At 43.5% G+C, this 288,358-nt stretch overlaps 8 protein-coding genes and 1 pseudogene across 19 annotated transcripts; 5 read left to right on the top strand and 4 right to left on the bottom strand.

Annotated features, from left to right (window-relative positions):
- Positions 1–7,416: 7,416 nt before the first annotated feature.
- LOC129822509 (proton-coupled folate transporter-like) lies at positions 7,417–10,315 on the bottom strand (annotated as a pseudogene).
- Positions 10,316–13,281: 2,966 nt separating this feature from the next.
- Positions 13,282–26,017, top strand: LOC129822575 (solute carrier family 13 member 2-like). The gene is made up of 13 exons (XM_055880917.1): positions 13,282–13,409; positions 14,590–14,718; positions 18,116–18,252; positions 18,412–18,632; positions 18,926–18,988; positions 19,456–19,636; positions 20,060–20,182; positions 20,521–20,730; positions 20,971–21,065; positions 23,354–23,469; positions 23,586–23,747; positions 24,026–24,163; positions 24,446–26,017. The coding sequence occupies exons 1-13, from the start codon at positions 13,308–13,310 to the stop codon at positions 24,578–24,580; spliced, it is 1,812 nt and encodes a 603-aa protein (XP_055736892.1). The 5' UTR covers positions 13,282–13,307; the 3' UTR covers positions 24,581–26,017.
- Positions 26,018–44,965: 18,948 nt separating this feature from the next.
- On the top strand, positions 44,966–53,744 carry foxn1 (forkhead box N1). Its single transcript, XM_055880923.1, has 8 exons — positions 44,966–45,103; positions 45,964–46,332; positions 46,613–46,720; positions 47,410–47,540; positions 50,232–50,328; positions 52,359–52,566; positions 52,880–53,308; positions 53,425–53,744. The coding sequence occupies exons 1-8, from the start codon at positions 44,966–44,968 to the stop codon at positions 53,742–53,744; spliced, it is 1,800 nt and encodes a 599-aa protein (XP_055736898.1).
- Positions 53,745–57,098: 3,354 nt separating this feature from the next.
- LOC129822508 (protein unc-119 homolog A-like) lies at positions 57,099–60,501 on the bottom strand. Its single transcript, XM_055880822.1, has 4 exons — positions 60,420–60,501; positions 58,370–58,463; positions 57,406–57,578; positions 57,099–57,211 (listed from the first exon to the last, which is right to left on the bottom strand). The coding sequence occupies exons 1-4, from the start codon at positions 60,499–60,501 to the stop codon at positions 57,099–57,101; spliced, it is 462 nt and encodes a 153-aa protein (XP_055736797.1).
- Positions 60,502–88,104: 27,603 nt separating this feature from the next.
- LOC129822597 (beta-crystallin A1-2) lies at positions 88,105–109,119 on the top strand. 10 transcript variants are annotated; one of them, XM_055880954.1, is made up of 8 exons: positions 88,579–88,855; positions 103,481–103,529; positions 104,648–105,013; positions 105,874–105,937; positions 106,147–106,265; positions 106,591–106,732; positions 107,181–107,323; positions 108,577–109,119. In XM_055880954.1, the coding sequence occupies exons 4-8, from the start codon at positions 105,899–105,901 to the stop codon at positions 108,722–108,724; spliced, it is 591 nt and encodes a 196-aa protein (XP_055736929.1). In that variant the 5' UTR covers positions 88,579–88,855; positions 103,481–103,529; positions 104,648–105,013; positions 105,874–105,898; the 3' UTR covers positions 108,725–109,119. The 10 variants fall into 10 exon arrangements, with proteins under 10 accessions (XP_055736923.1, XP_055736929.1, XP_055736928.1 ...); XM_055880953.1 differs by having other exon boundaries at positions 104,648–105,022; XM_055880959.1 differs by having other exon boundaries at positions 88,587–88,672; positions 104,648–105,022.
- On the bottom strand, positions 96,723–100,471 carry LOC129822607 (beta-crystallin B3-like). The gene is made up of 6 exons (XM_055880976.1): positions 100,375–100,471; positions 99,244–99,317; positions 98,931–99,049; positions 97,956–98,088; positions 97,680–97,822; positions 96,723–97,564 (listed from the first exon to the last, which is right to left on the bottom strand). Exons 1-6 carry the CDS (start codon positions 100,469–100,471, stop codon positions 97,396–97,398), a joined length of 735 nt encoding a protein of 244 aa, XP_055736951.1. The 3' UTR covers positions 96,723–97,395.
- Positions 109,120–138,280: 29,161 nt separating the features above from the next.
- LOC129822557 (carboxypeptidase D-like) lies at positions 138,281–171,036 on the top strand. 2 transcript variants are annotated; one of them, XM_055880869.1, is made up of 21 exons: positions 138,281–139,063; positions 141,302–141,549; positions 152,555–152,697; positions 152,974–153,143; positions 153,453–153,761; positions 154,087–154,199; positions 160,844–161,035; positions 161,900–162,067; positions 162,216–162,325; positions 162,526–162,628; positions 162,725–162,867; positions 163,037–163,206; positions 163,386–163,688; positions 164,278–164,473; positions 164,722–164,857; positions 164,963–165,109; positions 165,193–165,291; positions 165,442–165,506; positions 165,690–165,821; positions 166,250–166,538; positions 168,095–171,036. In XM_055880869.1, the coding sequence occupies exons 1-21, from the start codon at positions 138,351–138,353 to the stop codon at positions 168,325–168,327; spliced, it is 4,182 nt and encodes a 1,393-aa protein (XP_055736844.1). In that variant the 5' UTR covers positions 138,281–138,350; the 3' UTR covers positions 168,328–171,036. The 2 variants fall into 2 exon arrangements, with proteins under 2 accessions (XP_055736844.1, XP_055736845.1); XM_055880870.1 differs by lacking the exons at positions 138,281–139,063; positions 141,302–141,549 and adding an exon at positions 149,906–150,065.
- Positions 171,037–171,633: 597 nt separating this feature from the next.
- Positions 171,634–225,309, top strand: LOC129822605 (Golgi SNAP receptor complex member 1). 2 transcript variants are annotated; one of them, XM_055880966.1, is made up of 9 exons: positions 171,634–171,735; positions 172,488–172,599; positions 172,909–172,999; positions 173,164–173,271; positions 173,475–173,566; positions 181,897–181,971; positions 214,273–214,302; positions 220,508–220,590; positions 223,029–225,309. In XM_055880966.1, the coding sequence occupies exons 1-9, from the start codon at positions 171,705–171,707 to the stop codon at positions 223,151–223,153; spliced, it is 747 nt and encodes a 248-aa protein (XP_055736941.1). In that variant the 5' UTR covers positions 171,634–171,704; the 3' UTR covers positions 223,154–225,309. The 2 variants fall into 2 exon arrangements, with proteins under 2 accessions (XP_055736941.1, XP_055736942.1); XM_055880967.1 differs by having other exon boundaries at positions 171,716–171,806.
- A 5,669-nt stretch (positions 225,310–230,978) lies between these two features.
- On the bottom strand, positions 230,979–265,108 carry LOC129822611 (trafficking regulator of GLUT4 1-like). The gene is made up of 3 exons (XM_055880979.1): positions 263,955–265,108; positions 234,112–234,238; positions 230,979–233,781 (listed from the first exon to the last, which is right to left on the bottom strand). The coding sequence occupies exons 1-3, from the start codon at positions 264,369–264,371 to the stop codon at positions 233,771–233,773; spliced, it is 555 nt and encodes a 184-aa protein (XP_055736954.1). The 5' UTR covers positions 264,372–265,108; the 3' UTR covers positions 230,979–233,770.
- Between the last annotated feature and the right edge of the window lie 23,250 nt (positions 265,109–288,358).

The following is a 288,358-nucleotide window of genomic DNA, read 5'->3' as shown; positions in this document are numbered from 1 at the left end:
TTGTGCCCATAGGCAACGTTGTTGCCGGGGATGTCTGGTGAGGACGTGCTATACAACAGGCCTATTAGCCCTCAGTCCAGCCTCTCTCAGCCTATTGCGGACAGTCTGAGCACTGATGGGATTGAGGGATTGTGCGTTCCTGGTGTAACTCGGGCAGTTGTTGTTGCCATCCTGTACCTGTCCCACAGGTGTGATGTTCGGAAGTGCCGATCCTGTGCAGGTGTTGTTACACGTGGTCTGCCACTGTGAGGACGGTCAGCTGTCCGTCCTGTCTCCCTGTAGCGCTGTCTTAGGCGTCTCACAGTACGGACATTGCAATTTATTGCCCTGGCCACATCTGCAGTCCTCATGCCTCCTTGCAGCATGCCTAAGGCACGTTCACACAGATGAGCAGGGACCCTGGGCATCTTTCTTTTGGTGTTTTTCAGAGTCAATAGAAAGGCCTCTTTAGTGTTCTAAGTTTTCATAACTGTGACCTTAATTGCCTACCGTCTGTAAGCTGTTAGTGTCTTAACGACCGTTTCACAGTGCATGTTCATTAATTGTTTATGGTTCATTGAACAAGCATGGGAAACAGTGTTTAAACCCTTTACAATGAAGTCTGTGAAGTTATTTGAATTTTTATGAATTATCTTTGAAAGACAGGGTCCTGAAAAAGGGACGTTTCTTTTTTTGCTGAGTTTACATTTACCTTTTAGTCATTTAGCAGAAACTGTAATCCAAAGCAACTTCCAGTCAGTGCATTGGAAACATTGGTTACATGATTTGGGGTGGCAGGTAGTCTAGTGGTTAGATCGTTGGGCCAGTAACCGATCGGTTGCTAGAGCGAATCCCAGCGCTGACAAGGTAAAAATCTGTCGTTGTACCCCTGATCAAGGCAGTTAACCCACTGTTCCTAGGACGTCATTGTAAATAAGAATTTGTGCTTAACTGACTTGCCTAGTTAAATAAAATAAAACATCTGAAAATAGGAAGCCAGTAGGCCTGTCATGGGCCTTCCTTCCCCCTAACAGCCAATCAAAAGAAATCATCACAAATACTGAGTGACAGTAATGCTTCAACCCTTCCCCTGGCCTCAACCTCTGTTCCGTTGCACCATTTAAATGTGTTATACGAGATCTGGTTGCCCCTCTGTGCTACTGAGGGTTGAACCCAGGTCAGTGTGTGGGGTGTGTGTGTTAGCTGAGGCCTCATGTTCAGGGGTTATCATGTGTTGCTATGTGGGAACACTTTAGGGAGCAGGGAGTTTAGACTAAGCCATCAATTGACAGACACAGACACACAACACAGAGACTTCTCTGTGTATGTGTATTGTATGGAGGGGTGACAGGGTTGCTGTGTGAGGCCACTTAAGGGGTTAGACTGGGCTATCTGTTGAATGGAGGGATGACAGTAAACTGTAAGCAGTGTAACTCAGTACTCCCTGACTGCTGCTAGAAGCCGATCAGTCTCGTTTAGTTAAGAGATACTAATGGTTGAGTCTGGACAAGTTGGGCTAAAGCCAATCTGCTGCTCGTATGCTCGGGTGACATCGAGAGCCACTGTTATTGAATTTCATATTTTCTGAGTCATGTCATGTTTCTGCCTACCCTTGGATTGTTTGATATAGTAGTGTGGGTATTAGAGTTGTTTATCACTTTGGCACTAATTTCAGAACCTTGGTCATTTTTCAAAACTCTAGACACAAAACTCAGTCATCACTTGTAATACAGGCTGTCCAATGTTCAAAACATTGTATTGTGTATTCATATCTTTAAAGAAACCTTGCACTTGCAGAATCCTTGGTTCAAATAACTAGTTTTTTTCAATTGCTAACAAGCATCAGTCAATACTGATGCCACTTTTTCAAAACTCTTCAGTCTGCATTACCAACATGCATCTCACCTCCAAAACTCACTCAAACACTTCATACATGTCTCAAAATAAGCTTGTTCGACCATAACACTGGCAACAAATCTCACTCAGAAAGCATACATTGTCACTCATAACACTGACCTAGAAATCACTAACAGGTAGCATTACATAAATCAGTATTTAATTATTGAATAAGAATAACACCTTTTCACTTTATTGACTGTACTAAAATATATGTAACAAGAATGAATCAGAAATGCCGCAATTTGCTTCAATAGCCTTTATTTTTCCTATATCTTTATATAGTCATTTACCTGTGAAAAATAAAAAGTTGAAACAAAAACAAATTCCTGAAAAAAACAACATAGTAGTATAATACAGTTGCTTTGGTGCATTTTTCACATCATCCCTAACATGTGCAAAATAATAAGTGCATTTCTCAGAACAATTTGTACAAACGGCAAAATACAATAGATATGTTTCTAAAGCTAGTCAGTCACTAAAAATCCTTAGTACGTCTCTCAAAAGTAAATATTCATGCCAATGATCATGTCAGTGTCATCAGAATGTTAAGTCATTGAGTTATTGTTCAAGAACAAGGTCGTCAAAATGTTGAGGCATGTTGTCAATGTAACTGTGTACTTTGACAGTATTACCTGATGTAAACTTAGGCTACAGTTTGGATGACAGTTACTGTATTGAAAATGCACAAGGCTGCACTTCTATGGCATATATCAATTTCAACAGTACTATTTACATATTACTGTATGTGGGTTATTGATTGAAAGAGACTGGACAACCCAAGGGGCACAAAGGGAAAAAAAACTAAATTAGAAAGAAACACAGGAAACCCCCACTAAGGCACAACTTTGCCCGCAGCACTGTTGTGCTGTCTCTACACATCCAGACGTTCCTGTCTGTCGGCCCACATATTCTCATCCACATCACACCGGATATTTTCCCTTCCAATGCAACGTGGAAAGAATCTTTTGGAATGCCTTATCCATCCTCTGCAGGCATCTACTGTGATGGCCTCACATGCTCACACGATCGTACACCTTCCACCTCCATGCTCAATTGGTTTAAGGAATGGTGAATAAGGTGGGAGGAATTCTATTGCCTTATGTTTGATCGATGGAAACTCACATTATCACAAATGACCACATACTTTGGCAAATCCTCTCTAAACAGACCCCTCATCATCAGGGATGAGAGCCCTGTAGAGAGTCTCTAAAAAGTTGAGTAGATGCTGGGTGTTGTATGGCCCTATAAGGGGGATATGGGTTAGGACACCATGCTTCAAAATAGCAGCACACATGCTGATGTTTCCTCCCCGCTGGCCTGGCAAATCCACAGTAGCTCTGTGACCGATGATATTCCGACCCCGCCTTCTGCATTTGGTCAGGTTGAAGCCAGCCTCATCCACGTATACAAAGTTGTGAGAGGGTTCACTTGATTCCAACTCCATTATACGCTATATCCCAGAACACACAGTTGAATTTGTTTTGGTAAGGAAGAGTGACAAAATGTACATATATTGTATATTCCTTCCACAGCAATGGAAATGTGTGCAGTTCATGCTTACTATACTATGTATCACTATAAAATGTTGCTGTAAAGTAGTTAAATAGATATATGTTTTACCTGTACATACTGGTACCGTAGCTCCTTAACTCTGTCCTCGTTCCTTTGGAATGGTACACGGTACAGCTTTTTCATACTCATCTGGTTTCTATGCAGCACCCTGTCGATGGTTGAGATGCTAACCGTATGGATGTTTTCAAAGACATCCTTGTCTTCTATAATGGTCCTTTGTATTTCCCTGAGTCTCATGGCATTGTTTGCTGGGACCTTGGTGCAAATAGCCTCCTCCTGTTGAGGTGTGAAAAGGCGTCCTCTGCCACCGGTTTGAGGTAATCTTGCAGTCCTATGTGGGGAAAAATGCATCGCATACTTTCACATAGACAAAAACTATGCGAACACACATTTTACTGTAAAACATACAGGTGGGTGCATGTAAGGTGCAGTATGTATCTGTATAGAGTATATTTCTGTATGCTGTGAAATACAAGTGGACTACTGTAATATGAAGCATTGTAGGAAGTATACAGTATGCTGCTTATATACAGTAACAGTGCACTGTACATTGGTGGACATACCGGTTCTCTCTTCGAAACGTTTGAACTATTGAGGACACGGTTGATCTCCCAATATTCGACTGCACCCTTCGACCCGCCACCGCCATTGTAAGGCCATGATTGACAACATGGTCTACAATAGTGGCCCTTATGTCATCAGATATGCGCCTATGTCCTCTTCCTCTGTTTTGCCTTCCACCACACGTCCTTGCTCCTCTTCTTCTTCCTCCTCCTCCTCCTCTTGGCTGTTGACCCTGTTCGTTTCCTGGTCCATCCATTTTTGGACAATTGCAACTCTGTGTTGTGGTCTGTCTATATATGCTTGCCAATTGATTCTTCATGAGATGCACCTTTGAGCAATTTAGACAACTGGTTGATTGTTGGTTGAACTAACCTAACTTTACATTCCTTCATGAGTGAGGGTCAATTTCACCTGCACGATTCATCAATTCACGTTTTTGTACAAAAGGTCTAATAGAAATGTGTAAAACTATGCTTGACAGTTTATGACAAATAGTTCAACAATTTTGCATGTAATGGCTTATGCAAGGAACTAATGCCTAGATGTTTTGAGGGGTAAGACTATTCAACAGAGAACCATCTACTATATTTTGATCAACATGACATGAGCAATTGATAATGTGGAAAAAAGCTGACACTTGGACATTATCAATTGCAATTTGTTCAAAGGAATAAGAAAGTGCTTTAATGATGTGCACAAGTGACTAGATGATTGGGAATTTGTACAAGTAGTATCAAGAATTGCACTTTTGATCTAAGAAATGCACCAAAGCGACTGAGAAAAACTGTAGTATAATCACTTGTACTGGGTGGCAGGTAGCCTGGTGGTTAGAGGGCAGATAGCCTGGTGGTTAGAGGGCAGGTAGCCTGGTGGTTAGAGGGCAGGTAGCCTGGTGGTTAGAGGGCAGGTAGCCTGGTGGTTAGAGGGCAGGTAGCCTGGTGGTTAGAGGGCAGGTAGCCTGGTGGTTAGAGGGCAGGTAGCCTGGTGGTTAGAGGGCAGGTAGCCTGGTGGTTAGAGGGCAGGTAGCCTGGTGGTTAGAGGGCAGGTAGCCTGGTGGTTAGAGGGCAGGTAGCTTGGTGGTTAGAGGGCAGGTAGCCTGGTGGTTAGAGCATTGGGCCAGTAACCGATACGTTGCTAGATCGAATCCCTGAGCTGACAAGGTATAAATCTGTCGTTCTGCCCCTGAACAAGTCAGTTTATCTACTGTTTCAATCTGGTTACTGCAGAAATGCACAGCATTTGCCATCATTCTGTTTTGAATGTGTTTTGAATAGTTTTGAAAACAGTGTGTTAGCGTTTGAAAACGTGCTGCAAATATATAGTTTTGCAGGTGGTGGAGTATGAATGAGAAAAGACTTAATAGATTTCAGAGAATGTGGTCATTGAATGCATTTTGTGTGAAAGCAATGGAAAATGATTCACAGTTTGGTCCACATACATACATTCTGTTTCGCTGACTGTGTGGAGAGTTCTGACAATGTGACTTCAGTTTTGACCAATGCATGTTAGCAATTTAATAAAAAAAAGTATCATGAAATACCATAGGAACATTAATTTAGATTACCCACACACAAGATTCCGATAGTTTCACTGTGTAGTTGTTCGTACAATCATTAAATATTGTAGTACAAAATATGTGATATGTTTCATTATGGTACTACACGTAAATACATCACTGTAAAAGGACTAGTAGAGAGAATACTACAGACACAGTGGAATCATTGAACAAAATCTGAAACGTATTGATGAAATACAATAAAATCACAACACTGGTTTCTTTGAATCACAGCAAAAATAATTAGCTACATCCATGGCCTGGAGAAGCGTGGCTTGTTCGTGAGGGCACCTATCATATACCTTCCACCTCCATGTGGAAAAGAATGTCTCAATCTGGTTAAGGAAAGGAGATTATGGGGGTAAGTACATGGTGGATGGGCCTGAAACTATGCTTGCACCATTTGAGCATGGTGGAACCTGACATTATGAAAAATAAAGGAGAGCCGCACACCCTAGGAGCTCAGATGCAAAAATGTTTATGTCCAACGTTTCGACAGACAAGCTGTCTTCATCAGGGTATAATGACAACCACACCGGGTGACTCATTTTATATAGTGTCAAAAGACACATGTGTCTGTAATCATGGCCGGGTGTGGCCTGATATCATTGGTTAATTCTCATATATTAAAATAGCATACAAAAAACATAAATGGATAGCGTATGATCATAGATACAATTTGGCTACATAAGCCTACAACAGAAACATCACAAGAATGGCTTCAGATCAACGTTTCGGAGCATCGTAGCACAATTAGGTGCAAAAACTCAACTTTTTGGAAGCAAACCACTCGATTTCGTCCCTACGTTATATTGGCATCGAACATGTCACCCTCCCTAGGAGAGGGTGTGACCTCGATAATTTCGTAAAACGAGAGGCTGCCTGGATCTTTAATCTAAAGACCCTTTGTCACGCCCTGACCATAGAGAGCCCTCGGTTCTCTTTGGTGTTTAGGTCAGAGCGTGACTGGGGGGGTTATCTAGTTTATAGATTTCTAGGTTGGTGGTTTGTGTGGTTCCCAATTAGAGGCAGCTGGTAATCGTTGCCTCTAATTGGGGATCATATTTAGGTAGGCTTTTTCCCCACTTGCATTTGTGGGAAATTGTTTGTGTCAGTGTATTATGTCGTCATGGTCTTTGTAAGTTTTGTTATTTTGTTTCTAGTTTCACCTAGAAATGAAAGATGTGAAACTCAATTCACGCTGCGCCTTGGTCTGCTCATTTCCAAAATCGTGACACCCTTGCTCCCTTCAGTCTCAACATAGACTTTGATCTAAGAGTAATGCAACAGTTACCTATCATTTTGAGCAGTTGTATCACTTGATAGTTAGTTCATTGTAATGAAATGAATAGACAGTCATCTCAGATGTAATGTGTGAATTGCATTTTGAAATGGTAATACTTTGATGTTAAGTTGTGTCATTTTGAACAGGTGATTTTAGTTCAATGAACAAAAGATTTTAGCTTTATGTGTATTGTATCCAAGCAAGTGGAAAAAGTGTTAGAGTTTTGAAAAATGACATCAAGATTCTGAAATTAGTGCCAAAGTGATTGTAAAAAACTATATTTGACCACAATTGTATGTCAGCTCACGTTAGATGTTCGGTTTAAAATACAACAGGGAACCCAGACTTCTTTCTCTTCTTGTCTCACAGTGATGTCTGTCATGGGGGGTTGGCTGGTGGTTCCAGCTTTTTGGTTTTGGTCTTTTGGTGTTGAAGCCACGGAATCCAACCTCTGTGTGGTCTAATGACAGTTAGCTACCTCTCATACACACTGTTGAAAAGGTGTATGTAGGGCAGTAGAAGCTGTGTTCTTCCAGAGGCTCAAGCTGTGATGTGATGAAGTTTATCGTCTGTCTGTCTCTCTGTCTGTGTCAGGATGTTGCAGATGTTGTCTGTCTCTTCTGTCTGTCCTCTGATCCCGACACTCCTCTATCCTAAACACACAACAACATGCATGAATCACAAGGTGTTTATGGCTGCAGTGTTTTAAATGAGGAAAACTGAAATAGGAAATTCAGGAAAAGGAGGACTTACCCAATGATTCCTGTGTGGATGAGGAGGAGGGTTCTGAACAGGAAGGGGAATTTGTTTTTGTTTTTCTTATCTCTTACTTTTTTCTTAATTTTAATTGTTTAGGTATTTTCTTAAAACTGTGTTGTTGGTTAAGGGCTTGTAAGTAAGCATTTCACTACTGTATTTGACGCATGTGACAAATAAAATTTGATTTGATTTGATTCGTGATGTGCAGGGTGGCAGCGTAGAGAGCGTTAAAGAGGCCGCTGGCCACCAGGGATCACAGCCCCTTCACACAGGCCACCGAAGAAAACAACTCACCTGAAACACAAAGGACATAGAGGATGTCTGTAATACTTAAAGCATATTCTCATGAAATGTTATGCTACATTATGAACAGTTATAGCACCTTATAGATGTCGTCATAGAGCCCTATGAAACTGTATACATGAGCGGCCGTAACATATTGAGAACATATTCCAGCTAAGGGCCCTCTTTTGAAAGCTCTCTCTCACCTTGTTCTTCAGGCCCCACCAGCTTGGACAGCTTGGCCCTGAGGACTGGAGTGGCTGCCATGTAGAGGAAGCACAGCCCATAGCCTGTTAGAAAAGGGAGTGGATTTACCTCAGGTTAAAGGTACACTATGGAAGTTTACTTGGGTATTTTCCATGTATTAATATATCACCATCACTAGAGGGCAGTGAATAAGCGAAGAGTTTTGCGACCTTTACCCAGCTGTGTGTTTTCTGTGGAGGAAACAAGGCAGGAGGAGAGAGAAAACAGAATTCCTCCAGGGCAGGCTTATTGATCTATTACTCTGGGAGACATGTGTTTTACTGTGTGATACTAGAGCGTTTCCCCTGTGCACTGTTCTCCAGACACACCACCAGATAATACTGCTGACTTCTACTGTTGCTAGCTGAGCCAAGAACACATGTTCATAACAATAAAGAAATCTAGTGAACTCTAAGCTGATGTAATGATGACATTTTAATTGATTTTGTCTTCTGGGATAGCCTCTCACCTGTGAATGAGTTCAGTAGTGTTGGCCAGTGAGATGACCACCAGGCCAGTCATGTTTGAGGCCAGTACCACCAGAGACAACCAGAAGTCCTCTAGGCATCGCTGCATGGTCCTTAACCCCAGGAGGCTGCTGAGGTAGGCCAGGTTCTGGGCTGCAGACCCCCAGCTGATCAGCCGTGGGCCCCAGCACAGCGGAGAGCTCAGCTCATACAGAACATACAGCTTGCGGCTGCCAAAGTGGACCACCACCAGGAAGAAGCAGGAGGTGTAGAGCCACAGTTTGTACCTCCTCCATTTTGTGTAACTGCCAGCCTCGGTGGGGTCACCTAGTACAGAGTTGAGGCGGTAGACGACGCGCTGGTGGCGCGTGGTGTAGAGTTTGGCACTGGGGTCAGGGGTGACGGACTTGGGTACACACAGGTAGGCAAAGAGGCCAGCAGCCAGGTTAGTGACCAGCACCAGCCAGAATGTGTCAATGTACCTTGGGAGGAAAAGTTCCCATGAGAAGTATAAGTGTTATCTAGTTACATTACTGTATCACAAGTTTAGACACGTATAAACATACTGTAATCAAAATATGAATTGAAGAAGAATAAGACAATGATAAGTTTTCAGTCCACAGATAGCTAGCTACCTTGGGCCATCTTAACGTTGAATAACCTACGCTCGTGCCTGTCACCACTGCCCCCCTATGTTACTGGCCATCATGCCAGTGTCACGCCCTGACCTTAGAGATCCTTTTTATGTCTCTATTTTGGTTGGTCAGGGCGTGAGTTGGGGTGGGCATTCTATGTCTGGTGTTCTATGTTGTCCTTGTTTTGTATTTCTATGTGTTTGGCCTGGTATGGTTCCCAATCAGAGGCAGCTGTCTATCATTGTCTCTGATTGAGAACAATACTTAGGTAGCCTGTTCCCACCTGTGTTGGTGGGTAGTTGTTTTCTGTTTTGTGTGTCGTCACCTTACGGAACTGTTCGTTTGTCATTTTGTTGTTTTGTCAAGTGTTTCGTATTTTATTAAAAGTAATATGAACACTTACCACGCTGCACCTTGGTCCTCTTCTCCTTCTCCCGAAGAAGTTCGTTACAGCCAGCTGTCACGTTCCTGACCTGTTTTCTGTTAGTTTTTGTATGTGTTAGTTGGTCAGGACGTGAGTTTGGGTGGGCAGTCTATGTTTTGTGTTTCTATGTTGGTTTAAAGGGTGACCTGATATGGCTCTCAATTAGAGGCAGGTGGTTTTCATTTCCTCTGATTGAGAGCCATATTAAGGTAGGTGTTTTCACTTTGTTTGTTGTGGGTGGTTGTCTCCTGTGTCAGTGTCTGTGTATGTTACGCCACACGGGACTGTTTTCGGTTTTGTTTGTTCGTTCGTTTTATGTAGTCAGTTTTCCTGTTCATGCGTTCTTCGTGTTTCATGTGAGTTCGTCGTTCAGGTCTGTCTACGTCGTTTATTGTTTTGTAACTATTCAAGTGTTCGTCGTGTTTTCTGTTTTGTTAATTAAAAATCATGTCGTATCAAAACGCTGCATTTTGGTTCAATCCCTGCTCCTCCTCTTCGGATGAAGAGGAAGAGGAAAGCCGTTACACCAGCCAGTCCCAGATAGGCCTCCAGCACTGCCACCCTGAAGGTCTGGGAGCCCCTGTCGCTGATATCAGCCACAAAGGCAATGCAGAATGCCTGGATGCTGTTGAAGTCGTCTGAGAGTAAGGATGAGTTAGTTGATTCATCGATAAGTCAGTCAAGGGTGCCCACAATGATAAAGCAGATTCATTGGTTAATCGGCACTAGCAACTAATTGATTCTGGACTGGAGCGTGGACCTCAGTTCGTCTTTCAATTACAGACGTGGGTATATGCTCCTAAAACCAAATTGGTTTTGAATGATGAATTGAGGTCCACACTTTAGTCCAGTTGGTACTGGTATTGCAGCTTAAAGTTGGTTACCAACCACCATATAAAGTCCAAAGAAGCTGAAGAAGTCTGAAGGAGGAGAGGACCTTGTGCCTATCAGGTAAAATAACAACCCAATCTTTATATCCCAGGACAAATTAGCCAGCAACAGCAAACTTGCTAGCTAAATTGCCATAAATGTTAAATGTTTTTCGACCTGTCCCCAAATTTATATAGTTGGTTCAGAGTTCGTTTTGATATTTCAACCTGCATTTACATTTACATTTTACATTTTAGTCATTTAGCATGTCCTGAATGTTTTGCAAACTCAGTGTATATGTTATCAATTTAAAAGTCCAAAAATGGATGTACCAATCGCAAATTGACCTTTTTGAAGTATTACACAGAAAAAACCTTTATTGGGTGATTTATCATTTTCAATAGCCTTCTGGATGCTGTCACAGTATTGCCTTAGCTTTAATGTGCTACAAGTTGATACAGGTATTTGTGTAGGTATTTGATACAGGTCCAATTCCGCTCTCTTTTCGCCAAAGTTTAAATTGGTTTATTTGCATAAAAGGGAATTTTCATCCTGCATGTGCCCTCACATGTTTCACCAATCCCTCTCAGAAATATCCTCACATATCCTGTTGTATTAAAGATGCATTCTATAACATTTCCAAGTAATGTCTACGATACAGTATCTGCACATTAAAGGCACAGAATTCCAGAACATCATTTGAAACGAGTTTACTATCAGAATTGCCTAAATAACCCAAAATTAAGCAATCAATAATTTCAATGAAAAAGTACTTTCCATTATTGCAATTCAAATTCCACTATTACTGAGAACAAAGGGTGTGTTGGGAGAAAGGGACCTTTGACATCCAGCTGCAGCAATTGAAGTACACTGTTAAACAGGTCATATAAAAACTTTTCTTTATAACTCAACGGGAATTTGTGCTGAAGAGTAAATTCAACCCAATTCAAGGCTGCCTTGTGCAATAAAGTGTTTATGTAAAGGACAATGTATGTAACATTGTCTTAACATGGGAGAGTTGACAAACTCTTACTTATCCTTGGTTTACTTATTGTGGTACACACACGCAGGCAGACACACACACACACACACACAGTTCTGCGAATCTGAGTTACGGGTGGCATGGAGGAATATTCCTTTGTTTCTAAACAGTGGTGTGTGTACTTTGCCCAGAGATGATGACACCATGTGATTGTTACGTGGAGTGGAACAGGGGAACCCAAGAGCAGACTCAGATGAGGAGACTGGGATGAAGTAACCCAGGTGTTTATTGAAACACAGGGGGGAGATGGAGTGCAGGTCGGGGGAAGCTCGGGCGGGTTGCAGGAAACCAGGTGCTGAGGCTGGAGCGAGAGGGGTTGGGACAGGGTAAGCAGGTCCAGAGGGGAATCCAAGGGAGTAGTGGAGTGGGGAATCCAGGACAGAGTAGCAGGATGACGAGACGTGGGACTGGAGACAGGGACCAGAGTGAGAACGGGCAGAACTGTAGCAGAGAGGAAAACGGCGTCAGGCAAGGAAAACAGGCACAACTGGATAACAGGATCTGAATAGTAATAAATGACTAGAAACGTAGACTGACTGAGCAGAGATTACGATCTGGACGAGTGGAAATGGCAGGGCTGAGTATTTGTTAGAGGTCTTGATTATGGAACAGCTTGCAGCTGGTGGGGTTCTGCTCTAACTCCAGCACACCTGTCTCCGCCCACACAATCACACACACACAGAGAGAGAGAGGGAGAGAGCACTGGGGGAGTGGCGGCAGGTCAAGGAGACACAGAATGAGCAGTAGAGGGCGTGGCAGGAGCAGATGTAACAGTAATGACAGTGGTTAAAGCACCAAACATGCTTAGGAACTTACATTTCCTAGTCTAATATGTTTTCACTCTGAAAACATAGTCACGTAGGGTTGTTCCAACAACTATTATTCTTCTGTACAACAGACAACTGTTATGGGACAATAAACTGGCTTCAACAGAAGATGGAGTTCATGGGTCGTGTTCATTAGGGAATCCTGTAGCAAAATGTTTTGCAATCGAAACGGTATATGAGTGTCTCGTATTAGAAACATTCAGATTGTACCGCCCCATTTTCTTCAGGTTATAGTTACTGAACACCACCCAGATTTCGGTAGGAGAGGCCCTTATGCAGGTATATAACTGACAAGGCCTTCTGTCCAGCTCTTGTCATTGTTTTTCTCTTCAATAGACTTCAGCACAACCCAAACAGGGGAGAGGTGGGATGGGTGAGGCATCCTCAGGTGAATGTGATGACCATGTGACAGGGTGCTCAATGGATCAACAGAGAAATAGGTAACACTTGCAAAGCCAGCAGTGCCTTAAGGGCTGGGGGTAGGATGGGGTGGGAGATGCAGAGCGTACAAAACATTAGGAACACCTTCCTAATATTAAATTGCACCCCCTTTTGCCCTCAGTTAGTCGGGGCATGAACTCTACAAGGTGTGACTGTTTCACTCACTCACTCACTCACTCACTCACTCACTCACTCACTCACACTACTTTCTTGTGTTGTACAACACACTCCCTCCTCAGCCCAGTCACCTCACTCAAAAGTTAATATTTAATTCAGCCTCTACGTGATATACTGTATGTATACTGCATCTTTATCTCCTGTTCTGTCTTTAAACAGCGTAGTAGCGTCCCCAATTATGTCGTAAAACCTTTGCACCCACACTCTAATTAGATTTTCTGTCTAATATATCTATCTCTCTTCTCTGTGTACTTGAGCTACTCTCTGGATATCTGGACCAGCCATGGTGGTGTGTCTGACTGGGCTATGGAGGTATCGGAATTACCTGATCATATTCCTCACCCCACTGTTGATTCTACCTCTACCCATAATAGTTGGGGGACCGGTAAGAGTGTGTGTGTGTGTGTGTGTTTGCGTGTGTTTGTTTGTGTATAACTGAGGCTTTGATGTGTTTGTTTTAACCCTCTTGAAAGTTCAGAAGTTATTCTTAGTTGAGGATAACGTTCTGAAGCATTTCAAGTCCTGGTCGTACACAAATTGAATGCCGAAAAATTCCTAGACAACTCTATATGTTTATTAAAGCTTCACTGAATATTTTGGTTACACGTCTGTATGTATTTCCTAAAGTGACATTTCCATTGTATTTGTGACATTTTTAATTATTTCACAATATCCAGGAATCTACTGTAGACTGGTAATTTAGTGTGTGTAGATAGGAGGTTCAGCAGCCATGCACATTACAGGTTGAGTTTCCTGTGAGTTACGGTTGTCCTCCAGGACAATAAATCATCATGCATGAAAGACTTGCATTACAGGCAGTTTATAGTTCTTCATCTTTTATCATCAATGGCTTACCGTGTGTCATAAAATATATTTGTTTTTATAAAATCCAAGCCCTTTTTCCCCTTTAAGAATGTGTTTGATTAATTTCATATATCAAAATATATATTAAAGGGGCAATCTGCAGTTCAAGCAACTACATAGGTTCACCCGTCACTGATTAAAACTTTTGGTAAAAGCTGAGGGATGGGGCTGGAGAAATATAACCACTCTCAAATTCATAGACAGAGCTAGGGATGCAAGGACTCACCATCCATGGTATAAATATGATAGTTTAACCATGTTTTGAGACTATACAGAGTGTGTTTATATTACATTGTTTACAAACATTGGAGTTAAACAAGCTCATATTTTGGGTTCTGATAGAGTATGACAGTTGAACTAAGCTCATTAAGCAATAGAAGTTATATTCTTCAAGAATGATTGTTATTTACTATGCATTGTAAGAACAACGGTAACTGAAACTAACTTATTGAATAGATGTACTGAATTGCACACAATAAGATATCTTTATGTTCTAAAATAGTTATACTACTTTTCAGTGCTTTGATGCTGTTGGCTGTTGTCTCAGCTGATTGTTCACTGAGAACAAAATGGTCCTGAGAGAGGAATGACTGTGTGTGGTACGCGTTTGTACGTGTTGTCCTACAACAACAGTTGTTGTATGCTACCTACCTCAACAGCCCTCTCACAGTCTCTGTCTGTCTGTCTGTCTGTCTGTCCAGGAGGCTAGTTGTGGCTATGTGATCATCCTGACGGCCCTGTACTGGTGTACAGAGTGCATGCCCCTGGCTGTGACCGGTCTGCTGCCTATCATCCTCTTCCCTATGATGGGCATTATGGAGTCAAGCGAGGTACCAACACCACTATCCTCTCCCCGCTCTCCCCTCTCTACACAACCACCTTCATACCTAATGACTAGTGGGTTGGGTAAGATCCAGACTCAGCAATGGAGAAAACAACATTCTGTTTTATGATCAAAATAAACAGGTCAACAGTTGTTATGACAAAAATGAGAAATACAAATCTTGGTTTAGTAGATACAGTTATGAGGACGTGTGAATAAAGCACCTACACTACCGTTCAAAAGTTTGGGGTCACTTAGTTATTTCCTTGTTTTTGAAAGAAAAGCCCCAAAAAATTGTCAATTAAAATAACATCAAATTGATCAGAAATACAGTGTAGACATTGTTAATGTTATAAATGACTGGTTTTTAATGGAATATCTAGATAGACGTACAGAGTGTCAATGTCAACAGTGAAGAGGCGACTCCGGGATGCTGGCCTTCTAGGCAGAGTTGCAAAGAAAAAGCCATATCTCAGACTGGACAATAAAAACAAAATATTAAGATGGGCAAAAGAACACAGACACTGGACAGAGGAACTCTGCCTAGAAGGCCAGCATCCCGGTGTCGCCTCTTCACTGTTGACGTTAAGACTGGTGTTTTGCGGGTACTATTTAATGAAGCTGCCAGTTGAGGACTTGTGAGGCGTCTGTTTCTCAAACTAGACACTCTAATGTACTTGTACCCTTGCTCAGTTGTGCACCGGGGCCTCCCACTCCTCTTTTTATTCTGGATAGAGCCAGTTTGCGCTGTTCTGTGAAGGGAGTAGTACATAGCGTTGTACGAGATCTTCAGTTTCTTGGTAATTTCTTGCGTGAAATAGCCTTCATTTCTCAGAACAAGAATAGACTGACGAGTTTCAGAAGTGCTTTGTTTCTAGCCATTTTGAGCCTGTAATCGAACCTACGCATGCTGGTGTTACTAAATGCCGTCTTCCACTCGTCCCCCTCCCGGATACGCACCAGGTTGTAAGCGCTCCTGAGATCCAATTTTGTCAAGAAGCGCGCCCCGTGCATTGACTCAATCGCACTGGCGATGAGAGGCAGCGGTTAGCTGTACCTCACCGTGATCTGATTGATGCCACGATAGTCAATACACGGGCGCAGACCTCCATCCTTCTTCTTCACAAAAAATAAACTTGAGGAGGCAGGTGAAGTGGAGGGCCGAATGTATCCCTGCCCCAGGGATTCGGAGACATATGTTTCCATAGCCGCCGTCTCCTCCTGTGACAGGGGATACATGTGACTCCTGGGAAGTGCTGTGTCTACCAGGAGATTTAGTGCACAATCCCCCCGTCGATGGGGTGGTAATTGAGTCGCCTTCTTCTTACAGAAGACGAGAGCCAAATCAGCATATTCTGAGGGGATACGCATGGTGGAGACCTGGTCTGGACTTTCCACCGTGGTCGCACCGATGGAAACCTCTACATACCTCCCTGAGCACTCTCGTGACCACCCCTTGAGAGCCCTCTGTTGCCACGAAATTGTGGGGTCATGACAGGCCAACCAGGGTAGGCCCAGCACCATGGGAAACACAGGAGAATCAATAAGGAAGAGACTGATTCTCTCCTTGTGACCCTTCTGCGTAACCATGTCTAGTGGAGCGGTGGCCTCCCTAATCAGCCCTGACCCTAATAGTCAACTATCTAGGGCGTGCACAGGGACGGGCATATCCACAGGAACAATGGGGATCCCTAAACTATGGGCAAATGAACGATCAATAAAATTCCCAGCTGCGCCTGAATCTACGAGCGCCTTATGTTGGGAATGCGGGGAAAACTCAGGAAAATTAATAAACACATACATGTGAGCAACAGGGGACTCTGGGTGAGCCTGGTGCTGACTCACCTGGGGTGACACGATAGTGCCCTGCCTGCTGCCTCGACTCTCTGAGGAACCCCCCCAGCACCGACCAGCAGTGTGCCCTCTGTGGCCACAGATGGTGCAGGGAATGGCCCCTCCGGTCGCCCTAACCGCAGCACCTCCCAGCTCTATGGGCGTCGGAGAGGAGGTGCTGGGGGATGGAACTGACAGGCCCCGGTCCGGACGTCCGCGGGTAGCCAGTAGGTTGTCCAGCCGGATGGACAGGTCCACCAGCTGGTCCAATGTGAGGGTGGTGTCTCGGCAGGCCAACTCCTGACAGACGTCCTCGCGCAGACTGCACCGGTAGTGATCGATCAGGGCCATGTCGTTCCACCCCGCGCTGGCGGCCAGGGTCCGGAAGACCAATGCGAAATCCTGCGCGCTCCTCGTCCACTGCCTCAGGTGGAACAGACGTTCAACCGCCGCTCGACCCTCAGGCGGGTGGTCGAACACTGCCCGAAAGCGGCGGGTGAACTCTGCGTAACTCGGCGTTGGCCCACTCCAGGGCTTTGCCTGAAAGGCAGGAGACGAGAGTGTACACGCTCTCACGTCCCGAAGGATCCAGGTGGACAGTCGCCAGGGAGAGCTACAGCTGGAGTAGGAACCCCTGGCATCCGGCAGCCGTCCCATCATACTTCCTCGGGAGCGCGAGTCGAATCCCGCTGGGACCGGGTGAAAGAGGGGTGGACAGTGGGACCCGCTGTGGCGGGGCTGATGGAGGCGCTGGAAAACCTCCTCTCTCCCAACGATCCATCGTCTGCAGCACGCAATCCATGGCGGTGCCCAGACGTTGCAACATGGTCGCGTGCTGCTGGACGTGCTCCTCTACCGCCACAGGGAGGGCGTCTGCTCCTGCTGACTCCATTCCGGGTGAGTTATTCTGGAATGTGGTCTGTATGTAGCTGGTGTATAGGAGTCAGGCGCAGGACAGTAGATATGAGTAAATAAACGTACTTTACTCAACATACTACAAAAGAGAGCACACATTAACGGACCTTACTACACACAAACAATAACTCACAAACTAACATGGGGAACAGAGGGTTAAATAATAAACAAGTAATTGGGTGAGTGAAGCCAGGTGTGTAAGACAAAGACAAAACAAATGGAAAATGAAAAGTGGATCGGCGGTGGCTAGAAGGCCGGTGACGTCGACTGCCGAACGCCGCCCGATCAAGGAGAGGGACCGACTTCTGCGGAAGTCGTGACAACGTGCCATTGAAACACAGGAGTGATGCTTGCTGATAATTGGCCTGTGTACGCCTATGTAGATATTCCATTAAAAGTATGCCGTTTACAGCTACAATAGTCATTTACAATATTAGCAATATCTACACTGTATTTCGGATCAATTTGATGTTATTTTAATGGACAAAAAAGGTGCTTTTCTTTCAAAAACAAGGACATTTCTAAGTGACCCCAAACTTTTGAATGGTAGTGTAAGTACTGTTGATCCCATGTTTAGTATATTATGGTATTTATAAGCAGAACCTGTCTCAGACCAGTACAGTCATTCAGAACCCCCCTGTTTGTCTCTCATCCAGGTGTGTACCCAGTACATGAAGGACTCTAACATGCTGTTCGTTGGAGGGCTGTTGATGGCTATAGCTGTGGAACACTGGAACCTTCACAAACGCATCGCCCTCAGAGTACTTCTCGTAGTAGGGGTGAGGCCTGCCCTGTAAGAGACCCCCTTTATCTGTTTTAATTCTCCTATTACAGAGCTGTTTGGTCTAGTGTTCTGATAGCCCAATGTGTAATTCATATCAAATGTCTTATCTGTTTCCTTTTTAAATGGTCTCTCTCTCTCTCTCTCTCCCTCCCCTTCCTGTCTCTCCAGTCTGATGATGGGCTTCATGGGCACCACAGCCTTCCTGTCCATGTGGATCGGTAACACAGCCTCCACTGCCATGATGCTGCCCATCGCTAATGCTGTGCTGAAGCAGCTGTGTGACACTGAGGCCCAGGCAGAGGAGAGGGAGATGGACCTGATGGCCATCAGAGGGGCCGGGCCCAGGACTGGGATACCTAAGGGCCAGGACAACCAAGCCTTTGATATGGGTGACAAGGAGAACAGTATTACCATATGTGTGTGTTGTTAAGAGGAAGTGGTGTGTGTGTGTGGGGCGGGGTATGTGTATGTATGTATGTGTGTATGTGTGTGTTGAGAGTAATTTGTTTTGTGTCCATTAGCCTCGACACCATCCATTCTAGGTTTCTCAAGCCATTCTCAAACTAAAATACAGCCTGGTACTACTAGACTATGTCCATAAGTTCGCCATGAGCTTTCACAATCACAAGCTGATTCACATCTTTCTGTTTTTGTAATGAATGATATCTCCCTTATTTGGCAGATGATGGAGGTGCTACTAAATGTGCAAAGGATGTCAAGCCCATGAAGAATGTAATTCAGTTAGGTAAGTAGAATACAGTGTGTGTTCTCTCAACATCAGTGTTCCTCAGTCATGGTCCTTGAAACCCACAGGGTGGACAGGCTTTTGTTCCAGCCCAGGAATAACACACCTCATTCACACCTGTGGTCGATTCCCTGAAACACCCTTCTGTCAATTGTTCAACCGTTCATCTTAGTAGAGGTACACAAGTAAGTAAGAGATATTGATAAGCTTATTCAGGATGTGACCTTATTGATTTTGTCTGTTCAAGACAAGATTGTTGGACTTCTCTCGTCTGGCTAAGATGGAATACAACTGACTCAGACATATTGTACATCATATTCTATATCATCCCTGTTTCAGACTCCCTGAAAACAACAGGTGGAAAATATTTGCCCTAATCTCTTAGTTACCCTTAGGAAAACTTCTGACAGACTGACCTCTAACCCCTGAACATTCTGATTGGCTGACCCATGGTTCTCTCCCTCCAGAGCCCGAGCCAGAGGTGGAGGAGAGTCCGGAGGCGAGGGAGAGGAAGCTAAAGAGGGAGGCTAAGTACCTGAAACTGGATAAAGGCATGAGTCTCAGTGTGTGTTACTCTGCCAGCATCGGAGGAACAGCCACCCTCACCGGCACCGCCCCGAACCTCATCCTCAAAGGACAGATCGACGAGTATGTTTATATGTCTGTTTATAAAGGCTTACTATGTATGGGTATTATTACAAGTAAATACAGTAAGATACCCATCTGAGTAGCTCTCATTAAAGGGTTATTGTGTGTGGATACAGTATTGCACACTGGTTTAGCAACTGTTCTTCTCTGGGAAAACTGCAGTGCCCAGTGTACTTTGTTTACAGCAGCTAAAGCACAAGGCTGGATACACTGACTGTACAGTAGTTCCTTGGCTTAGGAGTTAGCTAACATCTCTGTCACCTCCTCGATATAATTAGAATTCCCTGCACATTCCCGTTCAATGCAGCATTTTTTGGTGGGTGCACCGCCCGGTGGCCATGTTGGGTGTACCTACAGTACAGTACCCTTTGGAATGTTCATGTAACAGATGCTAGTTCTAATTCTATCATTCTTTCCCCACAGACTGTTCCCAGGAAATGGAGACATCATCAACTTTGCCAGCTGGTTTGGTTTCTCCTTCCCCAACATGGTTCTGATGCTGATCATCTCCTGTCTGTGGCTGCAGTTTATGTACCTGGGCTGCAAGTGAGTCCTTCTTTTCTGTTATGTTTTACCTCCAGTCAATAACATCCATAACACTCTTGGCAGGAAGCCGAAGCAATGTGATTATGTGCCTGCAATCCATGTTGAAAGGGGACACATTCACGAACATATCCAATCATCAAAATGCAATATAATAAGCATAGTAAAACAATAGAAGGTAATGGTTTATGGTCATATTTCACTTATGTAGATATCCATTTATGTTAGACATTGACCTATAGATAAAGTAGATTAAAGCCTATATAAGACCCAGCGCACTATACGGTACTGTATAGAGATCTCTGATATGTCTCGGATCCATTTGGCCCATTCACCCACAGCATGAAGAAGTTGTTTGGCTGTGGAACGAATAAAGATGGTGACAAGGAGGCGTACGGGGTGATAAAGAATGAGTATAAGAAGCTGGGCAGTGTGTCCTTCGCTGAGGGCTGCATCCTGGTGATGTTAGTCCTGCTGGTCCTGCTCTGGTTCACCAGAGAACCAGGCTTCATGCCCGGCTGGGCCGCTGTGCTCTTCAACAAGGACAAACCGTGAGTGATAGACATCAGTATGTTCTGTGTTGTAACTCCCTGTGGTTCTGCCTGGTTATCTCACTTTTTTTATCTAATAGCTTTCTGCAGTCTTTGTAAGCAACAAATACAGCTATACACATAATATGTACATAAACTGTAATTACACTGTACATGCCTATGTAACTACCATATTAATACATAGGGACACGTTGAGTGGGACTGAGAGACATTGTTTATATGTCGATTTATATGTCCCAGGTATGTCACTGATGGCACAGTGGCCATGTTGATGTCAACGCTGTTCTTTGTGATCCCATCCCAACTACCCAGATGTGGCGGGTACTCTGAGGATGGTATGTGTGTGTGTGTGTGTGTGTATGCACGTTTGTGCATGTGTGTGTTTTTTGTCAATATATCTTTGAGTGGTGAGTACATTGAGACCCGATCACTGGACACTTTAATAAATGGATCACTAGTCACTTTAAACAATGCCACTCTGAATAATGCCACTTTAATAATGCCTACATATCTTACATTACTCATATCACATGTATATACTGTATTTTATGCCATCTACTGCACCTTGACTATTCCGCTCTGCCATCGCTCATCCATATATTTATATGTACATATTCTCATTCACCACTTTAGATTGTGTGTATTAGGTAGTTGTTGGGAAATGTTTGATTATTAGTTAGATATTACTATAAGCATTTCGCTACACTCACATTAACATCTGCTAACCATGTGTATGTGACCAATTTTTTTAAATTTGATTTGACTCGTGTGTTTACGAGTGTGCGATTGAGAGAGACGGTGTGTGTGTCTCCCTGTCTGTGATACTATTGTATAGAGCGGCCTTTCTTAAAGTATGGGTTGGACATGTTAATGGGGAGCTGTGACATTATTTTTTGGGGGGACTCAATCGGCGTCTCAACTTTGACATTTGGTTGTCCACAAGCAGTTTTCCTCTAGTTATGTCAGTCATTGGCAGTCACTCAATTAGCCATGTCAGCTAACATTTTTTAGATTGTTAAGTTGTAGTAATCATGGCTGAATAGCAACCGGGCACGCAGGGCACATGCCCAGGGGTCCTGACCGTCCCCATTGATTTTGTTAGTCACTCTCAATCAGATATCATATTAACATGGCAAAATGTGTAGATTTGTAGGGAATTAACTTTAAAACTAAAATGTTCCCCTCCGCCTCCAGGAGGGGGCCTCTAAAATATTTTGCCCACATGCTGGGAGGGCCCCCAAAATAGGGCATGTTTTTAGGAGCTTGGGTCCCAGGAATTTCTCATTTGGGTACCAGGCTGAAAACGTTTAAGAACCCCTGGTATAGACATGCAATCTTGCTGACTCAGTGCTTTGTGATTGTCCTGATAGCACTCTCACTTCCCAGGGCTCACACACGCTCGCGCACACACACACACACACACACACATACACACTCTAAGAAGCATTAGAGGGAGCTGCATCGTGATAGCGCTAGCCTCAAGGTCAGCCCTACATGGCTCTACTCTCTGTTCTGTCCCTGAAATAAATAACTTTCAAATGTAATAAATGACTGGTGGACCCTTATAAATACACATTCCCTTATCTCCCTCTGTAACCTAAACTGAGTTTAGTGTTCTTACTCCTGATAAGTGACAAGGTCAAGCTGCAAAACGGAGGGCTCCCTTAATTCAGCACCTACCTCTAAATGGAGGGCTCCCTTAATTCAGCACCTACCTCTAAACGGAGGGCTCCCGTAATTCAGCACCTACCTCTAAACGGAGGGCTCCCGTAATTCAGCACCTACCTCTAAACGGAGGGCTCCCGTAATTCAGCACCTACCTCTAAACGGAGGGCTCCCTTAATTCAGCACCTACCTCTAAACGGAGGGCTCCCTTAATTCAGCACCTACCTCTAAACGGAGGGCTCCCTTAATTCAGCACCTACCTCTAAACGGAGGGCTCCCTTAATTCAGCACCTACCTCTAAACGGAGGGCTCCCTTAATTCAGCACCTACCTCTAAACGGAGGGCTCCCTTAATTCAGCACCTACCTCTAAACGGAGGGCTCCCTTAATTCAGCACCTACCTCTAAACGGAGGGCTCCCTTAATTCAGCACCTACCTCTAAACGGAGGGCTCCCTTAATTCAGCACCTACCTCTAAACGGAGGGCTCCCTTAATTCAGCACCTACCTCGAAACGGCGGCAGCTCAATGTGTTTGGTAAATACATGTGTGTCACAATGATTAAAGGCACTTAGTGAAGAGTTAGAGTTTGGAGTGCGAGGCAGCAGAGTTTGCGAGGCAGACTTTGAGGTGCCTTGTCATGGCTCTTTGACTTCTGTTTTCGTATTCCTGGCAAAGAGTGTTTTCGTGGTCATGTTAGTATCTAGGATTTAACGATGGCCTTTGATTCCTGAATAGCAATGTAAGTAGGCATAAGTTAGTACAGTACCATCTAGGACAGAGTCCAGTACACTGTAACAATATAATCTCTGACCATATAGATTTGGACAGAGATACAATGTACCTTCCTAACTTGCATTACCATACTACCAAGTTCCTGCAGGAGTGCCTGGAATCGAGGCTATAAGCACCGTGATTGTAAACCTTGTGTCATTCTCCAGTGTGTGCCTTGTCCCTATAGGGAAGCCCCTGAAGGCCCCTCCCACCCTGCTCAACTGGGACGTGGTCCATAAGAAGATGCCCTGGAACCTTCTCCTGCTAGTGGGAGGAGGCTTCGCTCTGGCCCGGGGCAGCGAGGTACCGTTAGTCTGTTGTTAGGTCGGTCGGTCTGAATTGGTCTGTGTGTCTGTCTGTGTTATATTTTTTGTAACAAAAATGATGACAACTGTGGTTCTGTTTTTATCCGTGTGAAGACGTCTGGTCTGTCTCAGTGGCTAGGAGAAAGTCTGGCCCCCCTGCAGTCCATCCCTCCCGTTGCCATCTCTTTCCTCCTGTCTCTACTCATCGCCACTTTCACTGAGTGCTCCAGTAACGTAGCTACTACCACATTGTTCCTGCCTATACTGGCCTCTATGGTAAGAGCAGAGAGAATCCCTTACAAATTCGCACAACACACATGGTAACACAGATGTTCACTTAGAAAACCTGGATCAATGATTTTAATTGATGCTAGATTTAGTCTGGCGTTTGTCCTTTTGGGACTATTCCATTGGTTCCATTTTACTGAGAAAACAAAATCAAGCACAGCTAAGTATATGACATGTGTATTGGACCCAGGTCTGACACTTAGGCATACACTACATGTTAATTTCACCCCTTTAACCCATGTGTGACCCTGTCGGTCTGTTCTCAGGCCGTAGCCATTAAGCTCCACCCGCTGTACGTCATGCTGCCCTGCACCATCTGTGCCTCGCTGGCCTTCATGTTGCCGGTGGCCACGCCCCCTAATGCCATCGCCTTCTCCTATGGCAACCTCAAAGTCATGGACATGGTACAACCTACGACCCTTCACCTCGCACCTCTCTCCATACAGTACTTTGTGTAGAGTGAAATACAGTACTGGATCCAAACTGAATTGTTATTTTTCACTTCATGATTTCAGTCTGGTCATCTCTTCATTGTAAAAAACACTTTGTAAATAAATTTGATTGATTGATTGAGTCATTGAAACCAGTAGTGAAACGGAGCAATTCAGTTTGGATGCAGGCTAGTAGAATACATGGTTGTGAAACATTCTGTCTGTGACCCATGTTTTTCACTGCACTGACAACAGGTGAAGACTGGATTCGTGCTGAACATTATTGGTGTCATCACCATCAATATCGCCCTGAACACCTGGGGAGCAGCCATGTTCAATCTCAACACCTTCCCTGACTGGGCCAATGTTACCACCATACCCACCCCTTGATCCAGAGACACCAGGAAGGAAGGAAGGAGGGAAGGAGGAGGAGGAGGAAGAGAGTGGAGGGATGGGAAGAGGGGAGAGATGCTGTATGTACACCTCTATCTGGGGCAGGCTGTAAACAGAAGACAGTGCTGATGGTCAACCCACTCAGGGTGATCTAAAGCTGCTACTGTATACACACTCCATAAAACAACACACACAGTATCTGTTTACCGGTTGGACTGGTACTCCTCCTCCACTCTGTCAAAGTTTTGATTGATTTGAATACATTTAAATTAATCTATTTTTTGTACAGCTAGCTATGCAGGTCGTATTTTATCCTTTTTGGGATAGCCAAATCTGCTTAAGTTTAGAGGAGCGGACACGAGGTGAAAATACTGTGTCTGTTTGGGGAACAGAACAGAACAGAATAGAATATAACTTTATTTGAGGTTAGGGGATTATAAGGGTAATCTATGAGATCATTTATGTTTCTCTGAACACATCATTATGTCAACAACAACAAACTAACAAACATCTATTTCATGTGAATGGCAATCTGTGTTGGAATGCAAATGTTATTTTAATGTCAGGAACTCCATCAGTGGCATATTATTATGAAACGTTGCGCTCTTAGTCCTTACAGCTGTTGCACAAAATGTATATATTTTTTATTATTGTTTCAACAGTTTTTATGTCTACTGTATTAAATGCTGCACACACAACCACTCTAAATAGGAGAATAATTTAAAGTGTCCAAGTACACGCCATCTCAAACTAAATGTGGAATTATTTGTATTGGTAATAATTGCATTATAGTTCATGTCTGATGATGACATTACTATTTGGGTTGCACATTGATTTTTGGCTTCATACATTTTGTGGCACTGCTCCCTTCATACCCACTTCCTGTAGGATTGCAGAATATGAATTTGGGCAAAAATGATGACCTCAAATCCCATTGCCACCCATAGGATTATGCCCACTGACGGAGACCCCAATTGGTTTGAAGGGTACGGAAGGCAAATCCTTTCTATTTCAATGTTCTTATTGTTCTTTTCAATTATATAGCTTTCAGATAATTCAGAATCCTTTCAAAACAGTAGGTTAAAAAATTAAGGAAAATACTAAATTATAATTTAGGGTAAAGAAGGAAATGAATAAAATGTAATTACAATTTATAGAATTAATTAAAGGAACAACTGACAGGATTACTTTTCCATGACCTAGGGTCATCAGGGCGGTTGGAAATAAAATGAGATGTAAAAACATTTGGGTTATAATCTTGGTAACATTCTGCCGTGATCATTGCATGGTAGTGTCACTCAGAGAACAAACAAGAGAAACACTCAGTGGTTCCATGCATAGTCAGGTGGTAGGGTGGTTTTATGCATAGTCGGGTGGTAGGGTGGTTCCATGCATAGTCGGGTGGTAGGGTGGTTCCATGCATAGTCGGGTGGTAGGGTGGTTCCATGCATAGTCGGGTGGTAGGGTGGTTCCATGCATAGTCGGGTGGTAGGGTGGTTCCATGCATAGTCGGGTGGTAGGGTGGTTCCATGCATAGTCGGGTGGTAGGGTGGTTCCATGCATAGTCGGGTGGTAGGGTGGTTCCATGCATAGTCGGGTGGTAGGGTGGTTCCATGCATAGTCGGGTGGTAGGGTGGTTCCATGCATAGTCGGGTGGTAGGGTGGTTCCATGCATAGTCGGGTGGTAGGGTGGTTCCATGCATAGTAGGGTGGTTCCATGCATAGTCGGGTGGTAGGGTGGTTCCATGCATAGTCGGGTGGTAGGGTGGTGCCATGCATAGTCGGGTGGTAGGGTGGTGCCATGCATAGTCGGGTGGTTCCATGCATAGTCGGGTGGTTCCATGCATAGTCGGGTGGTTCCATGCATAGTCGGGTGGTAGGGTGGTTCCATGCATAGTCGGGTGGTAGGGTGGTTTCATGCATAGTCGGGTGGTAGGGTGGTTCCATGCATAGTCGGGTGGTAGGGTGGTTCCATGCATAGTCGGGTGGTAGGGTGGTTCCATGCATAGTCGGGTGGTAGGGTGGTTCCATGCATAGTCGGGTGGTTTCATGCATAGTCGGGTGGTAGGGTGGTTCTATGCATAGTCGGGTGGTAGGGTGGTTCCATGCATAGTCGGGTGGTTCCATGCATAGTCGGGTGGTAGGGTGGTTCCATGCATAGTCGGGTGGTAGGGTGGTTACATGCATAGCCGGGTTGTTTTATGCATAGTCGGGTGGTAGGGTGGTTCCATGCATAGTCGGGTGGTAGGGTGGTTTCATGCATAGTCGGGTGGTAGGGTGGTTTCATGCATAGTCGGGTGGTAGGGTGGTTCCATGCATAGTCGGGTGGTAGGGTGGTTCCATGCATAGTCGGGTGGTAGGGTGGTTCCATGCATAGTCGGGTGGTAGGGTGGTTCCATGCATAGTCGGGTGGTAGGGTGGTTCCATGCATAGTCGGGTGGTAGGGTGGTTCCATGCATAGTCGGGTGGTAGGGTGGTTCCATGCATAGTCGGGTGGTAGGGTGGTTCCATGCATAGTCGGGTGGTAGGGTGGTTCCATGCATAGTCGGGTGGTAGGGTGGTTCCATGCATAGTCGGGTGGTAGGGTGGTTCCATGCATAGTCGGGTGGTAGGGTGGTTCCATGCATAGTCGGGTGGTAGGGTGGTTCCATGCATAGTCGGGTGGTAGGGTGGTTCCATGCATAGTCGGGTGGTAGGGTGGTTCCATGCATAGTCGGGTGGTAGGGTGGTTCCATGCATAGTCGGGTGGTTAGGGTGGTTCCATGCATAGTCGGGTGGTTAGGGTGGTTCCATGCATAGTCGGGTGGTTAGGGTGGTTCCATGCATAGTCGGGTGGTTCCATGCATAGTCGGGTGGTTCCATGCATAGTCGGGTGGTTCCATGCATAGTCGGGTGGTTCCATGCATAGTCGGGTGGTTAGGGTGGTTCCATGCATAGTCGGGTGGTTAGGGTGGTTCCATGCATAGTCGGGTGGTTAGGGTGGTTCCATGCATAGTCGGGTGGTTAGGGTGGTTCCATGCATAGTCGGGTGGTTAGGGCGGTTCCATGCATAGTCGGGCGGTTCCATGCATAGTCGGGCGGTTCCATGCATAGTCGGGCGGTTCCATGCATAGTCGGGCGGTTCCATGCATAGTCGGGCGGTTCCATGCATAGTCGGGCGGTTCCATGCATAGTCGGGCGGTTCCATGCATAGTCGGGTGGTTAGGGCGGTTCCATGCATAGTCGGGCGGTTCCATGCATAGTCGGGCGGTTCCATGCATAGTCGGGCGGTTCCATGCATAGTCGGGCGGTTCCATGCATAGTCGGGCGGTTCCATGCATAGTCGGGCGGTTCCATGCATAGTCGGGCGGTTCCATGCATAGTCGGGCGGTTCCATGCATAGTCGGGTGGTAGGGTGGTTCCATGCATAGTCGGGTGGTAGGGGGGTTCCATATATATGTATATCTATATTTTTTTTTTACACCTTTCCCCCCCAGTTTCGTGGTATCCAATTGGTAGTTACAGTCTTGTCTCATCGCTTCAACTCGGGAGAGGTGAAGGTCGAGAGCCATGTGTCCTCCGATACACAACCCAACCAGGCCACACTGCTTCTTGACACAATGCCCACTTAAGGAAACACTGTACACCTGGTGACCGTATCAGCGTGCTTGCGCCCGGCCCGTCACAGGAGTCGCTGCGCACACGACCCTACGCACACAGCCAAGACAATGCAGGAGTGGCTTCGGTACAAGTCTCTAAATGTCCTTGAGTGGCCCAGCCAGAGCCCGGACTTGAATCCGATCTAACATCTCTGGAGATTCCTGAAAATAGCTGTGCAGCGACGCTCCCCATCCAACCTGACAAAACTTAAGAGAATCTGCTGAGAAAAATGGGAGAAACTCCCTAAATGCAGGTGTGCCAAGCCTGTAGCGTTATACCTAAGAAGACTCAAGGCTGTAATCGCTGCCAAAGGTGCTTCAACAAAGTACTGAGTAAAGGGTCTGAATACTTATGTAAATTTGATATTTCAAAAAACAGTTTTTGCTTTGTCATTATGGGATATTGTGTGTTGATTAATGAGGGGAAAAAACTATTGAATCAATTTTAGAATAAGGCTGTGATGTAACAAAATGTGGAAAAAGTCAAGGGGTCTGAATATATTCCGAATGCACTCTAGGTCATTCACACATTTTCTATAGGCTACTGCACTCTGTTAAAGATAAGGTACACATTATATTTTCAAGGTGTGTTTTTATGCCCGTTTTTCTTTTCAAAGAGAGCTAAATAAGAGACATGCATAATATTGTTCTATAATGTCTCCTGGGTAGACAGCTGCTGTTTAATAGCATATAGGATGTGTCCCAAATGGCACCCCGTTTCCTTGTACACTCGTTTTGACAGGGCGCAGGTCAAAAGTGCGTAGGGTGCCATTTGGGATGTTCCCCTGAATCACTGGGAGAGTAAATAAATATCTATTTTATATACCTTTACCATGAGCCAAGAGTGGAATCACTAAGTTATAAATCTATTTATGTTCCCTGGGGGTTGGGAGTGTTCTTTTTAGAGTTTTAAAACATGAACTCATAAATCATGATATTTAAGGACACAATATTCCTCTCTTTCTGAGTAAACCAGGTCATCAACATGTTACCTCTCTCACCTGCCTCTCACATTGGCGTCAAACATCATCAAGCTACCCACATACAATACCACATACAGTACCCACAGTATTGTTCGATAAGAAACACTGTGTTTTACATGTGTTATAAACATCACTTTGTTAAAAATTTTTAGTATTGGCAGTTTACACAACTTTAGCATCTAGCTCTCTGCCAGGTCACTGGCATCAGGATTGTCTGTACTGTAGTCAAGCTACCCTGTCTGGCCTGACCTGGCTGTGTGTGGCATCTTCACCTAGCATCTCTTACCTAGGTTACCAGTCTAGTAAGAGCAGAGCTCTGATTGGCATCTCTCTATTATTTCCAGGGCAGCTGTTGTCAGGTGTTATCAGGTAAGCAGTTATCCTTTAGCTCGAAAAGCTATCGCCAGTTTTGTACAACGCGACTCAGACCAGAGCATACCTATTTTCTCTCCATATCCCCGGATTTCTACCGCAAGCTCTGGACATTTACACCTGGATCTTGCAGCTAGCTAGCTGCTATCCGAGTGACTATTGGCTAACGTCGGTCCCGGAGCAAACATCAATTATTCCGGAGCTAGCCAGCTGAAGAGTTCCATCAGCCACTCCTGGGCTACAATCACCTATCCGGACCTGTTTTACTGTTGATGCGGAGCCCCACCGGGCCTTCACGACTGGACTACCGACGTTATCTGCCCGAGGGAGTTATCCAACTGGCTCCTCCACCGCGACGTAACCTGAACGCCCATCTGCGGCCCGCTAATCGTTAGCTGTCTTATCGGCTGCAATCTGAACAGGTCTATCGGACAATTTTCTTGGGCCACTATAAGTATAACTATTTTGACAATTGGATTGGTCCCCTCTACCACACGGAACCCCCTAATCTACCGACGGAAACATACGAGGTGGCTAAAAACAGACCTCCATCTTCTGCCAGCTTGCTACCCATGGCCCGGCTAGCTGTCTGAATCGCCGTGACCCCAACCAACCTCACTACTCACTGGACCCTTATGATCACTCGGCTAAGCATGCCTCTCCTTAATGTCAATATGCCTTGTCCATTGCTGTTCTGGTTAGTGTTTATTGGCTTATTTCACTGTAGAGCCTCTAGCCCTGCTCATTATACCTTATCCAACCTTTCAGTTCCACCACCCACACATGTGTAGACATCACCTGGTTTCAATGATGTTTCTAGAGACAATATCTCTCTCATCATCACTCAATCTCTAGGTTGACCTCCACTGTTTTCACATCCTACCATACCTTTGTCTGCACATTATACCTTGAAGCTATTTTATCGCCCCCAGAACCCTGCTCCTTTTACTCTCTGTTCCAGACGTCCTGGACGACCAATTCTCATAGCTTTTAGCCGTACCCTTATCCTACTCCTCCTATGTTCCTCTGGTGATGTAGAGGTGAATCCAGGCCCTGCAGTGCCTAGCTCCACTCCTATTCCCCAGGCGCTCTCTTTTGATGACTTCTGTAACCGTAATAGCCTTGGTTTCATGCATGTTAACATTAGAAGCCTCCTCCCTAAGTTTGCTTTATTCACTGCTTTAGCACACTCTGCCAACCCGGATGTCCTAGCCTTGTCTGAATCCTGGCTTAGGAAGACCACCAAAAACTCTGAAATCTCCATCCCTAACTACAACATTTTCAGACAAGATAGAACAGCCAAATGGGGCGGTGTTGCAATCTACTGCAGAGATAGCCTGCAGAGTTCTGTCCTACCATCCAGGTCTATACCCAAACAATTTGAACTTCTACTTTTAAAAATCCACCTCTCTAAAAACAAGTCTCTCACCGTTTCCGCCTGCTATAGACCACCCTCTGTCCCCAGCTGTGCTCTGGACACCTTTTTTGAACTGATTGTCCCCACATCTATCTTCAGATCTCGTGCTGCTAGGTGACCTAAACTGGGACATGCTTAACACCACAGCCATACTACAATCTAGCTTGATGTCCTCAATCTCACACAAATTATCAATGAACCTTCCAGGTACCACCCCAAAGCCATAAACACTCACTCTAAATACACCTCTGCTGTTTTCAACCAAGATTTCAGCGATCACTGCCTCATTGCCTGCATCCGTAATGGGTCAGCGGTCAAACGACCTCCACTCATCACTGTCAAACGCTCCCTGAAACACTTCAGCGAGCAGGCCTTTCTAATCGACCTGGCCCGGGTATCCTGGAAGGATATTGACCTCATCCCGTCAGTAGAGGATGCCTGGTTATTTATTTTTAAATGCCTTCCTCACCATCTTAAATAAGCATACCCCGTTCAAGAAATTTAGAACCAGGAACAGATATAGCCCTTGGTTCTCTCCAGACCTGACTGCCCTTAACCAATGCAAAAACATCCTGTGGCATTCTGCATTAGCATCCCCCGTGATATGCAACTTTTCAGGGAAGTTAGAAACCAATGTACACAAGCAGTTAGAAAAGCCAAGGCTAGCTTTTTCAAGCAGAAATTTGCTTCTTGCAACACAAACTCAAAACCTTTCTAGGACACTGTAAAGTCCATGGAGAACAAGAGCACCTCCTCCCAGCTGCCCACTTTACTGAGGATAGGACACTCTGTCACCACCAATAAATCCACTATAATTGAGAATTTCAATAAGCATTTTTCTACGGCTGGCCATGCTTTCCACCTGGCTACCCCTACCCCGGTCAACAGCACTGCACCTCCCACAGCAACTCGCCCAAGCCTTCCCCACTTCTCCTTCTCCCAAATCCTGTCAGCTGATGTTTTGAAAGAGCTGCAAAATCTGGACCCCTACAAATCAGCCGGGCTAGACAATCTGGACCCTTTCTTTCTAAAATTATCTGCCAAAATTGTTGCAACCCCTATTGCTAGCCTGTTCAACCTCTCTTTCGTGTCGTCTGAGATTCCAAAAGATTGGAAAGCAGCTGCGGTCATCCCCCTCTTCAAAGGGGGGGACACTCTTGACCCAAACTGCTACAGACCTATATCTATCCTACCCTGCCTTTCTAAGGTCTTCGAAAGCCAAGTCAACAAACAGATTACCAACAATTTCTAATCCCACTGCACCTTCTCCGCTATGCAATCTGGTTTCAGAGCTGGTCATGGGTGCACCTCAGCCACGCTCAAGGTCCTAAACGATATCTTAACCGCCATCGATAAGAAACAATACTGTGCAGCCGTATTCATTGACCTGGCCAAAGCTTTCGACTCTGTCAATCACCACATCCTCATCGGCAGACTCAATAGCCTTGGTTTCTCAAATTATTGCCTCGCCTGGTTCACCAACTACCTCTCTGATAGAGGTTAGTGTGTCAAATCGGAGGGCCTGTTGTCCGGGCCTCTGGCAGTCTCTATGGGGGTGCCACAGTTCTCTGCTGCCAATGACTGGAACGAACTACAAAAATCTCTGAAACTGGAAACACTTATCTCCCTCACTAGCTTTAAGCACCAGCTGTCAGAGCAGCTCACAGATTACTGCACCTGTACATAGCCCATCTATAATTTAGCCCAAACAACTACCTCTTCCCCTACTGTATTTATTTATTTTGCTCCTTTGCACCCCATTATTTCTATTTCTACTTTGCACATTCTTCCACTGCAAATCTAGCCTTCCAGTGTTTTACTTGCTATATTGTATTTACCTTGCCACCATGGCCTTATTTTTCTACTGTATTATTGACTGTATGTTTGTTTTACTCCACGTGTAACTCTGTGTTGTTGTATGTGTCGAACTGCTTTGCTTTATCTTGGCCAGGTCGCAATTGTAAATGAGAACTTGTTCTCAACTTGCCTACATGGTTAAATAAAGGTGAAATAAAAAATAAAAAAGCAGTAAGCAGGTGTGTACAGGGAGCACCCATGTCAGCACCTGGGTCAAATAACCACAATAAAAACTGACAACAACAGAATCGGTGATTGATTTAAAGTTCTCATTCATATGTATATGTATATGTGTTCTGATTTGCTAAACTGATTACATATAAGAGTACCAGATGCAGTATAAGTCATTCTGATGACATGGCCCAATTAGAGGCAGCAGGCAAGCAACACAACAAGAGGTTTAGGTCACAGTAACTCAGTCTGTTAACTCCTGTGGGGATAGCCATCGTATGGTTTCCTTTCTCTTCTGATGTTCAAGTGGTGTTTGTTGGTATAGCTTGATTTAATCATTGGCACTGACACTACCTGGAGAAAAATAAACTGTAGTCTATTGTACTGTAGTAATGACACACATCATTTCAGAGTTAACAAACTGGCAACACTTTACGTGAAGTAGCCCCTATACCTATGTAGCATACTGTAGATATGTAATACACTGTAGATATGTAACATACTTTAGATATGTAATATACTGTAGATATGTAACACACTGTAGATATGTAACATACTGCAGATATGTAACATACTGCAGATATGTAACACACTGTAGATATGTAACACACTGTAGATATGTAACACACTGTAGATATGTAACACACTGTAGATATGTAACACACTGTAGATATGTAACACACTGTAGATATGTAACATACTGTAGATATGTAACATACTGTAGATATGTAACATACTGTAGATATGTAACATACTGTAGATATGTAATACACTGTAGATATGTAATACACTGTAGATATGTAACATACTGTAGATATGTAACCTCCTGTGATATGTAACCTCCTGTGATATGTAACATACTGTAGATATGTAACATACTGTAGATATGTAACATACTGTAGATATGTAACATACTGTGTTATGTAACATACGGTAGATATGTAATATACTGTAGATATGTAATACACTGTAGATATGTAATACACTGTAGGTATGTAACATACTGTAGGTATGTAACCTCCTGTGTTATGTAACATACGGTAGATATGTAATACACTGTAGATATGTAATACGCTGTAGATATGTAACATAATGTAGATATGTAATATACTGTAGATATGTAACATACTGTAGATATGTAATACACGGTAGATATGTAACATACTGTACATATGTAACACACTGTAGATATGTAATACACTGTAGATATGTAACATACTGTAGATATGTAACATACTGTAGATATGTAACACACTGTAGATATGTAATACACTGTAGATATGTAACACACTGTGGATATGTAACATACTGTAGATATGTAACATACTGTAGATATGTAACATACTGTAGATATGTAACACACTGTAGATATGTAACATACTGTGGATATGTAACATACTGTAGATATGTAACATACTGTAACACAAGTGGAATCCCAGGGTTGATAGGATCCTGATCTAAGGACCTTAGTTGGCTGATACAATTGTAACAAGGCACAGTGTATAATCCACTTCACGGAAATGTCTGTTTCTTTCTAGCACCCACTACACTCTATTACCATGTAATAACATAGCAGTTACACATAGGTATATGTTACACGTGTTTGCGGCATCAATCGTTTCAGAGATTTGCATGAACAGTTTGTTTTGATGAGCCTGTCTGGAGCATGTGTTAAGGTGGCAACTAATGGAGAATGATTCAAGACTAGAATTCCCCCCCCCCCCCTTGCCACCCTTCCATTGCCCGAAAATAAACAATTCTAGTAAAACAACAGCAAACAAGGACACCTCAGTGCTACAGGATGTTTAGTTTTTTTACCAAGTGGGGTTTGGTGTCATTTCAACAAGTGCCCTTTAGGACTTCTTTCCCACATTCCACCTCTTCAGAAATCCCTGTTTCTGTCAGGAGGAGCCCCCTGCGGCTACTTGACTGCGTTGAGAGGTTGGCTGAGACCTCCCACTGTAACCTAAGATTTTATTCATCTGTAACTTATCCCTCTGTCTATCTATCAATCACCTCAGCCTGGTTTGAATTTTAAGGCAGCTGAGAGAGAGATGGAGAGAGAGAGAGGGAGGGAGAGAGAGAGAGGCTAGGAGAGAGAGAGGGAAGGAAAGAGAGAGAGAGGGAGGGAGGGTGTTACTTTCTTGGTTTACTTGGAGGGTAGGATAGGAATTTACCTGTATTGACATACTTCTTCCACTTCTTTCTCTTACTTTCTTTCTCTCTCTCCCCCCCCCCCCCTCCTCCCCTTCTATCCCTCTTTGGCTCAGGTGTTGGTCTTGATCCATCTGTCAGTATAAAAGTTTGGAAGAGGTCTTCAGCGATTCAGTCCATCATTTGCTTTCTCAATGAGAGGCTCAAAGGGTCAACCCCTCTCCTCTACCCAGCGCCACTCAGTCTATCTAAACCAACAACCACCTTGGCATGTGACCGGTCTGACAGAGTGTGACACACCTGGCACTTCTTCTCTGAGCCTGTGCCGTCTGCTCAGCACCTGACTGCCTGGCACTGCGTCCGCGACACACCTGGACACATCTGGGTACGTCTAATCCAGCAGTTTCATTCGTTAACTAATGCTATTTTATGAAGATGCATCAAAATGTCAACATTTTTAAATCTACCAAAAAAGTATAAAATAATAATATATTGCCGTAGCAAATGGGAGCCCTGATGCAATCAAAGAACAGCAATTAGTGTCAATAGACCAAGCTAGATAATTGAACTAATATGCTATACAGGCTCTTATGATTGGTGCAATTACACAGGGAGAACCAGATCCTATCCTACAGGTCCTATTAATGTGGACGAGCTCTGAAACCAGGGCTTAGTACACACTCTCTGCCAGTGGATAGGGGATGTGATTAAAGTGTATCTGATGCCCCATTCACACAAGTCACCTACTTCGAATCAGGTAAAGAAAGAGGGAAGGAGAGAGAGACAGAAGTGGTGACTTCAGCAGTACAGTAGCTAGGCCTTTGGAACCTGTTGTGACAGGTTTCCTTCTATGTATCTCATAGCGCTCTGCTGGGCTACTGTGGGTTGGCTGAGGGCCAGACAGAAAGAGAGAAAAAGAGAGAGAGAGTGAAAGAAGAGAGAGAATGAGCATGAGATTAATGCTCTGAAGGCTGGAACCAGCCCTTCAGCTCTGCTTCCTACTACCACACTCTTCTTAGTCAATATCACATCAACAGTATTCTTCAAAAGAAGAATCGCTCTGTTGGAAAGTGTTCCAGGTGTTTAGGCTAAACCATGTGGATTGTGTGAATCTGATCAATTCTTCTTCTTCCCCAGACTGGACTGGAATGATTGATTGTCACCACGAGATTCAAATAAGATACTGTGGCCTACTGGCAGAACAAGATTGTTGTCGAATCAAGGAGGGTGAGTTGAGCATGTCTAAATGGTCAAGGATGGGAAAAGGTTGGAAACCTTGGAGCAAATATGACGAACCCATGGCATTACACCTGTCTGTGCTTCTAATCAGCTATTGTTTCTTTATTAAGTGTGACATGCCTGTGAAATGACACTGAAAACTCATGTACGGCATGTTAAGGCCCACAAGGAGAGGACCTTGTTTGGTGGTTGTGTGTTTGCTGGGAGGACACTACTTTCAAAAGAAAAGCTGTGTCATTGAACAAGGATGAGTCTTGTCTTCTTACCTGCAACTCTGATGTTTAGCGGCTGAAAGGGCACCGACTAACGACATTAAGCATGCTTTAGTGGCCTTCTGGCCCTGTGTCAGCCACAATGGACTGAGTAACTACCCCTGCTGTATGAAACCATGTGCAATGGTTTTGTAAACAGTTTTCCTATTCATAGGCTTGATCAAGTTGTCCCTGATTTACTTTAAATGTATAATTTCATTACTCAAAACATTTTCTTCATATGCAATGGTGAAACACGAGGGGAGGGGAAAGTGACAAGAAGAAAGTTAGCTTGCTTGCTAACGTTAGTTAAACAGACATTACATGCATGTACAGTATTGACTGATCATGTAAGAATGCACAAACAACTTGGCTGGCTAGAACTGTAAAAGTTTCTCCCGAACAGGGACCATAACAGTCCACCATTAATTCAGACGTTTTTGGAATTCTCGCTGTGTCGCAAGGTGTTATGGGATACCCTCCCCACCAAAGGGAATGAAAAAGTATGCTCCCATGCGTGCTTTGTTTTCCAGTACTCCCAAGTACACTTATAGAACTTGACATTCTTTTAACATTCTTATGTTTGGAATTACACTTGAAAAATGACAGTTGTCTTTCGTACTTGCTATACGCTCTAGATAGAACACAAGTATGCATTTTGGATCACTGCCAGTGTTTGTTTGTCTAAATAGTAAATGTAATGTGAGAACTAACAGGAGCGCTGTGAGTTGTATAATATGACTATCACATTGTTGACAACAGGCAAGCCAGCACTTTCACATGTAGGCATGGAGCCTGTACAGAGAGGAGAGGCTATGGGATTATGCCTTTGCCTGGTTTCATGGTCCTATCCAATGGTTTCCAGGAAAAACTTCCCCAAAATGACTCATTCTTGGTAAACAGGTTGGAGGAGCACCCTATCTAAATTCCTCCAAAAAAGCATAAACGGTGTATTCGGGAAAGTATTCAGACCCCTTGACTTTTCCCATATTTTGTTACATTACAGCCTTATTTGAATAACTTTTTTTCTTCTTATCAATCTACACACAATAACCCATAATGGCAAAGCAAAAACAGGTTATTATAAATGTTTGCAAATGTATCCCCCCAAAAACCTGGAAATCACATTTACATAATTATTCAGACCTTTTCCTCAGTACTTTGTTGAAGCACTTTCGGCAGCGATTACAGCCTTGAGTCTTCTTGGCACACCTGTACTTGGAGAGTTTATTCCATTTTTCTCTGCAGATCCTCTCAAGCTCTGTCAGGTAGGATGGGGCACGTCGCTGCACAGCTATTTTCAGGTCTCTCCAGAGATGTTCGATCGGGTTCAAATCTGGACTCTGGCTGGGCCACTCAAGGACATTCAAACTTGTATCGAAGCCACTCCTGTATTGTCTTGGCTGTGTGCTTAGGGTTGTTGTCCTGTTGAACATGAACCTTCGCTCCAGTCTGAGGTCCTGAGAGCTCTGGAGCAGGTTTTCATCAAGGATCTCTCTGTACTTTGCTCCGTTCATCTTTCCCTTGATCCTGACTAGTCTCCCAGTCCCTGATGCTGAAAAACATCCCCACTCTATGCTTCACCGTAGGGATGGTGCCAGGTTTCATCCAGTCGTGATGCTTGGCATTCAGGCCAAAGAGTTTAATTTTGGTTTCATCAGTTCTGAGAATCTTCTTTCTCAATTTCTCATTTCTCAAGAGTCCTTTAGGTGCTTGACCATCAGGTTCTTGGTCACCTCCCTGACCAAGGCCCTTCTACCCCGATTGCTCAGTTTGGTCGGGCGGCCAGCTCTAGGAAGAGTCTTGGTGGTTCTAAACTCATTTAAGAATTAAGGATGCCACTGTGTTCTTGGGGACCTTCAATGATGCAGATTTTTTTGGGTGCCCTTCCCCAGATCTGTTCCTCGACACAATCCTGTCTCAGAGCTTTACAGACAACTCCTTCGACCTCATGGATTGTTTTTTGCTCTGACATACACTGTCAACTGTGGGACCTTATATAGACAAGTGTGAGCCATTCCAAATCATGTCCAATCAATTGAATTTACCACAGGTGGACTCCAATCTTGTTGTAGAAACATCTCAAGGACGATCAATGGAAAAAGGATGCACCTGAGCTCAATTTCGAGTCTCATAGCAAAGGGTCTGAATACTTACTTAAATAAGGTATTTCTAAAAAACTGTTTGCGCTTTGTCATAATGGGGTATTGTGTGCAGATTGATGAGGATATTGATTATTTTATCCATTTTAGAATAAAGTTGTAACCAGTGGCGATTTTAGCATGTAAATCTTGATGGGGAAACAAACATTTTAGGGGGGATGCATGCCAGCGAAGCCACTTCACTACACAATACAACACTAAACAATACATGAATTGCACTATAATGGAGACAAACTATGCTCACAAGCTGTTATGGCCTACATAAAGCTGTCACAACAGCAGAGTCCCAACAGCAGTCCCAACATCTTACCACTGTTACACCTGGCTACCAGCGGAGCCTTGTCTGGCAGCGAAACAGTTAATTCTGTCTCATTTACTGCCTTTAAAAAAAACATAGCTGATATGGCTGACTTGCTTAAACAAATGTGGTTTCTAATGACAATTGAGATGTACAAACTATGGCATAAGGGGACGACAAGCGGATAAGAGCCAATCCGTAAATTCGATTAAGACATTAATGAGCGAGCTAGGATGGACGTAGTCAATATAACTATTTGTTCAGCACCGTTGAAATGTACAGTAGCAGAATTCAGAACATGGGCCATTCTTACAGTGTTCTCCCTGTACACCAAGTCAAAACCATAGCATAAATAAAGGGGGCATATAAGCCGGCAACGACAGCTCTTACAATATTTGATGATTACATTTTTATAAAACAGGTTATAGGCTACATGTGCACCACCAAGTCAGAACAGTAGGCAGAATTAAGAGGCGAAAATAGACCAAATTATTAGGGTGAGGCACATGGGCTACTAAAAGCTTACTACACAACATACAGTTGAAGTCGGAAGTTTACATACACCTTAGCCAAATACATTTAAACTCAGTTTTACACAATTCCTGACACTTAATCCTAATAAAAATGCCATGTCTTAGGTCAGTTAGGATCACCACTTTATTTTAAGAATATGCTTGGGGTCATTGTCCATTTGTCCATTTGGAAGACCCATTTGCGTCCAAGCTTTAACTTCCTGACTGATATCTTGAGATGTTGCTTCAATATATCCACATAATTTTCCTCCCTTATGATGCCACCTATTTTGTGAAGTGCACCAGTCCCTCCTGCAGCAAAGCACCCCCACAGCATGATGCTGCCACCCCCGTGCTTCATGGTTGGGATGGTGTTCTTCGGCTTGCAAGCGCTCCCCTTTTCCTCCAAACATAACGATGGTCATTATGGCTAAACAGTTCTATTTTAGGACATTTCTCCAAAAAGTACGATCTTTGTTCCCATGTGCAGCTGAAAACTGTAGTCTGGCTTTTTTATGGCAGTTTCGGAGCAGTGGCTTCTTCCTTGATGAGCGGCCTTTCAGGTTATGTCGATATAGGACTCGTTTTACTGTGGATATAGATACTTTTGTCCCTGTTTCCTCCAGCATCTTCACAAGGTCCTTTGCTGTTGTTCTGGGATTGATTTGCACTTTTCGCACCAAAGTACGTTAATCTCTAGAAGACAGAATGCGTCTCCTTCCTGAGTGGTATGACTGCTGCGTGGTCCCATGGTGTTTATACTTGCGTACTATTGTTTGTACAGATGAACGTGGTACCTTCAGGCGTTTGGATAAACCAGACAAGGATGAACCAGACTTGTGGAGGTCTACAATTTTTTTTCTGAGGTCTTGGCTGATTTCTTTTGATTTTCCCGTGATGTCAAGCAAAGAGGCACTGAGTTTGAAGGTAGGCCTTGAAATACATCCACAGGTACACCTCCAATTGACTCAAATTATGTAAATTAGCCTATCACAACCTTCTAAGGCCATGACATAATTCTCTGGAATTTTCCAAGTGTATGTAAACTTCTGACCCACTGGAATTGTGATACAGTGAATTATAAGTGAAATAATCTGTCTGTAAACAATTGTTGGAAAAATGACTTATGTCATACACAAAGTAGATGTCCTAACCGACTTGCCCAAACTATAGTTTGTTAACAAGAAATTTGTGGAGTGGTTGAAAAACGAGTTTTAATGACTCCAATCTAAGTGTATGTAAACTTCCGACTTCAACTGTACACTTACTATTACTTTCTTAGGTACAGTATACATTTCTCCCTGGCATATTACATCATTTATGCAGCAGCGTACAATACATTTTTGGACTCACCTTGTTTTTATTTGTTTATTTATTTAACCTTTATTTAACGAGGAAAGTCAGTTAAGAACAAATTCTTATTCACAATGACGGCCTACCCCGGCCGAACCTGGACGACGCTGGGCCAATTGTGCACCGCCCTATGGGACTCCCAATTACAACCGGATGGGATTCCTTCTGGATTCGAACCAGGTACTGCAGTGACGTCTCGGGAGCCCTGAGTTGTGCTGTGCTCATTTGAACAGGACGGTGGCGCAGCAGTCCTTCGTGGGCAAATTCTGTCATCAAACTGTGTCATCAAAGTTTCGCATTCTTTGGGTTTATGGTGCATTCAAGACAACCTGGGAACTCAAAAAAACAAAACAAGGTTGAACATTCAAATGATCTAGTGGCCCCTGGGGCGGCAGGGTAGCCTAGTGGTTAGAGCGTTGGACTAGTAACCAAAAGGTTGCAAGTTCAAATCCCTGAGCTGACAAGGTACAAATCTGTCGTTCTGCCCCTGAACAAGGCAGTTAACCCACTGTCATTGGCTGTCATTGAAAATGACACACCTGTTGGGCTGTCATAGGCTGTCATTGAAAATAAGAATTTGTTCTTAACTGACTTGCCTAGTTAAATAAAGGAAAAAAAATAAAGTTAGCTTTTAAAATGATAAACTTGGATTAGCTAACACAACGTGTCATTGGAACACAGGAGTGATGGTTGCTAATATTGGGCCTCTGTACGCCTATGTAGATATTCCATAAAAAATCTGCTGTTTCCAGCTACAATAGTCATATACAACATTAACAATGTGGGCTGGAAAAAGGCTTTTGTTCCAGCCCAGCTCTAACATACCTGATTCATCACATCAACTAATCATAATCTTCAATTTAGACTTGTGTTAGTTGAAACAGGTGTGTTAGTGCTGAGTCAGAAGTTGCCCACCCCTGTGTTACTGTCTGTGACATGACATGTAGGAGCATAGAGATACTGCACAGAAGCTTATAACATCTGTGATGGATGACTTGGAATGTCAACAGGTCACAAAACTGTAAGTGAAGTGAACGAGGGTTAAGTCCCCAGTATTCGTTCTTTGAGATTATATTAGTTTTCTCCCCTCATCTCACTGCTGGCACTCTGGGCTTCAGTTATAACAACACAACTCAGGAACCGACAGAGCAAAGGAGATGAAAATAAGTACTTCCTAATTACACGATGGATGAAAGTGAAAAACTAGACTTTCTTGGTCCATTAGAACTGCCAGTCAAGGGGAGGGTTAGTTATGGCAACATCTCAACACTGGGACAGCGGAAACATGCTCAGAAACAAACCCACTTGGGTTCAAATACTATTTGAAATCTTTAAAATACTTTGAGCGTCTGCTCTAGCTTGCCCTGAGTGCCAGATGGGTGGGTTTTTCAGTTTTGGGACTATTCTATTGGTCTATTAAGCAAGGCATGCTCAATCAAGCACAGATAAAGTATTCATAATGATTTCAAATACCATTTGAACCCAGGTCTGTCAGGAACCAGCACACCGTTCAGCTTTAGAAGAGCTTTAAAGAGGAATTGGACACTTAAAGGAAAACCACCGCCACTAAACACTGGTGTATCAAATTATTCACATACATATTTTTGTTTTTAAATCAGATGGGAACCATTCATTCATACCTTTTGGCTCCTGAATTGTGGGAATATCCTCAGGACAAACTGTAGACATTTTGATACCTGATTTTTAATGGGTCGTTTTTTCTAGGGTTATGATGACATGGCAGACTGGTGCCATTCCTTTTCCCACGTCAACTCACAGACAATGGCAGCGTTTGTTCATCTGAATGGCACATACTGTACATTTGTTAGTATTAGCTTCTGGTTGTGGAGACCATTATCAGTACATAGTTCCTAGAGTCAAATCATTTAGACATTAAGGTTAATTGTGAAGATGTATTGCAGTATATTGGTTAGTTCAGTTCCCAGAGTGTAACCAAGGACCTTGCTGTTACATAGCAAGTGCACTTCACCTATGTCATAAAGGTCCAGCCCTTTTGTCAGAGGTCACAGTATGCTTACAAACAGGGATGTCACACTATAGTTCTCAACCGTCCACAGATCCCGCTCCACCTTAAATCCAGTTAACCATCTTTGGCCAAAGAAATGGCAGCACAGCGATTTTTTTTTCTTGATTAGTTATTCTTCCTCGTCAGTGCAACTCCAAACGGCCAATCAGAGGTTAGAGTCAAACAGGTCAAAAGTCAAAGGAGCTGTTGCTGCAACAGAACAAAGGCTGTCTCAACTCTGACATCTCACTTCCTTATTACTCCTGTATGAAAACTTCCACAATATCTCTCTATCTTTCTCTCTCTCTCTCTGTCTCGCTCTCTACATCTCTGAATCGAGTCGCCATCAATAATTGTGGATCACTGGCCGTGACCCCACTCTCCGAGGGTGTCTCGGGGAGTTGGGATAAGCAAAAAACACATTTTAATTTTACACCCCTTACACAAGTACAGGTTCCCCACATGTACATGCAGGTAAACAGGAGAAATATAAGCACCCTCAATTTGACATTTTTCACACACACACACACACACACACACACACACACACACACACACACACACACACACACACACACACACACACACACACACACACACACACACACACACACACACACACACACACACACTGAGCTTTGAGGAGTGTGTGTGTGTGTGTGTGTGCGTGCGTGCGTGCGTGCGTGCAAATATGTGTGTGTATGAGGTTACCCTTCCTGGTAACTTTTGCAACGTGCCTCATAACCTCTGCTGATAACAGAACTGTAAACTGATGAAGATGGAAGAGCACCTTGCCTCCTTCCATAGAGTCCTAGACAAAATGTTTCTTCATTTAAAGTGCTTCTTAGACTTAATCTGTGTCCGGGAAACTGTTCCATCGAACCTAAAGTACCCACACCTGTACACTTAAAGATCACCTACTGTATCGTTCCTAGTCTTGTACAATGATAACTCAGAGATGCCCAGAAGACCACTGAGATGTTACACTGGGGTTAAGTGCTGTAGCCTACCTGAAAGGTACATTCATACTATGAATGACCCAGACTGAAGGATACAATAAGAATATAATGTAATGCATGGATGGCACTGGTAAGCATCAACCACAAAGAGATGAATCATACAAGCCACTGTGCAAACAGTACATGTCATGGACCTGTGAAAGCTAGTCATTTCCAATTAATTTCCAATTCCAAATCACATAGAGAAAAAACACAGGGAATGGGATTGTGACTCATAACACACATGTTGAGCTACACTGAGTGTACAAAACATAGACTGACCACAGAGACTGACCAGGTAAATCCAAGTGAAAGCTATGATCCCTTTATCAGTGTAGATGAAGGGGAGGAGACAGGTTAAAGAAGGATTTTTAAGCCTTGAGACAATTCAGATATGGATCATGTGTATATACCATTCAGAGGGTGAATGTGCAAGAAAAAATATGTAAGTGTCTTTGAATGGGGTGTGGTCGTAGGTGTCAGGCTCAGTTTGAGTGTATCAAGAATTGCAACGCTGCTGGGTGTTTCATGCTCAACAGTTTCCTGTGTGTATCAAGAATGGTCCACCACCCAAAGAACACCTCGTATAGTCCATGCCCTGATAAATTGAGGCTGTTCTGAGGGCAAAAGGGGGTGCAACTCAACATTAGGAAGGTGTTCCTAAGGTTTTGTACAATCAGTGTATATCACACCCCAAACTCAAACATGTTTGAGGGGCGGCAGCCTAGTGGTTAGAGCGTTGGACTAGTAACCGAAAGGTTGCAAGATTGAATCCCTGAGCTGAGAAGGTAAAAATCTGTCCTCCTGCCCCTGAACAAGGCAGTTAACCCACTGTTCCTAGGCTGTCATTGAAAATAAGATTTTTTTTCTTAACTGACTTGCCTAGTAAAATAAATTTATAAAAATATATATTTTCCTCCCGGGTGCAGATTTCTTTCTAGGCACACTATCATGTCTACAGACTCTCCCAGCTCCACATTTACACCCAGTGCCAACAAGTTTCTGACAACGACACCAGCCCCTCAGACCTCCTCCCTACGCACCTCTGAGCCTCCAGGGTTCTCCTTCCAGCAGATGGCGCACTCACAGGTACCAGAATCCACTGAAAACTGTTTATTTTAAAGTTGCACCATTTTCACCCAGAAACAATCCAGATGTTAGCCATGGGCATGGAAACACTCCCTCCATTTTGATCTCCCCCAAAGCCATGCATGCTTTAACCATCTAATCTCCTTTCCTGCACCTGCATTAGGCTACTGTTCCTCCAGTGGTAATTCCAGAATCCACACTGTGATCTTAGTGCATTAGCCCTTAGCTGTTTGACTAACCAAACCTCAGTGCAAGTAGTATTTGTTATCTTTCAAATACTTTGAGCATTTGCTTCAGCCTGCTTGGAGTGGTAGATGGGCAGGTTTTTAAAAATGTACCTTTTTTTGGTTCCATTGGATACTTTTCATTTGTCATTTTCATTGGTTCCAGTGTGCCAGATAAAGTATTTGAATGAAAATGAATATTGTTTGAACCCAGGTCTGCTTGCAACAGAGAGATTGTTTATGAGTGAATCTAAAAGGATGTAAACTATCTACCTATTGCACACACAGGACCTTTTCAAGGACAAGATGCCCTGGAGGAAATGTGTTAAGTTTTATCCTGACATTAATCACGTTCCTCTTCTTTTGGACTAATTAATTACCCACCCTTGGGGCAGTAATGTCTATCTAGAGATCAAAATACGACCACACCCCCCCTGAAACAGGCATGATGTGTTTAAACAGAAATAATCTGCGTCCCAAATACCACCCTATTCCCTAATAGGATGCCAGGAGAGAAAATGTAGGTGATTGTTGGCTATTTCCACTTGCTTTGTTTTATGATTGCAGATGCTAGCCAGGAGATTCTGGACGTTGCTAAATAACCAGCTTAGAAATTGTATATTCATCTCCCCTCAGTGTGAGGAGAGCAGTTCTGTGTCATGTACCACTGCCCAGCGCGAGAGAGAGAGTGCCACCTACAGACAGAGAAATGCCGCTGCAGAGAGCTGCAGGAGGCACAGCGTTGATGGAGCCATGGTGGGACAGAGTCAAATGTCAAACTTAGTGTCAGGATCGGCTGACCGCTTCCACCCCTACCGACATCAGTTCAGCGATGATGGGGTTGGCACCGGTTGCCTGGCCCCTGGTGCCCCTGGGTCTCGTACCTTCGTCTGTCTCAGAGAGGTAGAGGCTCCAGATAGCTTCGTTGCCACATGCACATCTACCAGTGAGAAACAGACATCCTGGGATCCATACAACGGGAGTTTCCAGGCTTCCAGACTGATGGTATGATACAGTGATACTCATACTCTAAATGGCTATTCATTCTTCGTACACGCCACCAGATGAACTGTAGTACCATACCCAGGTGTACATGGCCATCGGGGAGAGCCCCACATGTGCAAGTAATTCCCCATAGACAGATCTCTCATACACACCTACAGCTCCTATCCACCCACCCACCCAACCACACATCACGTTGATACTAGTGCTGCCAATGAGTATTCTCAGATTTCATCACTTGAATCATGCTATTATCTTCATTCATTCCCTTCATTCAACACAGCAGGGCTCCCAGTGCTCTTACACAGAACCACCGGATGCACCCGAAGAACCTTCCTGCTTCCTGTCCCAAGGCCACGCCTCCTACAGCCCCCTAGCCCCGCTTCCGCAGGTGAGTGGGCAGGACCAAAGTACAGGGTGAGGTGATAACTTAAGGGGGAGTTTCTTAGAGGAGCTTATCTCAATGGGGTGATTTTGGAATTGCACAGAAAATAAGGTCAGTGGTAAACACAGGCTTAGGAGATTTTATAGTATATGTTTTGTTCTATGAGATAATCTTCATCTGCTAACGTAAACATTTTTGAATTTTGAAGCATTTATGTAATCGAAACAAGCACACAAAGCACTTAATAAGGCTTCATAATTCATAAATGTCATGTTTACTGATTAATATTCTCTCAAAGAACAAAACTAATTTCTGTTTTTTAGGACTACAAACTGGCAACCTCTTTTTGTTTGGGTGGAATTTTGGCGCTGTATAGGTTGATTGACATAGAAACCACCTACGGTACTGCATATCTTTCCTATTAGGTGTGTATTCTACTGCATATCTTTCCAAGGATTAGTGCCACTCTGCCAAATACCTTGTCAAACACCTTGCCAAGGAAAATAACACTTTGCCAACAGGGCTTGATTATATCATACCGTGAACTTGTTTACAGTTGTAGGCTTTGCAGCACACAGCTGTGCGGTTTGGAAAAACCTCACTGTGTACACACTCTGTTGCTAAAGTAATACAAGTTTTGCTGCAACAATGTGTGTGTACGTATGCACGTGTGTACATGTGTGTGTTCTCTCCAGTTCTCACCAGGTGTGTATTCTACCAGTGGACAATCCAAAAGTTCTCAGTATTCTCTCCAGTGCCTCTCCACTCCAACCCATCAGGACAGTAGCATGCAGTCCCTCTTCCCCAAGCCCATCTACTCATACAGGTGAACACTGTCGTGACGTGACTATCATTCATCTAATGACTGTTATTTATTTTGTCAACTAATCATGTAACAATTAATTAATTAGAAATTTGGGGCACCATGGAATAAGTTGTTTAATGACTTACCACCTCCCAAATTAAACTCTACAGATATGTAGATATCTCTTACATCAATAACAGTCAATTATGAATTATTACCTCATCAGTCCCATTCCGAACGTTGCATAATCCTTGGATCAACGAGAACCCTAGCCCTTCTGAATATTCAGTACTACACAAATTGATTTAATCATTTATTTACTAACTAACTAAATAATAACATAGAATACACATACACACTTACATGAGATAAAAGTCCCTAGTGGACTGACATGATATGACGGCTTGTTACATATATGGAGAGGGAGGGGTAGGTAAAGAGAGGGAGAGACAAAGAGTCAACTTATCTTTGTTACATTTGGAACCTACACTCAAAGGAATAGTAATACTTTGCACATGAACCACCGCTCATTCGGATAAGAAGTACAATATATACATTTACGCATAGCTGTCCTTGATCGTCGTCTATCTCTGTTGTACTCGATGACTCCTATGGTGAAGTTGTCGATGGGTGTAAGGTTCTGGTTTGTCCACCAGAGGTCACAATGTCTTTTGTAGAGCTTCACTGGTAGTGGAGTGGTTGTTAGAATAGATACTTCAGATGTGCCAATGGTTGTCTGAGAGGGACCTATTCCTTCCCCTCGTGTCTTTGATCAAATGTCCTAGACTACTTTACATGCCAGCTGCAGACTGGTAAATGCTTACGGTCTAGTGAGTTTCTTCTTCTTGTGTAGAGATTGAGAGTTTCAGAGATTCACCATTTCAAACGTATGGACTACTGTCTCACATTTTCTGGTCTGTAGAGTTTAAACCATTTGTCACGTTTAGCTCACGCTGTACGTTGGCTGGTCTCGTAATGGTCTGAAGGCTGATTATTCGGGTTCAGGCTCCCGACCACTTTACACGCCAGTAGCAACCCGGCATGTTTTGGTCTAATGTAAATTTAGTTTCCAAGGCTTTTATCCTTGGGTAAAAAGGGGGGCATTCCATCACGCCGACACAATGTCTGTGATCACTTGGGCGTGGTTACTGACTGGGCACACGTTTATATGAAAAACAGTTAGCTCATTTAGAGGGCTAAAATCACATCACTATCTTCACAAAACTGTTCTCATATTTAATCATATATTTTACACATTTAGATGTAAACTTGATACATAGAATGCGTACACTTTCAGAGTTACAGTTACTATACCATCCTTAATGACATCACAAAATAATAAACAATATGACATGATTATTCTTTAGATCCCCACTGATCATTCTTAACATTCCTCTCTCATTAATATTGTTCCCATATTCACTTTCTGGACAAAAAGGTTTTGGCGGCAAAAGTCTCTCTCTACACAAAGCACATTCCAACCTTGCTACTAGAGAGCCAGAAGGAGAGTTCTCTCTCCCTTAATTTATGACAGGGTGTGAAGGTGTCTAAACCAGCCCAATCCGTCAGCCATTTGCCAAGCTGATCTGGCACCTTTGATCCTCACCCAGGAAAGAGTCATGATAGCACCCTACTTCGATACTCCATACATGTGCATAATCACAATCTTTTACCAACCTGTACAATCAGATTTTGGACTTTGATGCAGCATTAATTATATACTAAAGACCTTATTCAATCAAGACCTTATTTAATTAGACCCATTTCATCACTCTTCTTTCTCTGCATGTTTGAAATAATGTGTATAAGGTGAAACAAAAAGAAGTTGAGCTGTTAGCATGTCAGTTCTTTAATAACCCCTAAAACCAGTTTACCAGTTTGGATTGAAAGTGAACCCAAGTATTCGGTGTTCAGCTATGATTTCAGTTAGTTTCTGCACATTTTGTACTCTGGTCCTCTGAGGACCAGATGGTATATATTTCAATAATGATTTAACCTAAACTACTTTCAAGTATCAATGTTACATAATACAAATTATCCCTCAGGCTTGCAGGTGTGAGGTGGATGGGGTGTGTGTGTGTGTGTGTGAGGTGGCTCATGCCCTAGATCTTCACTGGTTCTGCATACACAGCACAGCCTCTTATTCAAACCCACTACGGAAGACCATTCGTGCTTTTATTTACGATAATGTCAATTCTACTGTATCTACTATGCTTATTTTCAGACGTTTTCCTCAAAGACTGAAATAGTGTAATAATAACAACGTGAATGTCCTTGTTTCCTTTTAGTGTTTTGTGGATGTCATCATGAATCCTTGTCATGAATGTACACTCGTAGAAAAGAATATGCTATCTAGAACCTTAAAGGGCTGTCCCCATAGGAGAACCCTTACAATATCCCTTTTTGATTCCATGTAGAACCCTTTCTACAGACGGTTCCACATGGAGCCCAAAAGGGCTCTAACTGGAATCAAAAAGGGTTTTACCTGGAACCAAAAAGGGTTATTCAATGGGTTCCCCTATGCCTATGGGGACAGTCGATGAACCCTTTTGGAACCCTTTTGTCTGAGATTGTAGTGTATATGAAAGGGAGAAACAACACTGTGATGTTAAATAATAAAATGTAATATGCGTAATAATAAATATAATAATAATATAAATTGACTACATCTGATTGACTACACTGACTACAATGTTTGTTTTCTATCCATAGCATCCTGATCTTCATGGCTCTGAGGAACAGTAAGACAGGGAGTCTCCCGGTTAGTGAGATCTACAGGTTCATGACTGAACACTTCCCCTACTTTAAGGTACAGCAGGAGGACATTATTGCTTCTCACTGACCCAACAGTCATCTCTGTTTCATTATTCTCATCCTATGTATTTTATCTGTGCAATGTCACAGGCAGAGTTGTTATAACCATTGCTATAAGTCATGCACTGAGAAATTGTATGGACTTTGCATCACCTAACTTTCCAAAACAGATACATAAGTGTGTTATGCATTGGGCATGACCACACTTGTAAAGTAAATACCCTGTAGTATTTACATGTGGTTTAAAAGACTCAATCACTGAGAGATCAACGCCTGTTGATCTTCAATCCTGTCTTATCTGGCGATAAGCCCTTTATAGAAAGACATGGAGAGGGAGAGAGAGATGGACAGAGAGAGAGAAAGAGAGAGTGATATCAAAAGAGAGAGAGAGAAACCCTATATTTTCTTTAGACATTGGAAGGATTGGCTCTACCACCTAGCAGTCTCCAGATCTCCTGGCAAGCCTCCATAGATTAATGATGAATGATACTGTAATAGTGTATATAGATTCAACAGTGTGCCAAAGCAGAAGCAGCCATGGGCTAGCCTCTTCCCCAGCCGTTTGTTAGGCATCATCGACCCCTACCTATTCCATAGAGAATACAGGCGTGGCCTATAGGACCTAGTCAAAAGTAGTGCACTAGGTAACAGGGTGCCATTTGGGACACAGCCAGTGTTTAACAAGGCTAACCGTGGGCCACCCCGGCTGATTCCCGTTAGGGCTTGATCAGTGTCTTCCCATCCATTCCAGTGGTTATAGACCCATGAAATGGTTGGCTGTTTGTTGGCTGGTTGTTTGTAGGAGGAGGTGGAGGAAGGTGCAATGTGGCATTGCAACAGCTTTGGCTCCTCTCCAGCCACACATACAGTAAGACCTTTGACTGAGAGACTACCTCGGGGGGTGTGTGTGCATGTGAGTGTGCATGTGAGTGTGCATGTGAGTGTGCATGTGAGTGTGCACGTGTGTGTGTGTGTGTGTGTGTGTGTGTGTGTGTGTGTGTGTGTGTGTGTGTGTGTGTGTGTGTGTGTGTGCGCAACATGGCACTCACACTGCTTTGGTTCCTCTTGACTTTTGACTTGATTTTGAATTACTTAATTGGTTAGGGTTTTGGCAGTTGAAACAATAACTCAGTGTTCTGCCCGCCCCTGTTTGGGGTAAAAAGCTGAGGGATGGGGCTGGACAGAGCTCTGGATGCAAGGTGTATATTGTTTGTTTACATTTAATGTTCACAAACAGTGGAGTAAAACAAGCATATATTTTGGGTTCTGAACTAACTTATAAGTTATATTCTTCAAGGATCACTGGGTAACACAGGAGGTTGGTGGCATCTTAATTGGGGAGGACGGGCTAGTGGTCATTTGTGCCATTCCAGCCATTATTATGAGCTGTCCTCCCCATAAAAGCCTCCACTGATGGGTAAATATCATTAATTGAAAAGTCCAAAAACGGATACGTCAATCGCAGATAGTGTCACAACTTCCACCGAAGTCGTTTCCTCTCCTTGTTCGGGCGGCGTTCGGTGGTTGGCGTCACCGGTCTTTGAGCCATCGTCGATCCACTTTTCATTTTCCATTTGTTTTGTCTTGTTTTCCTACACACCTGGTTTCCATTTCCCTCATTATTTGTTGTGTATTTAACACTCTGTTCCCCCCATGTCTTTGTGTGGAATTGTTTGTTGTAAGTGCTTGTGCACATGTTTACTGGTGCGCGCCAGGTTTTTGTATTTGAAAAAATCTGTTGTATTTTTATGCCGTTGGTTTTTGGATTAAACTGCTCCGGCTACTACCTAGTTCTGCTCTCCTGAGTCTGACTTCCCTGCCACCAGTTACGCACCCCTTTACAGATAGCCCCTTTAAGGAATAAATAAATGTTAAATATACTTCAAAGCAATACCTTGATTATTTACATACAAACTGTACAATAGTATATCGAAATTGAAAAATTTAAGAGAACAAAAAGTATCCCATGTAAAATGTAAAAATACACTGTTACTGTGAGTTTTTCCTCTCCTTTCTGTCTCTCAGACGGCTCCAGATGGATGGAAGAACTCGGTCCGCCACAACCTGTCTCTGAATAAGTGCTTTGAGAAGGTGGAGAATAAGATTGGCAACTCTTCCCGTAAAGGCTGCCTGTGGGCCCTCAACCCAGCCAAGATAGAGAAGATGCAGGAAGAGCTACACAAGTGGCGCCGTAAAGACCCCCTCACTGTCCGCAAGAGCATGGCCAGGCCAGGTAGGTGGTCTATACATCACAGACCAGGACTCCCCTTAGACCTGGGCTATGTTTTATTTGCGCTTCCTCAAAGTTCGGATGCCAGTATTTTAGGTGGAGGGTAAGCTTGGCAATTCTCAGGTCCGTCATGGCATACATGACACCCTAAATAAGATGCTGTTACATACAGGGTATTTTACCTTTGAGACTGAGCAACTCCAGCGTTCTGGTGATTCTATCTACTCAGCCTTTTTGACAGCTGTTACAGGAGATAAGTGCAAGGTCATCTCAATTTACCCACAGTCTCTCTCTCTCTCTTTCTCTGTTTTCTCAGAGGACCTGGATCGCCTGTTGGGGGAAAGACCAGAGAAGCTTAAATCTTTACCTTCTTACCACAACCAAATCCCTACCCCTTCCTCCTTCACATCCCATCCTCCAGAGCCCTGTCACCCTCTTCAACGTCCCCTCTACCCCCACGTCCCCCCTCCCTCCCTGACAGTCCAACAGCACCCCCATTACCTGCCCCCCACCCCCCCCTTCTCCTTCTACTCCCCCTGCAGACAGCAGCCTCCATCGGGAATCCCCCCCAATGTGGGTACCCTGGGTTCCCCTCTGGCGGGGCAGACACCCCCCACCTGTAGCGCCACCATACAGGCAGAGTATGATGTTGGGCCCAGGAGCATACAGGAGCTACAGCTAGATGAAGATGCTAGTAACGATATCGACACGCTCAACCCCAGCTTGACTGACCTGCAGCTCCACGGTAAGGATGAAAGAGAGAGATAGAGAGTGAGAGGCCAAGACAGAGAGAACCATATTCAGGAATTATTTTTATTCAATCTACAACAAGATTTACAACCTTGTTCACTCTCCTCTCAGGTTACTTGTGGGACGAGCTGAGAGAGGACAGCCTGGCTCCTGATTCGCTGGTGGTAATCAGCCCCTTCCTGTCCCCATCCTCTTCCCAGCCAACACACCTCCTCCTGGGGTCCAGTCTGAGGAGCAACGGTCCTGTCAACCAGACATCAGAGTGGCTCTCTGACGGGCTGGGGAAGGAAGATGAGGAGGAGATGGGAGGAGGATGTGGAGGTCCATCAGACCTCCATATTAATGGACAGTACCACACAGCCTACCCAGGTGTGGAGAGCTTGGCTGGTTACCTCACTTCTATGGGGAACACCCCCATACCTTTGCTTTGAAGCCCAGGAATAGGGCTCCCTTCGTGGAATAGCTCACAAAGACCTCCCCCCTGGACCTCCAGGACAACTCAAGACTGTGGTTGTGAAGGTCAAGACTTATCACAAAGGGCTCAGTTTGAAAGTGAATGTAGCAATGATCACAATCAAATGTCATATTTTGCTTTGCTTTGAACATGCAGAGCACGTTGACTCAATTTGTCGACGATGAGTCTGAAGAGAATGGGGGAGTCTGAGTTCAGATTTAATCATAAGCGTGTTAACAATATGTTTTTATTCATAACAATGACTTTGGCTGGGTCAAAGTCAAGACTTGACATTCATGAGAATGAATGTATCCAAAAGCTCATGACACACCGACTGTTCAGTGATTAAGAGTAGAGCGCAGTAGGACCTAACTCCACACAAGATGGCAGCAAAGAGCTGTAGAGCTGTAGTTACTGGGAACTTTAAAGTTGTAGACAGAAATACAGCACTAAACACATTTTTTCTGTATTCTACACTACAGAGAATCATATATGTTCTACACAAAACATTTCTATGTTGAACATTCTGTGAAGTCGCATTCTCCTGAATAAGCCCCCTGGTGTGATATGTTCCCACTATTGCAATTAGCCTTTTATACAGCTTATGGTGACAAGAGATGATTCAAGCCAGTTGTTTTTTAGCTCAAAGCTAATGAATACAATTACAAAATGTGTCTTAGCATAATTTCTTATACGAAACAGGGAACATACTCACTGTTTACTCAATTCATTTTGCTTTCTAGAAATAGTTTTCAAAGCTTTATAGCTAAATTACCATTGAGGATGGAAGTCAATATCAAGGCAGAGCCAGACGACTGTTCTCAGGCCTTCATCTGGTTCCTGCAGGCACTATCTCATAATATAAATAAAATCACCTTACCAGACACATTTTTTGAGAGTGTATTTTAGTCAAGGCATGTGTGAAAAGCACCTTTTTCTTGTATGACTTAACTGAGTATATAGTAAACTGTTTTTGATTTATAGCGCTTGAATTCATTCATGAATTTATATTCTAGTCTAGACAATTGTTCTGTGTCTATCTATGCAATTCCCTTCTTCTAATTTCTGTCACAGATCTATCCAGACATTGTAAAACAACATTTGTTATACAGTGCATTCGGAAAGTTTTCAGACCCCTTGACGTTTTCCACATTTTGTTAAGTTACAGCCTTATTCTAAAATGGATTAAATAAAAAATGTTCCTCATCAATCTACACACAAATACCCCATAATGATAAAGCAAAAACAGTTTATATTTTATTTATTAAAATAAAAAACAAATACCTCACGTCTGGAGGAAACCTGCTACCATCCCTACAGTGAAGCATGGTGGTGGCAGCATCACGCTGTGGGTACGTTTTTTAGCGGCAGGGACTGGGAGACTAGTCAGGATCAAGGGAAATATGAACGGAGCAAAGTACAGAGATCCTTGATGAAATCCTGCTCCAGAGCGCTCAGGACCTCAGACTGGGGCAAAGGTTCGCCTTCTAACAGGACAACAACCCTAAGCACACAGCCAAGACAACTCAGGAGTGGCTTCGGGACAAGTCTCTGAATGTCCTTGAGTGGCCCAGCCAGAGCCCGGACTTGAACGCGATGGAACATCTCTGGAGACCTGAAAATAGCTGTGCAGCGACGCTCCCCATCCAACCTGACAGAGCTTGAGAGGATCTACAGAGAAGAATGGGAGAAACTCCCCAAATACAGGTGTGCCAACCTTGAAGCATAATTTCTAAAACCTGTTTTTGCTCGTCATTATGGGTTATAGTGTGTAGATTGATGAGTGAAAAAAAACAATTGAATCCATTTTAGAATAAGGCTGTAACGTAACAAAATGTGGAAAAAGTCAAGGGGTCTTGAATAATTTCCGAATGCACTGTGATTGGCTGTTCCCACATATCATCATCTTCCTATCAAGTGAATAAAGACCACAGGACGCATTTCAAAACTTCCCAAAAAGTCACATATATTTATTTCTCAAAGTGGCATTTCAACCATCTAAACTTTACACAATTTTTTGTTTTAATTTACAAAAACCACATTTATTTTAAATAAATCTGCAGATCACTTGAGACTAAATAGTATGTGCTGGATATCAAAATTAATATCTGGTTTTGAGTTCCTATATGACTATCCTTCACCTACTTTTAACTCCTCAAAGTGGCTATTTAAAAAAATACTTTAGAACATAAAACTATGAGGATACGGAAATAAACACGACTAGGATTGCAAAATTCCAGTAACTTTCCTAAAACTCCCAAGTTTTCCGGAAATTCGGGTTGGAAGATTCCGGGAATCAGGTTGGAATAAGAAACGCAGGAATCCTCCAAACGGGACTTCTGGAAAACCAGGGAATTTTGGGAAAGCTAGAATTTTACATCCCTAAATACGACACATTCACTTTAAAAGAGTACCTGTCCCATTCTACGACTTATTGTACCCTAATGGCATTTGACTGGTTTCTAGTGGAATGGTGATCGACAAAGAACTTCATCAAACAGTAGTACTATTCCTATCAGGGACATCGAGTCATTCAGAGCTAATGGCTATTTATTAGAAATTCAATAAACTTTTTTGACTTTCTTTAAGAGTAAAAAAAAGTTGCTGAAACCTAGTAGAAATATATAGGTTCTGCTTGCTCGACTAGAATACATGTTTTGAGGATGTCAGAGAATTGTGTGTCTGTGTCACTTGGTCCTGCGACAGACAACTGGCGGGTCTGTCTGTCTGTTGTTTAAATAGCTTAATGTCAATGAGATGAAGGGCAGATAAGCAGACCCTCTCTCTATCTCTCTTTCTCTCTCTCTCAATTTTTTCTGTCTCTCCTTTTTCTCTCTTTCCTGCTCTCTTTTTCTCTTTAGCAGATTGACTGAGCCCTTCAGAAAACACTGACTAGACAGTGAATTTCATTCATTGTTACTGGCCCTTACATACTGTACTTGTTGTGCTTTTATTTTGTCTAGATCAGGCCACATCAGATGTGTCCCATAGCGAAGGTATGTGTGTGTTTATGTATGCTACACTGTGAACACATCTACAACACTCTCTATCAGACACAGAAACATAAGTTGAGAGGTCATTGCAAGAGACTTGGAGTAGGGGATTGCAATTGAGGCGATAACAAGCAATGAGGGAATTCTGATTGGAGAAATAAAGCTGCTGAGAGTGCGTGAGGCTGTCCATCAGTCCTGTTGCTTGTGACCTGTCAGTCCGTCCATACATCTCTCCATTCGTCAGCACGTTCCTCTGTCTGTCTGTCCGTGGTCCCATGGGGGGGTGGGATTGAGTTGGAGTTGGGATGGGTCTAGGTGTCTAGGGGGGTCCTGTGGTCCTATGGACTCCCACTGTAGGAGTAGTCTGCCTTGTTGTGCATCACCAGCTTGTTGTCCACAAAGTAGAAGCTGTCGGACTGCGTTTTGTATGGGTGCAGGATCATCTCACGCACTGAGGAAGAAGGGAGAGCAAGGACATATCAGTGTGTGTGTGTTTGCGTAAGTGTGTGTGTTTGAGTGAACGTGTGTGTGTGTGTGTGTGTGTGTGTGTGTGTGTGTGTGTCGGCCTGTCTGGTATGGGTACAGGAAGTGCACGCATGCATGCGTGCTATGTCTGTGTCTGTTTCTATGAGTGTCTATACTCACTGATGTCCTCTGACAGAGGGGGGAACTCATAGATGTGTTCACAGGTGTTCTTGCTGCTGGGCATACAGAAACCAAACTCAAAATCAAAGCTCTTGAGGAGCTGCTCTCTGAAGTAGTGCCTCTCAATCATCCTGAAGTTGTTGATGGGCATGTCTCCCACTGTGAACTCCACACTGTGTCAGAAAGGACAGGGGGACAGAGAGATCTGATAAACTCTTGGAAACACACTTACACACATCATTAGTTTGTTATAGTTTGCTGCAGAACAGAAGTATAATTCCATGTTTCCTCATCTGCCCCCATTCTGTAGCCCTTTCCTGCAGTCCAATGAAACACTGACCTCATGGGTGGAATGTTATTCATATTTTTCAGAATTTCCTGATTAATAAAGATTATTTTAAACAGTCGAACATCTGGTGTTTCTATGTCAAACAATTTTGTTATATTTCAGTCTTCTATGATCTATATAAAGTGTAGTATTGGGATGCAAACTCCAAACATTTCAACTTTATATATGAAATAGTACAGGTGTCTTCTTTTTTTAAGGCCATAACCATGTGTGTGAGGTGTATACTTTGGTTTCAAAGTAGATTTGTTTAAGTCTACCAAGAAACAGTGATTTAGCCCACTGCAGTAATTAATAACAACTGGCCTGAATGTCCTTTTCCTCATCTCTCTTTCTCCCTCTCTCTTTCTCCCTCTCTGCCTTATTTTCTCTCTCTCTCTCTCCCTCTCTCTTTCTCTCTGCCCCCTACTGTACGGCCTTCCTGGCTCCTTGGTATCTGTCACTCACAAACACGCATGCAAGCACGTAGGCATGCACACAGTCTCACCTCCTCTCACTCTCTGAGAATAGCCCTCCCCATCTGTCTCCTCTTCGTAGAGCAGCAGGGCACTGAGTGTCCACCGCACCACCATTCTTACACACCCACACACCCTGGCGGCCATCTTAGCTGTGACTTACGTGGCTCCGACCTGGCGCAGCTGCAGGAAGGCGGGGGTGAACTGGTAACGGACGAAGCGGCCTCCGTTGGGGTCCAAGTCCTTCTTTTCGCCCGCTGCCACAGTGTCACAAAAGAGACCGTGTTAACAAGCCTGCTGTTTTGAAGTGCGGTCTCTCTGCTGTGTACCTCTCTGAATAGACACTGTTTCAGAGCCTTAGATGATCAACTCACACAGCGAAATAACACCTTCTCAATGGCGGCCTAGCTAATAGGAGTAATTCATTCATGAATCGTGCATATTACTGCCTGGGCCTAGTTAACCCAGAGGTTGAAGTCGGAAGTTTACATACACCTTAGCCAAATACATTTAAACTCAGTTTTTCACAATTCCTGACATTTAGTCCTAGTAAAAATTCCCTGTCTTTGGTCAATTAGGATCACCACTTTACTTTAAGAATGTGAAATGTCAGAATAATAGTAGAGAGAATGATTTATTTCAGCTTTTAGTTCTTTCATCACATTCCCAGTGGGTCAGAAGTTTACATACACTCAATTAGTATTTGGTAACATTGCCTTTAAATTGTTTAACTTGGGTCAAACGTTTCAGGTAGCCTTCCACAAGCTTCCCACAATAAGTTGGGTGAATTTTGGCCCATTCCTCCTGACAGAGCTGGTGTAACTGAGTCAGGTTTGTATACCTCCTTGCTCGCACACGCTTTTTCAGTTCTGCCCACAAATTTTCTATAGGATTGAGGTCAGGGCTTTGTGATGGCCACTCTAATACCTTGACTTTGTTGTCCTTAAGCCATTTTGCCACAACTTTGGAAGTATGCTTGGGGTCATTGTCCATTTGGAAGACTCATTTGCGACCAAGCTTTAACTTCCTGACTGATGTCTTTAGATGTTGCTTCAATATATCCACATAATTTTCCTCCCTCATGATGCCATCTATTTTGTGAAGTGCACCAGTCCCTCCTGCAGCAAAGCAACCCCACAACACGATGCTGCCACCCTGTGCTTCACGGTTGGGATGGTGTTCTTCGGCTAGCAAGCCTCCCCCTTTCCCCCCCAAACATAACGATGGTCATTATGGCCAAACAGTTCTATTTTGGTTTCATCAGACCAGAGGACATTTCTCCAAAAAGTACGATCTTTGTTCCCATGTGCAGTTGCAAACCGTAGTCTGGCTTTTTTTAGGCAGTTTTAGAGCAGTGGCTTCTTCCTTGCTGAGCGGCCTTTCAGGTTATGTCGATATAGGACTCGTTTTACTGTGGATATATATACTTTTGTCCCTGTTTCCTCCAGCATCTTCACAAGGTCCTTTGCTGTTGTTCTGGGATTGATTAGCACTTTTCGCACAAAAGTACGTGTATCTCTAGGAGACAGACTTGTGGAGGTCTACAATTTTTTTTCTGAGGCCTTGGCTGATTTATTTTGATTTTCCCATGATGTCAAGCAAAGAGGCACTGAGTTTGAAGGTAGGCCTTGAAATACATCCACAGGTACACCTCCAATTGACTCAAATTATGTCAATTAGCTTACCAGAACCTTCTAAAGCCATGACATAATTTTCGGGAATTTTCCAAGCTATTTAAAGGCACAGTCAACTTAGTGTATGTAAACTTCTGACCCACTGGAATTGTGAATTATAAAAGTGAAATAATCTGTCTGTAAACAATTGTTGGAAAAATGACTTGTGTCATGCACAAAGTAGATGTCCTAACCGACTTGCCAAAACTATAGTTTGTTAACAAGAAAAAAAGTTTGGGGTCACTAAGAAATGTCCTTGTTTTTGAAAGAAAAGCACATTTTTTGTCCATTAAAATAACATAAAATCAGAAATACAGTCTAGACATTGCGAATCCTGTAAATGACTATTGTAGTGTTTTGTAGCGTTTTGAACGGTCGTGTACATAGCACAGACAGGACTAATACTGACCTGGTGCTGGTGGTTTGGTGATCTCAAACAGCACCGTCCCTGTCTCCATGTCTTGATTAAATACATTATAATGGGGGACATGTTTCTAATATCTGTACTGTATAATGTGATAGTTTCGACATAGCACATACCTGGTGCAGGGGGCTTGGTGATCTCAAACAGAACCGTTCCTGTCTCCATGTCTCGGATCTTGAACCGTGTGAAGTCGATCATGTGAACGTTCTCCTCTGGGGAACATAGGTAGTCTGAAACAGAAAGGAGACAAAGCACCTTTTAATTTGAATACAGGAGTGCTACAGGAGGGCAACATGCTCTACAGAACCCTTTTTAATCTGAATACAGGAGGGCTACATACTCTACAGAGCACCTTTTAATCTGAATACAGGAGGGCTACATACTCTACAGAACACCTTTTAATCTGAATACAGGAGGGCTACATACTCTAAAGAACACCTTTTAATCTGAATACAGGAGGGCTACATACTCTACAGAACACCTTTTAATATGAATACAGGAGGGCTACATACTCTACAGAACACCTTTTAATCTGAATACAGGAGGGCTACATACTCTACAGAACACCTTTTAATCTGAATACAGGAGGGCTACATACTCTACAGAACACCTTTTAATCTGAATACAGGAGGGCTACATACTCTACAGAACACCTTTTAATCTGAATACAGGAGGGCTACATACTCTACAGAACACCTTTTAATCTGAATACAGGAGGGCTACATACTCTACAGAACACCTTTTAATCTGAATACAGGAGGGCTACATACTCTACAGAACACCTTGTAATCTGAATACAGGAGGGCTACATACTATACAGAACACCTTTTAATCTGAATACAGGAGGGCTACATACTCTACAGAACACCTTTTAATCTGAATACAGGAGGGCTACATACTCTACAGAACACCTTTTAATCTGAATACAGGAGGGCTACATACTCTACAGAACACCTTTTAATCTGAATACAGGAGGGCTACATACTCTACAGAACACCTTTTAATCTGAATACAGGAGGGCTACATACTCTACAGAACACCTTTTAATCTGAATACAGGAGGGCTACATACTATACAGAACACCTTTTAATCTGAATACAGGAGGGCTACATACTCTACAGAACACCTTTTAATCTGAATACAGGAGGGCTACATACTCTAAAGAACACCTTTTAATCTGAATACAGGAGGGCTACATACTCTACAGAACACCTTTTAATCTGAATACAGGATGGCTACATACTATACAGAACACCTTTTAATCTGAATACAGGAGGGCTACATACTCTACAGAACACCTTTTAATCTGAATACAGGAGGGCTACATACTCTACAGAACACCTTTTGATCTGAATACAGGAGGGCTACATACTTGTCACGACTTCAACCGAGGCAGGCTCTCCTTCCCGTTCGGGTGGCGCTCGGCGGTCGTCGTCACCGGCCTACTAGCTGCTACTGACTCTTTTTCCTCCCCCTCCTTATGTGTTTATGGTTATCACCTGGTTTGAGGGAATTGGCAATCAGGGTGGCTTTATTAGTCAGCCAGCCTGTCTGCTTCTTTGTGCGGGATTGTTCGTCTGTTTCTTTGGATTTCGGGAGTGGTTCGTGTGTGTGTACTGGTTTTGTCTTCATGTTTGAAGACAGGTGTTTATTTGACACCCAGTAGTCCGGTTTGGACATTGTTTGTTTACGAGTTGGGAATTAAACTCAACCTATTGAAGCTCTGCTGTTCCTGCGTCTGATTCCACAAACACCCCGACACCTAGAGCGTTACAGAATCCCGCACCTTCATGGAGTCAGCAGGAGCAGCAGCTAACCCTCTCCCATCGATGGAGGAACGGGTTCTCCCCCACACCACCGTCCTCCATCGGATCGGATCCGCCATGGATCAAATGATGGAGAGAATGGAGCGATGGGAGAGGAGTGGGCTCCTCTCTCCACCATCGGCTCCCCCTCTCCAGGATTCTCCATCCCCCGGCTCCAGCGCGCTCCGTCTTACGCTCCCGAGGGATTATGATGGAACAGCGGCAGGTTGTCAGGGGTTTTTACTCCAACTGGAGCTATACCTGGCCACTGTTCGCCCCACTCCCTCGGGAGCGGACAGGGTGAGTGTCCTCGTCTCCTGCCTAACGGGTCGTGCTCTGGAGTGGGCCAACGCAGTCTGGAATGGCCCGGACTCCGTGAAGGAGCACTACCCGGAGTTTACCCGTCGTTTTCGTGCTGTGTTCGACCACCCCACAGACGGCCGAGCGGCGGGTGAGAGACTATTTCATCTAAGGCAGGAGAGGAGGAGCGCACAGGATTTTGCGCTGGAGTTCCGGACCTTGGCCGCGGGATCAGGGTGGAACGACAGGGCCCTTATTGACCACTACCGGTGTAGTCTCCGGGAGGACGTCTGTAGGGAGCTAGCGTGTCGGGACATCGCTCTGTCGTTGGATGAGCTCATCGACATGTCCATCCGACTGGACAATCTGCTGGCTGCCCGCGGGCGTTCGGAGAGGGTCCTGTGCGTTCCACCACCCAGCGCCCCGGCTCCCATCCCGATGGAGTTGGGAGGGGCCGCGCCTAGGGGTATCGGAGGACGAGGCCTCCCCTGCACCAACTGTGGTCGGAGAGGACACACGGCCGATCGGTGCTGGGGGGGTCTGTCCTTGAGTCAAGATGTCAGGCGGGACGCTTCTCGATCACCCCAGGTGAGTCAGCACCAAACTCACTCAGAACCTCCTGTCGGTCACATGTTTGTCTCAATTTTTTTCCTTGATTTTATCCCCTCTTCTCAGCATAGGGCACTAGTCGATTCAGGTGCAGCTGGGAACTTTATGGATCGCGGACTCGCCCGAGAGTTGGGCGTTCCGCTTGTGCCGATAGATTCTCCCTTTCCCGTGCACTCCCTAGATAGCCGGCCATTAGGGTCAGGGGTGGTCAGGGAGGCCACAGTTCCCCTGGACATGGTGACGCAGGGGAATCATAGGGAACGTATCAGTCTATACATTATCGATTCGCCTGCGTTTCCAGTGGTGCTGGGTATTCCCTGGCTGGCCCGGCACAATCCCAATATTTCGTGGAGACAGGGGGTTCTCCAGGGGTGGTCAGAGGAGGGTTCTGGAAGGTGTCTGGGAGTTTCCATTGGTGCCATGTCGGTGGAGAGTCCAGACCAGGGTTCCACGGTGCGCATTCCCCCCGAGTATGCCGATTTGGCAATCGCTTTCTGTAAAAAGAAAGCGACGAAATTACCACCACATCGACCGGGTAGGGATTGTGCGATAGATCTCCAGGTTAACGCTGCGCTTCCTAAGAGTCATGTGTACCCTTTGTCCCAAGAGGAGACGTTGGCTATGGAGACATATGTCACGGAATCTCTGGGACAGGGGTACATTCGGCCCTCCATCTCACCCGTCTCCTCGAGTTTCTTTTTTGTGAAGAAAAAGGAGGGAGGTTTGCGTCCGTGTATTGATTATAGAGGTCTAAATGCCATCACGGTGGGGTTTAGTTACCCACTACCTCTCATCGCTTCGGCGGTGGAATCATTTCACGGAGCGCAGTTCTTTACAAAACTGGACCTCAGGAGCGCGTACAGCCTGGTGCGTATTCGGGAGGGAGACGAGTGGAAAACCGCATTTAGTACCACATCGGGCCACTATGAGTACTGCGTCATGCCGTATGGGTTAAAGAATGCTCCAGCCGTGTTCCAATCCTTTGTAGACGACATTCTCAGGGACCTGCACGGGCAGGGGGTAGTTGTGTATATCGATGACATTCTGATCTACTCAACTACTCACGCCGCGCATGTATCTCTAGTGCGCAAAGTGCTTGGCAGACTGCTGGAGCATGACTTATACGTCAAGGCTGAGAAGTGTGTGTTTTCCAAACAAGCCGTCTCCTTCCTGGGTTATCGCATTTCCACCTCGGGGGTGGTGGTGGAGAGTGACCGCATAAAGGCCGTGCGTAATTGGCCGACTCCGACCACGGTAAAAGAGGTGCAGCGGTTTTTGGGTTTTGCCAACTACTACCGGAGATTTATCCGGGGTTTTGGCCAGGTAGCGGCTCCCATTACCTCACTGCTGAGGGGGGGTCCGGTGAGGTTGCGGTGGTCAGCGCCGGCGGACGGAGCTTTCAACAGGTTGAAGGTTCTGTTCACGGAGGCTCCCGTGTTGGCGCATCCGGATCCCTCTTTAGCATTCATAGTGGAGGTGGACGCTTCCGAGGCTGGGGTGGGTGCCGTGCTAACACAGCGCTCGGGTGCGCCACCAAAACTCCGCCCCTGCGCTTTCTTCTCTAGTAAGCTCAGTGCAGCGGAGCGTAACTATGATGTGGGGGATCGGGAGTTGTTAGCGGTGGTCAGGGCTCTGAAGGTGTGGAGACACTGGCTTGAGGGGGCTAAGCACCCTTTTCTCATCTGGACCGACCACCAGAATCTGGAGTATATTCGGGCAGCTAGGAGACTGAACCCACGTCAGGCAAGGTGGGCCATGTTTTTCACCCGGTTTAGGTACACGTTGTCCTATAGACCCGGTTCAAAAAACGTAAAGGCAGACGCACTGTCCCGCCTTTACGACACGGAGGAGAGGACCACTGAACCCACTCCCATCATCCCCGCCTCGAGGCTGATCGCGCCGGTGGTATGGGAGGTGGACTCGGACATCGAGCGGGCGCTACGGGCGGAGCCCGCGCCTCCTCAGTGTCCGGCGGGCCGTAAGTACGTACCGCTTGGTGTTCGGGACCGCCTTATTCGGTGGGCTCATGTCCTACCCTCCTCGGGTCACCCTGGGGTGACAAGGACAGTGGGGAGCCTTCGGGGGAGGTATTGGTGGCCTACCTTAGCTCGAGACGTTAGGGTTTATGTCTCCTCCTGTTCGGTATGCGCTCAGAGTAAGGCTCCTAGGCACCTTCCTCGAGGGAAGTTGCAACCCCTCCCCGTTCCACAACGGCCATGGTCTCATCTGTCTGTAGACTTCCTGACCGATCTGCCTCCCTCTCAGGGAAACACTACGGTTCTGGTAATTGTGGATCGGTCCTGTCGTCTCCTCCCGTTGCCCGGTATCCCTACTGCCCTACAGACTGCGGAGGCCTTATTCACTCACGTCTTCCGGCACTACGGGGTGCCGGAGGATATTGTTTCTGATCGGGGCCCCCAGTTCACGTCCCGAGTGTGGAGAGCGTTCATGGAGTGTCTGGGGGTCACGGTCAGCCTGACTTCCGGGTATCACCCCGAGAGTAATGGGCAGGTGGAGAGAGTGAACCAGGAGGTGGGTAGGTTTCTTCGGTCGTATTGTCAGGACCGGCCAGGGGAGTGGGCGAGATACATTCCCTGGGCTGAGATGGCCCAGAACTCCCTACGCCACTCCTCTACTAATGTGTCCCCCTTTCAGTGTGTGTTGGGGTACCAGCCGGTCCTGGCACCATGGCATCCGAGCCAGACCGAGGCTCCTGCGGTGGAGGAGTGGGTACAGCGCTCCAAGGAGACCTGGAGGGCCGTCCGGGAGTCCCTTCAACAAGCTACTGGAAGGCAGAAGAGGAGCGCTGACCGCCACCGCAGTGAGGCCCCCGTGTTTGTACCGGGGGAAAGGGTCTGGCTCTCGACCCGAAACCTACCCCTCCGCTTGCCCTGCCGGAAGCTGAGGCCGCAGTGTGTAGGGCCATTCAAAGTCCTGAGGAGAATAAACGAGGTGTGTTATCGATTAAAACTCCCTTCCTATTATCGTATTAACCCCTCGTTTCATGTGTCTCTCCTCAGGCCGGTGGTAGCTGGTCCCCTGCAGGACGGTGAGGTACCAGAGGTCCCTCCTCCCCCTCTGGACATCGAGGGGTCCCCGGCGTACACGATACGGGCCATTCTGGACTCGAGACGCCGGGCGAGGGGCCTACAGTACCTCGTGGACTGGGAGGGGTTCGGTCCGGAGGAGAGGTGCTGGGTACCGGTGGAGGACATGTTGGATCCATCTATGGTAAAGGATTTCCATCGCCTCCATCCGGAGCGCCCTGCGCCTCGTCCTCCGGGTCGACCTCGAGGCCGGTGTCGGCGCGCTGCGGGAGCCGCGCGTCAGAGGGGGGGTACTGTCACGACTTCAACCGAGGCAGGCTCTCCTTCCCGTTCGGGTGGCGCTCGGCGGTCGTCGTCACCGGCCTACTAGCTGCTACTGACTCTTTTTCCTCCCCCTCCTTATGTGTTTATGGTTATCACCTGGTTTGAGGGAATTGGCAATCAGGGTGGCTTTATTAGTCAGCCAGCCTGTCTGCTTCTTTGTGCGGGATTGTTCGTCTGTTTCTTTGGATTTCGGGAGTGGTTCGTGTGTGTGTACTGGTTTTGTCTTCATGTTTGAAGACAGGTGTTTATTTGACACCCAGTAGTCCGGTTTGGACATTGTTTGTTTATGAGTTGGGAATTAAACTCAACCTATTGAAGCTCTGCTGTTCCTGCGTCTGATTCCACAAACACCCCGACACCTAGAGCGTTACACTACTCTACAGAACACATTTTGATCTGAATACAGGAGGGCTACATACTATACAGAACACCTTTTAATCTGAATACAGGAGGGCTACATACTCTACAGAACACCTTTTAATCAAAGGAATGAACAGTAGTTCCACAAAGACTATGTGATACGTTTACGATACATTTGTTCAAGTTCATGAACATTCTAGAATTGTCAACCTCTTGCATACAAACCAGACCAGAAATGTTTAATATATTAGTATAAAAGTTCACTTTGATCAAATAGAGGAATGTAAAAGCGTGAAACTTGGTACACCTGGACTACAAGTAATAATAGCTATGTTAAAAGACAATTATGCAGTTGTTAAAGCCTTGTGCACACTGATTTAGCTCTTCCAAAACATGCCCCTTCACTAAACACTCTGACCCTGCCGCATCCAGCCACTTGGCCAGCCTGTCAGATCCTCACCTAACACAGAGACAGAAATAGCTATTTTTATTCCTCTAATCCTTGAGTCTGCCAAGATGTGACACTGACAATAACCACAGAACCTCTCTGTGATAACATGCAGGCCCACAGTGTTTTGTGTCACACTAACAGAACTGACAGCTTGGAATATGAGACACTTCTATAAGGCCCTCTCCCAGAACTCACAGTTTGGAATATGAGACACCTCTATAAGGCCCTCTCACAGAACTTACAGTTTGGAATATGTGGAAGGAAAAATATTAGGACAGAAATAGAACACTAACAAACACGTATGGTTCCAATATAGCTCAGTTGGTTGAAGCATGTTGTCGAGGGCAACACCAGGGGGCCAGCCAACATAACCTAAGGTTTGGGTCGAGAGTACTGTACGCTGATCCCACACTCTTAGAAAAAAAAGGGTTCCAAAAGGGTTCTTCGGCTGTCCTCATAGATTAACCCTTTTTGGTTCCAGTTAGAATCCTTTTTGGTTCCATGTGGAGCCCTCTCTGTGGAAAGGATAATACATGAAACGCAAAAGAAGAAACCAAAAAGGGTTCTTCAAAGGCTTATCCTATGGGGAAATGCGTAGAACCCTTTTAGGTTCTAGATAGCACCCTTTTTACAGATCTGTGCCTAAGGGACAGCATCTACAGCCCTGTGGCATACACTCACCTCCCCACAGGCTGTGGATTAGGACTAAGAGGCTTACATTGTTTCACCGTCACATGGACAGATTGGGAGACGTTAAGGGGATTTGGGGAAACTATAGTTTTTGCTGTAGTATAACCCCCATTCCCCCGACACCACCCCACACATTGACCCATACACCCCTCCCTACCTGCGTCCCATTAATGGAAACTACAGGTAGGCTCCTGCCTCTAAGCCTTTGATATAACTTCATGTCAAAACTGTACTGAGGTAGAATAGTAAGAGCACGTTCTAGTAAGACTTCAGCGAGCCCTCAAACACACACAAAACATACACGTGTGTGCACACACTCTCTCTCTTTCTCTCTCTGCCTCTCTCTCTCTCTCTCTCTCTCTCTCTCTGTCTCTCTTCCTCTCTCTCTTCAGTTCTTTACTTACCTAAGGGTTAGGAAGCAGATGGACCAAACTGGCTAGCCAATGGCCAGGAGATATTTTAGCCTTCCTGTTACCTAGCTGTGCTACATGGAGAGAGGGGAGGTGTGTGTATGTGTAAGTAAGTATGAAAGGTCTTGTGTGTGTGTTTGTGTATACACATGCACGCGTGTGTGTCTGTGTGTATGTGTGCACTCACATACGTGTGTGTATCTATGTGAGTGGAGGAGGGGGGAGTGTTGGACTCAAAGGGCCTTCACACAAATCTGCTGAGGTCTTAAGACGACGCCCTCGTTCCCTGCTCAGGCTCCGGTGTTGTTAGGTTCATTAAAATAATTGGTAGCAGGCTTTGGACTCTGCTGTGTGTGTGTGTGTGTGTGTGCGTGTGTGTGTGTGTGTGTGTGTGTGCTGTGCAGATGGCAGTAATTCCCTTGTGAGTTGTGACTGGGTCTCCTGGCTACTTTCCATCTCACCTACTACCCACCTGTCATTATAATCCACACCACAGTACTACTACACCCACTGATAGATAGTAACAACTGTATATACTGTACGTGTGTGTGTGTGTGTGTGTGTGTGTGTGTGTGTGTGTGTTTGTGTGTGTGTGTGTGTGTGTGTGTGTGTGTGTGTGTGTGTGTGTGTGTGTGTGTGTGTGTGTGTGTGTGTGTGTGTGTGTATTCTGTACTGGTGGGATAATGGACCTTTTTAATATGTAAGACCGGGGGTCTATGTCTAAGTCCAGAAAGGTTGTCTCAGTGGAGTTGATGGGAAAGCACTCAGCACTGGGATAGCCACACAAATTCACATATCTGCTGGATTTTTACTTCTGAGGCCAATCTACTGCAAGCTCTGCGGGTTACAGTGGTTCACAAAATAACTGATGTTGATGTATGACACTTATCTGTACTACTAAGAATATTATGCCAGAGTCAAGTTTCAAGTTTTATTTGTCATATGCACATGTACAGTGACATGCTTATCTTGTAAGCACTATCCAACAGTGCAGTATTCAATATCAAAATAGTATAACTAATACAAAAATAAAAATATAAAATCTTGAGAAATAAGAGAGGAAGAAAAAGACAAAAACAGAAGAATGTCAGGTATATTCAAGGTCAGTGCCAATACCAAATGGACAATGTGTAGTGATACTGGAGTATTGAGGTAGATACTGTAGCTGTAGGTGAATAACACAGTGATTTAGGGGTAAATGTGGTAAATAAACAGTAGGAATATGGAGGGCTGCACACTACAGTATTTCTTCAATAATTGACCATTGAGTTCAAACACTAACTTACAGCTCTTAGGCTAACCTTTTCCTCCTTGGGGAGCACAGGTCATTCAGGTTCAAATCGGTGGGAAATAATACATTTCAAATGAAATGTTGCTGTCCCCTCAATAATAAACAAAGAATTATAGAACAGACCTACAGTGTTGTATGTAAATATTCATAACAAAACACTAGACTATTACAGCTCTATAACATGATTGTAGGTCAGTTATATGTGTAGTGACTGAATGACCTTCATTTGCACTCTGACTCTGGTGCCATATGGTAGGTGTTATCTAACACCTAACACGTTAGATCAGAGGCCCAAGCTGTGTCCAGGCATCGGCTAACAAGTGGTAGAGCAGAATAGTGCGGCCATTAAATCCTCATCAACACACAACCATGCTGCATCACGGTGTAAGAAAAGTCAAGTGTACATTCAATCTCTGGTTTAAAAAATAATGCTGTGCCGTATGCAAAATTGTAAGAAACTACGTTATTATGACCATTCAATTTCTATAATCGATGTCCCTTTTTCCAATCTGTCACTCAACCCCAAAGGCTCCACCCACATTTCTACAGCCATGACAACTACAACCACAGTGTGTTGGAAATTAAGGTGCTGTTACCCTGGCAACACTGGCACTATGTTCTTGGCACATGGCAGCCTTGCCTTCTTTACTGTGACCGGGATGTCTGATAAGAGTGATGTTCTCAGAACATGAGACGGCTACAGATCAGCTAGCTAAACAGGAGCTCCACGAGCAAATTGTATGAGCCCCACTACCCATACTGCAGTACAAGGGTTGCATCTCAATAGTCATCACCATGACCCGTAGTACAAAGAAGGCCACATCTCAATAGTCTAAAGTGGCTTCCTCCCCTTTACTGATCTGAACACAGACAAATAATTTATGGAGGATGCCAACTGAATCAGGAAATTGCTTTCACCTGTTCATTTCATTCATGTCAGTGTAGATTGCCGGAAGGAGACGAGGAGAGACTATTGAGACACACCCAAAGTGACCAATACTCCATTGCTCATCACAAAAGATGACAATGATAATACCACTACATTATCTGTACCTACTGTAGGTCCAATAGTCATTGAGCCATCTGAAGTAACAGGGACTGAAATGCTGAAGGCTCAGAGTAAGATAGCATCAGAGACCTTTGTGCAGGCAATGCCAAAAGGCACATGGACCCTGTTCCATCAGAGACTGTCATGATGACTCCCTGTAATGCTTGTATGAGCATGAGCTATTCAATCATTTCAACTAACATGGCGTGGGCCACGTTAATCAGCCATCCCTGATTATTCATGTAGCCTAAATATTGTATTCCCTTCGCTACACATCCCGATACACAAAATACACCGCACATCATATAAGTGATCATGTCAGCTTCCTCATTGGGAAATCTACTCTCTGATTGATTTCTGTTGTAGCTTTAGCTTTGCCCACTCATCCAGTCCAGTGGGCAGGTAGGTAGGGAGAGAATACACTACATGGCTGCCTAGCGTTAACTTGAATCTTTGGCCCGTGAAACACTCCACTGCAAAACGCGTGTGTGATTATAAATCTGAAGCTGACTGGACAGATTACCGACAGATGCCCTGCAGAGGAGGGATAGCAACACGCCAAGTTACACACACACACACACACACACACACACACACACACACACACACACACACACACACACACACACACACACACACACACACACACACACACACACACACACACACACACACACACACACACACACACACACATACACACACACACACACACACGCTAAGTCAGCCAGAATTACAGATGGAGAGAGAATGTCATCAGACATTCCACACTATGCTAATTAACCTGCGCTAATTTCCCTCATCGTGATCCAGACAGTGTGAACATTTGCATAGAAATAAATGTACTCTACTTGTAAACAAATGTCATGCCCAACGAGTCACCAAAAAGCCCTGCAATCACAGCTCCTAAATGTCTCTACATTCTCTACATCCCTCACTGAGTAAGGCCTGCATGTACATAATAGATGGACATAAGTACAGTAATAGCCGCTGTTAAAATCCTAACAGACCTCATCCTCTGTACTTTTATGGCTGGGGGCAGTATTGAGTAGCTTGGATGAATAAGGTGCCCAGAGTAAACTGCCTGCTACTCAGTCCCTGAAGCTAAGATATGCATATTATTAGTATATTTGGATAGAAAACACTCTGAAGTTTCAAAAACTGTTTGACTGATGTCTGTGAGTATAACAGAACTCATATGGCAGGCAAAAACCTGAGAAAAAATCCAACCAGGAGGTGGGAAATCTGAGGTTTGTAGGTTTGCCTATCCAATATACAGTGTCTATGGGGTCATAATGCACTTCCTAAGGCTTCCACTAGATGTCAACAGTCTTAGAACCTTGTTTGATGCTTCTACTGTGAAGGAGGGGGGAATGAGAGCTGATTGAGTCAGGGGTCTGGCAGAGTGCCACGAACTCACTCAGGCGTGCCCCCGCGAGAGGTAGCTGTGTTCCTTTTCATTTCTAAAGACAAAGGAATTCTCCGGTTGAAACATTATTGAAGATTTATGTTAAAAACATTCTAAAGATTGATTCTATACATTGTTTGACATGTTTCTACGAACTGTAATGGAATATTTTGACTTTTCGTCTGGACTAAGTGTGCCTGCGCATCGTGAATTCGGATTTTTTAACTAAACGCGCGAACAAAAAGGAGGTATTTGGACATAAATTATGGACGTTATCGAACAAAACAAACATTTATTGTGGAACTGGGATTCCTGGGAGTGCATTCTGATGAAGATCATCAAAGGTAAGTGAATATTTATAATGCTATTTCTGACTTCTGTTGACTCCACAACATGGCGGGTACCTGTATGGCTTGTTTTTGTGTCTGAGCGCCGTACTCAGATTATTACATGGTGTGCTTTTTCCGTAAAGTTTTTTTGAAATCTGACACAGTGGTTACATTAAGGAGAAGTTTATCTTAAGTTCCATGTGTAATACTTGTATCTTTTATCAATGTTTATTATGAGTATTTCTGTAAATTGATGTGGCTCTGCAAAATCACCAGATGTTTTGGAGGCAAAACATTACTGAACATAACGCGCCAATGTAAACTAAGATTTTTGGATATAAATATGAACTTTATCAAACAAAACATACATGTATTGTGTAACATGAAGTCCTATGAGTGTCATCTGATGAAGATCATCAAAGGTTAGTGATTCATTTTATCTCTATTTCTGCTTTTTGTGACTCCTCTCTTTGACTGGAAAAATGTCTGTGTACTGACCTAACATAATCAGATGGTGTGCTTTCGTCGTAAAGCCTTTTTGAAATCGGACACTGTGGTGGGATTAACAACAAGTTATCTTTAAAATGGTGTAAAATACTTGTATGTTTGAGGGATTTTTATTATGAGATTTCTGTTGTTTGAATTTTGCGCCCTGCACTTTCACTGGCTGTTGTCAAGTCGATCCCGTTAACGGGATCTCAGCCATAAGAAGTTTTAAGGGTCATTTAAGTGATCATTGTGTATATTTCCTCACAAGGAACGACAACACAAGATAGTGATTTACGTCTAAAACATTGAGAGAGGGACAGAAAGACGGAGTCACGACAAATATGGCGTGAATCATCATATTCAACATGAAGAGGTTCCACTTCCTATTCATCTGAATGGTTATCCTTGAAGAGGAGAGAAGGAGAGGAGAGGAAGAGATGAAAGGAGAGAAGAGAAGGATGAGAGGAGAGGAAGAGAGGAATGAAGAGGATTCGATGAGAGGTGGGAGAATAGAAGAGGAAGATTATACATTGTAATTGAATGTTAAAACAGTTCTGTCCATTAACAGCATTACAGCAACAACCTGGTCCATGATGACCTTTACCAGTATTCCCTTGAGTAACTAGGCTAATAAAGATGAATAAAGCTATGGCTTAATTTACATAGAAAACCATCAAAAGGACAATTCTGCAATCCCACCAGGAGTTGACCTGCATATTACAATACATCAATGTCTGAGTAGAGACAGCCTATTGATATCTTAGAGCAAGGTGGCCCAGTTGATCTACGCATCTATGGAGGGTATATGAATAAGTATGTGTGTGTGTAAAGTATGTATGTGTGTCTCTGTGTGTGTGTATTCCTTTGTAATTAATACATTTGTCTCTGTCTAAATTCAGTCTGATTGGTCCAAGCACACTTCCAGTATGCAGCAGGACAGAGCACAAATGAACCTGCATTGTATCAGTCTGCAGTCAAAATCAAATCAAATTACATTTTATTGGTCACATACACATATTTAGCTAGATGTTATTGTGGGTGTAGCGAAATTCTTGTCGATGGCTACATTGTCAGGTGTATTGATGTTCCAGTACCAGCATGGTTCATTGAGTCTGAACATTGAGCAGTGGCTTACTGCTTGCTTTTCAAAGCAGAGGGATTCTCTCTGTAATGAACTTCACCAAAACACTTCCTTCAAACTGCTGGCTGTGCAGATATCAGATAGGAGCTGCTTGGCAGAGACTTGAGGGATGCCACTGCACTGTGCAGTTAAAAGGCCAGTTGACTTTGTAGTCTAGTCTACACAGAGTACCACTGTTGTCTTGCTGACTTCAGCGTGTGTGTGAGCGTGCGTTTGTGTGTGTGTGTGTGTGTACTGCATCACAAGACAATTGCCATACAGGTGGCCATTCATCAACCTGTAATGACTAAAAGGTGATATTAAAATGACAGGTGGGTGACATTAGACAGTTCATGAGAACCAACTCTAACATTGATAGAGTTTATACTGTAACTGATAAACGTTTTTGTTCCCTGTTTGTGCGGAAGTATGTCATCCTAACGGTCTGGCACCTGATAATAATTTGAGCTCTAGGTCTTATTGTATGTGCTTATGGAGGCATTGTAGACACTGTGTGTGGGATAGAAATGGGCTTCACAGAGTGTGAGTCGAACTCTATGGATCGTTCTGTGTGAATTAGGATCCGGCGGATACAGTATATCACTGTGTCCTCTGTCTCTCATCTAGATACAGTATATCACTGTGTCCTCTGTCTCTCATCTAGATACAGTATATCACTGTGTCCTCTGTCTCTCATCTAGATACAGTATATCACTGTGTCCTCTGTCTCTCATCTAGATACAGTATATCACTGTGTCCTCTGTCTCTCATCTAGATACAGTATATCACTGTGTCCTCTGTCTCTCATCTAGATACAGTATATCACTGTGTCTTCTGTCTCTCATCTGGATACAGTATATCACTGTGTCCTCTGTCTCTCATCTAGATACAGTATATCACTGTGTCCTCTGTCTCTCATCTAGATACAGTATATCACTGTGTCCTCTGTCTCTCATCTAGATACAGTATATCACTGTGTCCTCTGTCTCTCATCTAGATACAGTATATCACTGTGTCCTCTGTCTCTCATCTAGATACAGTATATCACTGTGTCCTCTGTCTCACATCTAGATACAGTATATCACTGTGTCTTCTGTCTCTCATCTAGATACAGTATATCACTGTGTCCTCTGTCTCTCATCTAGATACAGTATATCACTGTGTCCTCTGTCTCTCATCTAGATACAGTATATCACTGTGTCTTCTGTCTCTCATCTAGATACAGTATATCACTGTGTCTTCTGTCTCTCATCTAGATACAGTATATCACTGTGTCTTCTGTCTCTCATCTAGATACAGTATATCAGTGTGTGCTATATGGTATGCTTTGTATTAGCTGAGCTCTGCAGCACAGACAGGCCCTGTGGTTGGTCTGTGCGTGTGTACATATCGATGGATGGTTCTTTGTGTGTATAGTTTGGTTGTTATGTGTGTGAATCAAGGATCCTGGGTGTATTTAGATATAGGGTGTCACTGTCCTCTCAGTCTGCGTTCTACGGGCTGCCGCTGCTCCATATGGTCAAGGAGATCTGGTTCGTCTGGAATCCTATGTGTGGTTCTGTCTGTGTATGTGTGAACATAAGGGACCCTGCTCTATGAGTGTTATTGCTCTATGAGTGTCTATGAGCTCTATGAGTGTTATTGCCCTATGAATGTCTATGAGCTCTATGAGTGTTTATGCTCTATGAGTGTCTATGAGCTCTATGAGTGTTTATGAATAATATGTGGCCATGCGTGTGTGTATCTCTTCCTGTGCGACTGTGTGTGTGTGTTTGTCCGTGTGCTTGCCCATGTGTGTCGGCAGCTCGGTGGCAGCCAGATGCCGGAAGGCTCTGAAGTGGCAGCGTCTCCCAGGTTCCCTCTGTCTCTCTCTCTTAATGCCTCTCTCTCTTTCCCTATTTTTCTCTCCCTGAGAGGAGTGCCACTCTTCACTTCCTTTTCCTTTAACAGCATCACCTAGCAACGCTCCTTCTGATGCCGTGCCAGGACATTCTGCTTTCTGCTCCACCTCTACCCCCTTTCCTCCTCCTCCTCCACCTTTCCTCCCCTCCACCCACCAACCTCTCCTCCTCCTCTACCTTTCCTCTTCTCCACCTTTCCTCACCTTCCCCCCACCTCTCCTCCTCCTCAACCCCCTTTCCTCCCCTCCACCCACCTCTCCTCCTCCTCCACCTTTTCTCCTCTCCTCTCCATCCACCTCTCCTCCTCTTCTACATTTCCTCCTCTCCACACCTCTCCTCCTCCTCTACCTTTCCACCTCTCCACCATCCTCTCCTCCTCCTCTACCTTTCCTCCTCTCCACCCACCTCTCCTCCTCCTCTACCTTTTTTGCATAACCAAGACAAAGCAGAGCTGAACGGATCATGTTAGGGTTAATTCAGATGGTAATGAAACACTATCAGCTGGTCTCAGATCTGTTTGTGCTGTATAGATGTAACTTATATGGTTGTTGTCATGAAAAATCAGGGTAATGAAATGCTATTTTACAGTGATCTGATAAAGTGGTGACAGACCACTGGGCCTCATGCTGTGTGTGTGCGCATGTGTGTGAGTGTCCGTGTGTCTTTCTCTGTCTGGAACTTAACATAAGGTAGGGACAGTAACAGAAAGGTTGCTGGTTTGAATCTCCGAGACAACTAGGTGGAAAATCTGTCTGTACCCTTGAGCAAGGCACTTAACCCTAAGTAAGTTGCTCTGGATAAGAGCGTTGACTGAAGTGTAAAAAAAAAAAAAAGAGATGGGAAAGACATTTTACACACTTGCTCAGAAAGCAATTTGGCTGTTACTGCCTGAGGCTCTGCCTGTAATACATTACAGTGTGATGCAGAACACCTTCAGATATGTCTTGGAACAGATGTGTCAACATACAACATGGTACATTGACATGAACTCCACGTAATAGGGATGTGGGTTTTATGCAGGTTCTATGCCTTATGTACAGTCCTTATATTCATACACAGTAGACGACAAGGCTACAGGATATGATAGAGCCTCAGGTTATTCCAAAACTGGACACAATACAGCATGGGCTGACACTGATCTGCATTTCTTGCATCGAATGCTTCAAAGCTCACAGAAGTATTGCGGAGGAGTAAAATTAGACTCAGCCTTGAGTCATGCTGTTCTTATAGAAAGGACCTGTATGACACAAGATGGCCGTTCATGGCATTCATCAACAGCAAGCGACTGCCATATATAGTTCTTAAAGAAAGGGACCTGTTTTGACACAAGATGTCTGTTCATGGCATTCATCATCAGCAAGCGACTGGCTGTCATTTATAGCTCCTAATCCCCCAGATTAGCCAGGAGGAGTTAGAAGACTTTTCCGCCACAAGCTTCTTTCACATCTCCCTCTTTCTTTCTTTTGACTTGACTCAAGCTGTCAATCAACATGGATAAATACACAAGGAGACCTATTTACAGTACATGCCCAAAACCTAACATTTGACAGTCTCCCACAGGAACAAATCTACATTAGAAATAGTTTTTTTTTCAGGATGATAGTGATAGGCTTATTATTATGCTTTTTCACACACAGTAGCCTACAGGCAAAAAAGCACAATTTATTATTATGCTTTTTTTGCCTGTAAGCTACTGGTTGGCTGCCTGGCTGACTGTGAGGTGATTGGCTGGCTGGCTGGCTGACTGTGAGGTGACTGGCTGTGAAGTTCATTGAAAGGTTGTGTTTTTATTTAAGAGCTAAATGCAGATGAGATCTCCTCCCTCCTTAGCCCCCTGCTTGGTCTGTTGTTCGGTCGGTGTGAAAAAGCAGCTTGATTTTGAAGGGAATGCGTGAGAGGGCCTGTGTCTGTTTGTATAATGGTCTGGGGGAGATGTATCAGGAGGGTTTACGCCTCCATCACACCGACAGTGTCATTGAGCAAAATGGTAAGCAGCATCATCTGGATATATATGCAACAAAAGTTCAATATTCACTTTCTGCTACCATTTCTGTCAAGCCGTCTACACAGACAGTTTGATACATACGTTCGATAAATCCAACGTATGCACGGCACAGAACACACTGCAACTGCCTCTGCATTGCAATGCTGCAAGGCAAACGCAGAATTCCATTGGAATTGAATGTACTTCTGGTGTACCAAAATTCAATGAAGCTGTCGGTGTGATCGAGGCGTTAAGGTCTGAATTTGAGCTGCAATTGGCTGTGAGAGAAGTGTTGCTGTGTGGTTGCTCTGCAGAACATACTAGCTCTGTTCACAAGCCCTGTGATTGAACACTATGTTCTGTTGTGCTAGGCGCTACATCATGCTAACCACACACATCAGGGTAAGTAAGCGATTGCCTCACCTATCAAATAGTATGCATTCCAAATGGCACCCTATTCCCTATCTAGTGCACTGCTTTTGACCAACGCTATTGCACTTGATACAGAATAGGGTGTAATTTGGGACGCACAAATAACCTCACTTCCTGTTCAAGCTTTACTCTGCTGACTTACAGTAATAGAGATGGAACCCTCCCGGTCTGACCACAACACACACATAAACACACCCACACCTCAATATCTCACACACACACACACACACACACACACACACACACACACACACACACACACACACACACACACACACACACACACACACACACACACACACACACACACACACACACACACACACACACACACACACACACACACACACACACACACACACCTCATATCCACTTCCCTTTCCTGCCAATGTCATTGCCAGTTGTGTAATAAAACAACACAGCAATTAATGCTCCACTTACATTTACAGGTCTGTCACATTTACTAGACTAATACCACCATCTTATCTAATGTTAGTGTGAGTTAGGTCTACATGTTAACATAGTGTACTGCTCCTTTATCATGATGCAGGCATCTTGCTTTGTAATGCAAGTGGCTGTGGTAACTGTCTGGAGAAGCCCTCTCACTCACATTTACTGCACATACAGTCAGGTAGAAAGCTACTGTCAGCAGCACACTGGCTTGGGGATTTGATGATCAGCAGGGGGTGCTGCTGTCCTGAAAGGGTTAACTGCATTAACCCTGTAGAGATGCATCTGCAACAGACGGCTAGTTAACTGTTTCCCACTTCAACAAAATGGAGGAAGTGGACCAACTGTGTGTCTACAGTAGCCTATAACAACAATATGTGACGGTAAGTCATTGACTATAAAACTAGGCCTTTTTTAAACACACACAAGATAAACCTACTAAGTGATAGAACATGTCTATCATTTAGTTTTGATTTAAACAAACCTTCCTATGGTGTTTTGTTTACTGGTCACAATCCTTTTATTCATCTGCTTTAGAACTTTGAGAAGAAAATCTTTTTTTATCAGAGAGGCGGAACAGTAGAAGCCACAATATAGGCTGTTACAGGTTACTACACTGCTTCAGCCAACCAGGAGCAAGTATAGACACATACTAGGAAGTGGAGGATCAAAGGAAAAGCTCTGACCCTTAACCTTAAAATAAGCATATAGTAGGGCAAAAAAAGTACAATGTTATAGCCAAGTTTGACTTTGCAGCTTGGCCATGTAGGCCTAGTTGGAGCCATGTTTTAGGGCCATAGGAAAAATAAACAAAACCCAGGGAGCTCCAGTTACACTGCAGTCTCTCTGATAGCTTTCCTCTGATATCTACCATCTACCACTACAGTACTTCACTGGCCCCCAGGGTCACACTGCTACCAGTTGAGAGAGAAAAGGCCGGTGGCCATTTTAAACTCTGCTCTATGTTGATAGGATTCTGTGCCAAACGTCACAAAGAATGGAGGCAACTGAAATGAATACGGCTTGGAAAGAAGTACTGTTGTGTTATTGTACCGTAGGGCTGTTTTAGCTTGAACGCGAATCGGCTCAGTTCATCACGTCATCCCATTCAGAGGGTGAACACATGCATGCACGCATGCGCGCACGCACGCGCACACACACACACACACACACACACACACACACACACACACACACACACACACACACACACACACACACACACACACACACACACAAACAAACACACACACACGTACACACTCACACACACACGCACACACTTTAACACACTCACACTCGTGGCGGTATGACTAAGTTCATATATTCCTCCAGGGTCTCTTTCCACGACGTGGCATACTGAGTTCACCGGTCTGTCTGGAAACAGATTTCCCTACCCCAGAACTTTAGTCACAGATACATTCAAATATCATGTGAACCTTTTTTCAGACCTGCATCATACAATAGTAACACATATGCTAAGACTGGTGTAACAATGGTCTGTCCGACAATAAAAAAGAGAGTAATAATATTTTCGTATTTTTCATTATGCAAATTATACAATAGCATATTGTGGAAGGTTTATGTAATACATAATGTTGTCATGGTGGGCCGGGTACAGCCATAGGATGGAGGGTTTTTGTGTCCCTGACCGAAGAAGTCATTTCCTCCTTGTCACGTTCCTGACCTATTTATGTTAGTTTGTTATGTGTGTTAGTTGGTCAGGACGTGAGGTTGGGTGGGCATTCTATGTTTTCTGTTTCTGTGTTGGTTTTGGGTTGCCTGGTATGGCTCTTAATTAGAGGCAGGTGTTTGGCGTTCCTCTAATTAAGAGTCATATTTAGGTAGGCGTTGTCACAGTGTTCGTTGTGGGTGATTGTCTTTCGTGTCTGTGTAATTGTTTGCACAATACGGGACTGTTACGGTTTGTTCGGTTTGTGTAGTCTATTTGTCCTATTCGTGCGTTCTTCTTATTTTATGTAAGTTCGTCGTATAGGTCTGTCTACATCGTTTTGTTGTTTTTGTTAGTTTATACAAGTTCGTGTCTATGTTAAACGTTTGTAGCCTGTGTGTGCACATCGTTTATTTAGGTTCACGATCGTTTTCTTGTTTTGTTAAATAAATATGTGTTCAAACTTCGCTGCGCCTTGGTTCCCTCAATACTCCTCCACTTCCGAAGATGAAGAGGAGGAGGACCGCCGTTACACTCCTCCACCAACAGTGTGTTGAGTGGGTGGCTCCTTCTTCTTCCCCTCTACCGGTGCACAGACTCTGTGGTCGGCTGGCACGCACACGCACACACGCACACACACACACACACACACACACACACACACACACACACACACACACACACACACACACACACACACACACACACACACACACACACACACACACACACACACACACACACACACACACACACACAATGATACATTCTCAATACCCCAATGTGCCACTCCATAGATCATACATGTTGTATTACTTAGGCCTATCCGACTTGCGTTAATTGTTAACCTTCAAATCAACAGGCTATCACAACTGTTTTGTTATTCTAAAGATTACACTTGTTTAATCAGATTTAGAGTTGAGTTGCTTTGACCCAAGTGAGGAACAATATCCCCACCACAAGACATCTATCCACATGCAAAAATTAGAGGAGAAGACAGGAGAGGAGAGGACAGGACGGGAGAGGACAGGACGGGAGAAGAGAATAGAAGAGAGGAGAGGACTGTCCTGCCCATCGACATCAGATGAATGACACCCATAGAATAGTAGTTTACCTTGTGACAGATGCAAAGAGCAGATTTAAATTAGGCCAGCCACACACATCAATTTGCTTTTAAAGCTCCAGCCATTGTGGTGACAGTCAAGTCCAGAGACTGTAAATACAGTCATGGGAATATACAGTTAGAGGGAAAGGTTGTTGTTTATCAGACAGACAGTGATGCAGTGTTTCCCTGGCTTTAATTCAATCTCTCTATGATGACGGAGACATTGAGAGACTGTATAGAAGCTGGACGTGAAGTGGGCTGGTCTCACTGAATAAGAGATTCATTACTGGAGCGCTAATATACTTACATTAATATACTTAGAGTAATGTCTTTCATAAACTCATTTGAAAAAAAGACAATTATACTGCAGACAAATAAACACACAATGAGTGAGGAGGACTGGACAACAGTTGGAGGTGACTAGGTGTAATAAATAACAAGCAATAGCTAATATACATTATAAACCGGGTGGTTTAGTTTTACTACTCTAATTATGTTGGTAACTAGTTTATAATAGCAATAAGGCTCCTCGAATGTTTGTGATATATGGCCAATAGAAAAAAATAAAAATAAAAGAGTGCACTTCTCCATTGTGCCAGTGGCCATCAAAGGTGAGCATTTGCCCACTGAAGTCAGTAACGACGCCGAACTGCAGTCAGGACAAGTCCCTGGTGAGGACAAGAAATTGCAATACAATATTTTAGGTTTTACCACAGCAGCTTAAATCAAGAACATCAAATAAAACCCAAAAAGTCTCTCTCAACGAAGATTAAACAGATTTAACCATAGTACAGAGAATGCTGTGAACATGATCTCTAATGGTACCAAGTGTGCTTGAATGAAATGGATGAGACGGTATAGATGGGATTCCTTTAGCATGTTCTACAGCAGCGTAGAAGGCTAAGGGCTGTTCTTAGGCACGTCGCAACACACCTCCTCGGGCCTTATTACTTACGTATAGTACTGTTACTTTTTGATGTGGCTTGACAACTACAGTAAGAAGTCAATAAGTGTGAGAAAAAAAGCTATAGTTCTACTTTTAGGATCTCATTATGTTACCTAAAGACAACTGATTGAAGTGGCCTATATACAGTGGGGAGAACAAGTATTTGATACACTGCCGATTTTGCAGGTTTTCCAACTTACAAAGCATGGGGAGGCAGGTAGGCTAGTGGTTAGAGCTTTGGACTTGTAACTGAAAGGTTGCAAGATGAAATCCCGAGCTGGCAAGCTAAAAATCTGTCGTTCTGCCCTGAATAAGGCAGTTAACCCACTGTTCATAGGCCGTCATTGAAAATACGATTTTGTTCTTAACTGACTTGCCTAGTTAAATAAAGGTAAAATTTTAAAAAAATGTAGAGGTCTGTAATTTTTATCATAGGTACACTTCAACTGTGAGAGACGGAATCTAAAACAAAAATCCAGAAAATCACATTGTGATTTTTAAGTAATTAATTTGCATTTTATCTGATGTGGTGAGACTGAGACCTGCCAGTATACAGGTTGGTTCCCCACTTCACCCCACACATACAGAGCAGCCCAGTATTCTGCCAGAAGCCTGTTGATGTATTGTTGGCTTTGGCTACCTATGATGGTTTTCCAAGAGTGGTGGCCTATATTCAAGTAATTGCTTGTGTGGTGAGACACTTCCTGAGAGCCAAAAGCCTGTTGGGTTAGTGTTGGCTGACTAGAGTGGAATGAGCTATCCCTGAGAAAGGATTCTCCCTGGTGAACAATCTGAAGCCATTATGATTAATACTATCACAACAAAGCGGGCCATCTGACTACATTCGAGTAATAGGATGACATCCAATGTTGTGTGAACAAGTCACATCAAATGTCAAATGGCCCGCAGTTTATCTAATAGATGTGAGCATGTGCCAAAGATAAAATGTTTCTTCAGTTTCCTTTGGAGACAGATTGTATACTGTACATGAAGAGTTTCCTAAACACTATATCTACCAATTTGTCACGTGTGTTTTTTCATCAGAAATGATTGCTTATGTGTGTGTGTGTGTGTGTGTGTATTAAATATTACTGTTCTCAGATTTTTGATGAATAGATTTTAGATGTATATGAAAATGTGTTCTCTATATATCAATTGTTTAGCTGGAATGGAATGTTCGTATCCTGTATTGGACTGTGATATGTGGTTGTCTCACCTAGCTATCTTAAGATCAATGCACTTACTGTCACTCTGATAAGATTGTCTGCTAAACAACTCAAATGTCAAATGCAAATGTTTTACGTACAAATATCATATTATTGTATTGAATTATATATATATATATATATATATATATATATATATATATATATATATATATATATATATATATATAATTCAATACAGTAAAATGAGATTTGTATGTAAAACATTTGCATTTGACATTTGATAAATATACAGTGGGGCAAAAAAGTATTTAGTCAGCCACCAATTGTGCAAGTTCTCCCACTTAAAAAGATGAGAGAGGCCTGTAATTTTCATCATAGGTACACTTCAACTATGACAGACAAAATGAGAAAAGAAAATACAGAAAATCACATTGTAGGATTTTTAATGAATTTATTTGCAAATTATGGTGGAAAATAAGTATTTGGTCACCTACAAACAAGCAAGATTTCTGTCTCTCAAAGACCTGTAAGTTCTTCTTTAAGAGGCTCCTCTGTCCTCCACTCGTTACCTGTATTAATGGCACCTGTTTGAACTTGTTATCAGTATAAAAGACACCTGTCCATAACCTCAAACAGTCACACTCCAAACTCCACTATGGCCAAGACCAAAGAGCTGTCAAAGGACACCAGAATTTTTTTTTTAGACCTGCACCAGGCTGGGAAGACTGAATCTGCAATAAGTAAGCAGCTTGGTTTGAAGAAATCAACTGTGGGAGCAATTATTAGGAAATGGAAGACATACAAGACCACTGATAATCTCCCTCGATCTGGGGCTCCACGCAAGATCTCACCCCGTGGGGTCAAAATGATCACAAGAACGGTGAGCAAAAATCCCAGAACCACACGGGGGGACTTAGTGAATGACCTGCAGAGAGCTGGGACCAAAGTAACAAAGCCTACCATCAGTAACACACTACGCCGCCAGGGACTCAAATCCTGCAGTGCCAGACGTGTCCCCCTGCTTAAGCCAGTACATGTCCAGGCCCGTCTGAAGTTTGCTAGAGAGCATTTGGATGATCCAGAAGAAGATTGGGAGAATGTCATATGGTCAGATGAAACCAAAATATAACTTTTTGGTAAAAACTCAACTCGTCGTGTTTGGAGGAACAAAGAATGCTAAGTTGCATCCAAAGAACACCATACCTACTGTGAAGCATGGGGGTGGAAACATCATGCTTTGGGGCTGTTTTTCTGCAAAGGGACCAGGACGACTGATCCGTGTAAAGGAAAGAATGAATGGGGCCATGTATCGTGAGATTTTGAGTGAAACCTCCTTCCATCAGCAAGGGCATTGAAGATAAAACGTGGCTGGGTCTTTCAGCATGACAATGATCCCAAGCACACCGCCTGGGCAACGAAGGAGTGGCTTCGTAAGAAGCATTTCAAGGTCCTGGAGTGGCATAGCCAGTCTCCAGATCTCAACCCCATAGAAAATCTTTGGAGGGAGTTGAAAGTCCGTGTTGCCCAGCAACAGCCCCAAAACATCACTGCTCTAGAGGAGATCTGCATGGAGGAATGGGCCAAAATACCAGCAACAGTGTGTGAAAACCTTGTGAAGACTTACAGAAAACGTTTGACCTCTGTCATTGCCAACAAAGGGTATATAACAAAGTATTGAGATAAACTTTTGTTATTGACCAAATACTTATTTTCCACCATAATTTGCAAATAAATTCATAAAAAATACTCCAATGTGATTTTATGGAATTTTTTCTCTCATTTTGTCTGTCATAGTTGAAGTGTACCCTATGATGAAAATTACAGGCCTCTCTCATCTTTTTAAGTGGGAGAACTTGCACAATTGGTGGCTGACTAAATACTTTTTTGCCCCACTGTATATATATAAACATAATAATATTGATGTCACAAATGTATCATTTGTACATGTATTTATGACAGATGTAGTTATTTATTAGATTTGACTGTGTAAAACCTAGCAGTACTACATCTTTCTCTGAGACTAGAATTTTGCAAAACAACATGATTATTTGTCTCCCTGAAATGAAACTATCAAGTGATAGATTTTAAATAAATACATGTCTGCCATTGAACAACCCCATGCCATGATTAGATAGTGAAAGAACACACCAATCTCTTTCATAATTTCTATAAAGAATATAAGCTAATTTACCAACATTTATGAAAATGCATATATAGCGTTTTGGAATGAAACTCTTCACATCTTACATACTATTAAATACATGGCATACTGTAAGCTGAATAAATTCCTGCAGTGACTACTGTACTTGATATCCCTTCTCCCTAGGCCCCCTGTGATCCCCTTTCCTTATAGGAAAAGCCCCATGCAGCATACATACAGTAGTACACTGATAAGAAACCATTTCTCATTTCACAAAACACTCTCTCTACTGGTTAGATTACATTTATTTTCCTCATCATGCCTGTCTCAGAGAAACAGTGTGTCTCCCTCCCTTATCAGCACTGAGCCACTGTGTCTCCCTGACACCCCAAAATGGACGCAGTTACCTCCCAAAGCACTGCCATGAAAGTCATTTACACAGCAAGCCTTGCAATTTTCTGCTTCAGTCTTTCACTGGTTATTTCTCCTCCACTGAGCAGAAAATTGACAAAATTGATCTCTGTACAGTCTCGGCATACATGTAGCATATGTATTGACAGAATAATGAAGATTCTCTGGTTCATTAATACAGTATGTACTGTGCTGATTCAAAGGGAGTAAGGCAACCATAGGGCCAAATTCAATACGACTGCATCTCCTAAAGGAGGGGGGGACAACGATATTCTATACAATGACCATGAATCAAATAATTATTAGGCCATAGCAGGTGGCTATCATAAAGCATTTGTCAGAGAAATGCCATTTATGCCATTTGATCTATGGTTTCCTGAATGTATCCTAAACTGCAACTATGTGGGCTAGAGACCAAAACAGTGAACACAGCAAATGTAACACATATAGTATCAGCTAAACTTGGCTTCTAATCAGAAATGATATGCCCTGTAAACAAATGTCCGGATGCGTTCTTCATTGAGTGTTTTGTTGCATGCTGCTTGACTCTGAAGCATTAATTAACTAGAGTCAATCAGGTCATAGAAGTGCCACATTCCCTTCCTTTCTAACATAATCCAGATTACATGTCAGTGGAGAGCAGAGATTACCACTAGGCAACCATCATCAGTGATTTCTGTATTATCTCGCCACTGCAGCTCGATGCTGCTCTTCTGCTCTTCCTCTGGGGGTTACAGAACCAAACAGCTAACACTATCGGACAGCAACATGGATAAAAGGGATGATGTCGGCAGGCTAGTGCGCCTTTTGGGATGAGTACTGCTCTGGATGATGAGAAATGCCCTTTGCTTAAAGCAGAGACTCTCCGCATAGCAACCAAATTGTTCAGACACAAGTCTGTATGTACAGTATATTGAAATGACTCATCGTACATGGAGGCTTAGGTTAAAGGCCTTATTACCATCTAGCTAACCCACGACCACAGGGCATTGGTTTGTGATATAAAATGAAACTAGCGTGTCAAGTACAATATGGATGCATCCCAAGTCTCTAAAGTGGCCAAGAAGTCCCTTATCCTACAGTGCCTACAGAATAGTACCGTAGTATGCCTGGCCTTCGTTCTATTGTACTGTATATCTGCTACTGATGTGAAAGGTGAATTGATGCAAGTATTACAACAGCCACCAGTCTGTATACTCTGTGAGGCTGGTGCAATTCATTTTAACCTGAGAAGCAGTCTCTTTCAGACCAGGACAAAGCCACTTGATAGAACCAGGATGCACTAGGTAGTTGACATAAAGATGGCCCTGTAAAATTACTTTTACAGCTCACCAGTCACCAGTAACCTAGTGTGAATGCAGAAGGAACAGAGAGTGGATGTGTTTTATACAACAACAACAAAAAGCCTATCTGTGTCCCAAGTGACTGTAGCTGTGTTATTGTGTCATGTAACAATCTAATACAGATCTTTAAATAGGCTCTGACTGTCTCAATCTCAGTTGGCAGGCACAGAGCACTGACCACCTGTTACCTAAGAGGAAACAGGTTCTTCGGGTTGGGGAAAGGATTTAAGAAAAGTCTGATTTTCTTTTTTTCATCAACGTGGACAACAACGGGCATTAGAAAGAACAATTACATGAATCCCTGCCTGTCTGGTTCAAAAGGACTATTTACACACTCTCTCTGGCTTGCTCCAACCTTCTCTGTCTTTATCCCTCTTTCTAGCTCCTTCTCTCTCTATCTATTTCTCTCTCTCGCTCCCTCTCTCTCTCTCTCTCTCTCTCTCTCTCTCTCTCTCTCTCTCTCTCTCTCTCTCTCTCTCTCTCTCTCTCTCACACACACACACACACAGGGTTGTGTGCATACCTATGTTCCGGTCTACTAAACCTGTCTGAGCTAGAGGCTGATAGCCTACTCCCATGTCTTACATCATTATCTATTATGCCCAGATTGCCCACACAGAAACATTCAAGTATACATTTCGCTAGCCTATATAACCTTTATTTCCACAAATATACTACTTTAGCCTAATGTTCCTCTATTTCGCTATCCAATGCACTGGCAGTATACCCTTGAAAATGAAAACCTGGCACGAGGGCAACTAATATGCTACTACGCGGATGGATGAATAGATGGATGGCTGGCTGCACGTTAACAATGTAACGTTGTTGCTGTGGACCGGATGCTTCATGCCAGGCATCAGGCATCCGAGCAACAGCAGGTGCGCTGTGGCCAGAACGGTTCAGGCTACCCTTCAGACCAATTAGTAGTCTACTTACTTTCAGTGATCTTCTGTAACCCAAGTACATCCTCAGGCGATATTACGGGGTTTCTTAGCAACTCGTCTTCCGATGTAACCGGGACCCCAGCATCTGTCGAGTTGCAGCCTTTCTTCACTTTCATGGCCACGAGCGGTTTGGGTTGCGACTGGCGGGAACTGGGGCTTCTGCTGCTGCTGTCGAGATCTCCGCTGCCACGGTTCGTATTATTAGTTACCGCTTTCTTCGCACTGGCGTTAGGTGCGTCCTGGCTATTACACACAGCCTCTGTGCTGGTACAAGAATAGCTCATTCTCCGTGCCTCCTCCCCCTCCCGATCTGGTGAAGATACAAATCAGTCTCTCTCCCTCCCTCACCCAAGGCTCAACGGCTCTCTCACTCGGTATGTAATTTAAATCCTTAAAGTTCTTTAAACCCGTCTGTCCGTGACTGCTTGTGTGCGGCGGCTGAATAGCCCTTGCTCTTGGAGCGCGCGTGTGGTGGTGGCGGGGGTTTACTGACTTCAGAACGTAGAGAGAGGAAGGAGGGATGTGGTGGGTCGTCTGCACTCATACGAAAGCATCATAAACCGTTCATGAAAATACATACAAACTCAAATGATAGCAGGATATTCTCACATAAACGGAGTCCTTTCACCCTACATGCATCTCTGCGGTGGCCAACTAGCGCATGGACATGCGCATCCGCATTGAACAGCCTATGTATGACTCATTCAATTGTTACTGTAACTTCTCATCAATTTATGACATGATCATTACATGATTCCCAGAAACTGTAAAAATGGCCACTTGGCCAGTGTAGGTCATGTCAAGCAGTTGTCCCTTTTAATCAGCTCACATCCATGACTATTCACGTGTACATATGCAATTTACATGTTTGCAGATATTTTGCCATTACTGATCATATCTACAGAAATCAGCGATTCAGACAGCATTTTGGACACATTCTTACCAAAATTCTGTGAATAATTTAACATCCTTATATACCGTATCTGGCACAAGTGCCAGACGTGGTTGTGTATTCTACATCACTATGAACATTTTAAGATATTTCAGGGCATATTACAATTATATTTCATACAGTTATGGTCCTGCAAAATGTTATGATAAGACCACATTGAGTTGTTTGGTAGCCATATTGGAAAAGAGCTTCTGTGGGGCTAGTGAATTATGTGATGGCCCTATAGCTACAAATCTTTTTTTAAACCCTGTTCTACCGTGTGCCTCTATCAAGAAAGTTACAATCCAAAAACGTAGCTGCCACATTACATGGAATTATATGACTAAACGTCCAACATTCTAATGTCAATGGCACAATATGGGCAATTTTTAAACAATAGTTGCAGCTGATGCTTTCAAAGTTGGTTATATTATACAGTACCAGTCAAAAATTTGGACACACCTACTCATTCAAGGGTTTTTTATTCTACATTGTAGAATAATAGTGAAGACATCAAAACTATGAAATAACACATGGAATCATGTAGTAACCCAAAAAGTATATATTTGAGATTCTTCAAAGTAGCAACCTGTAAGGGTGCGTGCTGGTAGCAGGGAAGTCAGGTGCAGGAGATCGAACTTGGTATAAACGGAGCAGTTTAATAAGTGCTAAAAAACTCAGAAAACCAAAATATACAAAATAATACAAGTGGGTACAAAACCCGTCGCACACCAGAACATAACTTGCACAATGCTTACAAACTAACAATCACCAACAAGGACAATGAGGGGGAACAGAGGGTTAAATACACAACATGTAATGAATGAGATTGAAACCAGGTGTGATACAAGACAAGACAAAACCAAAGGGAAATTAAAAGAGGATCAGCGATGGCTAGAAGGTCGGCGACTTCGACCGCCGAAAGCCGCCCAAACAAGGAGAGGGACCAACTTCGGCGGAAGTCGTAACAGTACTCCCCCCCTGACGAGCGGCTCCAGCAGCGCGTCGACACCGGCCTCGGGGACGACCAGGAGGGCGAGGCGCAGGGCGATCCGGACGAAGACGGTGGAACTCCTGCAGCATAGATGGGTCCAACACGTCCTTGACCGGAACCCAGCACCTCTCCTCCGGACCGTACCCCTCCCACTCCACGAAATACTGGCCCGTCGCCTCGAATCCAGTATGGAGCGAACGGAGTACGCCGGGGCCCCCCTGATGTCCAGAGGGGGCGCAGGAACCTCCCGCACCTCAGACTCCTGGAGCGGGCCAACCACCACCGGCCTGAGGAGAGACAAATGGAACGAGCAGTTAATACGGTAATCGGGTGGAAGCTGTAACCTATAACAAACCTTGTTCACTCTCCTCAGGACTTTAAATGGCCCCACAACCCGCGGACCCAGCTTCCGGCAGGGCAGGCGGAGGGGCAGGTTTCGGGTTGAGAGCCAGACCCGGTCCGTCTCACTGCGGTGGCGATCTGCATTAACCTTCTGGCGCGTCACGGCCTGCTTAAGGTGGACACGGACGGCTTCCCATGTTTCCTCCGCTCGCCTGAACCAGTCGTCCACAGCAGGAACCTCGGTCTGACCCTGATGCCAAGGCGCCAGAACAGGCTGGTACCCCAGTACACACTGGAAGGGAGAGATGTTAGTGGAGGAGTGGTGGAGCGAGTTCTGTGCCATCTCGGCCCAGGGCACGAACTCCGCCCACTCCCCCGGCCGGTCCTAGCAATAGGACCAAAAGAAACCTGCCCACATCCTGGTTCACTCTCTCCACCTGCCCATTACTCTCAGGGTGAAAACCTGAAGTAAAGCTGATCGAGACCCCCAGACTTTCCATGAACGCCTTCCAGACCCTAGACGTGAACTGGGGACCCCGATCAGGCACTATATCCTCAGGCACCCCGTTGTGCCGTAAGACGTGTGTAAATAAGGCCTCCGCAGTTTGTAGGGCCGTACTGAGAACGGGCAGAGGGAGGAGACGACAGGACTTAGAGAAACGATCCACAACGACCAGGATCGCAGTGTTACCCTGTGAGAGTGGAAGAACAGTCAGAAAATCCACCGACAGGTGCGACCAAGGCCGCTGTGGAACATAACTTGCACGATGCTTACAAGCAAACAATCACCGACAAGGTCATTGAGGGGGAACAGAGGGTTAAATACACAACATGTAATGAATAGGATTGAAACCAGGTGTGATACAAGACAAGACAAAGCCAAAGGAAAAATGAAAAGAGGATCAGCGATGGCTAGAAGGTCGGTGACTTCGACCACCGAACGCCGCCCGAACAAGGAGAGGGACCAACTTCGGCGGACGTCGTGACACAACCTTTTGCCTTGATGACAGCTTTGCACACTCTTGGCATTCTCTCAACCAGCTTCATGAGGTTGTCCCCTGGAATGCATTTCAATTAACAGGTGTGCCTTGTTATAAGTTAATTTGTGGAATTTCTTTCCTTCTTAATGCGTTTGAGCCAATCAGTTGTGTTGTGACAAGGTAGGGGGGTATACAGAAGATAGTCCTATTTTGTAAAAAAACAAGTCCATATTATGGCAAGAACAGCTCAAATAAGCAAAGAGAAATGACAGTCCATCATTACTTTAAGACATGAAGGTCAGTCAATCCGGAAAATTTCAAGAACTTTAAACGTTTCTTCAAGTACAGTCGCAAAAACCATCAAGCGCTATGATGAAACTGGCTCTCATGAGGATTGCCACAGGAAAGGAAGAGCCAGAGTTACCTCTGCTGCCGACAATAAATTAGAGTTAACTGCACCTCAGATTGCAGCCCAAATAAATGTTTCACAGAGTTCAAGAAACAGACACATCTAGGGCCTCCCGGGTGGCGCAGTAGTCTAGGGCACTGTATCGCAGCGCTAGCTGTGCCACCAGAGACTCTGGGTTCGCACCCAGGCTCTGTCGCAGCCGGCCGCGACCGGGAGGTCCGTGGGGTGACGCACAATTGGCCTAGCGTCGTCCGGGTTAGGGAGGGTTTGGCCGGTAGGGATATCCTTGTCTCATTGCTGCGCACAAGCGACTCCTGTGGCGGGCCGGGCGCAGTGCGCGCTAACCAAGGCAGCTAGGTGCACAGTGTTTCCTCCGACACATTGGTGCGGCTGGCTTCCGGGTTGGAGGCGCACTGGGTTAAGAAGCAGTGCGGCTTGGTTGGGTTGTGTTTCGGAGGACGCATGGCTTTCGACCTTCGTCTCTCCCGAGCCCGTACGGGAGTTGTAGCGATGAGACAAGATAGTAATTAATAACAATTGGATACCACGAAAATTGGGGAGAAAAAGGGGGTAAAAAAAAGAGAAAGAAACAGACACATCTCAAAATCAACTGTTCAGAGGAGACTGCATGAATCAGGCCTTCATGGTCTAATTGCTGCAAAGAAACTACTGCTAAAGGACACCAATAAGAAGAGATGAGCAATGGGCATTAGACTGGTGGACATCTGTCTTTTGGTTTGATGAGTCCAAATTTTAGATTTTTAGATCCAACCGCCGTGTCTTTGTGAGACGCAGAGTAGGTGAATGGATGATCTCTACATGTGTGGTTCCTACCGTGAAGCATGGAGGAGGAGGTGTGATGGTGTGGGGGTGCTTTGCTGGTGGCACTGTCTGTGATTTTTTTAGAATTCAAGGCACACTTAACCAGCATGGCTACCACAGCATTCTGTAGCGATACGCAATCAAATAAAATGTTATTTGTCACATACACATGGTTAGCAGATGTTAATACGAGTGTAGTGAAATGCTTGTACTTCTAGTTCCGACCATACAGTAATATCTAACAAGTAATCTAACCTAACAATTTCACAACAACTACCTTATACAGTAATCCCTCGTTTATCGCGGGGGTTACGTTCCGAAAATGACCCGCGATAAGTGAAATCCGCGAAATAGAATATTTTTTTTTTTTTACAATTAGCAACTATTACATGTATACAAATACAGTGACTCACGTGTAGGCCGTTTCACTGCTCTTCAGACTGGGCCGCTGCATCCTGACTGCGCTCTGCAGTGTTCTCTTCTTCTGAAGCCCGCGGTGCAGGTGTGTTTGTTCGGGAGAAGAACATAATGATAGGCAGCTGTTGTCGCTCTTTTTTCTTCTTTGCAAAAAGATCCTTGTACACCGACATGCCACCATCGATTACGTTGGAGAACTGTAATGAACGGCTCATCAAAGGGTCCCATTCCTCAGCTACTCGCTTAAGTTCAGTGGCCATTCGCACCATGGTTGCTAAGCGATGTACGTACACATAACTGCACGAGACGACAAAATGATAGCACAATTCGTAGCATGTTTTGATACAAGAAGCGGGAGTGAGTTTTTAGCGAATCAGAATGCAGAGCACAATGCACCAAAAAAAAAAAAAAAATGCATTATGAAAATCCGCGAAATAGCGAATCCGCGATAAGTGAACCGCGAAGTGGCGAGGGATCACTGTACACACAAGTGTAAAGGAATGAATAAGAATATGCACATAAAAATATATGAATGAGCGATGGCCGAACGGCATAGGCAAGATGCAGTAGATGGTATAGAGTACAAAATATACATTTGAGATGAGTAATGTAGGGTATGTAAACATTATATAATGTGGAATTGTTTAAAGTGGCTAGTGATACATTTATTACATACATTTTTCATTATTAAAGTGGCTAGAGATGAGTCAGTATGTTGGCAGCAGCCACTCAATGTTAGTGATGGCTGTTTAACAATCCCATCTGGTTTGCGCTTAGTGGGACTATCATTTGTTCTTCAACAGGACAGTGGCCCAAAACACAGCTCCAGGCTGTGTAAGGGTTATTTGACCAAGGAGAGTGATGGAGCAGTACATCAGATGACCTGGCCTGGCCAATCACCCAACCTCAACCCAATTGAGATGGTTTGGGATGAGTTAGACCGCATCGTGAAGGAAAAGCAGCCAACAAGTGCTCAGCATATGTGGGAACTTCTTCAAGACTGTTGGAAATACATTTGTGGCCTGCTGGAGGTCATTTTGCAGGGCTCTGGCAGTGCACCTCCTTGCACAAAGGCAGAGGTAGCGGTCCTGCTGCTGGGTTGTTGCCCTCCTACGGCCTCCTCCACGTCTCCTGATGTACTGGCCTGTCTCCTGGTAGCGCCTCCATGCTCTGGACACTACGCTGACAGACACAGCAAACCTTTTTGCCAGAGCTCGCATTGATGTGCCATCCTGGATGAACTGCACTACCTGAGCCACTTGTGTGGGTTGTAGACTGCGTCTCATGCTACCACTAGAGTGAAAGCACCGCCAGCATTCAAAAGTGACCAAAACATCAGCCAGGAAGCATAGGAACTGAGAAGTGGTCTGTGGTCACCACCTGCAGAACCGTTCCTTTTTTGGGGGTGTCTTACTAATTGCCTATAATTTCCACCTTTTGTCTATTCCATTTGCACAACATCATGTGAAATTTACTGTCAATCAGTGTTGCTTCCTAAGTGGACAGTTTGATTTCACAGAAGTGTGATTGACTTGGAGTTACATTGTGTTGTTTAAGTGTTCCCTTTATTTTTTTGAGCAGTGTATTTATATTTTTGACTACTTTTACTTCTACTTCACTACACTCCTTAAGAATATATTGTATTTTTTACTCCATACATTTTCCTTGACACCCAAAAGTACTTGATTCATTTTGAATGCTTAGCAGGACAGGGGAAATAGTCAAATTCACGTCAACCGAACATCCCTGGTCTTCCCTACTGCCTCTGATCTTGCGGACTCACTAAACACACATTCTTTGTTTGTAAAAGATGTTGGAGTGTGACTCTGGCTTTCCGTAAATAAATAAAAAAACAAGAAAATGGTGCCATTTGGTCTGATTAATATAAGGAATTAGAAATTATTTATACTTTTACTTTTGATACTTAAGTATATTTAAAACCAAATACTTTTAGACCTTTACTCAAGTAGAATTTTACTGTGGGACTTTTACTCAAGTATGACAGTTGGATACCTTTTCCACCACTGGCAAAGCTGTCATCAAGGCAAATGGTGGCTACTTTGAAGAACGTAAAATATATAATATATTTGTTTAACACTTTTTTGGTTACTACATGATTCCATATGTGTTATTCCATAGTTGATGTCTTCACTATTATTCTACAATGTAGAAAATAAATAAATAAAAACCCTTGAATGAGTAGGTGTATCCAAACTTTTGACTGGTACTGTATATAATTTGAAAGGTAATTTCATGATCTTTCAGAACCACCTGTCAAACAAAGTTTAAAATGTATCAGGGTTTCTGATTTAAAGCCATTTATACAGGTAATTTTGATATGTACCCTAGAGGTCAGAGATCAAAGTTCTGTTGACCTGAACTTTCTGAACATGTGTCTGATGTATAACTGTGAATCTAAGCTTTCCAATGATATATGATTAAAGGGTATAAGCGAGAAATAACTTGTTGCATATTGACATTGTCATAGGGTAAATTCCCTATGAAAAAACATTGGGATGGAGGGATGAAAGAAAGAGTGATAACACACAGAAAGCTATCATTGCTGCACTGCTATCACACATTTTCCAACATTAATGACAGACTTAAAAATGTAAAACAAATCACTCTGACATTGGCCCAAGTGAGCCCCCGACAGTCCAAATTTGGGGGTCTGGCTCATGGACTATTTGTTGGATTGCATGAACATGACATGGTTACAGTTTGTCACTGTTGATGTTGATGCAGGATTGCCTTTGTGAGGATATCCATATTATGTAGAATAATGTTTTGAATGTTCAGCATAACTTATATGAAAACGTGGGACAAACACCACAGATAATCATACAACACACAAGAGAACAAAAAGTCAAACAAGTAACTTGACATGAGCCACTGATTGCGTTTCCAGCACTGAGGTTAGGAATCTTCATTCATTTTTTTTATTTTATTGGAAAGTTGCTTTCCAGATGCCAGCATCCCTGAGAAATATATAGTGTATATAACAAGATTCCTCAGCAACCCCATCATTAAGAGGGGGGAGGGGTCTCCCAAAAGGTCAGCATGTCTAGAAAAACACTACCAGGTAGCCTACAGCAGCCTGTCTCCCAATCATGCCCCCTAGCTCACTTCCTCCTTCAGACAGCCTCACTGCCCTAGACTGAGTGGGTCATGGGCATAGCTTCACTGCCCTAGATTGAGTGGGTCATGGGCATAGCTTTGAAGCCTTGAAGGTAGAATGTCATTGGGGAAATTATGGTTGAGGTGCAATCCCTAGACTAGAAGGTGGCCTTGGGGGAGAGTACATGGGGAAACAGTGCCTCCCGTGGATGATTGAGCTCACTGCAGGGCATGGACAGAGCACAGAGAGCTGGCAGCTGTCCATCATAGCTTAGGGACGAGTGAGAGCAGTATGTAGTATCTCTGCTCGCTAAAATCATTCACAGATCGCAGGAGGGTAGAGCATTGTAATGAACAGGCTTATTCGGCATCATTAGGTATATAGCTAAGAAACACATAAGCAACTAAGATGTATAAAATAAATTGGGTTTGCAGATATGGAAACAAACTAGTGAACACAAACTAATGAAGTTATATAACTTATTAAAATCTTTGTTAACTAATTCCCTTTCTCCAATTAAAATCCCCATCATAAATATCATAAATATTCTCATGCTATAATTCCATCAGGTCTTGGAGCAGAGAGTACAGCTATCACTTTCACCAGTATTATTATATTCAGGCATTGTGGAAGTCAGCTGCAGGTGAACTGCAGTAGGAACCTTTGCCCATTAGGTGGCACTGTCTTCATTCAAGGATTGTGCATCACAGTACACACACCCTGAATGTTGCTACTTGTAAAAGTGATTGAGGTGGAGCCAGTGATGTACGCTGTTAGCTTATGTTGGCTGTGTGGAGTTCCAAGATGGAGCTCCAGACCCAGGGATGGTTAGCTCCAGGGCAAGCCAGGCCCCTTCCCCTCTGTCCTGCTGGCCCATGACCCGTCGCCTGCCTGGCCCCTTCTAGACGGTCCACTCAAAGCAGCCTCTGCGATGTGTCTGCATGTCCCTCACTCTACGGATGGACTGGATCTGGGGATGGTGGGCGCCCCACTCGTTCCAGTGCTTGAAGACACCGCACTCGAACACGTACTGGTAGCCACGGTAACCGGGGTACTGGTAGCCAACCCAACTGTCATCCAGAGAAACAGACAGAGATAATGAGAGAGAGAAATGGAAGTTAACATCTTAAATCAAATGGATGTGTAGATGGATGGATTGATTGATAAGTTAATATGCCAACTCACGTTCCACCAGTGACCTGGATACTGGCCACACGGTCCTGGAAGCCGTAGGACCACAGACTGGGGATATCCTCATCACACACCTCCATCTTACGGCCCTCAAAGTTATTACACTCAAACAGGCAGATCTTGTGGTCCTGGGTGTCCTGTAGGCATAGAGGGACAGAGGGAGGGATATCAGCAATAGAGTTTACCCCCTATTCACCCACATCCCTCAGACGAGGAGGGGAAGCCAGTTAGACTAGAGTATCCATGTAGTGGATGGATGGATAGACTAACCATGCGAACGGGCCTGACGGACATGAAGCGGTCACACCTGTAGCTGTTGCTCCAGGTATCCCAGCGGGGGTACTCTCCCTTCTCCAGCATGAACATTTCTCCACTCAGGTTCTGCTGCTCATAGCCCACCCAGCTGTATGGGGACATTATAAAAGTGTTACAGCACAACTATAACACACTTATGAATTAACACAACTCTTATGATCAGAAGCCTTGAGGCTAGGTACAGCTAAGTGATTAGAAGGTTCCTAGGTGACATCATGTTAGATGTCACATGTTCATCGCAAAAGTCATCATTGGAAATTGTATGTTGTAAATTAACTATGTATCAGGTGCCTCATTGGACTAAGATAACATTAGTATTAGTAGGTTTTATTGGTTTCTCTCAGTCATAGACTGAACCAATTTACAATCATAACATCAATCACATAATTATCAAATAGTTCAGGATTGTATTATCAAAACACTTAATATAATAAAAGGTAAAAATATGTAATATATACAAAACAACAATACTACGACAACAAGGTTTGGGGTGGCAGCTTTAGAAAAGGCATCTTCAGAGTTCTTAGGAAGGCATTTCTAAGGCCTTGGGCTATATGGTGTGTGCATTGATCACTTTAGTGAAGTATGGAACGGGAGAGTTCTGATAGCGGCCTGTGTGTGTTATGGGAGTGTTCAGTTTGTGGCTGTTGCGGGTTGCCTGTCCAGTAATCTGAGGTCTGGTAGGGGGGAGCCAGTCTGCAAACTGGGAGTTCTGTGGGGATTTAGCAAATGTCAGGCAGATCTGCTCCCGTCTGCTGGTTTTGAGGGCTTCCCAGTAGCTGGTGTACGACCCGCTCAGAATTATTCTGCAAGCTTTCTTCTGGACACGCTCCAGCTGACAACTTCACTCTAATGGCTCGAATAATATGAATCCCTATGAATGTATTTTTTAATCTTCTATGTAAACAGATGAAGTTAGATATGACGTACGGTCCACACTCCACCCTGATGGAGCCGATCCTCTCAAAGTTCTTCTCACACAGGTTACGGCACTCAGTGATGCACTCCATCATACGACCCTGGAAGTTCTCAAACTCAAACAGGTACATCTGTAAAGATAGCGAATACCACAGTATGGTCATTTACCGTAGTAAGCTATAATATAATACTGTTAATGATTTGATATGGAGATCTTTGATCAAGATGCCGGTCTTGGGCATTTAAAACAACTGGAAATGCTGTATCTTCGCTAGAGATTATTAGTTATGATAAGTAGTTTGTTAAAAAAAGTGTGTTGACCTACTTTGTGGGCACGCAGCCCCATGGCTGGGTGGCTCCCAATGCTGCCCTGGGCTCCGGAGTGGGACATGGTTGAATCTGTGGCCAAACAGGAAGAGAGGGAGGGAGAGAAATAAAGAGGGAGAGAGGTTAAAGCCTAGCCTCTTGGAAAAACAGCTTCCTTTGACCTTCATATTGTGACATTCATTTTAGTCATTTAGCAGACATTCTTATCCAGGGCAACTAGGGTTAAGTGCTTTGCTCAAGGGAACATCAACAGATTCTCATCTCGTTGGCTCAGAGATTCAAACCAGCGAACTTTTAGTTAATGGCCCAACACCCTTAACCACTAAGCTATCTGCAGCCCATGCCCCAGCTGTGTATCTATTCAACAGGCCCCTGGCCCGCCAAGAGTCATATCTGTTCAGCTAAATAGATAAAAGAATGTTTCCCACAGGTTTCATATACAAAAGAGAAAAAAAGACCAACAGTAGTTCATGTTCAACTCAATGACTATAAACAGATTTCAATATTCGTCTTTTGGCAAAACTCCATATCAAAACCCACTTGTCCACCCAAACTATTAATGAGAACATAATCTACTTGTATCTAGTCACTCGAGGTCTTAATCGAGACTGGTTTATAGGCTTTTTCCTCTATCATTAACTCTACCCCAAAACACACCTTTTGATGGTGAAGCCTGTTCTAAGAGACTTGCCTGTGCAATTTACCCCCACTAAATATTCCATAAAGAGCAATTCCTCTGAAAAAAATAAAATCTCTAAAGATCTTTTTTAAACAACATGCTCAAACATATTTCTTACAATTACTAAATTCAGTGACACTGAGCACACTTTCATCTGCCAGATGCAGGTAGGCCTGTCATGTAGTATTACTGAGCTGAGAGAAGATCACAGTCAAACATGGGCTCATCTCTCTCACCGCCATTTCCCATTAAAAAAACCACGGAACAGACAGAACGTCAAAGTAATGCAAAACATCACTCTCCTGACATAAGACAAAGAACATCCCAGAGTTAATTGAAGTCAAAAGCTTCAATTTGACAGTCCTTGATTTAGGTAATGGGACGAAGAGACCACACCTTTGCCCCCCATCTCTCTCGCTCACAACCCCCTTCCCTGAGCGTGAATCTCACCAAGTGGCTGGTTGTCAGGTACAAGGGAGGAACGGACGTCCAGAAAGATAAGCCTATGAGTTGAAATCATGCCCCCAGAGTAGGGATATATATACATTTACATCCCCATGCCGCCTATTGGGCCGGGATCCCACCTCGTCATTGGATGAGCAGGGTTCTCTTTGGGGGGGGGGGGGTCATATATGCTGATCTCCACTAAGCCATGCTGAGTCGGCTGCTCGCTTTGTTGTCCTGTGCTGTGTGGTGGATCTCGCGCTGTCTCGCTCTCTCTAGCAGAGCAAGCAATGTGCTGACCTATTGTGTGTAGTGCGAATAGGCGGGCCGGCTACTGTTCAGTTGGAACTGGCACGCAGGGAGGCAGGTATGCACACACAGTTTGGTGTTTGCTAGGTTTTGTTTTCTGCTATAGCATATAGACACCTCAACGGACAGTAGTGTCTGTCAGACTGCCAACATCTAGTATAGTGAGGGGAACACAGCAAAAGGACTTGGCACCCATGTCATTTTACAATACAAGAATGGTTTACAGTGAAACAGTCAGAACATGACATAGCTAGATATTCTCTGCCTGGCCTAAGTGGAAATCATCAGGTACAGTTGGGTGAAGAAAGCAGTTTTGTAAAGCATGTTTGGTACAGGTGTCACATTATATAGTACATCATGTCAAAGATAAAGGGGGCGATCAAGTGGATTAGGATAGAAATAGTGCTCTGGCACCCCAATGGTGGAACAAACTCCCTCACGACGCCAGGACAGCGGAGTCAATCACCACCTTCCGGAGACACCTGAAACCCCACCTCTTCAAGGAATACCTAGGATAGGATAAAGCAATCCTTCTGCCCCCCCCCCCCTTAAAAGATCTAGATGCACTATTGTAAAGTGGCTGTTCCACTGGATGTCATTAGGTGAATGCACCAATTTGTAAGTCGCTCTGGATAAGAGCGTCTGCTAAATGACTTAAATGTTATTGATAATGGTGCTTAATATACTCTACAAGTCTAAGCTGTTGGGAGGGGGGGGGTTCTACTAAGCTAACATATGGAATTGTTTTAAGATTATCAAATCATGGATCATTTAGCTATTTGATTTTGAAATGTAGGACACTTAGGTAGAAAAAACATATTTACTACTATAGCCCATAGAAATGCATTTAATAACACCTTCATAAATGGCAACAAAGACAGTCCAAAAAATAAATAATAAGGATTTGAAGTGTCTGTCCTATATCTAGGAGACATAAGAAAGCGCAGGATTTTTTTATTTTAAATAATAATATATATTTAACCATCTCCGTACTTCCATTCATTTGTATGGGTTACCTTCAGATGAGTCCCGTGACACTTATGGAGTCATATTAGTTTGTAGCCTAAATGGTTCAGACGCTATGGACATTTGTGAGAAGACCGATTTTCGGGATGTCACATGGTCTGACAAACACCGCTGTAGCTCGGCCGCCTTCCACCGCAGATGCGGAGGATTGAGATGCAGCCCATGCGGTTCAACTCTACCATTGAAATCGTGATTGTGCCTCTGTCATCAAACTGGAGGGGTTCGGTATGAAATACACTCCGTTCTAGATGTGCTGGGTGGTACCACCTCAAGGCTTACTATAAAAGCAGGTGAGAGCGTACCTTATGTGGCAATGGTCTTGTAAGCAACCTGGTCTCTAAGCATTTCGTATTATTTTGTATGTAAATCCGAGACACTCCATTTAGTATGATATGTTATGTTTCGTATTGTATCTATTCATTTGTGGATGTCCATTACTTGTTTCAAATCAAAATCAAATATTATTGATCACATACAGTACACATGGTTAGTAGATGTTATTGCGAGTGTTGCGAAATGCTTGTGCTTTTAGTTCCAACAGTGCAGCAATATCTAACAATTTCACAACAAATATCTAATACACACAAATCTAAGTAAGTTATGGAATAAGAATATATATATGGATGTCAGAGCGGCATAGGCTAAGATGCAGTAGATAGTATAGAATACAGTATATACATTATTAAAGTGACTAGTGTTCCATTTACTAAAGTGGCCAATGATTTCAAGTCTGTATGTAGGCAGCAGCCTCTCTGTGCTAGTGATGGCTGTTTAACAGTCTGATGGCCTTGAGATAGAAGCTGTTTTTCAGTCTAGCTTTAATGCGCCTGTACTGACCTCACCTTCTGGGTGGAAGCAGGGTGAACAGGCAGTGGCTCGGGTGGTTGTTCTCCTTGATGATCTTTTTGGCCTTCCTGTGACTTCAGGTTCTGTAGGTGTCCTGGAGGGCAGGTAGTCTGCCCCCGGTGATGCGTTGTGCAGACCGCACCACCCTATGGAGAGTCCTGATATGTTACGAATTGCAATTCATATTATATTTTACGAATATGTTACAAATTTGCAAAATGTATGATATGTTACAAATTCTAGCTAGGTAGCTAGATGGCTAACATTAGCTGGCTGCTAACATTATCTAGGCTAGGGATTAGGGTTAAAGTTAGGGTTAAGTTTAGGAGTTAGGTTAAAGGGTTAGGAGAAGGGTTAAGGTTAGGGGAAGGGTTAGCTAACCATCTAAGCAGTTGCAAAGGAGCTAAAAAGTAGTAAGCAGTTGAAAAGTTGCTAATTAGCTAAAATGCTAAAGTTGCACCCTGACCAACCACCCTACTTTCATTTTGCCTTAAGTAACCATTGGTCTTTATGTAACCATACCAAACGTACCATATCATACTAATGTTACATCTAGTCTATGAGACCAGGCTGTGGTAAGTGGAGTGTGTCAATATTTGCATGATGCTTCCTTGACTAGACCACTGACATTAAACAAAATTCAAAAGGCAGTAAGTTACATTTCCTTTGGGAATTCAAAATTACACCGCAAGTTGCAATAGATGTCAGGAACTCTGCACCTTACCACTGTGAGCTAACTGTCCAGAGGAGTGTTTGCTCTAGATGCACAATCTTATTATCAGAGCGTGCCAATGGACTTCTGGTAAGTATGCTTTAGTGAGAAAGTGTTGGGATCAGGTACAACTACCCCCCCTCACCCAAATGTATATTTATGAAAAATTCCCCCCAGCCACAAAGTCTCACCTGAATGTATTTTGTTTTAAATTTGAAGGGGTTGAGCTGTAACGGCTGTTGGAAGGAGAGGACCAAGGTGCAGCGAGGTACGTGTCCATATTTACTTAATGAACACTGAAATAACAAAAATAACAACGTGAACGACCGAAACAGTTCTGGCTGGTGCAGACACACAACAGAAAACAACTACCCACAAAACACAGGTGGGATGACCTAAGTATGGTTCTCAATCAGAGACAACGATAGACAACTGCTTCTGATTGAGAACCACACATAGAAATATAAAACATAGAACAAAAACATAGAATGCCCACCCCAACTCACGCCCTGACCAAACCAAAATAGAGACATAACAAAGGAACTAAGGTCAGGGCGTGACATGGGCAAAGGATGAAATTTGGGTTGAGAGTTACCATTTAAGGAAAATGTTCTCGTTTAGTATTTCTCCAGTAGGTTTCCTCAGGGAGAAAGCCTGCACTTCTATGTCAAAGATAATAAAACAAAAATACTATAGTAGTGTCTGCAAGAACACTACAGCAAATACTACAGTCAGCAAAAACACTACAGTACATATTATGGTATACTACAATCCGCAAAAAACACTACATTAAGTACTGTAGTATACTGTATACTACAGTTTTTATGCTGTAGTTAACTTTTAACTGCCTAGTTAAAAGGCAATTTTTTTTGGAAACACTTCACTATACTACAGTATTCACTGTACTGTTTTGTCCACAAAAAACTACAGTGAATGGAGCCAGCAGCATAACACCCTGCATCCCACTTCTGGCTTAAATCTCAATCTCAGGGTTGGTCCTGGATGGGAGACCAGATGCTGCTGGAAGTGGTGTTTGTAGGGCCAGTAGGAGACACCTTCTTCTGGTTAAAAAATAAATCATTTCCCCAAGGCAGTGATTGGGGACATTGCTCTGTGTAGGGTGCTGTCTTTCAGATGCAACGTGAAATGGGTGTCCTGGCTCTCTGTGGTCACTAAAGATCCCATGGCACTTATTGTATGAGTAGGGATGTTAACCCTGGTGTCCTGACTAAATTCCCAATCTGACCATCATGGCCACCTAATCATCCCCAGCTTCTAATTGACTCATTGATCTCCCCAATTGTCATCTAAGAAACACATTTTTAAATGGTTAGAATTTTGGTACATCCTCTTTCTGACGTGTGTCTCTATCTTTTCCCTCAACAGCATATACATTAACTACTGCAATCGTGTCGTGGGTTAGGGGTTGGGCTATGACCAGCACTGGGTGTAGTCTATGTCTGTATAATCATGGGGTCCGGACGCTTGTCCAGGGGCTTGTGTTAATCGGCACTGGGCACGGTGCCCTGCGTCCAGACCAGTACACCAGCACACCATGGTAGGCGGGGGAGAGCCTAAAGCCCTGCGGTTCAGTATGGAACAATGGAGGGCCCAGCAATGTGCTGACTCCTACCCCGTCCCACAGGCCTGGGCTCCATTTACCACCACTGTGTATAAATAGGCCCGTTTACTCAGGGGTCAGGACATCGTTTTGTGGAGCCCCCCTTGAGCGCTACACAGCAATTTTTTGGGGTAGGTCAGGTAAGCCCTCCATCTTTAGACCGTTCAGCCTATAGCCTTTTGCCAGCATTGTTGTCCATTTACATTGTCCATTCTCCTGTTTTTTTCCTTTGCTGTTTTCTGCTGAGCCTTGGGAATGTATAGAAAGGGTCATACGCACACACACATTCTCTAAATGGACACGCCAATCGTCATCATAGTCAACATCATACATGACGCCATCAACAGCACAGTTTACTTTACACACTCAGGGTGTGACAATGGCATGACTTACAGGCACATGACACAATGGTCCACAATGTAGAATTTATAACAACTAATAAAGAAAAACATAATTATCACATATCATTCAGAAATGTGGATGGATGCTTTGCATTGTACCATTTTATTTGTGGTATTACATACCAACGGTAGATACCAGGCCTATGTATTAGAGAGGATTCTTTCCAGTATTATACTATAGTATTTGCACTTCTCTGTTGGTATCCGTTTTCTGCTTTGTATCATCGCTCTGGCTTTAGCTAGCTGTTTTTGTATCGTCGCTCCTCTCTTTAGCTAGCTGTTTTTGTGGTGTGCATCTCCTCCCTCAGCCCTATGTGCATTGTATTATCATCAGCAACAGCCAGGGCAGTGCTTTGTTTGGGCTTGTCATGAGTCTCTTGCATAGATTCTCTAGTTCCAGCCACATTAGCATAACCATTACATTAATATATTTGGGCATTAGCTGCTGGGCACAGACTGATGCAAGAGCTAGAGCTGAGTGGAGATGAGGTCCATTTGGGGTTTAGTCAGGTCTACCCTGGTCTCCCTGTAAGGCCAAACAGAAATGTGACTGCGTGACTGTCTGTGACTGTGTGCTTTCTGCACTGCAGGTCAATTATTACTGAGATATCAAACATGGCGCTGACTACTCCTAACCCAGTGGGACCATGGAAGGTGAGTCAGTGTTAGGTACACCACGTTTCCACAACCCTTTCCATTTTTCCTTGACAGACGTAAGAGGAGAAAGGAAAGCTTTGCACACGGAAGTGCATTCTCTAGCAGAGACACTGGTTGTGTTAAAAACAGTAAAAAAATATATATTTTTAAAAACAGCAATAGCGGGTCGGGCAGATTACAAATATGCACTATATCCTCTGTCCTAGATCACTGTCTACGACCAGGAGAACTTCCAGGGAAAGCGTATGGAGTTCACTGCTTCCTGCCAGAACATCATGGAGTGTGGTGTGGACAACATCCGCTCCCTGAAGGTCGAGTGTGGAGCGTAAGTCAGCCAGCCCCCCAAAACACATGTACATACTGTAGGATATTTATCTCCCTGACAGGTTACACATTATCCTTCAAGCCATTGCACAGGCAACAATTTCTAAGGGATACTGATAGACACATACTGTATCATGGACACATGACAAAGTCTTTGCCCCACCTTTGCAACTATCCACATGTACTGTATATCTCTATACCTCTGTATCTCCATGTCTTGCTATTCATCACTATGTCTCGCTATTTATCTCTATGTCTCTCTATCACTTTGTATCTATCCGACTTTCCATGTTTCCCTAGCTCTGTCTCTCTCTGTGTATGTGTAGCTGGGTAGGGTACGAGCACTCCAGCTTCTCCGGGCAGCAGTTTGTGTTGGAGCGTGGAGAGTACCCTCGCTGGGAGTCCTGGAGCGGCAGCAACGCCTACCACATCGAAAGGTTGATGTCCTTCCGCCCAGTCTGCTCTGCTGTGAGTGTACTATCCAAGCCTACTTCCTGTTCCTGCCAGACTAGACAGACACTCTCCTCTGTGGACTATGTTCCAATATCCATTGTAGAATTCCACTTAGAATGCCCAAGACATTCACATTGTATGCTAGTACCGATATTGGAACAGAAGCCTGGGTTCTGGCCTCAGTCCATGTCTCTGGCTCTTGTGAGTGACATTGACAGAGTCTGGCTCTACTCAGTATTACAGACACTGACATTATTACATTTAACAGATAAAAGTAGCTGTCCTCGATAGCCTCTACCAGCATTATTGAAAGTACTAAATGACAAAGTGAATAAAACACAGTATTACAAAGATTTCATACTTTCATTCATAGTTCTACACAGTATATCTTTCGTAAATAGTTTGGAGTGAAACAGGTTGAATGTAACCTGACATTGCCTACTCCTCTCTCTGAACTGCACAGAACCATAAGGAGTCCAAGATTGTGGTGTTCGAAAGGGAGAACTTCATTGGCAAGCAGTGGGAGATGAACGATGACTACCCCTCCCTGCAGGCCATGGGCTGGGGCAACAACGAGATCGGATCCATGCAGGTCCAGAGTGGAGCGTAAGTAGTAGGAGTAGAATTCCTGGCTTCCTTTTTCACACTACAGAAGACTATGCTCATAACAAATCAGAAATAGAGGAATCAGGCCTCCCCAGTGGCGCAGCGGTCCATGGCACTGCATCTACAGACCCGGGTTCATTCCTGGGTTGTCCCATAGGATGGCGCACAATTGGCCCAGCTACGTCAGGGTTAGGAGTGGGTTTGGCCGGAGGGGCTTTACTTGGCTCATCGTGCTCTAGCAACTTCTTGTGGTGGGTCGGGTGCCTGCAAGCTGACCCCAGTCGCCAGTTGAACGGTGTTTCCTCCAACACATTGGTGCGGCTGGCTTCCGGGTTAAGTGGGCGGGTGTTCAGGAGCGAGGTTAGGTGGGTCATGTTTTGGGGGACGCATGACTCCACCTTCGCCTCTCCCGAGCCCGTTGGGGAGTTTCAGCGATGAGACAAGATCGAATTTGGGGAGAAAAATACAAAACTTGGACAAACTGATAAAAAGGTTTAAGGTGCAGTAAGAATAAAATCCATTGTAATAACTATATAATTCAAATCCATTGTAATAACTATATAAACTGTGAGAGCATAATCCTTTCTGTAATAGATCATAATATAACTAAGCAAAAAACTTTCAGAACTGAAATGATTATTTATCTAAATGAGTGTCCTGTGACCTTACTGACCTCTCTTTGCCAAATGTGTTCAAGGGACACTATGGTGATTTTTTTGGTGTCCCTGGATATTATACAGAGACTAACATGTACTGTAGAGGCCAACTCTTTCTGATCTGCAAGTGCCTAGACTCTGAACATCATGAGGGGCCACAGTGGCTGGGGGGCAAGCATAGAGAAAATGTTTCAGTTTAAAGTAAGTTTGCTGCAACTCTACTCATTTTGCCATGTGGTGGAGAGAAATATTTGCAGGTTTTAATATGATATCTGATGATCAATGGGGAGCCACCGGTTGGTAATTCAATGATGATTTCTGCAAGTTTAGATAGCTTGCTCGACTAATTTACCAATCTGAAAAATGTTTGCTGACATTGTTTTAATTGATTGACTGTCATAAGAAGAAAAAAAACTGCTTATGTACAACCAAATTTTGAAATTGCACCTTTAGTATTACATTTTTTTTTGTGGAACTTGATCTCCGGACCCACAAAAGTGGCCGCCAGTTGCCGATCCCTGCTCTACAGGGTAAGGGCTGGGGCTTGTTTCCTGGTATTTTCTCACTTCACCCACTTCCTCTCCATCTCCTCTTTAGCTGGGTGTGCTACCAGTTCCCCGGTTACCGTGGCTACCAGTACATCATGGAGTGCGACCGTCATGGCGGAGAGTACAAACACTACAGGGAGTGGGGCTCCCACGCTCAGACCTTCCAGGTCCAGTCTCTGCGTCGCATCCAGCAGTAAGAGCGTCCACAGCCTCCTCCCTCTTTCACCCCTCCTCTTCCTCCTTTCCCCTCATCCCTCCTTCGCCCTATCATTCCAAGCTTGACCAGTAGTCCTGTTAAACCTCCAAGACCGACGGCTCCTGAAGCTTCTGGTGCTCCACAGCGACAAACCTGTTTCCAGCACTTTTGTTTTGTTCCATCGCCAAAAGAAGAAAAACGAGAGAACGAAAGAATAAGATAGAAAAGTGACATATGCATCCCACATCAAGCGGAGTGAAGGGTCTCGGGTGATGTGGTGGTACAACCCAGGCTTTGATGCTGTTCTTCAGTGTTGTCACAGGGAATTCACAGCCACAGTGATCAATAAAGACAAAATTAGCAAAAAAATAAACAGCGATACAAGTCTGCTATTAACCTGCTCAAGTGTCTTTACTCTTTTCACTGTCTTCTCTTGCATCTCTCTCAGCCCTTTCCTCTGTAGGCGACTACTTTCTAATGAAGGCTTCACTATCTGTAATAGAAGTTAGTAGAGTATGTCAATATGCACCGGCCTACCATACAAAAGGGCTATAATCTACTGGTTCATGGTCAGCATCAGGTTTCCGGTCACTATAAAACGGGTCAAACTGGGCTGGAGTTACACCACAGCATTCCACCACTTCTAGGCCTACCCTTACAAGCCTACAGTAGCAGACAAGTAGCTATAAACTCTTAGTTGAAATGACCCTATAATGTCAGTTAATTTTATGTAAAGTAGTTCCATCACCTTGAGCAAACTAATTTCACCCTTGCTTATAAGAAATATAGAAAATATTGTTAAGAAATACAAAGTGTCTACTAAGTATACTGAAAGCAAACTGACATATATTACACCCTTATTACACGCTATAGCACAGCACACGTTTAGAAACTCCAGTAATCAACGTATTTTAGCCATAATTCAACATACAGTACAAAGATTAAATAATGATTGAAATTAAATACTTTGTGTAATGTAAAATGTTTTAATTAAACTCAGGTCTATTGCCAAATCAAAGTTTATTTGTCACGTGCGCCGAATACAACAGTGAAATGCGTACTTAGAGGCTCTAACCAATAGTGCAAAAAAGGTGTTATGTGAACAATAGGTAAGTAAAGAAATAAAACAGTAAAAAGATAACCGAAAGGTTGCAAGTTCAAATCCCCGAGCTGACAAGGTACAAATCTGTCGTTCTGCCGTCAAATCTGTTACTAGGCCGTCATTGAAAATAAGAATTTGTTCTTAACTGACTTCCCTAAATAAATATAGGTAAAATAAATTTAAAAAAATTGAGTGCCAAATCTTGCCTAAATGCATGGTGTCTGTCAGGCCTATCCTATGCAATTTAGTATCAATAGCCTATACTGTATGAGGAATATGTTTAGGAAATTTAGACTATGGTAATATTGGCAATTTACGACCTACCACATTTCAGAAATATTCATACAATGTATATATATTACATTACTGATTAATGTTGACGTCATTGTACATAACTAAAATGCACTGTACTTAACTAAAATGCACTGTACATGTAGTCTCAAAGTCTAGCTTCTTCAAGCCACCTTAAAAAGGAGGGTCAATGCGATCTGGAATCCTTGGGGTGTTCCTGCCCTAAACCCTAACCTCTACTCTTACCCTAACTTGAAAGATAACCATTACGTAACCCTACCCCTTAAAACCTCTTATGGCTGCAATCCCGTTAACGGGATTATATGACAACAGCCAGTGAAAGTGCAGGGCGCCAAATTCAAACAACAGAAATCTCATAATTAAAATTCCTCAAACATTTATGTGTCTTATACCATTTTAAAGGTAATCTTGTTGTTAATCCCACCAAAGTGTCCGATTTCAAATAGGCTTTTCAGCGAAAGCACCACAAACGATTATGTTAGGTCACCACCAACTCACAGAAAAATTCTGCCATTTTTCCAGAGGAAAAAAGCACAAATAGAGATAAAATGAATCACTAACCTTTGATCTTCATCAGATGACACTCATAGGACTTCATGTTACACAATACATATATGTCTTGTTCGATTAAGTTCATATTTATATCCAAAAACCTCAGTTTACATTGGCGCCATGTTCAGAAATGCCTCCAAAATATCCGGAGAAATTGTAGAGAGCCACGTCAAATAACAGAAATTCTCATCATAAACTTTGATGAAAGATACACGTTTTACATAGAATTAAAGATACACTTGTTCTTTATGCAACCGCTGTGTCAGATTTCAAAAACCTTTATGGCAAAACACAATATTCAATAATCTGAAAACAGCTTTCAGCCACAAAAGCAAGCCATACAGTTACCCGCCAAATTGTGCAGTCAACAAAACTAATAAAAAGCATTATAAATCTTCACTTACCTTTGCTGATCTTCATTGGAATGCACTCCCAGGACTCCCACTTCCACAAGAAATGTTTGTTTTGTTCGGTAATGTCCATCATTTATGTCCAAATAGCTATTTCTGTAGAGTGTTTGGTAAACAAATCCAACGTCAGGAAGCGCGTTCACTAAAAGATTATGAAATGTCCAAAAGTTCCATAGCAGTCAGTAGAAACATGTCAAATGATGTATTGAATCAATCTTTAGAATGATTTTAACATAAATCTTGAATAACGTTCCAACCGAAGAATTACATTGACTTCAGATGAGTGATGGAACAGAGCTTCCTCTCATGTGAACGCGCATGGTCAAAGAATGGTCAGGTCATGGCAGACCTGACTAATTCCCCTCTCATTCGGCCCCCCTTCACAGTAGAGGCATCAGACAAGGTTCTACAGACTGTTGACATCTAGTGGAAGTGCAAACTCATCCATATCTCGCTGTGATTTCAATAGGATCTTGGTTGAAAATCAACCAGCCTCAGAATTTCCACTTCCTGTTTGGATTTTTCTCAGCTTTTTGCCTGCCATATGAGTTCTGTTATACTCACAGACATAATTCAAACAGTTTAAAAAACTTCAGAGTGTTTTCTATCCAATACTAATAATAATATGCATATATTAGCAACTATGACTGAGGAGCAGGCCGTTTACTCTGGGCACCTTTCATCCAAGCTACTCAATACTGCCCCTGCAGCCAAAAGAAGTTAACTTAACCATTTAAAAAATGTAAACTTCATTGGAGGTAGAGACGTCACAAGGACCCCGGATAGCGCGGACCTTAAAAAGAGGCTCCTCCTCAAGGAGGAGACTGACATCAGATGAAACCCCACCCCTTTATTAAAAAGAGTTGAATGCAGACACTGGCAGGCTGGCCGGAAAGACAGCTAGCAAAATTCTAGATAGATAGAAATGTTTCCATCATTTACCTTTTTATTTCACAAGCTATGATGTTTCCAAGAGGTAGGAGTGTGGTGCTCTAGATGGCATGGTAGCATTAACTTGACAATGGATTGAGTAGAAACGATTCGGTTTACCGTTTTATGTGTGAATTAATTGGTGGACTAGAGGACCTTGTGCAATTCAGGTAAAATAACTCAATGTTTATATCCCAGGACAAATTAGCTAGCAACAGCAAGCTAGCTAAATAGGACAAATTAGCTAGCAAGTGCAAGCTAGCTAGCTAAATTGCCATACATGTTTAATGCTTTTTGACCTGTCCCCAAATTAATATAATTGGTTCAGAGTTTGTTTTGATATTTTAACCTGCGTGTCGTGATCGCGTTTGGTGTGGGGGGTGTTGATTATTCGTTACTAGAGAAATGAGACCAAGTCAATAGGCTGGACAGGGTGGAACAGTATTTAGTAAGACAGTTTTATTCAGTGTGAGGATATCTGGCAATCGTGCCGCACGGCTCCTTCTGTCTGATTCGTATAGAATCGTCGGAAGAGAGCGTAGTTTAAGCAGTTGTACAGTTTTATATAGACAACAAGCAAAGTAGGTTGATCTGGAAGTCTGGCCTTCCGATTGGTCGATCTGGGTCTTGGGTAGTCCTGAACAGGCCTGGTGTCAACGTTCCATTGGTTCCTGAGGTAGTTCTTTGTCTTGAGCTCCAACCTTGTGTTGTGTGTGTCTGTGGTTATCATGGGGGAGGGGAATTGTGTGTGTCTGTAGTTGGTGTCTTAATAAGTCCAGCATATGTCCAAGAGAAATGAGGAGTATGTGTATTTTGTATAAAATATGGCTTATGTTGAAATGTTGTTATTACTAGTTTCCAGTCTCTATTACAATTTCTTACAAATCCCTCTCTTCACGTCTCACAAGAGACGTGACATAAAAGTATATAAAAAGACAAAGCTAAAGGATAAAATTTGTCAGAAGACACATTTTTAATTCCCTCTCTTCACGTCTCACAAGAGACGTGACATAAAAGTATAAAAAAGTCAAAGCTATGGGATAAAATTTGTCAGAACACAAATTTTAATTCCCTCTCTTCACGTCTCACAAGAGACGTGACATAAAAGTATCTTAGTCCTCAAATAGATAGACAGGTCCAGCTTCCCCATCATCAAGCAATGGGAACATTTGGGCCCTTTCCTGATTAGGGTCTATGGCGGCAGTTATAACACGGCTTACAAGCGTGCGCGCACATGGAATGCAACAGCATCCACAAAGTACAAGAATGGCCGCAAAAACGAAAATTGATACTAGGATGGAGGAAACCAGCGTCTTATATTTACCAAAAGCATCCATCCATGAGTCCCACATAGAAGTGTCCACTCCAGAATGCTGTTTCATCTTACCATTAAGGGTACGAAGTCCCTCCAATGCTACAGTCAGACTCCCATCCGTAGCTGTGTTATTGGGAATGAAAGTACAACACTGTTCACCAAACATTGCACAGACCCCCCCCCCCCGTTCAGCCAATAACATATCAACCGCAATTCTATTTTGAAATGCCATCAGGGACGTAGCTGCCAATTGACCATGGACCGCCTCGAAGCCTTGTTGAGTCCAATTGCCCAGTTTCTGGACATTAAAATGAATGTAGTTAATTCTGTACACATTTTTACTAACTGTACACCACCAACAGACAGAAGATTCAAACCCAGCTGTCACTTGGTCCACCAGTTTATATTCATCTGGCACCCCCTAGGGACACCAATAGCATCAATGTAAGTTGAGTCGTAAATGAGCAAGGACCAAAAAGGAGACCACTCCAATAACTACACCTGGAGTGGCCAACCACTCATTAGTAAACCAAAAAACGAGAATATGTTAAACCCTCAGGTCCATCCCTCTATACAACCTGTACCACCCGGTACATCGTCGCCACCCGGGAACTTCAAACCTTCACATCAGGGAGGACAAGCATCACTTTTTATTCATTCAACAACATCATCTACAGCAAACCAAGGGTCTTCCTCTGTCAGCCCACTCTCCTGCGGAAGCTTGTTTTCGTATCAGCCTCTCCAACTGGAGCATCAAGCAACGGCATCATACCAGAGGCCCCTTACACATCTGTAACAAACTTCTTCAAACAAGGTATGATACAAGCAACACAGAAATGAAAAACAACAACTAGTGTCAGTAATCCAGTAATCATCATTGCAGTGTACTTACCAAAACAACCACCCAGCCAGGGGAACAGTCCACTCTCCTCCACACCTGCAAGACCCTTCATCTCCACTGATAACCTTGCCAACCCACTCAGAGCTTTTGAAATGCTCCTATCCGGAGATGTCTTTTATATTTATTATCTGTACCAGATTGGAGAACTTAAGGTGATGACGTGGGACTTGGTCTTGAAGTGGTGGAGGAGGCCGGCTGAACCCTGGTCCGTTGGAACTGGTGGTGGTTCTGGCAGCACTGCGATGGTAACATCCCCATCGTATCCTAATCAGACAGCTCAGGACTACAAGCAGTCCTGTAAAACCCCACCCTCTCCCAGAGAACACATCATCAGCCAGAGATCAAACAACTCTTTCACTTCTATGAACGTACACAGTGTTGAGAGGTCGGGGTCAGGGATTCTTCATTAAGGAGTTGATCCCCGAGCTCTATTAGCAACGGTTCTTCTCCTTAACTCTGTGATCATTCGGCAGTGTCAGTGTGTCTCACCCTCCAAGTGCGATATGCCCCCAGGTCGAGTGATTCACCTTCTAGTTATTCTATTAACCATGTGAAAGTGCCCAGGGACACCCCAAATATCAGTAGGAATATCACAAATAAGGGGCCAGATATCCCTAGCCTTGCCCAGGGAGGGAGAAATATCCCTCTAACTGGGCGAGGTTCCTTTATCAGGGGTGGCGGAGTTTGATGCCGCATCACCTGAGTCAGGAATGTCTTCATTTGGAATCGAATTTAAGCTGTTTAAATCAGCTCTGACTTCTGTCAGTGTTCTAGAAGGGATTGGGGCTGGAGTGCAATGTGTGAGGTGGTGCCAAGGTGCGCCTGATTTACCTTTGACCTGGACTGAGTGTGAAGTAACCTCCCTCACTTCGTACAGTCCAGTCCACCTGGGTTCTAGCCACTTTCTCTTGTGGACTTCAACCCCACCCAGTCACCAATTTTTACCTTCAGTGGTGCCGGATCTCCCGTCAGCTTCCCCGTTGGACCTTGTGAATCTGTGTGGAGAGAGCTGCAGAAAGTTCCGTCAATTATCAGACATTACAATTTGTTGTACATCAAGGGCGGGCATATGACCTCCCTCCCTTGGTGAACCCAGCATGCACATACCTTTGATTGGCGCGTTCCACGAGACTTATGAGATTGTGGCCTGTACACTAACCCAAACTTGTGCACAATACCCAATCTTTCCTCCACCTGTCTCAGGTGTTGGTTACTGAAACGGGACCCGTTTGTCGGATCAAATTTGCCTTGGAACTCCATACCTTAGTATGAGTTCGGTTTGCAGCCACTTAATGACCGATCTTGCATCCTCCCTTGCTGTTGGTATTGCCTCAACCCATTTAGAGAACCTGTCTACCATAACCAACAGGTACCTTATTCCATTTGTCACATTGTCTTGCCCCATATTTGTGTAATCTATGCTGATGTCCTGAAAACAAGCATTTGGGACTGGGTATGAACCCATGGGCGTTTGATATGGTTTCTTTGGATTGTGGCTACCACAAATGCTACACTCGTCACAAAACAAATCTGTCAAGTCTTTCATGTGGGGGTGCCACCAGATGTGGGACACTTTCTGTAAAGTTTTTAGTTTGCCTTCGTGTGTGGGCCCATGAGCTTCTCGTATTAGTTCTGGACATAGGTTTGCTGGGGCCACTAGTCTGTCATCATGGCATCTCCACAGTTCATCAGGTCCCTTGGTGGCCCCTTTCTGTCCCCATACTGAGTGTTCATAGGGTCCTGCTGTGGCCTGGAGTTATTTTATGTGTTGCTTTGTGAGCTCAGTCCGAGCTGGTTGGGTCCGTAGTACCATTTGTCTCGGGGTGTATCCGCCAGCTTTTTTGGCTGCTTTATCAGCTGCATCATTTCCCTTGCCGACTCTGTTTTTCAGTTGTTGGTGTCCTTTACACTTCATGATGGCCACCTTCTCAGGTAGTGAGACCGATTTAATCAGTTTTTTCATCTGTGTCTTGTGTTTGATTGGAAGGTTTCCTGTGGTGGTGAAGTTGCGTCTCAGCCATTGTGATCCATTCGTATGGACTGCTCCATGAGCATAAGCTGAGTCGGTGTAGATGTTCAGTCTTCCCTTCAGCTCTTTCCAGTGCTTGTGTCAAACCTATGATTTCAGCTAATTGGGCTGATGCAGGTTGTGGGATGGTAGCAGATTCCAAAGTCACGTGTGATCCATTCGGAAGCTGCTGCACCACTGTGTATGCTGCTATGTTCCCTTCTTCTCCTCTATAGCGGCATCCATCTGTGTATAACCATAGGTCCGGGTTGGTGAGTGGTTCGTTCCCCAGGTCAGGTCTCAGTTTCAGTTCTTGTGCAGCTCTTTCTGCACAGGAGTGGGGTAGACCTTCAGCATTGAGTGCGTCTGCCATGTTTTTGTCAGTGTTGACAAATGTGATGTGTGATTGTGTGCATTTATCCTGGATTTTCGTTTTCCTTTCAGCGCTGAACGTGAATTCTTTGCTCATCAGATATGCTGCAACCCCATGGTGGGTGTGGATTTCCAATGGATGGCACATTACCAGGTGGGCTGTTTTTTCAATAACTTTTTCCACTGCAGCCACAGACCTGGAGCATGTGATTTGTCCTACTTCAATGTGGTCCAATTTGGAGGAGTGATACATCAACACTCTTCTCTCCCCCTCTTGTTTCTGAAAAAAAATGGATGATGTGAATCCTTCCTTTTCAGAAACATCCAGATGGAATTTTGTTTTTGTAGTCAGGTGATGTCAAGGCTGCTGCCACTGAGAGATCTGTTTTCAGGAGTGCAAGAGCCTTTGACGCTTCGGTGGTCCATTTGGTGGGTCACTTCCTCCACCTCACACATGACAGTTGGTTCGGTGTGGAGTGGAAAACGCTGACCCCCATTCTCGTTCTGTGGTGGTGGGCAGCTTCAGGACCATGGGGCATATGCGTCTGACATGCCCTGGAAAGGAGGAGGCGGCTGTTGGTTAGGGTCTGGGTTTGGGTGATTGTATGCGGGTTGAAGGGCCGCACGTGGTTGATACATCATTGGCCTGACTCCCCCTCTTAGTCTAGGGGCGTATCCTCGTCCCCTATTGGCCAGAAACTGGCTTTGGGCTTTGTCGCACCACTGGCTTTGTCGCACCATGTGCCCAGCTTGTTTACAATTATGACAGCTTCCATAAGATCCAGAGTACCTCTGGGGCTGTCCCCATGTGGGTGAATGGTTTGATTGTGGTAGTGGGTAGTAGGGTTGTAGTGGTGGTTCCGACGAAGGGTATGGCTGAAGCAGGTAGGCATACGGCAGTTGGAATGGCTGCTCCTGGGGTGGGTGTATAGGTGGTCCCTGCTGGGTGAAGATGGGTAGTTGTTGTTGCTGTATCATTTGGGAAACAGTTTTTTCAATAATTTGTGAGATTTCTTGTTGGTCTACAGCCACCATCTGTTTCTTGGGTTTCTCCCCCTTCTGAGCCTCTTTCAGTTGCAGTTTCAAAAGTTGTACCTGTAGGGACTGGACTTGTGTTTCAGCCCCTCCCTTATCCTTGTTGTATTGGGTGATGTGGTGATGTACATGGGAGTTGAACTGAGCCTGGGGAAGTGCCATTAACCCCACAGTGCCCCTGAGTTTAGTACAGACCTCGTTTGGAGCTCCGCTCACCACCATCTCCTTCCACATGCTGACCGTGGTGGCTGTGTGGTCATATGGTTCTTCGTGGACAGTTCTCCATGTGGTTTTTGCTCTGTCAAGGTAGGCTGCCAGTTGTTCCCCTGGATTGATGGTGAATGATGAAAGGGTTGCATGGTTTCGTTCTGTGGGATATGCCCTTCTCAAAACTGCCCACAATTCCGCTCGGAAGTCTTCCTGGGCCAGTGCAGCCGGGGCTGTGGCAAGATCTGCCTCTCTTATCAGAGCACTCATGGTGGTGTGGTCTGTTGCTCTAGCCAGAAGGGCCCTCATGTCACCTAGACAGAGCCGTAGGCCTGACGTCAGTGTTTGCAGTTGAAGGAGCCATGCAGAGGCACCCCCATGCAGGCTGGGTAATTGTTCCATCAAAATGGTAAGGTCTGTTATTTTCCAGGGTTGGTATTCTTCATGCCCTCCGTCTGGTGTGGGCCTCAACGGCATCTGCATCTCCGACCCTCCCCGTCCTTCATGTTGGGGATCCCAGTCTGCCCTGGACGAGACACCCCTGCTGTTCTGTTCCCTGAGACGTACAGACTGTCTAATAGGTTCGACCAAATCCGTCACCTTCCCCATCATTACCCCTTCTATATGGTACGAGCTCCCTCCACGTTCAGCACCTTCTATCATAGATTTGGCCAGTGTCACTGATTCCCTGAGGTCTCGCTCCTCCTCCTCTTCATCTTGTCCTGTTCTGTTCTCACCTTCATCGTCCTTGCTGTGGTTCCCTCTTAATGAGGCCCCAGAGGAACATTGTCCTGGTGGCGACCATGACCCTTCAGAGACTATTTGACTATCCCCCCGTGTTCTGTTTCTGAACCAGTCTGGGTTTGGAGTGGAAGAAAACTGAATCAGCTCTCTGTCTTCTCTCTTCAAAGGGCCTGGTTGAGACCCACCACCCCGTCCTTGTGGGTAGGTTGGTAGAGACTCACCGTGTCCCTGTAGTGAGGCGGAGTTCGAACCCCCCCCACGTCCCTGTGTGAATGCTCTATCCCTTTCCTCCCTGTCTCGATGATCAGGCCTCTCTTCACACACGAGTTGCCCTTCTTGGATCCCCAACTCATGCTTCCTTTTAGGTGACCTTCATGCACCACAAACACCGGTGCCTGTACCACAGCAGGGGTCAAAAAAGGATTTTGAGGGAGGTGAGTGACTGGATTTTGAGAATAGGGAGGTGGTGTTATTTTCTCTCCCTGTGGCAGTTCTGGGTATAGATGGGTGGGGGCCGATGGGGTTGCTGTGTTGGTAGGTGGGGCATCATTATTGTTGGGCCTGCCCTCTTTGGTGTCAGTTGGTGCTCCAGTGACCACCCCCATCATGTCAGGTTTTTTGTAGGGGAGTGTCCTTCTGATCTCTTCAATCGCCCACAATCCTATTTTCATCTCAGCCTCTGCCTTTTCCCTTTGCTTTGTTCCTTCCTTTTTAAATAAGTGACTCTTATTCTTATCAACTTCACATTCTATCCCTTGCTTCACTGCTTCCTCCAATTCTTTCTCCATAGTGAGGAGTTGCCCTTTTGATGGGGCGACTCCACTAAGGAAACCTGCTTGCGCCCATTTTAGCCTCACTTCTTGCCAAATTCTTTTAACGGGTTTGTAATGTAATCTCCCGCCTGCTCTGTCTTTCATTTTCTGATCTAAATATTCGTTGAATTTGTGTTTGGGGACGATAGTCGTGGTCATTTTGTCGTTAAGCTATGTCTGGGTCTATTATTATCTTTGTATACTTTAGCCCGTCACTGATCGAAACCAGCGATGTATTTTTTCTCTCTAACACACACCAATCTCGTGTCCGACCCGCGTGCACAAATAATTTTATTACCGTGTATTCGATGAATTATTTTTGTTTTCCAACAATATTTCAGCTATATCTTTTTGAAACAATATACGAATATATTCACGCGCTCCTGATATAATTGGAATGACAATTTTAGGTACTTATATTAAAAAATATTATTGCTTTTCGCTTATTCAATTAATTAAATACTTTGGCAAAATATTTCAGAAGTTTCCTTTGGGAACAATATACTAATGAATTCAAGCGCTTCTAAAATAATTGTCAAATTAATTCTAACCCTTAAGGATTTACCAACAGCACGAGAGGGAAAAATCAGGTCAACTTTCAGCGCGGCGACCGGACCACGACCTAAACTTATTTTCTCGGCGGTCACTTCCAACACAGTCTCAATTTAGGATATCAGTAATTAGTAGCAATCGGCCTCGTGGAACGTTCAATCACTCACATTGATTTGGCGAGTTTGGGTTTAATTCCTATACACCTAGTTCAAGCAATAACTTCTTCCCAACGCTCCTAATCGAAAATTAGTTATCGACTAGTCTCGGTTCTGCTCATGCAACTTATTTCATCAATTCCTCACTGGTACATCAGACTATTTGGAATACATTCAGAATAACACGCATAGCCTTCTGTCTACTGGAATGCCAACTCCAGTAGGCTCAGGTTCGCTATTACCAACTTGATCACACAATATCACCTTAAATCATTTCACATAATTTCATCAATTCCTCACTGGTATATCAGACTACTTGGAATACATTTCAGACAAAATTCATTTAATTCCTCACTGGTATCAGACTACTTGGAATACATTCAAACAAAATCCATTTAATTCCTCACTGTTATCAGACTACTTGGAATACATTCAGACAAAATTCATTTAATTCCTCACTGTTATCAGACTACTTGGAATACATTCAAACAAAATCCATTTAATTCCTCACTGTTATCAGACTACTTGGAATGGGATTTTTAACGCAGATATCCTCACACCATGCCTTTGTTTTAACGTATATTTTTTTATTTTTTATTATTACAAATTTAAACAGAAAATCATACACACGCCAGTACTTCTGATCTCAATTTAGATATTGGCTATAATACAATATACAGATTTTGATTAAACCGGCTCTGCTCACCTTATAGTTTTCGAGCTCTTAGATCAGTTTCCTGGGTGAGTTGAATCTCCGATATCTCCTATGGCCAGGTCACCCGTCCTTCTGGAATCTGTTTTAAACTTGTCTTTTCTCTCATCAACTTTCTATGGACCGAATTCAGAGGTGTCTAAACCATCCTCTGCTACCAAGTTCTGTTGATGATTCGTTACTAGAGAAATGAGACCAAGTCAATAGGCTGGACAGGGTGGAACAGTATTTAGTAAGACAGTTTTATTCAGTGTGAGGATATCTGGCAATCGTGCCGCACGGCTCCTTCTGTCTGATTCGTATAGAATCGTCGGAAGAGAGCGTAGTTTAAGCAGTTGTACAGTTTTATATAGACAACAAGCAAAGTAGGTTGATCTGGAAGTCTGGCCTTCCGATTGGTCGATCTGGGTCTTGGGTAGTCCTGAACAGGCCTGGTGTCAACGTTCCATTGGTTCCTGAGGTAGTTCTTTGTCTTGAGCTCCAACCTTGTGTTGTGTGTGTCTGTGGTTATCATGGGGGAGGGGAATTGTGTGTGTCTGTAGTTGGTGTCTTAATAAGTCCAGCATATGTCCAAGAGAAATGAGGAGTATGTGTATTTTGTATAAAATATGGCTTATGTTGAAATGTTGTTATTGCTAGTTTCCAGTCTCTATTACAATTTCTTACAGGGGACAAAATACATTTATGCACGATGGCACACGCGCGCAGCCGGTTTGGGTTCTGTGTTAGCCCTTGGCAACGCAGATGCTCGTTTGCGCGCGCGAGCAGTGTGGGTGCAATAATTGAATAATATCAATTTCTAAATGTATTTTGCAGCGCACGCGACGCAAGCGGTGTATTCAGCCTGTAAGCATCATTTATACCCTGCGTACGTATGAACGCAAGCTTTACAATTAGCTATGCAAAAATGGCGACCCTGCGTAGTTAAATAGCAAAAACATATTAACCCTGCTTTGAGAGTCAATGAGGATAGCAGGGATGTCGGTAAGAACTTCCTGTGTTGCTGTATAGGGACCAGAGTTTTTCATGGTCAGATCAAATGGTCAGGAAAGACTTGTGACCCTAGCTATTATCCTACCCCCCACCCCCTTCTACAGAGCAGAAACAGAACCTGTCATCCAATCAGGGCACAATCAAACCAGTATCTAAGAAAAAACTCCCTAGATCAGTGGTCACTAACCGGTCGATTGCAATTGACTGGTCGATCTCCAAGCCATTCCTAGTCGATCACCTAACATTGCTGTAAAAAACAATACATTTAAAGCCTATCCTAGCTTTTCCTTCCAGTTCTCTGCTGCCAGTGACTGGAACGATTTGCAAAAAATCACTGAAGCTGGAGACTTATATTTCCCTCACTAACTTTACACATCAGCTATCTGAGCAGCTAACCGATCACTGCAGCTGTACATAGTCCATCTGTAAATAGCCCACCCAATCTACCTACCTCATCCCCATATTGTTTTTATTTTATTTTATGCTCTTTTGCACATCATCATCTGCTCATCTATCACTCCAGTTTTAATCTGCTAAATTGTAATTACTTCGCTACTATGGCCTATTTATTGCCTTACCTCCTCATGCCATTTGCAAACACTGTATATAGACTTTATTTTTTCTATTGTGTTATTGACTGTACACTTGTTTATTCCATGTGTAACTCCGGGGTTGTTGTTTGTGTCGCACTGCTTTGCTTTATCTTGGCCAGGTCGCAGTTTTACATGAGAACTTGTTCTCAACTAGCTTACCTGGTTAAATAAAGGTAAAATAAAAAATATTGATTTATTTTATTCATTTTGCGCTGTTGCCAGTAGATGCACTTGATTCAGCAGCACTAGCGCTGGGAAGGCATAGTGTTCCCATTTTTAACCGCTTCATGTGTCTAAACGTAGAACCCCGCTTACCCAGCAGGCCCAAGGAGCAAGTCAAGTGCACTTATAGGCCGACTGCTGGCAAATCAGATAGCCCAAATCACCGTGTCTGCACAGGTTCCTCGAACGCACAGCAAAGTTGACAATGTGAAATTTCAAAGCTATGAAAACCATGACTAGAGAGACTCAACAAATCTGCTGTTTTTATGAGTAAGTTCATGTTTAAGTAGTTTTTCAGCACTGTCAACACTTTGTTTATAAGCCATAAAATGCACATTCTCCTTACTTCCACTCACGCTACAACCAGCATTGCAGCTACAATGAATGAGTATGGCAAAGTGTTTCGATAAGCTTGCGTTATTATTTGCAGCTTGTCTTTTTTAATATAGAGGAATATTTCACTTTCTCTGGTCATAGGAGTAACATGAATTGGTGCATGAGGCAGAAATAATGCAGTGTTAAGTTTCGCCATCAGCTGGAAGACTGTCCCGTTTTCTCAGCGGAGGGAGGAAGAAAGGAGGGACAGTGAATCGGGTGACAGGCAGCCTTACTGCTGCTCCCTCCCCTCAGACTGACCATCAGATGTGGGCCATCAGTCCAGTAAAAAAATAAAAAATTATGCTCAGCTGTGCCTTACAAGTAGTACAACAAAGGATCTATTACCAGTGTGATCATATACATAACATTTTGAACTACAATTTCAAAATGGTCTAACAACAACATTGGCAGAGAAATTTAAGCGTAGCCAATATGCAGTGATAATGTATTGGGCCTATTGCACAAACCTCGTTGCTAACATAACAGTTTTTAATTGGTTAATGTTGCACAGGCTTTTTTAAGTAATATTTTTTAAATATAAAAAAAAATAGATCTCGGCTTCCATTTTGACTCAAAATGATCTTGACTCAGAAAAGGTTGTTGACCACTTCCCTAGTTAGTGTATTTCTAGGGAGTTTCCTGGTGTTCTGGTCATGTAGTGAGAAAAAAACCTGTCCTACTGCTAGCTACAAATAGAGCATTTTACACACATTTTACACATATGTGCTCTTCCAGTCAATACAAACCACTGTAATACACTGTCTCTTGATTTTAGATGTGAAACTAAAATTCAATAAGTTGCAGTTGGTATGGTCTTGCTAGAGCAATTTAATTTAAGTGTTGTCTACTTAGTAGCCAACCTACATTGCTGTTTGACCTGTTGTGACTGTTGCTGTGGATTTTTTTTCAGGCCTATTTATTTAATAGTCTTGGTAACTGTTGGGTGTTTTAAGGGGGAGTGTCCACTCCTTACCTGTCTTCCATGACTATTTAAGGAGTTTCACTTGGCCCCAGTCTTAGTGCCTCATCTAAAGTTTGGAAGGATATCAAGTCCTACAAGAGTAGCATTTTCTTTTCTTTTTCAATAAGTTGCTGTTTGTATTGTCTTGCTAGGGAAGATTCATTTAAGTTATGTCTCTACCTGGTAGCCTACTTAATAGGGGTGTAATGGTACAGGTATTGGTACCGAACCATTCAGTACAGGGACCTCGGTTTCGGTCCGCACTGTGAACCTGAATGAATACATAAAAATATTTACAAAATAAAAAGACTAGACATATAGGCTATGCCTACATTGTGTTGTAGGCTCATGCCTCTTGAGTAAATTTGAGCTGAAAAAACAACATTTCCTTTAAAACAACTAAAGCCTATGCACTTGTAATCATCAAAATTCACATCTTAATTGCCACATTTCCACATTTAAAACTACTGTCACGTTCCTGACCAATTTATGTTAGTTTGTTATGTGTGTTAGTTGGTCAGGACGTGAGGTTGGGTGGGCATTCTATGTTTTCTGTTTCTGTGTTGGTTTTGGGTTGCCTGGTATGGCTCTTAATTAGAGGCAGGTGTTTGGCGTTCCTCTAATTAAGAGTCATATTTAGGTAGGCGTTGTCACAGTGTTCGTTGTGGGTGATTGTCTTCCGTGTCTGTGTATATGTTTGCACCATATGGGACTGTTTACGGTTTGTTCGGTTTATGTAGTCTGTTCCCTATTCGTGCGTTCTTCTTGTTTCATGTAAGTTCGTCGTCTAGGTCTGTCTACACCGTTTGTTGTTTTGTTAGTTTAGTTAAGTTCGTGTTTTCGTTTAATAAATATGTGTTCAAACTCCACTGCGCCTTGGTTCGATCAATACTCCTCCTTTTCGGTTGAAGAGGAGGAGGACCGCTGTTACAGAATCACCCACCAAATCTCCAGAACCAAGCAGCGGAGTAAATGGAGTAAGGGACAGGAAAAGAAGGAGGAATGGACTTGGGACGATATATTGGACGGGAAAGGTTGCTACACATGGGAGGAGATCCTGGCTGGTAGGGATCGCCTCCCATGGGAACAGCTGGAGGCACTGAGGAGAGCAGAGGCTACCGGAGAAAGGAACCGGAGTTATGAGGGAACACGTCTTGCACGGAAGCCCAAAAAGCCCGTGAGTAACACCCAAAAATTTCTTGGGGGGGGGGGGGGCTAAGAGGTAATGGGCCAAGGGCAGGTAGGAGACCTGCGCCCACTTCCCAGGCTTACTGTGGAGAGCGGGAGTACGGGCAGGCGCCGTGTTACGCAGTAGAGCGCACGGTGTCTCCTGTACGAGTGCATAGCCCAGTGTGGGTTATTCCACCTCCCCGCACTGGTAGGGCTAGATTGGGTATTGAGCCAGGTGTCATGAGGCCGGCTCAACGCGTCTGGTCTCCAGTGCGTCTCCTCGGGCCGGCATACATGGCACCTGCCTTGCATGGTTTCCCCGGTTCGCCTACATAGGCCGGTGCGGGTTATTCCACCTCCCCGCACTGGTCGGGCGACCGGGAGCATTCAACCAGGTAAGGTTGGGCAGGCTCAATGCTCAAGAGTGCCAGTACGCCTCCACGGTCCGGTATTTCCGGCGCCACCTCCCCGCCCCAGCCTAGTACCTACAGTGCCTACACTACGCACTAGGCTACCAGTGCGTCTCCTGAGCCCTGTTCCTCCTCCACGCACTCTCCCTGTAGTGCGTGTATCCAGCTCGGTGCCTCCAGTTCCGGCACCATGCACTAAGCCTCCTGTGCGTCTCCAGAGCCCTGTACACACTGTATCTTCTCCCCCTACTAATCCTGATGTGCTTGTCCTCAGCCCGGTGTCACCAGTGCCGGTACCACGCATCAGGTATAGAGTGGGCTTTGAGAGTACAGTGTGCCCTGTCCCTGCTCCCCGCACTAGTATGAAGGTGCGTGTCCTTAGCCCGGTGCCTCCAGTTCCAGCACCACGCACCAGGTCTACAGTGCGCCTTATCCGGCCAGAGCCATCCGTCTCACCAGCGCCATCTGAGCCATCCGTCTCACCAGCGCCATCTGAGCCATCCGTCTCCCCAGCGCCATCTGAGCCATCCGTCTCCCCAGCGCCGTCTGAGCCATCCGTCTGCAATGAGCCTGCAAAGCCGCCCGTCTGCCATGAGCCTACAGAGCCGTCCGCCAGACAGGAGCCGCTAGAGCCGCCCGCCAGACAGGAGCCGCTAGAGCCGCCCGCCAGACAGGATCTGCCAGAGCCGCCAACCAGACAGGATCTGCCAGAGCCGCCAACCAGACAGGATCTGCCAGAGCCGCCAACCAGACAGGATCTGCCAGAGCCGCCAACTAGACAGGATCTGCCAGAGCCGCCAACCAGACAGGATCTGCCAGAGCCGCCAGCCAGCCATGAGCGTCGAGAGCCGTCAGCCTGCCATGAGCGTCGAGAGCCGTCAGCCTGTCATGAGCGTCGAGAGCCGTCAGCCTGCCATGAGCGTCGAGAGCCGTCAGCCTGCCATGAGCGTCGAGAGCCGTCAGCCTGCCATGAGCGTCGAGAGCCGTCAGCCAGCCATGAGCGTCGAGAGCCGTCAGCCTGCCATGAGCATCCAGATTCGTCAGTCAGCCAGGAGCTGCCCTTCAGCCAGAAATGGCTATATACCCAGAACTGCCCCTCAGTCCAGAGCTGTCTCTCTGTCCGGAGCTGCCTTTCAGTCCGGAGTTGCCCCTCTATTATGATCTCCCTCTCTTTCTTGATCTACCTCTTTATTCTTATCTATCCCTCTGTCTTGATTTATTCCTCTGTCCCGGTGCTGTCCCTGTCATGGATGTTACAAAGAGGATTTTGTGGGATATGGGTGGACATTTTTAGGGGTAGATGGAGGTTGGGATTGACTATGGTGGGGTGGGGACCTCGCCCGGAGCCTGAGCCACCACCGTGGTTAGATGCCCACCCAGACCCTCCCCTAGACTTTGTGCTGGTGCGCCCGGAGTTTGCACCTTATGGGGGGGGGTTATGTCACGTTCCTGACCTATTTATGTTAGTTTGTTATGTGTGTTAGTTGGTCAGGACGTGAGGTTGGGTGGGCATTCTATGTTTTCTGTTTCTGTGTTGGTTTTGGGTTGCCTGGTATGGCTCTTAATTAGAGGCAGGTGTTTGGCGTTCCTCTAATTAAGAGTCATATTTAGGTAGGCGTTGTCACAGTGTTCGTTGTGGGTGATTGTCTTCCGTGTCTGTGTATATGTTTGCACCATATGGGACTGTTTACGGTTTGTTCGGTTTATGTAGTCTGTTCCCTATTCGTGCGTTCTTCTTGTTTCATGTAAGTTCGTCGTCTAGGTCTGTCTACACCGTTTGTTGTTTTGTTAGTTTAGTTAAGTTCGTGTTTTCGTTTAATAAATATGTGTTCAAACTCCACTGCGCCTTGGTTCGATCAATACTCCTCCTTTTCGGTTGAAGAGGAGGAGGACCGCCGTTACAACTACAACGGCGATGGAGAGTATTATGTCGCCTCGCTCAATGAGAATAGCCTATGCAGCTGCCAACACCGCAAATATTTTGACACATTTACACCAACATCACCCCCAGTGTAGCGGAGCAAGATGGAAATGCAAAGAACCGCCACAACGTTGCCTCCTCTCTGCATTCAAGCAACCCTTGAAAATGAATTACAATAGCAATAAGTAGGCTATGTTTATATTTTTTAGTCTTTGGTTTATAGCTGTGTATATGCGCCCATTCTCTGTGGTTGAGAATAGGGGGTTTTAGCACCTCGTGAAAGTTCGAGACACATTATGAACTTCCCTCTTGCACACAATTCAGCAAACAGGTAGTACCTGATCTATACAAGCAAGCCAACGCCTACGTTTTTAATGAATTAGCCATTGCACGGTCGGCCAGATAGCTAGGTTCAGCTCCGAGACAGGATTGTGTCAAGGCACAGATTTGGGGAAGGGTACCAGAACATTTCTGCATCATTGAAGGTCCCCAAGAACACAGTGGCCTTCATCATTCTTAAATGGAAGAAGTTTGGAACCACCAAGACTCTTCCTAGAGCTGGCCGCCCTGCCAAACTGAGCAATCAGGGGAGAAGGGCCTTCGTCAGGGAGGCGACCAAGAACCCAATGGTCACTCTGACAGAGCGCCAGAGTTCCTCTGTGGAGATGGGAGAACCATCCAGAAGGACAACCATCTCTGCAGCGATCCACCAATCAGGCCTTTATGGTAGTGTGGCCAGACGAAAGCCACTCCACAGTAAAAGGCACATGACAGCCCACTTGGAGTTTGCCAAAAAGGCACCTAAAGGACTCTCAGACCATAAGAAACAAGATTCTCTGGTCTGATGAAACCAAGATTAAACTCTTTGGCCTGAATGCCAAGCATCATGTCTGGAGGAAACCTTGCACCCTCCCTTTGGTGAAGCATGGCGGTGGCAGCATCATGCTGTGGGGATGTTTTTCAGTGGCAGGGACTGGGAGACTAGTTGGGATCGAGGGGTAGATGAACGGAGCAAAGTTCAGAGAGATCCTTGATGAAAACCTGCTCCAGAGCGCTCAGGACCTCAGACCTCAGGTGTGAAGGTTGACCTTCCAACAGGACAACGACCCTAGGCACACAGCCAAGACAACGCAGGCATGGCTTCGAGACAAGTCTCTGAATGTCTTTGTGGCCCAGCCAGAGCCCGGACTTAAAACTGATCGAATATCTCTGGAGAGACCAGAAAAGCTGTGCAGTGACACTCCGCATCCAACCTGACAGACCTTGAGAGGATTTGCAGGGAAGAATGGGAGAAACTCACCATACACAGGTGTGCCCAGCTTGGAGCGTCATACCAAAGAAGACTCGAGGCTGTAATCGCTGCCAAAGGTGCTTCAACAAAGTACTGAGTAAAGGGCCTGAATACTTATGTAAATGTAATATTTATTTTTACATCAATTTGCTAAAAAATTCTAAAAACCTGTTTTTGCTTTGTCCATATTGTGTGAAGAGTGATGTTCAGATAACTGTTCAGATAACACTGCTCGCTCCTCGCTCCTCGCTTTGTGGGTTTTACAGACGCTTCCCACGCCTTGGCAGCAAACCTAATTTAGTTTATTCTGCGTGCACAACCTATGTGGAATTCCAGCGGCATTTGGAACTACCGATCTGTGGTCAAGAAAGCTGAGTTCATCCTTACACTTTTTGGCCCTGACGGACACTTGGACTACCCCAGAGAACAGTGCTACTACAGCTGCTTTCTCGTCATCGGACTATGCGTTCTCTCATAGTCTGAGTGCATCTGGTCATTGCGGTGGTGGCACAGGGCTACTTATTTATCCTAAATGGGAGATTCTCTTTTCCCTCTCACCTGTATCTCCTCATTTGGATGACAACAGTCAGTTCCGTTGATCTTGGTACCCTGTGGTCTCTATTATTGTCACGTTGGTATGAAGGATCGGGAGACATTACGATTTCGCACGCCTATTTTAATTTATTTTTGTTATTTCTTACCCAAATTACGGCGTGCCGCGTAAAGGCACGGGGGCGAAGACCAAACCAACACTATAGAAAAAACAGGGTTGAAACCCAAACAAAAGAGCGAGGAGGACCTCAAATAAATAACACAAGCGCACAATAATTAACACACTGGATGAGACCCGTAATCATCTGCGCAAGCCACATGGCACGAAAGCCAAAACACACAGCACAGGTACTCACATGAAACAACGGACATTGTAACAATAATCAACAGGACACTGGTAAACCAAGGGCACACTTATACAATTACTAATCACTGGGAATAGGGGCCAGGTGTGCGTAATGAAAGTTCCGGGGGGGATCCGTGAAAATTATGTCTGGTTTAGTGACTTAACATGAGACTGAAATGAGAACTGCTTGGCCTACTATAGATCAGTTATTCCAGTTATATTTGTTTTTATAACTGATAATAATCTCATAGATAGGCTGTTATTTTCTAGCTCAATGACATCCCAGCTAGCCTTTTAACAGCCATCAGCACAAATCATTATGCTGTGGTAGTGAACTATATTAAAGAGCATACGTGGCTTCATTTACAGTTACAATACTGAAGGCCTGGTTGCTCCAGCTCTGCACTAAATGTTATTCAAATGGGGTTGTTTTCTTACTAGCCGGATTAGGTACCCTGTATTCATATACCTAACAGCTTTATGTGTTTGTAGCTTTTGTCTGGATTCTGGAATGAATCAATTTTGATCTGCTTGTCTTGGCCTGTGAGGTTAATGTACAACAACTCCCAAGGAGACTCTTGGACAATAACTGTCCCATTATGGATGTTTTTTGTGACATTGCGTTGGAAAATGTATCAATTGAAATTCAATCAAGCGCAGCTGATACAATACACTAATGTATATTTGAAAGTAAATACATTGCCTTACAATTTTAACCTAGTTCTGGTTTTCACACATTTCGGAATCCTCGCTTTGTGGGTTTTACAGACGCTTCCCACGCCTTGGCAGCAAACCTAATTTAGTTTATTCTGCGTGCACAACCTATGTGGAATTCCAGCGGCATTTGGAACTACCGATCTGTGGTCAAGAAAGCTGAGTTCATCCTTACACTTTTTGGCCCTGACGGACACTTGGACTACCCCAGAGAACAGTGCTACTACAGCTGCTTTCTCGTCATCGGACTATGCGTTCTCTCATAGTCTGAGTGCATCTGGTCATTGCGGTGGTGGCACAGGGCTACTTATTTATCCTAAATGGGAGATTCTCTTTTCCCTCTCACCTGTATCTCCTCATTTGGATGACAACAGTCAGTTCCGTTGATCTTGGTACCCTGTGGTCTCTATTATTGTCACGTTGGTATGAAGGATCGGGAGACATTACGATTTCGCACGCCTATTTTAATTTATTTTTGTTATTTCTTACCCAAATTACGGCGTGCCGCGTAAAGGCACGGGGGCGAAGACCAAACCAACACTATAGAAAAAACAGGGTTGAAACCCAAACAAAAGAGCGAGGAGGACCTCAAATAAATAACACAAGCGCACAATAATTAACACACTGGATGAGACCCGTAATCATCTGCGCAAGCCACATGGCACGAAAGCCAAAACACACAGCACAGGTACTCACATGAAACAACGGACATTGTAACAATAATCAACAGGACACTGGTAAACCAAGGGCACACTTATACAATTACTAATCACTGGGAATAGGGGCCAGGTGTGCGTAATGAAAGTTCCGGGGGGGATCCGTGAAAATTATGTCTGGTTTAGTGACTTAACATGAGACTGAAATGAGAACTGCTTGGCCTACTATAGATCAGTTATTCCAGTTATATTTGTTTTTATAACTGATAATAATCTCATAGATAGGCTGTTATTTTCTAGCTCAATGACATCCCAGCTAGCCTTTTAACAGCCATCAGCACAAATCATTATGCTGTGGTAGTGAACTATATTAAAGAGCATACGTGGCTTCATTTACAGTTACAATACTGAAGGCCTGGTTGCTCCAGCTCTGCACTAAATGTTATTCAAATGGGGTTGTTTTCTTACTAGCCGGATTAGGTACCCTGTATTCATATACCTAACAGCTTTATGTGTTTGTAGCTTTTGTCTGGATTCTGGAATGAATCAATTTTGATCTGCTTGTCTTGGCCTGTGAGGTTAATGTACAACAACTCCCAAGGAGACTCTTGGACAATAACTGTCCCATTATGGATGTTTTTTGTGACATTGCGTTGGAAAATGTATCAATTGAAATTCAATCAAGCGCAGCTGATACAATACACTAATGTATATTTGAAAGTAAATACATTGCCTTACAATTTTAACCTAGTTCTGGTTTTCACACATTTCGGAATCAGAATGTCAGAAAACCCACAAACTACAACAAGGACTGATAATAGTAGTGTTACATTAATTCCTGTTCTTCTTTTGATCTGTCCTCTACCACTTCAGAGCCTGTGGTTGTAAGTAAAGTAAACAGGAAGTAACAGACCTAGTGTATATTTAACCCCACGCAGCCTTTTTAACGCCATCCGTTCTTATATTATGTATAGATCTCATCTATGAAATCTGGGGGCTTTACCCGGGGCTTGGGTCAGGTGATAGATATAGACACAATGGTTTCCTCACAGTGAGACGAAGGTGTGTCACTATCATGCCGTGTGTATCCTGCTTGAAGGGAGGATGTTGAGGGTGGGACTGATAGGCTAGAGGTCCTGTCATGAGCTCAATCTCTGGAGGACGTTTGCTCTCAGATATTGTCTAATATGACATGTTGTCATATGATACACACATCACAGGTGCTCCCAGGCCAGTTTTGTTAAACACTAAAAAGTCAGTACAACATGACTATTATTTGGAGCATTGTTACAATGCAAATGATTGTCTTTCTCATGCTAAGGTTATTAGCCAGTGTCCATAGAGGCACTGTCAGAGACAGCCTAGGCCTGTTGCACCCTGCTGGTGTCCCCATATGGGACTAAGCCCCTGAGAACCATCCTGAACTAACATCCCTAAAGTACAGGCACTGCCCTGTTGATCTGTTTCACCACACCACAACTAGACTGGGGCTTACACACACCCTGCCATTTAACAGTCATGCAAGGCAGTCCAACATGTTTAGTCATGTTTCCACTAGCATGACTCAAGCAAAATACTATGAAAACTCTATGAAACATGTAGAAATATATGTTATGCTGCTGCCATAAAGCCTGGCATCAAATATATTTTAAATAACCCACCAACTGTCTTGTGGTTTTATAACTAAACTCTTTACCAGTCAACCAAAACCACAGAACCCAGAATCAATCTGCAGGCCAGGCAGTCACAGTGATGCAGCCATTTGAGACGATGTACCACAGCTGCATGTACCACTCTGGCTTGTATTCTGGCTTGTCCTAGGCTTACTCAGTACTGTGTTAGTAAGGGCTTACTCTGTGCTTTCTGATACCTTTCGTCTCTCAGTGAGAACTGGCCTAGCATGCACACGTTCAACCCTGATGTATGTGGATTAAACAGCCGCCTTACTGGAGATTGCTTTTTTTATCTGGTGCCTGGTAAGTGATTACAGCCACTTACTGATGATGGATGGATGGGTGGACTGACACTTGTTTCCTCTTTTCCTTTTCTCCCCCACCTCATCCCCTCTGACTGCCTCTGTGTCAAATAACTTCTGAAGATTCCTGTATTAAAGCCACGTCCTGTAGTTGGGACAAATCTCAAGCAGCCACGTTAGCTGTCTGTTGCTGCCGGGGTGTGTGTTGTTCAATTATGTAAATGCTGAATCTGCTGTGTTGTATCTTGCCCACATTATGCTCTCTGATATCATAATATGCACACAGCAGCATTTCTAACCTGAGGCTGGTAGCAGGGGTTGTTTGTGATGTTAGTCTCCTGTGAATTTGTGTGTGTGTGTGTGTGTGCACGTGCGTGCGATTATGCGCACTAGCATGCATTTACACGCTGGATTGTGTCTGTGTAAAGGCGGCAGTGACTTGGCCTTGTTTTTCTGTGTAAGGAAGAAAGTTGAGTTTCCTACTTTTATTGGGTTCCAGTGCCCACCTAGTCATGGCAACCCTCCACAGGCCTATTGCCTGCCTGCTTTCTGGCTCTGTGCTGAGGGCAATCTGGGAATGCTGCCTGAGCGGCAGGTGGCACCAGGCCACAGCAAACACATTCCTCCCCCAGGCAGCCCTCGACTGGAGGAAAGGCTGGTGCTGGCCACAGCCCGCTCTGCTCTGCTCTGCCAGAGGAACTTTGCATTGATCAACATCTTGTAGCCTATATCCTGGGTTATGTGGAGATTTAAGGAAGTTCCTGATTCAAAGCGTTAAGGCTGTGTCCGCGCTGTTGCTTTCATGACCTAAACAGAAGAGATAGTCAACACACTTGCTTGTGACAGTCAAGTTAATTTTGTATGCTTGCCCACTTTATTTTGTCTGTGCTTCCAAAAATGATATTGATGTCTTCATGAGAGGTTTTGAAGCAGAGGGACAATGAAATGTTTACAGGAAAAATGTTTAACATAGGCTACATTTTCATATTTTCTAATCCCTGTTCAGGAGACATGCATGACTATAACTACCTGAAGCCCACTTCCTGTTCCTGTCAGGCTAGACCAGACAGGCACTCTCCTCTATGGGCTACGTTCCAATATCCATTCTAGCGTTTCACTTAGAATGCCCAAAACATTACTTCATTCACATAGTAAGCTCGTACCGATATTGGAACAGAAGCCTGGGTTCTGTCCTCAGTCTATGTCTCTTGTGACTGACACTGACAGAGTCTAGCTCTACTTACTGTTACTGACACTGATATTATTACATTTAACAGATACAAGTAGCTATCCTTGATCGTGTCATGGCTCTCTCCAGCGCTCAACGTCGCCAGTCTACTAATCACTGGCCCTGGCAACCTTCATTACGCCCACCTGCTCCACATCATTAAGCACACCTGGTCTTAATCATCACCTTGATTACCTTCCCTTTATTTAGCCCTCAGTAGCCTCAGTCGTCAGGCAGTATTGGTTTGTTTTCATGTTCATTACGCAGCCCCTGCTTTGTTCATTTGCCTTGCATCCTTGTTATTAAAGTCTTCTACTGCACCTGCTTCCTGACTCCCTGCCTATACGTGACAGAATACTACCTCACAATATGGAAGCAGCAGAGGAGAAAACCATCTTCCAGAAGGTCCAGGAACTGGGTCATCTACTCCACCAACACCACGACCAACTGGCGCACCTGGGTACGGGCATGGAGGATGTCCTCCGCATTCTCCACCGCCTCGACACCACCAGCGAGGCTCCCCATATACCTTTCAGAGGGCTTCCGACCACGGGTCGTCACAGTGAGCCAGTCTGCCAGCCTACCCAGCCGTCCGCCCAGGTCAGAGATGCCCTACTGTCCCTTCCAGAAAGTATGACGGTACTCCATCGAAATGCCATGGCTTCCTACTCCAGTGCTCCCTCTATTTCGCCCCACCACCGAGAGGTCCAAGATTGCCACTGATGACCGGGCAGGGGTTGAAGTGGGCTACGGCTGTCTGGGAGAGAGGAGAGGAGGCGCTAGGTTCCTATGAGAGGTTCATGGCTCTGTTCAGGGCAGTCTTTGACCATCCACAAGAGGACAGAGAGGGAGTTGAGCGACTACTCCAACTCCGGCAGGGTGCTCAGACCGCTGTGGAGTAGGCCCTCACCTTCTGGACTGTGGCAGCCTCCAGAGAATTGAATGAGCACCCTATTCTGAAGAGGACTGCACGAGGAGGTTGGTGTGCCAGGACGACAACCTTTCCCTGATGTGCTCATCGCGATGGCCATCCGCATGGACAACCTTCTTCGGGGGCGCCGGTGCTTCTATCGCCCCTCACCCTCCGCCTTTGGCCGTCCTGGGGCATTGTCTGAACCTATAGAGATACACATCTCTCCGCGGCAGAGTGACGTTGCCAGAGACAGTTGGGCCTGTGTCCCTGTTGCGGCCAGGAGGAGCACCGGCTCCCAACCCTAAGTCCACTGGGGCAGAGGGACGGCCCTGTGATCATCCGTCTCCCAGGATAGGCGTGAGTATTCCTTCCTCGTTTTCCGCTAAACCCTCCCTGGTTTCCATTTCACTGGTTGGCTATCTCTCAGTTGTTGTCTCTATGGCTCCAATGGACTCCGGTGCTACGGGGAATTTTATCGACCAGGCCCTTGTCTCCTCCCTGAACATCACCACATACCCGCTCTCCTCTCCTTTCCCGGTCCAAGCCTTGGATAAATGACCATTGGGATCCGGCACTATCATGCACATTACAGCACCACTCACCCTCACTGTGGCAACCTTGTACCAGGAAAGCCTTCCCTTCCTAATCCCCACGGTTACCTTACACAAAGTCATCCTGAGGCACTGTTCCAGCAGGTCTTCTGGCACTATAGCCTTCCGGAGGACATTGTCACCGACCGTGGCCCCCAATTCACGTCACGGTTATGGAAAGCCTTCATGGAGAAACTGGGGGTCACGGTCAGCCTCACTTCCGGTTACTAGCCTCGGTCTAATGGGCAGGTGGAGAGGATGAACCAGGAGCTGGTTAGGTTCCTGAGGAGTCACTGCCAGGACCAGCAAGAGTACTGGGACCGATTCCTTCCCTGGGTGGAATACGCTCAGAATTCATTGCGTCACTCCTCCACCGGGCTGACTCCCTTCCAGTGTGTTCTGGGTTATCATCCAGCCCTGTCTCCGTGGATCCGAGCCATCACTGTACATGAGCTCAATTTCGAGTTTCATAGCAAAGGGTCTGAATACTTATGTAAATAAGGTATTTTTTTATTTTGTTTTTTATACATTTGAAAAATACCTGTTTTGCATTGTCATTATGGGGTATTGTGTGTAGATTGAGGACTTTTTTTCTTTCATTAATTTTAGAAAAAAACTTTAATGTAACAAAATGTGGAAAAAGTCAAGGGGTCTGAATACTTTCAAAAGCACTGTCAATGAGTGTCCTGTGACCTTACTGACCTCCATTTGCCAAATGTGCTAAAGAGACACTATGGTGAAAAATGAGATAAATGTGCTATTATATGGTGTCCCTGGATATTATACAGAGGATTAACATGTACTGTAGAGGCCAACTCTTTCTGATCGGCAAAGGCCTAGAATAAGGGCTGGGGCTTTTTTCTGGATATTTTCTCCCTTTCGCTGGGTGTGCTACCAGTTCCCCAAGTAACGCGGCTACCAGCACATCATGTAGTGCGACTGTCATGTTGGAGTGTACAAACACTACAGGGAGTGGGGCTCCCATGCTCAGACCTTCCAGGTCCAGGCTCTATGCCGCATCCAGCAGTGAAAGTTTCCACAGCCTTCTCCCTCTTCCACAGCCTCCTTCTTTCCACTCTATCATTCCAAGCTTCTGGTGCTCCACAGCGACAAAGATGTTTACAGCACTTCTGTTTTATATGCAGGGGAACGGCACCTCCGTACCTTCAGGCTCTGATCAGGCCCTACACCCAAACAAGGGCACTGCGTTCATCCACCTCTGGCCTGCTCGCCTCCCTACCTCTGAGGAAGTACAGTTCCCGCTCAGCCCAGTCAAAACTGTTCGCTGCTCTGGCACCCCAATGGTGGAACAAACTCCCTTACAACGCCAGGTCAGCGGAGTCAATCACCACCTTCCGGAGACACCTGAAACCCCACCTCTTTAAGGAATACCTAGGATAGGATAAAGTAATCCTTCTAACCCCCCCCCCCCCCCCCCCCCCCCTTAAAAGAGTTAGATGCACTATTGTAAAGTGGTTGTTCCACTGGATATCATAAGGTGAATGCACCAATTTGTAAGTCGCTCTGGATAAGAGCGTCTGCTAAATGACTTAAATGTAAATGTAAATGTTTTGTTCCATTGCAGAAAGAAGAAAAACGAGAGAATAAGAAAATGAAAGTGACGGATACACCCCACAGCAAGCGGAGTGAAGGGTCTTGTTTGGTGTGGTGGTAGGACCCAGGCTTTGATGCTGTTCTTCAGTGTTGTCACGGGGAATTCACAGCCACAGTGATCAAGAAAGAAAGAATGAGCAACAAAAATAAACAGCGATAAAAGTCTGGTATTAACCTGCTCTGGGATCAATTGTCTAAACTTGTATTAACCATTTTTTCTCTCTACTAGTATATTTTCTCAGCAGTTCTCAGTAGTCCCAGCTCCTTGAACAAACACTTTAAACCCTTGGATATAGGAAACATAAATATTAAGTGTACCTTGATAGCAAAAGCAAACTATATTACACCCTATAGCACACAAATATAAACCCCAGAAATCTAAACTATTTTATCAATAATGCAAAAGAAAATACAAAGCTTCAATCATGAGTGAAATTCTGTGTAAAGTAAAACGTTTCAATTTAACCCAGCTTTATTGAGACATCATGAACTGTTTATCCAACACTGCCTCTCTCAGGCAACACTAAAAACGCCAGTCTCAAGTCAATACCATTCTCCATCTGAAATATTGACCATTATAGGACAAATCGTGCCTAAATGCATGGTATCGCTCAGGTTTATCCAATGCGATTTGGTAGCTAATAGCCAATACTGTATGAGGAATGTGTTGGGAAATTGAGACTATGGAAATATTGAGACAACAATGGGAATTTACAACATACCAAGTTGAATAAATATTTATACAACTTGGTATGTTGTATACAAAAAATTAAATGTTGTATATTACAATACCGACTAATAGTGACAGATATCAATGTACAGAACTAAAATACACTATAGTACTGTACTCAAATTATGATATATTATGCAAACCACCTTAAAAAGAGGCTCCTCCTCAAGAGTGACGTCAAACTAAAGCCCCGCCCCTTTAAAAGCTTAACGGGATGTTGGATGCATCCAGTCTGGGTTAGCTAGCTAGCAATGTTCACCTTTTTATTTAACAAGAGTGGATGTTCAAGAGGTAAGAGAGTCGGAAACATGGCAACATATTTGCGGGAGCATCGACATACAGCGCCGAAACTGTGTGTCTCACTTTTCGTCTTCCTCCTTTTTGTTGTTGTCCCCATCACGGCTCTGAGCGTCGGCGAGGCGAGGCTTGTCAGAAGCAACACCGCAGCGAAAGAGGTAGAAGACTATACAAAATACTACAATTATGTGCAAATGACCCGGCTACTGAAGTTCATGGCCTTGAAATACTCTCACATCGCCAACCTGTCTAGTATAGGCCAGTCCGTGCAGGGCAGGGAGTTGTGGGTTATGCGAATCACAAAGGACCCCAACGCTGACGTACCGGGAAAACCCAAATGTAAATACGTGGGGAACATGCACGGGGACGAAACTATCTCGAGGCAAGTATTGGTTTACCTTGTGGACTACCTATTGACGAGGTATGGAGAAGACCCGCGTATCACGGAGTTGGTGACGAGCACGGATATTTACATTATGCCCAGTATGAACCCAGACGGGTTCGAGGTGTCCAAGGAGGGGGACTGCAGTGGCGACGCCGACGGTCGTTCCAACGCCAGGAACATGGACCTCAACCGAAGTTTTCCTGACCAGTTTGACAAAATCAACGTCCAGCAAGAGGATATTCCCGAGGTTACAGCTGTCATTAAATGGATCCTGGAGAAAAAGTAAGTATTTTTTTCTCTTTTCTATTTACATAGACCTACATACACCATGGTTTGTTTAGTTTACATTGTTTTTACCAAATTCAAATGGTGAGATGGGGCTCAACTTTATGGGCTACACCAGGGTTAGGCAACCCGTTTCCTGGAGTGGCCCAGGTACTACAGAATTTTGTTCTGACACCTGACCAACTGAGGTAATTGATCACTTCACTAATTGCCTAAATTCAACACATCACACACCTGATCCTCCAGGTCAGTTAAATAAAAAATATGAAGTGGCTGCGGCACTCCACGACCCTGGGCTCCACAGACATCCTTTACTGCAAATCAAATTATAACTGCTAAAACCAAGGACTTTACTGGCAGTCTGCATCTATCATTGTTCCTATTGTTTTGAAGCACCTCCTCATGGACTCTAAATACCCTCTCCCTCCCCCTTTTATTTATTATTATTTATTAACTAGGCAAGTCAGAAGGATCCCTGAAGGATCTATCCATTTACCACAACGGTTGCCAGCTAACAGTTGTGAATGCCCTCGATCAACATCAGACTCCAATAGGCCAACATAAGTAGCCGGCCATGCAACTTTAGTCCGGCCACCTTTGTCTAAAGACCTGTCAAAACAAACTATACCTCCTCTTCCAGCTGTCACTGAGTAAACAGCTGTTGAAAAACATCTAATGATGTTATGTTATTGCATATACTTTATTTTATTAAAGCACATAGGGTTTGTCTATATATGGAAAAACACACGTTTTAAATTGGTCTAAAAAACTGACGACTTTCAGTCGACCAAGATTTTTTTTAGTCGGTGACAGCCCTATTTGTTATAAACCTGTATTGCAGCTCAGGGCTTTAGCTATACAGTCAGGACTATGCTATCTTATGTGTTGGTAATGTTTTTGTCACTACTGCAGGATATGTTGCTGTTACTGTTATAGTCCCATCTGGTGTGTAGAACCTCCTGCATGGACAGGAAATCACTGTGTTATCTATTGGAACACAATAGACCAAATCAAATTATTTGTCACATGCGCCAATTACAACAGGTGTAGACTTTTTACTGTGAAATGCTTACTTACGAGCCCCCAACTATTATTAATAAAAAATAAAGTTAAATAAAGACAATTATTCATTATTAATATAAAAAATAAAATACATTTTACCTTTATTTGACTAGGCAAGTCAGTTAAGAACAAATTCTTATTTTCAATAACGGCCTAGGAACAGTGGGTTAACTGCCTTGTTCAGGGGCAGAACGGCAGATTTTTTTTTTACCTTGTCAGCTTGGGGATTCAATTTTGCTAGTCCAATGCCTGTCGCCCCGTAAGTTAAAGACAAAATAGTAACACAATAGTGAGGCTATATACAAGGGGTACTGGTACTGAGTCAATGTGCAGGGGTATGGGGTAGTTGAGGTAATATGTACATGTAGGTAGGGGAAAAGTGACTATGCATAGATAATAAGTAGAGCGTAGCAGCAATGTGTGTGAAGGAATGTTAATGTGTGTGTGTGTGTGGTTAGAGTCCAGTGAGGAGTGTACATCGAGCCTGTGCAAAAAATTATAAGGGGTTCAATGCAAATAGTCTGTGTAGCCATTTGATTAACTGTTCAGCAGTCTTATGGCTTAGGGGTAGAAGCTGTTCAGGAGCCTTTTGGTCCTAGACTTAGCACTCCGGTACCGCTTGCCGTGCGGTAGCAGAGAGAACAGTATGACTGGGGTGGCTGGAGTCTTTGAGAATTTTTAGGGCCTTCCTCTGACACCGCCTGGTATAGAGGTCCTAGATGGTAGGGAGCTCGGCCCCAGTGATGTACTGGGCCGTATACACCACCCTCTGTAGGTCGGATGCCGAGCAGTTGCCATACCAAGTGGGGATGCAACCAGTCAGGATGCTCTTGATGGTGCAACTGTAGAACTTTTTGACGATCTGAGGACCCATGACAAATCTTTTCAGCCTCCTGAGGGGGAATAGGCGTTGTCGTGCCCTCTTCACGACTGTCATGGTGTAGACCTTAGCGATGTGGACACCAAGGAACTTGACGCTATCGACCTGCTCCACTATAGCCCTGTCGATGTGAATGTGGGCGTGCTCGTGTGTGTACTTCAGCTCAGCCTCGGATAGTTAAATGTTTCACCCCTTTCCCTTCCCCCTGCTACAGACAGGCAGACATTAGATACTAGGCCTACTATATATGCCCTGCCTCCTGATAACATTGTGTTGTTGTTATGTCCCTCCAGGTTTGTCCTGTCAGGGAACCTGCATGGTGGCACTGTGGTGGCCAGCTACCCGTTTGATGACTCGGCCTCCCACATAATGCAGGGTTACTACAGCCGCTCTGTGGACGACAAGCTGTTTAAACACCTGGCGCTGACCTACGCCAAGAACCACCCCGTCATGAGGACCGGGGAGCCCAAGTGCCCAGATAGCCCTGACGAGACTTTTGAGGATGGCATCGTCAACGGGGCAAAGTGGTACGATGTACCCGGTAAGACTTTTTCCTCCTTAACTATCAGACCACTGATTTATGCTCTTTGGGGAGCAAAGGTCATGTTCTTTTTCCTTCTTAGTTTGTTGAAAAAGAGTTTATCTTTCACACACAAAGTAGCCCAGACCAGCTCCAGTATCTTCCTTTTGTGATTTCTAATGTATTTTTTTCTCCTTCATAATTTGTTTAATTTCCATTTCTTGACAAAATATCTTCACCTGCTTTTTTTGAATGTTTACCTCATTATCCCACCTCACCTCTCTCAGAACAATCACACATTATTGTTGAAACAGAGAGTGGAGTCCTGCGTTGCCATGACGATTAAGTCAATTGGGGTCTATTTTAAAATGTTCTCTTCTCAGAGACTGAGACATCATGTGGTATATTTACCTCTCAGGCGTTCATAATCAGCTGGATATCAGGTTTTACTCAGCTCAGTGTTGTATGAGTTCATGGAGACACCTTGAAATGAATATTGAATGAAATGTAGTCCTATAGTAAGGGAATAAAGGAAAAATGATAACATGTAAAGTGTGGACAGACTTACTGTTTGTCATTGGGACAAAGCCCAATGTGTCTAGCTACTAGACATCACCATTCTGCCATGAAAACGGGTTAATTAATTAGTGTGGTGGTTTCCTCTGTCTTTGCTACTGTACCCTGTGTACCCTGTGTCTTTGCTACATTTTCCATGGCCCAATTTTCACTGAATATATTTCCCTCGACTCATTTTGGATCTATTTGAGAACCAAACCAGCAGAGCCACAGCTGTAATTGTCTGTCTAGTCTTGATTTAAAACCCCACTAATTAGGCTATTGAATCAGAGTACGACTTTGAACATACAGGTGTTCCATTGCGCTGACTTCACTATCTAGTAGAGCAGCTGTGGCAGGGGACAACAGACCCAGCTAGCTAGTATTGTATTATTCACCCCTGCAGGACAGACCTGCTCTCTGTTCTCTCTTCACAGAAAGCGTGACTGGTCTCAGGTTATCCTATCTGTCTTTTACGAGGTGTGTGTGTGTGTGTGTGTGTGTGTGTGACACCACCTGTCCATGCAGCTTGCTGTCCCCCCACTACCCTCTTTCATGTTCAGGAAAACAGGTGTCTGTTCACCAGGCAGTAACCGGACCCCCAGTCTCTGTTGTGCTGTGTGGCTGCTGTCAGGTCAGGGGTTTGGAAAGAGAGCCAGACGAGGAGCGATGAGATGATACTCTAATCTGAGTCTGACGGTTTCAGGTGACCGTCAAGGCTTTTCCTGTATAGACGTGTGGCGTCATCACCCTGTGTGTATTTGTGTGTAGGGGTTGTATATTCTCAGCCATTCCTCAATAATCCCAGAATATGCTCTAACAGACTGCCTCTGCTTCAGTTGTAAATTATGACTCGGCAGAAGACTAATTCTGGTTTCTTCATTACTCACCTGAATCTAAATTGACCGCCTCTGTGGTTAATGGAGACTGCAGGAGGTCTGTGCATCAGAGGAAATCTGTTTTCTATAAGCACTACCAAAGGAACAGCAGAGGTGTCATTTAAAGGTGAAACTAGGAAGTGTAAAGTTTAGGTGTTTTAACAAGTATTGAAATATAACTTAATTCTCTGATGGTATTTGAGAATAGACTTACACAATGCTCTATGAGGAAATGACAGGAGTGAAATGTACCCAATGATATTGTAGGATCTTATTAGAACATTACAAATGTGAGTTTAGAATCTAGATAATTGTCATTATGACCTTCCAAGAGGTGACTGTTGAGAGAGCGAATGATAGGGAGGGAGGGAGGGAAAGTTTGGGTTGACTTGGGTAATTGCAATAGTGACTGATTACCTTTTGGCAAGCTTTTTTTGTAGACCAATTTTATAGCTAGTTTATCTTTTACCTCTATGCCAGAGGTGTCAAATTCATTCCATGGAGGGCCTAGTGCAGCGTTTCCCAAACTCGGGCCTTGGGACCCCAAGGGGTGCATGTTTTGGTTTTTGCCCTAACACTATTCGGCTCATTCAGATGATCAAAGCTTGATAATTAGTTGATTATTTGAGTAAGCTGTGTAGTACTAAGGCAAAAACCAAAACGTGCACCCCTTTGGGTCCCAAGGCCCAAGTTTGGGAATCCTGGCCTAGTGTCTGCTGGCGAGGGGAGTTCCTATACTAATAGGAATCCCGATCCCGATGAAAGCTATGATCCCTTATTGATGTCACTCGTTAAGAATTTTAAGCCTTGAGACAATTGAGACATGGATTGTGTATGTGTGCCATTCAGAGGGAGATTGGGCAAGACAAAATATTTAAGTGCGTTTGAACAGTGTATGGTAGTAGGTGCCAGGCGTACTGGTTTGTGTCAAGAACTGCAACGCTGCTGTGTTTTTCACGCTCAACAGTTTCCTGTCTGTACCAATAATGGTCCACCACCCAAAGGACATCCAGCTAACTTCACACAACAGTGGGAAACATGGGCCAGCATCCCTGTGGAACGCTTTCGACACCTTGTAGAATCCATGCCCCGACAAATTCATGAACTGATAATTCATGAAGTTTATAAACTACTTGGGCCTGTAGTCTATTTATAGCCTAAATCATTTTAACTAGCCTAGTCCTTTTACTCACCAGCAATACCCAGTGCTCTGTTTCTGACTGTTCATACTTGGATGACAACGGTCAGTTCTGTTGTTCTTGGTACCCTGTGGTATCTTTTATGTCCGGTTTAGTGTTTGTTATTTAACATGAGGCTGAAGTGAGATCCACTGGACCTACTATTAGGGATGTAAGGATTCACCTGTACTCATCGGTCACCCATTCAAATAGTTAAGATAGGAGTGGATCGGTCCACGGGACCCCAAACCGATCCAAATGTAGATACACGGTCAGAAAAACATTACAAATCATTGGTTAAGGATTTTTTTTTGCTCATATTACTTTCTTTCTACCTTCTAAAAATACCTAATCTTTTGTGACAACTGTGTTGATCTACAAGTCATGTTGCATTCCGAATAACCCCAGGCCATATCAGTATTCTGGTCAAACTTCACACTGTGCCCTGCTTCATGTGTTGACCAAAGAGAGGTATGCAGCTTATTACTGATCTTGCACATCTGCGTAGCACCTTCATCATTCAAATGACTGTAAAATGGCTCGCGCAATATTAGGCTTTATTATTGATTTGATAAGTTATCAAATGCGGAATATACCGGAATATAAGTAAACCACCAGAGACACAACTCATATGGCTATAGCCTACCTGCTGAACATGGCTTACATTAGATTAGATTTTGATCGGGTTCACCATCAGCTATAGTTTTGGTAGTTTTTGCTTTATATGATCACTATATATGGTCATTTTTAGATATACAGGGTAAAGATGATCATTTTAAAATGATGACGGCCATCATCACTTTTGCGAGTGAAGCAGCACTGCATGGTCAAAAAAGGGAGGAGCTTACTCCATAACTTCCAAATGGTCAAAACCATTTCAGTTTGAGACTGGGTGAAATCCAAAGTTGTGCTATATATTCATTGGTTATGTCATGGCTAATTTTGTAAAAGATAAATATTGATACATTACCAGCTCAAATAATTTTAATCTGCAGAAATGGGTGATCAAAAGTGGGGTTAAAAAAACAACATACATTGCCTCCCCCTAATCTAATAGCGGGGTGGTAGATGCCCACTAGGATCCCTTATGGCTCAGGTGACTACATACGCCATCGACACATACATCAGACCAGGGGCGCAACTTTCACTGGGGACGGGGGGGGGACCCCCCACATTCTGAAATTGCATTTTTGTCCCCCCAAGTTTTATCATTGGAATGTGATATAAAACGAGGCAACGATGTGCTTTAGGACCACGAGGACGCCTCCGAGTGTCGGGTAGGCTGTTTGGAGTGTTTATCCGACTGGATAAAAAACAAAAGTTATGTCCTCAAAACTTCTAAAACCAAAGTTGCACCCCTGCAGCAGACAGACCAGCTCAGAGCGGCCCAGCTCATGAGTTCTATCAGCAGCAGATTTAAATTTAGTGTGGAAAATGAATGTTTATTCACTAAATGTTAGTGCACAGAATCACATTGATTTGTTTGTTGAATCGCATCGAATCATTTCAAACTAAAAGGTATCGGTTGGGAGCCATGATACATATGAATCATCTTGAAAGGGAAATATGCACATCCCTACCTACTATAGGTCCGTTATATTTGTTGAGCAAGGCAATTGGTCAATTTGGTTTGGGTGGAAAGCCTATACAAACAGTATTGCAGAGTTGGTAGGCCTAATGCTACAAACAGGCATCACTGCAAACAGACGGAAAACAACAGACATGGTGATTGTAGTGATGACAAGGCTAATTCTGTGGAATTTCTCTGTTTAAAAGTCTATTGCCATGAGACTCCCTCTTGTCGAAGTTATGTCTTGTCTTTGGCTGTGAGGTTAATGTAGGGCAATTCTACGGTAACGGAATTATGCTGAGAATCAGATTTTTAACTTAAAATGTATGCCAAACAAAAAACATTGGTTTCAAAGTTCAACAAACCATAGAACTCTATGCATAAGGACAACTTTAAAAAAAATTGTGCACAGAATATTTTACTAAAACGTATTTACTGGAAGATTGCATATTTGGGTATTCTACACATTGGCTATTATTTGAATGAGCTCCGCCAAAACAGGCAGACATGTATTCAGTTACTGTTTGAATGAACGTTGGAATGGGCAAAACGAGTGACCTAAGCAACTTTGAGCATGGTATGCTCATTGGTGCCAGGCGGCCCTGTTCCAGTATCTCAGAAACGTCAGGCCTCCTGGGCTTTTCACGCACAACAGCAGTGTCTAGTGTTTTACCAAGGATGGTGCAACAAATTGAAACCATCCAGTCAGTGGCAGTCCTGTGGGCAAAAAAACAGCTTGTTGATGAGAGGTCGAAGGAAAAGGACAAGAATCGTGCCAGCTAACAGGGGGGCCACAAACAAGCAATTAACGACTCCGTACAACAGTGGTGTGCATAACGGCATCTCGGAACGCACAACTTGTCGGTCCTTGTCACAGATGGGCTATTGCAGCAGGTGACCACGTCTGGTTCCACTCCAATCAGTTAAAAACAAGAAGAAGCGGCTCCAGTGGGCATGTGATCACCCACACTGGACATTTGTGGAAAAACATTGCCTGGTCTGACGAATCTCGGTTCCTGTTGTCCTCATCCTGCATGTTGTCAACTGTACAGGCTGGTGGTGTAATGGCGTGGGGAATGTTTTTTTCCTGACATATTAGGTCCCTTGATACCAATTGGGCAATGTTTCCATGCCCCGAAGAATTCAGTCAGTTCTGGAGGCAAAAGGGGTCCGGTACTCGCGATTTATCTACAGATATATCATGAAAATATTAAACCAAGGTTGAATACCTACTATTCCTGCAGTGAGGAGTGGTGAGAGAGCCTCATTCGGGTCCAAAATATGATAAAAGTGATTAAAGGTTATAAAATCTAATGATTCCTAGTATTATTAAAGATTTAGATATAGGCCTACTGATTTAATCAACGTGTCAAATGGAGTAGTCAACTGTTGCTTTCTATATAGCAAAGCCCATGTTTAACACGTGCTTCATTCTTCAATCATACCTTCATTCTTCAATCATACCTTTGTGCACCCCCACTTTTATACAATCTGGCAGGGGGTTTGGGGGTCATACCACCAATGTTTGCATTTTTAAAATCATTTTCCTGCATTTCTATATTGTTTCTCAAACTGTAAATATTACTTTATTCTCAAGAGAAGACAAGTTTAATGTTAAAGATTATCTTACTTAAAAAATTGTCCTGATCATATAGGGCTAGGCCATATACAGAACAACTGGTCCTGATCATATAGGGCTAGGCCATATACAAAACAACTGGTCCTGATCATATAGGGCTAGGCCATATACAAAACAACTGGTCCTGATCATATAGGGCTAGGCCATATACAAAACAACTGGTCCTGATCATATAGGGCTAGGCCTAGGCCATATCCAAAACAACTGGTCCTGATCATATAGGGCTAGGCCTAGGCCATATCCAAAACAACTGGTCCTGATCATATAGGGCTAGGCCTAGGCCATATCCAAAACAACTGGTCCTGATCATATAGGGCTAGGCCATATACAAAACAACTGGTCCTGATCATATAGGGCTAGGCCATATACAAAACAACTGGTCCTGATCATATAGGGCTAGGCCATATCCAAAACAACTGGTCCTGATCATATAGGGCTAGGCCATATCCAAAACAACTGGTCCTGATCATATAGGGCTAGGCCTAGGCCATATCCAAAACAACTAAATGGTCCTGATCATATAGGGCTAGGCCATATCCAAAACAACTAAATGGTCCTGATCATATAGGGCTAGGCCATATCCAAAACAACTAAATGGTCCTGATCATATAGGGCTAGGCCATATCCAAAACAACTAAATGGTCCTGATCATATAGGGCTAGGCCTTATCCAAAACAACTAAATGGTCCTGATCATATAGGCCTAGGCCATATCCAAAACAACTAACACACTGAATTCATACATTTTCATTTTTATTGTGAAGTCATGTATTTCTACTCTAACTCATTTGACTAATCTGGGAGGGGAAGTCGTTAAAGTATTAAATCATTTGGTGTATTCGGATGGAATCAAGGCTTTAGAATGTACCAGAGGCCACCAAAATAGAGCTCGTTCTGCAAAGTAGCCAGCTGGGGAGTTTTGGCCAGGGAGTTTTACTTGTTCTATTTGGCTAGCTACTCCATGTAGTTAGGAAAACACTGGATGAGTGTGTGTCACTCACTGTGTATAGCCTATCCCAGGGGAGAATGACTGCCCCCTCTCACTGAAGCCACAGAAGTTCAAGGCTGACCACGGTACTGCAGGTATTGTTAGCAGAAAACAGGATCCCCCATTATAGTGAATGGAAAAATGGCAATCTTTGTGGTTAATTTTTGTGTAAATCGAGGCTAAATTGATTTTATTGATGTATTATATTAAGTTAAAGTAAGTGTTCATTCAGTATTGTTGTAATTGTCATTATTACATTTTTTTTTCTTTTTCGGACGATTTAATCGGTATCGGCTTTTCTTGGTCCTCCAATAATCGGTATCGGCGTTGAAAAATCATAATCGGTCGACCTCTAATACATACATACAGTGCGTTCGGAAAGTATTCAGACTCCTTCCCTTTTTCGCACATTTTATGTTAGACTTATTTGAAAATGTATTAAATTATTTTTTCCCCTCATCAATCTACACACAATACCCCATAATGACAAAGTGAAAACAGGTTTCCAGGAATTTTAGCAAAACTATTAAAAATAAAAGACAGTATCGGAAAGTATTCAGACTTTACCCCATAATGACCAAGCGAAAACAGGGTTTTTGACATTTCTGAAAATGTATAATTTTTTTTACTTATTTACATAATTATTCAGACCCTTTGCTATGAGAGTCGAAGTTGAGCTCAGGTGCATCCTGTTTCCATTGATCATCCTTGAGATGTTTATACAACTTGATCGTAGTCCACCTGGTAAATTAAATTGATTGGCCATGATTTGAAAAGGCACACATCTGTCTATGTAAGGTCCCACAGTTGACAGTGCATGTCAGAACAAAAACCAAGCCATGAGGTCGAAGGAATTGTCCTTAGAGCTCCGAGACAGGATTGTGTCGAGGCACAGATCTGGGGAAGGGTACCAAAAAATGGCTGCAGTATTCAAGGTCCCCAAGAACACAGTGCCCTCCATCATTCTTAAATTGAGGAAGTTGGAACCAAGACTCTTCCTAGAGCTGGTCGCCTGGCCAAACTGAGCAATCGGGGGAGAAGGGCCTTGGTCAGAGATGATCAAGAACCCGATGGTCACTCTGACAGAGCTCCTGAGTTCCTCTGTGGAGATGGGAAAACCTTCCAGAAGGACAACCATCTCTGCAGATCTCTTCAATCAGGCATTTAATGTTAGTTTCCAGGCAGAAGCCACTCTTCAGTAAAATGACAGCCCGCTTGTTTGCCAAAAGGTACCTGAAGACTCTCAAACCATGAGAAACAAGATTCTTTGGTCTGATGAAACCAAAATGAACTCTTTGGCCTGAATGCCAAGCGTCATGTCTGGAGGAAACCTGGCACCATCCCTACAGTGAAGCATGACGGTCATGCTGTGGGGATGTTTTTCAGCGGCAGGGACTGAGAGACTAGTCAGGATCGAGGGGAAAGATGAACGGAGCAAAGTACAGAGCGATCCTTGATGAAAACCTGCTCCAGAGCGCTCAGGACCTCAGACTAGTGCAAAGGTTCACCTTCCAACAGGACAATGACCCTTAGCACACAGCCAAAACAACACAGGAGTGGCTTCGGGACAAGTCCCTGATTCTCTTTGAGTGGCCCAGCTAGAGCCGGACTTGAACCCAATCGAACAGCTCTGGAGAGACCTGAAAATAGCTGTGCAAAATGCTCACCATCGTACCTGACAGAGCTTGAGAGAATCTGCAGAGAAGATTGGGAGAACTTCCCAAATGCAGGTGTGCTGAGCTTGTAGCATCATACCCAAGAATAATCAAGGCTGTAATCACTGCCAAAAGTGCTTCAACAAAGTATTGAGTAAAGGGTCTGAATACTTATGTAAATGTTTTTGATTTTTAATACATTAGCAAATGTTTTTGCTTTGTCATTATCGGGTATTGTGTGTCGATTGAGGCATAAAAAAAAAAAAAAAAATGTAATCCATTTTAGAATAAGGTTGTAACGATGTGGGAAAGGAGTCTGAATACTTTCCTTATGCATGGTATGTAAACCATTTTTTTAAAATCGAAAAGCCGATTTCAAATAAAATTGGTGCCGACCAATTGTCTGGGAGAAGACAATCACATTGCAAAATAATGCTTTTTAGCTTATTAATTGATTGAAATATCAGTCAATGGAAATACATTTGATGGTCATGCTTATCGGTCTATGGGTTACTTTGTATCATTTAGTGGAATTGAATTGGCACGTGTGTACAGTATATTCGCTATGTGCAGTGCATTCGGAAATTATTCAGACCCCTTGACTTTTTCCACATTTTGTTTTGATACAGCTTTATTCTAAAATTGATTACAGTGTTTTTTAAATACATTTTAGAATAAGGCGGTAACGTAACAAAATGTGGAAAAAGTCAAGGGGTCTGAATACTTTCCAAATGCGCTGTATCTTATTTATCACACGTGCAAAGCATAGAGAGATACAAAGCCTTTGAGCAGAGAATCTGTCAGACATCGCGAGAGCTGCTTATACAGCATCTCAAACAGCAAAAGCATAGGCAACAGGAGGCATGCTTCATCAGCGCGTCATACACCTATGCATTTTGACAACATCTTTTTAATTGATTAAAACCTGAAAGTTTACCACATATGAGGTATGTTTTACCTTGCTTCAAAGTAAGCTATCCACAATCTGACCATGTCCGTGGAGGCAATTTCATCAACTTTATTTCATTGTCCAGTAGCCAAAGGCGCAACCGTAGTCATATTAGCAACACATGCTAACGTTAGTTGTAGCATATTAGCTCTCCCCTCTTTCTAAATTTCGAATGGGTATTTTCATCTGTCACATGAAAGCGCTCGCATGTGCGGTGCACTTTTGACAACAGTTTTCCCGCTAATTGCATTATGGTTCGAACATTTTCGCTACTGCCTTGTGTGCATTGCTGTGTTTATAATGTGAAAAATAGTTAATCAAAATGTTAAGCTAAATGTTCTTATCTGTTGCATCATACTCAATGCTTTTTAACTTGTTTTTATGTAGCCTATGCTTGCTGGTTGTATGAATTTGCGATCAATTGTCCCAGAGTCTGTTTGGAATAGGCTATTTCTTTCTCAACAAGCTGACCAATAGAATAGGCCTAGGTTCATTTTTCTACTATGGGGACTATGGTAGATTGACATAGGCTAGTGATTTTGCTGTTGCTTACTCATCTTGTTGGCTCAGGAAAAGTCAATGTGGACAGTTATTGTAACATCTTCAAAGTGTGCAACATATTTCAATAAGATGGACCACACATGGTTGCATCCAGGTCTTGCATGGTCTAGTACATTTCTCAAATGTCCGGTAAATTTTAAAAGCTGCCTGTCAAATTTCTGGCACCACATTTTCCAAATGGAAACGCTTATTGGGTTACAGCATCCAGTCATGGCAATCCTCCAGAGGCCTACTGCCTGCAAACCTGCCTGGGCAGCAGGTGGCACTAGGCCACAGCAAAAACATTCCTCCACCAGGCAGCCCTGGACTGGAGGAAAGGCTGGTGCTGGCCACAGCCACTTTGGATTTATCAACACCTTTTAGCCTACTTTAAAAAAAATAATATATATTTTACCAGTTTAGTTGACTGAGAACACAGTCTCATTTACAGTAACGACCTGGGGAATAGTTACAGGGGAGAGGGGATGATTAAGTGACCATGATGGTATGAGGAGGGCCAGATTGGGAATTTAGCCAGGACACCAGGGTTAACACCTCTACTATAACAATAAGTGTAATGAGATCTTTAGTGACCACAGAGAGTCAGGACACTTGTTTAACGTCCCATCCAAAAGACAGCACCCTACACAGGGGAATGTCCCCAATCACTGCCCTGGGGCATTGGGATATATGTATTTTTTTTAGACCAGAGGAAAGGGTGCCTCCTACTGGCCCTCCAACACCACTTCCAGCAGCATCTGGTCTCCTATCCAGGGACTGACCAGGACCAACCCTGCTTCGCTTCAGAAGCAAGCCAGCAATGGGATGCAGGGTGGATTGGTGTAGATTTAAGGACATACCTGATTCAAAGCGTTAGGCCTGTGTTCATGCTGTTGCTTCCATGACCTAAACAGACTTTCTTTTGACAGTTTATTTGTATGCTTGCCCACTTTCTTTAGTTTGTGCTTCCAAACGTGATATTGATTTCTTCATGAGTGGTTTTGAAGCAGAGAGACATTGAAATGTTTGCAGGAATTTCTTTTGAAATAAACTACAATTTGTAATCCCTGTTCAGGAGGCATGCAGGACTATAACTACCTGAATGGAAACTGCCTGGAGATCACCATGGAACTGAGCTGCTGTAAATTTCCCCTGGCCTCCGAGTTAAAGAAAGAGTGGGACAACAACAGGGAGTCACTCATTGCCTACCTGGAGCAGGTAGGCTTTCACAAGACACAGTGTCACACTCCAACTTTCAAACTATCATACACATCATTTCATTGCACATATGAATATCTGTAGTATTACTCTCTGGTTCTTACTACTGTACTCTATTTATTTTAATTTAAGAGATTTTTCTGTCTTGACATCTGTTTGCATTAGTTACTGAGTTCTGGGCAGCACTTAGTTATTTGAGCTTATTTTGTTCCCAGCTACTGAGGCAATAGAGACAGTGTTTGAGATCTCTTCTGACTTTATCCTGTTTTCTCCCAGGTTCACATTGGAGTAAGAGGCTATGTGAAGGAAGCTACCAATGGTACAGCTCTGCCTGATGTCAGGATCATGGTGGCAGGCATCAACCATAACCTGACCACGGCCCAGTTTGGTGACTACTACCGTCTGCTGCTCCCTGGGACATACAATGTCTCAGTTATCGCTACAGGGTAAGTACTTTGCAGGCACAAGTTATTGTAGTCTTTAACAAAAGAAGCATACTCAACTCCTGATTTTAGTTCCTGTCTGTTTTCCTTAGAACTGATTTGTGTATGATGTTTTCTTACAGGAAGTACATGTATATCTTAGAGCTTGTTACTGGTACTTAACCATGTTACCTGACACTTCCTGGTGAAATACATTTAAAATCACCTGGATGTAGATACACTGCTCTGCACAGGGGTTTTACTTAGTTTTTTTGCATTACTAAATGTTTATTTTCACTGCAACAAAATAAACATATTCAATGTCTGTCATAGGTACATGTCCATGACAGTAGTTGGGGTTCAAGTGGTGGAGGGCAAGGCCACCGAGCTCAATTTCACCCTGGCACCCCTGGGAAATGAACCCACAGGTGGCATAACCGTACCCTTTACCCCCACCACCACTACCGCCGGCCCTATCACAACCTCTGACCCTGACTCCACCAGCATCGAGACCTCCAGCACCACCTCTGAGATGGGGACCTCTGGGGCCAACGAGAGCTCCACTCCCCAGGAGCACCAGCCCATCCAGCCACAGGACTTCCGCCATCACCATTACAATGACATGGAGCTGTTCCTACGCAGGTACTGTTATGTTTGCTTTATAGCCTTTGCAGTGAAGCATTTAAAATGTTATGCTAGCAAGTATAGGCTACCTGGGGAGGCAGGTGGTCTAGTGGTTAGAGAGTTGGGCCAGTAACCGAAAGTTTGCTAGATCGAATCCCCAAGGTGAAAATCTATCGTTCTACCCCTGAATAAGGCAGTTAACACACTGTACCTAGGCCGTCATTGTAAATAAGAATTTGTTCTTAACGGACTTGCCTGTTAAATAAAATAAATACAAAAAGTAATATTAGGATGTTGGAGCTTGAATTAAATGTGAAAAAGCCTTGTTCTTTCAACACAACAGGTACAGCAATGGGTTCCGTTCCATCGCTCATCTCTACTCCATTGGGAAGTCAGCAGAGGACCGTGAGCTCTACGTCATGGTGATATCAGACAACCCCACTGTCCATGAGCCAGGTATGGATGTGATTTGGTGTAGCTCCAGAAGAGACTATTAGCTCTAAAGCGAGGCCTTCAATCAATGGCTGTTTGTTTTATGATCTAACTTCTTACAGTAACTGGATTGTGTTCATACACTGAAATTCATAGCAGTTCTGCTGTTTTCTTCCTTAAGAAGATCCTGATTATTATTGCTTCGGCCCAATTATCTAGCAGCTTCATAGCAAGTTGGCGATGGCAGACATGGCAGCTCTGCTTCTAGCTCCTAAGCAACTTTTCAGTATTTAATTTATTTGTGTGTTATTTCTTAAACTATTAGCCCAGAACGTTTTTTGTGTTAATACATAAAGCTGGAAATAGCTTTTGGATATCAGAGTGGCGGTAACTTACCAGCACTACGACCAGGAATACTTCTTTCCCGAATTGGATCCTTTGTTCGCAACCCCCAGGGCAATTGAACTTCTCCCAGAGGCTGCTCCAAGACTCCGCCGGCGGAGAAGAGGTATTCGGAGTGGACTTCTAGTCCGACTCAGGAGGCGGGCACACCATCCACCGCTTCCAATTATATAACTCACTAATGTTCGGTCTGTGGACAATAAAGTAGACAAGCTCAGGACGAGGATCTCCTTCCAGAGAGACATCAGGGACTGTAACATACTCTGTTTCATGGAATCATGGCTCCGGATATACTGTCCCCGTCCATACAGCCAGCTGGGTTCTCAGTACATAGCGCAGACAGGAATAAAGAACTCCGGGAAGAAGGGTGGTGGTGTATGTTTCATGATTAACCACTCATGGTGTGATTGCGATAACGTACAGGAACTCAAATCCTTTTGTTCACCCGACCTAGAATACCTCACAATCAAATATAGACCGTATTACCTCCCAAGAGAATTCTTTCGGTTATAGTCACAGCCGTGTATTTTCCCCCTCAAGCCGATACCACAACGGCCCTCAAGGAACTACACTGGACATTATGCAAACTGGAAACCACATATCCTGAGGCCACATTTATTGTGGCTTGGGATTTTAACATAGAACTTCAGGAGCATTTTCCTCAAATTTTCTATCAGCACATTGAATGTAGTACTCGCGCTGGGAAAATACTCAACCACTGCTATTCTCTCTTCCAGGATGCCTACAAGGTCCTCCCCCGCCCTCCCTTCAGCAAACCAGATCACAACTTTATTTTGCTCCTCCCTTCCTATAGGCAGGAACTCAAACAGGAAGTAACTGTGCTAAGGTCTATTCAACGCTGGTCTGACCAATCAGAATCCATGCTTCAATATTGCTTTGATCATGCGGACTGGGATATGTTCCGGGTAGCCTTGTATAATAACATTGATGTATACACAGATACAGTTGTTCCCACTGACTATTAACACCTACCCAAACCATAAACTGTGGATAGAAGGCAGCATTCGCGCTAAACTGAAAGCGTGAACCGCTGCATTTAACCATGGCAAGGTGACTGGGAATATGGTCGATACAAACAGTGAAGTTATTCCCTCCATAAGGCAATCAAACAGACAAAACGTCAGAACAAATACAAAGTGGAGTCACAATTCAACGGCTCAGACACGAGACGTGTGGGTCTACAGACAATCACGGATTACAAAGGGAAAACCAGCTACATCTCGCTTTGAGAATAACACGGTGCCATCGACGCGGCCTGCACTCTGTGGCCGACGTGAGTAAGACATTTAAGCGTGTTAACTCTCGCAAGGCTGCCGGCCCAGACATTTAAGCGTGTTAACTCTCGCAAGGCTGCCGGCCCAGACGGCATCCCTAGCCACGTCCTCAGAGCATGCGCAGACCAGCTGGCTCGAGTGTTTACGGACATATTCAATCTCTCCCTATCCCAGTCTGCTGTCTCCACTTGCTTCAAGATCTCCACCATGGTTCCTGTACCCAAGAAAGCAAAGGTAACTGAACTAAATGACTAGCACTCCGTAGCACTCACTTCTGTCATCAAGAAGTGCTTTGAGAGGCTAGTTAAGGATCATATCAACTCTACCTTACCTGACACTCTAGACCCACTATGATTTGCCTACCGCCCCAATAGATCCACAGAGATGCAATCGCCATTACACTGCCCTACAATACCTGTACAAGAGAAATACCTATGTAAGAATGCTGTTCATTGACTATAGCTCAGCGCTCAACACCATAGTACCCTCCAAGGTCGTCATCAAGCTCGGGGCCCTGGGTCTGAACCCTCCCTGTGCAAATGGGTCCTGGACTTCCTGACTGGCCGCCCCCAGCTGGTGAACGTAGGAAACAACTCCTCCACTTCACTGATCCTCAACACAGGGGCCCCACAAGGGTGCGTACTCAGCCCCCTCCTGTACAGCCTGTTCACCTATGACACACGCCTCCAATTCCAATCATCAAGTTTGCAGACGACACAACCATAGTAGGCCTGATTACCAACAATGACAAGACAGCCTACAGGGAGGAGGTGAGGGCCCTGGTGGAGTGGTGCCAGGAAATTAACCTCTCCCTCAACGTTAACAAAGGGAAGGAGCTGATCGTGGACTTCAGGAAAAAGCAGGGGGCGCACGCCCTTATCCACATTGACGGGACCACAGTGGAGAAGGTGGAAAGCTTCAAGTTGATCGGCGTACACAGCACTGACGATCTGTCTGTGTAGGTGGACCATTTCAGTGTGGTGAAGAAGGCGCAACAGAGCCTCTTCAATTTGGCTTGGCCCCTCAGACCCTCAAACTTTTACAGATGCACAATTGAGAGCATCCTGTCAGGCTGTATCACCGCCTGGTACGGCAACTGCACCGCCTACAACCACAGGGCTCTCCAGTGGGTGGTGCGGTCTGCCCAACGCATCACCGGGGGCACACTGCCTACCCCCCAGTACACCTACAGCACCTGATGTCACAGGAAGGACAAAATGATCATCAAGGACATCAACCACCCGCGCCACTGCCTGTTCACCCCGCTACCATCCAGAATGCGAGGTCAGTACAGGTGCATCAAAGCTGGGACTGAGAGACTGAGAAACAGCTTCTATCAAGGCCATCTGACTGTTAAATAGCCATCACTAGCCGGCTGACACCCGGTTACTCAACCCTGCAGCTTAGAGGCTGCTGCCCTATATATACACTGCTCAAAAAAATAAAGGGAACACTAAAATAACACATCCTAGATCTGAATGAATGAAATATTCTTATTACATACTTTTTTCTTTACATAGTTGAATGTGCTGACAACAAAATCACACAAATTATCAATGGAAATCAAATTTATCAACCCATGGAGGTCTGGATTTGGAGTCACACTCAAAATTAAAGTGGAAAACCACACTACAGGCTGATCCAACTTTGATGTAATGTCCTTAAAACAAGTCAAAATTAAGCTCAGTAGTGTATGTGGCCTCCACGTGCCTGTATGACCTCCCTACAATGCCTGGGCATGCTCCTGATGAGGTGGCGGATGGTCTCCTGAGGGATCTCCTCCCAGACCTGGACTAAAGCATCCGCCAACTCCTGGACAGTCTGTGGTGCAACGTGGCTTTGGTGGATGGAGCGAGACATGATGTCCCAGATGTGCTCAATTGGATTCAGGTCTGGGGAATGGGCGGGCCAGTCCATAGCATCAATGCCTTCCTCTTGCAGGAACTGCTGACACACTCTAGCCACATGAGGTCTAGCATTGTCTTGCATTAGGAGGAACCCAGGGCCAACCGCACCAGCATATGGTCTCACAAGGGGCCTGAGGATCTCATCTCGGTACCTAATGGCAGTCAGGCTACCTCTGGTGAGCACATGGAGGGATGTGCGGCCCCCAAAGAAATGCCACCCCACACCATGACTTACCCACCGCCAAAACGGTCATGCTGGAGGATGTTGCAGACAGCAGAACGTTCTCCACGGCGTCTCCAGACTCTGTCACATGTGCTCAGTGTGAACCTGCTTTCATCTGTGAAGAGCACAGGGCGCCAGTGGCGAATTTGCCAATCTTGGTGTTCTCTGGCAAATGCCAAACGTCCTGCACGGTGTTGGGCTGTAAGCACAACCCCCGCCTGTGGACGTCGGGCCCTCATACCACCCTCATGGAGTCTGTTTCTGACCGTTTGAGCAGACACATGCACATTTGTGGCCTGCTGGAGGTCATTTTGCAGGGCTCTGGCAGTGCTCCTCCTTGCACAAAGGCGGAGGTAGCGGTCCTGCTGCTGGGTTGTTGCCCTCCTACGGCCCCCTCCACGTCTCTTGATGTACTGGCCTGTCTCCTGGTAGCGCCTCCATGCTCTGGACACTACGCTGACAGACACAGCAAACCTTCTTGCCACAGCTCGCATTGATGTGCCATCCTGGATGAGCTGCACTACCTGAGCCACTTGTGTGGGTTGTAGACTCCGTCTCATGCTACCACTAGAGTGAAAGCACCGCCAGCATTCAAAAGTGACCAAAACATCAGCCAGGAAGCATAGGAACTGAGAAGTGGTCTGTGGTCACCACCTGCAGAACCACTCCTTTATTGGGGGTGTCTTGCTAATTGCCTATAATTTCCACCTGTTGTCTATTCCATTTGCACAACAGCATGTGCAATTTATTGTCAATCAGTGTTGCTTCCTAAGTGGACAGTTTGATTTCACAGAAGTGTGATTGACTTGGAGTTACATTGTGTTGTTTAAGTGTTTATTTTTTTGAGCAGTGTATATATATATATATATATATATATATATACACCATTTTATTTTCAGAATGTGAAATGTCAGAATAATAGTAGAGAGAATGATTTCTTTCAGCTTTTATTTCATCACATTTCCAGTAGGTCTTAAGTTTACATTCAGTCAATTAGTATTTGGTAGCATTGCCTTTAAATTGTTTAACTTGCGTCAAATGTTTTGGGTAGCCTTCCACAAGCTTCCCACAATAAGTTGGGTGAATTTTGGCCCATTCCTCCTGACAGAGCTGGTGTAACTGAGTGAGGTTTGTAGGCCTCCTTGCTCGCACACGCTTTTTCAGTTCTGCCCACAAATTGTCTATAGGATTGAGGTCAGGGCTTTGTGATGGCCACTTCAATACCATGACTTTGTTGTCCTTAAGCCATTTTTCCACAACTTTGGAAGTATGCTTAAGGTCATTGTTCATTTGGAAGACCCATTTATGACCAAGCTTTAACTTCCTGACTGATGTCTTGAGATGTTGCTTCAATATGTCCACATAATTATCCTCCCTCATGATGCCATCTATTTTGTGAAGTGCACCAGTCCCTCCTGCAGCAAAGCACCCCCACAACATGATGCTACCACCCCCGTGCTTCACGGTTGTAATGGTGTTCTTCACCTTGCAAGCATCCCCCTTTTTTCCTCCAAACATAACCATGGCCATTATGGCCAAACAGTTCTACTTTTGTTTTATCAGACCAGAGGACATTTATTCAAAAAGTACGATCTTTGTCCCCATGTGCAGTTGCAAACTGTAGTCTTGCTTTTTTATGGCGGTTTTGGAGCAATGGCTTCTTCCTTGCTTAGCGGCCTTTCAGGTTATGTCGATACTGTGGATATAGATACGTTTTACTGTGGATATAGATACTTTGTACCTGTTTCCTCCAGCATCTTCACAAGGTCCTTTGCTGTTGTTCTGGGATTGATTTGCACTTTTCGCACCAAAGTACGTTCGTCTCTAAGAGACAGAACGCGTCTCCTTCCTGAGCGGTATGACGGCTGCGTGGTCCCATGGTGTTTATACTTGGGTACTATTGTTTGTACAGATGAACGTGGTACCTTCAGGCGTTTGGAAATTCCTCCCAAGGATGAACCTTACTTGTGGAGGTCTACAATTTTTTGTTTCTGAGGTCTTGGCTGATTTCTTTTGATTTTCTCATGATGTCAAGCAAAGAGGCACTGAGTTTGAAGGTAGGCTTTGAAATACATCCACAGGTACACCTCCAATTGACTCAGGCTAATTGACATCATTCATCAGAAGCTTCTAAAGCCATGACATTTCTGGAATTTTCCCAAGCTGTTTAAAGGCACAGTCAATTTAGTGTATGTAAACTTCTGACCCACTGGAATTGTGATACAGTGAAATAATCTGTCTGTAAACAATTGTTGGAGAAATTACTTGTCATGCACAAAGTAGATGTCCTAACCGACTTGCCAAAACTATAGTTTGTTAACAAGAAATGTGTGGAGTGGTTGAAAAACTAGTTTTAATGACTCCAACCTAAGTGTATGTAAACTTCAGACTTCAACTATATACTGTATTCTATTCTACTGTATTTTAGTCAATGCCACGCCAACATTGCTTGTCCTAATATTTATATTTTTCTCAATTTGATTATTTTACTTTTAATGTGTGTATTGTTGTGAATTGTTAGATACTACTGCACCAACAATAACATCTGCTAAATATGTGTATGTGACCAATAAAATTTGATTTGATATCCTTTTGAATGTGGTGTACTCACTCGTATCAGCAGGCCCATTACAGCATTGTGTGTCTTCAATATTTAGTGGCACTGCAAGGATAAGGAGGGTTTTAAAATGACAGGAGTGCTTTAGTTTAATTGAGTGTGAATTTGTTCAGGAGACTTCCGCCCTCATTCTCTCTCAACCGACTCTGCCCTACTTCTCTTTTAATAGCACTCAAACACTTTTTGTATTTATTTTCCCCACTCTTTTCTCCCCTCTGCTTCAGGTGAACCAGAGTTCAAGTATATAGCTAACATGCACGGAAATGAGGTGGTGGGACGCGAGCTACTCCTCAACCTTATTGAGTACCTGTGCCGTAACTATGGCAGCGACCCTGAGGTCACCCAGTTGGTCAACACGACTCGGATACACATTATGCCTTCCATGAACCCAGATGGTTATGAGATCGCCAGGGAGGGTAAGAGAGGAACGTGTATGTGTGGGGGGTCTATTTGTGAAAATGTTGCTTGTACACATGCCAGATGAAGAAAAATGCAGTGTAGGTCTAAAAGAAGGTATTTAACAGGATTAGCGGTAGCAAGAAGTCAGTGGTTCCCAAACTGTTTTCTTAAGGAACTCGGTCCGGCTTTCAACTTACTCGAGAGTTGTAATAGTAGAATGCACCAGGTGCAATTTTGAGGTCGGGTAGTGCATCATCAGTTCCTCTTGTCATGTCAGTCATTGCATACCTTAGAGAGCCATTTATAACTTGCAAGAAATGTCCTGATCAACTAGCGCATGTCAGCAAAAACATTTTAGGTAGGTTTTTTACCCCACAGATTTTGTTGTATTGTTTGAGTCACTAAAATATCACAGGAATACACATTAGACATGGCGAATTTGTATAGAATTTTAAGAAAACTGTCTGGCTGTGAACAAAAACAAGTGTTCAGACCCAAATAGCTTGAATATGCTAACATAAACTATCTGTACGTCAAGTGTCAGACTGAGACCTTGAAATACTTCTGAATGGAATTTCTTCTCTTTTGCTGCCTAGCTTCCTTATTTGCCCTGTAGATTTTCTCACATTTCCTCTTACATAGGTCAAGTTTTAGCTCAGCTAGTTGTGCTGGTGTTTTCCCCAGCACTTTATAAACAGGAAGTTGATCACTGGGGAAATATTTAAGGTGGAACTACCCTATTATTAAAAGAAGCCATGGAAATGTGTTTTGCTACCTGGGTACTGTGACATGAGAACGATCCGTTTCTGTTGTCTTTGTATAATGGATTGAGATATAGGTATCATGTATTTGTATTGTTTTCTGTTCATTTTCTCTGGCAGGTGATGTCAGAGGGTACACGGGACGCAACAACAGTAACAACTTTGACCTGAACCGTAACTTCCCTGACCAGTTTACTACCATCACTGAACCCAGGCAGCCAGAGACCATCGCTGTGATGAACTGGCTCAAGAGTAATCCCTTTGTGCTCTCAGCCAACCTACATGGAGGTAAGCCCTAAGCTCCCCCATTTTTCAATGTTTATAAAAATTGTATGTTGGCCTGCCACCAACATATTGGCCCACTTTTGGGGGACAGCTTTATAATTTTAGTAATATACTGTATTCTCATTGAATATTTCCTCTCTGCCCACCACAGGGTCATTGGTGGTCAACTACCCATATGATGATGACAAGCAGGGACGTACGGAGTACAGCAAGTGTCCTGATGACAAGGTCTTTAAACAAGTGGCCAGAGCCTACTCTCAGGTCAGTGGACTTCAACACACAATTTTGGTCCTTATATCAGTCCATTTAATGTAACTTTTTAATGAATACATTTATACAGTTGTAAACTATTTTAATTCTGTTAATTTAACCACTGGACAGTTAGAAGATACGTTGATACGTTTACTGTTTCATTTCTGATGTTTTTATTGCATTGCATTTGCCTGTGTGTGTGTGTCCAGGAAAACGCTCTCATGCACAAAGGACACCCTTGTGAAGACCTTTACCGATCAGAGTTCTTTGAGGACGGCATCACCAACGGCGCCAACTGGTACAATGTTCCCGGTACGTGCCCTCCCATTCCAATTCACATACTGTGAGGAACGATTTGTATGTCTGCGCACCTGTGTGTGTGTATCTGACTTTGTGTTTACTTGCCAGGTGGGATGCAGGACTGGAACTACCTGAACACTAACTGTTTTGAGGTGACCATAGAGTTGGGTTGTGTGAAGTACCCTAAGGCCCAGCAACTGCCTTTGTACTGGGACCAGAACCGTAGAGCCTTACTGCAGTACATCCAGCAGGTCAGCATACTTACATGCAGTCCTTCACACACTCTCTCTCTCTCAATTATTATTATTATTTAAAAAAATGTATGTGTATATTCTTTCCCTCTAAATGTCTTACCTACTTATTTTGTCTCAAATGCACCAACTTGTATTTGAGGTATTCATTGTGTGTGTGCCTCTGTAGGTCCACAGAGGCGTGAAGGGCATGGTGATAGACATTAAAGATGGTACAGGCATCCCTAATGCCACCATCACGGTGGAAGAGATTGATCATCAAATCACAACCAACCTAGCTGGAGACTACTGGAGACTTCTGGTCCCTGGAACGTACCACCTCACCGCCTCCGCACAGGGGTGAGAGACAGGACCGTAGTAGTAACTGAGATAAATTTGAGGGTTTGTTTAAAATGTAGACCTAAGACCGGTCCAAAAAAAACTGTTTATCTGCAGGGTAACCACACACTAACCCATAGAAACAGAACAACTAGAATGAATGACCTCTATGGCCTAATCCTTCCTCCCCGTCTTCTCAGGTATAACTCAGTAAAGATCTATGCCACAGTGCCAGAGGAGGGGGTGGAGCTGGTAGACTTCCGGCTGACACGGGTGCGTTCTGATCCCAACGGCCAGGCCCCAATGGACCCCAGGGCCACCCAAGACCCTGCAGAGGAGGTGTTCCAGAGCTTCATTAAGGACCTGTCTCTGGGCCAGGGGCTGGAGCAGCTGGTTCAGAGCACCGTCACAGAGAGCAGCTTCAGATACAGACGCTACAAAGAGCTGTCAGAGTTCCTGAGGGGTTTGACGTTCAACTTCCCCAAGATCACCTCCCTGCATAGGTAGGCCTGAGTTATGACCCCTGACCTCTAAACCCTAACCTGACAACTAACCTCTAAACCTCAACTTTCCCAAGAGGAACTCCCTGCACAAGTAGGCCTGAGTTATGACCTCTGACCTCCTAGCTAAACGCATAAAATGTCACCTCCCTGCATAGTAAACTCTGACCTCTAACCCCTAGTGTAACTGCACTTAATCAAAATAATTTATCTTGTCATGTAAAAAAATAAATAATGTATATGTATTGTCACATACACCAGATAGGTGCTTTGAAATGTATTGTTTTACAGAGTCTGCCGTAGTAGTACGGCGCCCATGGAGCAAATTAGGGTTAAGTGCCTTTGATCAAGGGCACATCGACAGATTTTTCACCTTGTTGGCTTGGGTATTCGAACCAGCGACCTTTCGGTTACTGGCCCAACGCTCTAACCACTAGGCTACCTGCCACCCTGTACTTCTAATGGCTAACCTCAAAACCTCTCCAAATGGTTTGAATTACGGTCTACGTCTCTTTGCAGAAGAGTCTGCTAGGTGACCATATTCCATATTATCTACAGTGGAACTGATAATAACATGCATTTTTCTGTGTAGTTTGGGCCAGAGTGTGGAGTACAGGACCATCTGGGCCTTGGAGATTTCCAACAAACCAGACGAGCCTGAAACGGCCGAGCCCAAGATCCGCTTGGTGGGAGGTATCCATGGCAACGCCCCTGTGGGCACAGAGCTGCTGCTGGAGTTCGCTGCCTTCCTCTGCATCAACTACGGCAAGAACCCCATCATCACCAGGGTGAGATATTTTAACTGAGATGGTTTTACTACACCAATCATAACTACGTTACCTAGTGAAATTATTCACACCCTTGTACAGTTGTGTTGCCTAGAAATGGCTAAATATTCATGTGGATTTCTTGATCTACCACACTTTCTAAAAAGTTTAGAGATGTTGTAAAATACAAAAGCTCCCATTAAATATCACTGATGTCCTGTTCTACCCACAATTCCTCTCTATCCTTCTCCCTCTTCTCCTCTCCACAGTTGATAAATGAGACGCGGATTGTCATCCTTCCCTCCATCAACCCAGATGGACGAGAGCTGGCCAGAGAGAAACAGTGCACCTCTACTGTGGGCATGACCAACACACACGGGAAAGATCTGGACACTGACTTCTTCGGTCAGTACCTGCTGTTGTTTGTGTATAGACAGATGTTTTGTGTGTGTATGCTTGCATGCCCTTACATGTCTGATGGTGTCCTGTCTGTGTGTGCTGCTGTTGTAGGTAATGCCTCCCAGCGCCTGGTGGAGGCTCAGCCAGAGACCAGGGCAGTGATGGACCTGATCTTAGAGAGGGGCTTCACACTCTCTGTAGCCCTGGATGGAGGCTCCCTGTTGGCCACTTACCCCTACGACAAGCCTGTACAGCCAGGTAGGACCATAGGGCTCCAAATAGAATACTTTAGTGGGAAAACTATAAGATAAATAGTTAACTAATAGTGTACTTTTTTTCAGTTGAAAATGAGGAAACTCTGAAGTACCTGGCCAATGTTTACGCCAGAAACCATCCCAAGATGCACCTGGGGGATACAGGATGTCCAAGCAATGACCAAAGTATGTACCAACAGCACCGCAAATAGATCACTGTGACCTATAGACTGTATAGTGAATTAAAAGGAAGTGGTGAATTGGAAAAGAAGATGGATAGCTTCTATATATCTATTGACGCCTCTGTTTCAGCCTCCTCTTCTCTTCTCTCCTCAGTGGGTAACATCCCAGATGGAGTACTCAGGGCAGCAGAGAGACAAAGTCACATGGGCAGTATGAAGGTATGTTCCATCAATCCCTGCTTCTTAATGCTATCTAATGCTATACCTCTCATAGGAGGAGGGTTGTTCTGACACCCCGGGCCCAAAGAGGCATCTGCTGGTTGAGTCCTGGAACGACAGGACTATAAATTGGTCACCAATATGATCTGCCTCTTCTGATCTGTGTGTATGTCTGTGTTCCAGGACTTCAGTGTGGACTTTGGCCACTGTCCAGAGATCACGGTGTATACAGGCTGCTGTCTGTTCCCCCCGGCCGTGCAGCTGGCCACGCTGTGGGCTGAGAACAGGAAGGCACTGCTTAGCATGCTGGTGGAGGTCAGTAATACCCTTGATCTCTGACCTGGGGCCATGTGATACAAATGCATTAAATAAGTTCACAAATGCGTTGATAAGAGTTATTGAGTGTGTTTGATAATAATTAATTAATGCATTTCGGCACTCCGATTTGGTTACTTATCAAACGCATTTGTCAAACGCAGTTGGGGCGGCAGGTAGCCTAGTGGTTAGAGCATTGTGCCAGTAACTGAAAGGTTGCTGGATCGAATCCCCATGCCAACAAGGTCTATCTTGGTTTAGTTATAAAATCTTTGCTAGAATGTGTACTTGTACTGCACATCAAGCTGCCTTACGCTACAGTAACAGGATATAGGCTCCTGCCCTATCGGCCGTTCTGGCTCGGACATGGCTACTTACTTTTTGTTCTGTGTACTTTACATTCAATCTGTGTTTCGTCTGTCTCCCAGGTCCATAAAGGTGTGCGTGGCGTGGTAAAGGATAAGAGTGGGAAGCCCATCGTGGGGGCCATGATAGTGTTGAACGGGGGTGTGAGGGTGTTCACTGCAGAGGGAGGCTACTTCCATGCTCTTCTGGCACCAGGAAACCACAACATAGAGGCTGTGGCTGATGGCTACCAGCAACAACGGCAGGAGGTGGTTGTGTCGTCATATGAAGCCGCCAGCTCCATCATCATAGAGTTTGACATGGACAACCGTATTTTTGGCCTGCCCCGGGAGTTTGTTGTGGCTACTGCAGGTAAGCATGAGGAGAAATGTTTTTTGTGGAGATGTTACCTTTTATGTAATGTTGCCAGATGACTGCAGACAATTACATTTTTTTGACATTTTTGTCATTTAGCAGACGTTGTTATTATAGGAGCAATTAGGGTAATGTGCTTTTCTCAAGGGCACATCCACAGATTTTTCATTGTAGGGAGTATAACAAGGTGAATAAGTTAAATGCTGTAAGTTTTTAGGACACGTTTGTTTTGTGCCATGGTCTGAGAGTCCTTTAGGTGCCTTTTGGCAAACTCCAAGTGGGCTGTCATACTCACTGTCATAAGTATTCAGACCCTTTGGTATGAGACTCAAAATTGACCTCCGATGCATCCTGTTTCCATTGATCATCCTTGAGATGTTTCTACAACTTGATTGGAGTCCACCTGGTAGTAAATTCAATTCATTGGACATGATTTGGAAAGGCACATACCTGTCTATATAAGTTCCCACAGTTAACAGTGCATGTCAGAGCAAAACCAAGCCATGAAGTCAAAGGAATTGTCCGTAGAGCTCCGAGACAGGGTTGTGTCGAGGTACAGATCTCAGGAAGGGTACCCCAACATTTCTGCTGCATTAAATGTCCCAGCATTAAATGTCCCCAAGAACACAGTGGCCTCCATCATTCTTAAATGGAAGACGTTTTGAACCAACAAGACTCTTCCTAGAGCTGGTCGCCCGGCCAATCTGAGCAATCGGGGGAGAAGGGCCTTGGTCAGGGAGGTGACCAAGAACCCGATGGTCACTCTGCCAGAGTTCCTCTGTGGAGATGTGAGAATCTTCCAAAAGGACAACCATCTCTGGAGCACTCCACCAATTAGGCCTTTATGGTAGAATGGCCAGACAGAAGCCACTCCTCATTAAAAGGCACATGACCGCATGTTTGGAGTTTACCAAAGGCACCTAAAGAATCTCAGACCATGAGCAACAATATTCTCTGTTCTGATGAAACCAAGATTGAACTCTTGGGCCTGAATGTCAAGCGTCATGTCTGGAAGAAACCTGGCACCATCCCTACGGTGAAGCATGGTGGTGGCAGCATCATGCTGTGGCTAAGGTTCACCTTCCAATAGGACAACAACCCTAAGCACACAGCCAAGACAACGCAGGAGTGGCTACAGGGCACGTCTTTGAATGTCCTTGAGTGGCCCGGACTTGAACCTGATTGAACATCTCTGGAGAGACCTGAAAATAGTTGTACAGCGACGCTCCCCATCCAACCTGACAGAGCTTGAGAGGTGTGCCAAGCTTGTAGCGTCATACCCAAGAAGATCGAGGCTGTAATCTCTGCCAAAGATGGTTCAACAAAGTACTGAGTAAAGGGTCTGAATACTTATGTAAATGTAATATTTGTTTTTTTCCCCCTACTACATATTTTTGCTTTGACATTTTGGGGTATTGTGTGTAGATTGATTGAGGGGGATGAAAAAAAATATATACATTTTAGAATAAGGCTGTATGGTAACAATGTGGAAAAAGTCACGGGGTCTGAATACTTTCCAAATAAACTTTATGCTTGTCTCTCCTTCCCTGCAGCGGCCTCCATGACGGCCCTGGTGGTGACAGCCTGTATCATCTGGTGTGTGTGTTCTGCTAAGTCCAACCAGCAGAAGGATGGCTTCCACCGGCTGCGGCAGCACCGTGACGATTACGAGGACGAGATACGCCTCACGTCCATGGGCTCCAAAAAATCCCTGCTCTCCAATGAGTTCCAGGATGAGAGCGAGAGTGATGAGGACACACTCTACGCCAACGCCGACAAACTCTGAGATCCCACATACATACACGGCCAACCTGGTTCGTATTCGTTAGGCACCAAACAGACGGGAGCAGGGAAGGGACAACAAGAAACGCTTGTTTTTGCTATCTGTTGTTCAAAAACATTTTGCTACAGTGTGCCCTAATGAATACGATCCTGTTAGTACTGGGCAATTCCACATTAACAGAGTGCTGCTGAGACTCAGATTTTCCACTTTAAAACAAAAACCAATGATTGCAAAATTTAACACACCATAAAACTCTTATGCACTACTTTTAACAATTTCCATAGAACATTTTACAAAAACACATTTACTTGAAGAACAATGGTGATGCGAAGTTTAGTAACAGAATGATGGTTTGTGCAGTTGGTGCCGTCATTCTGTTACCAAAATTTGCAGCTGCACTGTTCTTCATGTAAATAAGTTTATGTAAAATGTTCAGTGGAAATTGTAATAGTTAGAGTGCATAGAGTTGTACAGGTTTTTGTTTGACATACATTTTAAACATGAAAAATCTGAGTCTCAGCATCACTCTGTTACTGTTGAATTGCTCTACTGCCCATGCCGGTGACTGTTGAGTTGGCTGGTATTGTGCTCTGTGGCTCTGCTTTACTGGAGGAAGCGGTGGAGCAGGGAGGGCTTGTTCTTGTCCTTTCCTATAAGATTCCCCAGGTCCTATTTGCCTGTCCTCCTCCAGCCTACCAGAGAGAGCTGTTTCAGAGTCTACAACTCTCCTCTATGGCTGGTGTCCAAGCCGAATCGTCCAAATCAGCACCTGCTTAGCTCTGTTCATGGATGCACACTAAAGGCCTAGTGGAGCTGGAAAACCTTTTTTTCTTTTTTTCATGCACGCAACACACACATGCACACTTTTGCAGCTCACCACTCATCAACCTGTCCATATATGTATTTGATACTTATACTTGGAACTAGTACCAATGAATACACTAACTACAGTAATTTGAAATGATTCAAGAAATGTCTGTTTCTCATGGTTTTTGTCAATGTTGTCCCAGTCCAGTTAGCCAATCTTTCAGAGGGAGCATCAAACACAGTGCCTTGGATGCTGTAGAGTTAGACACCCCATTCTCTTTTAGGGCTATAGTACAGAAGCGTGGTGGTGTGGGTACTAGAAGCATAGTAAATATACTAGAATCTCGTCCAGGTTATGACATAGTACAGATTATATTCTGTGATCCATCAGATACTCAGGTGGTATGGAAGACATAATAGTCGTCCAGGATTCATCCGGGAGTCTTGAGTATTTTAAGTGATGCACTCTCAGAGCAGAAGACTTGCAATGGGCCTGGGTTCACAGGCTGTATGTGTTTTCACTTCTATTGCCCTCTGCTTATTAATGTGCCCTCTTGGACATACAGCACAAGGCCCTCTATGCATTATACTACACGCACTGTATGTTAAATACAAATGCATGATTCCCCATTTAATTGTTCAAGGAAAGCACTTTGAAATAGATGCAAATACTGTAGATTACAAATGGATGGTTTTCTTTAAAAAAAATCAATTTTTAAGAGAATATGTATGCTTTTTTTTTTTTTCTACACATAGACCAGCTTGTTTAAAATGTTTCATTTCTTAAAATGACCTTTTAAGATGGCAAATTACTTAACCATGCTTTAATAATCGGCAGCAACATAGATGTATATTTTGTTGTAATTTACTTTTATTTTTCTATTTTTGCTGTTAATTCTTTTCATGCATTCATTCATGATTTATTTGTACATCTGATATAATACAATTCTATCAAATCCTTATGGTAGATGTCAGCCCTACATGATTGAAAATGTGCAGAATGTCTGCTCTAGAACCATCCAGCAGTGGCAGGAGAGTGTTTAGAGAGGAGGGCATCTTCCTCTACAACAGTGGTCACCAACCCTGGTCATGAGGAGTATGACGTGTGCAGACATGTTCCAGGCCAACACTGACCCTCCCAATTCTACTCTCATCATCAATACTCTCATCAATCAAGTCTTATTGAGTAACTGGTTAGTTGAACCAGGTGTGTTAGTGCTGAGCTGGAACAAAACCCTGTACACCATGTAGTTATTCAGGACCAGGGTGGAGGACCACTAGTCTACAGGAGTGTCTGACTCTTAGCTTTCATCTCAGTTGCACATAATCAATATTGTAGCGAAGCCAGCTAATCTTAGGGGAGGGGGAGAAATTAAGTTATTTTTGTTTTACTTTCTGTGTGAGAGAGAGAGATGGAGAGAGTGTGTTTTCTGAATGGATGTTGATGTTTTGATAAATGGTTATGTTTGTTTCTTTTTATATGAAACTGAATTGATTGTAGATAATGTACTGTTGCCAAGTGTATTTGAGGGAGAAAAATAAGTGCAATTCAAGTTAACCCTGACTATACAACACACATTTCATAACAAACCAACCTGTTACTTTGTATGTGGTGATTCTTTTTATTTTACAAGGCAAGTCAGTTAAGAACAAATTCTTATTTACAATGGCGGCCTACCCCGGCCAAACAATAACCTGGACGACGCTGGGCCAATTGTGCGCCACCCTATGGGACTCCCAGTCTTGGCTGGTTGTGATACAGCCTGGAATCGAACCAGGGTCTGTAGTGAAGCCCTGAGATGCAGTGCGTTAGACTGCTGCGCCACTCGGGAGCCCCATATGACAGACCATGCTGACATGAACATTCTTCAAGACACATTGATGAAATAAATCATTTTCTTTCAATATGGTTTTATGTCCTAATTCGTTGCATTGGTTTGACTCCACACTAATCTCTTCTCAGAGATGTCATTCAGCAGCAACATAGCAGCAAAATGTTAATGCAGATTCTCAATTGTAGCATCTTCTATTGACCCACTATTGCCACTAGTGGACGGCCAATGAATTTATGTTTTGAATGAAGACAACTTGCATGGTGGCTGCTGTGAAAGGTTAAAAATGTGTTACCGCAGATTTCATTTAGTCAGTTTAATAGGCTGGATTTTGAGATGTCAATGCAGTTGTTTGTGTTGCAGACTACTAGCATTTGCCATTTTATTTTTATGGGGAGGGGAAGAAGAATGTAGAGAGAATAGGACCAGTTTCACAACATTCCTCATTGCTTTTGTCGACACAGTTTATATGAAAAGAAGGCTATAACGGCAACATCCTATTCTCTTCTGCTGGCAGGTGTGGTCTGTAGCTGTCTCTCTCATAAAATCATTCCGCTATCAATTACTGTTTGAGGCTATACATACACTGCTTTTTTTGTTCCCAAGGTTCTGACCAGTTTGTCAATGGATGCTGCACATGACTAGTTAACAGCACGGGGAGGCGCTGTTGTAGTGTACAGTTGTAGGAGTTTTCCAAGTACAGTAGGTGGGCCGTGCGTCAGCTGATGACGTTGGACAAAAATGGCAGGAGGAAGCAGCAACTACTGGGAAGGTGAGGTGGCAAACTGGCACAACTAGGGTGCGATCAGACAGAGCCATTGGATACATTTACAACGATGTTTGGTAAATTATAATGGGGTTTACAGGCCAAAAGTGTTGTCAAATATGGAGCAAATCGACACTGTTGGGTTGGGTGGCCTGTCTAAGAGCTCAGCTAGCTAGCTAGCAAAACAAGCTTTTGCTAGCAAGTGAAGCGTTTACCGATGTAATGTTAACTTCGTCAGCTAGCTAGCTAATAGTTTCACATAGCTATACAAACCTTAGGTTGTAGCAAGCTATTTTAGATTAGTTGTATACACTAGTTAGTTTACTAGTTAGGTTGCTGTCGAGTTGATTAACTAGCTATGTGATTTCAGTTTCACTTAGTTAGCTAACATTAGTTATTTAGCTAAATGATCAGCCAACCTAAGCAAAATTGTTTTTGTGCTAGCTAACTAAAGTAGTTGGTTAGCCAGCAAAGTTGTATTGTCAACAGCAGCAGGATGATTAGAGTGTTGCCTGGTTGTTTTTTTGTCTCCACTTAGCGAACGTTAGCTGTCTACCACTATTGTATAGATAACTACCGTTAACATCAATTCAGATGTTTAACTAGCTATACGAAAAAGACAACAAGACATCTGATTTAAAATGACTGATTTCAGCAATTTGGATTACAATCTTTCTGTAGGCGTACGTTGCTGTTGACGCCAACCCTGTTAATCAATTCCAAACGGTGTGTGTGTCTATGTATGTTGCACATCCCAGATTTGCGAAAGCAGGCCAGGCAGCTGGAGAATGAGCTGGACCTGAAGCTGGTGTCCTTCAGTAAACTGTGTACCAGCTACAGCAGCTCCAGAGATGGCCGTCGAGGAGACAGGTAAGACTAAGACCAGTTCCTTTTTTGTCCCTAACCCTTTCCCAATGGCCTAGGTCCTACATTACAGGTGAGACTAGTGCCTGCCACCACAACTTTGGGGCCAGTTTCCCAGAACCGAGATTAAGCCTTCTGGACTAAAAAGTACTTTCAATGGAGATTCTCCTTTAAACATGCTTTTTCTTAGTGTTTATGGATCTAAAAGAACTGCTAGGTGTTACAAATATGGCGATACAGTACCTCCACCAAGCCCACATGTTGCCAGTCCTAATGGTCTTTCTCTCCATCCTTGTCTTCCTTTCTGCCCTATAGTAACTCGGATACTACTCCCCTCCTCAACAACTCGACACAGGATAGAATGTTTGAGACCATGTCTGTGGAGATTGAACAGCTCCTGGCCAAAGTAAGACTTCCCAGCAAATAATTATCATTGTATGAAGTTGATATGAAATTTCAGAATGGATTTTGGTCCTCAAGTAGTATTCAGCTTCACTATCATAGGCATGCCAATATGGTTGAATCTTGCATTGTTGTGTGTATGTGTACTGACGGTGCTGTGTCTCTTAGCTCACGGGTGTGAACGACAAGATGGCGGAGTACACCAGCACCCCAGGTGTGACGTCCCTCAACGCAGCCCTGATGCACACGCTCCAGAGACACAGAGACATTCTGCAGGTCTGTCTGTCTTCTCTTACTTTCTACATTATTCTCTTTATCCCTCCATCTCTCCCCCTCTCTTTCTTTGTTTCACTCCCCCTCTCTCTCGCCTATTCCTCTATCAGAACTTAGTCCTAATTTGAGCTCTGCATGCATAATTTTCACTTCCTTGGTTAATGGTTTTTCATTCCTTTTACTCCTGTTTTGTTGCTGTACCCTAGGACTACACTCACGAATTCCACAAAACCAAAGCCAACTTCCTTGCCATCCGGGAGAGAGAAGATTTGCTGGGCTCTGTCCGGAAAGACATTGAGTGAGTATTTCTCCCTCTAGCCATCCCTCCCTCCATAGATCCTGTCTTACCATTTGTACTGACTTGAAACAACAGATTGTCGACTATTTCAACTGAAAAGGGTGATTGATAAAGCATTTGATTATATTGATTATTATGGTTCTCTATGTAAGAACACGCCCTCATGTGTGTCTCAAATCCCTGATCATTTAACAGTGAAAATAAAAGAAAATAGAATACCAGTCCTGTATGCTGTTTAGATGTTGAAGTTTAATAAAAAATGTTTTAGTGACAGTTCATCCACTTCGGGCAGGATGACGAAAGCATATACAATGAAAGGGTAAAACGCTGCATTGAAACTTTCTTTATAGGCACTTTCACACTCACCACATACGCTGCCGCTACTGTCAATCTGTCCTGTTGCCTAGTCACTTTACCCCAACCCATGTACGTAGCTACCTCAATTACCTCGTACCCATGCACATTGAGTCGGTACTGTTACACCCTGTATATAGCCATGTTATTGTTAGACCTGTGAAACCAAAATTATCATATCACTGTAGTTTTCATATTTTTGATGGTATTTGATGTTTCTGAATAAAAATAGTTTTAAATAGGCTTAGCGGTAGTGCATGGCAACACATTTATTCTTAGTAGTTTTAATGAACTTTCTCCATTCTGATTGCTTTATACTGTTCAAATAAACTTCAACCGAAAATAATAGGAATACAAAACTGACAGTGAAGTAGTCGGCAGGTAGCTTAGTGGTTAGAGCGTTGGACCAGTAACCGAAAGGTTGCTAGATCGAGTCACAGAGCTGACAAGATAAAACTGTCATTCTACACAAGGCAGTTAACCTACTGTTCCCCGGTAGGCCGTCATTGTAAATAAAATGTTGTTCTTTAACTGACTTGCCTAGTTAAATATTTGTATTTTTTTTAAGTAGGCCTATTTGTAGAACATTGCATAGGATTGAAAATCCTATTTTGTAACCTCACTCTGGTACTCAACCAATGGTTCCCATTTCCATAGTTATTTGTTGAATTCTAGCATTCACTTCCTGCATTTTCATACATTTCTTCATTTCCTGCGCTAGTTTGTTGTCACTGTCACAAATTTTTGTCTTAGTATATGCCTGTATTTCGTCAAGTTTCCTTCATGAGAATAATAATTCTCCCCTTTGACTGTTTTTGGATTCAATTACAGTTCTTATTTGTGCGTAGTCAACCTACTTCTGGGGGTTTTGCCAAGCTTGCCCTCCTGAAGTTGTTGACTTGTCGTGCTAGAAAGTTAGCTAGCAGTTCTCAGCTTTTAGCCGTTTTCTTACTGGCGATAAAAAGGGTGATTGCTATAATTTTTTTTACTCATTACTGAATGTTTAATACACTGCTCAAAAAAATAAAGGGAACACTTAAACAACACAATGTAACTCCAAGTCAATCACACTTCTGTGAAATCAAACTGTCCACTTAGGAAGCAACACTGATTGACAATAAATTTCACATGCTGTTGTGCAAATGGAATAGACAAAAGGTGGAAATTATAGGCAATTAGCAAGACACCCCCCAAAAAGGAGTGATTCTGCAGGTGGTGACCACAGACCACTTCTCAGTTCCTTTGCTTCCTGGCTGATGTTTTGGTCACTTTTGAATGCTGGCGGTGCTCTCACTCTAGTGGTAGCATGAGACGGAGTCTACAACCCACACAAGTGGCTCAGGTAGTGCAGTTCATCCAGGATGACACATCAATGCGAGCTGTGGCAAGAAGGTTTGCTGTGTCTGTCAGCGTAGTGTCCAGAGCATGGAGGCGCTACCAGGAGACAGGCCAGTACATCAGGAGACGTGGAGGAGGCCGTAGGAGGGCAACAACCCAGCAGAAGGACCGCTACCTCCGCCTTTGTGCAAGGAGGTGCACTGCCAACGCCCTGCAAAATGACCTCCAGCAGGCCACAAATGTGCATGTGTCTGCTCTAACGGTCAGAAACAGACTCCATGAGGGTGGTATGAGGGCCCGACGTCCACAGGTGGGGGTTGTGCTTACAGCCCAACACCGTGCAGGACGTTTGGCATTTGCCAGAGAACACCAAGATTGGCAAATTCGCCACTGGCGCCATGTGCTCTTCACAGATGAAAGCAGGTTCACACTGAGCACATGTGACAGACGTGACAGAGTCTGGAGACGCCGTGGAGAACCTTCTGCTGCCTGCAACATCCTCCAGCATGACCGGTTTGGCGATGGGTCAGTCATGGTATGGGGTGGCATTTCTTTGTGGGGCTGCACAGCCCTCCATGTGCTCGCCAGAGGTAGCCTGACTGCCAATAGGTACCGAGATGAGATCCTCAGACCCCTTGTGAGACCATATGCTGACACATGCACATTTGTGGCCTGCTGGAGGTCATTTTGCAGGGCTCTGGCAGAGCACCTCCTTGCACAAAGGCGGAGGTAGCGGTCCTGCTGCTGGGTTGTTGCCCTCCTACGGCCTCCTACACGTCTCCTGATGTACTGGCCTGTCTCCTGGTATCGCCTCCATGCTCTGGACACTACGCTGACAGACACAGCAAACCTTTTTGGCACAGCTCGCATTGATGTGCCATCCTGGATGAACTGCACTACCTGAGCCACTTGTGTGGGTTGTAGACTCCGTCTCATGCTACCACTAGAGTGAGAGCACCGCCAGCATTCAAAAGTGACCAAAACATCAGCCAGGAAGCAAAGGAACTGAGAAGTGGTCTGTGGTCACCACCTGCAGAATCACTCCTTTTTTGGGGGGTGTCTTGCTAATTGCCTATAATTTCCACCTTTTGTCTATTCCATTTGCACAACAGCATGTGAAATTTATTGTCAATCAGTGTTGCTTCCTAAGTGGACAGTTTGATTTCACAGAAGTGTGATTGTCTTGGAGTTACATTGTGTTGTTTAAGTGTTCCCTTTATTTTTTTGAGCAGTGTATAATAAATCAAACATTAAAATGCCTTTTTAATAGAAGGTAAAGTAAAAATCCAAACCGGTCCTTGAATGAATACAGATATGTTTTTTTTTTTTAAATGGTTTACCGGCCAGCCCTACACCCATGGGCCTCTAATGAGAGAGAAGGTGCTCAGTGCTCCACTGATTGGCTTGGTAGTGAATGAGGAGATTTAAATGAGGGCTAGGCAACCAGACCATGACTCTTGTCTGCTCTAATGGCTTATTGATCTATGGTAAGATGCGTCAGGCCGCACCACAAGATCACTGCAGGATTCCTATTGAGCACACACACACCCCTCCTTTATATAAGCATATAGCCTTATTCATCAGTGCTCTCTGTTGTTCCATGCAGTCATGTGTGTTCTCCTTGTGCTCCACAATAAATCAAACATCATGGTGCCTGGGAATGAACCTTTCACTGTTCTGTTGGCTGTGGACTGAATTTATAATTGTTCTGCTTGAGAAAAGGACATTACTGCCCACCCACATAATGTGATGGGAAATGTGAGCTTTGTTTTAATCGTATTCCTATCCTGTCTTAGTCATCACTAAAGTCCCCAAAGGAGCATTTTTCTTATTGTATGCATTCTGATCCATGTAGCCTACATGGTGTATGATGTACTGTAAGCATTAACATACACATTGGGAAATGAGATACTACATACACTGCCTCCAGAAAGTATTCAGACCCCTTGACTTATTCCACATTTTGTTAGGTTACAGCCTTATTCTAAAAAACAAATACCCTCAATCTACACACACAACCTCTGCGAACAATTACTTTGACTTCATGGCTTGGTTTTTGTTCTGACATGCACTGTCAACTCTGGGACCTTTTATATAGACAGGTGTGCCTTTCCAAATCATGTCCAATCAACTGAATTTACCAAAGGTGGACTCCAATGAAGTTGTAGAAACATCTCAAGGATGATCAATGGAAACAGGATGCACCTGAGCTCAATTTCAAGTCTCATAGCAAAGGTTCTGAAAACTTATGTAAATAAGGTATTTCTGTTTTTCATTTTCAATACGTTTGCAAACATTTCTAAACCTGTTTTTGCTCTGTCATGGGTTATTGTGTGTCGATTGCGGAGGACTTTTTATTTAATACATTTTAGAATAAGGCTGTAACGTAATAAAATGCAGAAAGTCAAGGGGTCTGAATACTTTCCGAAGTCGCTGTACATGCTGCTCCTCAAGGATTTAGACTGGTGTTGTAGTGCTTTCAAAGCCCACGTGCTTGAATCTTGTGGCGTGCTAAGGCTGAACTAACGCACACTAATAGCCAAGCTACTGAAGCTAACGACAGTGCTCATAATCAATACAACAGCGCTAAGCTAACAAGAACCCCTATTGTCTTGTACTATCAAGCATTGAGTTGAGAGACACAGGCAGTCATGCAGATGCAGAGACTCAGAGCTTCCATATCCATGAAACTCAGAGAAATTGGGAAACAGAGAGAAAGTGATGGAATAGAGAGGGAGATGGTAGAGGTGGTATTCTGTCAGGGCACCACTGGGATGCTTCACCACTATTCTGTAACAGTTGTCCATTTTGTCAAGTTCCACAAGTTCTAAGGCCATTTCAGTTTTTCTGATACAGCAATACATGATACTATACAGTCGTTATAAAATGGACCTAGAGTCATTTTGCCTTCTTTGGTACTTGGCTGACTGGACTAAAAATAATTTGCCATCTGTTCTAGTACAAGAACTGTTGTATCCAATTGTTCTTCCTACCCATAGACTGTACAGTATGTTCAAGCTTCATACAGATTTGGACTGTATTAGTAAGTCATCTTGGCAACCCGATCGGGCACGTTTTCAGCCTCGTGTCATTCAATGGTGTCCTTTGAGACTTCCCATATATCAATTCATGTTATGTCGATCAATATTATGGCAGCTTGCAACGGTTTGTTTCGTGGCCATGCTAGTTACTTAGCTTATATGTCAAACTCTACTGTAATGTTGCATACCGTTGTTGGGTCACTTTGAATCAATATAGTATGTTGCGCTGTTTTATAAGTTCACCATGCAATCATGCGTACTCTTATCAATACTGTTTGCATTATTTCTTAAGTGATGTATTACTTCCTGTAACCAGACAATGCCAAATCCCCCAATAAGTATATTTTAAAAGATCCCTGCCAACATGGCATAACACATTATCCACCATGGATGTTCCCCCTCTAGTAGGTTTGGGCGATATACCGTATACCGATGGTAGGATTTTCAATACTGTGCTACGCCACTGCTTATAACTAGAAGTTAATTAAAACTATAAGAAATCTAAGATGTGTCAAATTATATCTAGCTCAGGGCTCCAGCTATGCGTTCGGTTTGCTAACTTGCTATATAAGAGGCTAGATGTCAAGCTTCTTGTTTACAGCAGAGACATTCGATCATAGAGATCTTATTAAATTACTATTAGTGTTCTGATTCTATGCATTCATCCCCTCCTGGATCAAGTATTGAAACAATGGCTGCCTCTCCTTTCCCAGGTCAGTGGAGAGGAAGGAGAGCATCAATAAAGTGCTTATGGGCTTACAGCCTATAGCTAGTCCAGCAGCCACTTCCTATAGCACCCACTGCAGTGGGAATTGAGAGTAGCGCTAAGGAGCTGTCGACGGGTTGCTGGGTGCTCATATCTACTCTGTGAGTGTGCCGTTGTGTAGGCTACATGGTGAACAGTATAGACTTAAGCAATAAGGCCCGAGGAGGTGTGGTATATTTCCAATATACCACGGCTAATGGCTGTTCTTAGGCATGACGCAATGCGACAACGACACATTAGCCGTGGTATATTGGCCATATACCACAAACCCCCGAGGGTTTTATTTCCGCTCAAACTTAATTAAGCATTATTGAAATGGTTCTAGAAACCCTGAAGCGTGTGGGGCTGAGTGGTGTCTTTCTTGTGTAGCACACATTCCCCTGTTGCCCACCAGGTGGCAGTAGATCTTCTGCATACCTGACTGGGTGTGTGTGGCTGCTTAAGTAAGCAGTCACAATGAGGGATTTTTCTGTTTACAACCATACCACACACACACACTGCTCCAGCCATCTTTAAAGGATTCTTCTGCATTTTGGTATCTACTTCCCCAGAGTCGTATGAACTAGTGGATATCATTTTTATGTCTGTGTCCAGTATGAAGGAAGTTGGAGGTAGTTTTGCGAGCCAATGCTAACTAGCGTTAGCGCAATGACCAGCAAGACTTCTAACGTTGTTACTGTAGCAATGACCAGACAATCCCTCTGAGATGTGGACCATTCCATTATTACCTCGTCATCCATTTTCAATATAATTTTCCCACAACTAACGTAAACTCGTACATCGCCTTGGTCCGTACAATTGCCCTTATTTTAGCGCCCCAAAAACGTAATACTTCCAGATCAACTGTAATGTCAATAACATTGTAAAGCACAATTTCTCCCCTTTCCAACAGAATCAATTATATGACCTAAACGCTGTCCGTTTCTGCATAATTCAAGCAGGCAATGAGCCCCGTCAGGTCTTTTTAAAAATGGCGGGAGGGGAAGCGAAACTAATGCGTGATAGTGAGAAGGAGAGATGTTGTGTGGGCAAATTGCTTTTTTTCACTCGATCTGTCCAACTTATCACCTTATCGCCTCTAAAATGTAATTGAAACACTATAAAGAGTTTATATAATGTGTCATTACATACCTATTTGAAGGTTTGTGTCGAATTTGAATCGGGTTTTTAGCTAAAGTGATCTTAGAAGTAAACAGCAGCTTTGAGAAGGATGATCGCATGCAATGATGATGCAAAAAATGACTAGGTATCCCCCCATTACCCCTGTCACTGTCCATTTCTTGTTTTTAAACGATGAGAGAAGTGCTACACCTGGTGGAGAGAGATTGTAAGACAGAAATAATGCTTTATGCGTGCTGTACGTTACGACATGACCCGTCACGATGTAACGGAGGATCCGTGTTTTTCAACTTTTCTCCAATACTATAGAGGCATTACCATGTCGATCAATGCTTGAATTGAAACCTAGTTCACACCACCGATTTTGAAGTCAACACAGTCGCTACAGTCCCATTTAGTTTTCTTTGTAGCCTCGTTTGAAGGTTGTGTTTGCGCACATTTGTAAGGAATGTGGTGAGTTTACCTTATGGCCCTAGTTGGGTCAACAGATCACTCTGGCCAACACACACCAAGCAATTGAGCAGCACTCCGGGCCAGCACTAGTGATGGTGGAAAAAATCACTAGTTGCATATCGCAATATTATTTTGGATATTATAACAATACTTTGACTCCAAGTATCGATTTGTGTCAAAGTATAGCTAGTTAGCGCCAGTTAGCGCTAGTCTGCTGTACCTGCGCAGAAACGCTGATGTTTTTCATCCTATAGCTTGTTCATCCTTTTAAAATAGTAAGCCAACATGTCTTCAGCACTTTTATTTCCATCACTGATTTAACTCATTTTCTCATGCTCTCGTCTCTCTGCAGCAGACAGTATAGTGAGCAATATGTTTGGAACATCATCGTAATAAAATCCCAGTATCAAATCTTAATACATATAGAATCGTAATACATATTGTAACGGCACCACGGTGTTGGGATAATATCATGAGGCCCAAATAGTACATTTGAGTCATTTAGCAGACAAATCAAATATCTTATTGGTCACATGCGCCTAATACAACAAGACCTTACAGTGAAATGCTTACTTACAAGCCCGTAACCAACAATGCTTTAAGAAGTTTCAAGATTATTTTTTTAATTTTTTTTTTACAAATAAGAGTTAAGTTAAAAATAGAAAATAAAAGTAACAAATAATTATAGCAGCAGTAACATAACAAGTGAGGCTATGTACATGGGGTAGCGGTACAGAGTCAATGTGCGGGGCCACCGGTTAGTTGAGGTAATATGTACGTGTAGGTAGAGTTAAACTGACTAAGACAATCATCCAGAGCGACTTGAGTTAATTTTACATGGTGATGTTGACAGCAGGAGAAACCATCCTCAGTGTTTTCCATTCAGGCCAGGCTGCTTTAAAAGAGCTGTACATCTACTGCAGTCCTATAGCTGGCTCTTTAAACCACCTCAGCATGGCTGGCCTCCTATTATACATGAACTCCTCCTTTTACCACCTGTGCCCGTCTGCTTGGACTGTAACTGCATAGACAAACCTTGTGTCAGACCAACCTTGTGTCAAATGGTCACATTGATGAATCCATAGATGTTGTGTTTGATACAATCGTGGCTGAATTTGGTAATACCTTAGATTAATCAGGATCAATTTCTCAGTAAATATTTCATATGGTCATAGCAGTGATGTCATCTTGAGTTGTTTGTCTAATTTATATGCACTGTGTTATATTAATGAAACCCATTCTCTCTTTCTGTCTAACAGGACATACAAGAGTGGCTCAGGAGTAAACAACAGAAGAACGGAACTGTTTCTGAAGGAGCATGACCACCTGAGAAAGTAAGAACGAACACGCGCGCGGGCGCACACACTGCTCCTGACTTTTTGTGACTCTAAATCACCAGATTACTTTGCAATATCATCTTGCAATATTCTCCAAGTACCCATACTGTCATCTCACAATTATTCTGTCAAGCTCTTTCTGAAATTCTTACAAGCAAGTTGGCTTTTTGCTTCTGTCAATTCCAAGTACAGTGTCTTTGCTGTTCCCAGAGCTGTTATCATAGCTGTATCAGGTCTCAGAGGAGCTACTACTTCCCAGTAACCAGACCAATAGCAGTCTGCAGAGCAGCACAGTGCTGGGATAACTCATGTTGATGGGCCCAGTTAGGCATTTTGAATAACTCTAAAATGATCTCCCTGCTCTTGCTGTTTGCTTGCTAAGCACTGCTTAAGCACTTCTTCCCCCAACAAGACAGATGGGAAGCTGTTTGGGTTTTTCATTTTATAGGTAGAGCTCGGGGTAAGGATGTTTTGGTGTATAAATCAGCGTGTGTCATCTTGATTCACTGGCATTTCTGGCAATTTTTTTCTCCGTAGACAGCAACTTGACTGCTTAAGTTAATGATCTGTTTAAATGAAATGTAAGAGAAAAAAATAGATTTAAGGTAAAGGGTCATTTAGGTCTAATAATTCATAAATACAATAAAAAATCCCTTTGCGTTATGTATTATTCTCCCATTAAAATATCAAGGCAATAACTCCTAAAGGTCAAACCCCACCACACACTCAGTCATAGCACAACTATACATTTGAGTTCAGGAAGGTTATTCTCATTCAGTCAGACCATAAACGTCACACGGTGCAACACAGCAATGGAACTGTCATTTTATAATTTTCCTCAACTTGAATGGACTTGCATGGCGCGCTAAATTTCAAGGGTTAATTCTTTGTTTACCTCTGAAGTCGTGTGGCGCGCAGAGGTGTTAACCCATTCAACCTCACACAGGGTATCAGCATGGTGCAAAGACAGACAGACAGACAGACACATACACATTAACTACAGCGTTACATGTGTCATGGCCAGTGTCAGGAGGGAGACATTGCAAACCATCTGACTAAAGAATTGGCCCCCAAATAGCAGTTTCTCCAGATACACCCCAAACTTCCATTCACTAGAAGAAACCGTCTGACTGTTCTGTCACAAAATGGCTGTGTCGTGTCTGTGACTCATTAATGACATGCTATTTTATCAAATTGATTATCTAATGTTTAATTGATTACGTGATTGAATTAAATCGTGCAACAATTAACTAATTAATAACCTGGGGCACCACGGAGATGTTTATTTAAGGAGTTCCGTCTTCTGAATTAACTCTTAGCGATCTAAAGATCTTTTGCATTTCAGTCATCAATCGGTCATTAATTATTCTTTACCTTCTCAGTCTCATCTGAACGTCGTAAAATTCTTGGTTATCTGCACGAACCCTTGTTTCCATTATCAGCAATATACAAATTGGCTTAATTATTTATTTACTAACTAAATAATCACAGAAATGCTTAACAAACCAACAGTAGATATTGGTTACTAACAATGATAGAGAATTCCCTAGTGGGCTAAGCCGATATGACAGCTTGGTAGACAAAGGAAAGGGGTGGGGACTGAGAGAGCGGGAAAGACAAAATGGATTCACTACAAACAGTCTATAATTATATTCATTGAAATGCTAATCCTTTTCACATGAACGGCCGCTCATTCGAGAATAATTGAAATATATATGTTTGTCTTCTGTTGGAATCCTTGATCGTCCTGTAGGGTTCATCAGAGTCTCTGGTTCACTTTCCCAGAAGTCACGATGTCTTTCGTGGTTGTAGTTGGTACCATTCGGAAATGTTCTCATAGATAGATGCTTCCGCGGTTGTCGGTATTCTCATTCTAGACTTACGTCATTTCTAGCTGCAGACTAGTAATTATGTCTAAGATTTGCTCTTATTCTGTAGTGATCGATAGTCTCAGAGTTGAACCATTTCCAGCCGTGTAGCCAATGCTCCACGTGGTATGGTCTTGTCCTTTGGTAGAGTTATAGTGCATCAGCGACATGTTTTCTAGTCTTAGAAATTCTAACATTTGCAACCTTAGCTTACACCGGGGTTTGCGTGATCTTAACAATTCGAGACGTCCGGCTTACCGTTGGTCTCTTTGGTATGAAATGTAAATTTCGTCACGGGTGGTTTTATACACTTCAGAGAAAAGGGCCGGTCCATGACGCCGACGTAATGTCTATGCTCTCGTGGGCGTGGTTACTGACTTGGTTAACTTTATATAAAAACCCATATTTTCTCATTTAGAAGGTTAACATCAAATTACATCTTTTCACAAATGGTTTCATGTTTAATCACATACGTTTCACAATATTTAGATGTAAACCTGACAGCTGGGAAATGTACACTTTAAGAGATACCGTTATGTGTGTTTCCTGTCCTTCATGAGATCACGATATCACCAAATGAAACACACTCGTCATAACTGTCCTTTGTGTCCACGGACCATTTCCACATTCTCAGAAGTAGAGAAGTTTCATTCTCCCATTTTGGGGCTTAGGAGTTTGGCTAAGTCTAGTTCTTTGTTCTCTCTCTCAATACTGCATGTCCAAAGGGGGAAAGGGTTCCTTCCATGAATTTACGACATGTCGTTAAGTCATAAAACTGTGACGAGAGAGGAACTTCTGTGAGTGTAATGTTTACTGTTCATTTGATTGTTTTTCACTTTTGTGTATTATCTACTTCACTTGCTTTGGCAATGTTAACATGTTTCCCATGCCAATAAAGCCCCTTGAATTGAAATGGGATGGGGGCGCCTATGATACCCCCAGGGCACATGACAGCTGAATGGTATTTTTCCAGTCACTGCACTGAATGTGCTCATTCAAGTACAGTACATGACCAAAAGTATGTGGACACGAACATCTCATTCCAAAATCATTGGCATTAATATGGAGTTGGTCCCCCCTTTGCTCCTATAACAGCCTCCACTCTTCTGGGAAGGCTTTTCACTAGATATTGGAACATTGCTGCAGGGACTTGCTTCCATTCACCCTTGCGCATTAGTGAGGTCAGGCGCTGGTGTTGGTCAAGTCTCTGCAGGCCAGTCAAGTTCTTCCACACCGATCTCGACAAACCATTTCTGTATGGACCTTGCTTTGTGCACGGGGGCATTGCCATGCTGAAACACTAAAGGGCATTCCCCAAACTGTTGCCACAAAGTTAGAAGTACAGAATCATCTAGAACAGTGATCACCAACCTTTTCTGAGTCAAGATCACTTTCTGAGTCAAAATGCATGCCGAGATCTACTGCTCAGACTTAAAAAATGTAAGCCTATGCAACATAAACCAATTAAAAACAGTACCGTAGCAATGAGGTTTGTGCAGTAAGCTATAGGCTCAATACATTATCACCGCATATTGGCTTTGCTTGAATTTACCTGCCAATGCATTGTTTGGGACATTTTTTTTAATTGATTTAAAAAATTGAGGTAGGCTATATGATCACACCGGTAATAGCTCCATTGTATGTGAGAGGCACAGCTGAGTGAGCATACATTTAAATAATTAGCTTTTTATTTTACTGGACTGATGGTGCTTGCATCTGATGGTCAGTCTCAGCGGTGAGAAGAGAGGAGAATGAGGGTTCCCCTCAACATCCCTTCACTCCCCCTTTCCTCCACTGATACTGACCAAAAAGGGACACTGTCTTCCAGCTGATAGCGAAACTCGAGTCGCGCCGCATTATTTCTGCCTCATGCACAAATTCATGTTGTTACTCATATGAACAGAGAAAGTGAAATATTCCTCGATATTAAAAGACCCAAGTTGCTAATAATAACAACGCAAGCCTATAGATACAGTTTCCTACTCATTCAGTACTGCTGCACTGCTTTTTGTAGCGCTGAGTGGAAATGGGAACAAGGCACATTTTATGGCATATCAAAGTGTTGACAATGCTGACTAAGAACTTACCCTCACTCATAAAAACAGCAGCTCTTTTCTGTATTTGTTGACAGTCTCTCTCTAGTCATGGTTTTGAAATCTCACAGTATCAATTTTGCCATAGCTTTCTTTTATGCCTGCCTCGTTACTGCAGACTCGGTCATCTGAGCAATCTGATTGGCCAGCGGTGGCATAGTGCACTTGGATTTCCTCTCCAGGCCCTCCGGGAAGGCAGAGTTTGTGCAGAATTGTTTGGCGACCGTCTAGAAATGTCTTGGAGATCGACAAGTCGATCGCGATCAACTGGATGGTGACCTCTGGTCTAGAATGTCATTCGATGCTGTAGCTTTAAGATTTCCCTTCACTGGAACTAAGTGATCTAGCCCGAACCATGAAAACAGCCTCAGACCATTATTCCTCCTCCACCAAACTTTACATTTAGCTCTATGCATTCAGGCAGGTAGCGTTCCCCTGGCATCCGCAAAACTCTGATTCGTCCGTCAGACTGCAAGATGGTGAAGCGTGATTCATCACTCCAGAGAACCCATTTCCACTGCTCCAGAGTCCAATGGCAGTGAGTTTTACACCACTCCAGCCGACGCTTGGCATTGCGCATGCTGATCTTAGGCTTGTGTGCGGCTGCTCGGCCATGGAAACCCATTTCATGCAGCTCCTGACAAAGTTATTGTGCTGACGTTGCTTTCAAAGGTAGTTTGTGTTAACTCGAAATGACACAACGACCAGGTTCCAGTTTAACAAGTTTACTATACTATATGAACACACTGCAAGTAGCCATTACACTCAAGGCCAGGTCCATCAAAGACAAGACTTCCTGCGCATGCGCACTCTTGACTCAGTGATAGCTCCGTAATAGCAGAAGTATAGGGATACTTAAAACATGAACTTAACAGTTTGGAACTCAGTTGCAACACTCACTACTGAGGTCAGATGAAGTGCTTCAGCAGTTGGCTGTCCCGTTCTGTGAGCTAGTGTGGCCTACCACTTCAGGCTGAGCCGTTGTTGCTCCTAGATGTTTCCACTTCACAATAACAGCACTTACAATTGACAGGGGCAGCTCTAGCAGAGTTAGAAAGATGGCATTCTATGACGGTGCCACGTTGAAAGTCCCTGAGCTCTTCAGTAAGGCCATTCAACTAACAATGTTTGTCGATGGAGATTGCATAGCTGTGTGCTCGATTTTATACACCTGTCAGCAACGGTTGTGGCTGAAATGGCTGAATCCACAAATTTTTAAGGTGAGTCCGCATACTTTTGAATATATCGTGTACCTCTGTGTAATTTCATAGTAAAGTTGGTGTAAGGGGACCCATGGTTTTTATGTTTCTCTCAGCAGTTGCCTCGGACGGTAGGGCCCACTTCTCAGCATTGATATCACCAGCATTACATTCTGTGTGCTGTTTACTTTAGTACCAAAGGAATCCTTACAAAACGCTGTGCTGTGTTGGTGGAAGACCTGTTTGACTGTGTTTTATTTATCAGGTGCTGCTGATGCAGGTTTAGGTTCTGTTTGTGAATCAGTCAATTTCCCCCGCTGTGGATGAAAGAGAAGGACCATGACAATAACTGCCGGTGCAGAACATTAAAGCCATACATAACCTCTACAAACACATTATCCTGTACTAGCAGCCTATTGTAGTGTACATTTAATGTGATTTAACAATACAATACAGTAAGTAGGGCATGAGGACAGCTGCTCGGTATGTGTATTTTTCAATCTCAGGTTAACATTATACAAAAGGCAGAACTGCAGCATTTGAAATGCTATAGATGCGCAAAATAATTTCTAATATCCATTGTTATAGTCACAGCTGCATAGTGCATATGTTATTGCACTCATTACATTGAGAAAAGATGGCACATAGAGTTGGTCTGGGTCTAGTTCTCAGTCTCACAATGCTTTTGTAGAGGACCTTGGTTGGTTTCGAAACCTGTCCTAGACCAATCCCCAGAACCTGTCTTTAAGAGAGGAGGCTATCTGTAATCTGAGCCATATCTATGCCAGTTCAGACATACAATACAATCTAGGAAAATGTGGTCATGTTTGCTGTCGCGGTATGGGTACAAAGCCTCAACCACATGACAAGCTAGGAGGAGCACAATATGATGTTAACCACAGGAGATACCAGAGAGGACTTTCCCCTACTATACCAATGACGGAGGAGAGGAGAGCGAGCTGTAGCTTAGTGGGCTTGATTCTATTACCTTAGATCTATTGTATTAAAGAGAGGGCAGGAAAGGGGGATGGAGGAAAGAAGGGATGAATGTGTTACTGGCTGCTGTGGTAATGGCCTATAGCGGTTTAGAGACTCAAACAAATAGATGCCAAAGGAAGAAATGCTTCCCATCAAGGTTTTCAGCTCTGCTGCGTAGACCAGTGGAAATGTTTGGGAGGTAGGGTGTGTGTGCGTGCCCAGTTTCCCGTGGTCAGGAAAAACTTCTTGCCCTAAGTACCCTGCTCTACAGGAGGTCAACCTTACCTTGGCAGATGAAAATGGACACACACAGAATCCCCATGCCCAGGCCAGAAATGCAGAGGCTGTGTTTTGAAGAACACTTTGAAGAGCACTGTCCCTACAGGAGTTGTATTTCTTTATTCATTACTAACTCCAAATTCAATATTGTTGACCTGTGTACAGATACACTGTTTGCATTTATTATGGATCCCCATTAGCTGATCCCAAGGCAGCAGCTACTGTCCTGGGGTCAAGCAAAATTAGGGCAGTTGTACAATTTAAAAAACATTACAATACATGTGTGCTCCCGAGTGGTGCAGCAGTCTAAGACACTGCATCACAGTGCTAGATGTGTCACTACAAACCGTGGTTCGATTCCAGGCGGTATCACAACCGGCTGTATTTGGGAGTCTCATAGGGTGGCGCACAATTGGCCCAATGTTATCCTGGGTAGGCCGTCATTGTAAATAAGAATTTGTTCTTAACTGATTTGTCTAGTTAAATCAATTAAGGTTAAATACTACCACGTATCTACAACACAAAATCCATGTGTACGTGTGTGTGTAGTGCTTATGTTATCGCATGTGTATGTCTGTGCTTATGTTTGTGTTGCTTCACAGTCCCCGCTGTTCCATAAAGTGTTTTTAAAATTAACATTTTACTGCTTGCATGAGTTACTTGATGTGAAATAGAATTCCATGCAGTCATAGCTCTATGTAGTACTGTGTCTATGTAGTACTATGCCATAGTCTGTCCTGGACTTGGGGACTGTGAAGAGACCTATGGTGGCATGTCTTGTGGGGTATGCATTAGAGGTCGACCGGTTAATCGGCATAGGCCCTGATAAAATCGCCCATGTCAAGTTTTCATAACAATCGGTAATCGGCATTTTTGGACGCCGATTTACATTGCACTCCACGAGACTACATGGCAGGCTGACTACCTGTTACGCGAGTGCAGCAGGGAGCCATGGTAAGTTGCTAGCTAGCATTAAACTTATCTTATGAAAAACAGTCAATCTTAACATAATCACTTGTTAACTACACATGGTTGATGATATTACTAGTTTAACTAGCTTTTCCTGCGTTGCAAATAATCAATGTGGTGATTGTTAATTTCTCATCATATCACAGCAGTTTGGGCTGCCTGGCTCGTTGCATACTGTGTGAAGACCATTTCTTCCTAACAAAGACCGTAATTAATTTGCCAGAATTTGACATAATTAGGACATAACATTGAAGGTGGTGCAATGTAATAGCAATATTTAGACTGGATGCCACCCGTTCGATAAAATACGGAATGGTTCCGTTTTTCACTGAAAGAATAAACGTTTTGTTTTCGAAATGATAGTTTCCGGATTTGACCATATTAATGACCTAAGGCTCGTATTTCTGTGTTTTATTATATTATAATTAAGTCTATGATTTGATAGAGCAGTCTGACTGAGCGGTGGTAGGCAGCAGCAGGCTCTTAAGCATTCATTCAAACAGCACTTTCCCCACTTCTCAATGCTTGAAGCACAGCGCTGTTTATGACTTCAAGCCTATCAACTCCCGAGATTAGGCTGGCAATGCTATAGTGCCTATAAGAACATCCAATAGTCAAAAGTATATGAAATACAAATGGTATAGAGAGAAATAGTCCTATAATTCCTATAATAACTACAACCTAACTTCTTAACTGGGAATATTGAAGACTCATGTTTAAAGAAACCACCAGCTTTCATATGTTCTCATGTTCTGAGCAAGGAACTTAAGCGTTAGCTTTTTTACATGGCACATATTGCACTTTTACTTTCTTCTCCAACACTGTTTTTTGCATAATTTAAACCAAATTGAACATGTTTCATTATTTATTTGAGACTAAATAGATTTTAATTTGTGTTATATTAAGTTAAAATTAGTGTTCTTTCAGTATTGTTGTAATTGTCATTATTACACATATATATATATATATATATATCTCGATCGACCAATTTTAATTGGTATCAGCTTTTCTTGGTCCTCCAATAATTGGTATTGGCGTTGAAAAATCATAATCGGTCGACCTCTAGTATGCATGGGTGTCAGAGCTGTGTGCCAGTAGTTCAAACAGACAGTTTTGTGCATTCAACATGTCAATAAATCTCACAAATAAAAGTAGTGATGAAGTCAATTTCTCCTCCACTTTGATATGATTAATGTTAGCTCTGTGTACATCCAAGGGCCAGCCGTGCTCCCCTGTTCTGAGCCAATTGCAATTTTCCTAAGTCCCTCTTTGTGGCTCCTGACCAAACGACTGAACAGTAGTCCAGATGCGACAAAACTAGGTCCTGTAGGACCTTCCTTGTTGATAGTGCTGTTAAGAAGACAGACACTCTTTATTATGGTCCTGGTCAGTCCCTGGATGGGAGACCAGATGCTGCTGGAAGTGGTGTTGGAGGGCCAGTAGGAGGCACTCTTTCCTCTGGTCTAAAAAAATATCCCAATGCCCCAGGGCAGTGATTGGGGACACTGTCCTGTATAGGGTGCTGTCTTTCGGATGGGACGTTAAACGGGTGTCCTGACTCTCTGAGGTCATTAAAGATCCCATGGCACTTATCGTAAGAGTAGGGGTGTTAACCCCGGTGTCCTGGCCAAATTCCCATTCTGGCCCTCAAACCATCATGGTCACCTAATAATCCCCAGTTTACAATTGGCGCATTCATCCCCCTCCTCTCCCCTGTAACTATTCCCCAGGTCGTTGCTGCAAATGAGAACATGTTCTCAGTCAACTTACCTGGTAAAATAACGGTAAAATAAAAAATTATGGACAGACTTCTTCCCATCTTAGATACTGTTGTATCAATATGTTTTGACACTGACAGTTTTCAATCCAGGGTTACTCCAAGCAGTTTAGTCACCTCAACGTGGTAAATTTCCACATTATTGATTACAATGCTTTTAGTTTTTGAAATATTTAGGACTAACTTATTCCTTTGTTAAGCCTTGCAGTCATTTCAGTTGCTGTAGTAGCTGACATGTATAGTGTTGAGTCATCCGCATTCATAGACGCACTGGCTTTACTCAGTCAGTGGCATGTCGTTCGTAAAAAATTTAAAAAGCAAGGGGCCAAGACACCTGCCCTGGGGAATTCCTGATTCTACCTGGATTGTGTTTGAGAGGCTTCCATTAAAGAACACCCTCTATGTTCTGTTAGACAGGTAACTCTTTATCCACAATATGTGACTCTACACCTGGATTCAGTCTTATGTAGCAACATTTGAATTTCTTTTTTTATTTTTACATTGGATAAAAGTAGAGACTCATACCATTGTAGCTCTATCATACACTGCATTTGAGGAAACAACATTTACATTACATTTAAGTCATTTAGCAGACGCTCTTATCTAGAGCGACTTACAAATTGGTGCATATGACATCCAGTGGAACAGCCACTTTACAATAGTGCATCTAAATCTTTTAAGGGGGGGGGGGTCAGAAGGATTGCTTTATCCTATCCTAGGTATTCCTTAAAGAGGTGGGGTTTCAGGTGTCTCCGTAAGGTGGTGATTGACTCCGCTGTCCTGGCGTCGTGAGGGAGTTTGTTCCACCATTGGGGTGCCAGAGCAGCGAACAGTTTTGACTGGGCTGAGCGGGAACTGTACTTCCTCAGTGGTAGGGAGGCGAGCAGGCCAGAGGTGGATGAACGCAGTGCCCTTGTTTGGGTGTAGGGCTTGATCAGAGCCTGAAGGTACTGAGGTGCCGTTCCCCTCACAGCTCCGTAGGCAAGCACCATAGTCTTGTAGCGGATGCGAGCTTCAACTGGAAGCCAGTGGAGAGAGCAGAGGAGCGGGGTGACGTGAGAGAACTTGGGAAGGTTGAACACCAGACGGGCTGCGGCGTTCTGGATGAGTTGTAGGGGTTTAATGGCACAGGCAGGGAGCCCAGCCAACAGCGAGTTGCAGTAATCCAGACGGGAGATGACAAGTGCCTGGATTAGGACCTGCGCCGCTTCCTGTGTGAGGCAGGGTCGTACTCTGCGGATGTTGTAGAGCATGAACCTACAGGAACGGGCCACCGCCTTGATGTTAGTTGAGAACGACAGGGTGTTGTCCAGGATCACGCCAAGGTTCTTAGCGCTCTGGGAGGAGGACACAATGGAGTTGTCAACCGTGATGGCGAGATCATGGAACGGGCAGTCCTTCCCCGGGAGGAAGAGCAGCTCCGTCTTGCCGAGGTTCAGCTTGAGGTGGTGATCCGTCATCCACACTGATATGTCTGCCAGACATGCAGAGATGCGATTCGCCACCTGGTCATCAGAAGGGGGAAAGGAGAAGATTAATTGTGTGTCGTCTGCATAGCAATGATAGGAGAGACCATGTGAGGTTATGACAGAGCCAAGTGACTTGGTGTGTAGCGAGAATAGGAGAGGGCCTAGAACAGAGCCCTGGGGGACACCAGTGGTGAGAGCACGTGGTGAGGAGACAGATTCTCGCCACGCCACCTGGTAGGAGCGACCTGTCAGGTAGGACGCAATCCAAGCGTGGGCCGCGCCGGAGATGCCCAACTCGGAGAGGGTGGAGAGGAGGATCTGATGGTTCACAGTATCGAAGGCAGCCGATAGGTCTAGAAGGATGAGAGCAGAGGAGAGAGAGTTAGCTTTAGCAGTGCGGAGCGCCTCCGTGATACAGAGAAGAGCAGTCTCAGTTGAATGACTAGACTTGAAACCTGACTGATTTGGATCAAGAAGGTCATTCTGAGAGAGATAGCAGGAGAGCTGGCCAAGGACGGCACGTTCAAGAGTTTTGGAGAGAAAAGAAAGAAGGGATACTGGTCTGTAGTTGTTGACATCGGAGGGATCGAGTGTAGGTTTTTTCAGAAGGGGTGCAACTCTCGCTCTCTTGAAGACGGAAGGGACGTAGCCAGCGGTCAAGGATGAGTTGATGAGCGAGGTGAGGTAAGGGAGAAGGTCTCCGGAAATGGTCTGGAGAAGAGAGGAGGGGATAGGGTCAAGCGGGCAGGTTGTTGGGCGGCCGGCCGTCACAAGACGCAAGATTTCATCTGGAGAGAGAGGGGAGAAAGAGGTCAGAGCACAGGGTGGGGCAGTGTGAGCAGAACCAGCGGTGTCGTTTGACTTAGCAAACGAGGATCGGATGTCGTCGACCTTCTTTTCAAAATGGTTGACGAAGTCATCTGCAGAGAGGGAGGAGGTGGAGGAGGATTCAGGAGGGAGGAGAAGGTGGCAAAGAGCTTCCTAGGGTTAGAGGCAGATGCTTGGAATTTAGAGTGGTAGAAAGTGGCTTTAGCAGCAGAGACAGAAGAGGAAAATGTAGAGAGGAGGGAGTGAAAGGATGCCAGGTCCGCAGGGAGGCGAGTTTTCCTCCATTTCCGCTCGGCTGCCCGGAGCCCTGTTCTGTGAGCTCGCAATGAGTCGTCGAGCCACGGAGCGGGAGGGGAGGACCGAGCCGGCCTGGAGGATAGGGGACGTAGAGAGTCAAAGGATGCAGAAAGGGAGGAGAGGAGGGTTGAGGAGGCAGAATCAGGAGAACGGGAAAGGACAACGGGATAAAGGACAAGTAATTATGCTTTGAACATTGATCAACTTGTAATCTCACTTTTGAGAACCATCTTTTAAATGTTTTGGTACCACTATTGGAGAGCCCTTTGTCTACACCCATTCAGCATGGTTCACAACCTCTTAAGCTGTAGCCCCACCCATCTCTTTAATGGTTGATCTGTGCGTTCTGGGTTGATCCCAGCTACTTCCAGACATCTAAGAGAGAGAACAGCTCACTGAACATTACTCGCCCTAGCAGAGCTGGTTAGGCTGTTATGTTATCCAGAGTGTTGGTGACTACAACTGTGCTGTCAGATTGTCCGTTCGTAAATTCAGAGGACGCTGGACGCTCTGGCCAATAAGTAGGGTTGTTCCAAAAGCTCTGACCTCACAATGACAGTCAAGCACCCAAGCTAACTGGCTAACATTGGCTAGCTACTTCCAGACACATAGTGAGAGAACACCCCACTCTGACCATTTTACTCCCCCTAGCAGAGCTGGTTAGGCAGTTTTCATGTTATCCAGAGCATTGGTAACTGTGCTGCTAACAACAATTGAATTACGCTTTGTTGCCGATGTTTACTGACACAGGACATATTCAACGGGTGTTGAGCATTCAAAAATCCATCAATTTTGACTTTTGTTAAGAAATGTAGCTAGATAGCTAGCCATGTAAACAATGAATCCCACCGCATGACGTAACGTTAGTTAGCAAGCCAGCCAGCTAACATTAGCTAGCTAGATAACAGTATACTAACTTGAAATGAAAATACTTTGTCAAAATTAGTTGTCTTTTGTTAAGACATGTAGCTAGCTAAACAATGGACCATAATCACAACTCATGACGTTACTACCCTGCATGAATCTGCAGGTAGCTAACCAACCAGGTTCTATGTCTATAACTAGTCAAGCTAATGTGTCTGAGATACGAAGAATTAGATCATACACAACATTAGCTAGCGACCCAGCCAGCTACAGCCAGCTGACGTTAGCTAGCTAACACTACACTTGAAATGAAACCACTTTCTGTGAATTAGAAATGTGTAATATTTGAGAATGTATCTTACTAGTATACATCATGGTTGGATGTGTCTCCTGTCTGATGCCATGCATGGTTGCCTGTAGTTTGATGTAATCCAGACTGGTGTTTTCTCCATCTCCTTAGCTATCATATTCGAATTCCATTTATTTCTAAACTCTGTCCTCCCAGAAAGTGGAAAGCATACACAAAACGTCAGCTAATGTTAGCTAGCTAACAATACACTTTAACTTGACAATAGGTTTATGCAGTTTTACTACGAGATAAATTTTTAAAATGTAGTGTTTGACACGATTACCTAGACATACTGACAAGCTCCAATAGAGAGACGCATGCTATATGGCAGACCAATCCAAACTCATCTCTCAGCATGTCCAGCCCACTCATCTCAGCTAATCATTGCTAGCGGGAAGGTTGCTCTCTTTCTGTGGCTAAACCAACTAGGCTGTTTTTACAGGTGGCAAACGAGTTTGATATTAAGGCACATAAACGTTCACATGTTCGAGAAGGTATTTCTGCCAAAAATGCATTTTGATTTAAAAAATGTACGATCATACCGCTCTCCTGTGAAGTCGTGACTTGCGACATACTCCAAGTTTCCTGAATCGGGTCATATATAGCAGGGGGTGTAAAGCCGTAACAAATGCAGTTGGAAGTCAGAAGTTTACATACACCTTAGCCAAATACATTTAAACTCAGTTTTTCACAATTCCTGATATTAAATCCTAGTAAAGATTCCCTGTCTTAGGTCAGTTAGGATGACCAATTTATTTTAAGAATGTGAAAAGTCAGAGTAATAGTAGAGAGAGTCATTTATTTCAGCTTTTATTTCTTTCATCACATTCCCAGTGGGTCAAGTTTACATTCACTCAATTAGCATTGCCTTTAAATTGTTTAACTTTGGTCAAACGTTTCAGGGAGCTTTCCACAAGCTTCCCACAATAAGTTTGGTGAATTTTGTCCCATTCCTCCTGACAGAGCTGGTGTAACTGAGTCAGGTTTGTAGGCCTCCTTGCTCGCACACGCTTTTTCAGTTCTGCTTTTTCAGGTCTCGGCTTTGTGATGGCCACTCCAATACCTTGACTTTTTTGTCCTTAAGCCATTTTGCCACAACTTTGGGAGTATGCTTGGGGTCATTGTCCATTTGGAAGACCCATTTGCAACCAAGCTTTAACTTCCTGACTGATGTCTTGATGTTGCTTCAATATATCCACATAATTGTCCTCCCTCATGATGCCATCTATTTTCATCTATTTTGTGAAGTGCACCAGTCCCTCCTGCAGCAAGGCACCCCCACAACATGATGCTGCCACCCCGTGCTTCACGGTTGGGATGGTGTTCTTCGGCTTGCAAGCCTCCCCCTTATTCCTCCAAACATAACCATCATTATGGCCAAACAGTTATTTTGGTTTCATCAGACCAGAGGACATTTCTCCAAAAAGTACAATCTTTGTCCCAATGTGCAGTTGCAAACCGTAGTCTGGCTTTTTTATGCCGGTTTTGGAGCAGTGGCTTCTTTCTTGCTGAGCGGCCTTTCAGATACTTTTGTACCTGTTTCCTCCAGCATCTTCACAAGGTCCTTTGCTGTTGTTCTGGGATTGATTTGCACTTTTCGCACCACAGTACGTTCATCTCCAGGAGACAGAACACGTCTCCTTCCTGAGTGGTATGACGGCTGCGTGGTCCCATGGTGTTTATACTTGGGTACTATTGTTTGTACAGATGAACGTGGTACCTTCAGGTGTTTGGAAATTTCTCCCAAGGATGAATCAGACTTGTGGAGGTCTACAATTTTTTTCCTGTGGTCTTGGCTGATTTCTTTAGATTTTCCCATGATGTCAAGCAAAGAGGCACTGAGTTTGAAGGTAGGCCTTGAAATACATCCACAGGTACACCTCCAATTGACTCAAATTATGTCAATTAGCCTACCAGAACCTTCTAAAGCCATGACATAATTTTCCAAGCCGTTTAAAGGCACAGTCAACTTAGTGTATGTAAACGTCTGACCCACTGGAATTGTGATACAGTGAATTATAGGTGAAATAATCTGTCTGTAAACAATTGTTGGAAAAATGACTTGTCATACACAAAGTAGATGTCCTAACCGACTTACCTAACTATAGTTTCACAAGAAATTTGTGGAGTGGTTGAAAAACAAGTTTTAATGACTCCAACCTAAGTGTATGTAAACTTCCGACTTCAATTGTACGTTTTTCCAGCAGCAGACAAGTTATATTTGCATGATGTAGCATGATTCATCATTACCGTTTTGTTTCATTCATGTGGCAGACCAATACCTCACAAGGCTTCTTCTCTCTAAGCTGAGACCTTGAAACTGAGATATTTTGTTCTCAAAACAAGGTCTGGGCGTACTGCCCAATTGCAGATACATTACATTTACATTTTAGTCATTTAGCAGACACTCTTATCCAGAGCGACTTACAGTAGAGTGCATACATTTTTTTTTTATTACATTTTTTACATTTCATTACATTTTACATACTGAGACAAGGATATCCCTACCGGCCAAACCCTCCCTAACCCGGACGACGCTATGCCAATTGTGCGTCGCCCCACGGACCTCCCGGTTGCGGCCGGCTGCGACAGAGCCTGGGCGCGAACCCAGCCCAGCCTGGGCGCGAACCCAGAGACTCTGGTGGCGCAGCTAGCACTGCGATGCAGTGCCCTAGACCACTGCGCCACCCGGGAGGGTGAGGATTCGTTCAAGGCTGCGTTGAGAGAATGAGTGAGGATTCGGATAAGTGAGGATTCGTTCAATCAGTCACTTGCATGAACACAGAAATTGGTTATTAGAGCAGCACATGAATAGAACACAGAAATTGGTTATTAGAGCAGCACATGAATAGAACACAGAAAAGCACATGTATAAAATGTCCATCACAATATCACATACAGTGGGGCAAAAAAGTATTTTGTCAGCCACCAATTGTGCAAGTTCTCCCACTTAAAAAGATGAGAGAGGCCTGTAATTTTCATCATAGGTACACTTCAACTATGACAGACAAAATGAGAAACAAAATCCAGAAAATCACATTGTAGGATTTGTAATGAATTTATTTGCAAATTATGGTGGAAAATAAGTATGTGGTCACCTACAAACAAGCAAGATTTCTGGCTCTCACAGACCTGTAAGTTCTTCTTTAAGAGGCTGCTCTGTCCTCCACTCGTTACCTGTATTAATTGCACCTGTTTGAACTTGTTATCAGTATAAAAGACACCTGTCCACAACCTCAAACAGTCACACTCCAAACTCCACTATGGCCAAGACCAAAGAGCTGTCAAAGGACACCAGAAACAAAATTGTAGACCTGCACCAGGCTGGGAAGACTGAATCTGCAATAGTTAAGCAGCTTGGTTTGAAGAAATCAACTGTGGGAGCAATTATTAGGAAATGGAAGACATACAAGACCACTAATCTCCCTCGATCTGGGGCTCCACGCAAGATCTCACCCCGTGGGGTCAAAATGATCACAAGAACGGTGAGCAAAAATCCCAGAACCACACGGGGGGACCTAGTGAATGACCTGCAGAGAGCTGGGACCAAAGTAACAAAGCCTACCATCAGCAAGGGCATTGAAGATGAAACGTGGCTGGGTCTTTTCAGCATGACAATGATCCCAAACACACCGCCCGGGCAACGAAGGAGTGGCTTCGCAAGAAGCATTTCAAGGTCCTGGAGTGGCCTAGCCAGTCTCCAGATCTCAACCCCATAGAAAATCTTTGGAGGGAGTTGAAAGTCCGTGTTGCTGGGCAACAGCCCCAAAACATCACTGCTTTAGAGGAGATCTGCATGGAGGAATGGGCCAAAATACCAGCAACAGTGTGTGAAAACCTTGTGAAGACTTACAGAAAATGTTTGACCTCTGTCATTGCCAACAAAGGGTATATAACAAAGTATTGAGAAACTTTTGTTATTGACCAAATACTTATTTTCCACCATAATTTGCAAATAAATTCATAAAAAATCCTACAATGTGATTTTCTGGATTTTTTTCTCTCATTTTGTCTGTCATAGTTGAAGTGTACCTATGATGAAAATTACAGGCCTCTCTCATCTTTTTAAGTGGGAGAACTTGCACAATTGGTGGCTGACCAAATACTTTTTTCCCCCACTGTACATTTATCAAGCATTTCACACAGATACTGAATGTTTGCACCTGGTTGTCTATAGCAGCTTCCCACCAGAATGGGCTTTAGGTGAGGCAGATGAACCTGTAGCCATATTACTTCAACAGTATTTAACATCAGATCCTATCTAAGCTTTACAGGAATGTGGTTCTGAATATAAACGGCCACACCTCCACCTTTTGGCATTTCTGTCTTTTCTGTAGATCTAATAACCATGTATTGCTACCACTGTATCATCAAAGGTATTATCTAAGTGAGTTTCAGAGATTGTCAGAATATGAATGTCATCTGTTACTAGCAAATTTATTGATTTAAATAACCTTATTAATTTGTTTTTATGTTAGTGCAGGGTGAACTGCAAACAGTGGACTTCCTACTAGGGCATACCGCCTCAGTGCTACCAGTATAACTCTGGTTCATAGGCATATGATTACTGTATACAATAGCTGTAGGATCAGCAGAGGCGTTCAGGGTAGTAAGAGGGACATACATTAGGTTACATACATTGTGTCTTCCAACGCCCCTGGGATAATGTACATTTGCTGAAGCATTATGACAACTCAGCGACACAATGGTAGGGATTAAATGAGCTGGGTTTGGGTCATCGATATGTAATTCTCTCAACGCAGCCTTATAATGCTGTGAAAGGATCCAGGAACTTAAATGATTTGGGTGTATCCCAGCCTGCTTTATAATATGAGCTTTGTTTCCAGAAAGTATCTAAATTGTCAAATGTTACACCCACAGAGCTGCAATAGTCTTGTAGCCAGTTATGGAGGGCCAAAAGTTCAAAAGGACAAACACAATATTTCATTGACGAACAGACTAAATGAATGGGCCCCATATGAAACCACACAGAGCATAAAATACTTCCTGGGACCCCCCCCCCCCCCCCCCCTGCTTGGTGTCACTGTGAAATATTATTTACATTTCTCCACTGTCCCATCTGAAATCCTAGTATTTGTGAATGGTGAAGAAGCCTAGTTTTGGATATGGATACTCAGTGATTGAAAGGGGATCTGAAAACACTATAGGCCTTTATCGAAGGTTGTTTCTTATACAACTATGTTAAAAGCAGACTACAGCACATGTAATAACTATTAAGACACATCCATGTTGTAATCAGATCTGGATATAAGGTGACTGGCTGTGTGAAGTTGGAGAGTGGACTTATCCCTGTGTACCAAAATGGCTAGGGGAACTCTTGTGACATGTATTGTCCTCTGCTATGTTACTCCCTTGTTCCCTCTCTCTCAGGGAGGAGGAGGATGGGGGTGGCGGGAGTGAGGGATAGTCTGTTGTCCCTAAGGAGAACATTTGTTTAATCGGGTTTGGCTGGGGCCTTGGAAGTGTGTTGTGCCGTACTGTTTAGGTCTTTCTGTCTCTCGCCGACACACGCACGCTCTTATTGTCTCCCACTCATGCGCTCTTTCCATTACATAGCCCATAGCCTCTTCCTTTCTCGCTTTCTTTCTCTCCCTCTCCCTTTCCCCTCCCTCTCCGTCTGTAAAGAAAAGGTCTGGTCATGATTAAATGAGAGGAAGGGAGGAGCATGCTGCAGGACCAATCAGTCCAGAGTGTCTGGAACTGATGTTGGTTGTGGTTCTGCTGATTGCAGCTCTCTTACAGATGTTTTGCTTTCTCACTCTATTCTCCCTCCCTCTCCTCCTTTCCTTTTTCTCCTGCTTTCTTTCTCTGTTTCCAGCCAGTTAATCATCCATCCCTGGCCATTTCAGTCTAGCATCCAGCAGAATCCTGTACTGCTCGAAGACATAACATGTTCCTATTAGTGATGTGCTGTTTGAGACAGGAAACAGGCAAACGATCCAGTCCTCTTTTCTATTGGGAAATAACCTACTCAGGGATGGAAAATGTTGAGGTAATTTCCACACTAAATCAATGTCTCAGTCCGTAGCGGCTGGGGACAGAAGAAGCAAAGATGGCTGTGGCGGTCTTGAAATTGTCAGCCGGTGATCAAGAAAATAACTGAAGTAAATAACTGATTGTCTAACAGTAATTGACCTCTAGTTAACATAAACACATTTAGCATCACCTGGCCTCCACACAGCCTACAAGCCACTGATGCAGGCCTTTGGAACGTCTACATTTTAAGTGTAATAAATCCATGTAATATGGCCTACACCATCACAATAAATTCATTCTTTATTTTACAGGTCTAAAGAAACATGATATGAAGTGAATCTAGTCTATTTCAGAAGAAAATAATAGCATACTCTGAGTTGTCCTGATCTGGCTATGCTATATGGCTGTGGGCTACACGAGTTCATTTAGCAGACAATATTTGCTTAGAATTCTTTGGCATTATTTCATAGTATGAAGAATACAATTGAACAAAGCTGAATAAAATAGAAAGGATATTTTCTCAATGATTTGAGCGTGTGCGCACATGCGGCTTTTCTGTGTTGGGCGGTTAACAAAGAAACAGGTTCTCCTATATGCTTAATTTAGACGTATTTATGTAACATTAGTTGTGATACATACGTTGGGCTATACTGTGTTTTTTGATTTTTAATACATTCTAAGGCTGCATGATGTGATTCTAATGATGATTTGAAAAGGCTAATTACCGTGACTAAACGGTCATGTGGCATTTGAATGTCGTCATGACTCTGTTACGGTCACCGTAACAGCCCTAGCTGGGGGCCTACGGGCCAATGACTCAGCACTCCGTTTTTCAATGGAAGTGGAGACTAGCAATGAGAGATTCTCCTTCCTGCTCTCTTGTTCACTTTCTGTCATTGATGCTCTCTCTCCCACTGGCGAATGAATGTCTGCAGTATCGACGCAGGGCTAAACGGACGTAAGGCTCAGATGTTTTTCTTCCCCTCCCTTTCTCTCTCGGTCAACCTATCCCATCTCTCATATCTCTCTATCTTTCTCCATTCTCTTCCTCCCTCTTTCTCTCGCTGAATTTTACCCTCCCGCTTCTATCTCTTTCTGTATCTCCCTCCATTCTCTCGCTCTGTTATCCTCTTCTGTCTGCTCCCTCTCTCCCTCACTCTGTCTGTCTCACTTATACTCACACACGCGAGCTCATACTCATGTCTCCCACTGGTACTTTCTTTCCCTTTTTATATTGCCTCATCCTTCATCTCTCACTTTCTCTGACCACTGCACTTCCTGTGACTGTTCTGGTGCACGTTATGCTAGCTCCAGATATGCTAATGTAATCAGCATGAGTGGGGAGAACCCTGGGGAACCAGAGAGGGAGCGGCAGCTGCTCCTCCGTTTTGCCTATGAGCTGCTCAGGAGTGATTAGAGATGGAGCCAGTCACACCCTTTACTGGAGGTACTACCGTTAGTAATAGTGTTCGTCATTTTTTGTGTATATCAAGTATTTTTCACTCTCGCACGCTATTCCCTCAACCTCACTCTCTCCCTCATGCAGCCTCCCCATCACCCCTCTTGTACCAGTACTCCCTCACAGACCATTTCTCCCTTCTCCCTCCTTCCCTCCCTCCATCTGTTTGTGTCAGTTTTCAGTAGCATGGACATATCTCTCACACACACACAGTCCCAATGAGAAGCTGTAGCAAGACAGTGTGTGTTACTTTTGAAACAAAAATAAAAACCTATCTCTTTACAATATCTCTCTTACTTGGTGCATCAATGAAATGGACATCCTCATAGCAGAGCTGAGGCTGATCACGCCTGTTTAATTAGCTATCTGATTTTCTAATCTGGCATCGATCATCTCACTCACCACCATTGTCTCAGAAAAGTTATGAAGACAGAAACTACTGTACTATCTGAAAAGTGATGAAGGTTAACCCCAGTAGGTCTGATTTAGGAGACATTGTGGACAATGTGTGCCAGTATGCCTTCAACAATGCAGTTGTTACGTTACATTAGTTCTTCACTGAGTCATTGATCTCTGCACTTGCGGTAAAGTTTTGCTCCTAGAAAGGTAGGTTTCTAGAGGATAAATCACAATACCACATGGAATTAGCTTTGCTGATGGCTGAACATCAGAGCAAAGCACTGAGCTAAGAGGCAGGATGGAGAACACCCTAGTCGTGGCTGCCGCAAGGATACACACATCCCTATCCCTATCCTACCTCCCCTCCACCCCCTCTACAATTTAACCATATAGCCTGAGAGTGAGTGAGCAACACATAAATCCATTCTCCATCTCATTGGCGCATATAAAAATGCCATGAATTAGCTCCCGCTGCAGCTCAACCGTCATCGTCCCCCTTTCTGCACCTGATGATTTACTAGCTGAGCAGTCTTCCTTTCTTTCCTCCTTCCATTCCTCCTTTTGCTACCTTGCCTTTTTATTCATTCACCCAACCTCTCATAACAGCTGTGTCAGGTGGCTGTCAACCCCTCAACCCCTCATCCCCTCCTTACCCCTCACCCCCTACCCTCACCCAGCTGTCCTCCTTACCCCCCCCCCCACCCCTATCCTCACCCAGCTGTCACCATAGTTAATAGACCAATAACAAAGAATTCCAAACCTCTCTGCCAATAACAGCTAGTTTTCAGTTTCCCCCTCCCCACTAGGAGCACTCCCAGACAGTCCTAGCAAAATTCTTGCTTGAAAGTTTTTTGCTAAAAAGCCATTTCTGCCCATTTTGAATGGAACTCTATTACAGCTGCTGCATTGGACCTTTTTAAATGAAACCTTTTCATTGGCTCATTCATTTTACCCATGTTGCACTACAATTTTTTCTGTTTCCTTACATAATTTTTATCACTGTCAATTTGTGCGATTTAAAAAAATGTATATACAGTGGGGAGAACAAGTATTTGGTACACTGCTGATTTTGCAGGTTTTCCTACTTACAAAGCATGTAGAGGTCTGTAATCTCTATCATAGGTACACTTCAACTGTGAGAGATGGAATCTATAACAAAAATCCAGAAAATCACATTGTATGATTTTTAAGTAATTAATTTGCATTTTATTGCATGACATAAATATTTGATACATCAGAAAAGCAGAACTTAATATTGGGTACAGAAACCTTTGTTTGCAATTACAGAGAACATACGTTTCCTGTAGTTCTTGACCAGGTTTGCACACACTGCAGCAGGGATTTTGGCCCACTCCTCCATACAGACCTTCTCCAGATCCTTCAGGTTTCAGGGCTGTCGCTGGGCAATACGGACTTTCAGCTCCCTCCAAAGATTTTCTATTGGGTTCAGGTCTGGAGACTGGCTAAGGCCACTCCAGGACCTTGAGATGCTTCTTACGGAGCCACTCCTTAGTTGCCTTGGCTGTGTGTTTCGGGTCGTTGACATGCTGGAAGACCCAGCCACGGCCCTTACTGAGGGAAGGAGGTTGTTGGCCAAGATCTTATGATACATGGCCCCATCCATCCTCCCCTCAATACGGTGCAGTCATCCTGTCCCCTTTGCAGACAAGCATCCCCAAAGAATGATGTTTCCACCTCCATGCTTCACGGTTGGGATGGTGTTCTTGGGGTTGTACTCATCCTTCTTCTTCCTCCAAACACGGCAAGTGGAATTTAGACCAAAAAGCTCTATTTTTGTCTCATCAGACTACATGACCTTCTCCCATTCCTCCTCTGGATCATCCAGATGGTCATTGGCAAACTTCAGACGGGCCTGGACATGCGCTGGCTTGAGCAGGGGGACCTTGCGTGCGCTGCAGGATTTTAATCCATGACGGCGTAGTGTGTTTCTAATGGTTTTCTTTGAGACTGTGGTCCCAGCACTCTTCAGGTCATTGACCAGGTCCTGCCGTGTAGTTCTGGGCTGATCCCTCACCGTCCTCATGATCATTGATGCCCCACGAAGTGAGATCTTGCATGGAGCCCCAGACCAAGGGTGATTGATCATCATCTTGAACTTCTATTTTCTAATATCTGCGCCAACAGTTGTTGCCTTCTCACCAAGCTGCTTGCCTACTGTCCTGTAGCCCATCCCAGCCTTGTGCAGGTCTACAATTTTATGCCTGATGTCCTTACACAGCTCTCTGGTCTTGGCCATTGTGGAGAGGTTGGAGTCTGTTTGATTGAGTGTGTGGACAGGGGTCTTATATACAGGTAACGAGTTCAAACAGGTGCAGTTAATACAGGTAATGAGTGGAGAACAGGAGGGCTTCTTAAAGAAAAACTAACAGGTCTGTGAGAGCCGGAATTCTTACTGGTTGGTAGGTGATCAAATACTTATGTCATGCAATAAAATGCAAATTAATTACTTAAAAATCATACAATGTGATTTTCTGGATTTTTTTTAGATTCCGTCTCTCACAGTTGAAGTGTACCTATGATAAAAATTACAGACCTCTACATGCTTTGTAAGTAGGAAAATCGGCAGTGTATCAAATACTTGTTCTCCCCACTGTATGTTGCATCCCTCTAGTGAAGTTCCAGACACTTGTAGAATCTATGCCAAGGCGCGTTGAAGCTGTTATGGCGGCACGTGGCGACCCAACGCCCTATTAAGACACTTTATGTTGATTTTGGCACCTGTATATGGCTTACATCCTGTATGTCTTCAGCTCTAGCCAAATACTTTCCAAGCTCATGATGTTTGATTTGGGTGATTTATATTATAGTTGATTCGGATCTTTCCTCAAGCTTCAATGCTCCACAGAGTAGCTAATTGGGGTTTTGCATTGCATACTTGCATAGGATATTAATGAGGCTTTAGGTCATTAACAGCTGTTTGACAGATGGGAAGACCCTGTAACACAACTCCTCTCGAGTGGCCAGAGAGACAGCAGGTAGATTTGAGAGTAGTCATCTTTCCAGGAACGCCAGTGAACACCAACTGGAAGGAAGTAATCATCAACTCCCCATACATGCACACCATTAGGGCTTGTCAGAGCACAAATATTATACCAGAAAGCCCCCATTTAACTCTAGCACAGTTTAGATCACTAGTCTTATCTTGAGCTCTGTCAGAAGTGGAGCATTTTGGAAACCTGTGACAGGACATCGAGTCACAAGCTCCCCCATTGGTGAATTCAGTGATGTGCAGTTTAAGCACTTTGGGACATCTGCTAATGTAAATTGATTTGATTTGTAGCCGTCGGATCCTGGACCCACAGAGGAGTAGTTGTACATGGCAAACGCTCTGTTACCCTCAAGTCCTCCATGTCCACACTCAACTCATGCTTCCTCCTCAGGGTGAAATGGAAGATGTTTTCCAGACAGAATTCTCCATCTGCGTTGCCAAACCCTTTCTTGTAGTGATCCCATCGCCTGTAGAAGTACCGTCCCGCCTGCTGTCAGTGGCCATGTCACAGCACACTTGCTGGACGTTGGGCCAATGGGGTCGGCGCTTTAGATGCTGCTGGGTTGGGTGTTGTCATGGTTGTAGATGTCAGCACAGTAAAAAGGCAAGGTTTACTAAGAGTGGGTGGCCACAGGAGCCAGTAGAACCAGGGTCAACACTACCTTCATTCTACCGGGTGGAGAGAGCTTCTTCACGTTGATTTGTGTCGTCTCGATTTCTGTCTGAGATGTTTCTGCTCGACTCTGACTCGATTATGCCTGTGATGAGCCCAAAATAACGTGATCAACATTACGGCTTATATGGAATTAACTGTGCAGTACTGCTTTTTTTAAATGTTGCCTTAAACCCTGGAAGCATTTGGTCGTAGCAACTTTTAAAGCTACAGTCTGCGATTTGTACATTTTGGCGACTTTTCTGATATATAGCCATTGATTCTTGAATAGGGCTATTGCGGTGACCGTATTACCGCCACACCGGCGGTCACGAGTCATGATGGCAGTCAAATTCCACGTGACATTTTAGTTTTTCTCCAAGCTCTGATGCTGCTGATGGTCATTAGTAGCCTACCAAACTGCCTGGTACTCGGCACACTATTGTCCCTGTAATCTCTGACATCAATGCAAATGTAATTGAAAAAATCGAATCAAACTTTGTGAGAGCTCATGTTGTGCAACATTTCTATAGGCTATGAAATTGTGTGAGAATACAGAGATCCATTGATCGTCCTTGAGATTTTTCTACAACTTGATTGGAGTCCACCTGTGGTAAATTCAATTGATTGGATATGATTTTAGAAAGGCACACACCTGTCTATGTAAGGTCCCACAGTTGACAGTGCATGTCAGAGCAAAAACCAAGCCATGAGGTCGAAAAGCAATGCCGTAGCGCTCCAAGACAGGATTGTGTCGAGGCACAGATCTGGGGAAGGGTACCAAAAAATGTCTGCAGCATTGAAGGTCACCAAGAACACAGTGGCCTCCATTATTAAATGGAAGAAGTTTGGAACCACCAAGACTACTCCTAGAGCTGACTGCCGGGCCATACTGAGCAATCGTGGGAGAAGGGCCTTGGTCAGGGATGTGACCAAGAACCCGATGGTCACTGTGACCGAGCTCTAGAGTTCCTCTGTGGAGATGGGAGAACCTTCCAGAAGGACAACCATCTCTGCAACACTCCACCAATCAGGCCTTTATGGTAGAGTGGCCAGTCGGAAGCCACTCCACAGTAAAAAGCACATGACAGCCCTCTTGGAGTTTGCCAAAAGTCACCTAAAGACCCTCAGCAACACTCCCCATCCAACCTGACAGAGCTTGAGATGATCTGCAAAGAGGAATGACAAACTCCCCAAATGCTGGTGTGCCAAACTTACCCAAGAAAACTCAACGGTGTATTCTCAACCAAAGGTGCTTCAACAAATTACTCAGTAAACGGTCTGACTACTTATGTAAATGTGATATTTCCGTTTTTATTTTTTTTTGCTTTGTCATTATGGGGTATTGTGTGTAGCTTGATGACAAATAAAAACTAATTTTAGGTTGTACCATTGTACCATTTTAGGTTGTGCCATAATAAATTGTGGATAAAGTCAAGGGGTCTTATGATTTAAAAAAAAATCAGTCGCACACCTCATGTAGCCTGGCCCCCATTGGCCTACATGTTTTAATAAGGTTTGTATCACAACTAAAGTGTCCAAATAACTTAAGCACATTAATCCACTTTACAAGGGGTGTAGAGCTAACTGGCATACATAAGCAGGGCATGAGTTTCAAGTTTGGGGAAGATCATTTTCACCATAAATATGCACCTTTATAATAAAAGCATTATATGCATAATCACATTTGTGGTCACTTTTGATAATGGTGTTTATATTCTACTGCCCTGTGTGCATTGCTGAACTTATATTGTGAAGAAATAGCCTTATAGTTTATCAAAATTTTAAGCTAAAATGCTTTAAACAGGTTTTTGATGCTAGCGGTTGTATTCATTTGGGATCTATCGCATCCCACAACTGTCCCAGACTATGTTTGGAATATTTATTTCTCACACAGAATATAATAGGTCAACTTTTGTACAATGGGGGATAGTAGATTGACATAGGCTAATGCTTTTGCTGTTCGTTAGGCCTACTCATCTTGTTGGCTGACAAAGGAAATGTGCACCGTTCTTCCAAGATCATCTTCTTTATGTTTCTGTCTTCACTTGTAGCCTGTGAGAAAGACCAGATCACATGATGGAGAGTCGTTTTAGTGAGAAGTGCTTCGGAGCAGGCACCACTCAGGGAGAAGAGCTGCAAAAGACATGGATTTTTTTAGGGTGCATTACGGCCTCACAAAGGGGATGCCGCTGTGAAGTTTGAAGCATTATCAAGTGCTTCTCAAATTGTGAATGAGAGACCAAGTGTGCACATTCTGCGCAAAAAAAACAAAGCAGAGCTCATGTCTTTTCAAGCTACTTTTTTCAAATCATCATTAGTCTCATCATGCAGCCTTACAATGTATAAAAAATCAAAACCTATATCGTCCAATGTTTGTAGAACAACTAAAGTTACATTAATAACTCTTAAGTATATAGGAGTGCCTATTTCTTTGTTAACCGCCCAACACTTGTGCTCATTCCCTCAACTTTTTGAGAAAATATCATATTCTTCTATAAAATAATGCCACAGAATTCTAAGATAATCTTGTCTGCTAAATGAACTAGTGTAACCCACAGCCATATAGCATAGCCAGATCAGGACCTAACATAAGGAAAACTCAGAGTATGCTATTATTTTCTTCTGAAATAGACTACATTTTCTTCATATCATGTTTCTTTAGACCTGTCTAAAATAAATAATGAATTTATTGAATAGTGTAGACTATATTACATGGATTTATTACACTTCAAATGTAGATGTTTCAAAGGTCTGCATCAGATGCTTGTAGGCTATGTGGAGGCCAGGTGATGCTAAATGTGTTTATGTTAATTAACGGTGAATTACCGTAAGACAGTTATTTGCTTGACAATCACCGGCTGATTTAAGTTTTGTCATCACCTCAGCCTTTATTCTTGAAGAATATAACTTTTTCCACATGAGCTTAGTTCAACTTTCTTACCCAATCAGAACCCTTCAAAACATCCATGAAATAATTTAGATTTCTTGGATGGTCAGTCTTTACATCCATAGCTCTGTCTATTAATGCGAGAGTCTTTCTCCAGACCCATTTCTCAGGCTTTTACCAAAGTGACAGATGGACATTTGTTGTTATTCAAAGCTTTAAAACATAATTTTCGATCTCCTCTTGGGGCAACATTCATCTATTCTTGACTAAATGTTAAAACTGTACCAACAAATGGTAAATACAGTATATAATATGGTTAATTCATAATACATTATCCAGACTTAGTACCATGGGCTATGTGTGCTGCTTTGGCTATTGTAATAGTGTGAGGTTAGAACAGTTTCTATTGGGAAAGGAACTGTGTGTGTGTGTGTGACCCATCTGGTATTCAGAGGTGTGACTGTGGTCAGGTCCCGTATGAGGACAAGGCCTTTTGGCTTTGTGTCCCTCCACCAATGACTTTGCCAGAGTAACCCACTATCCTCCTCATGTTCCGATTCTCTACCCTTCTCCAGAGGTGTTCACTCCCAATCATGCATTGGATTGGTGCAATGAAAGTGTTGGATTGGTGCTAGCATTTCTGGAAGGAGTTTCCACTATATTCCTCACACCAGTTCATTCCTTTTAAATCCATGACGGGGAGTGTAAGTGCACACTTCAGGAGAAGGGTAGAGAATCGGAACGCAGCCGATGTCCCAAAACAACCCCTTTTTTTATTTTATAGTACGTTTTTAAACAGGAACACAAATCATACAAACAGGAATCAAGACATAATGGTCATGTTATTTTCTGAATTGATGAAAAGAATGATCCATGTTTAGTTAAACCAGCTCACTAAATGCAATTGTACCTGTAATGGTTTGATACGCAGATACAACTGTTTCCTTTGGGAACACAGCTACACACACTTCCTACTGTATTGTCAACACTCACTCTCCATCCTGATTATCAAGCCCTCTTTTGATTCATCATTATTGACGACCTCCATATTTTTTCCCCATGGACACGAGCAAGACCAACTTAGAGACCGCAACGCTCTGCACTCACCCTTTCTCTCTTTGAGTTGTGCTGCCCCTCCCCCTCACCTCTTTCTCTCCCTCCTTTTTCCCCCCCATCTCCCTGCTCTCTCTCTCCCCACTCTCCCTCTCCTTGAGTCATGCTGTTCCCTCAAGTCCTAACCATAAAATATGTGGTTGCCAAGCGCTGGTCAGCCCATTTAGTAACAAGAGGACCTTGCCAGTCATAGATCTGTCTCTCTCAGTAAAGCCAGGTGGCACAGGAATGAAGGATGGCTGCGCCCGCATCCCCTACTGCCCCCCCGGAGACCATTCATCACTGGGGGAATAGGGGATGAAGTGTGTCCGTGGGTATCCGTGTGTGTGTGTGTGCGTGCGCAAAGCCAAGACACCATTGTGTAGTACTGTTGTGTACGACATGATTCAAATTGGCTTGACTATCACAATCACGTCCTGTCTGGTAGAATATAAAATCATTATTTTTCCAACAATGGAGGTTTGTAAATGATGTTCCAGATTTGTTCACCAATGACCTAGCTATACCCTGGTGTCCTGTTCCCTGAAGGGAGGACTGAACTGACTGCTACTTTGTTTTTGTTTTTCCTCCTTTTCTGAAACATTATCAGTATTGATTCTAATTAGGAAATAAAGTGCCGAGACCGTTGTTTTTGACAAGCAACTTGAGCCACGGGGGGAGCGTGACACTAGGAGAGTATGCATGCATGCTGTGACGTTATTAGGCTCTGTGGGACGAGATGGAGGAGAGTTCTCCTCGCCATGTCCTCTCCCTCCAGGGTAGGACAGTATACTCTGGGGGGAGCAGGATCCTGGGTCTCCTGAGCCCAGCTTACCACTTAGTCATCCAGGGCCTGGAAAACCAAACAAATGATTTACTCAGACTGACTGAGGCTAAACCTCATTATCTCCAGCTTAGATGTTACTGCTTGGGTCCATCAACATCACAACAACACCTCTGATTTAATTAACCTGTCAACACACACACACACACACACACACACACACACACACACACACACACACACACACACACAGACACACACACACTGCTCAGGAAAATGGTGAGGTGGGGGTGCTCCTTTAAAAGCCACACAGAGCTACAGGAGTAGCAGATTGCCTTGTCTTCAGAATGCGTTCAGTATTTCCATCACAGCAATATTTTATGTAAGATGCTGCCCAGTGCCCATATACTGTAACAGTCATCCCATCCCACCACCAATCCACACCATTAGCTCCGTTCAAATTGGTTAGCATCCATAATCCTGTAATATACACGACCGGTCAAAAGTTTTAGAACACCTACTCATTCAAGGGTATTTCTTTATTTTTGCTATTTTCTACATTGTAGATTAATAGTGAAGACATCAACACTATGAAATAACACATATGGAATCATGTAGTAAGCAAAACATTTATTAAACAAATCATGAGTCTAGGGTAAGCTAGTAGTAATTTACCAGTTTTTTTTTTTACTTTTTTTTAAATAGATCCATACCATATGGAAAACGGCTCTGCACAGCCATAAGAGACTATTGCTAATTGCTATAGGGCAGGAAGAGAGACTGAAGAGGGCCTTGTCAGCAGCAACTGGGGCCATTTTATAACGATTAACAGCACATTGCTAACAGTGCTGATCTCCAGGCTTAATATGTTTTCATCAACTGGTTGGCTTCAGGCTGCAGATGAATGAAGGGCTAGGTCTGCCACTGCACTGACACAGTATGAGGTGACACACCAGCTAAACAGCAGGCTATGTATTAGCTGTGTGTGAAGAGATGAGCTCTGAGGTGATTGGTACTGTGTCAGAGTGAAGGGGACTAGAAATGATAGCAAGGCTATTTGTTTGTAGGATAGGTTGGGACACCTTGGGTAGTAGGAAGTTAGAAGTAGTACTATTTTTGTCTGTGTGTTCGTATTCAAGTCAGGTATACACTGAGTGTACAAAACATTAGTCTCTTTCCATGACAGACTGACCAGTTGAATCTAGGTGAAAGCTATTATGTAAGCCTGACTTTGACTGACAGTGATAAAAACATAAGACACATCTGTCAGACTTCAGACATACATTCAGGTGCATCCTGTTTCCATTGATCATCTTTGAGATGTTTCTACAACTTGATTGCAGTCCATCTGTGGTAAATTAAATTGATTGGACATGATTTGGAAAGGAGCGCACACCTGTCTATATAAGGTCCCACAATTGACAGTACATGTCAGAGCAAAAACCAAGACATGAGATTGAAGGAATTGTCCGTAGAGCTCAGAGACAGGATTGTGTCGAGGCACAGATCTGGGGGAAGGGTACTAAAACATTTCTGCAGCATTGAAGGTCCACAAGAACACAGTTGCCTCCATCATTCTTAAGTGGAAGACGTTTGAAACCACCAAGACTCTTCCTAGAGCTGGCCGCCCAGCCAAACTGAGCAATCGGGGGAGAAGGGCCTTGGTCAGGGATGTGACTAGGAACCCGATGGTCACTCTGACAGCGCTCTCGAGTTCCTCTGTGGAGATGGAATAACCTTCCAGAAGGACAACCATCTCTGCAGCACTCCACCAATCAGGCTTTAATGTTAGTTGCAAGACGGAAGCCACTCCTCAGCAAAGGCACATGACAGCCCGCTTGGAGTTTGCCAAAAAACACCTAAAGACTCTTCGACCATGAGAAAAAGATTCTCTGGTCTGACGAAACCAAGATTGAACTCTTTGGCCTAAATGCCAATCGTTACGTCTGGAGGAAACCTGGCACCAGCCTTACGGTGAAGCATGGTGGTGGCAGCATCATGCTGTGCGGGTGCTTTTCAGCAATCGGGACTGGGAGACTAGTCAGGATCGAGGCAAAGGTGAAGGGCGCAAAGTAATGAGATCCTTGATGAAAACCTGCTCCAGAGCACTCGGGACCTCAGACTTGGGTAAAGATTCACCTTCCAACAGGACAACGACCCTAAGCACACAGCCAAGACAACGCAGGAGTGGCTTCGGGACAAGTCTCAGATTCTTTGAGTGAACCAGACAGAGCCTGTATTTGAACCCGTATCTGAACCCGGTTGAACATCTCTGGAGAGACCTGAAAATAGCTCTGCTGCAACACTCCCCATTCGACCTGACAGAGCTTGAGGATCTGCAGAGAACAATGGGACAAACTCCTCTAATACAAGTGTGCAAAGCTTGTAGTGTCGTACTCAGGAAGACTCCAGACTGTAATTGCTGCCAAAAGTGCTTCAAAAGTACAGTGTAAAGGGTCTAAATACTTGTGTTATGTTTTATAAATTAGCAAACATTTCTAAACTTTGTGTAGATTGATGAGGGGGAAAAAACAATTTAATCAATTTTAGAATGAGATGTGGAAAAAGTCAAGGGGTCTGAATACTTTCCGAAGGCACTGTAGGTGACAACAGCTGTCATAAGCCATCCCATCAAATCATATGGCTTTATGACCCCAACCGTGACCTGGGACTTATTCAGTAGTTTTTCATCCTAACTCAAGATGCACAAAAGCAACTCTGTTTTCTTGTTAATCATAACTTCATACATTGAAGGCAATGGGAAATTGGAATTAAGGCCCACAACATTAATCAAGGTTAAGGATTTCAGCCCGTAGGCTCTGTTAGCTGGGGTGCTCCTGGGGATAGATGGAGGGAGGAGGTGGATCCCAGCGCAGCCCGCCCAGGGACCTGATCAGGATTCTGGCCAGCTTGTTGCCACCCTGACTCCCAGAGATATGCTCAAGTCATTCGATCTCCCCCATATCACCACACCACACTGGTGCTGCCTCACCACAGAAACTAACCATCTCTTTCTTCTCTGGTTCTCTCTCCCTCTCCTTGCAGCTCAGACCGGCTGATGGATGACACAATAAGGTAAGCCTAATGCAGACAGACGTTATTTCTCTCTCTCTCACACACACACACACACACACAGCATATGTTTTACTATTCTTGTGGGGACCTAAAATGTATTTCCATTCAAAATCCTATTCTCTCCACGCGGGAGAATTTTTGTTGTTTTACTATCCTTGTTGGGACTTTAGGGGATAGTCACACACACACTACTGTATTCCCTAGTGTGCACTTTTTTGTTGCCTTTAAACTGGTAGCTACATTGGACGTTAGACATCTCCATGGGCATGAGTTGAAGTCTCTCTAAAGAGTCCAGTACAGAGACACTATTGATCCTGACAAATCAGATGGTGACCTTGGTCTGTGTGGAGCTCCTTGCCTCTGACCCCACCTCTTAACATCCACTCTGTGACACCATTTAGATGAGATTACACCATTAGCCCAGAGATGGAGACAAGAACAGCTTTCAGGCCTAAGTGGATTGATATGGTCAAGCAAAGTTTGAAGAGCGAGGAAGTGGGCTATGCCTCTATCCCTCCCACCATCTCAGCCTCCCTGTTGCCTCTATCCCTCCCATCATCTCTGCCTCCCTGTTGCCTCTATCCCTCCCACCATCTCAGCCTCCCTGTTGCCTCTATCCCTCCCATCATTTCAGCCTCCCTGTTGCCTCTATCCCTCCCATCATCTCAGCCTCCCTGTTGCCTCTATCCCTCCCATCATTTCAGCTTCCCTGTTGCCTCTATCCCTCCCATCATCTCAGCCTCCCTGTTGCCTCTGCATCTTATGCAGTTAGGGGCGTCCCCAACATCCCCAGTCATGTGTGGCCACCCAGCCCAAACTCCTCCGACTCTATCCACCCTCCTTTCTATCCTTCCATCCCTCTCCATCTATCCTTCCATCCCTCTCCATCTATCCTTCCCTCCCTCCCCCTCTCATCCATCTTCTCTTCCTGCCGCAGCCCACCCACAGATTGCTGCCTGAGGGGAGGCTACTGGCACAGGTGCTTCATTAAGTGGATTTGTGGGCCGTGCAGCACCTCTTCCTGTCCAGCCCCCCCAAGTCTCCCCCTCTCTTCCCTCTTGTTTTAGCCAAGCAGAAAATTACACTGGATGAGAAAGCCACGATCATTACCGGTTCCCTTCCCATCTTGAACACGCCTAACAAGACACACCCACGCACACAGCCAGAAGATAATGAAGCTTATTTTTTGTCCTGATTAGTTTTTGTGTGTTATTATGCCCTGTGGGAACGAGGAGGGTTGAGCTATGATTACATTATGTGAATTAATATGCATTGGGTTTTAAGACCCAGGTTGGAAATAAAAATCGACAATATTTTGAGAGGAACAGTTGGTCGGGTACTCCAGTGAGTGCACCGAAGCAGAAAGAAAAGAGTGCGATTCTCACAGCACAGAAATGCTGTTTTTGGTAGTTAAAGTAACATATCCATATTAAGCTCTGTCAAATTGGGGTTAGACTGGAGAGAATTGGTCTCAATAAACGTATCTAGAAACCCCACAGTGACTTTACTTTAGATGCTAACGGTGATGAGCTGAATTAGTTTAGCATTGAGCTGGTTTTCAGCCAGAGTGTGTGTGTGTACTTTAACCTCGCCCCTATCAGATAGCAGCTCTGATTGCCAGCGCGTTAGCGTAGCGCTAACGCTGGCCCAGTGTTAGTCAGCAGTGTTGGGCTTTGGGAAGAGAGGCGATTGGTCTTCCCCTCTGACTCTGGAGAACATGATATATGAGCTAGATCCTTGGCACAGGGACTGATTGTCCCCTCAGCAACACCCTACGAGGTGTTAGACTGTCAGCAGCTGGCAGCGATGAAGATTACAGACACAACACACACATACACGCTTATTCAAACATGTACTACAAATGTTAAACTACCACACTTTCTCAATCAAACACCTTAGCTCCCACACACACTCAACACAGTGCACCCACATCCTTACTTGGTGAGGAAGTATCCATATCACAGCCATTTAATCTTCCAATGACAAGGCAGCACTCAGTTGAAGGAGATGGGAGAACATTAAGTGCTTGATGTCCATGTACACCGAAGAACACCACAAGATCTGAAATTAGCTAGAGCCCTCAGGCTTGGTTCCAGGCTTTACGTCTTTGAAGGAAATGGACTCTAACTGAATGGTACCGTCTCTGACGGTACTGAGGTGCATTTAGTCTCTTCAGACTAAATTACAGTTACCATGTGAAAGCTACTATTTTTTTTTCTCAAATTAGATTGTATATCTGCTGTCTGGAGGTGTCTGGGGAAATCAATATCTAACAGAGGATCGTTCTCTGAAGCTTTTTTGCTGTGAAGTGTGTCTGTACAGTGCCTTCGGAAAGTATTCAGACCCCATAATGAGCAGGAAAAACTTTTTTTGTAAAACTTGTTACATTTTATATAAGTATTCAGACCCTTTACTCAGTACTTTTTGTTGAAGCACCTTTGGCAGCGATTACAGCCTCGCGTCTTCTTGGGTATGACGCCTCAAGCTTGGCACACCTGTATTTGGGTAGTTTCTCCCCTTCTCTGCAGATCCTCACAAGCTCTAAGCTCTGCCAGGTTGGATGGGGAGCGTTGCTGCACAGCTATTTTCAGGTTTCTCCAGAGATATTTGATCAGATTTAAGTCCAGGCTCTGACTGGGCCACTCAGACATTCAGAGACTTGTCCCGAAGCCACTCCTGCGTTGTCTTGGCTATGCACTTAGGGGTGTCCTGTCGGAAGGTGAACTTTCACCCCAATTTGAGGTCCTGTGAGCTCTGGATCAGGTTTTCATCAAGGATCTCTTTACTTTGCTCCGTTCATCTTTGCTTCGATCCTGACTAGTCTCCCAGTCCCTGCCGCTGAAAAACATCCTCACAGCATGATTCTGCCACCACCATGCTTTACTTTAGGGGTTAGAGGTCGACCGATTAATCGGAATGGCCGATTAATTAGGGCCGAGTTCAAGTTTTCATAACAATCGGTAATCAGCATTTTTGGACACCGATTATGGCCGATTACGTTGCTCTCCATGAGGAGACTGCGTGGCAGGCTGACTACCTGTTACGTGAGTGCAGCAAGGAGCCAAAGTAAGTTGCTAGCTAGCATTGAACTTATCTTACAAAAAACAATCAATCTTAACATAATCACTAGTTAACTACACATGGTTGATGATATTACTAGTTTATCTAGCTTGTCCTGTGTTGCATATAATCAATGCGGTGCCTGTTAGTTTATCATCAAATCACAGCCTACTTCGCCAAACGGCTGATGATTTAACAAATGCATTCGTGAAAAAAGCACTGTCGTTGCACCAATGTGTACCTAACCATAAACATCAATGCCTTTCTTAAAATCAATACACAAGTATATATTTTTAAACCTGCATATTTTGTCACTATTGCCTGCTAACATGAATTTCATTTTAACTAGGGAAATTGTCACTTCTCTTGCGTTCTGTGCAACAGAGTCAGGGTATATGCAGCAGTTTGGGCTGCCTGGCTCGTTGCGAACTGTGTGAAGACCATTTCTTCCTAACAAAGACCGTAATTCATTTGCCAGAATTGTACATATTTATGACATAACATTAAAGGTTGTACAATGAAACATCAATTATTAGACTTAGGAATGCCACCTGTTAGATAAAATACGGAACGGTTCCGTATTTCACTGAAAGAATAAACGTTTTGTTTTCCAAATGATAGTTTCCGGATTTGACCATATTAATGACCTAAGGCAAGTATTTCTGTGTTCATTATAATTAAGTCTATGATCTGATATTTGATAGAGCAGTCTGACTGAGGGGTGGTAGGCAGCAGCAGGCTCGTAAGCATTCATTCAAACAGCACTTTCCTGCATTTGCCAGCAGCTCTTCGCTGTGCTTCAAGCATTGCACTGTTTATGACTTCAAGCCTATCAACTCCCGAGATTAGGCTCGCAATGCTATAGTGCCTATAAGAACATCCAATAGTCAAAGGTATATGAAATACAAATGGTATAGAGAGAAATAGTCCTATAATAACCACAACCTAAAACTTCTTACCTGGGAATATTGAAGACTCATGTTTAAAGAAACCACCAGCTTTCATATGTTCTCATGTTCTGAGCAAGGAACTTAAACGTTAGTTGTTTTTTTTACATGGCACATCAACACTGTTTTTTTTGCATTATTTAAACCAAATTGAACATGTTTCATTATTTATTTGAGACTAAATTGATTTTACTGATGTATTATATTAAGTTAAAATAAGTGTTCATTCAGTATTGTTGTAATTGTCATTATTACAAATATACATATTGATTGATATGATTTGATGGGATGGCTTATGACAGCTGTTGTGTCACCTACAGTGCCTTCGGAAAGTATTCAGACCCCTTGACTTTTTCCACATTTTGTTAGGTTAGTCTCATTCTAAAATTGATTAAATAGTATTTTTCCCTTCATCAATCTACACAAAGTTTAGAAATGTTTGCTAATTTATAAAACATAACAGAAATATCACATTTACACAAGTATTCAGACCCTTTACACTGTACTTTGTTGAAGCACCTTTGGCAGCAATTACAGTCTGGAGTCTTCCTGAGTATGACACTACAAGCTTTGCACACTTGTATTAGAGGAGTTTGTCCCATTGTTCTCTGCAGATCCTCAAGCTCTGTCAGGTCGAATGGGGAGTGTTGCAGCACAGCTATGTTCAGGTCTCTCCAGAGATGTTCAACCGGGTTCAAATACAGGCTCTGTCTGGGTCACTCAAAGAATCCGAGACTTGTCCCGAAGCCACTCCTGCGTTGTCTTGGCTGTGTGCTTAGGGTTGTTGTCCTTTTGGAAGGTGAACCTTTACCCAAGTCTGAGGTCCTGAGTGCTCTGGAGCAGGTTTTCATCAAGGATATCTCTGTACTTTGCTCCTTTCACCTTTGCCTCGATCCTGACTAGTCTCCCAGTCACGATTGCTGAAAAGCACCCCCACAGCATGATGCTGCCACCACCATGCTTCACCGTGGGGCTGGTGCCAGGTTTCCTCCAGACGTAACGCTTGGCATTCAGGCCATAGAGTTCAATCTTTGTTTCATCAGACCAAAGAATCTTGTTTCTCATGGTCTGAGAGTCCTTTAGGGGCCGTTTTGGCAAACTCCAAGAGGGCTGTCATGTGCCTTTTGCTGAGGAGTGGCTTCCTTCTGGCCACTCTACCATAAAGGCCTGAACTCTAGAGCTCTGTCAGTGACCATTGGGTTCTTGGTCACCTCCCTGACCAAGGCCCTTCTCCCCTGATTGCTCAGTTTGGCCGGGCGGTCAGCTTTAGGAAGAGATTTGGCGGTTCCAATCTTCTTCCATTTAAGAATGATGGAGGCCACTGTGTTCTTGTGGACCTTCAATGCTGCAGATTTATTTTTTTGATGCCTTTCCCCAGATCTGTGCCTCGACACAGTCCTGTCTCGGCGCGCTCTACAGACAATTCCTTCGACCTCATGGCTTGGTTTTTGCTATGACATGCGCTGTGAACTGTGGGACCTTATAGACAAGTGTGTGCCAGACAGGTGTGTGCCTTTCCAAATCATGTCCTATCAATTGAATTTACCACCGGTGGACTCCAAGTTGTAGAAACATCTCAAGGATGTGCAATGGAAACAGGATGCACCTGAGCTCAATTTCTGATTGAGGGGTCTGAATACCAATGTAAATAAGGTATTTATGTTTATTACATAAACATTTTTTTAACACATTTCTATCCCACCCACCCACCGCTACACTTGCCACCACTCCTGACAAAATATAATTGGGAAACACTGTGTGCTAGCACTACACGCCTCAGTGTATCTGCACTAATATCCACAGGGCCTCGGAGTGACTCGGCTCCCCCTGTAATATCCACGGCCTCAGAGTGACTCAGCTCCCCCAGTATTTCTCTCTCTGCATTCTAAATTAATGTGAAAGTTCTCCTCCCCCCTCTAATGGGTTTCTCCGCCTCTACCCGCCTTCTGTCTGTCACGGTAGTTGCACTTGGGGGACCACACACACACACACAATCGTGCCTCATGCTTTTTGCTAGAGAAAAACTGTTTGATGACAAGCCTTACAGGGGTGATATTGTAGTGTTGCCTATACTCTCGGTTGGAGAAAAGCTGTTTTATAACAAAGCAGAAGTCTTACAGGGGTGATATTGTAGGGTGGGTTACCTCTCCCCTAATTTAACCTGTGTATGTCACTGTCTTCCTCTTCTCTCCCTGCAGTATTGCCATGGCGACCAAGGAGAACATGACATCCCAGAGAGGGCTGTTGAAGTCCATACACAGCAGGGTCAACACTCTGGCCAGTATCCTTTACAACACCCAGCAAACTTTATGCACATTGGAGATTCTCCATGTAACATAATGTTTAGGACTGGGCTTAAAATGTGTCTGGGAAGCCAACCCTATGTTCATATCTATTTGAGAAAGAACAAATTCACATGAAAAATAACAATTTCACAAATACTTATTTAGGTATTTAATCCGTCAAGAAATTCTAGAGATTGTCAGGTATCGTGTGTTTTAAACCACTTTTATTTGATCATAATTGTCTTTTAATGTCACTTAGAAGATATTAGAAGATGTGAATTGATCCCCGCAGGAACTGAACCCACGACCTTGGCGTTGTTAGCGCAATGCTCTTACTCATTACGTCCTCTATTTACCGTACTATTACCTCCTGTGAGCTGCAACCAGACACAATACAGCTATAGAGTCCCTTAACCTCTCTTGGGTACGTAAGACGTTACCGTCCCACCTCTTCAACAGCCAGTGAAACTGCTGGGCGCCAAATTCAAATACAGAAATACTCATTATAAAAATTCAGAAAACAAAACATATTTTATATGAGTTTAAAGATGAACTTCTTGTGAATCCGATCACGGTGTCAGATTTAAAAAATGCTTTACGGCGAAAACAGTAACCAGCCAAGTAGAACAGTTACACAAGTCAGAAATAGAGATAAAAGTAATCCCTTACCTTTGCTGATCTTCATATGGTTGCACTCAGCAGACATTCATTTACTCAATAAATGTTCCTTTTGTTCAATAAAGTCTCTTTATATCCAAAAACCTCAGTTTTGTTCACGGTTTTCTTCAGTAATCCACAGGCTCAAACGCAGTCAAAACAGGAAGACAAAAAAATCCAAATTGTATCCGTAAAGTTCAATGAAACATGTCAAACGATGTTTATATTCAATCCTCGGGTTGTTTTTAGCCTAAATAATCAATAATATTTCAACCGGACAATAACGTCGTCAATTTAAAAGGTCTGTGACACTTTAGGGTCCACTCATTCAGACTGCTCTTACTTCCTCATTTTTCAGAATACAAGCCTGAAACAATTTCTAAAGACTGTTGACATCTAGTGGAAGGCATAGAAACTGCCAAAGTCAATGGATACTGTAGTGGCATTGAATAGAAAACTACAAAATAGGGGCAGGTAGCCTAGTGGTTAGAGCGTTAAACCAGTAACCAAAAGGTTGCTGGATCGACTCCCCGATCTGACAAGGTAAAAATCTGTCATTCTGCCCCTGAACAAGGCAGGTAACCCACCGTTCCCCGGTAGGCCGTCATTGTAAGTAAGAATTGTTTTTAAAACTGACTTGCATAGTAAAATAAAGGTTAAATAAAAAAGAAATATATGTAGGCACAATAAGCATGCTCCAAGTTCAGTTTGTATTGTTATCAAACGCATCTATCCCAGCAAGATTTAAAGACATCCTCCAGTGGTTTTTGAACTTTTCCTGTTGAGAAGTGATAGCCCAAGTATAAATATAGTGAAGTACAAGTCACTAAATAGGTAAAAAAAAGAAATTTGAGCTACATTTCAAGGAGTTCAATGAGTTGGTCTAATGGGAATGTGTGATGTCATTGGCCTCCCTCTTGCTTGAAAAGCAGAAGAGGAAAGCTTCCCCACCCCCACTTGTGCCATGTCATGACATACCTGGACCACTGAGATGTGCCTTTTGTTAAGTAAATCAGGTTTTAAATGAGGTGAAAAGGAGACTGGAGTGCCACTTCAATGGGAGCCTGATTCTGCCTGTTATCTTCTCTTTGCTCTGAGCATGGTTGTCAGGCCTTTCAGCCGGGCGATACAATATCTTCCTCGGGGCACCAACACCAGCCTCTTGAGGTGAAAAACTCCTATTGATTCTAAGGAAATATCTGAGCATGCGGAGCATTTTGATCCATTCTGGTCCATTTAACTGACTGGGGGGGATTCAGGGCTTAGATTGCTCCATTCCTCTCTCCTGCTAGGGTTCTATGAACAACATATTGGATCTATATTTCACTTTGCTGTCAAAAGAAAAGATCAGTTGCCTGTTTCAGAAATACAATTTCAGAACAGACCAAAGAAATTAGCAATGACATCAGAAAAGCAGGCAGTATGGCTTTTTTAGATTTTAATTAAGGATTAAGGCCAGAGGGGGTGTGGTATATGACCAATATACCACAGCTAAGGGTTGTTCTTCTGTATGACGCAATGCTTATACAGCCCTTAGCCATGGTATATTGGCCATATACCACAAACCTCCCAAGGTGCCTTATTGCTATTATAAACTGGTTACTAATGTAATTAGAGCAGTACAAATAAATGTTCTGTTGTATACGTTCTTGTATATTATGGATTTCAGCATTCAGTGCTCAAACCACCCAGTTTATAATTCCAATTGAATGATTTTCTGAACATACTTTTAATAAGAGGTGATTGGTTCTCTGTTTCCCTTAACTTCCTCCTCCAGATCGTTTCCCAGCCATCAACAACCTCATCCAGCGAATCAACCTGCGGAAGAGGCGGGACTCCCTAATCCTGGGCGGAGTCATTGGCGTCTGCACCATCCTCCTGCTGCTCTACGCCTTCCACTGATGACGGACAGAGCGGTCGAACAATCGTTACTCTGCGTTTGTAACATCGGAATCAGAACTCTGGAGAATGGGCTTGAGTGATTGGAGGCTACTGAGCAGACGGACAGACAGACCGACACCCTCTTGGCCCAATCGGTTAACAGGATTGATCAAAGCCATCATGGACTACCTGATTTGTATTTAGCAGTGAGGGAAGGAGGAGAAGGAGATGGGGAGATGGAGCAGCATCTTTTTTGTTTAGTTTTTCTATCCAAAGTGAATGTGCTGTTCAACTCTGGTTAAGGGAACGGAGACCAAATTTACTAATATGACTAGGTTTTAAAGAATTATATATAAAGAACACTTGCTTCAATGAGGAGTTAAAGGCTCTGAAGACAGATTGCGGATACGAAAGAGGGGGACTGTTTTGCTGTTGATTTCTGAGGTGGATGGATTTTTTGTTGAATGGTCGTTTTTTAGTGGCGGCAGATTTAGGAGGTTTATCATCATCATGGGCTGTACAATGTGCATTATTAATAAATTATTAATATACAGTATGTGATATTAGGCACTTAACATTTTAGTTTTCAGTATTTTTTTTAACTTCGACATGTTTTGAGAAATTGTATTTTTCATTGAAGGCCATTGATTCAACTCTAGTGCTGCAAATACCATTATTCTGTTGTGCTGCATGGATGACGACTTCATAATGATGACTTCATAATCACTGTAGTACTTTAAACAATGGCCCACATACAGGTGTATGGTTAAACCAGAACTCTGACTTCTTTCATTACGTGTTTCCCTCTACTTACACCGCTTAGCAGACACCTATCCAAAGTAACCTGCTGTACAGTGAGTGCATGCATACATTTTTATAATCGAATCCACGACCTTGGCTGGTGCCAAGCTCTCACCAACTGAGCCACACAAGTTCACTTGTGATCCAGAGATCTGTAAGTGATCAGCATTCAGCCCTCTGTGCTTCTTCATGATCAAGGACCTACTAAGTCCTACCTTGAGAAAAGTCCACAAACCTTAAGTCGTACATTGATGTCAACTGGAAATCTGTGTTCAAACTTTTGTTCCATACTGATTTTGAAAGTTATGATTCTGTTCTACCCTATATGCCCGTTATCTTACAGAGCCTTAAACCTCTGTCTATCCCTTCTGTCTCATCCTGTTCTGCCTCCTGAAGAAGTTTTGGGCTGATTAATTTGTTATTTGACTAACATTTAACATCCCTAATATGAACGTTGATTTGAAAGGTGCTACAGTTGGAGATTTTATTAATTTTTTTACTTGAAATTGCCAATGCCATTTTAAGTGGTTTTAGTCAGTGGAAGAGGCTGCAGATGTTACAGTAAACAAGGCTGCAGAAGCTAGATTACTGTTTAATGGGGTACTCTGACAATCAGATGCGAGTCACCGCCACACTTCCTCAGACCTCTGTTTTGTAAAAATATGCTTGCTTCTGCCTGCTTGTGAACGTGCGTACCGACGTACGTAAGTGCGCGCGCGTGTGTGTCGTGACAGCCAAACTGCACAGGAGAGCTGTAACGGCAGTCTGCAGGGGGTGACAGCTTCCCACCAGGACTCTACAGGAACCTGTCATCACTCCCATGTCACCTCCATAGCCACCTACCAGGTTTTAAATTAATTACCTTGGCTTTCCGTCTGTCACACCTTACATCTCACCATTTATCAACTGGTAACTAGACAAGGAAGTTTTAGTCACGAAGTTGATTACGTTTTGAAGTTTGGTTTATTGGTATAGCTACATGAAGTGGAAATATCTAAAAACATTCCAAGTACACCCATTTTCCCCTTTTTTCATAGGATGACACTGTCCACTTTATTCCTTTCATCCTTTATCTCTATTTTCAGGTTACTCTCTTCTCTGAGGGCAAATGGGGGACTGCATTTTGTCATCTGAGTGCAGTTCTATTGGTCTATAACTGGTTCAACAAACATCCATACAGTTAACACAGCTAGTCTACTCTGGTGCTACTGTGTATAGCTCCTGAATATTTCAGATCGTTTTGTCTGGTTTGAAGATCACTGGAGTAGAATTAAGTGTTGTGTACTTTCGCTGTGACTCAAGTTCTTCCACAGAATTCTGCTGATTCTAGCACAACACACTGGAGGGAGTCTATAATAAAATTAGATTTGATAAAATTGTATTTTATTTGTCACATGCGCCGAATACAGCTGGTGTAGACGTTACAGTGAAATGCTTACTTATGAGCCCCTAACCAACAATACAGTTTACAACAAATACAAGTAAGAATAAGAAATTAAAAGTAACAAGTCATTAAAGAGCAGCAGTAAAATGACAATAGCGAGACTATATACAGCGGGATACCGGTACAGAGTCAATGTGCGGGGGCACCGGTTTGTTGAGGTAATGGATACATGTAGGTAGAGTTATTAAAGTGACTATGCATAGACAACAACAGAGTAGCAGCGGTGTAAAAGGTATGTGGGGGGGTGGCAATATAAATAATCTGGGTAGCCATTTGATTAGATGTTCAGCAGTCTTTTTGCTTGGGGGTAGAAGACATGGCACTCTGGTACCACTTGCCGTGTGGTAGCAGAGAGAACAGTCTATGACCAGGGTGGCTGGAGTCTGACAATTTTTAGGGCCTTCCTCTGACACTGCCTGGTATAGAGGTTCTGGATGGCAGGAAGCTTGGCCCCAGTGATGTACTGGGCCAAACGCACTACCCTCTTGAGGCCGAGCAGTTGCCATATTAGGCAGTGATGCAACCAGTCAGGATGCTCTCGATGGTGCAGCTGTAGAACCCTTTGAGGATCTGAGGACCCATGCCAAATCTTTTCAGTCTCCTGAGGGGTAATAGGTTTTGTCGTGGGCATGGCTGTCTTGGTGTGCTTGGACCATGTTAGTTTGTTGGGGATGTGGACACCAAGGAACTTAAAGCTCTCAACCTGCTCCACTACAGCCCCGTCGATGAGAATCGGGGTGTGCTCGGTCCTTTTTCCTGTAATCCAAAATCATCTCTTTTGTCTTGATCACGTTGAGGGAGAAATTGTTGTCCTGGCACCACACAGCCAGGTCTCTGACCTCCTCCCTATAGGTGGTCTCATCGTTGTCGGTGATTAGGCCTACCACTGTTGTGTCATCGGCAAACTTAATGATGGTGTTGAAGTCGTGCCTGGCCGTGCAGTCATGAGTGAACAGGGAGTACAGGAGGGGACTGAGCACTCACCCCTGAGGGGCCCCTGTGTTGAGGATCAGTGTGGCGGATGTTACCTACCCTTACCACCTGGGGGCGGACTGTCAGGAGGTCCAGGATCCAGTTGCAAATGGAGGTGTTTAGTCCCAGGGTCCTTACCTTATTGATGAGCTTTGAGGGCACTATGGTGTTGAACGCCGAGCTGTAGTCAATGAATAGCATTCTCACATAGGTAGGGCACTGTGGAGTGCAATAGAGATTGCATCATCTGTGGATCTGTTTGGGCGGTATGTGAATTGGAGTGGGTTTAGGGTTTCTGGGATAATGGTGTTGGAAGTGAGCCATGACCAGCCTTTCAAAGCACTTCATGGCTACAGACTTGAGAGTGCTACAGGTCGGTAGTCATTTAGGCAGGTTACCTTAGTGTTCTTGGGCACAGGGACTATTGTGGTCTGCTTAAAACATGTTGTATTACAGGGAGAGGTTGAAAATGTCACTGAAAACACTTGCCAGTTGGTCAGCGCATGCTCACAGTACACGTTCTGGGAGTCCGTCTGGCCTTGTGAATGTTGACCTGTTTTAAGGTCTTACTCGCATCGGTTGCGGAGAGCATGATCACACAGCCTTCCGGAACAGGTGCTCTCATGCCTGTTTCAGTGTTATTTGCCTCGAAGCGAACATAGAAGTAGTTTAGCTCGTCTGGTAGGCTCGTGTCACTGGGCAGCTCTTGGCTGTGCTTCTCTTTGTAGTCTAATGGTTTGCAAGCCTTGTCAGCGCCGGTGTAGTACGATTTGATCTTAGTCCTGTATTGAGGCTTTGCCTGTTTGATGGTTTGTCGGAGGGCATTGCGGGATTTCTTATAAGCTTCCGGGTTAGAGTCCCGCTACTTGAAAGCGGCAGCTCTAGCCTTTAGCTTAGTGCGGATGTTGCCTGTAATCCATGGCTTCTGGTTGGGGTGTGTACGTACAGTCACTGTGGGGACGACGTCATCGATGCACTTATTTATGAAGCCAATGACCTATGTGTACTCCTCAATGCCATCGGGGGAATCCCGGAACATATTCCAGTCTGTGCTAGCAAAACAATCCTGTGGCTTAGCATCTGCTTCCTCTGACCACTTTTTTTATTGATCGAGTCACTGGTGCTTCCTGCCTCAATTTTCGCTTGTAAGCAGGAATCAGGAGGATAGAATTATGGTCAGATTTGTTAAATGGAGGACGTCGGAGAGCTTTGTACGCGTCTCTGTGTGTGGAGTAAAGGTGGTCCAGAGTTTTTCTTAAAGTTTTTTTTGTTTTCTTTTTTCTCCCCACCTCGTTGTACGTTTATCATGCTGATAAATTTGGTAAGACAGATTTAAGTTTCCCTGCATTAAAGTCCCCGGCTACGCCTCTGGGTGAGCGTTTTCCTGTCTGCTTATGTCGGAATACAGCTCATTTAGTGCGGTCTTAGTGCCAGCATCAGTCTGTGGTGATATGTAGACGGCTATGAAAAATACAGTTAAACTGTCTAGGTAGATAGTGTCGTCTACAGCTTGTCATGAGATACTCTACCTCAGGCGAGCATAACCTCGAGACTTCCTTAGATATCGTGCACCAGCTGTTATTTACAAAAATACATAGTCCGCCGCACCTTGTCTTACCAGACGCTGCTGTTTTGTCCTGCTGATACAGCGTATAACCAGCCAGCTGTATGTTGACGATGTCATCGTTCACCCACGACTCCGTAAAGCACAAGATATTACCGTTTTGAATGTCCCGTTGGTAGTTTAATCTTCCATGTAGGTCTTCAATTTTATTTTCCAAAGATTGCAAGTTTGCTAGCAGAATGGGAGGAAGTAGGGGTTTATTCGATCGCCTACGAATTCTCAGAAGGCAGCCCGCCTTCTGGCCCCTTTTTCTCTACCTTCTCTTCACGCAAAGTATGATGATCTGGGCCTGTTCCAGGGGAAGCAGTACATCATTCACGTCGGACTCTTTAAAGGGAAAAAAGGATTCTGCCAGTCCATGGTGAGTAATCACAGTTCTGATACGCAGAATTTATTTTTGGTCATAAGAAACGGTAGCAGCAACATTATGTACAAAATAAGTTACAAACAATGCAAATAAACAAACAAAAAACACAATTGGTTAGGGATACGTAAAACGTCAGCCTTGTTCTCCGGCACCATCTTGTTAGAATGGCGTATAGAACCACTAAGAAGTAAATGTGGCATCATCACAAAAACAGAAGATTACTTTTTGAGAAATAAAGCAAACATTTTGTATACCTTTTAAGTATACATGACTTGCGAGGCTCAATGTATTTACTCATCCCCGTCTTAAAACCTGTCTAGGAGGAGCGTGCCGCTAGCGGCACCCCCCCCCACATTCCACTGAAAAGGCAGAGCCGCGAAATTCAAAAAAAATATTTTTTTGAAATATTTAACTTTCACACATTAAAGTCCAATACAGCTAATGAAAGACACAGATCTTGTGAATCCAGCCAACATGTCCGATTTTTAAAATGTTTTACAGGGAAGACACAATATGTAAAGATGTAAATCTATTAGCTAAAAACACATTAGCATAATCCACCATCTTTTCTTTGTCCACCAACAACAGTAGCTATCACTAATTCGGCTAAACTAAGATATTTATAGCCCCTAACCAAGAAAAAAACTCGTCTGATAACATATTTATGGTATGGGATAGGTTTTGTTAGAAAAATGTGCATATTTCAGGTAGATGGCATGGGTTACAATTGCACCCACCGTCACAAATGGACTAGAATAACTACATAGAGCAACGTGTTTACCTACTTACTAATCATCAAACATTTCGTAAAAATACACAGCATACACTAATCGAAAGACACAGATCCTGTGAATACAGACAATATTTCAGATTTTCTAAGTGTCTTACAGCGAAAACACAATAAATCGTTATATTAGCATAGCACATGTGCAAACATTACCCCAGCATTAATTCTAGCCAAAGTGAGCAATAACGTAAACATCGCCAAAATATATAATTTTTTTCACTAACCTTCTCAGAATTCTTCAGATGACACCCCTGTAACATCACATTACAACATGCATATACATATATTTGTTCGAAAATGTGCATATTTAGCCACCAAAATCATTTAGCCACCAAAATCATGGTTAGACAATGGGGAAAGTAGCCCAGCTGGTGAGAAAATGTCCGTGCGCCATATTAGACAGTGATCTACTCGTATACATAAATACTCATAAACGTGACTAAAAAATATAGGGTGGACAGCGATTGATAGACAATTTAATTCTTAATACAATCGCGGAATTACATTTTTTAAATTATCCTTACTTTTCAATACAGTTTGCGCCAAGCGAAGCTACGTCAAAAAACATGGCGTCCTAAGCCACTAACATTTTTCGACAGAAACACGATTTATCATAATAAAAATGTCCTACTTTGAGCTGTTCTTCCATCAGTATCTTGGGCAAAGGATCCTTTCTTGGGTCTAATCGTCTTTTGGTGGAAAGCTGTCCTCTTGCCATGTGGAAATGCCAACTGCGTTCAGCATGAACTGGAAGCGTGCCCAGCGATTCACAGCGTTTCAGAAATAAATGTCCCAAAATCGCACTAAACGGATATAAATTGCTATAAAACGCTTTAAATTAACTACCTTATGATGTTTTTAACTCCTATAACGAGTCTTAACATGACCGGAGAAAGATTACTCCCAACACTAATGCTTGGAACAGGTGCGGGTCGGTGTCCTCCAGGCGCATGACGCAGCTCCAAAAGAGTGACTAGCTACAGGGTTTTTTAATTTATAGTGCCTGTGAACGCGCAATCGACCCCATTCAAATCGTCATCACGTAAAGGCATCCAGGGGAAGACGTAAGCAGTGTCCGTATACTCATAGGAATAACATTGGCTTTAAAACTGACTCCAGAACAGTGGCCAAAATTTCTGATATCTGACTCCATGTCAGGGAAATTGCTGTAGAATGGGTTCTGTTCCACTTAGAGACAAAATTTCAACTCCTATAGAAACTATAGACTGTTTTCTATCCAATAATAATAATAATATGCATATTGTACGATCAAGAATTTTGTAGGAAGCCGTTTCAAAAATTACACGGTTACCATAAATAGTGACAACAGCGCCCCCAGCCTCAACAGGTTAAGTTTTTCAGTGCAGCAGGACATACCAAGGGACAACTTCTGTAGGTAAAGAGACCCAATCTTATTGTTTAATAAAAATGACTAAAATGTTGATTCTGTGTAGTCATTTGTTTGTGCTAACTGCATTTTTGGGGATTTTTGAGAGTACTGAAGGTGTGTGTCGGTGCGTGTTTGTAAGCCCTGTGCTGTGAGAGACAAAAGGAGTGCGGTTGTGAAAGGGTGTGTGTGTTAACATGAGGGTTTAGCTCTACACCTTTCTCTGTTCCAGTCAGGGACGTTGACTTTGATCATTATGTCAGTGGAGCTGCTGCTGCAGCTTTACCCCAGCTGCCACTTCAAAAGGCAGGTTGTCTGACCCTTTACTCTCGCTCACACACTACTCAGCAGTTTTCCCCTTAGACCATTCCTCTGTCTTACACTCTGTCCTTCAACACACAAACAAGCACACACGCATCCATCAAAGCCAAACCAACCAACATAAATCAGTCCAACTCAGCGTAGACCATGCATGGTAACGTTTATTCCAGACATGCAGAATGTTCACAACAGAGATGGAAACCAGCATATGCTATCCAAAAGGGGGAAAAAATCTGGACATAAAAAAAAATAGACATGATTTTGAAAGTCACTGTTGACTGACACCGAACAGCACGAATGCATCTCGCAGCAGAAAAACAGTCAGAGAATGATGTGATGGAACAGTGTGGAAGGTGAGTGGGAACTATTTCATGTGATAGACAAATTACGATAAAAATGTGTCTTATGGGTATTAAGTTGAATTTTGTCTCTTCAATGGCAAACTGAGTCACTGAATTTCCCCTGCTGGATTGGGGTCTCTCTCTGACATTTTCTCTTACTGTATGCCATAGAGCAGCCATCTACTTTCTCCCCAAAGTCAGGTTTCTAAAAGTACTTTAGGAGTGTGTGAGAAGTTTCCAGACTGAGGCATGCCTGTTGCCCAAAGATGAACATTAGAGCTCTTTAGACAGGGATGTCTCTTCAGCCCATCTGTCTAGTGAAGCACGCTGTGGCTACAGTAGCTTCCTACTGTGCAATATAACTTGTATAACCAAAAGGGCAGCAAGCTTATCATACCCATTGATGTACTGTAAGGCTGTCTTGAGTTCAGTGCCTTTAAACATCATGACCTTGTTGAGTCCTTCACCAGCTGTGGTCCTATTTCTATATGTTTCTAGAAATACAATACAGATGCCAAAAAAATCGAACCTATTGTCAAGAGTTCAGGTTTTAAATGCTATGACTTTCTGATTAGAAATGGTTTGTCAATGCTCGCTTTGGGTTGGATCTGGAGTGATCTAGTCCTTTGCATGCTTAGACAGGGGCATTATTGAGTTTTTTTCAGCAAGGAATGAACCAATAAGTGTTCATAGTTTGAATCCTCTAAAGGAGACCTCAAATGTTATGACCTATTTCACCAATTACAGGTTCTTTATCAATCACTTTAGATCTCTTTGAAGATTTTAAATTCAGGCCAAATAAATGCATTCAAATCATTATCATATAATTCTCTCTTTGGTCTCATTTGTGCAGCTAACACCTACATAAGCTATTGACAATACAAGCAGTGGAATCAAGAACCATTGGCTTAACGTATTGAGATCAAATTGGAGTTCAGGAGAATGTTATGAGTAGTAATACAAACATGAATATAAGTCCAAACAAGGGTGTTATGAAGCATTATGTAGTTGTTATGAAGGTTTAATAAGAGGTGTTATGACCTTGTAGTAAACATCTGAAGTGTGTCAATGTAACAGTCCTTTGTTGTGTTACCGTAGTTGAATCTGAACAAACTGACTTATTCCAGATTGCATAGTGGCACATTTGAATACAGACAAATTGGTGTGTTACAGTACATGTACAGAGAGAACTGCTGCTAATCAATCAAACCTCAAAACAATGTTCCTTTAACATTACAGCAGGTCCTTACAGTGGCATCCAAAAACCTGGGTACTGTTTAGTCCAAAGCATGCCTATGTAATATTGCATATATATATATGTATATATTCTTCATATAAATACATGTCATACCGATACAGCAGGGTGGCAATAGGTTAAGGATTTGTGTTGGTCTCTGTAGCACTACAAAATGCATTCAGTCAACAAGCTATGTTAACAGTCCCAGGTAATGAGACAAGGTACTGGAGTAGGGTGGGTTGTATTTGGAGGGGGAGCTAGGGAGTCAGTGGGTAAGGGGAGAGTGACTGATTATTCTGACAAATTGCATATCCTCAGACTTATGCCCATGCTCTGGCATGGATGTTTGGAGAGGGGTTGGAGGGATGGGGAGGGTAGGCATGCACATCAATATAGTCAGACCCCTCCCACAGCAAGTCAGGGGAAAGGGCGGGGGTTTCTGTGGAGTCCACAGTCGACCCACACGTGGCTGAAACACATTATGTACAACTTACTCTCAAGTCTCTAAGCACCTGGCATGTTTGATCCGAAAGTAAAAACACAGACAAACAAATATGAATTCACAAACAAAACAAAAAGGTTGGCTATCTGCAGTCAAGTGGTCTCTTTTTTTTCCTGTAAAAAACCTACAAAATAAACAACATAAATTCAAAAACATCTTCTCTGAATTGTGTTCCTTGGTCAAATTTTACATTCTTCGGCAACCTATACCAGGCGACAGCCACTGCCGGTCAGGCAGGCATCTTAACTTAACAGTCTCAATCATCGCAGCTCAGCCCAACATACACAACTTTTATAAAATGTAATTGGATATATTCATCTATATATATTGATATTGCAAATATATCTGTATAGTTGTATATGCTTTCAATCCAGGAGATCAGGTCAACCAAGTATATTTTCAGATTATTATTCAGCTGTCTTGATGTTTTTAGTCCAAAGCTTGGAGTTCATTTTCAAGGTCTCCTTCCATTCTTGATACAGAAAAGTTTATAATTTCATTCCTCTGTTCATCCCTCTCTTCTTAATTTTAAGAGTCTTTTTTACTCCACAGAGTCGAATGAGAGTAGCGAGTTCCTTAAACCATAAGTCAATCGTCCAACGTTCTTTTAAAATACACTTTTAATATCAAGGATTTTATTTTTCTTCGTCAAGCAAATTTTAGTGGAATCTAATGCATGCATATCTGGATCTTTTGTGTTAGTTTCATTCATTTGCTACTGTATTTCCTACTCTTTAAACGTTTTAATTGTTTGCCTTATTTTTTATCTCAGAATCAACGGAATTGATTTTTTCCCCATGCAGCATCCTCTGCTTGGCTTGCAGCAGTGCTCTTGTTTCATGGTCTATACACTGGTCACTTCGTTACTGTTAGGGAAGAGAGAGGGGGGAAGGGGAGAGAGAAAGGTTAAGCTCCAGTCATTCCTACAGTATGGCAGACTGGTCTGTAGCTTAAACAGCAGGAGGGTTACTCTCCTTGCCACACAGCCAGCCTGCTATAGCTGCAGCCTTTAATCAATCCACACAGAGCTCAGAAATTTGCTAACACACACCTTATCCAGTCATCAATGTGATTGATGACAGACTGGTGTATGTTTATGTATGTTAAAATATTACCTTGGAATTGTTATGCAGTATGCGTGTATGTGCATGTGTTTATGCACTGCAGCGGTGTGTGTGTGTGTGTGTGTTACTTACCAGAGACCGTTACACAGACGACTATGGTGAGTATACCCAGGATTATGGAAACGACACTGAGGAGTCGAGCCAGTTTACCCAGTCTCTTAGCTCCGTCCAAGTCTCCCGACTGCAGGCTGTTTCTGGACTAGAGAGGAGAGGACACACAACACAAGGCCAGGTGTATTTACACCCTCAGAGACACACAACAGTCATGACACAATTTGAGTTCTTATATTTTGGTCATTTAGCAGACAATCTTATCCAGAGCGACTTAGTCAGAATTATAATCAAGTTGTGATCTTGAACTCAAATCTTGAACTATATCATTTGTCTCTCATGTCATCTTTTAGTTATCTTGTAGTCTGATGTCTTATTTCCTGTCTGTATGACTTGTGCTCTTGTTGGACAAATGAATCTTACAACAACTGAAACACTTAAATCCATACAGAGATTCACTGGAACATGGTTTTACTGCAATTTACAACTTTAGATTTTTTCTCAAACGTACTTGGACATGATTGAATTTGTACATTTCACTCAGCCTCGATAAGTGTTTCACTGTGAAATGTATCACCTGCTAGCCCATCAACCCACAGAGAAATTGCTTTAAAAGCAATTTAACACAAACACTGAGATTTCCTAACGCTCAACAAAATTTGGGACCATTTCATTGCAGACCTTTAATTTATTTACCCTTTTGCCAGCTACTTTATTGAACATTTTACGATAACGACTTGACCAAGAGATTATCCTTGATGTGTGAAGTATTTCCAATATTTAAAAATGACAGTTAAGCCTATTCATTGACTGACAAACTTTGATAAAGGTTAAATTAAATTTTAAAAAATAAAGTCTGCAGAGCCTATAGGTTGTTATTGGTTGAAGTTGATGAATCGTATAGTGTGGGCCTTACTGTAAATCACACAAGGCAGCTTTATACGGTACTATACAGTGCATTCGGAAAGTTACGTTACAGCCTTATTCTAAAATTGATTAAATTGTTTGTTTTTTCTAATCAATCTACACGCAATACCCCATAATGACGAAGTAAAAACAGATTTTTGAAAAGGTATTTAAAAAAAATCTTAAATATCACATTTACGTAAGTATTCAGCACCTTTGGCAGCGATTACAGCCTTGAGTCTTCTTGGGTACGATTCTACAAGCTTGGCACACCTGTATTTGGGGAGTTCTCCCATTCTCTGCAGATCCTCTCAAGCTCTGTCAGGTTGGATGGGGAGCGTCGCTGCACAGCTATTTTTAAGTCTCTCTTGAGATGTTTGAATGGGTTCAAATCCGGCCTCTTGCTGGGTCACAAAGAGAATCAGAGACTTGTCCCGAAGCCACTCCTGCGTTGTGTGCTTAGGGTCGTTGTCCTGTTGGAAGGTGAACCTTCACCCCAGTCTGAGGTCCTGAGCACTCTGGAACAGGTTTTCATCAAGGATCTCTCTGTACTTTGCTCCGTTCATCTTTCCCTTGATCCTGACTGGTCTCCCAATCCCTGCAGCTGAAAAACATTCCCACAGCATGAGGCTGCCACCACCATGAATCACCGTAGGGAAGGTGCCAGGTTTCCTCCAGACGTGACGCTTGACAGAGTTCAATCTTGGTTCCGTCAGACCAGAGAATCTTGTTTCTTATGGTCTGAGAGTCCTTTAGGTGCCTGTTGGCAAACTCCAAGCGGGCTGTCATGTGCCTTTTACTGAGGAGTGGCTTCCATCTGACCACTCTACCATAAAGGCATGATTGGTGGAGTGCTGCAGAGATGGTTGTCCTTCTGGAAGGTTCTCCCATCTCCACAGAGGAATTCTGGAGCTCTGTCAGAGTGACCATCGGGTTCTTGGTCACCTCCCTGACCAAGGCCCTTCTCCACCGACTGCTCAGTTTGTCCGGGCTCAGCTTTGGTACCCTTCCCCAGATCTGTGCCTCGACACAATCCTGTCTCGTAGCTCTGCGGACAATGCCTTTGATCTCATGGCTTGGTTATTGCTCTGATATGTGCTGTCAACTGTGGGACCTTATATAGACAGGTGTGTGCCTTTCTAAATCATGTCCAATCAATTTAATTTATCACAGGTGGACTCCAATCAAATTGTAGTAACATCTCAAGGATGATCAATGGAAACAGGATGCACCTGAGCAAAATGTTTTGTCTCATAGCAAAGGGTCTGAATACTTAAGTAAGGTATTTCTGCTTATTTTGAATACATTTGCAAACATTACTAAAAACTTGTTTTTGCTTTGTCATTATGGCATATTATGTGTAGATTGATGTATTTAATTACCCAGGCTTCCCTAGAATTTCCCCATCTAAACACTTTCTTCCCCATCTACTTGATAACAGCCGTTCATTTTTCTCTTTGGATGATCGTGACAAGTCACTAGTAGAAATCCCATAGTTGAGACCTGATTCGCTCTCCTCCTGACTGTCCAAGAGACACAAAAGACAACTAATATCTGATGTCACCAGGTTGCAATTACCCAGGTTTCCCTAGTACACCACATTTAACCCCATCACTGTTTCCACGGATGCAACACACACACACACACAACCCCCACTCCACTATACTGCATTATGAAGATCAATAGTTACAAACAGATCTCTACTCAACAGGCATCACCTCGACACTCAGTGGCCAACCTCAGCCTCTTAGACTGGGTTAGAGTGGTGAATTATCTGTTTCTGTCATCACCACATCCAACAGCTTATAAACCAAAATCTAACCAATCATCTCAAAGAAGATATAGGAAAACAACAACATGCTAACCGCAGATATACTATTTGAGCATGAAACAAACGTACTTCAAGAAGCATGTGGTTGCTGTCCATGGTGCTGGACTGGCCTCTATGAGGGTCTCGGTTTTCATTTATATCAAAGTCAGATCGGTTTAACCACACAATGGAGGAATGAAAGGACACAGTTTCAAAGTATTCTAACTGGCGGGAAATTACATATAGCTGAATTCAATTAGCCTTTATTAAACCATGATGTCTGAGTAGATGATTGGAGGCTCTGGTACAATGGTGATCTCACTTCTAGACTCTTTCTTCACCATCTCCTTGATAATCCTGATAATAATTGATGTTAGAGCGGTGACTAGCTATGCTTAATGCTGTGTGCGTAGCGGCAGCCTCATTGTAATTCAGAACTCGGGGTGATAGCTATGCTTAAGAGTGGGCAGGGAGGAATACAAATCATCATCTTAAACAGAACACTATCATTATTTTAGCTATGAATATTAAAAACATCCTCTGATGCTGTCGGTCTTCATCAGGACTGATCTGGCACAGAACCCTTCAAATGAACCCATTCTTTCTGCTTAGCCCAGTGATACTATATTTACTGTCTGGTACAGTAACATAGTCTACTGTTTCAATATGCTCTGTGGTATGAGTAACAAAACTGCAATGGTTGACTAATACATGACTAATACATCAAAAAGGCATATACACAACAGTATATGTGCAAATAGCACAGCCCAAATATCAATGTATAATATACAGGTAACTGCCAAAATAAAGGAAACACCAACAAAAACTTTCTTAATAGGGCGTTGGGTCACCAGGAGCCGCCAGAAAAGCTTCAATGCGCCTTGGCATATAACTGGAACTCTATTGGAGGAATGCGACACCCTTCTTCCACAAGAAATTCCATAATTTGGTGTTTTGTTGATGGTGATGGAAAATGCTGTCTCAGACGCCGCTCCAGAATCTCCCAAAAGTGTTTAATTGGGTAAAGATCTGGTCACACACACACACACACACACACACACACACACACACACACACACACACACACACACACACACACACACACACACACACACACACACACACACACACACACACACACACTTTAAGCCTCCTGGGGCGGCAGGTAACCTAGTGGTTAGAGCATTGGACTTGTAACCGAAAGGTTGCAAGATCGAATCCCTGAGCTGACAAGGTAAAAATCTGTCGTTCTGCCCCTGAACAACCCACTGTTCCTAGGCCGTCATTGAAAATAAGAATTTGTTCTTAACTGGTTTACCTAGTTAAATAAAGGTAAAATAAATTTAAAAAACTTCTCCTTTGAGACACCTCTTTCAAAGTCACAGATCTCTTCTAGTCATTGTAGCCAAAATAATGGACAACTGGGCATTTTTATACATGATGGGATGTTAATTAATTAACTCAGGAACCACACCAGTGTGGAAGCACCTGCTTTGTATCCCTCATTTACTCAAGTGTTTCCTTTATTTTGGCAGTTACCTGTAGACATTCTCATTTAAAGCCTGTGTAACACGAATCAATTTGATGCAGTTGCAGGTTGAACATGAAATCATCTCAAGCAATTTTGCTGCTACACAAAGCGACTCAAACACCATTGAGTCAGCACAATAGAACATCTTCATGAAGCTGGAGCCTTTGACACAAACATGACATGTTCAGATTTTAGTTCTCAGGTAGAACATCATTGTAGTTCAGTGGTACTGTAGAGCATTGTGTGAACGAGCCATTGTTTCTGTGAAATAGAGCTTTGAACCATTGTGTTTCCCTGGTTATCCCCTGTTATGTGTGTGTAGGAAGAGCTCCCTGGTTGACAGGTTTGTATGCTCAGGGCTGGGAGGAGGGACAGGGAGGGAGACAGGAGGGGGAGGGATGGAGCACTGGGAGAGACTCCCTCCATGGGGGATGGATGAGATTATACTTTTATCACTGCAGGAAGCAACACTCCTACCCTTCCTCCTCCCTCCCTCTTTCTCTTTCTCTCCCTCTCCATCCCTCATTTCCTCTGTGTATCCCTCCCTTCATTCCTCTCCCTCCATCCCTCTTCCCCTCCTCCCCTCCTCCCCTTCCCTGTCCTTCCTCCCTTCCTTCCCTTCTCCCTCTACCCATGAGTCTCCACGCTGCCTCTGTCTCTGCAGTGGGAACTCGCACTGGTAGTCAGAACAGCCTGGGTCAGAGACCACCAACCAATCGGCTGTATTCTCAGAAAGAGAAATTAGCTTAATAAGTTCTGGTGTGTGTGTTAGTAGCTGGGGGTAGGTGGGAAGGAGCCTTCAGTCGAGGTGACTGTTGTATTGATATACAGGGAGAGGGAGACCTAGGGCTGTTGAGGTGACCGTATTACCGCTACACCGACAGTCACGAGTCATGAAGGCAGTCAAATTCCACATGACCGTTTAGTCACGTTAATTAGGCTTCTCCAAGCTCTGATGCTGCTGCTGGTCATTAGTAGCCTACCAAACATGCTAACTGCCTGGTATTCAGCACTCTATTGTCCCCTAATCACTCTACCATCAATGCTAATGTATTCAAAAATCTAATCAAACACTTCATGAGAGCCCATGAGCTCATGTTGGCAACATTTCTATAGGCTATGAAATTGAGTGAGAAAACAGAGTGATGGCTGCTAATAAAAAGAGGAGGATCCCATCAGCTTTCTATAGGCTAGGCCTACTATATTTATTTCTCAACTTTCCGAATATTAAGCACATTGCTTATCTTTACAACAGGAGTACAGCCTACCTGGCTGGCATGAAAATTAACCACGGGAAAAGCGTCCTCCATTTGCTATTTAAGTGCATAGATTACGTATTTCCCACTGCCCCTGTTTCAATACAGGTGCATGATAATGGTCCATTCTAAATCAAAACAAATGTCACACATACCTTATTTAGTGTATGTAAAGACCAGAGTAAATCAAGAAAAGTCACTTGTCAATAATGGCCAGCGTAAGAAACAATGCCTTTTTTTGGTGACTTTTCTAATCATAGTCGCACACCTCATGTAGACTAGCCCATAGGCCTATATTTTTTAAATAGGTTTGTATCACAACTAAAGTGGCTAAATAACTTCTCAAAATTAAGCACATTAATCCATTGACATATATAAGCGGTGTGTGAGTTTGGGGAATATCATTTTCACCATAAAAATGCACCTTTATAATAAAAACATTATATGCATAATTGCATTTGCGGTCACTTTTGATAATGGTGTTTTCTGCTAATGGAACATTTGCACTTATAGCCTACTACCATGTGTGCATTGTTGCGCTTATAATGTGAAGAAATAGCATAATAGTTCTTCCAATATGCACCTCGGAATTGGACCCGCGCAGTTGCATCCCGATGTCTTTTTTTTAGGGTGCATTACGGCCACAAAGGGGATGCCGCCGTGAAATTCAAAGCATTATCAGGTGCCACTAGCGGTTCTGGGAGGGGCCCCCTTGTGGCCCCCCTAAATGTGGAGTATGAAATCATTTTTACATAACTAATTTTTGCTATCGTTCTTTTTTTTTACATCCGTTATTAGACAGTGGCAACGATGATGATTATGAACATGGTCTTTTGCCTGCTAATGCCTGCAATGCAGTGAAGACAACGATATGACAACAATAACGTCTAATGTAACTGGCCCCTCTAACATTACAACTGGCCCCAGCTTGGCCCCCCCCTAGTTGAAATGGTCTAGAACCGCCACTGTGACAGGTGCTTGTCAAATTGTGAATGAGAGACTATTTGAGTGTGTACAGCCTTTCAAGTGACGTTTTCAAATCATCATTCGAGTCTCATCATGCAGTCTTACAATGTATTAGAAATCTAAACATATAGCCCAACGTTTGTAGAACAACTAAAGTTACGTTAATAAGTCTAAATTAAGCATATAGGAGTACCTATTTCTTTGTTAACCGCTCAACACAGAATAGCCGCACGTGCGCACTCCCTCAAATCGTTTGGAGAAAATATGTATATTTTATTCAGCTTTGTTCTATTGTATTCTTCATACTACAAAATAATATAAAGTAATGCCACAGAATTGTGCGCAAATCTTGTCTGCTAAATGAACTAGTGTAGCCCACAGCCATTTGGCATAGCCACATCAGGACAACTCAGAGTACGCTATTCTTTTCTTCTGAAATGACTACATTTTCGTCATATCATGCTTCTTTAGACCTGTCTAGAATAAATCATGGAGTTATTGTGAAGGTGTAGGCTATACTACATGGATTTATTAGACAAGGCTTGTGTGGAAGCCAGAAGATGCTAAAGGTGTTTATGTTAATTAACGGTCAATTACCGTAAGACCGACAGTTATTTGCTTGACAATCACCGGCTGACGAAATGACGTGACCGTCACAGCCCTAGGATGACTTGCTCATATTTTCCTGATGAATGTGAAATTCTGCAAAAACCTGGCCTCTTGTCCCACATATGTGATTGTCGTTCTGCAGCACAACCCGGCAAGCCCACATGACAAACACACACACACACACACATCCCCTCCCAAGCTCTGCAGTTGTTCCCACTGCAGTTGAGGCTGGAGAGAGAGAGAGAGAGAGAGATGAAGGAAGAGAAAGAAAGAGGGAGGATAGGGCGAGAGAGGGAGAAAGAGAGAAAGAAGGAGGAGATGGAGAGCTGTGAGTCTCTAAAAAAGTGCTCTCCCTCCCTCCAGCCTGCTGTTGTCATTAATAATGAGGAGTGTGGTCGCAGGGATGGGATTAGCCTGGAGGAGAGGAGATCTACTGTACTGTAGGGAGGGCCTGCCAGGACAGTGTGTGTGCATGCGTGCATGGGTGCATCAGGGTTGGGCTCAATTCATATTGAAGGCAGTCAATTCGAGAAGTAAACTACAATTACTTTTAAATAATCTAAAAAAAGGCATTTATTTTCAATGACTTCTCAATAAACTGAAAAGTAGAAGCTATTTTTATTCAAATCACTTCCTGAATTGAATGCCTTCAATTCGAATTGAGCCCAACCCTGGTGTGTGTGTGTATGCCAGTGTGTATTCAGATAACTCTAAAATGTTTCCTTTCCTCCCCTCCCTCCTTGAAGTAATCCCTGATCTAACATGATCTGATAGGCGAGATTGAGAGTTCCACTACGACCTAATTTCTACCAATCTAGTCACATCAGATCAGTTACCACTTTAAGGGAGGAAGGACAGTAGGATACATTTCTACAGTATTGGAATGGAGCCCAAGGGCAGGGCAGGGGTAGGAAACCCTGGTGTGTAAGAGTTCACCGAAACACCTGACTCAACAACTTCACACCTTCATCAGTTGTATGTTACGTCCCTGAAAATATCACTGATCTTAACCACATTCTATTGGTCAGTACACAGTTGAAGTCGGACGTTTACATACGCCTTAGCGAAATACATTTAAACTCAGTCTTTCACAATTCCTGACATTTAATCTGAGTAAAAATTCCCTGTCTTTGGTCAGTTAGGATCACCACTTTATTTTAAGAATGTGAAATGTCAAAAAAATAGTAGAGAGATTGACTTATTTCAGCTTTTATTTATTTCATCACATTCCCATTGGGTCAGATGTTTAAATACACCCAACTAGTATTTGGTAACATTGCCTTTAAATTGTTTAACTTGGGTCAAACGTTTCGGGTAGCCTTCCACAAGCTTCCCACAATAAGTTGGGTGAATTTTGTCCCATTCCTGACAGAGCTGGTGTATCTGAGTCAGGTTTGTAGGCCTCCTTGCTCACACACGCTTTTTCAGTTCTGCCCACAAACTTTCTATAGGATTGAGGTCAGGGCTTTGTGTTGGTCACTCCAATACCTTGAGTTTGTTGTCCTTAAGAAATTTTGCCTCAATTTTGGAAGTATGCATTTGCGACCAAGCTTTAACTACCTGACTGATGTCTTGAGATGTTGCTTCAATATATCCACATAATTTTCCTCCCTCATGATGCCATCCATTTTGAAAAGTGCACCAGTCCCTCCTGCAGCAAAGCACCCCACAACATGATGCTGCCACCCCCGTGATTCACGGTTGGGATGGGGTTCTTCGGCTTGCAAGCCTCCCCCTTTTTAATCCAAACATAACGATGGTCATTATGGCCAAACAGTTCTATTTTTGTTTCATCAGACCGGAGGACATTTCTCCAAAAAGTACGATCTTTGTGCAGTTGCAAACCGTAGTCTGGCTTTTTTATGGCGGTTTTGGAGCAGTGGCTTCTTCTTGCTGAGCGGCCTTTTAGGTTTCAGGCCTTTCAGGTCGATATAGGACTCGTTTTACTGTGAATATAGATACTTTTGTACCCGTTTCCTCCAGCATCTTCACAAGGTCCTTTGCTGTTATTCTGGCATTGATTTGCACTTCTCGCACCAAAGTATGTTCATCTCTAGGAGACAGAACACATCTCCTTCCTGTGCGGTATGACGGCTGCGTGGTCCCATGGTGTTTATACTTGCGTACTATTGTTTATACAGATGAACGTTTGGAAATTGCTCCCAAGGATGAACCTTGGTCTACCATTTGTTTCTGAAGTCTTGGCTGATTTCTTTTGATGTCAAGCAAAGAGGCACTGAGTTTGAAGGTAGACCTCCAATTGACTCAAATGATGTCAATTAGCCTATCAGAAGCTTCTAAAGCCATGACATCATTTTCTGGAATTTTCCAAGCTGTTTAAAGGCACAGTCAACTTAGTGTATGTAAACTTCTGACCCACTGGAATTGTGATACAGTGAATTATAAGTGAAATAATCTGTCTGTAAACAATTGTTGGAGAAATTACTTGTCATGCACAAAGTAGATGTCCTAACCGACTTGACAAAACTATAGTTTGTGAACAAGAAATTTGCGGAGTGGTTGAAAAATGAGTTGTAATGACTCCAACCTAAGTGTATGTAAACTTTCCGACTTCAACTATATACTGTATTCTATTCTACTGTATTTTAATCTAAAAATGTCTAAAATGTCTAAAAACAATTGGTTTGATTTTTGCAATTAATTTACCATTCACATAATTGTTGTGATTGGTACCTGAACTTATAGGACGCCATGTTAAGAGATCACTGATCGGACCAAGTAAGATTGGTGAAAACAATGTTTCTACCCTTCTGTTTCCAAGGGACAGATTAAGCCTACTGTAGTTCAGGACTAAAAAGCAAGCTCAATGGAAAATTGCCATGTAAAATGTCCAGGTTAAATGTTGTTGATAAATTGTAATTGAAAATGCCCAGGTTAAATGTTAAATGTTGTTCAAAAATGTAGTACGATGTAATAGTGTGTAGTACTCTTTCAGTAGGCCTACTTCGCAATGGCTAAATTTCCGCTACAATGCTGGAGCATGTTATGAGTTTATCCTAACAAAATGATCTAATACCTTAGTCCTGTAACTGCTATCAAGCTTTGCCTAAGCACTGAACACCCATTTTCCTGTATCTGCACTGTCATTGGTCTATATTCAGTATCACACCCCATCTGTTAACATCAGGTGTCCTTTCCAAGCTTTCAGAGGGAACGCTGACTTCAAATCTACCCAACGTAGCAGCTGCACAAGATTACTAATTAGCCATTTAGAAACACACAAACACACACGACTCCCCCTTCCGACACCTAAACAGAAAGAAAAAAATATTTATTGGGCTGAAGACTGAAGCGCATACTTCACCAGTGAACGTGCCGAGCGTGCAGTAGCAGTTTGGGCCTAGCAGTCAGTCCCATTACCTGGAGAGACCTGCACGGACAATAAAAGCATATAGCCCTGCCTCTCCACTCCACATAATTGACTCCACGTCTTCTGTGTCTGCCAGCCGCAACCTCAATACCAATGGCCATCTGTACAGCTGTCATACATCTGTTAAGCCTACCTTGCTTTCTACCTACAGATCAGCATGAGTTGCCCATTGGTGGTCATACAAGATGCAGAGCATTTGGAAAGTATTCAGACCCTTTTTGCACATTTTGTTACTTTACAGCCTTATTCTAAAATGAATTAAATAAAAATTGTTCTCACCAATCTACACACAATACCCCATAATGACAAAGTGAAAACAGGCTTTTAGAAATGTTTGCAAATGTATTACAAATAAAAAACTGAAATACCTTATTTACTTAAGTATTCAGACCCTTTCCAATGAGACTTGAAATTGAGCTCAGGTGCATCCTGTTTCCATTGATCATCCTTGAGATGTTTCTACAAGTTGATTGAAGTCCACCTGGTAAATTCAATTGATTGGACATGATAGGGAAAGGCACGCACCTGTCTATATAAGGTTCCACAGTTGACAGTGCAAGTCAGAGCAAAAACCAAGCCATGAGCTCGAAGGAATTGTCCATAGAGCTCCGAGACAGTATAGTGTCAAGGCACAGATCTGAGGAAGGGCACCAAACAATGTCTGCGGCATTGAAGGTCCCCAAGAACACAGTGGCCCCCATCATTCTTAAATGGAAGAAGTTTGGAACCACCAAGACTCTTCCTAGAGCTCTCCGCCTGGCCAAACTGAGCAATCGGGGGAGAAGGGCCTTGGTCAGGGAAACTGAGCTCCAGAGTTCTTCTGTGGAGATGGGAGAACCTTCCAGAAGGACAACCATCTCTGCAGCACTCCAACAATCAGGCCTTTATGGTAGTGGCCAGACGGATACTACTCCTCAGTAAAAGACACATGTCAGCCCGCTTGGCGTTTGCCAAAAGGCACCTAAAGACTCTCAGACCATGAGAAACAAGATACTTTGGTCTGATGAAACAAAGATTGAACTTTTTGTCCTGAATGCCAAGAGTGTGCAAAGCTGTCATCAAAGGCAAAGGGTGGCTATTTGAAGAATCTCAAATATAAAATATATTTTCATTTGTTTAACACTTTTTTGGTTACTACATGATTCCATATGTGTTATTTCATAGTTTTGATATCTTCACTATTAATCTACAATGTAGAAAATAGTAAAAAGAAAGAAAAACCCTTGATTGAGTAGGTGGTCTAACATTTTTGACCGGTAGTGTATAAAAATCTATTACCATTTTTTTGGATGCCTTAGGTGGTTGAGCAAAATACTGTATTATTAACCGATTGTTTGGTATTCAGTGTTATGAAATTATGGAATGAATGTATCCACATTCTGTAGGTACAGAATGTAGACAAAAGTAATTTTTCCTCTTTGATTCAATTCTGTTCAGTTTCAGTGTTGGAAAATCCATTTTAGCCAATCTGTAGGCTGTCTGAATAATCGTTCCACGTCCACCCCTGTAGCAGGCAGGTAATAGTGTGATTCCTTCCTGATGCTAGCCCCGTATCCCCCTTCCTTGTGTGTGTGTGTGTGTGTGTGTGTGTGTGTGTGTGTGTGTGTGTGTGTGTGTGTGTGTGTGTGTGTGTGTGTGTGTGTGTGTGTGTGTGTGTGTGTGTGTGTGTGTGTGTGTGTGTGTGTGTGTGTGTGTGTACGTGTGTGGGTTGGTGGGGGTGTCTTTTTCCCCTCAGGACTGAGAGGATGTTTATCAGAGCTGCGTAGCTGGCTAACTGCTGAAATTTGCCCTTTGCAGGAAGGCTCAATTGACTTCTCTCGCCTGCTATTGAGTTAGTGGCCATCTCTGGTTTCTGCCCCTTCCCTCTCTTCTCTTCCCTCTCTTTCTCTCCCTCCCTCAGTGAGGTGAATGGTGAATGAGGCGGAGAGATACCAGCGCAGGTGGAACCTGAGGCTCCATGGAATTCCAGAGCAGGCGGGTGAGGACATCAAATGCAGAGTTGTTGAGCTGTCACTCCCGATTCAAAAGCCAAACTTCAGGAAAATGTAGACATCGTTCATCGTTTGGGAAGACTCAAGGATCAAGACAAGAGACCGAGGACAACCATCATCCGGTTCACCAACAGATCGACACAGGATCTTCTCTGGAGGCGAGCGAAGAATTGTGAATTCCTCATCAAGCTAAAATTGAGGTTCACTGAGGATCTGACCTCAGCAGACAAAGTGATGAGAGAAACTGTGGCCGATGGTGGCTGCAGCTTGAAAGGCAGGGAAAACGGCATTTTTTTATCGGTGCAAGAGTTATCATCGATGGAAAAGAAATGCGGCCAAATCAGAACATTTGAGAGAGAGCCAGAGTCTAACTCGGACAGAACTGGCAGGCCAAAATACTGATTGCCAGGTGAAAAGCTGCCTTTTATTATAAAAAATGTACACAAACACTTGAATGACAAAAGGCTGACCTGAGAACTGGTAAACTAAACACTAACTATAGGTGAATAACTTCTTATTGTAAAGTCTACACAATGTCTACTTTGGTAACTTTATAACCAAAATTTTTAGTTTTTTTTGTTGGAGAGGTTAATAATGGGATGGAATTCCTTTTGAGTTACATATCCTTAGCAAAAGCTTATATTAGCATAACAAGGTTGTTGGTTGAAGTTAATGTCTTTATCTCTTTGTTCAATTAATGTCAGGGGTATTCGTAATTTACTCAAACATAACACGGAACCCAAACTGTGCGCTATTGTGCATAAATGTACTTTGTCCCCCTACACCAAACACGATCACAACACGCATGTTAAAATATCAAAACAAACTTTGAACCAATGACATTAATTTGGGGACAGGTCGAAAGCATTAAACATGTATGGCAATTTAGCTAGTTAGCTTACACTTGCTAGCTAATTTGTCCTATTTAGCTAGCTTGCTGTTGCTAGCTAATTTGTCCTGGGATATAAACATTAAGTTGTTATTTTACCTGAAATGCACAAGGTCCTCTACTCCGACAATTAATCCACACATAAAACGGCCAACCGAATCGTTTCTAGTCATCTCTCCTCCTTCCAGGCTTTTTCATCTTTGAACTTATATGTCCGGGGGTATCATCGGAAGGGGCCACAGTGTCTCCTGACCCCTCCTGTCTCAGCCTCTAGTATTTATGCTGCAGTAGTTTGTGTCGGGGGGCTAGGGTCAGTTGGTTATATCTGGAGTACTTCTCCTGTCTTATCCAGTGTCCTGTGTGAATTTAAGTATGCTCTCTCTAATTCTCTCCTTCTCTCTTTCTTTCTCTCTCTCGGAGGACCGAGCCCTAGGACCATACGTCAGGACTACCGGGCATGATGACTCCTTGCTGTCCCCAGTCCACCTGGCCTTGCTGCTATTCCAGTTTAAACTGTTCTGCCTGCGGTTATGGAACCCCTACCTGTCCCAGACCTGCTGTTTTCAACTCTTAATGATCGGCTATGAAAAGCCAACTGACATTTATTCCTGATTATTATTTGACCATGCTTGTCACTTATGAACATTTTGAACATCTTGGCCATGTTCTGTTATAATCTCCACCCGGCACAGCCAGAAGAGGACTGGCCACCCCTCATAGCCTGGTTCCTCTCTAGGTTTCTTCCTAGGTTTTGGCCTTTCTAGGGAGTTTTTACTAGCCACCGTGCTTCTACACCTGCATTGCTTGCTGTTTGGGGTTTTAGGCTGGGTTTCTGTACAGCACTTCGAGATATTAGCTGATGTACGAAGGGCTATATGAAATAAACTTGATGATGGTGATTGGCATCTACACTTTCATAGTATTACCATGACAACCGACAAAACATTTCATCTTTCAATCACCCACGTGGGTATAACCAATGAGGAGATGGCACGTGGGTACCTGCTTCTATAAACCAATGAGGAGATGGGAGAGGCAGGACCTGCAGCGCGATCTGCATCAGAAATAGGAATTACTTCTATTTTAGTCCTTGGCAACGCAGACGCTCGTTGGCGCGCGCAAGCAGTGTGGGTGCAATAATTGAATAACATGGATTTCTAAATGTATTTTGCGACGCTGGCACACGTGACGTGTCCTGTCTGGTCAGTATGTAAGGCTATTTACCTGTATTGCAAACGGTTTAATATAGACTTTTACTTTCTACAAGAGACACATGCTTGTTCTTCCGATCTATCTTTTTGGAAAAATCAATGGGGTAATGATATCTGGTTATCATATGGCATCAACCACTCTGCAGGTGTTGCAGTTTTAAGAGGTGCATTTAAAGGAAAGGTCATCAGTAGTAAGACTCACCACTCTGGACGTTGGTTAATTTTAACAGTGAATATCAACAGTGAAATGTTTTTATTAGGGAATATTTATGCATCCAACAACAAACAAAACAACAGGATATTATTTCAATAAAAATTATCTTAGGTGGAGATTTTAATTCTGTATCTAATGTGATGATTGACAGATATCCCCCTCCTAACAGATCCAGCATAGTTAATCCTGAGTTTAATAATCTATGTCTTGGTCTTGGTCGATAAAAAGGACTTCACTTGGAGTAACAAGGACAGGTCCAGGCAGTCAAGAATTGACTTCTGGTTGATTTCTAATTCATTAGATAATTCTGTAGTCAAGGTATCAATTGAACCATCAATTCTTACTGATCATAAAGTTATATTCTTATCTTTAAATATTAATGGATGTCACGATCGTTTGTAGAAACGGACCAAGGCGCAGCGGATGTTGAGTTCCACATAATTATTTAATAGTGAAACTTAACAAAAACAATAAACGAACCGTGACTACAGAGGTGCTACATACACTAACTCAAAACACAAAATTCAATATCCCACAAAACACAGGTGGAAAAAAGGCTACCTATATATGATCTCTAATTAGAGACAACGATTACCAGCTGCCTCTAATTGGGAACCATATCATACACACCAACATAGAAATATGAAAACTAGAACGCCACATAGAAATAATACACTAGAACACCCCCGTCACGCCCTGACCTACTATACCATAGAGAAACAATGGCTCTCTTTGGTCAGGGTGTGACAATGGATCTGAAGAGAAACCAAATCTGAGTTATTGGAAACTCAATAGTAGACTGTTGGAAGATGATAATTTCAAGATGGATGTCAAAGATATTATACAAGACAATTGGAGGGAAGCCCAAATATTTAAGTCTTATGGGAAATATTGGGAATTAATGAAGTATGAAATAAGACAAACAGGCATGAAGAGAGGTAAAGAAATGGCTGAACTTAAAAGATTGAGGGAAGATAAACTTGTTGAGGAAATACTTTCTCTAATCTCTATGGAGGACCTTGATGAAGAAGGAAAGGGTCAGTTATTCTCTTTACAACTAGAAATGGACTGAATGTATGAAGAGAGAGCAAAAGAGGCATTTGTAAGATCAAGAATGAGATGGTTGGAGGAAGGTGAAAAAAATACAAAATACTTTCACAATTCAGAAAGAAAAAATTCTGAATTTACATCTATTCATAAGCTTAATATAGATGGCAAAGAAAATGAAAACCCCAAAGATATTCCAAATATGTTTCAGAATTCTATGTTAACCTTTATACCAGTAATGCCTGTCCTACTAGTGACATATCAGCCTTTCTATGCAAAAGACTATGCAAAATTCATAGATGAAGACTTCTAAAAGTCTTGTGATTAAATTATTTATATAAATGAAATAAAAAAATGTATCAGTAAGTTAAAAGAGAACAAATCTCCAGGGAATGATGGCATTATTAGTGAATTCTATAAATATTTTCAGGACGATATTATTGAATTTATATTTAATGTTTTTAGGCAATTGATTTAGGGGTCCTGCCTGTTTCTATGACACAAGGCCTCATTTCTGTAATACCCAAACAAAGATTCTATGATGTTAGAAAATTGAAGACCAATCACATTAATGAACAATGATGGAAAGCTGCTTGCATCCATCTTTGCAGAAAGACTTAAAAAATGGTATTGACCAAATCATTGATGATACCCAGTCTGGTTTTATGAAGGGCAGACATATATGTAATAATATTTGACTAGTATTGGACTTGATAGACTACAATGAGCACATTATGGAAGATATCTTTATTTTATTTGTAGACTTTTACAAGGCATTTGATACAGTTGAACATTATTTCATTTTTGACACTTCGATTTTTGTGTTTTGGTCAATATTTTCAAAGTGTAATTAAGACACTTTACAATAATAGTAACAGCTCTGTTAAATTATCCCATAGAACTTCACAGAGATTTGACATTAGATGTGGAATTAAACAAGGATGCCCAATTTCTCCTTTCTTATTTTTATTGGTCACACAAGTTATGGCACTTCATATAAATAAGGATAGTTTTAGGGGTATTCAGATACAAGACAAAGAGATAAAATGTTCACAATTGGCTGACGACAACACCTTTTTTTAAAGATCATAATGACGTCAGGAAAGCTATTGAGTGTATTAATGCCTTCACACATGTATCAGGTTTATCTCTGAATATTAGGACATGTGAATTATTTGCGTTGAAAAGATGTGACTTAAACTCAGTATGTAATATCCCTGTAAAAGATGCGATCACATATCTTGGTATTAAAGTCAGAAAAGATCAGAAAGAAAGGGCCAACTTAAATTTCTCTCCTATTGTAGAGAAAATTGGAAAGAGATTTAACTCCTGGTTATTAAGAGATCTTTCTTTATCTGGACGTGTACTTTTTTCAAAATCTGAAGGTCTGTCCAGATTAGTTTATACCTCCCTTGCCTTGGATGTTCCTCTGTCAGTAACTAAAACGGTTGATACTAAATTATTTAACTTCATATGGAGGAATAAACCTCATTATTTAAGAAAAGCGGTAATATGTAGCACCCAAAGTGAGGGAGGGTTGAATGCTCTGGATTTTAAAACCTCTAATATAATATTTAAGATGAAATGGATACAAAACTATTTAAGAAATAAGGATTGCATTTGGAATATCATACCTAATTTAATATTCCAATAGATTGGTGATCTAGAATTCTTACTCAAATGCAACTTTGATATGGGTAAAATCCCTATTAAGCTTGCAAACTTTCATTAACAAGTACTTCTAACTTGGAACCTCATGTACAAACACAATTTTTCCCCTCATAGGTATACAATCTGGAATAATAAAGACATAAAATACAAAGTCTTTATTTTTCCAGAACTGGTTCGACAACAACATTATCTGGGTTAAACAATTATTGAATAGTGATGGACAACTATATGATTATCCAGAATTTATTAGAACACACAATGTTACATTCACTCCCGAGGAGTATCAAATTGTTGTTAGAGCTGTCCCTAAAGGTGCATTTCTTCTTTTAGGAGAATATAACAATACTCCAAGTGCAACTGTTGCGGATTTTGTAGCCTCAATACAATTAGAAGGAATTTACATTTTAAACTATAAATGTAATAACATGTATATAAGGAAACTATGTCAATATGTTAATATTCCCTCTGCTAAAATGTACTGGAATGCAGCCCTAGGACAAATGAACTGGAACAAAGTTTTGTTGTTGTCTGGTAAATATTGTATATCTAATAAGGTGAAAGAAGTATCATACAAACTCATTCATAGAATCTACCCTGTAAAGACCTTTATTATACATAGATTTAAAATAGCTATTGATAACAAATGTGTATTTTGTGGTTGTGACCCAGAAACTCTTGACCATTTATTTTGGGATTGTTCTTATGTCAGAAGATTTTGGAGTGAGTTATAAGATTTTATTTGAAAAGAAATGACTATTAATGTTAATCTGAGAGACTCTGATGTTATGTTTTATTTTGATCCAAATGATATGGACCCTGATTTAACTTTCATTGTTCATTTGTTTATCCTTCATGGAAGATTCTTTATCCATAAAATGAAGTGGGCAGAGAACAAATCCCTTTTCACATTATTTAAAATATCATTTAAATATTATTTTTGAAATGATCAGTAAATGTAAAAACAAAAAAGCAAAAGGCACCGTAAAAGTATTTAACAAATTTAATATGAATCTTGATATGTAATACCCCTGTCAGTTAGGTTTATGCACTCTTGTTTGTATATTTCTGTTTTTTGTATTTGTTGTGTTCATAATATATTTTTTTTTTTTACATTTAAATAAATAAAAATGTAGGCCAGTCACAACTTAAGTCAGACACTTATATCAAATAACAGCAGCGTAATGAGATCTATAAAAACACCTGTAACATCTCAGTAGTTTCAACACAACCCTCTCCAAAACTTCTCTAGTTACTACACTCAGAAAAAAATGGTGCTACGTAGAACCATATATGGTTATTCTGTTTGTCCCTATAGCAGGGGAACCCTTTTTTGTGCTAGGTAGAACCCTTTGCAGAGGGTTCTTCCCAGAACTATCAATGTAAGGTGATTTGTAAATGATTCTACCTAGTAAATGATTCTACCTAGATCCATCTATGAAGGGTTCTACCAATAACCTTTTCATCATCTAGGTTTTTCCATGAACCCTCTATGAAAGGTTCTACCAAGAACACTCTATGAAAGATTCTACCAAGAACCCTTTTATCTTTGAAGGGTTCTTCCTAGAACACTCTATGAACGGTTACACCAGCTTTATTAGCCTTTAAAACTCTTTATGACAATACATAGCACATTTCATATGGCCTTTTTTTTAAGGGCTTAGTTTACTCTAAGTCAGTGGTGTTAAGAAACTCCTGGTTTGCAGGGCCTGCAAGTCACATTATGCTGGCTTGCAACGTGATGTTCAATTCCTATTGGAATCCAGACAGAGTTAAGATATCCAACAATTTGAACTTTTAATCAGCCGCAACCTGCATTCAGAATGACTGCCAAGGTAGGGAAGATAGACTGAGAAGACTACCTAAGTCGTCAACTGGAGCAACCATCTCCGCAACGGGTGCAATAAATCACACTACTAACAGATTGGATTAGAAACATGTATGTTATTTATCTTTGTGTGGCATAAGATTAATCAACCAATCAATATAAACACACAGATATTGAAACAAACAATTTAGAAAATCAGCCTGCAATAGAGCATGCTGGGAAATATGATGTTGACGGCTGTGGTTTTGCGTGTTTTACTCTACACAGTAAAAAAAGACACAATCACACTCAACTCTGGTTATTAGAACCAACACTGGGGTCATTTTACAGCACCACTGATTGATACGTTAATTTAACTGCTGAATCAACACTAGAAATGTTATACTGAAAAAATCAACAGGAGATAAAATTGGCCAATTTGCTATTTTTTTTTTTATTTAGCAGATTACTTATACTCCTGATGTTACTAATGCTCAGGCACAATTTATTTTTAATAAGAAAAAAAAACACAATGAAAAAGCTTATTCAGATTCAGAAGGGTTCTATGTGGAATCCTTATTGCTTTCCAAAAAATTATCAAAGAACTCTTTCTTCCAAAAATGGTTCTTAGGATAAAAAATGTTTTAGGGGTACCTTTACCCTTTACTTCGGACCCCAGGAAGAGTAGCTGCTGCTTCTGCAAAAGCTAATGGGGATCCACATTTTAAAAAGTATGAACCCTCGTCTTCCAAAAAGCGTTCTCCAAATGTAAATGGTTCCTGGTAGAACCCTATCCGTCCACAAATAAACTTTTTGGAACCCTTTTTCCTAAGAGCCCATCCATGACCATCCATAAGTCTCTACAACATCAATGACTCTAGAGAAACAGCACCTACAGCCTTTGATTTTGTTCATCATTGTGTTTGAGTGGCAACAGCAAACCTAAAATCCCTTAAAGCACTGAGCTGTGGCCTTACTGCAGTGAGGAGAGAGATAGAGAGGACAACAGGGCTAGACATGAACCAGAAGCCTGGTGGTAAGACTATGGTTGCTCCCCAAATGGCAACCTATTCCCTACATAGTGCACTACTTTTGACCAGAGCCCTATGGGCCTTATATAAGGAAAAGGGTGTCATTTGGGACTCAACCTACGGGGCCAAACACACTGGGGAGACTGCTACTGACTGACTAGCTGTCTGGAAAACAGTGGAGACTGCTGAGGGGGAACGGAGCATGTGGCATGGCATCAAACACCTGGTAACCATGTGTTTGATACCATTCCACTGATTCTGCTCCAGTCATTACCACGAGCCCATTCTCCCCAATTAAGGTGCCACCAACCTCCTGTGCTGGAAAACCAGTTAGATGCTAGATGCTTCGACTGCACTACATTCAACTCAGTACAGGATGACAATACATATCTGACTACAAGCAGCTGTCTCCCCAGGGAGGTAGGACCGGCATTGAGAGGGAGATAGACATGAACACACCATCACACACGCCCACTATACATGATGTACAGGCTTTGTTCTTCAAAATATGTTTTATATAGCATACATGGAGATACACACATGCACTAACATTCAAATGTAGACATTCACATAAAGCACCACCAACATGTACCACTGATAAGAAACAGCTACTGTAAGGATATGAGCACATACACATTGCTGTAACCCTTATTCAGGGAGCTGTAGGAACCACATTGTACATCTTCCCATTACAGGCCAATTCTCTCGGTCCAGCAGATGTCAGATGACCATGGCTGGATATAAAGATGTCACTGATAGGCGCTGATAGGCTCTGCATTTATCCAACCTATCCAACCATCACAAGCGGAACAATTGGAAATAGGACGGTGTCTTTCTCCTGAGTTGAGAAAGAAAGAAACGTATCCTTTGTAGTTTCTACGGTAGCCTATGTTGCCACGCCCAAAAGCTGTAACATCTTGCCTGAATCTCTGATGTTGTAGTTATTACAATGCTGTAAGCCTCATCTTGATTCAACAACTAATTTCCATTCTCTTTTTTGGGGGGAAGATATCCACTACCGTTCAAATGTTTGGGGTCACTTAGAAATGTCCTTGTTTTTTAAAGAAAAGCACATTTATTGTCCATTTAGACAACATCAAATTGATCATAAATACAGTGTAGACATTGTTAATGTTGTAAATGACTATTGTAGCTGGAAATGGCAGATTTTTTATGGAATATCTACATAGGTGAAAACTATTGTCCTGATTAGAGAAGCAATAAAACTGGCCTTCTTTAGACTAGTTGAGTATCTGGAGCATCAGCATGTGTGGGTTCGATTACAGGCTCAAAATGGCTAGAAATAAAGAGTTTCTTCTGAAACTCGTCAGTCTATTCTTGTTCTGAGAAATGAAGGCTATTCCATGCGAGAAATTTCCAAGAAACTGAAGATCTCGTACAACGCTGTGTACTACTCCCTTCACAGAACAGCGCAAACTGGCTCTAACCAGAATAGAGAGAGGAGTGGGAGGCCCCGGTGCACAACTGAGAAAGAGGACAAGTACATTAGAGTGTCTAGTTTGAGAAACAGACACCTCACAAGTCCTCAACTGGCAGCTTCATTAAATAGTGCCCGCAAAACACCAGTCTCAACGTCAACAGTGAATAGGCGACTCCCGGATGCTGGCCTCCCAGGCAGAGTTGCAAAGAAAAAGCCATATCTCAGACTGGCCAATAAAAATAAAAGATTAAGATGGGAAAAAGAACACAGACACTGGACAGAGGAACTCTGCCTAGAAGGCCAGCCTCCCGAAGCTGCCAGTTGAGGACTTATATATATATATATACATATATATTTTTTACAATAAAAAACATACACAAACAAATGACAGCATACAGACTCACACAAACATCAACGACATCACACCTGCCCAGACCCACCTGCTCACACTCCCATCTCCAGCGCCCGCATCACTCTCCGTCACATGGCCTCAAACTGCATCAGTTTGTTTATCTCTGTCGCACACGCACTTTCAACATAATGAAGCATTTGATCTTTCCATTGTGTTAACGATGGAGGATTGGTTGATTTCCAGTTTTCAGGTATATGTTTTATCAAGATGATTGATGAGAAAAGTATCTTCCAACCAATCGGGTATCTTGCTGCACCCTCATATGCCATGTCTTGAAATATGCAGACAGATGGATTAAAAGTAAATTTACATTGTAATGCTTCTGACAGCCAACTTTCTTACTCCGCTCATAACTTTTGGACTTTATAGCATTCCAGAAGGCATGGATTATTGAATCATTGTTAGTTTTACACATAAGACATGACTCTGCCGTGCTGTAGAGTTTGTGAATTTTGTCTCTTGTATAATAAATTGTATACCTTTGTGTAACCGATGTGAAATAGCTAGCTAGTTAGTGGGGTGCGCGCGAATAGCATTTCAATCCGTGATGTCACTCGCTCTGAGACCTTGAAGTTGTTGTTCCCCTTGCTCTGCAAGGGCCGTGGCTTTTGTGGAGCGATGGGTAACGATGCTTCGAGGGTGGCTGTTGTCTATGTGTGCAGAGGGTCCCTGGTTCGAGCCCAGGTAGGGGTGAGGAGAGGGACGGAAGCAATACTGTTACATTCGTTTATACTGGATTTAGCATACATTTACGTTAACTGTAATTTTGTTAGTTATGTTCCAACAATCCCTCCATCTTGTGCCAATATCCGTTCTTTTTAAGTCTTGGTTCCAATAGTTTATATTTTTTTCTAAAAGATTGTCAGTTGGATAGGCTCTTTGCAAGGTTTTGTCTATCTTACCTATCATATGAATATTATTTTATGACTGAAATAGGATTCCCTCAAGATTGCTTTTATGTCCAAAAGATTTCAAAACTAAATTTAGTGGTATGAAACTTTTAAGTTGCATGTACTTGAACATATCTACATTGATCAGTCCAAAATTGCTTTTGGAAATAAATGTATATCTTATTTCCTGGGGTTTAAAGAGTATTTTTAGAGAGGGGGGCATTGAGTTTTCAATATTGGTCAGGTATATCAGATGATCATCTGCAAATAAGTTTAGTTTATATTCATGTTTAACAATACTGATACCTGTTGGGTTTGGGCCTTGTCTAACTCTTTCTGCAGGTGGTTCAACTGCCAGTGCAAACATGAGGGGGGAGAGAGGACATCCCTGTCTTGTGACCCTTTCTAAAACTATTTTGGCCACGCGAACACAGCATTGATTGTGACCAGAACAAGAGGTTGGCCACTGTAACACCGTGTGCACACAGGTTGCATCATTACATTGCTGTATGGTAAATTTGACGTAGTATTCACAATCCATTCGGCGCATCACAACAAAAAGATTCACGCTACACATGAGCAATTTCTTCTGTGGTTTATCTACTTTCGTGTTTGATAGCACACTGCAAAGCAATGCACAGAAGTTGGGAAAATCCAATGACTGCGACACACTGCACGCAGTGCCACACACTGTATCTCCGGCAGATGAGTCACAGCAGTGCGGACTGCCTCCCATTGAAATTAATGGACTTCTGCCAGAACGCATACAGTTTGACGCAACCGGTGTGCACGAGGCTTAACACCTTAGCCTACTTACACTGGGCCTCTCTTAGGGCTGTGGCAGTCATGACATTTTGACAGCCGGTTATTGTCATGCAAAAGATTGCTCGTCTTACGGTAATTTATCGTTAATTAACATAAACACTTTAAGCATCTCCAGGCCTCCACGCATACAAGCTGCATACAAGCTGCATACAAGCTGCATACAAGCTGCTAGCATTGATTTGTTTTTGCAGAGCCATATTTTTTTGGAGCATCTGATGACATAACGTGGTGAGTGATTAACATGAATTTCTCTGGTCCCTACTACAGTGTTGCAAGTGGCGCTATGATGTCAAATCCTCCCACATATAGGCCTCCCGAGTGGGGCAGTGGTCTAAGGCATCGCAGTGCTAGCTGTGCCACTAGAGATTCTGGTTTGAGTCCAAGCTCTGTCACAGCCGGCCGTGACCGGGAGACCCATGGGGTGACGCACATTTTGCACAGCGTTGTCCGGGTTAGGGGAGGGTTTGGCCGGCAGGGATGTTCCTGTCCCATCGCACACTAGCAACTCCTGTGGCGGGCCGGGGGCTGACATGGTTGCCAGGTGTACAGTGTTTCCTCCGACACATTGGTGCGGCTGGCTTCCGGGTTAAGCGGGCGTTGTGTCAAGAAGCAGCTTGGCTGGGTTGTGTTTCGGAAGACGCACGACCTTTGCCTCTCCCGAGTCCGTATGGGAGTTGCAGCGATGTGACAAGACTGTAACTACCAATTGGATACCACGAAAAAGGGGGAAAAAAATCCAAAACGATCAAAAAAATTATTAATAATAATTTAAAAAACTCCCACGTTTATAGTTTGACCAGCTGTTTTCAGCAACTGATTTTTTAAAATTAGGGTGTCATCTTGGCAAGTTTGCTTGCGACAAACTATTTAGCTAGCTTCTAGCCTAATGTTTGGTATTCAGTGCAATCTCCTTGTAATGAACTGTGTCCCGACGAGAACTTTTCTAGCTATGCCAGGCATAAACGGGCATTATCAGTTCATTGTTATGGATGTATGCAAATGAATGTCAATAGAAAACAACTACTTTGCAGTTATTCTGGCTCCAGAGGAATTAACTGTGTTAGCCGTAGCTAGCTGGCTAACTAGAAAGCAAGGGATAAGAACGTTGCCAGTGAACATGACAACGGAACATAAAGAACGAACGACTGGGTTGTTTCCATAAACATCGAACTAATCGAACGAACGGATCGCGTTTCTAGCAACCAAAAGATGAGAAACTATGAAAAATTTTAATATCAACAACAAAAAGTATTTATACCGGTAAATGTGTGCTTTCATATTGTTTTCTTTGCCAACTGTGGCAAACGCCTCCGTTGTGTACATTACCTTGGAAAAATGAACTCCACAAAGGGACACGGCTCCGCCTTGTGCCGCTGCGTCATCCAGTATTTCCAAGGTAAAGTACATGTGTGTCTGTGTTTATCCCTTACTTTTACAATGGCATTGTTGAATACTCCTTTCTGTTTGGCTTGAAGGGCATTCTAGAGCGTGCATTATTTCCTCATAACGCACGGTATATTTGCATTGTAGAATTCAATGGCTATAGTTCATTTTTACAAGTTTTGTTTGAGCTGCTTTTGAAAGCTAAGTCAAATTGAAAACAGTATTGGTATTGTTGAATTAGATTTCCATGATAGCAAGATAGGACTGATGGTTTGGTTAGCTAAACTAGAAAGTCTGTTTTTTTTGTTTACCATGCCAACTACTGTAAATCTAGTAAATTTGCTTGCTACTTCAGTGGATGTTGAACACATTTCTACTGGCAAATAAACACATTCTAGTGGCAAATGTTTTCAACTATAGCCATGGTATAAAATAGATAATCAACTAGGGACTCTATGTATTCTCTGGAAAATGTCTGGCACTATTACATGTATGTGTGTGTTCTTGTATGCGTTTATTTGAATGAGAGTGTGTGTATATGCATGTGTACAAACACTTGCAAGGCATCAGCCTCGGGCAAATCTTGTAATTAGATGTAAAAACACTGCCCCTCAGTGTCATTCAAACGTACTTTTCTATTATGTTTTACTTTGACTTTAAAAAAAAAAATTATCCTTGACCATCATTCTATCTCCCGCACAGCAACTCCACTCCCACTTGTCTCCAATTCCACATCCCAACCCTCAGCTTCCCTCAGCCCATCCCATCTATCTCTGCTGGCCACTTCGGATTTCTACGCAACACATATCTTTCAACTATGCTGTGATGTTTAATGTACAATTTAAATCTATCAAATCGAATAGAATCCACAGATTGCAAGTTGAAGGTAAATACTTTTACCAAGGGTATTAGTATATTAGTAATTGACTGACCCGGTCTCTCCAGATCTCCTAACAGTACTATTTCTAGGGTCAATTTTAGATCAATGCTATGCATTTTCAGCCATTCCTGAACCTGAGACCAGAAACAGGCCACCTGAGGGCAATACCAAAATAAATGGTCTATTGATTCTGTATCCTCACAACAAAATCTGCAGAGTTAGGGGAATGGTTAACTAACATGCTAAGTAGTTCCAAAGTAGCTCAAAAGTAATTAGTGAAAATGCAAACGTTATCCATGATGAGAGTCGAACACACAACATTTGGGTTGCTAGACGTTCGCGTTATACACCTACCCATCCTCCCCCCGCCCAACCTCCCTCTAATCATTTGCGTTATACACCTACCCATCCTCCCCCCGCCCAACCTCCCTCTAATCATTTGCATTAGACGCCCACCCATCCTCCCCGACCAACCTCCTTCCTGTCGTTTCTGTCTTAAGTAACCTACTGTCTTTATCTATGATTGTAATGCAGTGTAATAAACTGTAATGCACTGTGAAAAAATATACCTTTTCGTGTGCCTGTCAAAAAAATTCCAATCAGCAATTTGTGTCTATTTCACAATAACCTGTGATACTGGGTTGGATCAATCACAGTGAGGTGAGTTTTAAAAGCCCGTATTGCTTTGATGATAAGTATTTGATGTGATTTTCGATTGCACTTGCATTGATGTCAGAGATGTTAGAGAGACAATAGTTACCTGATAATCATTAGCGAGTTGGGTACTAACACAGGGGCAGAGTGCATAAGAGGAGATTATCATAACTCAACGATCACATAAAATTTTACTGTGGTCATGACTGCTGGTGTGGCAGTAATACGGTCACTAGAACAGTCCTAGCCTCTCTCCATGTGCTATTTAATTAATTGTAAAAATAACTCAGTTGTCAAATTTGCGACCCACTTTGGAATGCAATTAATTGGAGGGTGATGGACATGTCAATTTGCCAATTTTTTATGCCAATTTTCACGATCCCTCAGAATTTAAGCAGACTGAATGCGCTTATTGTTGTGCTTGCGTTACAACACCAAATTATGTTGTTGTCCATTTACAGTACCAGTCAAAGGTTTGGACACGCCTACTCATTCAAGGGTTTCTCTTTAGTTTTACTATTTTCTACATTGTAGAATAATAGTGAAGACATCAAAACTATGAAATAACACATCTGGACTCATGTAGTAACCAAAAAAGTGTTCAACAAATCAAAATATATTTTGTATTTTAGATTCTTCAAAGTAGCCACCCTTTGCTTGATGACAGCTTTGCACACTCTTGGCATTCTCTCAACCAACTTCACGAGTAATGCTTTTTCAATAGTTTCGCAGGAGCTCCCACATATGCTGAGCACTTGTTGGCTGCTTTTCCTTCACTCTGCAGTCCAACTCATCCCAAACCATCTCAATTGGGTTGAGGTTGGGTGATTGTGGAGGCCAGGTCATCTGATGCAGCACCATCACCCTTCTTCTTTGTCAAATAGCCCTTACACAGCATGGAGATGTGTTTTGGATCATTGTCCTGTTGAAAAACAAATGATTGTCCCACTAAACGTAAACCAGATGGGATGGCGTTCACTGCAGAATACTGTAGTAGCCATGCTGGTTAAGTGTGCCTTGAATTCTAAATAAATCACAGACAGTGTCACCAGCAAAGCACCCCCACACCATCACACCCCCTCCTCCATGCTTCATGGTGGGAACCACACATGCAGAGATCATCCGTTCACCTACTCTGCATGTCATAAAGACATGGCAGTTGGAACAAAAAACCTCATATTTGGACTCATCAGACCAAAGGACAGATTTCCACCGGTCTAATGTCCATTGCTCCTGTTTCTTGGCCCAAGCAAGTCTCTTCCTCTTATTGGTGTCCTTTAGCAGCAGCCCATGAAGGCCTGATTCATGCAGTCTCCTCTGAACAGTTTATGTTGAGATGTGTCTGTTACTTGAACTCTAATGAATTTATCCTCTGCAGCAGAAGTAAATCTGGGTCTTCTTTTCCTGTGGTGATCCTCATGAGAGCAAGTTTCATCATAGCACTTGATGTTTTTTGCGACTGTACTTGAAGAACATTTCAGAATTCTTGAAATCTTCCGTATTGACTGACCTTTATCTCTTAAAGTAATGATGGACTGTCATTTCTCTTTACTTATTTGAGCTGTTCTTGCCATAATATGGACTTGGTCTTTTACCAAATAGGGCTATCTTCTGTATACCACCCCTACTTTGTCACAACACAACTGATTGGCTCAAATGCATTACAAAGGAAAGAAATTCCACAAATGAACTTTTAACAAGGCACACCTGTTAATTGAAATGCATCCCAGGTACCTTATGAAGCTGGTTGAGAGAATGCCAATTGTGCAAAGCTGTCATCAAGACAAAGGGTGGCTACTTTGAAGAATCTCAAATACAAAATATATTTTGATTTGTTTAACACTTTTTTGGTTACTACATGATTCCATGTGTTATTTCATAGTTCTGATGTCTTCACTGTTATTCTACAATGTAGAAAATAGAAAAACTAAAGAGAAACCCTTGAATGAGTAGGTGTGTCCAAACGTGTGACTGGTACTGTATGTTGCTACAGAATATATTGTAGTTGGATATCAATTGAGGTAAGAATATTGCTCTTTTTTCTTTACGACCACTTTTCTGTGAGCTCGTTTTTATATTTTCAATATTTGCAAAGTCAGGGCTTAACCGGCCATTTACGCTGCACAATGAGCATTCACACACTCACCCTAGCCTCACCCTCATGTGGGTGCTAACAAGCTAGAAAGAAAGCTAGGTAGTGCTACGTATCAACAGCCATTGTCAGACAATCCAGTAGGGGTTGGAAGCTGTGGTGAGCTTCGATTAGTCACTCTGGTCACGATATCTCGCTTTGCTTCCATTGAAAGTAAAGGGCTTCTGATGTTTCACCGCAGGATGCAACTTCCTAGTGTAAATGGCCTGCAAATCGCCCCCTTTATGCATAGATTGAAACCAGAAACACTGTTGCTTAAAAACAATATCAATCTGGTCAGCATACTCGTTGATAAATCTGCTGCAACAAAGGCTACACCGGCCATATGATTGTCTAGCTGGGACATCATGGCACCCTGTACAGGAAGTGCAGCTATGCTGCAGATCTTTTCTGAATGAAGCAGTAGGGAGGGCTGTAATCGAGTGTGCCCCCCCCCCCCCCCCCACACAAGGTAGGCTGAAGACAGTTACTGGGAACAGAAATGTGCTTGATATACAGTACTTTTCCCTTTATCATAAAATCATTTGTTGAATAGTGTTTTAGATGTAGGGCTCTATTCAATCCATATCGCGGAAATTCAGCGTTACAGCAAGATTGACATTTTAAGGCAATGTTCCCGTGTTAGCGGAGACCGCTTTCAAAGTAAACACTGCATATGTTGGCAACATCGGAAATTACCTTTACATTTCTAGCAGGTAATCTGGGCTATAGGGCTACGATGTAGTGGCAAAAGGTCGTAGACCTAAATCTAATGTATTAAGAAATTGCAAATTATGATTCCCTTATCCCCCAATGTTTTCTGTATAAATACAACATGGACAATGATGAACAGTGAATTGACAAGAAACGACAGGTGTTTTTAGACCCCACTTTCCTAGACAGACGATGATATCCACTTACCATAATTGAATATGCCAAAGCAACAATGCTGACGGGCCAGAAAGGGCAGAAGCAGGACAATATGACCAGTATGAGATAGTCTTTGGGCTTTTGCGCCTCTTGGACCGCGGCGTTCCCGATGGAAGAGGTGCGACTGCGACTCAAACTGACCCGGGACGGGGAGGGGGGGGCAGCGGCCAGGTGCCCCGCAGAGCCCGACCTAAAGGGCACACTGTGGCCGTTCTGGTCCGCATCCAGGTTATTTTCGCTCCCCACGTTGATGGTAAATGAGGAGGACATTTTCATACGGTTGCCGCCAGCAGGCTCCGTGGTTACGAGGCTGAGAAGTTTCTCCGTCTCCTGTGACTCGTTGGCGGGCGCGCCGCCGCTCTTTCCCAGTTTAGATTTCTCGAATTCAGTGTCTGTGTTGATTGCCATTTCTTCAAAATTCCAAATATTTAAATTAGTTTCCAATAGAGGAAAAATAAATGCCTAATCGTGTAAAGTACTAAGACTGGTTAGAGTGGTGCTAAATTCCCATTATTTTACCTGATACATTTGATTTATTTTAATCGTGCCAAGATTAATTCTCCAATTTCTTTCGATGTTACAATAAACTGTAAGACTAAGACTACCCAATTTAACCAATTGCGTGGCAAGATGATATGTATACTAATGCACCATTTAGGTAGGATATGTCATCCACATGCGTTATAAATCAACCCCTTTTAATTAGAGATAAAACATGTTAGTGTTATTTTCCCGTTGGATTTGCGTATCATTCTTCATCTAGAATCAAGAATAATGCCCCCCGTCTCAATTCCGCAGTTCCATTCAATCCACACTCGCTATCAGAAAGCGATCTCTGAAATGTGCACTCCCTCTCTTCATATATAACGCCAGAGCCAAAGAACAAATCATTCAGTGAAGCGCCTGTCGCCTGCCTTTTTAACCCCACCGCAATGCTCTATTATTACCAGCTTTATATATTACTAAATAAACGTTTTTCTTTTTCATTCAAAATAATAAAGATGGACGGAAAACAGATGACTTTCTCTCAAATATACGCCCAGAAACAGAGAAAGTGAGTTTGTGTCCTGTGTGTTGTTCCGCAACGGGCCGTGTGTCAAGGCTGTTTCTCACGCTGCAGCGACAGAGCCACTGGGTTGAACTTGTAGCAGAGCAGTGTGGCGCCCCCCCCCCCCCCCTCTCCTCCCCCTTCTTTCTCTCCTTCGGTGTTTCCCAACATCAGCACCACTATGGAAGCGCGCCAGTGGCAGTAGAGATAGGGCGTAATCTCTCTGGCGCTTTGATCCCCGCGTGGGACGTATCAACACTTCTTCTAGTATAGGCTAATATAGGCCACTTTTACTATTCTAATTTGTCGAAATAGCATTGATGATCTTAAATTTCATTGTGTAGATTAACTCAATGTCCCGAGGTCACGCGTGGTTGAGCATGTGTACAGGGTGTGGTAGAAATGTTAACTGTCTTCCACTAGGCTCCCTTTATCAAGAACCTGATATAGCCTACTGGTCAATTGATACCAAATCAATAACCTACCACGGGGGTTGGTTTAATTTGTGGATAATGACATAGAAACTTTGTAGTTCAAACGTGAATTTAGGCTTCCATCCACATTCTGTATCGACTGATTATAAACAGTGGGTAATTTTTTTTCGGATACAGCATTTAAAGTTCTAACTAGATTGATAATATGTACTGTATAGAAAGCCGTAAAGTGCTACATGTAATGATAAGGGAAAGGGGGATACCTAGTCAGTTGTCCAACTGAATCTATTCTACTGAAATGTGTCTTACCGCATTTAATAGGTGAAAGCTCTATGTTTTCTGCTGCTATGGTCCAAAATGAGGACCTATGAGAGGTGAGGTTCTTGAAGGGCAGGTTGGTGTTGTCTGTTTTTGTGTCCTAAACTCTTAGAAAAAAAAGGTTCCTTATGGAACCCAAAAGGGTTATATCGCTTGCTTCATACATGGAGAGGTTCTTCTTCACTGAACCAAAATGGTTCCATACAGAAGCCTGCATGGTGCCATTTATGAATTATGGCTACTACTATTAAATAGTAATATTTTTAGCTAACAATATAATTTAATAAACAATTAAGTAATGGACAATAGAATACCAGGATATCTTTGTGAGTGTATTGTCATTATATGCAAACATAGTTTTGAAATATGCACTGGTGGGCAGGAAGGCATGTCTTTGTTTGAATGATGGCCCAAGCCAACTCTGGCTGACTTCTTTACTATACAATACAACTTTATTGTATTGCTCCGTTCTCAACCCTCCAAACAGCAGACCTCACACATACAGTTGAGACGGGCACTTGTTCAAGCTGCAGTGCAGTGCCCCTGGATGGAGATTTGAGGATGTGAACCCATCAGCCCTCCAGTTGTCAGATCAATTCAGCCCGTTTTTTTCCAGTGCCCGGCCCCAGGATTTGAACTGGCCACCTTTCAGACATAGGTCCAACTCCTTAGCCGCTGGGATACCCACCGCCAATACAGTATGTGTTGTTGGGTGACTGGTTGCAGAGAAGAAAAAATGAGCAAAAACATAAAATGTAGACAAAATGCAATGCAGACATCAGCGGAGTCTCCTCAGAGGAGGAAGGAAAGGACCCTCAGTGAATTTAATAAAAATAAAAATAGTGAAACATTAAAAAGTTATCCTTTTTAGATAAAACTATACTAAATATATTCACGTCACCAAATAATTGATTAAAACACACTGTTTTGCAATGAAGGTCGACAGTAGCTTCAACAGCACTGTAGGGTAGCACCATGGTGTAGCCGGAGGACAGATATTTTCCGTTCTCCTCTGGGTACACTGACTTCACTACAAAACCTAGGAGGCACGTGGTTCTCACCCCTTCCATAGACTTACACAGTAATTATGACAACTTCCGGAGGATGTCCTCCTACCTATCAGAGCTCTTGCAGCATGAACTGACATGTTGTCCACCATATCAAAGTATCAGAGAATGAATCTAGTACTGAAAGCATGAGCTACAGCTAGCTAGAACTGCAGTACATACAATTCTGGTGAGGAGTAGTTGACTCAATGAGAGAGAAAGATAATAGTTGAACAGTTGGAGAGAGAGATAGTTATATTTTGTATTTTCACTTACACTTTCACTTACTTAGCTAGCGAATGCAGCTAGCTAGTTTAGCCTACTCAAACACCTGGCTCAAACAGAGAGGGATACTATGTTACCTAGCTGGCTATGGCTATCCAACACTGGAACTCTTCCAGGTCAAGGTAAGCTTTTGGTTATATAAATTTGTTGCCACCGGGGCCCGCAAATGTAACTGCTAAACTGCATGCTAACTGTACATTGTACTAAATTATTGTAGCAGGTTTAATAACGCATTTGTTCTAGTAGCTATGTTGACTTGACGTTAGATAATATGGTGACAACGATGCAGGCTGTGTGTAGGGGTTAGCGGTTATGATATGAAGGTTTGGCTTGGAAAGGTAATTTTTGTTTGCGTGTGATCAGGGGTGTATTCTTTCTGCCGATTCTGTTGAAAAAAAAGTTTCTTATACGGAAGCAAACGGAATGAAACTGGGAAAACATACCTGAATTTGTCCAATAGAAACTCTAATTTGCAACTGTTGGACTAATGATTACAATCTAGATCAGCTAGATGCAGGCAAGGTTGTTCAAGGTGGTATTGAATGTGTAAATGTCTGTCACCTTGATTAATCAAATTTCTCTCAACCTGTGCACCTACGTTGTAAACTTTCACTCATGAAAAACATGAATACCTTATTTACATAAGTATTCAGACCCTTTACTATGAGACACAAAATTGAGCTCAGGTGCATCCTGTTTCCATTGATCATCCTTGAGATGTTTCTACAACTTGATTGGAGTCCACCTGTGGTAAATTCAATTGATTGGACATGATATGGAAAGGTACACAGCTGTCAATATAAGGTCCCACAGTTGACAGTGCATGTCAGAGCAAAAACCAAGCCATGAGGTCGAAGGAATTGTCCATAGAGCTCAGAGACAGGATTGTGTCGAGGCACAGATCAGGGGAAGGGTACCAACAAATGTCTGCAGCATTGAAGGTCCCCAAGAACACAGTGGCCCCCATCATTCTTAAATGGAATAAGTTTGAAACCACCAAGTCTCTTCCTAGAGCTGGCCGCCAGGGCCAAACTGAGCAATCTGGGGAGAAGGGCCTTGGCCGTGCTTCTACACCTGCACTGCTTGCTGTTTGGGGTTTTAGGCTGGGTTTCTGTACAGCACTTTGTGACATCAGCTGATGTAAGAAGGGCTATATACAGTATATACATTTGATTGATTGATTGATTGATTGATTGATTGGTCAGGGATGTGACCAAGAACCCGATGGTCACTCTGACAGAGCTCTAGAGTTCCTATGTGGAAATGGGAGAACCTACCAGAAGGACAACCATCTCTGCAGCACTTCACCAATCAGGCTTTACGATAGAGTGGCCAGACGGAAGCTATTCCTCAGAAAAAGGCACATGACAGCCTGCTTGGAGTTTGCCAAAAGTCACCTAAAGACTCTCAGACCATGAGAAACAAGATTCTCTGGTCTGATGAAACCAAGATTGAACTCTTTGGCCTGAATGTCAAGCATCACATCTGGAGGAAACCTGGCACCATCCTTACGGCGAAGCATGGCAGTGGCAGCTTCATGCTGTGGGGATGTTTTTCAGCGGCAGGGACTGGGAGGCTAGTCAGGATCGAGGCAAAGATGAAGGGAGCAAAGTACAGAGAGATCCTTGATGAAAACCTGCTCCCGAGCGCTCAGGATCACAGACTGGGGTAAAGGTTCACCTTCCAACAGGATAATGACACCAAGCACACACCCAAGACAATGCAGAAGGATCTGCAGAAAAGATAGGAACAAACTCCCTGATTACAGGTGTGCCAAGCTTGTAGCGTCATACCCAAGAAGACTCGAGGCTGTAATCGCTGCCAAAGATGCTTCAACAAAGTACTGAGTAAAGGGTCACATATACTTATGGAAATGTGATATTTCCATTTTTAAATACATGTGCTAAATTATCTAAAAACTTGTATTTCCTTTGTCATTATGGGTTATTGTGTGTCGAATGATCAATTTAATACATTTTAGAATAAGGCTGTAAAAAAAGTCAAGTGGTCTGAATACTTTCCGAAGGCACTGTATATAACCTTTTTAGTGAAGGGTTCTTGAATCTCCCCCCCCCAAAAAATCTAAATGTTCTATAAAGAACACCAAATAACCCTTTTTTCTGAGTGTACAGAGAAAAGGATATGACGAATAGGGGATTCCCTGAATGAAAGTGAGCTCTCTGTATGCCATCGAGCTGATATTGTACACACGCACACGCACACACAGTCTTGTACAGCTAACCTTGTGGGGACACACAATTCAGTCCCATTCAAAATTATATTTTCCTTAACCCTAAACTTTAACACGTACTCTTACCCCTTAATCCTAACCTTAACCCTAAACCCCCTAGAAGTAGCATTTGACCTCGTGGGGACTAACAAAATGTCCCCAGATTGTCAAATGTTTGTTTGTTTGCTATGCAATCCACCTTCAGCCGTTTCCTAAACCCCAGGGGCATTACTCATCCTGAGCACTCTGTATTACTCACAAACAAACACACACACACACACACACACACACACACACACACACACACACACACACACACACACACACACACACACACACACACACACACACACACACACACACACACACACACACACACACACACACACGTGTCTCTCAGACATTTACCCAATTATATTACTGTACGTAGCTTACTGGAGACAGCTGTCGGTGGGTGGGTGTGCTGTCTGTCATGTTACTGTGGGAGTGTCTCCATCACTAACCAGTATGTGGCCCCTATCACTCAGACACTGCAATCACCTATCATTCCTTTCACAGAAAAGTGATCCTTCATGTTAACATGCAGGCCATCAGAAAGCATATCCGGTCAACACATTAACTTAGAGCAGGGTTCTCCAAATCTAAAGCAGACTTCCCCAACTATGCTCCTGGTGTGCAACTGCGTGGACAGGCTTTTGTCCCAGCCCAGCACTAACACCCCCTGTTTCCAATAATCAACTAATCAAAGCCTTCAGTCTCGACCGTGATTAGTGTAATCAGGTATGTTAGTGCTGGGCTGGAATAAAAGCTAGAAGCCTCTGCTTTAGAAAGCCGTCTGTTGGAGTAATCTATTGGAGAATGTCCTGCCATTGTTCCATACTGGTGAATTCATTATCCTCTTTGTTACTTTGTTATTGGAGTAGTTGTTGATATATCAGAAGTAGACTTTGATAGTACAGTATTTAGCCCTGAGGTCTATGCTATCGAAATAATTCCATCTAGTGGAATGTAATGGTGGCAACAAAATACGGAGAAATGACTACACTTATTTAGCTAGGCAAGTCAGTTAAGAACAAATTCTTATTTACAATGACAGCCTAGGAACAGTGGGTTAACTGCCTTGTTCAGGGGTAGAACATCATATTTTTACCTTGTCAGTTCAGGGATTTGATCTTGCAACATTTCAGTTACTAGTCCAACACTCTAACCACTAGGCTACCTGCCACCCCATGGAGGGTAGAAACCCATTATTGAGGGTAGAAACTTTGTAAGTGTGTGAAAATCCCTTTAAAACAATATTGATACCATGGATTAATGGAAAGAATAAAAGGCTATATTCATAAAAATAAAAAAAGTACATAATCTACAACCAAGCTTGATGTTTTATATTTTGCCAATTGGCCTGGACACTTTTACTACACGGAGCCCTGTGGATCCATCACGACAGGTTTGCCAACGTAACCGCACAAGGTGGCTACAACAGACTTCTTCCGTTGCGACGTCGCTCTGAGACCCTTCTGCTAGCCTGCTAGCCCCGGCCCGCTAGCTGTCTGAATCGCCGTGTCTCCAGCCAGCTTAACTACTCACTGAACCCTATAATCACTCGGCTACGCATGCCTCTCCCTAATGTCAATATGCGTTGTCCATTGCTGTTTTGGTTAGTGATTATTGTCTTATTTCACTGTGGAGCCTCCAGCCCTGCTCAATATGCCTTAGCTAACCTTTTTGTTCCATCTCCCACACATGTGGTGACCTCACCTTGTTTAAATGGTGTCTCTAGAGACAATACCTCTCTCATCGTCACTCAATGCCTAGGTTTACCTCCACTGTATTCACATCCTACCATACCTTTGTCTGTACATTATGCCTTGAATCTATTGTAATGACCTGACTAGATCATAAAGGAACAATTGTCCAGACAGAGGATTGAGTTTACGAATTGACGGTTTATTAAACCAACTTTACACAGGCTACTGTTTGGCTGTAGCCCACGCCAAATAAATGAAAGATAACCCACAAGCCAATCGTGACCTTCTCTTGTGAAGCCCAGACGTAAGAGAGAGAACAAAGGCTAAACCTGGTCTTAGCTTCCAATGCTCCATCCCCCTGCCCAACCCCCCCTCCACGCCACTTCGCCAACCGCCAGGATGCCCGGCATCAGAACATTCCAGGCATTCCCGTGATTGGCAGATAGCAGGTTGATTGACATGTCGGACCCCGCGAACACTGGGTACTGGTCAGTACAACACAACCACCTACTAGCCTAACACATAACACACAGCTGTCTGTGCGGGTCGCTACACTATTCTACCGTGGCCAGAAACCTGCTCCTTTTACTTGTTGTGTAATGTTTATGTCCAATGGCCGATGAGCACCAATACGTCTTATATATAATTTCTCTTCATATGACAAGGATTGAAAAGGATATGCCAGTAGATTGTCGAAGTGATTCATGGTGATTACTGCTTGTCTAGCTTCCTAGCTAAGATTTTGAAAGTATGATGTTGACATGATCAGTCCAATCAAAGCTACGGTAGATATAACGTGATTTGACGTCATTTTATCTGTGGCCAATGACCTTGAGCCTTCTTGGATGGGCATTTCTAATGTAACTCTATAGCAGCACCCAAGGGGCTTGAATTTTAGAGCTCTCCCTGTAGATTTTGTGGTGACGTAGTGTCTCCATGAGTGACAGAACACAGCCTATGACGGCGCAACTGGAGAACATTACCAACCCCACGCCCGTATTTTCTGCTGGCTGCCCCACCACCACAGAAAGCACTGAGTGAGGCTGAAACACCTGCATTTTGGAGCTGCCTTACTCAAGAAAGCAAAAAAGAGACCATGTTTGTATGTGGCTTTATTAACTACATTTTTTTCCATTGTTTGCAAACTGATATGTGACACGTATTAATGCCAAAATAACATGCAAAACAGGTAAAAAAGAAAAGACGGGTCACAACTGACCAGAGCTATATGATATAAGATTTTTGTTTAAATAGGGTTTCCCCTTTTTTACTGATTTGAATGGATTGGAATGGGTGGAGTACGACATTGCTCATTGTCTGTCATACTTAGTATATCAATTAAACCAGTAAGGACCATGGTGTATTTGTGAATACACAAGTATTTGTGAAACTCTGCCAATTCTCCTCCTCAACTGAACTATGTCTCCTATGTAACAATATCGCCCTCCGCTGGTTGGGATGAGTAAACACTTAATTTGACCCTCAACACTGGTAGGGTCGCAGAATGTAGCCTACTGTAAAGCACCCAGGTTGTAGCTACTAGATAAGGAATGAATGGCTATGCCCCAGCTGATTTAAAGCCCGTCCCAGGTTGTGTTCATGGTGAGTCAGCAGTAATCACAGGCGATTAGGGAAAGTTGAAGCTGCTGCATATTAATAATCAAACTCTCTAAGCTGTTTGTCTCCTCCATCAACATACACATACAAATCCATGCACGTATAAACATACACACATACGAAAGTTTGCACACATATATGTACTTTTACACACACAGCCAGACTCTCGTAGACACAAATAACTGGGGTGAAAAGAAGTCACCCAAAGATGAAAATAGAACACACAACCTTAGGTTACCCTCACTAGCAGGTGATGTAGATACAGTAGCAACCTTAGGTTACCCTTACTAGCAGGTGATGTAGATACAGTAGCAACCTTAGGTTACCCTCACTAGCAGGTGATGTAGATACAGTAGCAGCCGTTGGTTACCCTCACTAGCAGGTGATGTAGATACAGTAGCAACCGTTGGTTACCCTCACTAGCAGGTGATGTAGATACAGTAGCAACCTTAGATTACCCTCACTAGCAGGTGATGTAGATACAGTAGCAACCGTTGGTTACCCTCACTAGCAGGTGATGTAGATACAGTAGCAACCTTAGATTACCCTCACTAGCAGGTGATGTAGATACAGTAGCAACCTTAGGTTACCCTCACTAGCAGGTGATGTAGATACAGTAGCAACCGTTGTTTACCCTCACTAGCAGGTGATGTAGATACAGTAACAACCTTAGGTTACCCTCGCTAGCAGGTGATGTAGATACAGTAGCAACCTTAGATTACCCTCACTAGCAGGTGATGTAGATACAGTAGCAACCTTAGATTACCCTCACTAGCAGGTGATGTAGATACAGTAGCAACCTTAGGTTACCCTCACTAGCAGGTGATGTAGATACAGTAACAACCGTTGGTTACCCTCACTAGCAGGTGATGTAGATACAGTAGCAACCTTAGGTTACCCTCACTAGCAGGTGATGTAGATACAGTAGCAACCGTTGGTTACCCTCACTAGCAGGTGATGTAGATACAGTAGCAACCGTTGGTTACCCTCACTAGCAGGTGATGTAGATACAGTAGCAACCGTTGGTTACCCTCACTAGCAGGTGATGTAGATACAGTAGCAACCGTTGGTTACCCTCACTAGCAGGTGATGTAGATACAGTAGCAACCTTAGGTTACCCTCACTAGCAGGTGATGTAGATACAGTAACAACCTTAGATTACCCTCACTAGCAGGTGATGTAGATACAGTAGCAACCTTAGATTACCCTCACTAGCAGGTGATGTAGATACAGTAGCAACCTTAGATTACCCTCACTAGCAGGTGATGTAGATACAGTAGCAACCTTAGGTTACCCTCACTAGCAGGTGATGTAGATACAGTAGCAACCGTTGGTTACCCTCACTAGCAGGTGATGTAGATACAGTAGCAACCTTAGGTTACCCTTACTAGCAGGTGATGTAGATACAGTAGCAACCTTAGGTTACCCTCACTAGCAGGTGATGTAGATAGCAACCTTAGGTTACCCTCACTAGCAGGTGATGTAGATACAGTAGCAACCTTAGGTTACCCTTACTAGCAGGTGATGTAGATACAGTAGCAACCTTAGGTTACCCTCACTAGCAGGTGATGTAGATAGCAACCTTAGGTTACCCTCACTAGCAGGTGATGTAGATAGCAACCTTAGGTTACCCTCACTAGCAGGTGTTGTAGATACAGTAGCAACCGTTGGTTACCCTCACTAGCAGGTGTTGTAGATAGCAACCTTAGGTTACCCTCACTAGCGGGTGTTGTAGATAGCAACCTTAGGTTACCCTCACTAGCAGGTGATGTAGATACAGTAGCAACCTTAGGTTACCCTCACTAGCAGGTGTTGTAGATAGCAACCTTAGATTACCCTCACTAGCAGGTGATGTAGATACAGTAGCAACCTTAGGTTACCCTCACTAGCAGGTGATGTAGATACAGTAGCAACCTTAGGTTACCCTCACTAGCAGGTGATGTAGATACAGTAGCAACCTTAGGTTACCCTTACTAGCAGGTGTTGTAGATACAGTAGCAACCTTAGGTTACCCTCACTAGCAGGTGATGTAGATACAGTAGCAACCTTAGGTTACCCTCATTAGCAGGTGTTGTAGATACAGTAGCAACCTTAGGTTACCCTAACTAGCTGGTGTTGCAGATAGCAACCTTAGGTTACCCTCACTAGCAGGTGTTGTAGATAGCAACCTTAGGTTACCCTCACTAGCAGGTGATGTAGATACAGTAGCAACCTTAGGTTACCCTCATTAGCAGGTGTTGTAGATACAGTAGCAACCTTAGGTTACCCTAACTAGCTGGTGTTGCAGATAGCAACCTTAGGTTACCCTCACTAGCAGGTGTTGTAGATAGCAACCTTAGGTTACCCTCACTAGCAGGTGATGTAGATACAGTAGCAACCTTAGGTTACCCTCACTAGCAGGTGTTGTAGATAGCAACCTTTGGTTACCCTCACTAGCAGGTGATGTAGATAGCAACCTTAGGTTACCCTCACTAGCTGGTGTTGCAGATAGCAACCTTTGGTTACCCTCACTAGCAGGTGTTGTAGATAGCAACCTTAGGTTACCCTCACTAGCAGGTGTTGTAGATAGCAACCTTAGGTTACCCTCACTAGCAGGTGATGTAGATACAGTAGCAACCTTAGGTTACCCTCACTAGCTGGTGTTGTAGATACAGTAGCAACCTTAGGTTACCCTCACTAGCAGGTGATGTAGATACAATAGCAACCTTAGGTTACCCTAACTAGCTGGTGTTGCAGATAGCAACCTTTGGTTACCCTCACTAGCAGGTGATGTAGATAGCAACCTTAGGTTACCCTCACTAGCAGGTGATGTAGATAGCAACCTTAGGTTACCCTCACTAGCTGGTGTTGCAGATAGCAACCTTTGGTTACCCTCACTAGCAGGTGATGTAGATAGCAACCTTAGGTTACCCTCACTAGCAGGTGTTGTAGATAGCAACCTTAGGTTACCCTCACTAGCTGGTGTTGCAGATAGCAACCTTTGGTTACCCTCACTAGCTGGTGTTGCAGATAGCAACCTTTGGTTACCCTTACTAGCTGGTGTTGCAGATAGCAACCTTAGGTTACCCTCACTAGCAGGTGTTGCAGATAGCAACCTTAGGTTACCCTCACTAGCTGGTGTTGCAGATAGCAACCTTAGGTTACCCTCACTAGCAGGTGTTGTAGATAGCAACCTTAGGTTACCCTCACTAGCAGGTGTTGCAGATAGCAACCTTTGGTTACCCTCACTAGCAGGTGATGTAGATAGCAACCTTAGGTTACCCTCACTAGCTGGTGTTGCAGATAGCAACCTTTGGTTACCCTCACTAGCAGGTGTTGTAGATAGCAACCTTAGGTTACCCTCACTAGCAGGTGTTGTAGATAGCAACCTTTGGTTACCCTCACTAGCAGGTGTTGTAGATAGCAACCTTAGGTTACCCTCACTAGCAGGTGTTGCAGATAGCAACCTTAGGTTACCCTCACTAGCAGGTGTTGTAGGTGGAATAAATGAACACTGAGTGTACAAAACATTATGAACACCTGCTCTTCCATGACGTAGACTGACCAGGTGAATCCAGGTGGTCCCTTATTGATAAACTTGTTAAATCCACTTCAATCAGTGTAGATGTAGTGTAGATGTAGTGTAGATCAGTGTAGGGGCTCCCAAGTGGCAGGGTGCAACTCAATATTAGGAAGGTGTTCTTAATGTTTTGTGCACTCAGTGTAAGGTCACACTTTATTTGGATAGTCCGGATAGTCCGTCTATAGATACTCTACAGATGGTCATGCTATCAACAAACTATCTGTTGATAATCAACTGCTTGCTAAGGTTAAGCATTAGGGTTAGGTTTAGAATAAGGGTTAGGGTAAGGGTTAGGGTTAGAGCTAGGGTTAGGTTAAGTAAGGGTTAAGTTTAGGGTTAGGATAAGGGTTAAGGTTAGGGTTAGATCTACCGTTAGGGTTAGTAGATAGTTCATTGAAATGTTACTGTAGATAGTCTGTAGAGCATCTACAGATGGACTATCCAAATAAAGTGTTACCAAATATAAATGTATAACCAAACCCCTGGAAAGCCTACAATTGCAGACATAATACGTTGAAGAGCACAGATAAAACAGACAACTGAAAGTAGGGCCTACATTTTCGACAAATGTGTGCTTTTCATAGCTTACTAGAGATGTGTTGAATTGTCTGAGAAGGGACAAATAGCAAAAAAGGGGACCTGACAGAAATGCCTGGATCCTCTTCAATAATTGGTTGAGATTAGCATTGACATGACACAAGAGCTAATCTTGTTTGTTTTTACCTGTCCCTAATGTTGTTTCTAATTATCATCATTATGACACAACACTGGCAATGAACACACATGGGACCACAAAGCACCTGTATTAGGTGTATGATATTAGGTGTATGATATTCCAGTGTGCTTGTATTGTGTCTCATGCTACTGAGAGAGTTATTGAGATATTTAAGTGTTTACTCGGTATGCTCTGAATAGAAGGAGCTTTTGTGTTTTTGACAATACTGTAATAATGGGTGGTGTCTCTTTTAGTTCCTTGTAAGATGCAGGCCGACCATCATGAGAGAGACTTTATTCTGATGTGATTTATACCTTTCAGCTTTTGTTAAACGTCTCCCTAGGTAAAATAATTGTTCACTTAGGACAAACCTTTTTTAATTGAGATAGTCAGTTGACTTCTGGAGAGGTGTTTAGAATCTGGAAACATGCTACCGTGGCACTGCATTGTGGGAGAATGAGTTCTACTCACAGTGACATCGCACCAGAACTCGGCCACCTCTCCGATCTTCATGGAGGTGAGCAGGGTCTCCCAGATCTCCAGCTTGAACATGTTTCCGATCATGGGCACGCCCACCCCCTTACTGTCGTCTATCACCGTACAATCATCACACAGCTGGGTACAGAAATGGAAGGCTACCTGGGGGGGGGGGGATAGGGGATAGGGGATAGGGATAGGTATAATGGAGGAGGATGTACAATATGAAAGAAGTGGAGGAGAGAAAAGAAGAAGATTTTCCTCCAGATTCTCCAGTTTCACCAAATGCCACCCCTTTATGCACTGACCATACTGTTGTGGGTATGTGGTCCCTGTTGACAGGCATGATGCAACATGATAAGATCTTGTACCATGTCATTACTAATGGAATGAATAGTGTCATATGACTCCATAAGTAAGACAATTTTATTTGTCCTGATTTGAGTGAGACAAACATTATTTTTATTTTCAGAATCTACACAATGTTCTAGAATCTATTGCAACCATCTTCTTCACAGTAATCAGATTTGTCTGGAATTGGAGACAAAGCACTGGATGAGTAACTGTCTGTGGCCTGGAGAAAACCTCCTAAAATAGATAGATCGAGAGATTCATATTGAGAGAAATAGAAAGAGAGAAAGACTGAGGATTATAAATTAAATAGATAGAGAGATCAAAATGGATGAATTTGGATAGCGATAAAGAGGTTGACGCAGAGGAATAGGTAGAGATGGAGAGATTGAGGCCTACCTTGGTCCCAGTAATGAACCGGGGCATTTCAGCTGTCCTTCCATACAGGATTGTTTTCTTAATGCCTTCTACCCCAGGAGCACGGCCCCTTCCATATCTGAAGACATCTTTCTATATGTCTGTCTATGTGTACAGTAAATACTGTAAATAGCTGTGTGTGTGTGTACCCCTGACTGTACCCCTATGTGTGTCTGTATATGTGTTTCTGCTAGGGTAGCCTATAGACGGTGTGAGAGTTATGAACACACATTAATGTTACTCCTCGATGATTAGGAAAGAAAGAATGAGATAAGAATCCCTCCTCCATTCATCTCCTTCTCCCCTTCCCCCATTCATCCATCCCTCAATCAGCTCTTCTCAACGTTTCTCCTGATGATTATCTATCATCTGCTGAACTAGAAACATCCAGAACGGGATAAAAAAACACTACTTCAAGCCCACAGTTACAAATCATTGTGATAGGGGCATAATGTGAAGCACTTAGAACGTGGACATCCTTATGATGGCTTGCTACTATCACCCAGTAATGATTCTGAGACAGTATCAGCCATTTTGAGGCTGTTGTTGATATATTGCTATCTGAAATACATGCTTATAACTAGTAATAATGGTTTATTACTGGTTTATTATTAAGTGTTGCTAAAGTTTCTAGTTTCTATTCAGTCATGATCAAAGGGAAAAGAAGAAGACCGTCGTCCATCTCATAAAGGTCTGTCCGACTCCTTCCCTTTTAATATCCTGTGTTGCTGAGGTAGAAGTGAATATAATAGAATGTTTAAGATATTTTAGAGTAGAACATGGTTTCCATTCCACAGGAAATTTCCTGGATTTACCAATATCAGGATGAATAGATAGACATTTCTCAGTGCTCTTTAAGACTCCTATGTCAGGGTAGGCAATTATCCAGCACTGGTACTGTGGACTCTGTGACCCTGGTTCATACATCACATCTGCATCCCATATGTGCTGCTGAGTGTTGTGTATGTGTGGTGTGTGTGTGCGTCCATGCGTGCCTGCGTGAGTGAGTGTGTGTGTGTGTGTGTGTGAGCGCACGCATGTGTGCACATTCGAGCATGTGTATTCATGCAGACGTGTGTGTGTGTTTTAAATCCAAAGCTCCTGTGGTGGTGTGTGTTGCAGCCAAATCCAGTAAATAATGGAGCAGCATTTCTACTCAAGTAAAGAGAACATCAGGGTGTGTGATTTTCTTTTCTGGAAATTCTAACTCTTTTCAGGGAACTCTAATAGGCTACTCTAATATACGAATAAGAACCAAAACAGCCTTCAGGTAACTGCCAAAATAATGGAAACACTTGAGTAAATGAAGGATACAAAGTATATTGAAATCAGATGCTTCCACACAGGTGTGGTTCCTGAGTTAATGAAGCAGTTAACATCCCATCATGCTTAGGGTCATGTATAAAAATGTTGGGCAGGCCATTATTTTGGCTACAATGGATATACCCGCATAGGATGACAATGTCCCCAGCCACAGGGCACAAGTGGACACTGAATGATTTGATGAGGATGAAAACAATGTAAACCATATGCTTTGGCCATCACAGTCACCAGATCTCAACCCAATTGAACACTTATGGGAGATTCTGGAGTGGTGCCTGAGACAGCGTTTTCCACTACCATCAACAAAACACAACATTTCATGTGGAAGAATGGTGTCGGATCTTTTCAATAGAGTTCCAGACACTTGTAGAATCAATGGCAAGGTGCATTGATGCTGTTCTGGATAGTGGTGGCCCAACGCCCTATTAAGACACTTTCTGTTGGTGTTTCCTTTATTTTCGCAGTTACCTGTATTTTTAATGGCTTTGTAGTGCATTATGAATCTATAATGTGGTCATTAAATGTCAGATGTACAGTAGGTGGAACACTAGACCCTATAAGACAACAAGCTGATCTCAAGTTTTGGTGGAATGTATCAAGTTTGCATTCCACCAATCATGTGGTAATCAGGATTGTGCAACAGCGCCTTCTGTACCTGGACCATAGCCAGGCTAGTAACAGTATGATTTGTCGCCCTCTTGTGGCTGCGTCAGGTATACACACACATCAACGAGCAGGTTTTACTGAAATTAGTAGGTCATAGAAGCAGCGGTTGAATGAATAATTGAATGAATGAACGGACAATATTCATTGTCCTTCAAGACTGAAGTCTTAGTGAATGAAATTACTTCATATCTTGTCTTCAAAGATGAGATTATAATGTGATAGAGCACTTGAGTTCAGTTCTATGGAAAACATATCATTGCTGTCTGAATAGGAAAAACTAGTTTGACCTAACCCTGTGTCTACTGTATAACATATTACTGTATGTTAATATATTAATAACACACACACACACACACACACACACACACACACACACACACACACACACACACACACACACACACACACACACACACACACACACACACACACACACACACACACACACACACACACACACAGAGAGAGAGAGCGTCAGAGAACGGCGTGGGTGGGGTGACGCAGGCTCTATGAGTGAGTCACTCTGACACAAAGACTGACTTACAGCACCATTATCACCCAGTTACATCTTCAACAGGTGTAGAGATAAACAGCAATGCAGCCGTTTATGTCTCAACATCAAATCATTTCTGGGTATGAAAATAAACAGCTTCTTAGCAAAGAGCAATTTCTCAAGCAAGAATTTGGCTATGACTGTCTGGGAGTGGTCTGAGTGGGGAGGGGAAAACTGAAAACTAGCTGTTATTGGCAGAGAGGTTTGGAACACTCTTTCTAATTGACTAATTAACCAGACAGGCCAAAATTCCATCCCACCAAAACAGGCTGTAATTTCGGGCGGTATTTTCCAACAGCTCTCACACTAAAAGGGCATTATCATCATTTTCACAATTTCACCGAATAATTTCAACCTCATAGTATGGAAATATAAATAAAACATACACTACATGGCCAAAAGTATGTGGACTGCTCGTCGAACATCTCATTCCAAAATCCTGGGCATTAATATGGAGTTGGTCCCCTCTTTGCTGCTCTAACAGCCTCCGCTCTTCTGGGAAGGCTTTTCACTAGATATTGGAACATTGCTGCGGGGACTTGCTTCCATTCAGCCACAGGAGCATTAGTGAGCTCGTCACTGATGTTGGGTGATTAGGCCTGGCTCGTAGTCGGCGTTCCAATTCATCCCAAAGGTATTTGATGGGGTATTTGACGTTTCTGTATGGACCTTGCTTTGTGCACTGGGGCATTTGTCATGCTGAAACAGGAAAGGGCCTTCCCCAAACGGTTGCCACAAAGGTGGAAGTGTAACAGTATAGCTCTCGTCCCTCGCCGCGGCCCTTGCAGAGCAAGGGGAACAACTACTTCAAGGTGTCAGAGCGAGTGACGTCACCGATTGAAACGCTATTAGCGCGCACCCCGCTAACTAGCTAGCCATTTCACATCGGTTACAGAAGCACAGAATCGTCTAGAATGTCGTTGTATGCTGTAGCGTTAGTTCCAGTGAAGGGAAATCTTAAGGGGCCTAGTCTGAACCATGAAAACAGCCCCAGACCATTATTCCTCCTCCACCAAACTTTACATTTGGCCAGCAGCATACCACCCTGCATACCACTGCTGGCTTGCTTCTGAAGCTAAGCAGGGTTGGTCCTGGTCAGTCCCTGGATGGGAGACCAGATGCTGCTGGAAGTGGTGTTGGAGGGCCAGTAGGAGGCACTCTTTCCTCTGGTCTAAACAAATATCCCAATGCCCCAGGGCAGTGATTGGGGACACTGCCCTGTGTAGGATGCCGTCTTTCGGATGGGACGTTAAACGGGTGTCCTGACTCTCTGAGGTCATTAAAGATCCCATGGCACTTATCGTAAGAGTAGGGGTGTTAACCCCGGTGTCCTGGCTAAATTCCCAATCTGGCCCTCAAACCATCATGGTCACCTAATAATCCCCAGTTTACAATTGGCTCATTCATCCCCCTCCTCTCCCCTGTAACTACTTCCCAGGTCGTTGCTGCAAATGAGAACGTGTTCTCAGTCAACTTACCTGGTAAAATAACGGTAAAATAAATAAATAAAATAATTAAAAAACATTTGGCACTATGCATTCCCGGAAGGTTGCGTTCCCCTGGCATCTGTCAAACACAGATTCGTCCATCAGACTGCCAGATGGTGAAGCGTGATTCATTACTTCATTACTAATTGCGCATGGTGATCTTAGGCTTGTGTGTGGCTGTTCAGCCATGGAAACCCATTTCATGAAGCTCCCAACGAACAGTTTGTGTGCTAAAGTTGCTTCCAGAGGCAGTTTGGAACTCAGTAGTGAGTCTTGCAACCGATGACAGACGATTTTTACGCGCTATGCGCTTCAGCACTCGGCAGTCCCATTCTGTGAGCTTGTGTGGCCTACCACTTCACGGCTGAGCCGTTGTTGCTCCTACACGTTTCCACTTCACAATAACAGCACTTACAGTTGACCACGGCCGGTCTAGCAGGGCAAAAATTTGACTAACTGACTTGTTGGAAAGGTGGCATCCTATGACGGTGCCACGTTGAAAGTCAGTGAGCTCTTGAGTAAGGCCATTCTACTGCCGATGTTTGTCTATGGAGATTGCATGGCTGTATGCTCGATTTTATACACCTGTCAGCAAAGGGTGTGGCTAAAATAGCCCAATCCACTAATTTGAAGGGGTGTCCGCATAGTGTTGGACAGTCACGTTTTTGAGTGCACTGGGCCTTTACTAATCTGTGCTTCCTCTATGTTCACACGCATGGGGTTCACCCTGTGACTGTACTCCTATTTAGCCACCATGGAAACACAGCTCTGATGCATTAGTTCCCTTTGATGACATCATACGCTATTTGTGTTCATGTCATCTAGCTGCTGGTATTGAAGCATATTGAAAGGCCATTAATTCATAAATAGAACTGAGTCTGATGCTTCAGTGATGGAAAAAGACACACACAGGTGCTCTGACGTGTGTGCCACTTTTCTTTCTATGGCTTCAGAGGGAGAGAGAATTTGTGTGTGTGTATGTGTGTGTGTGTGTGTGTGTGTGTGTGTGTGTGTGTGTGTGTGTGCAATGTGTGTATGTGTGTATGTTCGCTCTACTTATGCTTTGTTAACATAAAAACTATGTGTTTGTGTGTCTGCCATGTTAGGTTTTGTAGCATGTGTGTGTGTGCTCCTTCCTTACCTTGACATTCAGCGCTGAGCCAGCAGAAGGGCAACCACCAGCAGGGGTACAGGAGAACATACCCTGGCCAGAGGTACAGGAGAACATACCCTGGCCAGAGGTACAGGAGAACATACCCTGGCCAGAGGTACAGGAGAACATACCCTGGCCAGAGGTACAGGAGAACATACCCTGGCCAGAGGTACAGGAGAACATACCCTGGCCAGAGGTACAGGAGAACATACCCTGGCCAGAGGTACAGGAGAACATACCCTGGCCAGAGGTACAGGAGAACATACCCTGGCCAGAGGTACAGGAGAACATACCCTGGCCAGAGGTACAGGAGAACATACCCTGGCCAGAGGTACAGGAGAACATACCCTGGCCAGACATCTCCTCTTACCTGCCTCATCCTCTCACTGTGACAGACATGCATGCACACACACACACACACACACACACACACACACACACACACACACACACACACACACACACACACACACACACACACACACACACACACACACACACACACACACACACACACACACACACACAGGCACATCTCACACACACAAAAAAGCAAGTACACACACACACATGCACAGAGTACATAATGATTTCCAAGTAACCATGATATTGTATCATCATTGGACCATTTGATCATTGTTGATGATGATTTTGTCGATGATGGTGATTATGATGGTGGTGATGGTGATTATGATGATGGTGATGATGATGGTTGTTCCTGCTGGGCTTGGCGACTGGCAGCTGGTGGTGGGCAACATGTGCGGGCACGTCCCCACACCCCACATGGTGAGAGTCTCTGGAAGTGCAGGGGAGTGAATCATGCCCCAGAGATATGACAGACAAGGGGGCAATGACCTGCCTCGTGCTTCAGAGCTTTGTGTGTGTGTGTTTCATGCACGTTTGCGTTTGTGTGTTTCACATGCGTGTTTCTGCTTGAACCTGTCTGTCTGTCCGTACACCCGTCTGACTACAGTTCTTGGACTACTGACCTTCAGGTAGGTAAGATCTTAAACCTACATTATGCTATAATAAACATATGTTATAACCCTTTTTGGTTTCCCTGGTAGAACCCTTTTTTGGTTTCAGGTAGAACCCTTTTGGGTTCCATGTACACCCTCTGTGGAAAGGGTTCTACATGGAACCCAAAGGGGTTTTTCAAAGGGTTCTCCTATGGGGACAGCCAAAGAACCCTTTTAGTTTTTTTTGTGTAACCCAGCCCCATGTAACCCCAACACTAGCCCCATGTAACCACAACACTAGCCACATGTAACACCAGCCCCATGTAACCCCAACACTAGCCACATGTAACCCAAACACCAGCCCCATGTAACCCCAACACTAGCCACATGTAACCCCAGCCCCATGTAACCCCAACACTAGCCACATGTAACCCCAGCCCCATGTAACCCCAACACTAGCCACATGTAACCCCAGCCCCATGTAACCCAAACACCAGCCCCATGTAACCCCAACACTAGCCACATGTAACCCCAGCCCCATGTAACCCCAACACTAGCCACATGTAACCCCAGCCCCATGTAACCCCAACACCAGCCCCATGTAACCCCAACACTAGCCACATGTAACCCCAGCCCCATGTAACCCCAACACTAGCCACATGTAACCCAAACACCAGCCCCATGTAACCCCAGCACCAGCCCCATGTAACCCCAGCCCCATGTAACTCCAGCACCAGCCCCATGTAACCCCAGCACCAGCCCCATGTAACTCCAGCACCAGCCCCATGTAACTCCAGCACCAACCCCATGTAACACTAGCACCAGCCCCATGTAACCCCAGCACCAGCCCCATGTAACCCCAGCACCAGCCCCATGTAACCACAGCACCAACCCCATGTAACACTAGCACCAGCCCCATGTAACCCCAGCACCAGCCCCATGTAACCCCAGCCCCATGTAACTCCAGCACCAGCCCCATGTAACCCCAGCCCCATGTAACTCCAGCACCAGCCCCATGTAACTCCAGCACCAGCCCCATGTAACCCCAGCACCAGCCCCATGTAACTCCAGCACCAGCCCCATGTAACTCCAGCACCAGCCCCATGTAACCCCAGCACCAGCCCCATGTAACCCCAGCACCAGCCCCATGTAACTCCAGCACCAGCCCCATGTAACTCCAGCACCAGCCCCATGTAACTCCAGCACCAGCCCCATGTAACCCCAGCCCCATGTAACTCCAGCACCAGCCCCATGTAACCCCAGCACCAGCCCCATGTAACTCCAGCACCAACCCCATGTAACACTAGCACCAGCCCCATGTAACCCCAGCACCAGCCCCATGTAACTTCAGCACCAGCCCCATGTAACACTAGCACCAGCCCCATGTAACTCCAGCACCAGCCCCATGTAACCCCAGCACCAGCCCCATGTAACTCCAGCACCAGCCCCATGTAACCCCAGCACCAGCCCCATGTAACTCCAGCACCAACCCCATGTAACACTAGCACCAGCCCCATGTAATCCCAGCACCAGCCCCATGTAACCCCAGCCCCATGTACCTCTAGCACCAACCCCATGTAACCCCAGCACCAGCCCCATGTAACCCCAGCACCAGCCCTATGTAACCCCAGAACCAGCCCCATGTAACCCCAGCACCAGCCCCATGTAACACCAGCCCCATGTAACCCCAACACCAGCCCCATGTAACCCCAGCACCAGCCCCATGTAACACCAGCCCCATGTAACCCCAACACCAGCCCCATGTAACCCCAGCACCAGCCCCATGTAACTCCAGCACCAGCCCTATGTAACACCAGCCCCATGTAACCCCAACACCAGCCCCATGTAACCCCAGCACCAGCCCCATGTAACTCCAGCACCAGCCCCATGTAACACCAGCCCCATGTAACCCCAACACCAGCCCCATGTAACTCCAGCACCAACCCCATGTAACACTAGCACCAGCCCCATGTAACCCCGACACCAGCCCCATGTAACCCCAACACCAGCCCCATGTAACCCCAGCACCAGCCCCATGTAACTCCAGCACCAGCCCCATGTAACTCCAGCACCAACCCCATGTAACACTAGCACCAGCCCCATGTAACCCCGACACCAGCCCCATGTAACCCCAACACCAGCCCCATGTAACCCCAGAACCAGCCACATGTAACCCCAGCACCAGCCCCATGTAACCCCAGCCCCATGTAACCCCAACACCAGCCCCATGTAACCTCAACACCAGCCCCATGTAACCCCAACACCAGCCCCATGTAACCTCAACACCAGCCCCATGTAACCCCAGCCCAGTTGGCCAGTACCTCCTCATCTCTGGGCTTGTCCTAGTCACAGCTCTCCCTGACAGAGCCTCATGCTCCTGCCTCGACCTTTAGCTACATACCTCTACACATAGCAGCCAGTACAAAGAGCACATGCACACAGCAGTCACACACACTCACTGTGTACCGTCTACACACACACACACACACACACACACACACACACACACACACACACACACACACACACACACACACACACTGCTGACACAGTCACATGGGCCTGGGGCTATTATTTAAGCTGGAAAACCCTGGGAGACCAGCTGAGTATTGTGGGGTGGAGGTGAGATCCCACTCACAGTGTTCAGAGCCTGACTTCAGACATCTTTTTGGACACACAGCGAGAGGATCAAACAGAGCTAGAGAAAAGCAGAACAACATCTCTGACATACACTCACACACACACACACACACACACACACACACACACACACACACACACACACACACACACACACACACACACACACACACACACACACACACACACACACACACACTCACACACACACACACACACACACACACACACACACACACACACACACACACTCACACTCACACTCACACTCACACTCACACTCACACACACACACACACCCCATACGTTCCAACGTGCTGAGGGAACACCTACTGTGCTGTATATTTCTCATGCCTCGTCTATGGGACCCTGTGACCTAGTCAGGTTGAGGAGGTAAATAAATCGTCAGTGGTTCTTCAGATTCAGTGAACCAAGCTCAGACTTGCGTTAGCTCCTCCAACCTAATGCCTACACTTTGTCTTTAGCTCAGTGGGCTTACGCAGTCTTGTGGCAGCCAGTCAGTCACTTAAACAGGAGCTCCCTCCCAGTGGTAGTGAGTGGTATGAGGATGGGGGCATGTAGGGAACACCTACTGCGAACTCATTCAGCTCATGTATGGAGTCAATACAGCTAATCCCACTGTTTACTTAAAACAAGAGCTTTGACAGCCCACACACCATAAGCTCTACACAAACACACAAAACACACACACACACACAGAAATACGTAATTTGGTTTAAAAGTAGCCTGGGAACGCACATAATAACATGCAATACAATATACAATACATTACACACACAGTTAATAATACATTCCAATACAGAAAGTAGACAAATAACACAATTCCAAATCTCTAAGCAGATTCAATTCAATACCTCTGCTCTTCATGATCAAATTGAGTGATGATATAATGACGGTGACCTTTACTGCAAACCTTACTGGGATGTGAGAGGGAGGAGGGAGGGTATGGAGTGTGATTTAAATGAGCAATAACTGGGCCTCCCGAGTGGCGCAGCAGTCTAAGGCACTACATCACAGTGCTAGCGGTGTCACTACAGACCTGGGTTCAATCCCGTGCTGTATCACAACCGGCCGTGATTGGGAGTCACATAGGGCAGCACACAATTGGCCCGGTGTCTTCTGGGTTACTGGAGGGTTTGGCCGGTGGGGCTTTACTTGGCTCATTGCGCTTTAGTGACTCCTTGTGGTGGGCCGGGCGCTTAAAGGCTGACCTTAGTCGTCAGTTGAACTGTGTTTTCTCTGACACATTGGTGTGGCTGGCTTCCAAGTCTAGAGGGCGGTTGTTAAGGAGCGGGGTTAGCAGGGTCATGTTTCGGAGGACGCATGACTCCGCCTTCGCCTCCCG

This window comes from Salvelinus fontinalis, chromosome 24, assembly GCF_029448725.1.
Source record: "Salvelinus fontinalis isolate EN_2023a chromosome 24, ASM2944872v1, whole genome shotgun sequence".
Classification (NCBI taxonomy): domain Eukaryota; kingdom Metazoa; phylum Chordata; class Actinopteri; order Salmoniformes; family Salmonidae; genus Salvelinus; species Salvelinus fontinalis.
This window is presented reverse-complemented; position numbering and strand designations above follow the sequence as displayed.

What these genes read in the sequence shown, in the direction of transcription:
- LOC129822575 (XM_055880917.1), top strand. Translation starts at nt 13,308, where the DNA reads ATGGTGGTGTGTCTGACTGGGCTATGGAGGTATCGGAATTACCTGATC. An exon ending in CTCTGGCCCGGGGCAGCGAG is followed by an intron (nt 23,470 to 23,585) that starts GTACCGTTAGTC and finishes ATCCGTGTGAAG; the next exon opens with ACGTCTGGTCTGTCTCAGTG. An exon ending in TGCCTATACTGGCCTCTATG is followed by an intron (nt 23,748 to 24,025) that starts GTAAGAGCAGAG and finishes GTCTGTTCTCAG; the next exon opens with GCCGTAGCCATTAAGCTCCA.
- foxn1 (XM_055880923.1), top strand. Translation starts at nt 44,966, where the DNA reads ATGTCTACAGACTCTCCCAGCTCCACATTTACACCCAGTGCCAACAAG. An exon ending in AAGCCCATCTACTCATACAG is followed by an intron (nt 47,541 to 50,231) that starts GTGAACACTGTC and finishes TTCTATCCATAG; the next exon opens with CATCCTGATCTTCATGGCTC. An exon ending in AACACTTCCCCTACTTTAAG is followed by an intron (nt 50,329 to 52,358) that starts GTACAGCAGGAG and finishes TCTGTCTCTCAG; the next exon opens with ACGGCTCCAGATGGATGGAA.
- LOC129822508 (XM_055880822.1), bottom strand. Translation starts at nt 60,501, where the DNA reads ATGATCGACTTCACACGGTTCAAGATCCGAGACATGGAGACAGGAACG. An exon ending in CACCAAGCCCCCTGCACCAG is followed by an intron (nt 58,464 to 60,419) that starts GTATGTGCTATG and finishes ACACTGTGGCAG; the next exon opens with CGGGCGAAAAGAAGGACTTG. An exon ending in CTGCGCCAGGTCGGAGCCAC is followed by an intron (nt 57,579 to 58,369) that starts GTAAGTCACAGC and finishes TTTCTGACACAG; the next exon opens with TGTGGAGTTCACAGTGGGAG.
- LOC129822597 (XM_055880948.1), top strand. Translation starts at nt 88,377, where the DNA reads ATGCTTCATGCCAGGCATCAGGCATCCGAGCAACAGCAGGTGCGCTGT. An exon ending in TCGAGATCTCCGCTGCCACG is followed by an intron (nt 88,673 to 105,873) that starts GTTCGTATTATT and finishes TCTGCACTGCAG; the next exon opens with GTCAATTATTACTGAGATAT. An exon ending in ACCCAGTGGGACCATGGAAG is followed by an intron (nt 105,938 to 106,146) that starts GTGAGTCAGTGT and finishes CCTCTGTCCTAG; the next exon opens with ATCACTGTCTACGACCAGGA.
- LOC129822607 (XM_055880976.1), bottom strand. Translation starts at nt 100,471, where the DNA reads ATGTATATATATCCCTACTCTGGGGGCATGATTTCAACTCATAGGCTT. An exon ending in TGGGGCTGCGTGCCCACAAA is followed by an intron (nt 99,050 to 99,243) that starts GTAGGTCAACAC and finishes CTATCTTTACAG; the next exon opens with ATGTACCTGTTTGAGTTTGA. An exon ending in CCGTCAGGCCCGTTCGCATG is followed by an intron (nt 97,823 to 97,955) that starts GTTAGTCTATCC and finishes CTATGCCTACAG; the next exon opens with GACACCCAGGACCACAAGAT.
- LOC129822557 (XM_055880869.1), top strand. Translation starts at nt 138,351, where the DNA reads ATGTTCACCTTTTTATTTAACAAGAGTGGATGTTCAAGAGGTAAGAGA. An exon ending in AAGATCACCTCCCTGCATAG is followed by an intron (nt 163,689 to 164,277) that starts GTAGGCCTGAGT and finishes TTTTCTGTGTAG; the next exon opens with TTTGGGCCAGAGTGTGGAGT. An exon ending in TCTGGACACTGACTTCTTCG is followed by an intron (nt 164,858 to 164,962) that starts GTCAGTACCTGC and finishes CTGCTGTTGTAG; the next exon opens with GTAATGCCTCCCAGCGCCTG.
- LOC129822605 (XM_055880966.1), top strand. Translation starts at nt 171,705, where the DNA reads ATGGCAGGAGGAAGCAGCAACTACTGGGAAG. An exon ending in AAGCAGCAACTACTGGGAAG is followed by an intron (nt 171,736 to 172,487) that starts GTGAGGTGGCAA and finishes TGCACATCCCAG; the next exon opens with ATTTGCGAAAGCAGGCCAGG. An exon ending in GATGGCCGTCGAGGAGACAG is followed by an intron (nt 172,600 to 172,908) that starts GTAAGACTAAGA and finishes TCTGCCCTATAG; the next exon opens with TAACTCGGATACTACTCCCC.
- LOC129822611 (XM_055880979.1), bottom strand. Translation starts at nt 264,371, where the DNA reads ATGGCAATCAACACAGACACTGAATTCGAGAAATCTAAACTGGGAAAG. An exon ending in CTTTGGCATATTCAATTATG is followed by an intron (nt 234,239 to 263,954) that starts GTAAGTGGATAT and finishes TCTCCTCTCTAG; the next exon opens with TCCAGAAACAGCCTGCAGTC.